The sequence below is a fragment of the Accipiter gentilis genome, chromosome 18, assembly GCF_929443795.1.
Source record: "Accipiter gentilis chromosome 18, bAccGen1.1, whole genome shotgun sequence".
NCBI lineage: Eukaryota > Metazoa > Chordata > Aves > Accipitriformes > Accipitridae > Astur > Astur gentilis.
In genome coordinates, this window is record NC_064897.1 from 10,474,287 (window position 1) to 10,762,644 (window position 288,358).

The 288,358-nt window shown below is 41.0% G+C and overlaps 2 protein-coding genes and 1 long non-coding RNA gene across 15 annotated transcripts in view; 1 reads left to right on the forward strand and 2 right to left on the reverse strand.

Moving 5' to 3' along the window:
• Nucleotides 1-61,719: 61,719 nt before the first annotated feature.
• Nucleotides 61,720-183,626, reverse strand: ST8SIA1 (ST8 alpha-N-acetyl-neuraminide alpha-2,8-sialyltransferase 1). Its single transcript, XM_049821905.1, has 5 exons — nucleotides 183,353-183,626; nucleotides 150,138-150,282; nucleotides 116,035-116,144; nucleotides 110,039-110,131; nucleotides 61,720-62,692 (listed from the first exon to the last, which is right to left on the reverse strand). The coding sequence occupies exons 1-5, from the start codon at nucleotides 183,589-183,591 to the stop codon at nucleotides 62,206-62,208; spliced, it is 1,074 nt and encodes a 357-aa protein (XP_049677862.1). The 5' UTR covers nucleotides 183,592-183,626; the 3' UTR covers nucleotides 61,720-62,205.
• A 20,689-nt stretch (nucleotides 183,627-204,315) lies between these two features.
• On the reverse strand, nucleotides 204,316-275,253 carry C2CD5 (C2 calcium dependent domain containing 5). Of its 13 annotated transcripts, XM_049822404.1 has the most exons (31): nucleotides 275,130-275,253; nucleotides 274,778-274,887; nucleotides 270,549-270,635; nucleotides 268,459-268,630; nucleotides 266,156-266,251; nucleotides 265,430-265,585; nucleotides 262,827-263,025; nucleotides 260,079-260,230; nucleotides 257,035-257,229; nucleotides 254,492-254,577; nucleotides 248,707-248,815; nucleotides 246,800-246,865; nucleotides 234,500-234,614; nucleotides 231,754-231,942; nucleotides 229,878-230,069; nucleotides 226,821-227,007; nucleotides 225,630-225,794; nucleotides 225,155-225,295; nucleotides 221,504-221,567; nucleotides 218,006-218,067; nucleotides 216,871-216,969; nucleotides 216,374-216,463; nucleotides 215,494-215,581; nucleotides 214,330-214,416; nucleotides 212,173-212,223; nucleotides 211,337-211,390; nucleotides 211,049-211,150; nucleotides 210,020-210,210; nucleotides 206,995-207,141; nucleotides 206,126-206,268; nucleotides 204,316-205,298 (listed from the first exon to the last, which is right to left on the reverse strand). In XM_049822404.1, exons 2-30 carry the CDS (start codon nucleotides 274,865-274,867, stop codon nucleotides 206,137-206,139), a joined length of 3,564 nt encoding a protein of 1,187 aa, XP_049678361.1. In that variant the 5' UTR covers nucleotides 274,868-274,887; nucleotides 275,130-275,253; the 3' UTR covers nucleotides 204,316-205,298; nucleotides 206,126-206,136. The 13 variants fall into 13 exon arrangements, with proteins under 13 accessions (XP_049678361.1, XP_049678362.1, XP_049678365.1 ...); XM_049822405.1 differs by lacking the exons at nucleotides 204,316-205,298; nucleotides 246,800-246,865 and having other exon boundaries at nucleotides 205,374-206,268; nucleotides 231,814-231,942; nucleotides 275,130-275,252; XM_049822408.1 differs by lacking the exons at nucleotides 204,316-205,298; nucleotides 246,800-246,865; nucleotides 257,035-257,229 and having other exon boundaries at nucleotides 205,374-206,268; nucleotides 231,814-231,942; nucleotides 275,130-275,251.
• LOC126048027 (uncharacterized) overlaps nucleotides 274,999-288,358 on the forward strand; it is a 15,657-nt gene continuing 2,297 nt past the window's right edge. The window contains exon 1 of the long non-coding RNA XR_007508756.1: nucleotides 274,999-275,108. This is a non-coding gene — a long non-coding RNA (uncharacterized LOC126048027). The remainder of the gene's footprint in view (nucleotides 275,109-288,358) is intronic.

The following is a 288,358-nucleotide window of genomic DNA, read 5'->3' on the forward strand; positions in this document are numbered from 1 at the left end:
AGGCATTGGACAAGATTTGCTTTCTGTCTCCGTGGAACGAATGGCATTTCCTTGCGAAGAAACTTTGCCTCATCATAATGAGGATCCCCTTGTCAGCATAATTCGTTCTTAATGACAACCTGAAACGAGAGGGTAGAGAGAGACAGCTGAGCTCTGTAGCAGGCTGAAATGCTAATAGTTAATGGCCCCTGCATTCAGTCATTCCTCAGGAAACATTGCACTGTAACAGCTTAGATGCCTGCATGGGAAGGAATGAGTCTAGTCTCATTGTCTGGCTGAGTTTCAATGGGAAAAACAATTTAGGGTAGGGCTTAAATGATTTCACAGGGGACCTTAACTAGTACCTTAGTTGTTTCATTCTTGATATCTGGAATTCTCTAAGAAAACGATGCAGATAAGTAGAATTTTTCTGTTTTGAGAAGTCACCAAGGCCATAGAATGGACTCTGTGCCACATAATTTTTTCCTATTATCTCGAATTGAATGATTTCTCTTCTTGTTTTATGACCTCCAGCTTCTTCACGGTCAAAGATAGATAAACTGTTTGTCAACATGGGATTAGCGCAAGTGTGGTTGAAAGCTAGAGCTAACACCCATCCTATTACTTTTCTTAAAGGTACAACACAATACAGACTTACTCTTTTTTTCCAGCCACCAGCAATAAAGAAATATGTTACACTGACAGAAGCAGTCACTCATTTTTATATCTGTAGAACCGGGAGACAACATAATATATAGCACCATAGACATGTCCTCCTGCGGAGGATAATCCTGGCTTGCTCCCATACAAATCGATACGAACTTTATGCTGCCAGGGTAGCCCTTTTCAGAGATTAACTAATCTAGAGATGAAGGGAGAGCTGAGAAAGCAGCTTACAAGTCATAATTTATCTGACAAACAGCAACTCTCTTTCCATTCCTGGTACCCTGCACCCCAGCTGGGGTAAGGGGCAACTTGTATCGCAAATATGAACTGGAAAGGGAGTCCCTATGTTGCTCTGCTTTCTCCACAGAAGAGGAAGGAAGGAGTAATACTAAATGAGCAAAACAAGAGGTCTGTTGCCGTGACAGCTTGGCCCTTCTATCCACTTAGTAGGTACATGGAGCCAAAACTCCATGTCATTATTGTCATCAGCTGATGACATCATCAGCCTGACCCCGTATTTTGGCAACCGCAGAAAGCTGTAAGAGAAGAAGTACCTACTTTCACCCATGTCTTTGCATTAGCGTGTAAGCCAAACCACATCATTTAGCCCTTTCTTACTTTTTGATGAGATGCTGAGATGTTTCATTTCACAGCTATGCAACATCCAAACCAGAATTTAAACCAGTGTGGCAAGATAGCCATGTTGCAAGCTCTCTAATAATGCAAGAAAACCCTCAGTGGAATAGCAGTCTTACTTGTCCTCAGTGGTGTCAATGGAAACCTTGACTGTGAGACAACGAAACTAGGTAACTTATCAACCTATGGATCACAAGTGATTTTTAAAACCCTGAGTTGTCGTTAAAACTGGTGGTGCTTCCTTGACTCTAGGGCATGAGCTAAGATAACTGGGGGAGGCCATGGAGCTGCTAATAGCTGCCACTTATTGAAAATGAGTGAGTGACAAATCCATGAGGCAAGCTGAGGTAACGCCAGACAGCTGCAAGGGATCACTTCATGAATAATGTGATTTCATCCCTCTGCACATGGAGTTAAAATGCTTCTAATTGTTACTGCACAGATGGGACCAAGATCCTCCGTGGTTGGTTTGCTGCTCCCTGGAGAGGCAGAGCTCCATTAGAGAGGGATGCGAGCCTAATAAAAAAAAGAATTGATGGCTATTAAAAGAAAATATGTTTTTTCCTTTCCGTATATTGTAATCTCCCAACGGGTGGGTTAGGTAGCAAAAAATTTAGGGTAATGACGAAACATTTACCAGAAATGTGCTGCAGTATTTCTAAGACACCAGCAGGTGCTGCTGAATAATTAATTTTTAATGTATTCATCCTATTTTACTGCTAACATTGACAGCCATTAGCAACACAAATAACAGTAGATTCTCTTTTGTGGGCTAATCTCTTGTCAATGTTCATTTTAAAAAGAGTAGGACAAAATATTCTCCATAGAAAGAGGAAATGCATATATTTCATATTCAAATGTAAATACAGCGCCCCCCCCCCCCCCCCCCCCATGCATACACAGTGGTGTTTTCAGGGAATGATCTTGCACTGTCAGAGAAAATCAGACTAGATGATAGCTTAACACCTCCTTGCCCTCTCTGACCTCTGATTTTACTTTGCATTTAAAAGGCATATTTTCCTATTTATCATCTCTTGAGATAAAGAATTGTGACACGTATTGTACAGCACAGATTAACATGCCAAGCAAGTTTGTTGAAACAAAATTATTAAAGCTCTTTAGAGACAATAAGTGTGTGAGATAGATAGCTCTGTCAATACATCAATCCCTATCAGTACATGTGCAATAACATAGAGTAGTTAAACTAGAAAATCAGCCAGTAAATATTAGGTTATTTACTGAAATCAGGAAAGCAATCTTGATTTGTTCCACAGATAAATCATGGATAGTTTTCCTTCCAGTTAACTGAAGGCCACTATAAACGGAGCGGGTAAATGTGATGCCACAGTAGCTTGCCGTGATGTATCTCTAAATATCGGTTCTACTTGAAACCAAGGTCATCCTTCTTGATGACTGCCCCTTATTAGCATGCTAGGGGGTGCAAGAATTTATCCCAAAGCCTCCGAGGACGTTTCAGCACAAGATGAAATGGAAAAGTGCAAATATTGTTACCCATGTGACATAAGGAGTGTCTGTTGTTTGACTCTGATGGGTACATCCATGCATTTTGAAGTTCTCATGGAGGTGCGCTCAAGACCCTGAGGTCTATTTCAGGCCATTTCGTTGTATCTGGTTTTACACAGAAAGTGGAGAAAGCCAGCGGAATTGTTTGTGCAGCCATCATTCACTCAGCTAACCCAGACTGTGTTTGACAGGGGTCCTAAACCTGGCAAGTCTCCGCTGGGTTTCAAAAATGAAAAGTTTCGGGCTTCTCTACAAGCAGATGAAAGAGTAATGCTTCTGCACATCACAGCCTTTCCACTTGCCTGCTGGGTGCCACTTCAAAACCAGCATTTTGCTGTTGTCCGAGAAGATGCTTGGTGGAAAGCCATGGTGCAGAGCAGGTGGGTAATGTGTCACTGGGCTGTCTGAAGCCTGACAAGAGACTATGACGTTCCCTCCAGAGTGGCTACAGTCTCCTGGATTCAAATCTGTCTAAGCTTCTGTAAATGTGCCTTTAGGCATTTCATGAGCTCGTCTTTACTCGTGGACCACAAGATTGCAAGCTGTCCAGCTCTAGCCTTTGACTATGAATGTAGAGATTGACTAAACATAGACCTTTTTTACATGGATCTTTGCTCAGGAAAAGAAGTTAACTACTATTAATGACAGCTAAACCACAGAAAGAGTCCTTTCTAACAAATTTATCTGCAATTTTCTGAATTCTTCAATTCAAAATGGAGACTAGGACTCTCATGATAGTAGCAAAGATGTGAATTTGGAGCTGTTCAGTTCCCCACCAGGTCAGCCACATCAGGACCTGAATTGGCCTCGCTGGCCCTGCTCTGCTAGGAAATTCATGAAATGGCCTATAGCGCTGAGCAGAATAAAAGCTTTTAGGACAGACCAAAAATTTTACCTTTATTTTATCCAAGCCTCCAATCCTTCTCAAAGCCCCTGTTTTGTACATCCACCAAAGGTGCTAGTTTGGCCTGATATGGAAGAATACAGTCCCACAGCCAGGTTCTAGATGTAGGAAAACACTGACTGTGTTTGAGATCTCTCTTTCTCCTCATCACCTACACAAGATCCATGGGTATGACAGCTGTCTGCTGGGATCCAGTTAGCAACTATCTGATTAATTCTTTCTTATGGCTCTTAAGCATTTTGAGAGAACTTGCCAGCGGTCTTTTGCTGGTGTGATTAAGTGGTATCTTCTAGCGTTACTTTCTGCTTTCTTCCAAGAGAAAGCACAACATGAAATATTTGGCTTCAATTGAGAAAAATCCTGAGAGTTTAAATAAAACATATTTACACAAACCCCTTGGGAATCCACCAGCTTTCATGAATTCTTAGTGCCAGTAAACTCTGCAGAAACGAAAGCATGTAGCACATTCTTTTAAACGTATTGGGAGACAGGCATTTCTTCTTTTATTACAAAGGCTGGCTGAGCACCTCCTAAATTACACATACCAAGGCCTCACAATAAATGCACCAGGATGTTTCAAACAAGCCTGCAACAGACTACAAGACAGAGCCCTTGCACCACAAAATAACCACCAGACAAGAACTCAAAAAACTGCCAGGGAACATTAGAAAAGAGAAGGGAAGGTATGTTCAGACCCAATTGAAATGGTCAACTTTACAACATTCAGGGGAAAACACTCCCACTAAAAAGCTACAGATTAATATTTATTGTTCACATCAACAGTGCTGCAAAATTAAAAGGGTTATTAATCAAACTTCAAAGGACATTCGTGCAGTCTTCTGGTAACAATGCAGTCAAAGGAGTGGAAAGTTCTTGCAAAGCAAAATGCTGCCACATTTAAAATCTTTTAAAATGCTGTTTGTGATGCTGGCAGCCCATCTCCCCCTCCAGCCTAAGGGAGAATGAAGAAATCTAGAAAGTGATATGCAGAGAGCATCCCCTGAAAGCAGGCGTCACCCTAGTGATGGTCCGCATGCCAGAAACCACCCCCACAGCAGGTTTCCAGAAGCTGGAGCAGCTGCATCTCCCATGGAAGAAGAAAACAGGAAAATACAAAATCTGCAGGGAGGTTCATTTTTGGTTTTGTAGAGGTGAACAGGCAGACAGGAGCAGGGGGTCCCGCACAGGGAACAGGCAGGACTGGCGAACCAAGGCACTCAGCGAGCACGTGCTGCTGTTTATACCCCAGATGCCTCTTGCCAAAAATTTGTCCTAGGAGGAGCAGGCAGGCTTTGTGGAAAGGTGAGACAGCATGGAGAAGGGCAGAGGGAGCGAGATGATTGAGCTGAAAGCAAAGCTCTGGAAACAGGAGTCATGCGTCTGATGAACTTCTCCAGTTTTAAGATACAGGGTGCATATGGAAACATGAATCCATTGCCATCTGTGCCGCACCACACAGACAAATAAGTGACTCCACAAAGACTCCATAGACAAAGCAAGAACTCAGTTCTGCATGCTTTCTCACTCTCAGTGTGTTGGCATTTTTAGGATACAAAATTCTCGTGTCCTGCCCTCCTTCTATGCAGAGCATATTAACAGAGCCCTCAGATATGCTCTCTTCTAAAACAGAACTGAATTTTAGCATCAGACATAATCTTAAAATTCATAGGCAGGGCTTTCATCCCATCTTATAATCTCAAATGGAAACACATAAATGGAGTATAAGGGCAAGAAAAATTAAACCAGTGGGGAAACACTGGTAGAGAAAGAGCCAGTACAGTTAGAAAGATCCTGTAGCAATGTTATTTGAAAAACTCATCCAGGACGCTGCCTCCAATTTACGTTTATCTTCCAAGACAGATTTTAACAATATTTACTTACATAACTGTCCTCCCTTAGGGCTCCGGCTGTACTGATGATTCATTTGAGGCCAAGGTTCACCGAGCATTAGATAGACCCAGATAATAAGAAGGAAAGATAAATTGAGCCTAATGATAAGTTGGGGATGACACGTGTTGAAAACCACTGCTGCTGCTGCTGCCGCCTGCCTCCTCGCAGCCTCTGCCGGGGGGCACGCCACCCGACCAAGGGTATCGTATATGAGACATAAAGATGTGACGGAGTGACAAATTCCCCTTTCATCAGAGCAGGACTGCGAGTCCGGGGTAAGCTCTGCCACGGAAACCTGCTGCCACCAGTCCCAAACTCCTCTGCCTCATATCCCAGGCCGTTAGCAAGGGATTTTCTGTGTGCAGCATTGATGACTTTATTCCATTTGTGCTGCACGTGACAAATGTTTCCTGAAGACAAGAAAGGGTAAGTGGGAAACAAAAAGGCTTGCAGAGAACTGCACAACACTGGGCAGGGTATTACAGTCGACCCACACTGAAGCAAGAGGCATTGCAGGTTCATGAAATCCCTCAGTTTTGATCTCATTTAAAGACAGCCTTAGCAAAAGCCCAGTGAAGGAATCAGGAGGTTTTCTATTCTCTTTAGAGTGCTGTATCAGTCTCTCCAGAGGATTTAGATGAACGCAGGTGAACAGGGCAGTTAAAAACCTCACCTATATAGTGGTAAAGTCAGTGCAAGCAAAGGCTATCACCCAGATTTAATGTGCGCAGCAAGGTAATGTAAGAAGGAAGAACTGACTTGTAAGTCTGAGATCAGCAGCTGTAAGAGAGTGAACATTAGTTTCAACTCTAACTTGTTTCTTTAATCATGTTTCCAGGTTAGGGATTGCCATTACCCGTTAATAAAAGTGACAACAAAAATTCTTTACAGACTTGGAAGAAAACACAGTTCTTTAATCTTACAAAGTTATTTCCCAAAGCTACCTCTAGCTTAGGGAGGCAAACTCTCCTGGCTTCCCTCATCATAACAAGATCCTCTCTGGAGGCAATTCAAAGCAGTTAAAGCCCAGCTCTGATCCGCTGTTGACTATAACAGAAATTTAGGAGGTTAGCTTTTGAAAATATTCTCCTCAGACCTCATCTGGCTGGAGTATGGAGTTGAATAGACTGTGAAATGGAAGGGATGAACAGAAAATTTTGCCTCCTAGGGGTCCCAAAGAGGTGCTCTTATTCTTATGGGGGGAAGGGGGAGAGAAGAAAAAACACAGATTAAAAACCACACAGAATTGGAGGCATTATATTCACTGCTTGCCTACTTATTTCTGGGGATTATCTTCTTCAGAAGCAATAGACATTCAAATCAGCTGTAACCAGATTATTCTTCTTAAGGATTTGTATTACAACTACACCTGGGGGCTCCATCTGTGATTATAATTGATGTAGGCACTGTAAAACCGAAGCATAAGAGAACCTTAGACACACAGACAAAAGTTTATTGTCTAAACAGTCGAACCAGACAAAGGGAGAGAGAAGAAAAAAAGATGAAGAGGGCAAGGTTGCACCATAGGCCAGTGAAAGAGGCGAGCAAAGGTCCCCAGCACCAGCTCACTGCCTTGTGTTAGTAGTCTGTATGCTGCCTCTCTCAATGAAACCCAGGATGTGCTAGTGTTGGCAAGAACGCTCCCAAGAAATGCTATATTAAATAAATGACTAATATTTGTCCTAGAGCGTTGTCATTAAGGCTGAAGAGTATTGGAAATCAGGTTTGGAAGGCAGAGTAGGGGTAACATAGAAGCCTTCATCCATGTGACTCAGAAAACCAATTTCAAAGGATTGTGCTTTCTTAGTCCAGGAAACTGGCCAAATAATAGTCCAAATAGAAAGTAGTCACACTGGGAAATAAGAAATAAAAAAGGAGGGAGGACCAGAAGGAGCCAGAGAAGCCCTCAACCCCAGCTTCTCCCAAGCATGATAGTACACAAACCTGCGTGGCAGCAACAGCTTTTTTTTCAAACTCTTTCATTCACAGTTGTTGAAAAATGACTTTGTACCAGACAGCTAGGAATTGAGGGCTCCAGAAATGGCTGCTTCTCAAAAGCCTCCAACGTTCCCCCGCTTCCTACCCCAGATGAAAATGAATGGGAACTGGGCTCCTAACTCAGCTTGAACATTTTACCCAAAGACAGTAGATATGAATAGAGCCAGCAGGCTGATGAGTCATTCGGGTCAGCAAGTCTCCACACAGAGAAAATTAGATGTCAGCAAAGTCATAGTTTTCAATATACACTGGTTTAAAATTAGATATTAGTCTTAAAAACTGAAAAAATGCTTTTTCTGAATAAGCAATGTGTCACCATATAAATAGCCAAAGCCTTTTGAAAATGCAAGAATGTGAAAAGAGTAGACAAGAGTAATTAACTTATGCCAAATCTGTAACAGTGTTCAGATGAATATTAGCTTCAACTTTACTTCACTTAAACATTCCCTCAGATAAGTCAGTTAATGGTTGAGTCAGGGAAAAAAAAAAATGAGAAAATTAGAGTAATAGCAATAAAGGCAGCAGGTAACTCCTCAGAAGCAAGACACAAGAGAGCACATGAATGAAGGGAACACGCTCATCTGCAAGCAGGGAAGACAAAGCAGTCAGGCAAGAACACTTGGAGAGCCAAGTAATACAAAGCAGCTAACAGACACAAGGCAAGGAAACTCAGAATAAAAAGCCTAGGCAAAATACGTGATACAAAGAAACAGAAAGCAGTTGAGAGATTCATGCAAAGGGGCATGTCACAGTAATTGTCTATCATTACGTACAGTAATTTCTTCCCTGAAGAAAAGATTAAGTCAACATAGATATAAAATAAGAATTTAGCAGCTGGCTCAGACAATACCTTGCAAAGAAGTGATTATAAAGTAAATTAAAACCACCTTACTACTAAATTATATAGCCCACTCAAATACACAGAGGAACAGCAAATGTTAAATAAGAGTCATCACAACACGCATTTGTCAAGTAGATGTACAATTTGGCATCAGCTTGTTTAAGAAAATACAGAATTTGGGCAAAATAAACAGACAAGCAATCTACTGTGCTACAAAAAGGGAATTCAGTGGGACAAGCTGTCATGCCAGCAGAGGGTAGGGATGTAAAACATGCAAATCCCGTTATCATATGACTGCTCCCACCTTCATTGTTCAACACTTAAATGGTTCGTGTTGTCCGGCTTGCAACTACCACTCTCTCACAGCCTGTTATTATATCAAATTCACGGGGACGTGGTGCCCTACTACCTTGCCCTGAGACAATACCTTCTTGTCAAATCAGACGTCAAAGCAGCACGGTGCCTGATTCCCAGGAGAAATGAATGTCCCTAAACCAGCTGGCTTTCCACGGGAGAAAGGGATGCTTTCCGTGCACTGGCGAAAAGGTGCCCTGCTCCTTTCTACCAACGCTCCTCGCCCAAACTACGTTGGGAGAATCCAGCTAATTGCCAAACGAAGTTGATAACGATATCTAGCAAGCATCAGCTCTGCTATCCAAGATGGAGTATTGGATAGCAACAATTGGAGTACTATTGGAGTATTCCAACATGTGGAAGAGCAGCTTGCAATACACCCACGGTGGACTCTGGCTTCCAGGGCAGACAAGCAAAAACCTATTCCAGTAAACTGCTGCTGGCACTAAAGCCCACAGCAACCAGACCCAAAGATCAAGGGGCTCAGTGTTTTCCAGACCAGGGCAAATAAAAGCCCAAGACCTTTATATAAAATCAAGTATTTTCTGAATGGATGGAGAAAAGCAAGACGCTAAGCTTCTCCTTTATGTGTGGATCCACAGTCTAAATGTTGGTTACGTGCTAAACGGAATTGGTCAGAAGCTTGCCGGCACAATAAGAACAGAATAAAATTTCTCTTAAAAATGTGAAAGATGGGCAAACATTCAGGTCCCCAGCCACTTTGGTAGCACCAGTGGCATCAGTACTAGGCCATTTTCAGGGAATATCAGGATAGGTGTATTTTTTCAGGAGACTAATGCCAAGAACCATCGCATTGCTAGGTGTAGTGCTACTAAACCTCTAGATGACAGTCTACCGCTGTTCCAGGGGACAGTGGCAACGGGTGGCACGTTTCTATCCCCACTGCCCTACTATCCTTTCCTCCCGCCTACGGGCTCTGCCCTCTCTGGAAGGGACTCATCACCGCAGACCCCGCTCCACGGCCAGGCGGGCCCCGGTGCCCCTCCACCAGCACAGCACTGGCGGAGCCCCCCGAGCCCGTTGGCCCCACACTGCAGCCCTGCTCCCCTCCTGCTTGGAGGAGGCAGAGCATCCATGAAGAAAGGGAGAGGAGGGGCGGCAAGGCTGATCCCCCAACCCTTGTGCACTCTCTCTTTGCAGAGAGAAAGCAGTGGCCCAGATCCACAGAAGGGTCAGGGAGAAGACAAGTCGAGGGGGGACGGGTTAGCGAAGAGCAAAGCCAGGCTACCCTGCCAGGACAGCTCACACAGGGCACAAACCCAGTGCCTCGACTATCAAGAGAGCAATTTTGCTCTCCCATGCATGCAGGATTCTGGTACTAGCTGCTTATCCCCCTCTGCACATCATTGCTGCAGTGTGGGAGTTGTTTGAAATTCAAGCCCCTGGTCTGAGTAATCTGAAACACAGATTAAATCACTTCTGAGGAGTCCCTTAGCCTCCAGCCTGTGGTGCGAGGATATCCTACGTTCTTTTTCTTTCACCTTTCTTTTTTTTTTTATTCATCTTTCTTTATTCTTCAAAAATTCTTCATTACAATGCAAAAATGGTAAACATTGAGGTCTCAAAAAAATCCTTTTTTGGCAAAACATATGCATCAATGCAAAAATGGTAAACATTGAGGTCTCAAAAAAATCCTTTTTTGGCAAAAGATATGCATCACCAGGAAAACAGTTCCGGCAACTATTGATCTATACTGATGTGATCAACAAGATGTTTTGCATTGCTCGTGCAGGAAAATCAGCTGTTCTGAACAGCAGCAGCTGCAACAAGAACCTAGGCAATTATTTAGAAATATTGATTTGTCTCAGAGTGAATAGCTAATCAGAAAAAAATGGCAAATCACAAATTACTGAAAACAAATAAATAGCAAACAATGACACAAATTTATCCTAAGCAGAGGTGGCTGACAGGTGACTCAGATCCTGAAGGAAAATGTACAGAAACAGGTGGTTTGAGAATCCTTCTCATAGACAGCTGATGACAAAATAATAATTAAGAATCTGACATTTCTAATTGTACACATCCATCATCCCGATATTTTTCTATTTAGTCTGCTTTCAGTGATGTTTGCAATACCTTTTTCACTTTGTCTGAGTAAATTACTACAATGGAAAGACTAACTGCAAGTGGTATAAGTTTGGTGTCAACTCTCAAGCTTACATTCACACATCATCAGTTACAAATATCAGTATATATTTGTCATCTAAAAAGACATTCTTGGGTTTCATGACACACTCCAGGTAGCTCTCTATAAATACAAAATCAGTACTTAAATGGCTCATCTCAAAAAAGCAGTAAAATCTATAGGTAGCATCAGAAGTAGAGATGATGGACAGCTTTTTACACGTGATAATTTACTCAAAGCGTGTATCAAACACACAATCTGTGCTACCACAATTTCTTAAACCAGCCAGGAATTAGAAACTTTCCTGAAGAGTATATTTTTCCAGGTCACCATTATCATTATTTATTAGAGCTACTGAAACCTCTGATGCCAACTATAAAATATGCTCATTTTCTAGTATTTCCGAAATGTTATGTAAAGCGTCTATTAATATTATGTAACCATTTAAATGGTGCAATGTGATGGAAAAAAACAGCTAGCTGGAAGCTAGAAAATGAGTATTTCACGTCTTAAATAATTAAGAAAGCTCAGCAGTAGACAAACAGACAGCTTTTTGTTTCCAGTGCGAAACAGCAAATATCTTGCTATTTTCACCAAATAAATAAATAAATAACTAAATCTGGGAGTAGCACACAGTCCCCCCAAAAGTTACGTATTACTAAACCAGACGTTTTACGCATATTTCAGTAGACCCAGTTAGGGGCTTTTTGAAAGCAAATCCGGAAAGCCAAGGCTAGCAAGTCGCTACTCGCCGCTCACCCAGGGCTAAGGTACAGTTTCAGCTTGCGGCTGCCCTCTTGCCCAAGAGCTGCTTTTTGTAGCCACCTCCTGGAGGCCAGACTGCGGCTCTGGGTGTGGGTGTGGGGCGGTGCCTGGGCTCCCCAGGCCTCAGATCTCCTGAGAGGTGCCACCTCAGTGCCGTGGTGGGACCCCAGGCTGCGTGCCAGCCCCTGTCCCCAGCCCCTCGCCCCCCTGCAGGGGAGATGCTGTGGCCACACAGCTCGGGGGGAGGAAGGAGCTGGGCTGAGCCTGTCTGGGGGGGGGAGCAAAGGCCAGGGCCAACTGCCATGGACCCCGAAATGGGGGTCACCACCTCACTCTTCCCCACCAGAAACCCGGCAGAGACCTTCACAACTCTTCTCCCAGTGAGAAATGTGGTTCGGTTCATCAGAAGACATCCCCTGTGCTTTGTTCTCCTGCCTGAATACTCCCACCCTCAATCTCCAAGTGAAGCTCTAGGTACAAAAGATGACCCACAGCGGGCTACTGGCAGCTCTGATAGCTTACTTATCTTACCCCTTTATTAAACTTTTTTTCTTGCAAAATCGCCTAAAGAAGCACCCTTAGGTTTCTGAACCATTCTTCCAGACCTGCTTTTGCTGGCACACAAATATCTATAATTTTTATCCCATTTTTTCCCTCTCAGGTTATACCAACAGGAACCTCTTTAAATCAAGGGGACACCTGGCACTGTCCACCTCATACTCATTTTTGTTGCAAGCTTCTCTACCGTCCTAACGTTGCCTTAAGTGATCCTCACTTCTCCACAGCTTTAAACTTAGAAGGTGAGCACTAACATGTTATTGAAAATCACAGCTCTGCTACATTCAACAGGGATGCATTTTCCACCTAGACTTCAAAATATTTTATATCACTGTTCCTCTAAAACACACATCTCTCTACATTTACTGCTAACACGGCCAATACCTTCCTAATAATTTAATCAGTCTGACAATTAACATTCTTTTCCATTGCTTGGTTTCCCTATTTTCAGGCAGCGATTACTTATTTCCAGATACCACTGGATGCTTTCAATGCTTGCTTTTTCAGGTGTGAGGTCTGAAGAAAAGTATTGCAGAGTCAGTGACAAAATATCTTGCTAGTCCATCCAGAAGATGTATGAACTCTGAAAATACAATGGAGTTGAGATGTTGTCTGCCACCCAGACGCTCCCATAATGTATTTAGGAAAGGGCAGGTGGAACCACAGTTATGACATGATCACTTTTCTTCCATGTACTGCAATAACCTTGACATACAAAAGACATTTTGCTGATAAACACCAACTAAGCTCTTCCCCGTGCCGAGAGCAGAGCATTGTTATTCTCAGGAGGTGGATCAGACCTCAAATTCCGGTATCTTTTAGGTCTAAGTAAGTCGTGCCCTTAAACAAAATTTCCCAAAATCTGTCACCCTTGGGTGGATGTTATTCAGCTTTTCCCACAACTTCTGAGTGCCAGCTCCCACATCTATTTCTGTCTTCTGTCAAAATCAGAGCCACTGGGGAACAGAAAAGCAGTTTCTGCAGAGCTGGAGTGCTTTCTAAATGCACTTCCCAGGCACGCTTCATGAAAAGCGATCTAGAAGAAGCCAATTAAGTAAATAAAAATAGTATTGGGTCTGTTAAGTTAATCATAGCTTTCTCATTGACTTAAGGAAAGAAAGATCAGACTCCCACTTGCAATTATCATACTGAATACAAGTGGCGTTTTACACCATCTTCTTTTTAACTCCTGTTTATTAGACATTGCTAAATGTCAATGAATAGAGTTTCAGCAGTGTTTTCTCTCATCAGGTAATGTCATCATTAGCACAAAATTATCCAACATCAAATGCACCCTGTTCTTTTAGCCTGATGTTTTGAAAGATCTCAGAACCGCAAGGGAGAATACGCACAAGATGACTCTGTGTGTGTGTGTGGCTTGGCGTTACAGATTTTTCTTTTCTCTTTCCTTTCTCACAATTCTGTCTAAACAAAACTTCCTTTGGGAAGCTGGTTTTCCAGTTTTTGCTACCCTGTTTTCTGGCATGTCGGAGCAGCATAAAATGCGTCCCAGCCAAAATCCAGGAGAACAATGACAATTTAAGAAGGGGAGGAGGACAGACTGGGGGGGGAAGGTGCTCATTGGGGTTGTGACATACTCTGAATCAGCCGTAGGTTGAACTTACCTGGAATGAACTCTCCAGAAAAGGTCAAAAGGCTTTGAAATTCAAGCCAAACTTTATTCTAGAAAAACTGGAAACTTAACTTTTAAAAGACAGAAAAATTCAGAGCAAGCATGGAAGGTAGAGCAGTCCCACTTCCAGGACACGACGCCACGGCCTTTGAGAGGCTGTAACATATAGCACACAGAGCACGCAAATGAAGCCAGTATCCCCTGTCAAAGGGACGCTTCAAAACCTTGGAGCAGGTTCTGGTAAAGACGTTTCCTGACTTCAGATTTGTAGCTGGGTCTGCACCCCATCTTTTTCTAATCTGGAAAGGGTTTTCTTGCAAATTGTATCCGAGTTATAGACACACTCATATTTCTCAACCACTTCAGGTCTCCGTTGTTCTTGTTCTGCCCATCCAGCAGTGATAAGGAAAAAAATGTGGGGAAGAAAAAACCCTGAAACCCCACCACATTCTATTATCTGATTTCAGGTAAACCACTAGTTTCCACGGGCAACCTTGCTTATGTACTTCAAACCAGCTTCACAGGACTGTTTCTAGGAGAAGACACTATGTCTGCTAAGAATCTTGTTTCGCAGCTAAGCCTTGCAGAGCAGTTTCTTCTTTTCCTTTTCACTTTTTCATGAAACTGATCCTTGCCCGCTAGTACCTGCTCTTGAGAAGCGCCGTACAGCTCGGGAAGCAGCACATTCCAACAGTCCTGTGAGTGACCTCGGACTTCCCAGCACACTGTTTCTTCCGAGGCGGCCACTCTGCTGGCAGCGCTGCTTCCCACATTCACACAGTACGGTCTGTGCCAAGGGCAGCCTCTTTCCCTATGAACCTTAACTCACTTACCTCTGCCTGTCACAGCTGCAACCATAGTCCCAAACTAATCACATATCCTAAGTAGAACAAGTAGGTGCAACTGTATAAAAAGGGCTGATACTTGTTCAAGTACAATTTTTCCACCTCTATTTAGCTGTTGCCAAAAGAAGTAATACACAGGAGTCTCATTCTTAGAAGACCTGAATGGACACAGTAAGCTTTCGTAAAGCCAAATGTTGATAAAATAACTGCAAATACAGTGTAATTCCGCTGTGCTGAGGAAAACAAATAATCACAATACCTGCTAAATTTTAAATAGCACTTGTTATCTGTAGAACTCAGAGAAGTCAATATCACAATATTGATATCAGCTGTTACTTCGTCAGAAGCCCATTACCAGATGGCAGTAGGAAGGGAACGTGGCTTTCTTAGTGCCCTGTAGTAGGTTATTAGCAGAGCTGCGAATACAGTCAGATCTGAAGTGTCCTAGTCGAAAACTGTACACATTCGGCTGCCCAGCAGCTCACAGAGCTACGGTACGTAATTCTGGTTTATCCTTTAATAAACAGAAGCTTTATCCCAGGATTACCAAGCACTATGATAGTAATTAGGAGAGGGTTTCTTTAAAGGACAAATGTGAATTAGGCACCTGTTAGTTTGCAATAGATGCTAAATGCCCGATCGCTCTCTTTGCCTTTGCAAATCTCTTCCCATCCCGCAAGCGATGGGATTAACGGTGCTAGCTCTCTGCTGGGAAACAGAGTACAAAGCAGAACTTGCCCAAAGTCAGGGAGTCCCTGACCTTTACCTGGGGAGGAATCACAGAGCTGGGAACAGCATCCCCTGCTTTACAGTTAGACAACACCTCGCTCCATTAATTTCATGTACTTTTTCCAATTCATTAACTAAAAGCGAATCATTACCAAGAATGGAAAATAAATAACTTGTACTGCTACTTTTCTGGTTCTAATAGCAGTCCTTTCCCAAAGGACAAAGCATGATGAGTTGAAAATTATATGCAGAGATAATAGGCCAAGAGTCTGGGGCTGGGCCAGGTTGTAAAGAGGGCACAGCACCATGCAAGCTATTAACAGTTTAGCATAATGCCACTTTTTAGTGCCAACTACTGTAAAGATAGTAATCCGACAAGATAACAAATTCCGTTGAAATTAAAATATTATAAAAGGGAGCTCTTAAGCAGCGTGATTAAGACATCTAATGTGAACCTGATATATGTATATGCACAAACAGGCATATACATTGTCCAAAATCTTCAGCTCCTGTTAATATCTGAAGATAAAAGCCAAGTGATACCGTATTGAAACATGGCCCACTGCGGATTTGCAAAACCACCGTGTTCTCATCCCACCTTACTCCTCCTCATAACAAAGCAAAGCTCTCCCAGTTGCAGGCTGCTCTAGTAACGGTCTCTGGTGTCGTTTTGATGATGTTGAAAGATGCGGTAGTGGTTCGTATTTGTCTGTTTTGACGATATGCCCTGTACCAGCCACCACAAGCCTGCTCTTTCAGTTGCCTCTTGGCTTTGCCCCAGATGCTCACCCCCTGTGTCCTCCTGCCCGCTCCCCAAAGAGCTCCACACCAGGTCCCCAGGAAACTCCTGTGGCCAGTCCGTGGATCACCACAAGGTCCTCTGTGCACCACGCAGGAGTGCAGAGGTCGGGCTCTCACCCCCAGGTATTTCACCACTCTGGAGCCCAGCTCACTCTTATGCCAGGGATTAAAGATAGCCCGAGAGATGTCCTCGAGCTCTGGACAAAATCTCTACGCTTTCAACCTCAGGAATCTAAAACCAGTGAAACAAGAAAACAATCAATACTCGTCATAAAAACCAGTCATATATTAAGCACTTTCTGGTCAGCAGATGGCAAACTGTACCACGGTAGGATCCCATTATCCTAGTGGATAACTACAGGCAGGTTAGCACTGTCACAGGAGACGCAAGAGCTCTGCTTTGCTGCCCGGAGGAGTAGTGCTTATAAACCAAGGGAGGAGATACTTCTCCGTGGCACTGACTGGCTTTCAGTCAGGAGTACCGCACTTACAATCTGGGTGCTTTGCTTAAAGAGAGACAAATTAAAGACTTCGAGGAGAGAAACAAAGTCCCTGGAAAAGGCCCAGCAATGTCAAGGATTGGTGATTTTTCAGCTGAGGAGAGGAAGACTGAGAGGAGACATTAACGTTCTACTAATGGACAAAAAGATACTTTAAAGACGACCAGGATAAAATTTTTTCTCATTAGCACTGAAAATAGAGCAAGCAGTAATAAGCTTAAACTGCAGTTGTGAAAATTTAGGTTAAACAAGAGAAAAAAATTTATAACCATTAGAATAAGCAGCTAAGGGAGGTTATGAAACCAGGAACCATGAAGGTACTTAAAGCTAAATAAATACGCATATATTAGAGAGAATTTACTGCCACTCTGCTCAGATTTTACTGCCCTGCAATACACTGGCAAAATAGGATTGGACTTCATTTGTAAATGAACTGAGGCCTTCTTCCATAAAAATAAATATATCTATCTATCCATGGACTTTAGCTATAGTGGTTATTCCTGTGACTCTTCACGGAAATCACAGGGGGTTTTACTGGCATTGGCTTCACATTGCACGTCCCAGAAAGAGGAGCCTGCTAGGGACATCAATGGCAATTTCAGAATCCAGAAATCTGGATTCTGAAATTTGGGCACCTCCAGCACGCTCATCCTCCCACAGCCGACAGGCGTCCACAGCCCGGTGCCGGTACCATCAGCAGCGGCAGCAGAATGGACCAGGAACCCATCCAGAAGAGTTAGCGAGTGCAAACGCACACACAAAAAGGAGAAAGCACCTCTGAAACAAGGAGTAAGGGAACCTATTACCAAAGCACAGAGAGCAGGAGGTCCTGCTGCCTTTCACTATTGCCATCATTTTTAAATTTTGAGTGTTGCTGGAGGTAGTTACAGCTAAACCTGAAGAACGTAAGAGGCTTTTCCTACAGCATCTAGTCTCTTCCAAGGCATCTAGAAAGAGGCAAATCCCAAATCTGAGAGTACACACAAGATTTCACGTCGAATTTTTTCAAACCAATAGGGTTAACAATAGAAGCCCACAGACCTTTGGGTATTTGTTCGTCATCAAAATTAATACAATGTAAAAAGGAACCACTCACAGCTGCGGGAATGCCATTGCATCTGGTTCCACTTTTCACAGCTCTTCCTTCCATTCTTGACTTCTTTATTCCCTTTTTATAGTTTTGACTTTGCAGACAGTGGGTCATTTGGTAAAAAGCATGAACACTAGATGCAGCCTTGCCAAGGTCCAAAACAATTTGAGCATGATGTTGCTGGCATTCTGCTTTTGCTGAGGCTAGTGATGTAGGATCAGGCCTTTAGCATCCCTTCCTGCCACAACGCCCCGCAGTCTGCCCGGCCTGACTGCTCTACATCCCCAGGAAACTGAGTAATACCATTAGCACCTTTCAGAAGCAAGAATAAGAAACATAAAGACAAAGGATGACATTTTCAAAACCGTAGCTGAAAGCAAGAGCTTTAGTCCCACCGAGAGTCAACAGAGAAATTGTCTTATCACGCTCAGAAAGATTTTGACCTCCCCTAGAGAATTCTGCAGGTGGTGGAAAACAAGAGGGATCAAGGAGACAATTCTCTGTCCAGCTCTGTAGGCTTTTAGGTTAATTTTTGTTGGTCCCTGTTATACGTTACAAAATACCTGCGCAATATTTGCATTACTTTTGCCCTAACTAACTCTTTTCTAGCTGGACAGTTGATAATTGAAACTGACTGAGGATAACAGAGGGGAAGGTGCGTCTCAGTCGTGACAGTCTCCTGGGGTTTGATCCCTGATGACAAATGTACCTTAAAACGCAGCACTGTTCCAGGCAGCAATTGGGTCTTTTTGGTCAAAGAAGAAACAGCTGAAGGGAGCTGTAATGGCAGTGCTCAAATACTCAAAAAACAACCACAGCAAACAAGAGGACAATTGGTTCTCCAAGTCCAGAGTTCATAAGGGTTAAGAAGCAATGAGCTTACATTACAAGGGAGATTTAGGATAGTGATTATAAAAAAAACCAGCTTCCTAATCATGAAACTGGTAAACCACCAGAACAGATTTAGCAGAGGTGACTGTGGAGACTGCCTCCCTCAGCAGACTTTCTAAAGAAAAATTAACTAAGTTTTTTTTCTATATAGTTCAGGTCAGACTTAATCAGACTTTGGCATAGGAGAAAGACTGGAAAGTCTCTTCAGGTTCCTTTCCTAATGCTAGCCATGCTTTTTTAAAAAAAGCTTTTGGACTGCAACTCTTGCTATCAAGCACAAAGAAGATGATTTATAACACTTGTATATCCATTATCACACCCACGAAGAAACCAGTGAACCAACAACCAACCCCTGAACAAAACAAGGCACGGTACCAGCAAAACACGCAAACAGGGCAGCCCAGCTTGGCTAGCAGTGCGTTTGGAGGAAACCGACTGCTTATGCTGACTAGCGCTCCTTGAGTTATCTTGTGGATTAAGATGCACCTGTAGAAGCTCTTCTTTTCATGCTGGGTTCAAATGTGCACAGAATTGGCAAGGCAACTAGCAATAATAAGTGAATTTATGCCACTGTCGTCCTCAGCCACAATAGTGCATCTGTGATGATTTGTTTCCTACCTTGCACTCTTTCCTTGCTCATCTTCATTAGAGAATTGCCTGATGGTGGGTCATTAAAAAGTATTACTTTGATGCATGCTACAAAGAGATGCCAAACAGCTGTGCTGTTCTAGCTAAACGAGTAGCCTGTTAGCTACATCCATCTTCCCTGGAGACTGCTGCTCCAGCAAGGTTGGAAGACCTTCTTCAAGGTGATAATAGAATTATTGCAACTTTTCAAGGGGAGGGGGAGGCAACACTATTCCTAGCTTTGTCAGTCCCTAGTCATCACACCCTTCGTCTCATGTCCTTCTGCCTCCCTGCTGCTGCTGGCATTGCCACCTCCCCTCATCCAGCTGTACTGCTTGTGACCCTCAGCAGGCTCCGTATGCATCCGTGTCAATCAGCATTAGGGAAGCACACTAAAATCCAGCAGGTTAAAAGCCCGTCATTAGGACTGAGGACTAAGTGGGATAACTGAAGAGTAAGCTTTATTAGCTAGAGCATAGGAAGCCAGTAAGATTTGACTGCAGGCAATCTGAGGAAGGTGTTTCGGAGTTTTGCTTCTTTAACTGATGCTACATCTGTGGTTCTTACTGCCTCCTGGAAAAATGGTGGAAATGGGGGCAGGTAAGGCTTGAAAGCAACACCAAGCAGAGATTTATTGCTGGTATAGCCCTTGGAGATAGTTATTCTCCCCTACGCTCAGCAGAGCCAAGACCTCTGCTGTAAGTGTGTGTGGTAGTGCTTTCCCCGGGGCTGCTCCCGCTCTTGGGAACGTGCGGTGCCTTGGCTTGGACCACGTTGGAGCTCCCTGGGGACCTGGAAAGAGTAAGAACACTGTATGATGAATGCGTGGAATGACAGTAAAAACGGAGAGATGCTTTTGCTGCTTAGTAATGTGAACTAAGGTATTCAAGTGCTTCAGAGCTGATTAATATGCATGTGTGAATAGCACTAGGTATATTATCTGAGGGTAAATGGGGCAAGCAGAAGTTCGGTGCAGTGATTAAACCTCTTTTTGGATCTAGCCCAAAATATGTATAGGACAAATCAATTTTCTCCATCTCCAAGCATTCATTTGCCATTCAGCTGTTAAAAGAATTTTTATCAGAGGGATGATACAGGTGGAACAAATGGGGTTCTTTTCCTCAATGTGCCATTCTTTTTTTAATTTTATTTGTGATTCTCCATCAATTTTATATCGATAAACCCCGTCTTATCTAGTGGGAAATGGGGACCATATTTTTCTGGCTCTCCCCTCCTCTACAAAATCACTGGTTTTTGGGGGGTAATGTTGGAGAATTATGAGTTCTATCAATTACATTTCTATCAATTTATTTTTTTTTTAATTAAAGAACTTGAGATCCAGTTTCAGACATGCCTACAGACTTTTATACATCATATTCCTGGTAACCGAGAGGCTGTTTAGTAATATGAAACCAACTGGATTTTTATTTTTGGTATTACATTCATATGTAATGGAATTAAACCTTGAAGCAATCAGTGACTTTGTTTAGAACTGAATATTGGAAAAGGAGGAGGGTTTCTAGATATCGCTTTCATCTTTGACATTACCATATTTTTAGTCTCATTAATTCTTCTTAGAAAAGGCAGAATAAGAACTGGTAGCTAGAAATAAAAGCCAGAAAACTTCAAATTAGAAAGAGGGCAAAGTTTTGCAAACATTTTCAATAAAGGTGACTACCAATTAGAAAGAAATCACTGGAGAAAGCAGCAAAAGCATTAAAGCAAATAACTTCCAGACAGTCTTGACTGACTCTCTGGAGGGTGAAAGTTAGCTAAACAAATCTTATTTAGCTTGACTCAGACCTCTACTAGACAAAATTTTGTCCCATGTTTCTCAGGAGATAAGATTAGGTGGAAAATATTTAAAGGCCAGAATGTATTATTATTACCATTTGCAGATCACAGCTTTTTTTTCATTTAAGACAAAGAAAAATTCAGTAACCAGAAGCTAGATCTTGGGGCTGCATTGGAGTGTGTGGTGGGGTGTGTGTATACATCAGGCATATATAATTCCTGTTTATATTATATGTCCCTTCGCTTGAAAAGAAACTTGCTTCTTAGATACTTACACATGCATTTGCTGTTCCTGCTTATTCCTGTGACTTTATTCTTTCTCCAGCTTTGTTTTGTTCTAGTTCTGACAGTATCTGTCATGTCTAAATGAACTGCATCTTCTGTTTATTGTTACAATTGTCATCTGTTGAGACAGTTCCAGCAGCAGCGTGTCAAAAAACATGCCCCTCGGATATTCAATTACGTTCTCTTTTCTAGGGTCTTCAAGCTGTCCAGGAAATGCCAGTGTTCATAGGAACTGCACTTTTAATAGGATTCTTTACAGATTTTGGATGAATAGTTCATGAACAAGAACTAATAGGATTAGCACAAAGCTTCCTGTAATCGAACCAATAAGAATTATAGATTACTTTGTTACATAGCTAAAAGATTCTCTTCTCCCATGCATTTAGAAGGGACTGTATTTGCTACTTATCTCTGGGCATTAAGATCCTCAGCCTTCTACATTTCGACATGAAGAGGAACATCCTTGTTGATACACTCTGCTAGTTCTCTATTAATCGCTCTTATGGATACAATTTTGTTATTGATTTCACCATTCATTTAAATGGGACCAAAAATTCATACTACAGGGCTAATCCTCTGAACTGCTAAGCTGTAAAAGACAAAGTAATGCTGCATGCTTTCCTTTTCTGGACACAATTCCAAACAGGGAAAACTTGGTTTTCAATGTGGTTTGGGTTTTTTTTTCCTTCGGAAAAAGTGACAGGTTTTGTCAAAATCACTTAGTTTGAGGCAGAAAAAAATCAATGGGTGAAGACTAACGCAAGGGAAAACTGAAATGACATTTCCTGAATTCCATTCTGAATTTCTTTATTCTGCTTTCAATCTCATTGTCTCAACTTTAAAATTGAGTTACGTAAGTAGCCATGCATAATAAACTACTGATAAATCAAAGTGGCAATGGGATGTGCTTTAAGCAATTAATATCTTGGACTTGTGTAGGCGCAAAAGAGACCCATCTGACTAAATACCAGCAACCCACAGTGAAACATATGTTGACTTCTCTGCTCCCCTTCCAGAAACACAGTTTAAGGGTTAGTGTTTGCCACGCATCAGTTCAATCATTCTATTATCATATCTTTAAAATTGTGAAGGCTGCTATTTTGCACTGACTGAAGTTTCTCTTCCTACATCAAAGCCTCCTGTATGTATCATAATTGAAATATTCTGCTCCTGTACAGCACAATGTTTTGGAACCATGCATCAAGGACTATTGATTACAAAACAAAGGCAACATTTTGGTCCTCCAGGGATACAAAAGACTTTGTTCCCTGTTACATCCATACAAAACTCACTCCGTAACAAGTTCCGTATGTACCACATGCATGTCTAGTGGCTCAGCTGTTTGAGACCTACGGAAACAATCCTTTTACATTTTGAGCTATGAAATCACTTACAACATGATCAGATTTTTAAAAAATCTGGCATAGTGATAATATTACATCGTTATAAGTCTTAGGAGAGTTTAAAAAACTAACAAGAAATTTCTCACTGTTGCTTAATAACTTGCATAAAATTGCATGGAAGGCTTACTCTTTAGTTAAAGCAAAATAATTTAAAGTTATCATAAAGCAATAATTTCACTGTAACATTAAATGTACTTTCATACACTGAGGAGAATGATTCATCTGCTCTGTATTTTTTTTTCTTTTAAGTAGTTTGTACTATCACTAAATTAGACCTACAGCTTACAGCCATTTGCACTTACAATTGGTCTTCCAAATCCGGGCTGTTGAAAGCAAGATTTATATGTGTAATAATTAGATATCTCTGTCTTCGCTTGCTTTAATTTGGTTTAGTAGACAACTCATATTTTGGTGTTAGAATAATTGAATCATTACTTCTATTTTAGAAAAAGCTGGTTCTTGCAAAGGAGTGCACTGATCATGAGGGTGGTACAGTATCTAGGGTTTTATTTTTACTCACTAATCCAACAGTGCAGCTCTGGCTTTACACCAAGGATGCATTAGCAACACATGGAACCCACCTACTGTTATTTCACCTGTATGTCATCATGCTTCATCTTGTCTGTTACTTCTCTTTTGCACCTGGGGCACCAGGACCAGGCAAGATGCCCAAGCAATACTGAAAATGCACAAACTCTTGTTAAAAATGAATTTGTCACACAGGTCATACTACAGCTCAGTTTCAGCTGTGGCCAAACAGATAATGAAATTGCCAAAAGAAAGCAATGTGGGGATACGGTGGCAATATGGAGCTGTTCCACAAGAAAGGCTTGCCAGGAAGACTCTCAATGAGGTCCATACAGATAGGAATAGAAGATGAGGGGAGACCAAACCCAACACTCTTGTTTTTCTATCAATCATAGTAAATTCCCTCCAGTTTCTAACAGAAAGAAACTATCTCAGCATCTGTTGAGTAACATTAATAGAGAGAAGCACTATTGTGCTATAACTTCCTTTTGGGAGCATGAAAAAATCAGAAACAGTCATACCAAAGAGCATCAAATGTGTCTTTGGAGGGGGGAATGGAAGGGAACTTCTCTGAAGGTTTTTCCGCAGGGAAGCACTAAGGAGATGGTGTAAGATCTCACCATGCAGAGAAAAAAGAAAAAGATGGGGAAGTGGTAGCACAAAATATTTAGGAAAAAAAACCCCAGCACAATCACTCTATCATGATACTTTGACACTGTGTCATCGTCTCAAGCCCTATTTTTGAACTAACCCAGGAATATTTTTTTCTCTTTATCATCACATCCATCTCCAAGGAATATACCAGAAAACTCATGAATAAAAATGAGTCAGGTAAATAAGCAGTGCTCAGTACAATCATTTGAGGTTAAGATTTTCAATTGAGTTTCAGGACATGTCAAGGTGGTGGAAAGCAGCACACCTTATGTAATTCTCTCTTAAAACTACAGGAAAATGAATATATTTAGTCAAAAGCAGATTTTTTTTTTTCCTAAGTGTTTTTGATCTGAAAACAATGTCATCAGACAATATTTTTATCCCCTGGCTCAGGTCCCCCTTCACTTGCCACTGGAAGCATCCTGGATTCCTTATGATTCATGCCAGCCCGCTCTGGCATACCTCTGTCTTGCTGCACTGCAGCATATGTACATTTTATCTTCCAAAAATATTCAGCTACCAGAGCTTTGAAGAAGACTTCTGAGAGTCAAGTGTAATTTCCTGCTGAGTACTAGACTTTTTGGTTCGTTTTTAATTGTGAAATCACTAGTGTTAATTCTTTATGAACTTACACAAGCTTCTTCATGAAAACAAAGACAGATTGGCTGGAGGTTCTCTCCTGAATCAGCAGAATTGCCACACAGCTGTAATCATCTGAACCAACAATTCAGTTTTTCTTCAGTCCTGTACATGTTCCCCTGACATGTAAATTCATGAAATGTTGATGCTACACTCTCACTAAAGGAGAGCTTTCATAAGGAACCTTCTAATTGGGAAAATTTCCTACTTCAGTTAAAATTACTGCTGCAAAGATTAGATCCCATGCTTGCAACCACGATTAACAAGAAAAGGAAACTAGAAGCCTTATCATCCCACTGCCTGCTGTCATCTGGGGGGGATCAAAGCACGTTATCATGGCTCAGGGTGGAAGCTGGAGGCTTCACCGTCTGATTAGTTTGCCTTCTCTTGCAGGTCTGTTAAAGGACCAGGTAATCATAACATAGAACAATGAAAAAGCTATTATCTGGGAGAAGGCAGAAAGGTAATAACATGATGAAGAAAATATAGCAACAATATTATATTAGACCTAGGGCATATGCAGCTGGAATAACATCAGCATGAGGGATTTCATGCTTTGTTGTGTGGTATTAGTTAAATGTTTGATAAGTTTCCCAAGTATGTTTTTCACTTGAAATGACAATTAATTTGTGCCCATTGTTCCCATCTCCAACTGTCCGCTTCTCATGACAACAAAACATCTGCATTGCTCTCAGCCAAACTAATATGAATTACCAAAAGAATCGTAATTTACCCATTTAGACAATTGCTGTCAACTGTTTGACAGTTGGAAAAGTTTCATGTTTCTGATTATCCCAGTAGTCAGTCTTGCACAGGTGACTAATTGCTCCACAAATGGTTTTACATGAAGTTTCACACTGCATGGAAAAGAGAGAGCATTCATGAGAGCTTGATTAGCCAAAAGTAAAAGCCAAATGCCCACCACGGGGACAATCAAACGAGCCAAATCAAAATGTGTCTTTTTGCTTCATCACTGACTCTATATGAATATACCATGACTGCATGTGTGAATATACAAATTCTTGGACAGAGTGTCACATACATACTAAAAGAGTACAAAATTGCTTGTGCTGAAGTACAGGCTGCTTTCCAACCTATGATATTTGTCGATACTAGTGGACCTGCTGCAGCTGCACGGTACAAACCAAAGCCAACTTTAAATTGCAAACGAAACCTGCTCAGAGTAACTGTCTACATTTTTACTCAGTGTCTTGATCAGGTTTTGAAGTCTAGGCTTAGTCTGTGGAACAATGCTGCAATCTAAACATACCCATTACAGTTGATATGACATATGACATCCGTAAGAATATTGGACTATTACCATATAAAAAAAAAATTAATAAGCCATACGAAGAAGGAAGGAAATAAAAACGTCTTCATGAATTGATGTAATTAAATTATAACCTTCTGTTAGGATAAAATCCAGACAATGATGGTTCACACTCTATTAAATCTGCATTTAGGACTGGTACAAATGCTTTTGGAACACTACAAGCTGCTTTGCTGCCCACATTTCAAGAAAGCTTTTGAAAAATTAGAAGACTGAGGAAAGCAATCTGCATTCTGCAGCCAGTCTTGAGGAGCTCACATTTTAGTTTAGTGAGGCAGCAGGGGTATGATGATCGTAAGTCTGCAGATATTTCTGTGGAGGCAAATATGTGCAAATATAGCTTTCTTCAATCTAGCAGGCAGGCACAAGAAGATCCAGTGACCTTACCATGAAGTCAGGTGACTTCAGAGTAGAAATGAGGTGCACACAGTTATCAGTGAAGTTATCTCATCACTGGAACTATGTCCAAGAATTACTGTGGCTCTCACTGACAGACCACCTTAAAAAATAAACTTTTTAATACTTCTGTGCCATCAGAGGCTGCCCACTTTGGTTTCCTTCCAGCATATAAAAGTTTCCCTCTGTAACCATCCCTCACTGGGTCACTTCTGTTCAGACAGGTGCAAAGCGACTTTGCAAGCTTGATACACACAATTTCTGAGAGTACAGAGCAACCACTTCTTGGCTGATGCTCCCAGTAGATAGCGAGGAGTACGTGCTACCAGGGTAAGTGTAACTAACTCACCTGCTGGCCAGGTACCAACCAGCTGGACAAGTGTAGACCTCTGTGGTTTCTTGGGAAAGGCTGATCATGAGATACTTCTGGTTCTAGCTTTTTTTCCTTAGGGTTTTGTACCATTTCATGTCAGTAGTTCTCTTTTGAATCCTGTAGTTGCTAATATCACCAATGCATCAACTTTACTCCATCATTTCACTTTTCTCATCTTGCATGGCTTTAGCCCATGTACTTTCTCACAAGTCAAAACCAGTTCTCTGAGTAAATGTGATCACGGCCACACAGCACTGCTGAGCCAAACCGGGCCTTGGCGCACCACCAGCTAGACGTCTAGGGGAGGTGTACTGGTTCTGCCGGGAGACCATCTTAGTCTACATGGCTCCTGGGGAGGCAGGGGAAGAGCTCCACATGCTGAAGGCCACTACAGATCACATTTAAGCAATGCATCCAAAGCAGGACTGTTCAGTTTTCATAACAAGAATTTCCCCGGTCGAGGTCTCAGATATTCCCAGTACATTAGGTGGGAGTCCTGGAGAGGCCGGGAACCGTCCCAGCACAGGGTGCTAAGAGCATTCAAGAGGCTAACATGCAGGTATTAAAAAATCCTTAAACTCCGTTATCCCTTAGGTAGGCAGCAAATCCAGAATTCAGGTGGGGTGTAAATGTGCCACTGAGGGAGCGAGAGCACCGACCTGTTCTGTAAAGCCTGCCACAAAGAGCCTGGCCCGTCAGTGAGAACATTTTAATTGATCCTTTTCCTCCAGCAGATCTGCTGTGTCACCGGCACAGCTGGCAGCGCTGCTCACAATACTTGCACACAACCTCCACCTCAGATGACACCGCTAAAAACATTTGTCCTCTTATAATCACAGTTTCCGAAGATGATGTGTGAAGACCATGTCCATGACCCTGGAGTCATTACTTAGTGAAATTGCTTACTGAGGCTTCCCTGTATCTACTTTACAGGGTAGCGATTTTGCATAGGAAATCAGAAGAGCACACTCCATAACGAGGTGATCAGCTTGCTTTCGGCTGCTGAGGTTTCACAGGCTGTTTCACACTGGTGAAGGTGGCACGTAGACTGACCCTAAATTTTTATTCCGCCACTGCCCTTGGTTCTTACAATGGCTCAGACAAACCGAGCACATAATTTTCCTCCTCCGGGTAATTGCCTCTTTAGTTACACATTAGTAAGAGTCATCCTCATGAGGTTTGTGGGGTTTAGTCGGAAGAATTCGATCTTCTCCTCGGGAACCTCTCCGTGAGGTAGCGTGGCTAAGGCAATGCTGTAGTTGCCCATGTTGTGTTTAGAGCTGCCCGGGACAGAAGAGGACACTTCCTAGTTAAGAAATGGCCACGGCTGGAGATACAAGCACGCATCTGAAGCTCCTCTTCCATCCCCTGTGTGACACCCGATCACTCCTCCTTGCCCAGGGTATGGCGTGCAGAGGATGAAAAGGGGCACGAGCAGCAGGGGTTGAGCAGAGCCCGTCCCCTCCGGGCTGCCGACACACACCGTCCGCCTGCCGCCAGTGGGACCGGGGGCTGGGGTCCGTGGGTGGGAGAAGGAAGGATCACGACTCTCTTGATCCTTCCTGATGGAGGGGAGCGGTCAGTGAGGGTCGGGCTAGGGACTGATGCGGCCGCCACATTCCCCTTGCACACAAGGGCTTCTTGTGATCCTCCTGATGCGGTTTTTCTCCTCCAGCTGGCTCCCCTTCCTCAGAGGGCTGTGTGGACCTGCCATGGCCTTGCTCTTTGATCACGTCAAATATCGTCAGCTCTCAGGTCAGCACTCTTGGTACTCTTCTGTTAGTGGCACAAAGGGAAAACAATACAGATAATGTGTCGAACACAGAGCCAGAGTCCCATCGCTTTCATGTGTGGAGGAGGTGACCTCTAAAAGCAATTGGCTCAATGCATTAAAATCAGTCAACCCTTTTAAAGACCTGTTAAAATATTTATTTCTCTATTATAGGGGGAGTATGGTACCCAAGTTCTTAACTTGTCAGTTGATTCTCAAAAATGAGTTAGTTTGAAACACTGGTTGATTCATAGTTCTGGAGATAGAGCATCTAGAGTCTTTTTTTTTTTTTTTTTTTTGAGTAAAGATCACTCCCAAGTCATCCTGTCACTACAGTTATAAAAAATAAACATTTCTGCAAGCTTCCCTAGTTAATCTACAGCCCCATATTTTATACACAAGCCTCTGCTTATTAGATTTCTGTTTTAATTTTAATATATTAGTTTAATCTATTTTTTGGTATGACCTGATAATACATACAGGCAGGATTTACAACCTCAACTTCTATCATTTGAGCCTTCAGAAATCCTCAGAGAGGACAGAAATCTACCTCTTCTGCTATTTACAGCTACAGCAAAGAAACCCAAGAGCTATAAAATTACCTGCTGACAGTCCAATTTCTTTGCAGATTTCTGAGTCAGAAAAATGTAATACTTTACCAAATCAAAAATTACTTCTATGCAGGGAGTGCAGAAACAGGCAGGAAGACTGGGGCTGGCTGGCCCTCCTTGCCCAAAAAGGGACCCGCCGGTGTAGCCACACAGGAGCGCACAGGCTGAGAGCAGAAGTTTTCAGCACCGGCAGCGGGAGAGGGGGACATCCCACCCCCCCTGCAGAACAAATTCTGAGGCTTGAAAATGTCACTTGACATGGCTACGGTAACTATGTCATTATTAATTGCTGGAAGGAGAAAAAAGGGAATCCAGACTCCATATACCCCATCCCAGCAAAACATTGCCAGTAGAGGTGGTCTAGGTCTACTGGTGAAAATCCTCTATGTCAACACCCGTATTTCAGGGGAGAGTCAGGGGACTATCTTACTTTGCTTCAGACCTCTTTCCAAACAACACACAATGAACCAGAGGAGATCCAAGCACCTATGTGGGAGACTGTCTTGGTATAAAAGACTAAATGTATGCGCTACCCTCTTCTGGAGAGGAAACCAAGAAAAACTCCTCTCCATCTTAGGTAGGTCTTGAGACATAAAAAAAAGGAGTGAGGAACGGGGGCTGGAGGGAAGAAAAGACATGAAAGGCAAGACTCCAGGGAGCTGTAAAAATTCATTCTGTTGAAAATTGTCTTTCGGCTACAGAACAGAGCACGTGAAGGTATGGCATCTAGCCTGCAATATATATCGCTGTTTGTTAGAAACTAAGAATCAGGCACTTCTCTCATCCTATCAACAACGCCTTGAAAACAATAATGGTTTTCCTTTCTTAATTGTTTCTGCAGCCTCAGAGTACTCTACAGCCCCCAAAATACAGCATAGATGGGGTCCCACTGGGCCACCAGCCTTCTGGAAGCAGCAGTTTCTCCCACAGAGGTGCTAGCATGTATAAAGGCATAATTTTTCTGAGCAGAGGGTGCCTGCAGGAGAAGAGCTCCGAAAGCACTCTATTTTGGGGCCAGATAGCTTCCTCCACTGGCAGGGGCTTGTGCGCAGGCAGCCACAGCAAGCAGCAGCACTTTTGGGGGTGGTTTCAGGCTGCCCTCCACAGCTGGGTGGACACTCAGTTTTTCATAACCGAGCCCAGCTTGCTGCAAGTCACGGCCATCATGGTGGTTGGCACCATCACCTTGCCTTGACCAAACCAAATACCCCAGGGCTCAGCATTGAGATGGGGGTGGAGGGACTGTGCTGGGTTTCGGGTAGGATCCAGACCGCTCCTATGCCTCCACCCTCAGCAAGGACAACTCCTCTGTGCCTGGATGTTACGCTTACCACACGTGTGCAACGTGAGGATGGCACTGAACATCTTCATGTTCACAGAAAGCCAACAAAACAGCCCTGGGATCCCTAATTACCACCTTCTTCGTGAGGCTGCTCTATAGCCACTTTCACATCGTCAGAACCACCTTTTAGAGGGGAGAGTAGAATAAATGCTGCAGAAAGTCACTGCTGTGAGGATTCTGTTGCATTGCTCCTATGAGACAGATAAGGTTTCAGTCTCAGCAGAATAACCTTGAGCAGCCTACAGTAACCAAAAGCAGTTTGGACCTGGGGGTAGCTTTGATTTCACTAGGCTGTACAGAGATTACACCAGAATAACTCTTTTGCTACTGTTTTCTCCACTTCTGCCAGCCCAACAAAACCAAGGAAGAAAACACAAAGGTTTAACTACCCTTTTAAAGAACGCAACCCCACCACTCATGCATTTAAGGACTCTTTCAAAAGAGCAGAGGCAGATTGCTCCAATTCACCTCTTTCTGCTCCTGCCACGGGCCCATGTAAGGTGCTTCTGGCTGGCAGAAGATGCTGGTGTTGGCAAATGCTCCTCAGAAAGCTGTGTTCTCGCTGGCGAAGATCTCGGCCACTCTGCATGGGAGCAGGGCTCTGGCGAGGGTCCCGGCGGCTGGCACACGACAAGAGCCACAACAGGGCTCGCCAGCTTTGGACAACGTCCGGGAGGTTTTCACCAAGTCAACGTCTGTGCTCCAAACGGCTGGGAAAAAAAAAATGACCCGGCTGAGCACAACTGCTGAGTTTGGATTCAGACCAGCAAAACTCATCCCATCTGCAACGTCGGAGGGCAGCGTTTCCCTGGGAGCATCGCAGCGAGGAGACAGGCTGCGCGGCACTCAAACTGCGGATAACCCAGAGGTGAGGAGATGTGGAAATATTTTATTTTTATGCCAAGAAACACTTGACTTTATTAAAGGTGGCAGCTAATTTAGTAACTGGAAGAAGGCAAATTGCCGTTCTGGTCACAAAATAAATCATTCCAGTACTACCCACAGCTGAATAGTCATGACATGCTGCAAATGGATGTTACGAACAGCACAGGCTTAATGTAGATTGGGATACATAAAACATAAGTATGAATGACCCTCAAAAATTCCATAGGCAAGTAAAATAAAAGTGAAAAAGTAATTCATGTTGAAAGGCCTTAAATATGGGAAAATGAAGCAAAAATCAGCAATACTAGAAAGAAAGCACTCTAAAGGTGCAGTGCGAGCAACAACGCACCAGATGCGTTGGGACAGGTATAGTATCGGAAATACCCATGAATCCGCAAACCAGACGTGGTGGAAGTGCTGCAGAAGGCAACCTATTAGTGTCGGAAAGCGTAGGGTCTACGGTTTCCAGTGCAAACGCGGATTGTGCTGGTGCATCGGTGGCCTCCTGCCCGTCTGTGCACCCGCGGACCCTCAGAGCGCCAGCTGCACCCAGACACCCAGGCTGACGGCGGCGGCAGCCTGCGAGACTCTTCCAACCAAAAGCTCCCGCCGCCAGATGGGTTCCTGAGAGCTGCTCTGAACCGAACGGGAGGCTGCAGCACGGTTCCCAGCAAGCAGCTGTCCACCCCGTTCAATGTCACGGGAGAGGCTGCCAAGAGCACGAGTTTGCACTCTCGGCAGCAAAGCCAAGGCCTGGCGGCGGTCCTGCCAAGGCGCTCAGGTTGTCAGAGCGGTGCGCAGCCTCGGCTTCTCTGCTGCCTCTGGAACTCCAGGGCTGCTGTTCTCGCAGTTTTACAGAAGAGAGGGAAAAAATTGTTTCAAAATATAAGCCACACCTGAAGTGGATTAAAGGGGGGGGGGGGGGGGGGGGAGAAAAAGAAAATAGTAAACCAAAAATGAAAAAGACAGTATCTACATAAAAAATAAACTGCAAAGTGTCACACTAAATCAAAGAAAGACCAAGATAGATCATCTTGGCTCCGCAGGACCATGACTTTAAGAGAGAAAACAAGCGCAGGGAGTTTTCGGTTCCTCCTTCACTTTCTTTGAAGTTAGTTAAAATCAAGCAAAAAAAAATCACTTCCGCTAATCTTCCCCTCAGCTCCTCACGAGTAGAGAACATTCTGCTACACATTTTACCCCGTTTTCCAACAAGTATTTCAGAGGCACTGAAATTTATGTGTTGTTTTCAACAGTTCAACATTTCCAAGCCAGTCACTAGGAAACAATTTCTGTCACAACTGCATCTCTCCCTTTGAGCCAGCCCCAAGCTTCAGACAGCGACCGCCACTCAGAGCCTGATCTGAGATCCCAGCTAGCCATCGAGAGGGAAGTGGGGAAAAACACTAAGGGCGGGTCCCTGCATTATTGCTTTGCTCCAGCTAGGCCACCTTTGAACTTTTGCCCAAAGGCTTACCCTCCTGAGATTTTTGTCCTGGTTTCAGCTGGGATAGAGCTAATTGTCTTCCTAGCAGCTGGTACGGTGCTATGTTTTGAGTTCAGTAGGAGAAGAATGTCGATAACACTGATGTTTTCAGTTGTTGCTAAGTAGTGTTTAGTCTCAAGACAAGGATTTTTCAGCTTCTCATGCCCAGCCAGTGAGAAAGCTGAAGGGGCACAAGAAGTTGTCACAGGACACAGCCAGGGCAGCTGACCCAAACTGGCCAACGGTGTATTCCATACCATGGGACATCCCATCTAGTATAGGGACTGGGGGGGTGGGGGGAGGGGGAGATCGCCGCTTGGGGGATTAACTGGGCATCAATCAGTGGGTGGTGAGCAATTGCACTGTGCATCATTTGCATATACCAATCCTTTTATCATTACTGCTGTCACTTTATTAGCGTTATCATTATCATTATTAGTTTCTTCTTTTTATATTCTATTAAACCGTTCTTAACTGAACCCACAAGTTTTATTTCTTTTCCTGATTTTCTCCCCCATCCCACTGCGGGGCAGGGGGGAAGGGGGAAGTGAGCGAGCGGCTGTGTGGTGCTTAGTTGCTAGCTGGGGTTAAACCACGACAGATTTCCAATCTGTTTTTCATGAAAATAATAATGCCACTAGCTAGCCAAAACCCATGCCTTACGCCAAGATAGCACGCTCATCCATTGCTCTTACTTCATAAATTCCACTAATGCTCTTCCTCCCCTTGGTCTAGTATGCATCTGCCCCAGATAGAACAGGATTTACTGGGGGTGTTTTTCCTCTTAGACTTTTACCTATGTCCTTTCTCAGAGCGTCTCTAACTGTAGTTTCCATGTCTGCAAATCCAGGAGCTGCTTCCTGGCTGCTACTGTGAGTGTGAACAGCACGGCTGCTCTAGGAAACCCACAATATCCCCACTACCTCAAAATAGACTACCAGTTGTAGTAACAACTCCACTGCAAAAGATTACCTTCATCTATCAGGAGGTGTTACATGAATGCCTATGCAATCCTTGCGTACCTAATTGCTCTGTGGAGGTCATCTTAATTGCTGCAGAAAGATCTTCTCTCTTGTGACAGTTCCCTTTCTAACGACTTGTTTACACACTGAGGTCAGTGACTAATGTGCATTTTGCAAATAGCTTTATGTCCCATGCTCTGCCTTAGAACCCCCTTGGCAGGGTGGAGCGGGACATTTAAAAGCTGCTAAAATCTCTTGTTCGCTGACACAGGTAAGGCAGGGGGACATGGATAAGCTCTGCACTGACCCAGTTCAAACTAGGTGAACCGGGTGCTGTGCTTCATCTCCTTTCTTGTCGTCCATACGTCTGTCTGAAGGAGAAGAGCAGGAAGCGCTTCCACCCTGCAGCGGTGGATCTCACCACCTTGTCCTTAACACCCCCAGTGCTACCAACAGGCTGGTGTGCATGGGCAGGCAAAAGGGCTGCGCTCGCTGCAGTGCACCCAGGAGTTAGGAAGGCACCTTTCTGCATTTTGTCAGCAATAATACCGCTATCAAGTTACCTGCCAATATATACGATAGACCATAGTAGCAACGGGTTTTTCATTTGAGGTAGAAGGTATAATCACCTAGTTAGACACAGTATGTATGACTGCACAGCCTAATCTGCTCTCAAACTTCCAACACCACATTACCGTGTCTTAGGTCCGTAAACAGAAGACCCAGGAGCCATGAAAATCCCGTGCTTCAGAGCCTGGGCTTCAGGCCTGTGCAAATATTGAGTCAGCCCTCATGGCTGATATTGTGGCACTCCACATCGTATCATGGGGATGTCAAAAGTCAGGCTTGGAATCTAAAAATAAGAAAACCCCAACCGATCTACCTCTTTTTCCTCCCGCACAGACCCCAAACTACTTGACCTCATTTTATAAATTACCCAGTTCCTACATCCAGATCCAGAAGCATAGGAGAGCTTTGCAGATGCTTTTGGTTCACTTTTGTTTACCATAACTACTGGCAACAATTTTCTTAACGTTCGCAAAGCAGAAACTAAAGGCATTATCCATTTCCAAAACCTTCTTTCAACAGATGGCCCCAGAGACTACACCGATACCAATAAATTAGGCCCAGTGATTTCCTTGGGCCCTGTGCCAGTCTATAATTAATAGACTCCTGTCCAAAACAAGAGACTGGCATACAAAGTGCATTTGGGAACGGTCCCTGGGTTGTCCTAATTCCTAAACTGTGCCTGGCAAACATTTGGGAGACCCCCAGCTGGCAACGGCACTGGATCGTGCTGACAGCTTACTACTATAAATGATTGTGTTCCTGTGCCTGGGAGCCAGCCCAGGCATCCACAGAGTTTACTAGCAGAGATGCAGCCATAAAGTCTCCAGCAATGACAAATAGTGGCTCATAACTCATCCTCATTTCTCCAGCACGGGAATCCACTGAGGACAACCCAAAACACCCGGAGCTGCTCTGTTACGCTACATTTAAGCCCATCTCCCCCTGCTGAAATGGATGCTCTTACTCTGGCATTTACTGCTACAATCAAGTCATTATTCAGTCCCCAAATAGCCTCGTATGTGTTTAGACAAAAAGCTTTTTGCATGGCCCTCTAAGCGTTCTACAAACTCCCCCCCAGTATTCAGATGTCAGCCAGTGTCAGTAGCTGTGGATAACGGTTACATTAATCAGTTACATGGGACTTGCCCTCCTGCACCCCTGTGTTTCCTAATATACCTAGCTCTTGCAGAATGATAGGAGAGCTCTGTAAGGGATATTCACCTCTTTCAGGAAAACAAAACAAAAAATCATCCCCACAGCCAGCTGTGTTTTTAGTGATTTTGGAAGGATCCATTTTTGCAAGTTTAAGTGGAAGAGCCTGTCCAAGAGCTGCATAGTTCTTAGAAAGAGTCAAGCAGACAGCTGCTGAAAACCAGGTCCCAGCAATGCCCAGGCTGAATTCGGAAACTGCCCAGAATTTAGCTAAACAATACTGGATCCTTTTGAAAATTCAGAACTTAATCTTCTGTTGTCATAACAAAAAAGTTAAGATTAGGTATTTAGCATTCAGTCTCACATGTGAAAAAGGACATGTTGAGAGAGTATTAACAACTTTAAACTCTGCTACTGATTTCTATTTCATATGTGCTTCTCCAACACTGCTCAGGTAGTACTTGAGTACAGTTTAATCTTCCTTTGGAAGTCTGTCTTTGAATGGACAAATGTATACCCTTTACAAACAATAATCTGAGCCTGACAGCAATATTAAAGGCTTACAGGGATGTTGATAATTCCCAACAATTTTAACAGAAATGTAAATTACTAGTAAGATTTTTCAATATATATTTCTGGGCAGTTTCATTTCTGCTCTTTTCAAATCAAACTGAAGTAGAGTTTCTAATTCTTTTGCCTTCAGATTTTTGGTGAACTGAGCTTGAACTCAGCTTACATTTTTATTAATCCTGTGTAATTTTTCCAGATATCCCGCTACTCTTCTCTTTAAATCCAAACCATCTGTCCACAAGTTTGTTTAACACAGAAGTGAACTATTCCCTTTACACATCAGATTTATATGGTCCACAATCAATCTGAAATCAGAAAAGTCTGATTCATATTCAGTTTCATTAATTGCATGGCAAAAGGCTTACGAACTATTGGAAATGGATTAAAATATGAACACATTCCTTCTAATTGCATTATATCCTGAGACAGACTTCAACAATCACATTTCTTAACGAGAAGCAGAAGGGAAGAAGAAAACATTGCTCTGCCAAGTTATGAAATAGTAAACACCCTGCTCTCTAAGCAAGCTGCAAAGAGGTCCAACCTGTTCCTCCATCTGAGGAACTTTACCACCTTTTCTTCCAGAAGCTTTGTTTGCTGAAACTTTTAACTTTAACTGGACTCAAACTCATAATTTTCATGACAGAGACACATCTGGGAATGCACAAAAGGCATCGTGGGGACAGGAGTCAAGTGAGAGCCCTGAAAACCCAGTCCTTTGAGCACAGAAGTGAGACTGAGGCAGAATGTAGTTTGTCCTGTCTTAGTCCATTAGCAAAGCTAAATGCCTGTGCACATCCACACATAGATAGCAGGGCAATTTGGTAATATATGAAAAGAAAACCAAAAAGAAAAGAAAAGAAACAACGATCTAAAGAACTTGCCTGAATTGTTTCCGTACTGCTGATGCAGCGTCAACACGAGGCTCTTGCTGTGCGGAGTCGGCCAGTGATGGGAAACTGCCCAAGCAGTTGCCAGTTACTCAATATTTCAACAGTTGAAAGAGACATTATTTGACCTTGAACAGTGCAAAGAGTATTTTAGGCCAGAAAATCAGCTAGTTGAGACAAAAAATGGATACAAAAGTCAACCAGCTTTAGTTCCTGGACTTGCAGAACTCCTTTTTATTTACATCCCCTCTGACTCAACTGTCTGTAGCTCAGATGATACCTTCCCAAACTCTGCCTACTAATCAAAACTATTCCACTACCAATTTTATGCTGGAGATGATTATTTATTTAACACCCTCCATAAACTTCATTAGCCTCCAGATGTTGCCCTGCTGGTTCCAGAGATTATGAATTATTTCTGCTTCTTGGAGTCTACAGTATGATCGGACGATGCCCTTTTACCCGAGGGCTTCGCAGCTTACTCGGCTGGATGGTGTTCAAAATTATGAGGCTTTTCTTGAGGTACACAAGAGAAAAGGAAGAGATCTGCTCTACTTCTTTTCAGGTGCCCAGCCTGTATCCCTGTCCAATGAAGTTTTCCAAGTGTGTTATGACATATATGATTCCTAGGTGCACACACAGGACACTCCTGTGGCCAGGAAATCCCGTCTCCCATGGAATTCCCTTTTTTCTTGGCCCTTTCCAGCCCTTATGGACATGCAGTCTCTTTGCTTCTTTGCTGGAGCAGTAGCAGTAGCACCCAGTGAGAGTCAATAACTCCAGCAGCATACACAAAAGAGAGATCAATCTTTTGAAGGCTAATAGTGTTATAAAAATATTACTGGTTCAACAAGGCTGGACTCAAAAACACACCTTGAGATTGCTGGATCTTATCTAAGGTTGCTACCCGAACTATCCTTGTGTATGTAGCATCTTCTTGAAATACTAAGAGCACTGGCCTTGAAAAGTGGAGAACAGCAAAGAAAGATCTCTGGCTTGGTGAAGGCACCACTGCAATTCCTGTGCATACCACCTGCCATTAAAGCAATTTGCATCGATACTTCCAGGCTTCATACTGCAAACCTTTTGCCGTGTTGTGCTCTGCACAGCCTGGTCCGATCACACTCTGCATAACCCCACTGGTCCCACCATGCCCTTCACCTTCCATGCCTCCCTGGGGCTGCGGCAAAGCATTTGCACAGCTACGTGGCGAGCAAAGCTGAGGGCTGGGATATACCCTCGCTTTTCTCTCTACAATTTATGGCACTCTTCTCTCTTCCCTGTTAAGCCCAGAGAAGAAAAACTCCCTACTCATAAAAGGGAATTTTAATACCCTATCTGTATTAGGTTACTGCTGTGCCTTGTACTGCAGCACAGAGGGGCATGCCAGTGGGACCTGTAAACCATCCCCTGGATTTTTACATGGTTCCTAGAGCAGCTGAGCGTCGGGGAATGGTGCAGCTGTGCCAGCAGATACACTGCTTTAGGGATGTCCCAGCAGAGGACACATACCAGTTCACAGACATCACTTGTGATACTAAATAATAACAATTTTTATTTACAAATCTTCCTTCTGCCACTTTGCATAGAGTATTTTAGATCAGATATCCTGCCCTGTTCAATGGGTTTGTATTGCTGTCAGTAAATACTGGGGATGGCCAGCCTGTGCCAGGCATTTGTGGAAAAGGTTGCATAATATTTTTTTCTGCTTTCTAAATACATCTGTTCTGAGCTCTGCCTGGTGCCAGCAGGGTTTGCAGAATTAAGCCCAGGGGATCTGTGAACTCAGAATTGCACACGCTTTTATAAATACTAAGTTTCAGAACAGGCTTAGGCAGTAGATAATACCCATCTGGATTATGGATGGATACCAGTATTCGTCAGAAGCGCAACATTGGCATCATCTACAAAAGCACCCTTTTAACAGTATTGGTTTTCTGTACCCCTCTTTCTCTCCCCGCTGCCCGTGTGTACATGACTTATATCCCCAAATCATTCAGGGCTGCTGATATTTGAAGTTACAGAGAGCTAGGATAAAGTGGAGCGATGCACAGTGTAGCGTAGACATAGGGCAGTGGCAAATCAGAAACTGTACTGCTTTTCTCTTATGACTTATTTTTTGCATGCCTTATATGGAGGCATTAATTTGAAATTATTTTTGAGACTTTGCAATGAGGCATACAAATGCAGAAGAGCTCTGCAAAGCCATCAAGGATCTATGAGAGAACTACTCTCAAGTCCTTCTATGTCTAAATGTCCGGTTTGCCCATGTGTAAGAAAGAAGACACCTGAAACTTTGTGCAGGAGGCAACGGATGGAGATCAGACGCCAGGGTTTGAGAACACCCGGCCTCCAGCAGCAGCTGCTTTCCCTCCCCATCCTCGCACTGCCGAGAGGATTGAAGAGCAACTTAAACACAAAGCTGCCTGGAGCAACACACGGGGAGTCTTCTGAGGAGGGAACTGTTGGCTGAGGTTGTTTCAGAGAGGCAGGACTTCAGGTGCATCCTTTTAAAATAAGGAAGATGACACGAAGAAAACAAAGTCTGTCCATTCTGTCATGATTTTCTCCTCTTTGTGTTTACTGCTTCTAGGAAAACGGGGAGACATCTGTCAGTTTCCTAAGGAAGGTGGCCTATCTCAGGAAAGATGAAGTGTGGGCGGGCTGTTGCGGTACAGACTTGCCAACTCCTTTGACACGCACAGGACCTCATGTCACCCTAAGCGCACGCAATGTCACAGGGCTCAGTTTCAAAAAGACAAGGACCAAAGTCTGTCCAGCACATCCGCCAAAAGCTCAAAACAATAGTTCTCAATATGCTAGGCCTTGGGTGCTTAGAGGAGCATCACTAATAGAGAGACTAGACACAGAGAATGGGTTTAGACATCCATTTGTCTTCAGTCAAAGATTCTAACATGCCATTGGGGAGTTTCCCTATACCAAAGTGTTTCACAGCATGATATATGACTCTTGTCTTGGGAAAAGCAATAGAGTTATCAACAGGGGGGGAGTCCCTAGAATAGTGGCAAAATGATGTTAGAAAAGATGCTATGTTAGAAAGACACCAAAACCCTAAATCAAGAAGATGAAGCTGAGGTCGGCTGATGAGCTGACCCGCAACCAAATGAACCTTACTACAAACGTGGAGGTGCAGCTGCCAGAGGAGCTCACACGCATCCGCTCTCCTGTGGTCTCAGCAGCAGCCATGACTCTCCGGGGCTCCATCAGAAATCTCCAGACCCTCTGAGAAGTACAGCATGCTGACAAGACAAATGGAGACAGCACCTTCGTGCGACTTTCCATCCCACAGCTTGATAGCTTCAGAGTAGTCTACTGTAATGACTGTGATCAATAACACAACCTGTCAAATTAAAGTCAGTCCAACCCAGGGTTGGCTATCTGCTAACTTCACATTGGGGATGGCATCACAAGAGCTAGCGGTGACACTTCACGACCACTAATTCTTCAATATATTTCATTCCTACTGTTAGCAATTGATTGGGAGAGATACACCAGGGTTGCAAAAATCAGCTGGATTGCTGTTGGTCCCAGTTACGTGCTATTAAGAGGCACCTAAACTGTCAAGCACCTGTGAAGAAGTTGAACTAAATTGTGTTTCTAAGCTCGGGATATATAGTGCCAGCCACTGTTATAGGATATATTTGAGAGCAATATATTCTGAAATATACAGTATATGAGTTGGGTTTGTTTTGGTGGCTAGGTTTTATTTTATTTGGAGGCAGAAGGGAGCAGATTGCCTTCTAAGATGTCATATTCAATTTCGGGCAATTCCAGTGCCGCTTTTCATTGGATAAGCACTCATTTTCAATCATATGAATATGATTCAAGTATTAGAAGATAAGGCACTAGCGCGTGTGCAATGGGAGCACTCTAAATGTTGATTTTGATGCACTATACTGTACAATGCTGAAGATTACTTCTGTACTTTAAACGGATAAACCGCTTTAAGAAGCAGTAGAAGTGTGAAAGGAAGAAAATTAAAGGGACAAGATCACGTGTTATATTATTATTATGTTATGTTTGTGTTATTATGCAATATTATTTGTATTGTGGTTTCACTTGAAGATTCTGGATGAAGTTGTAACACGATCAGGCTAAATCTAAGGGAAAGGAAGAATTTTACAGGTAGGAAACAGAGACACAAACGCACCTCTTCAGCACCAGAATTCGACACAGACCTTCTGAGGCCAAAGAGGTGCCCTGGTAATAAAGAAAGGAATAAGCACTTCAAGGGCATAGCTCATCTGACCTAGTTTAGGACATTCACCGCACCCAAGAGATGCCAATTTCTCCTGAATCCAGCTGGGCAATCTCAGGAGCCCCAGCCCAAACCTGGGCAAACTCACAGTGCAGCATGAGGATTAGTCTTATTTGCCTTCACTTCCTTAGCACCCTCACATGCTTGTGCCTGCTCCAGTTTGTTCCCTCTCTCTCTTCTCTTTCTGTCTGAAGACCTGAGTACAGACTGTGTCAGAGCAGAGCGCAGCCTGACAAAATGCTGCTAAGCTTTGATATTAACACTTAGATTAGATTCAGGACCTGCTTACAGGTGGGTACCTGTAGAAGTACCTGTGAAAGTTTTTCTAGATACAGTCAGTGGATTACATCAAGCTAAGGTTATGCATTTCCTCCAGCTTTTTAGTTATTCTTCCTCCCTCGCCAACCAGTATTCAAAATTACTAACATAAAAGTCTGAGGAAATATATATAAAATTATATCCGAAAGAACTGCATTCGAAGCATAGTAAATCATGAGGCCAATCACTTCAGAATTAGAAAATACGAGAACTAAGTTTGTCAGTGCAACATTCAGCTCCCAGCTCCTTCCACTTCCCTTGTGTGCCTGCACTTTTTAATGTTTTTTTCCAAACAGGAATCTCTTCTTTGTACACTGAATAAATAGTTATACTTTTTTGTTCAGTGCAGTTGCCCTGAGCTTTCTAGAGTTCATACCATCAAAACATGCACTGATGAAAAAGAGTTTGCTTCCTCCAGGCTACTTTTGTGGCATTTTTCCCTACAGCATCTGCCTCAGTCTCAGATGTCTTCAATGCAGAGCGGCAGTTTTAGCAATGCCTGTAGGGATCTGAGTGGAAACAAGCCGGGAGCCACGAGGACACAAAGCCTGTGACCAGAGCCGGGGGAGCGGGCAGGGAGCACCACAAACAGCAGGGCCCAGAAGGGAGGTGGAAGGTTGGAGACCAGGAAGAAGTAGGAGGGAGCAAGAGGTAGGAGACAAAACGGAGGAAAGGGTGGCGAAATGTGGCGTACTCAAAAAAATTGGGAAAGATGAAAGGTCTGAGAGGAGCTGGCCAGAGCAGATGGGAGCAGGAAGGGATCTGGAAAGCAAAGGGGAAACCAGCCCTCACCCACCAGGGCCCCAACCTCACAGAAACCTGAAGGGAGATGCTCTGTCCCTCCGGTCCCAGCCACCCTGGCAATGTCCTGCCAGCCTGTATGTCTGCTGCCCGCAGAGGAGGTACACGCCTGTACACCACTTGCTTGTCCTTCTGGGTGTCAGGCTTGAGCAAAAGAAAATTTGGACTTGCAGAAGGAAACAGTGAGGTCCCGTAGGCTGTTGAACAGCCCCACTGAAGAAATAGCAGCAGCCTCATCAGGTCATTTGTTTCCAAGTAGGCAGGCCAACGGTATCAAAAGAAGTGCTCTTACATGAGTCCATCTGGAATGGAAAAGAGATTTAGGAAGACATTCTGCCCTCTCTTGTAATGATACAGGTACGGTGCGATTGCTCTAGTCTCCCGCAGTTCATGGAAAAGGAAATGCGAGCCCTTCTTTTGGCAGCCCCGTGTCACAGGGGTAAAGGAACAGAGCTTCACATCTTGCAGTACCATCCTACCTCCAGACAACTTTCAGGATTGACCCTCTGGGACCCACTTTGTCACACAGCAGTATTATTGACATCCCTACTACTCACAGCATAATTCAGGTTGGAAGGGATGTCTGGAGCTCAGAGCTAACTTCAAGGTTTGGGCAGGTTGCTTGCGCTTTGTCCAGTCAGCCTTATTCTGGCTGGAGACCCCACAGCCTGCCTGGGTGCCTGGTCTAGTGTCTGACGACCCTCACAGAAAAATTTTTTCCTTCTACCTCACACGATGTTCCCTTTCTGCAACCTGTGGCTGTAGCCTCCCATCCTTCCACTGTTTGCCTTTGGGAGGAGCATGGCCCTGCTCTTCCTTACCCTGCCAGCAGGCAGCTGAAGAGCACCATGAGCTGCCCCTGCAGACTTCTTTTGTTCAAGCTGAACAAAGGGACAGCCGCCCCTCTTCTCTTTGGGTGTCCTGTGCTCCCACCCCATGGCCATAGCACCTTTCTTTGGAGTCGCTCCAATTTTTCAGTGTCTCTGTCATACCGGGGCATCCACAGCACTCCCGATGCAGACTCACAATTACCTCACGTGGCAGAAATCCCCTGCCTCAGCCTCCCGGCCAGACTACGTGGTTGGTGGTTATCATTGCAAGCGCGCGCTGTTGACTCAACGCTCAACTTGCTGTCCACCGGAGCCCAGGCCCCCTTGCTACAAAGACCGGACCCTAGTCTGCTGGAGTCTGTCCCACATGAAAAACTTTGCACTTGTCTTTTTCTATCAGCCATTAACTTTGCTGACGGCTGATATCTCTAACAATTATTCACCCAGACAGTTAGTAATCCCAAGAGCTAAACCACATTTGACAGGCCACATGCAATCTAAGCCAAAAGGGCCTTGTCACTCAAGGAACCCCAGGCCATACCACTGTCACTCATGATTTCCCTTCATTGTCATGTTTTTGTCAATCTTTCCCTGTTCCCAGACGTGTCTGGTATGTCGCCAAAGGTGGTTTCGCTTGTCAAGCATTTGCCAGTAGCCAGCAAATGTTCGTAATGGCAATGAATGGTAGATTTGGAGAGGGGGAGTGTGAGGAAAGCAACTGGTGAATTGCTGAATGGCAAAGCGCCTGATCTACCATAGATGGGTTATCAGATTTTTTAAATTGCTTTTGCTAACAATAGATGTTCAAAATGTTCAAGACTTCAAATTAAATCTTCTTTTTAATAACTTGAATGAAACAATTTTTGAAATACCTAGGGACCCTGAAAAACACATTAACCCAAGATAAAAATGCTCAGTTATAGCATAGAACTGTAAGAGAGAATGTGAGAGAACAATTTTGAATTTTGTGTTGTCTCTCCCATGCATATTTTCAGTCTCAACTCCTTACTGGAAAAAGTTACACTTACTTGATTTTCAAATACTGTGTTTTATTTTAATATACTTCTTCTTAAATTTACACACCACACACAGTCTGATGATGATTTGGCATACACAGTTGTATTTTATTTTCAGTATCATCACAGATAATTTCTAAAACAGGGATTCTGAATAGCTATTCCTCATCATCTATAATGTTTTTCTTGTAGTAAGCCTGCATAACACAGTAAAAGATTGTTCCCTTTCTTGGGAAAGTACTCTATGTCTTATGAAATAGTCTTGTATAATAACATGGGTATAGATTAATTTCAACAGGTACATCTCTAAGTATCACCAGTTTTAATTCTAAATAATGAATACAAAGTTCCAAGAAATCTATGCATATATCCTGCCTGAAAACTATCTGGAATCTTTTTTGCAGTACTGAATTTTTCTTTGGCAGTATATACATGTGCTTGACTGTTTTTTAACCGTTTTGCACGTCATCTACATTGCTGGTACTGATTAAGAAAACCCTAGTTTTTCACTCATTTATGGGTACACAATAAAGAAAAAGTACAAAGTGGATGAACTGACAGATCAAATATTGAAAATACTCCAGTGATCTTTCTGAGAACTGGATCAAATTGGGTCGACAAGGACTAAAACACGTTACAGTCTTATTCCTGTTAAATGCCTACAAAATAAAAGGAGTCTGTAGCAGAGTGGGCCAGAGCAAATTATTCCATCTCACAGTATCTTTCAAGGTAATGAAATTAATTCTTTTTCTTCTTTAGGAAAAAAGCCCATGCAGATCTTTTCACAGAAATAACTGTGTCCTAATATTCTTTCTAAAATATATCCAAATCGATAGGGTTTCCATTTAAATCTCTCTTTAGTCAGAAGTCTACTTTAGGTATTTAAGCCTTCTGATCAAAACCCAGGATGTATACGGAAATTAAACAGAACATTTACATTAAAGAAAATGCAAAGACAAAAATGTTTTCATTCTAAATTTTAGTTTCAGTTGCTAACCCCACCAGACTTACCGATCTTGAGGCTATCAGGGAAGAGGCTAAAAGCTGGAGATAAGCAAGGTCTCATTAGACAACCACCGAAAATAGTGAAAAGAAACCTCGTAATTTAATATCCATAGGATTCTAAATCTTCTGTCTCAAAAAGAAAGAAGTAGGACCAGAAAGACTGCAGAGAAGAGCAACAGGGATAATCACAGTTACTGGACGGCTTTCATTAAAAACAATAACTAAATAGGCTAGGGAGTCTTAGTCTGGAGGACAGAAGATTCAAGGCCTTTGGCTTGATAGATGGAGAAAAAGCTGCACTACACGATGGGAAGTTAATTATCACACTGAATGGGCAATACAGGAAGATGCTTTATGAAGTATCAGTTTAATCAAGATGGACATAATGCAACATCTCATGGTTGTGGTACACTTCAAATATTCTCTCACCAGCAACAGCAAAGCAAAATGTCATGGTGACCTGTGACTAGCGTTCAGCTGGATGAACTTCTATAGGCAGAGCAGTTCATTTCTTTCAAGACTCCAATTCTTTGTGCTAGCATTTTTCAAAATACATTAAAAATATTTTACCTTAACATCTGTGAGACCGGGAAAAATTAGTCCTTGATGACAGATAGCAGCAATTTGATATGAAGTGGTTAATCAGTTTGAGGGGGTAAGCAGGCAACCTGTAGCAGAATCTACAAGTAAACCCTCTTCTCCTAAAAGTCCTATGTGTCTTCTCCTGAAGACTTCTACTTGAAGTTGTTACTCGTGTTACACATAAACCATTTCTGTGGTCATGAGGAAGGCAGCACATGCTGCGCATCTGCTACCTGATGGAGACTAAAATCAATTTGTTGCTGAACAGGCTTAAGCAAACTTGCCACAGCCAAATGGTAGATCCCGGTGGAAAAGCCTGATGCAACAACTTCATAAATCTTCTGAACAGTTAGGCACAATTGCACCAGACAGGAACATCTCTGTTAAACTGGACTCATTAATGCCACAATACTTACACTGCAGTTCTCACTGACAGGTGGTCTTTTCATTTAGGAGTGTATTTTCTACCAGACATCCAGATCAAGCAACAGATGACGTGTAACACTTCTGCTAAAATGCCATGAAGAGGTGAACTGGGAAAGCACGTAAGGGAAACAGATACTCAGAAGCCAAAGTGCTTAAGTAACACCCTCACCAAGCTGTCCAAGCTGGGTATGTAACAGTGGGCTGGAAATCTGGGTAGAAGAGGATTTAAAGTGAGATACCAAGAGAATTTCCTGCACTGAGTAGGTTTCTCTTGTCCCAGCGACCTTCCCTATGACAGCCAAGGATCTCCTGTCAGAGCCAGATGGAGCGAGTCTGAGGCACTGATACTGTTGACATTTTGCCTTTCCACAGAACATTTTCGTACAAGGAATGAATATTAGCTTATCAAGGTTAAAGGTCTAGGAAGAAGAGGCACAGGGCTAAAAAAAATACGTGGGGTCAGTGGTATAGCTAAGGTATGATTCCCTCCTGGAGGGAAAAACCTAACAGTAGCTGCAAGACATAGCTTTCAAGTAGCACTTCACCAGCTGAAAGTGAAATGTAGCTTCAAGGACTTGGAGATTTGACCTAAGGTTTCCCACTGTGCAAGGCAGTACGGCCAATGTGCACTATACAAGCAAGCGCACAACAGAGAGACCCTGCGGGGAAGCTTCCACCCGTTGACAACTCACTTGGCAGAAGATGTCGGAGGCAAGGAGTTCTCATTTTGTGAGCCCCCATTGACATTTGTCCCTCTTTGCAACAGGAAGAAATCTAGTGAGTGACCTAGATGGAGATGGTATATTCTGAAAACTAAGAAATACTAAATGAGAAGAACAAGGAACTCTCGTTTACTCACTGGGTAGGAAACTGCATTTAGGGAAAGGAAATAAACATGCTAGAGAGCCAAAGAAAGTTAAAGCATTATCTGAGGATTTCTAGCATAAACATCATCACTGGGACTTCATCCTCAGTTGCCTACAACAATTTCTATCTGCCCACACCTGAGTAAATTGGAAGTTAAATGGTCTCTCACTCATCTTCAATAAGACAGTTTTTTGAATTAGAACAATCTCAGCTAAAGGAAAGGGAGCTTCTGTCTTCCTCTCTTACCTTAGCAAAGACCATCTTTGCTATGGATAATTCTTGTGATAAAATGAAGATAGACAGAGATGCTTGGGGTTTTGTATCGACCAGGCTCAGGAATCCTACTCCAACTCTCCCTGGAATGGCCAGGACCATTTCATCCTACATATTCCATTGGGTTTAGGGGCGTGGTGGGGGTGGGGAGGATTAAAGTGAGAGAGGACATTTTCACAAACTCAAAAGGAACTCAGTGTCAAACCCCAGCTATCTTGAAGAGGTTTGTGCACAGAAAATCTGCACTTGGAAAATCTGGCTTGAAAATCTAAAGACATCTAAGCTAGGTCAATCAGATGTCCAAGTACAAGAATCATCATTTGCTTTAGAAAATGTACTCAAGGCCTCTTATGTGGGTATTAGACTGAGCACTGGAACATCCAGTCCAAGCAAGTGGGATTCAGTTACACTGATTCGAGTGTGGAATCGGAACCTCTTTGACAAAACGCCTGTGTCTCCTTGGGATTCCTACGTGCACCCAAAGTTGTGTTTCTGGGTTGGTCTGGGAAGGCAGAAATGTTCAGGTTCAGCCCCAGGTTAATTCTCAGACTAACACTATAGATAAATTCATCTCACTGACTAAGCTACAAAGAAAAGGAACTGAGTAAGCAGAATAACCAGAAATATCAGATGAGGACAATGGATGTAAATCTTGACATGACAACAGACTCCACGGGACAACATAAAGAGGAAGAGGAAATGACCTTGATTGTTTGGACATACTGAGTTAGATAATGGGGAAAAGAGAAGAAAAAGAAGCCCCACAAATACTATTTTCATTTCTTAAAATGGAGATATTTATTTGTTAAGATAATTAAATCCAAATTATAAATAACATAATAGTTACCTTTGAAAAATTCCATCAAAATTAAACAAAACAATGAGGCTGTCCCTTCTTGATCATGCTTATTAAGACTCTGCAGCTATGAAAAAAAGCATGGACTACTATAAAATTGAGATTTGTTTCCGTCCACTTGCATGAATATTATAAATAAGACTTTCCTTATAAAAATCAGATGAGATGCTTGTGGCATATTTTGTAAAATCTGACTAGAAAAAGACAACAAGTTACTGTTAATAAATAATACATTCAATAACAAAGCAATTTTTGCTATTGAGAGACATCTAGACATTTTGGGGTACAGTCACCATGAAATCACCTGAAAAAGAGACATTCTTCAAAGGAGCACTGCACACTACTTGAAAATGAACAAATTCTACTGACATAATAGAAAATACATTATTGCCAGGCAAAGAAAGATAAACCCTTAGTCCTTGTAACAGTGTTAGCCGACAGCAAACATTTGCTACATTGGAGAGAATTAGATCGAAGCCCTAATCACAAGACTCTAAACAACAACACGCTTTGTGATGTTTAACACACTCCACACAAGTACCTTTGCCCCTGAGCGTGCCAAAACGATGGTGACTCAAGGAGATGTTTACCCAAGTGCTCACGTCATTTTGACACAACATCCAGCCTGTAAAGCTTACATACATCATAAATGATACAATAAATATTACATGCCAGTCACTGGAGGTAAGACAAATCCATGGAGTTATGCAACCTCAGAGGCATAATGGTTTGCTTATCTACTTTAAAACCATCTCAAGACATTGAACTACCACATTACCATCACATTTTTCAATAAACTGGGCAAGATAAGAAGGAATGCAAATCAAAGTACTAGAATTACGCAAGGGCAAAATTCACCAGCTAACACTGACGTCCCACATCACGTTGCTCCTTTGGAAATATTGTACTAGAGCGGAAAAATGGCAAAGAGACAGGAGACACCTTGCACCCGGCCTGCCTGGGCTGTTGTATACCAGCAGTACTATAAACCACAGACCGATCCCATGTCAGCTTGTTTTAACCAAACACTAAGCTCCTTCCAAACATACGTTTATGGTACAGTGTGTTTCACCGTTGATTCAAGCATCGCTTGCTTGAACACTCCACCTGGAGGAAGGCTTGCCCTCTCTCATAGCCAGCCTTGCAGATAGGGTCAGCTACAGAGCAGGAGGTCCGAGATGTGCAGATGGTATGACAGGGAAGGGGAGAGCAGGGACCTTGCAGCTACAGGTGGAGACAAGCAGAAGCCAATCACGATCCTTCAAGCAATGCTTCCTGGGCTGCTTGCCTTCAAATAACCTATTTTGTCCCAAAGCAAAACACCAGGGAGTTGGTATAATAACCCCAGTGATGAGCCAGCTGTGGGTTCCCTAGGTCCCTGTGGCTGGGCAGGTATTTCAGGATCACTGCAACTCAGGGATAAGGGAACAAATGTCAGTCCTTCCCGAAATCACTGACTTCTCATGAATACCTCAGTCAGGTAAATGCAAAAGTAATAATTTTGAAAAACCTTTGCCTGGCCCATTTCTGTTCCAGTCAAGTTCAAAACTTCTTCCTCGAGTCGCGTGCCTGTCTGCACCTACAAGAAATGGAAGGGAGCTCACGGCATTTTAGCTTGCACTTCAGTTTCCAGCCATAAGCAAGCAGCAATCCGTACCAAAGCACGGTCACTTATTTCCTGGCACGGGAACAGACTATTGAATTCTGTGGGCAGGAAACACACGGTATGGCATCATCAGTGACCCCAACTTATCTCCCAGCCAGTGCAGCCCTATGAGCCCACACCTGGGAAGAAGTCTGATCTGCTGGAAATGTACATAGATTTTCTCTTGCAACGCTGGAAGGAAATGTATTTAACTTTAGGAAGAGAGCAGTTTGTTTATTACCATCCTAACAGTAAAGTTTGCATTACTGGAATCCGAGTGTGGTTGTGAAAAGGGAGACAGACGAAAGAGGATGTGGTTCACTGCAAAAACTGCTAGAAATACCTTCTTTCCATTTCACTTCTCTTTTCAGTATTTTTACACTACAGAGGTCATACTAATAATCCAGCTCATGGACACGACATTCAAATAAAAACACATGCAGTCTTTTACATTCATCATCATCATCCGCATGCTACATTTCACAGTTCATTATCAAAGCAACGTACCACCCTATAAAAACATCACAGCTAAGCACCTTTAATTTCCTTTGTGCCTTTGTTTCTTTGTTTTTCTCTTGAGCTTTCGGAAATAGCCAGATGGAACCAGCACTAACGCAGGTTAAAGCAAGGTGTCTGGTACGCGTAAGAAACAGAAAGGTTTAGAAGTCCTTAAAGGACTTCCACCATGAAGGCAGGATTGCTGCGTCACCTTGAACTGCCAGAGCTGGAGAAGATGAAAATGACTCTAGGAGATTTCAGTTGCTAACTTAGATATTCATAATTGTCCTGAAATACATCTTTTTTTAAAAAATCTAGGTTTTGAAATAAAACCGGGAGGTGTTTCTATCCCACGCTTAGGGCGAAACCCCAGAATTTACAGCAAACTGTCTTGCTCGTGACCTGTAAGCGGCTGAAGCATGGCATGGAAGAGTTTTGCACTGCCTTCCCTTCCACAACAAGGGAAAGAGAGCCATGTTGCTACAGCTGTTGCACTTGAAGCTTCTGCCGCTTTCAAGAGGGCCCAGACACTTGCCGGCTTGTCCCTCAGCAGATGTGTCGGCTCCGCTGCGGCACGGACCCGCTCGGCCAAGGGGAGCTCCCGGCACCCAGCTCCGGCGACAAGCTGCTCAGGACCAGGAAAGGCAGGGCAGGGGACGACACCACCGGGCTCCAGGCGTTTCCAGCCGGGAGACTACTCCTCAGACTCAGAACTCTGCTTCCCGGCAGAGCCAGCGAGGCCGGCCGTGCCGGAGCACCAGGCTCCCCATGGCACCCGCCGGGCAGGGAGCCCGCGGGAGGAAGCAGACGGCAGCGGCCCCTGCTCAGCCCCACCAAGCGAGGGCTGGCGCCGCGCTGCACGTTTCGTCCCGGGGCCCGTATCGCCTTCTGCTGCCCCGCTGGCTCTTCTCTTGCCCGGCCGGACTGCGAGCACCCGGCAGCCCCAGGACCACCCCAAAGCCCTGTGCCGGGCCGGCCCCGCTGCTCAGCACAAGGTAGAGCCCCGGCGGCACCTCTGAGCATCTCCCGAAGCCCCAGGAGGTTCGGGAGCCAGCGGCTGCCCTCCGCCCCCGGCACAGGTACGCAGCACGAGCAAGACGAGAGCCGGGCAGGGGCTTTTAATGCCTTGCCTTCTCACCCGAACAGTTCTCCCCCAAGAGGAGGGTAAACCCCCTTTCACTTCAAATGCAGACTACTGGTAAACTCTCCAGTGGAACAGAAACCTTACCAAGAGCAATTCCTCTACGTTACATGTAGTAATAATTGAAGTATTGGAAGAGAATCTGAGAGATATTCACTGAGATGCAAACAAAAGAAAAAATGAAAAATAGTAAGGTCAATGGAAAGCATACATGTACCAAAAACAAGAGCACAACTCGACTCATACTGATTCGAGTTGTTTATATCCTTGTCCGAGCTTGTAACTTCCAGGAGACATAAAACGAATATTAAAAATATTTTTATCACCGTGGTAGCTGCAGGCCATTATTAAGAAGGTTTATTAAAGATTCCTTGTTTTTCACTGAGGTTGAAAGCAATTTTGGAAACGAATTTATATTTTGTTGACGCCTGATTGACTATGAGCGCACTAAGGTATCGCAAAGATTCAAGATTTGACTGGGTGCAATTTGGGCTAAAACCCAAAGACACTTACAGCCAGACTTATTAAAGCCAGAAGAATTTTTAGTTCTCAAAGTCTTTTAATGGTCAAGAGAAACATGATTTGTCGAGACTTCATTGTCGACCATCATACGTAGTGTTACGAAAAGAAGATACTGTGCACAACACAGGAAAAAAGCATAAGACCAACATTTTTAAGACAAACAGCAGCTGAGACTAGAATTAAGCCTTAGATATAAAACATGATTAAAACAAAAATGAGAATAAAGAAAGATTTCTTCCCTGCAAAAACCATCAGAAAAGAAAAATTGCAGTCGAATAGCAGGGGGAAAAGATCATATCATTACATCAATAAAGTCTAACAAAATTATCTGACAATGAATGGAAACATTAGCCAGGCATCAGACCATCATGGACAATAAATTACTTGAGGATATCTAATTCCTCACTCAATTGTGAGGCTTCACACTGTAGAAAAATCCTTTTTTCACTTTCACTTGGCTCATACAATATACTTGATAGAGCAGCACATGGATCACTTCTACACAACTTGCTGAAACAAGGACATGACTTGGATCATGATTTGATTTCAGACTCAGACACCTTAGCACAGCAGACATTTGAAATGCAGTAAGATACCTGCCTTACAAAAACAACCAGCGAACAGCATAACTACACGTGATCTACGCTTGTGGAAAAAAATCAGTAGCTTACGGAACAGGAACCTTTAACTAGGTAGCATAATCTGGCATTGCTTTAAAATATGTTAATTTAAAATTTTCACAGGATGAATTCCCTCAGCTTTGAGAGCAGACAGCTGGTTAAAATCTAGGCAATTCTATGGATTTGACAGGACTCAGAACAGTAAAAGAAAGAGAGCTGCAAATTTGGCTTATAAATTGAAGGGTAGGGCAGAGAGAAGAAAACCTTTTTTCTCATTAAAATGTATGGCTTTTCACTTTCCTACAATCTATGCGTTATCTGAAGGTAATGTCCTTCTTGTACTTAATAACAATGAGGGTGGATTTTAACACAGAAGCATAAATTCAGTCAGATATAAAGGTTTGTTCATTTGCTGGATTTCACTGTTCAAAACAGATAAACCTTTACATTTTATAAAACTTCTGGTTTTTTTCACTTTACTTCCCAAGCATTAGTTACCTAATCTCAAAACATCTAAGCTAAATATAATCTCCATTCATCTGACGGAGAAATCACTGCAGGAAGAGAGATTTCAAACATTCTGGGGTAAGTGGTATCAGAAATGAGAAAGCCTTCATTTTAATTCTGAGTTAATACAGTACTTAATACTAGGAAGACATGAAATACTGCATACAAGCTTGCCTGCACTCGGTATTAATAAACCTGAAGTGGTTTATGTCTCTCTGTTACGTTTTTAGGTTTAGAGCCCAAAGGAAAGTTCACCGTAGTGCAGAGGAGATTTTAAACAACTTGTGAACGCAGCAGGTTTCACCCCAGTACAAGAAGAACCAAGGGAAAGAGAAGTGAAAGAATAAAGACCTAACGTCTGTTAATAACTTTAGGTCCCAATTCAGGCAAGCATTTAAATACGTGCTTGCATCCCTTTATCTTTACGAGAAAGACTGTGTCATCTTGCATATTTATCTCCTTTCTGATCTTTGCCTAGTTCTTTAGACACCACGACTAAATGGCAGTACAAAAACAGTAACAGACTTCAGAAGACCTGAACCTCTGTCCTGACTTTTTCTTTCTCTTTTGACTACATTTGGAGTATAACATTTAATTTTTTATCTAAGGACAGGACATGGAGTAGTCTAAAAATGGAAGCTTTGCAGAAGCATAGACCTGAATGCAAAGCTAGAAATGCAGAATAACTTGAAATCCAGGGGAAACACTCACATATCTCTAAAGTAATGTTGTCCAGTTATTAGTGTATTTTAGGACAAAAAAAAGGGATCTTTTTTCACATGTAAAATTTGTGCAATTTTTTTTTTTACTAAATGATTTAAAAGTAATTCTTTAAGATACTAATCCGTGTTTGAGCTATGAACTTAAGGCTATGTTGTTTATATTTATATATAGGCCATTTTGTTTATATTTATATAATTGTGTGCCTGTATATTATTCAGGGAGTCTAGAGAGACCTCTAAAAAGGGTAAATAAGAGTTCTGATTGACACTTCCTTCCATTTTCAATGCAAGGTGAAGAGCATGAACAAAAGAAAAATCTACTGTTTCTGCCTGTGCATGGAACAATTCTTGGAAATGCTTATGGGGTAGGAGTTTCAAGAGCACTGAATGCTGACCTAATCCAATATTGGCTCAATGGGGATTTCATTATTGACATAAATAGAAACACAGTGTTTTTTGGAAGTCCTTGCCCTATGCAGCATCAGACATTCATTCACCTTCCAGTGACCTCCTCATATATGCAAGTCTCATACTCAGATAAAATAGCCTTCGGATACAGACAGGTCTGTTTTTTAACAGGCCAAACCATGCAGCCTGACCAAATGATACATTAAAGGACTTATTTCCAGGCATTTCAATGCTCGTTTCAGTTTTCAGTACATTCAAAGTCCAGTCCTTTAAAATTAGTCAACGTATGATATTCAGGATCAAAGCCCACGTTTGAAGAGCCCTCGCAGAACTAAGAAATACCACTCAGCACATGGGAGGCATCAAGCAAGCAGGCAGAGCTGTGGCTAAAATATCTTTTTTTTATTGTCAGTGCAGCTCACGCTGTATCATCTGCCGAAACTCTACAGCTCAAGAGGCAGCCATCAACTCGCGTGTTTGCAGGAGCCCTGCCAGGCTATTCCAGAACAGCGTTCTCCTGAAAACCGGACATCTTCTGTCAGTTTGGCTCTGCATACTGAAAGCTATGGGTATCCGAAAAGAAAACTTGCACTCTTCAAAAAGGAGTGTTTACTTTCAGTGCACGTAGAGGTTATAAAAAAAGCATTCAAGCATTTTCTATAAAAATTAATACATGCAGAGAAGAAAAAGAAGTCGTGATTATGGCACTCTCGCAGCACACTGAGAGCCTGGTCGAAGACATCCGAGCAGGGACACAAATCTGAGTCTCAGTGCTCCAGATCATATTGTTCTAATCAAAATCTCTTTTCCTTTGTGCGTCTGTTTTCAGTAAAAAAGTTTCCTTTATTACCAAGGTAATCACACAGTAACAAAGCTTCTCACAGAATATGTGGATTCCCTAACTTCTTGGTAAGAATTTAGCTTAAAATATACGATGCATCTGTAACTGCTCCCTTCCAATAAACAGCAAACGATGCAACTCGTCTTTGCTATGGGCCCCATCTCAGCAAAACAATTCATTGAATATACAATTAGCAACCAACGGGAATTATTCAAAAGGTACTTTAGTGTTTTATTGAACACCAGCTTATTCATGAACCAGAGAACAATTACTTGTGGTGTTGCTTTCTTATACTCACTTTGGATTCACTCTCAGTAGTTAAATCTATTTGTCTAAAAGAAAAAAAGGGGTTGACTTGGAAGGTGAAGACAGCAAATAACACAGTAAATTCCAGGTGGTCTGAGTGCTGAAGGTTCGCTTGCCTTAGAGGGACCCAACCAGGATAAATATTCAGCTCAACAGAAAGCTGACCAACTCAGCAGCAGCAGGAAGTACGTGTAGAATATTTTAAGATGCAGTTTTAACAAGCCCTTCTGAGATTTGCCAGGGATCAGAAGTGTTTCAGGGCAAGCAGCAGGCCGGTCTCCAAAGGGACGAGCTGCCATCATTTCCAGTAAGCCCAGCACTTCTGACTGGGAAGCAGGAGAGTGCTAACCTCGCCGCGGGTAATGATCTCGGACCTGGTCAGCAACAGCCCTTGCTGAATCGTACCCACAGCAGATCTAAACGGAGCCGCTCCGGTGACTGCCAAGCCCCAGCAGCAGTCGACAGCCTCATCCTTACGTGCTACTGCTCCGAACGTAACCGCTGCCTTCACGCAGGCGAGGAGCACTCGCCGTCCCCGAGCACAAGCGGCACGCCAGGGTTGGCTGAACTCAGCACCCAGCCGAACTCCTCAGACCGGGCTGGCATCATCCGCACGGACTACCGGGAGCGGGTCACCGAGCTGCCTCCCCCGCCCCGCGCAACGCCTGAGCCCCAGTTAGGGCGGCGTCGGTGGGCGCCTGACAAAAAGCCACAGCGGTACGCTCACTAGCAGCTACACACCGCTGGGGAAAACGCTTAAGGCTGTGCTCTGCCCGGCAGAGCTTAGCCTTACGGACACAGCTGGGGTGTTTGCGGAGTCCTGCGGAGACCGCTGAATGCAGCCCATGTTCACGAAAAAGCATGAATCACCATCTGGAGGTGCCCGTCTCTCCTGATTGTAGAGGGAACCTGATGCAACCATTTTCAATTAACAACTTTCGCTTTTCTTTACAGCTGAAAAGACAGAGTGAGATTCATTTTTAAGTATATGCATTAAGCTGAGGAGGCTGAATACACTAGGGCTCAACCTGCCGTAATAAACACTGAAGAAAATGAATAATCAGGGAGGAATAAGTAGCTGTTTTAAGTTCTCATTGCTGCCAAAGAAGTATCAGCTAGGGAGAATAGGTTGAGCCTCCTGTTGGGTATTTGTGTTACACTTAGGAAAATAAGTTTGCTAATATTTAACAAAAAGGCCAGTAAGTCTTTTACTAATTGGTCTGTTCAAAAGCTACCAAAAAGACAAACATCTGATAGGTTCCAAGTGACAAAATCTGGGAATTCAAGGGAAGAGAGGCTATTTTACAACAATCGCTTTGAAAACCACAGCCGCCTTCTATCCCCTTTCTGTTCTCCAACTGAAGTTTTATTTTCAATTTGGAGGTAACTCTTGTTGGATTTCTGAACACTTTAGAAGAAAAGATGGTTCAAAACAATGTATATTAGCTAAACAATGGCTGATTTTTTAAATCGCACTTCTAACCCCGCGGAGGATGGTCATCAGGAAGGACAGAGCAGAGAGATCCTTTAGGATGACTTCTTGGGGCACAAATACAAGTCCAGATGATCCCAGAGGGAGATGTGATGGAACCACATGACATTAGGTGCAGGTCCCATTAGGGAGGTCACAGCACACCAGGACAGCCACAGCCTGGGCCCAGAGCATCCCCCAAACAGCTGTGGAGCCAGGGAATAGGCATTTCTGGACAAGGCCTGATGAATTTTGTTTACTATGAAGTATCAGCTAATGGAAATCCCACCATGTCGTTTCACGAAGGAGACAGTGACTCAGGATAATAGCTGGCTAGTCCATTTTATATGTGTGTTTTGGGGGAGTGGCAGAAGAGAAGGGAAAGGCAGATTTTTCATCATTATTCTTTCTTCCATTGTATTTCCCATCAGTTTCCCCTCCTCATAACATTTTGCTTTGCTGCTCTCCTGCAGAAAACCATTGGTAGGTCATAGGTAGTCCATTTTTTACAGTCATTACCAGATGAAAATATCCTACCGTTGCTTAGAACTGGGGATCTTTATCAAGAATTGCTACACTCCGATTTGTTACACCACTGATTTGATCTTCCTTTTTTCCAGCATCATCCAACTCTTCAGGAACTGCCTGTCCTTCATGTAACCTGGACTTCTTCCACTACTTAGTAATCTATCGAGCTGAAGGAAAGAACCAAAGCACGCAGTAAATGGTGAGATAGCGTTCACCTCCACCAATCTCACTTCTAGATCAAAAGTTTCCTTGATCATGTTGTCCTTATTAATTATAGGCAAGGGTGATCCAGATATTAAACTACTTTCCATCAAGATGTATAGAGGAAGGGGTTTACATAACTATCACAGTTCAGACATTAAATTTAAAAAAAGCAGATGCTTTGCTTAGTTTCAGCACCCACAGAGGTGCAAACTCAGCAGTGTATGTTGTGACACCATTTTGATGAAGCTAACAAAAAGGTGAAAGTAGTCAAGTCAACAAAACAGCCAATATTTCTATATTCTACAAAAGTTAAGCTGTAACAGAGGCTTGGATCTTTGACTTTTGTAGCTGGTTGACCCCAAACTTGGTATCTTCATTTCAGCAAAAATATAAAAATACAACATTCACGAAGAAGAGTTCTTAGTATTATAGCAAGGTCTGTGCCAAAATTATAAATGTTTTTATTCTCATGAGTGTACACATACCCCTTCTCTATGATTTTAGTTTGCTGGCTTCTGTTTTTTCTTGTCTGCTTTAGAAGGAGATCCCAAGGCTTCATAATCAACAGGAAGGAGAAGTTTTACATAGTTTTGGTGCAAGCTCAAAAATTGGTCTTGGTTTATTCAAAAGCTTATACACCTCAAAAAAGATTATATCTAGAGTGATTTCAGTACTGAATATCTTCCATGCACAGCGATTGTAAAGGAATTCAATTTACTCTTCTTACAAATGTGGGGCAATGCTTCCTGTGCAGAGCAATGATTCCAGTGCCTCTGTACATTGTCACCTCTACGATAAAATTAGTAACTAGGATCATTAACAAATCATTTGGCCAGTCTGAACTAGTTTTTATTGAAGACGAATTGCAGTAGCTTTCAACGTGGCAAAGACTTGTGCAGCTTTAGCTACACTATGAGAGAAATTTAGGGACTGGCAGTGGAAATAGAGAAGCTAGAGTAGGGAATTTCACCAGCCACATAAACATTATGATTTCAATTCACTTCAAGGAAAATACAGCAAGACAAGCAATAAGATTTGATTGAGGGCACTGCCGTCAACGGACTGGAATCAATGAATAGACAAGTGCTGGATGGATATAATCACGCTGACCAAAGTTTGCCATGACTGCAAGATGCCGATTTCTCACGGTTAACACTTACAGTTAGCCTCCTAGATTTGCTTGTGCCTTAAGCAGAAGTATGATCCTATCCCATGGTGTGACCACCCTCCTGAAGAAGGATACAGTCTCAGTCCCTTGCATGCAATGCCAGGTGTTTTTCACATCGATGATCCTATGCATGCAACCCGCCGGCCTCCTAGATTTAGACAAGGCAAGCCTCACGCTGAGCAGCAGCATGGACAGAGCATACTTACTCCAACTTTTCTCTCATGCAGCTACCACTCGCACGTTCCCAGATGCTTTTCCTTTTTTTTGGTGACTGCTCTTGCCACAAAACACTTGCAGTACTCTCCTACGTCCCTTTTTACTTGCCTGGCAAAAGGCTGATCACTGGCCAGTGTTTGCATGGACTGACAAGTCAGCCAGCTAAAACAGGTTTTGCTCTCTCAAAAGGGGCATTTCTTTTCATTTCTCTTCTCTTCTCAGCTATCAGTTTTCTGGAAGTTATAGGAAATTATTTATCCCTGAAGCCTTTACTTCCCCATCCAATCTGGTTCTCTTTGTAAGAGAGTTATATTCACTACACATAAATGTGAATAGAGCCAGAATTATCAATTTCTCCAACATCAGTCACACATCAAACACAGCCTAGGTCTCCCCTACCCCCATAATTTTTTGGAAGCTACCCCCTTGCAAAAGTCAGGACAGCAGACATCAGAAGGGACTCACAAAGACCACAGGCTACAAGGTTCAGGCTGCCTCAGTCTTACAGGGGTGGGGAATACATCAGCTCCAGATACCCAGGGCACCAGCTCAACACGAAGAAGCCAGACATTATGAAACACTGCACAGAGTTGTCCTAAAAAAATACATGTTTTTCTCTTGTTCTTCTAATCCGATTATTTTCCCAAGACATGGAAAAAAGGATTACCAAAGGGTTGGAGAGCTGTCAGAGAAGTTCAGAACTAAATTCCCAAGTATTGGTAAAAATACAAAAAAATGACCAGCAAAGAGGCAGTTCCCCCCTACTCTCCGCGTCCCCCCCGTCCCGTCCCCCCCCAAGGAAATGCTGGCATACTGCTGCAGTGCCATTTTAGCACACCATATTCTGACTGTTGTTCTCACAGATAATGTAATCTTTAAAGCACTAAAAAATGCAAAACCTGATGTGCACAATAAAAAACATACAGGCACCTCTTCTTCTCCAAGAAAGGCAGCTCAGCACAATTCTGCCAAAACAAGCAGTAAAGAAAATATTTTACTTTCAAATCCTTCCTCACTGAGTATCCACATCATAGATCAAACACAATGAAAGGGAATGAATTATTGAGTGATGTCCCATCAGTGTGTTGACTGTACCTTTAACAAAAATATGGACAATGATAAAATGGGTTATAGAAGCACATTCGGATTTTATCAGAACAATCTCTAGAATGCTTTTTAATCCAAATTTCCAACTTTACAGTTTAGCACTGCCCTGTAATCCTACGGAACGGCGCCCACTTTATGCTTGGAATATCCATATTTAGAAAGAAGATTTTATTATGAAACATAGGTTTAAAAAGCAAAACATGATTTTTTTTTTCTACGTGTGTCCTACGTAGATAGTTGAATTATTCATATTTAAAGAAGAGCCATGGATTTTGCCTTTTTTTTTTTTTTTTTTTTTAATTATATCTATATAACTTGCAGCTGGTAGTCTACAAAGAGAGACGTTGTCAACATATGATAGGACACATCCCCCAGAATACTAGCACTTTGGAGCTAAAACAGGTAGCACAGGAAATTGTGGAAACCTGATGACAGTTTTGTCGTTTCAACATTTTGACTAGAATTTCAGCTAATAACGATGGAAAGATAAGAAAGAGAACACTGATCTGGATTTTTAAAGTTAATGATGATGACATCTTGCAGCTGAAATTGCACCATGGACTGAGCTGGTATTCTCTTCTTGTCCTACAGTGCTAAACCAAAGCAAACAAAAAAAAAGACTTCTCATTTACATGGCGATAGGACCATCTGCTGCCCAAATAATAACCCAAAATAAAACAGTCCTTCAGGCGCTGTGCTGGCCAGAGCAGCGCGCGCGCAATGCGCACACTGACATAATTCACCCACTGCAAGGAGAGAGGCTGCCTTACGTAAGGGCCTGCCGTTTTCTTTTTTCTTGCTGGCTATGCAGCTTTTCAGCGCTCCCAAAGGCTGTTTTATTTTCCAGACTATCTTTAACCAGAGAGAATCTTGCGAGAAAAGTACAAGTCTTTAAGGCTAACGTTACAATCCAAGCAGAAGAACTAGTCACACAAAGAGCAAGGATTTTCGAAGCTTCAACTCATTTTAAATGACACTTACATTCATTTCTGCAATTTTTCTGCCATAAGCAAATGAAGAACCTCATTCTGCATTCCACTGAACACCTCAAATCCCCTTGACAGTCAATGAACATCTGGAGTCCAAATGAATACAGAATTAATCCCTAAGGCTGGACAGCAAAACAGGTCAGGAACCATCCCTACTACAAAAGTTACTGTGGAAATCTTGCAGCAGGTCAACTGAAACCAGGCTGCACTTCACTAAAACGTTTGTTACAAAACCAGTATTTTCAGACCAGTTTCCCTTAACCAGCTCTTGCCCACAGTATAGCATTAGCATAGCTATAAGTGCAATGACCTAAACTATCCTGATAAAACCTACAACAGGTAGGTTCATCCATACTCAGTAGCAGGGCATTCCTAGGACATTCTTCTAACCAGATTCTTAGCACCCTTCACTTTCCCAAGAGTCTTCAGAGGAGCTTATGGTACTCCGCTCCTGGGGCTTTTAAACCTTTCCTTTTCCTTCCGGGGGTGGGGGGGGGGGGGGAGAAAAAAAAAAAGTAAAGAAAAAAAAGGAAAAAAAAAAAGAAAAAGGAAAGAAACAAAGAAAGTTAACAACACACACATGCTCTCCTACTCACACACACCCCCAAACAGAGGGAAAAAAAAAAAAGGAAAGTTGTATGAGGTGCCAATCTGGAATGAAATGGATTTTTGAACAGACAGTCATATTTGGCACTGTCAGCAAAAGCTTGTGGGTGGCTCTGTGACTCTCTGAGCCTTAATGCCCTTTTTACATCAGTCATTTAAAAACGTCCCCCAGAAAGTTCAGCTGTGCTGCTTCTGACATGATTTTCACAATGCTGCTGAATGGACTCGATGGAGAGATTTGCTTCCCCCACCCCAGTTCCATAAAGCACTATACATTAAGGATGTATTCCATTTGGCCTTCAAGTAGCATTTTTATGGTCCATGCAGACCCACGATTATTTTCCCTTTAAAAAGAATCAACAGAAAACAGAACTCTCTGTTGGAGAGCATGGAAATTAAAAACTATTGGATCTCCCAAACTGCCTCCTACGATCCTCAGGCAGAAGACTGGATTAAAGGGTCCTCACATGGTTCTAGCTGCATTCTCAGTACACCACTTTTATGAAGAAACCAGAGCTGTAGAAATTCCTCCGGCATGGCATGGAATCCAGAATCAGGCAAGACATTGTCATAGTAGTGATGGCTAATAAACTTCCCGTGCAGGTCCACCGAGAACGGCCAGAAGCCGTAAATTGTTACTTCTTCACACAGGCCGAGGGCAGCACTGACGAGGAAAAGTCCTGTGGAAAGCCGTTTGGCATGGATACCTTTGCTCTTCCAGAACTTCCCAATGTCACGCAGGAAATTGGGGTTGGCAAAAAGGACCGCCTGCTTGGCACCAAAGTCCTCCAGGGTGTAATAGACACGTAGGGAGGGTCCTGTCCCTGTCTTCATTGAGAAGGCTGGCATGTAGATGTAGCTGCGGTTATACACCTTCACGCTGTCCACAAACGCTTTTCGAGACCACAGCAGATTCTGGAACCTGTAAAACAACAGAGAAAAACAAGTTGGTCACACCTAGGTTTTCCCAGTCTTTTCAAAATCCAGCTAAAAGCTGCTCTTTGTACCCAGATTTACAATTAACTGCACACCTTTCCTGAGCCCCGAGAAAGTCCAGACAAACTTCTGACTGTCTGACACTGCCCCTCTTCCGAAAACATAAACCTGAATAGACAGTTGAAGACTATCTGGCATCCTGCTAACTCCAAAACACCAAATATTTCTGATTCAATCTTTTAAAAAAACTGAATGAACACTGACAATATTCCTGAAAACCAATCCTTTTAGTGACATTTTTGATTTGTCCGAAGACCAACTTAATTTTTCAGGCACAGGAATCTTTAAAAGAAATGTTAAAGTCTGTGTTGTTCTTGTTTCTTATAGGCATAGTAAAAAAGAATCCAAGTTACATGCTGAACAAGCAATACCAAGAAATATTTAAATAGAAAACTTGGACTTATAAAACTTGCAAGACTTGTAAGAATTGGTTTTTGTTATGCCTGTATAGCGATTTAGGTTGCACTACCATAGCAGTTAATTGTCTTTCTGGAACTGAGAGAAATCTCAAAGAACGTCCTTTGTTACAATAAGCCAAAAATCAATGAATTGTTTAGGGTAAGTGGCACCACAAAAATTTAGCATCAGGCACCAAACATGTTTAAAAGCAGCTGGTATTTGTAGTATGCAAGTTAAAGGAGAGACTAGTTGGCAACTATGAGAAAAGCAATGTCTATGTACAGATTATTTCTCTAATATGATCATCTTCTCATCTCTTGATATAAAAGCATCAGGTCACAATTTGTTAAATTGCCAATAGCTATTTGCTGATGTCTATTTTATCCCTGATGTTAGACTTACATACTACTCCAAAAACAGTATCCTGTCAAGACTGTAACCTTTCCTTGCCATACGCTTCTGGATATGTCAAGATGAGTGAGACATCTGGCAGGAAATCCTAGGCCATTCACACACAGTACAACCTGCACTGATGTTTGACCTGTCTTGACATCTGACACTAAACAAATCACATTTCAGTAAAAAATGAAAGTATCTCGAATAGGTATCATTGAACGTAACTCATACGGAGATCAGCCAGAGTCATGGTAAAATACAATACCTAAACCACAATTTTGCTAAGTAACAGGAACACTTGCTGTCCTGGGGTGTCGACTGCATTGGAGGGTACCTTTGCATGAGAAAGTCACTAAGGTTTACTCTTGATAATCTGCTTTCTTTCAGAGTCCACATAATCTTCAGAGCACCACTAAGTCCTCCCTGCCTTTACCACGTGACAGTATCTATAGACTTCAGCATGCAGGCAAAGTTTACTCTATTAAAAAACACTTCTGCACAAGCCCCACACGCACTCTTTTCATTGCAGCTGGGTTGCTCTCCCACATATGATCCCTAATTTTTTTCTCAGCTCCCAAATGCCCATCTTGCCCTTGTTGCTGCTTCCTCTCTCTCAGTTTCCTGCAGCTCAAGCAAATGTGTCATGACTGATTTCACAGTCACGCAGCAGAGGAGCTGGAACAAGAAAGTTGAGACAACAGCACTGGATTTCTTTTTCCTTTCTCTGGTGCAGGCAGAGAGATAGGTATAAGAATACATTTTTTAAATGGTTATGAAGAGATCAATTTTATGTAGAGACCTTTTTGAAACAATAGCAAGAATCACACACAGCGCAACATACACAGGTTTAAGCACGATGCCAGATGACCTCAAGAAGCACCAGATAAAATTTCAACTGAAACAATCACCAACAAAAAAAAAATACAGCTTCAACAGCATTGCGATGTCTCACGAATATGCACCAGTTTTTTTGAAGTCTTTGTTTTGGCAGAAAACTCAAAATACTCCTAGTAAGTTGCAAGGTTTTGTTAACATTTTCAACATGCAATATTTGGTCTCCTGATTTGCTACGAGTTTCTTTCAAAATTTCCTTCACATAGGATTAGAATAAAGTTGTTTTGAAGTAAACACCCTGAAATCTACCCAGGTCTTCGTTACTGTTTTGCTCTGCAGATCTGCTCCTACAGCATGGTGCTATCTGCTAATGTAGACAAAGTCACTGCTTTTCAAGCAAGAAATCAATTCAACCTGAACATACAAAACAAAACAATAAAAATCATGTCATAACTTATTGCAATCATTTCATAACTTACTGCATTTGGCATTCTTTTCTGTAGAAATAGCCAAGACACAGCTGAATACAGAAGGCCAGCCATGATGAAGGTGCCCTGGCGAAATTCACTGCCTGGTTGTACCTTCTCATGTGGGCCCTCTCAATCCTTTACTATCAGACCTTTAACTAGGTGTTCCCCAAAACAGGCTTTACCATTCTCTCTTCCAAAGGAGTAGCAGAACAACCTGTCAGATTATCAGGTACAGGAGTTGGGTCCATCCTATCAAACTTGTTCCACTCCATCAGAACACAGTCACTGAGTGAGGGTCAAAAAACCCCCAAAAACAAAAAACAAAACCAAACCCGAAAAACAACCTAGCTGAATATTTTCAAAATTCACCTAGGCACGCAGAGCCTTAGTATCCAAACCCTGTTCTAATAACCCTAATTGCTTTTAAAAGGTAGAGTAAGACCAGCAGCAGGCTTTTGGCCTATTGCCCTCCCCATAATGTGGGACATGCACTGGGAGGTGGGCGATGCAGGTTCAAACGTCCTTTCGCAGTAAAGGGAACTTGAGCACACAGCTTGATGTGATGGGGTCCTTGCACCTTGGCTGAGGGCAAGGCAGACGGGTCCTCTGTCACTCCTGAAAGCCCGTTTCACCATGTCCTTTCCCACTTATAGCTAGTTAACTGATTTCACTTCAGACGGCAAATAGATGTGGTTATTCTAAAACTGCATTTTTCAGCAAATTTACCATTCACGGAAGAGCACTGCACAGCTCTAAGACGAATAAATTAAAATTGCACAGAGGGCCAGGGACTGTCTCTGAATATTCATTTGCTATCATTGCCACAATGCATTTACATGTCTTCTAGACGAATCTCCCCAAATGCGTTAAAGTAACGAGAAGTGAACGGCGCTGCCATGAGAGCGGTGCATGGGAAGGACTTCATGCAGAAGGGACAGCATTTGTATGCTACTGCAAACCGTCCTTCAGGAACATCATCACCTCCTGGAAACCCATGCCTCATTCAAATGATCCGGATCGCAGTGTCAGTAGGCATCACGCCCGCTTCAACAGATGGACATTATACAGGTGGCCACGAGCCACGTAGAAACATAAAACATGCTGATTACGGCTGGTCTGACAACCTAACACAGCCAAAAACCTGCTGCCCATCTTGTGCTCCTCATGAGGAGAGATATTAGAAGTAAATGGAATTTTCTGTTCCCCATTTGTAAAGATAGGAGCCCTGTCCAGCTTTCTGACGTTTCACAGGCTGGTTAGAAGCTGAGAAACCTGGGGACAAACGCTGTGCGTCAGCAAGTTTCTACAAATAGTACTGGAAGCGCAAGTGTATTTTCCTTTAAGTCCCAATCCAGACAGGGACTCCTGCAGGCAATGCCATTCCAGCAGTGGCTTCGAGGCTACCACACAGCGTCCGCCCCAGCAGACCGCGAGGAGGTTACTCCATGCCTGACAGAGAGACCAGGAGGGCTTTCCCTCTGCAGCTGACCAGCTCTGTAGCGCACGCGTGAGGACCATGACAACGTGGGTTTTTCTGCTTGTCCTGGCGCGGACACCGCCAGCCTGGTGCAGTCCTTGTGCCCATCTGGATGCGAACGCCTTCCCTTGCGCCGATCCTCTCCCGGCCTTCTTTGAACGAGGAGTCGCTGGTTCCTACTTAGTGCTCGCCTCTACCTGGCATGCTTTGAACATTCGGTATTCTCGGTGGCACAGCCCAGAAGCTGTGCTGCTCCTCCCCACTCACCGGCCCTCAAAAGAAACACATCAAATGACCCAGCCCCTTGTGCAAGAGTGCGTCTCGGGCAACATTATCTCCCCAGCTCAGCTCTGAGCAAGAAACAGCTGAACTGCTTTCAGGGTTGTCCTCTGATCTTCTGCAGTCAAGCTCACACAAATGCATGGCAGGCTGCCAGCATTCAGATAAAACTGGATCTGGAATGTCCCAAGCCCTGAGCAGCACCTGAAGACTACGCCAGTCGCTCAGTGATTTGCAGTAATGCATCCCGGCAGCTCGACGGCAGCCCAGAGAGGTGCTGATGACCGTGAACGCTGGTGAGAGCAGATCAGGGCACGCTCAGCCCGGGCGCTTTACTTCCCCTGCTCTCATTAATGGATAGCGAGCAAATAAAATCATCAGCAACACATTTTTGCTGTCAGGTCCACATGACAGATCAACTTAAAAAGCACAATTTTCAACAGGCACGTGTAGGCACAGCTGCACAGATATTAGAGAAATAATTTCCTTGATACCAGCTGTAGAATTCCCTCAAATGTTCTCCTCTACTTTTCCAGAGAGAATGATGCATCCAAGAGAAAACTGCCACCATACATTGTCACAATAGTACAATCAAAGACTTAAGAGCATTAAGTATTTTGGGTTTTGTTTTTAATCTGTTTTTAATGTTCTTACTGATGTTCTTTAGCAGGTATTTGGGGACAGGACTGCTCTCTGGTACTAAGAGATGACTTCCACTAGCCACAAGAATTTGCTGCAGTGACATTGAGCTAACCTACTTGCAGATAATAATGGCAGCATTTTCTCACACCTTCATTTCTTTTTGATCTCCCCAGAGAGTCACTATCTCATGCCCGTGATGATATCCCAGTTATTTACTGTGTTGGCATCTGCAAAGTCACAAGTTCAGCATTCCGAATTAATTGCAAGTTGACTTATTGGGGAGGAAAAAAAAAAAAAAAAAATCAGGTAATGAGGGGAACAGCTCAGATGCCAAAGAACTAGTGCTTCATTTTAAAATTAAGACAAATAGAGCTCAAGGGAATAGGGCAGAAGGCATATAAAGACTTATGTATTTGTCCCTATGGCAAAGGATAACCTTACAAAAATTATTTAGATAATTTGATGTCAGCATTAGCCAAGAATGATTTAGCAATTTGCTGCAGCTGCTGGAATATGCTTACAGCTGGGGTCACAAGTCAGCTTGCACCCACACATCTGAACCTCCACTGCTGTGACAGAGGAGTTTTACTTCACTCATTTCTCAGAATGCTTTTATGCTTTCAAATAGTGATGTGCTCCCGAATACCCTGTGCTCTCATTCATATCATGCACTTCTTGATTATCTGCCCCTTTGGGGCTTGTATAGCCTATCTTACTAAGACACAAACTGTGTCTCAATTAAAAGCACGCTACTTTCCATGTGCTCATTCTCCATATAGGCACTTTTAGCATGCATTAGGTGCAAGGTAGACTATTCTACTTGTCCACACAGGGAGCCAGAAGCGAGCACTTAAAGTACTATAAATTGACCCCCTTTCTTGTTTTATCCCAGCTTCCCCAACTACACAAGCCACTGTTTACTTAGCCTAAGGATAGCTACCTGACTTAAGATTCAATCATAGTCCCATTAAAGTCAATGGCAAAACCAACTCTGATCTCACTGGAAGTACGGGCAGAGCCTCGGGCAGAAAAATTCAGGCCCATAATAAACTTCAAAGTGATTAGAAAAGGTATGAAGTAACATGATCAATCGTAAAGACTGATCATTAAACCAATACAATTACAGATGCCAAACATTCTCCATCAATGCGGAAGGCTTTTATTCCTGTGGTAGATCCCCAGTGCTCCATCTAATCTCATTTCAAACAGCTTCAGCATGAGGGATTCTCCCCTGTTCTCACTGCTGGTCCCTCCACAGACACCACGGTCACCCAGTCGAGAGCTCGCATCACGGGTGGGGTGACGGTATTCCCATCTTTTCCTTTCCCTTTGCCCTCGTCCATTCCCACCTGACTACCCTTTATAGGCCCAAAGACCACACATCTTCCATTCAGACTCTCAGCAGAGACACTCGCTCCTCTCAGGGTACGACTGACTCCCAAACTCACTTCAGCTCATCCCTTACGCAGAGCCTGCAGCCTGCCGAGACCCCCACTGCCGCCTCTTTCTTATGGAGGGGGGCTTCCAACCCCAAAGAGCCTGTGCCTTCCTTTCATCCCTGGTCCCCAAAATTAAAGACAAATTAGCCTCATTCTCCTTTTTATACACCTTTTCAGTGGCTTTTTCCAGGCCGGGGATTCTGGTTGCTCCCACCATCAGCTCCAAAGACCCAAACGCAAGGAAGCACGCTCTCTCCACAGTGACTGCAGACTGCGTCTCTTCGCCAGCCTGTTCCTTAATGACACGCTGTCCTTAGCACATGACCTTCAGAATAATCTGATGCACTCAGAAAGTCCAGTTAGATTATTGCAGAGGTAGGCTCTAGTCCCCGTGAAGAGGTAGGCTACTTTTATGACTAAATTCAGTATTAATTGGGGGTGGGGGGGTGTTAAACTTCCACCCATTACTGCTCTTATGCTGTTGCCCTAGGAATACTATATATAGTGCGAAGGGAAAGCTGACTCTCTGTTTTTCAATGGAACACAGAGCCATCCTGTACACCAAAGCAATGAAACATTAAAATCAGTGTTCACTGGTATTTTGGGACTGTGTGTGATCCTTATTCTGCCAACTCAAATTAGAATGTGCTTTTAATAGCTACTCTTTCCAAAACCAGCAGAGCTAAACATCAATCCTTTCTGTTATCTGACAGCTTGAATCTTAGCTTTCAAAAGATGAGCTGTTCATCTTAGTTTGACTCTTTGAAGATTGTGGCTGCTAAAGTCACACACAAGTGGAAATAATATAAAAGATAGGCAGAACAGCATGGCTATAAACTACTTGTATCGTCAAAACGAAATTGCTGCCTAGTATTTCTAAATCTTCTGAACACTTCACAGCTCTTACAGCTGAAAGTCTGGAGGATAAGAAAATAGAGAACCAAGGAAATCAGCTAGAAAAAAAACCCAACACAGAACTAAATCTGGTATCTTTAGCATTTAATTTCACTGGGCTGCATGCCAGAGCAAGCCTGTGAGAAGAAACATAACCAGATCATACATTTTCTCAGGTTTTAATGGGAAAAAGAACTGCAACAAAGCCCAGATATAGTCTTCAAGAGATTTACTTTTGATTAACACGGATTCCCTAAGAAAGTCTGCTGTGTCTTTGGGCCAGCAACCACGCAGGAACGGAACAGAACAGTGCAGTATCTCCTGCATGTCTACATCTTTCATCCAGACACAGGTCTCTGTAGATGACTGCCCACAATAGCACTGCAGCAAACACAAAGCTAATAAATTTATGCTTTCCTGTCTGTTCACGCTGGCCTTATATGTTTTGTAACCCAAATTTAAAAAATACCAGATGATTACAGCCATGAAAGACCCTTTCGTAGCTGAGAACACTTTTGCTAAGTCTTTTGAGTTTTCTCTTTAACATCATGACATCCTTTGCATATTAATAATTTGCAAATGTCAGTGAAGGTGAGATTCAACTATATCCTCTCTTCAACCTCTTAGAGCTCTTTCCAAAGAGAACTGGATATAGAGAGAAAACAGCAATATTTGAACCGAACGTGTTTTCTTTTAAAGATGCTCTGCGCTACAAAAAGTATAGACTGAAGAGAAATTATTTACAACAGTAGATGCTTTGACAGGCAGCATGGCAACAAGTTTAACTAGGATAAGCTCTTTTTAAGTATATGAGCACCTTTTTTAAACTATAGTACATGTGTCACTGGTGATCTCCGAGATCATGCCACATGGCCCGCAGCTGGAGTGCAGTTCCTGATTACACAACACTGTCAACTAAAAGCTTGATATAATAAAAACAGTCGTTCAGAGCCCACAGGAATACGTGATGAATCTACAATATTTTAAATAGGGTAAAATTTACACAACTCTAAAATATGCGGAAGATCTCTGTATTTCCTCTATTAGCCACTCCCCCTGGGCAACCTCACTTGTTTTGCATCCCTAGGGCAACGAGCATTGCAATCGAGCAACGAACTGGTGGCCAGCAGACTATAAGCAGAAGAGGCGATAAATTGCTCTGGAGCAGTTAGATTAGCAAAAACCAAACATAGGGCTAAAAAGATAGAAAAAGAGATAAACAAACAGCAGTTCGACAGACAAGGAAGTCCCTACCAGTCCTTGGCACAAGAGCTCATGCCATTAGGAAAATCCCTCTAAATGAGCCAGGAGAATTCAAGCCAGCCCAAGGACTGCCGCTGTAGACCTTGAAGTCACTACCTTCAGTGAGCTTTCAAAATGTCACTTCTGAAGAAAAAAGAGTTTTACTTTCTTCTAATATTGATTTACAGCAATATTTCTCAGCAATTCTAGTGCTGTTCAATTATGCCTAGAAGTGTTAGTAGATGTTTCTTAAGGCTTCCAACAGTGTTTGAGATGTGTCGATTTACTGCACGCTAGATCTTTGAAAGAGCCCACCCTTCACTCTGCAACTCATACGCAGACACCTAGGGAAGAGTAACAACATGACCTGTGTATTTTAAACTGCACATCCAAGTATCTTCAGCTCAGAAGATTTCCTGATACTGATGTAGTTTGTCAATTCAGTAACCCCAGTGAATCTTACTTCCAAATATTTACCTGATCTCTTACTCTCTGCATCCTTCTAACCAATTATTTTACCAATACCTTCCCTCTAATGTCATGATTGTCTTGACCCCTTTGTCAAAAGCCTTTTAAAAATTCAGATAGACTTTATCTACTGGATATAGATTAACCTTATCCACATGCATCTATTCAAAAAACTCCAAAAGTTTTACGAGGTAAAATTTCCCTTGGACTCAACAGTGCTGACTTCACAAGACAACATATGTTTATCCAGGTGTTCACTAATACTACCTTCTAAAATAGTCTCTACCAATTCAGCTGGTAGAGATGTCAGGCTTAGAGGTCTACTTGAACTATTTTATTTTGAACTACTTTTAAACACTGATCCCATTTTTTAACACCTTCTAGTCTTCAAGTACCAAGGCAGTTTTAAGTAAGGAAGGACACACTACTGTTCTTCAGCACTCATGGGTGCATCCAGTCCTGCCAATACGTTCACATCCATCCTGTATCTATACCATAAATTCTCTAATAATTACCTCAGTTTCAGCCTGCTGAGTCTCCCCATGGGCAAAGGGAATGTCCTCAGTTTCTTCCACAGTGAATACAACTGCAAATAGTTCATACAGTCTCCCTGTGTCTTCCCTGAGCACTTCTTTTATACCTGGTCATCAACTGACCGTACGCACGTGGTGGGAGATGGGGGTTTTTTGCTCTTTTTTGCTTTGTTCTGTTGCTGGAAGGAGCACACAGCGTTAGGTTTTCATTCCTCTAGTTAGTTCTTTTTGGAAACTTTTCTGCCTGCCACATAGATAAAATATTTCATCAGCCAGAGCTTATAATAAATTCTGTTTCATTTGGAAATAACTTCAGCTTTTGGTAGGATGTTTCTCTTTTTCCACTAATCTCCCTTTTCTTTGCCCTTTAGTAATATCAGCTTCCTTTTACCTTTTCTTAAGGCTTGATAGATACTTCTGGCACTGTGCTTCCAGTATGGTACCCTTAGGAGAGCCCACTATTTTGAGTGGATCATCCAGACATATTTTTCCAAGATGTATGGCGTTTAATGCTGAGAATGTCACTTAAACTTCTTTTCAACACGATTAAACTGCCAAGGTTTCTCCTCAACTGTTAGTACAGCCTGTACTCAATTTAAATTGCTATAGCTAGAACGGTCTCGACAAAAAAAAAAAAAAAAAGGAAAAAATCAAAGTACAGATATCTGAAACATGCTGGAGCTTTTGCTAATCTCTTCTTCAACTGTTTTGATACCTGTGAAAGTGCTAGAGTTCCTTCACCTTTTTTCCCCTCATTAACTTCATTCAAAGGAGATACAGCGTGAAAGAAGTAAAACCCCCTTTTTCTTCTTTTAAGGTAGCAGGAAATAAATGCTATTTGCGAGGACGAAGTAATACTTTTGAAAGGCAGTGCACGTCACTGAGTACCTTACAGCCCTCTGTGCACTGTGGCTGAGGAAAGCAGAGCAAAACATGCACCTCCCTATCTCTCTTGGTTTCCAAACGCCAGAGAAGGGTCAAATGCATTGTTACCATATTAAATAGTAGCCGCTTTGTAACTGTAGTTGGTGTTCTTTCCGTGTCACACATCTAGAGGTGCTATGCCCCTTGTTTTATATAATACACCATAACTCAGATGTGGTCCCACCTTCTCACATTCTGAAATACCAGACAAGAAAACCTTTCTCTCTCTTTCACTCCCTATCTCAGGGAACAGTCAATAACAACTAGTTGTCAGAACTGGATGGAGCTTGACTCCAGAAGACAACATTGGCAGGATACTCACCTGGGCAATGCAATCTCCGGTATCAGCAATGAGTGAAGAAGGGTCTTCCAAACCCTCTTGTTAAAGCTAATTTTACGTGACGTACGATACTCTTTAAATCAGAGAGGAAGACAAGAAGAGGGTGATCATCTAAACTGGTGGTGAAGTCAGCCAGCCTTCAGGCCCTCCCTGTTCAGTCACACAAACTGGAACGGTGTCAGCAGATGACGCTGACGGCACCAGCCTAGCATGCCCCCTTGCTGATGGTTCGGACTGCCTCCTACGAGATGAGAGAGAGAGGTTTAAGTCCCCTCACACCAGAAAGGGAACCGAACTTGGGCCTAGCACGGCTTCAGTGACCGAGGTGACTACTCACCTCTCATAAAATATGGCATCTGCCTTGGCCCATTTTCTGAACCGAGCTCTATGTCGTTCAGCTGAAACTATTCAGCTTGACTTTGTAAATTGCTTGGGGACAACTTAAACTGTATTTGGAAGTTTTAGTCAGCAAAACAAAATACATCCAGTCCTAGCTTCATTTCTTTTTCTTGGACTCAGGTCTTTGCACCAATTCCCTTCATGAGAGCGCTAAAACATTACTGCAAGAGGAGTTAGACTGAGGTGACCCACTGATACCACCTGAGTTGTGAAGGAGATAGATGGTAAGCACCTTACCAACAAGTGCTGTATGTGAAAATATGGTCAAACTAAAATCCTGGGTTTGTACACCTTTGAGATACCTTTTCTCTCTAAACCCCAAAGAACGTCAGCATTTACAGATGTTCACATTCAAATGATTAAGAAAAGCAAATTGCCATCTCCTACAGAATCAAGAAGATTTCTTTCAGATTCAGGCAGGACAAAAACTCCCTCCTTTTCTTTAATGCTCAGAGTAATTAATACTGAATTACAGCAGAAATTCTATCAAAGGACTTCTAACAATCACATTAATACTAAATAACTCGCACATGCTTTATGTGATTACAATAAACACCCAAAGATGTGAACACAGATTAAGCCATTATTTTAAAGCATTTACTGAATAATCAAACAGGAGCAAAAGCTACCATTAGTGGCTCATCTCCCTGATCAGTTGCTTTGGCTGATAGACCTTTAAGTCCCTAGCAGCTCAGTACACATATTCCCAAAGCAGCTAATCAAACAGTACAAGTGGTGAAATTCAGCCTCTTGTTTACAGGCAGGGGCCAGAATAGTTTGTACAGTGATATGCACCACTCAGGAGCTATTGCTGAGGTTTTTATCCAGATAATGATTTGGAAGACAAATACACTTTTTAACAAGCACCATATTTTTATCTGAACTTGCCTCAAGGCCAAAATTTCCCTTCCCTAATCTGCTACTCTAGTAAGCCACAGTGCTGCTTTGCTTTACCAAGCTGGAGTCAGGACCCTTACGTGCTCCAGCAAATCTAGCGCTTTGCTTGTAATACCAAGTCCTCTTCAGACTGGTCCTGCATGTTATAAAAATTAGACTGTCACATTTTAAAAGAAGAAAAAAGAAGAAGAAAAAAAAAGAATGCCGCATTTTAAAAGATTCCTCTGTTTTGAAAATACCTGGAAATGGAGTAAAAATATGATCATTAGAGTCCTGCCTTGATGCTTTACATTAACACAATTCCCCTGATATCAATGGATTTACACTAACTTTCATCAAATGAGTATATAGGTCAGTCTTTATGATATCACATGCCAGATATTTAAAGTTTCAGAAACCACCAATATACTGCATTATTCAAGAAGCACACTGTGAACATACAACTGAAGAAAATTATATTATCTGGATGCACAAGGCTATGGAGATGATTCATTCAGCATAATCATTTGCATTCCTGAACCTTGGATGTTTAATGTACCAGGAGAAATGAGGGATGGCAGCAACTGTTCTGGAGCATGAAGTGAGGAAAAAAACCTAAGCACACTGCACCGATGCTCTGGCAGAAAAGTTCTGCGTGTTCTGTTCCAGCAGCCGTTCCCAGTTGCATTTCCAGCTTAACGGACCTAGGAGCGTGGAGTCAAAAGCATAAACAATTTGCAAGAGAGCATACGAGTGCGCCTAATGAATTTCCTTTCAGAAAGCCAGTTGGCAGAAATAGTTCAACCAATACATGCCGGCTAGTTCTCCAGTTCATTTTTCTCAACGCCATTCTCTCCATTCCCAAGTGCTGCAGTACTGGGTACGCACAGGGCAGATCCATGACCTAGTTCAGCTACAGCACACCAACCACCAGGTCTCTCGGGATAGCCCAGCACCAGTATGTTTTTCAGCACAATCTCACTTCAGTTGTTCATGAACATCTCATTTGCATGTAGCAACATGTACAAATTTCCCCAACCGAAAGGGGAACAAAGGTGCAGGAACAAAGGACCGGGGGGGATCACCTGTGTTTACGGTTTCTGCTGTGCCTGGCTGCAGATGTTCTGGCAGAGCTGAGATGCCAGAAGGGAACCCAAGAAGGAATGGAGAAGATGCAGAGCAAAGAGCTTGTTGGAAGTCCTGCAGTGTCAGCACTGTAAGAGATGCTGACTTCAGAAGGCTCTTTAGGAGCTTCCAGCAGCCCTGAAATGCTTCGTCATATCCTGTAACTAACATAAAACCTGTGATAAAGAATCAAACGCTACACCTGTCAGACACTGGGGGAAAAAAAAAAAACCCCAAACAAAACCACAACAGAAAAAAAAGCAGAAGAAATCAGGGACATCACCAGTGTCCTCTTGCCTCGAAACTATGATGATATTTGCTATAAAAAAAGATCACAGATGATCTTAAGCCTTCTGTGGCTTATACTGCAAAATCTATGAGCAGACCCACAGTTCATACTAGCGACACAGAGAAAAAACTTCTTGCTCAGTCCAGATGCAGAGATCAATTTTCTCTCACCACTTTCTTTAAACTATTTCTCTTTCTAGCTCAGGATGCCCAAGCTCCAGCTCTCAAACCCCACCCAACACGGTTCCAAACTCAGTGGTCTCAGTTTGTAAGAGCGGATGGTTCTGACCTGCACAAATTGAGACTTACAAAATCAAATGTACAGGCAACTGAGTGCAGCAATACCTCTCCCCTGTCTAAGCCTTGTTCCAAAAATTCTCCCACCTGAGAGAACAGCAAGAACTTGTGCAATCCTCTGTTTTCAGAACACAGTTTTGTACAGCCTTACCTTGTAACTGCTGGGGACGTAGCGCTGTAATAGTGCTGAGAAATTTATTGTCCCTGTTAAATTAAAAAGGACCTCCAAGCCAGCAGAAGTGCCGGATTCCTGACTGTTCACGTAGCTTATTGATGTTAGCTCACCTTTTGGCTCCGTTCCAGGTGCTCCAGCTAGTTCTCTCCAAGACAAATACACTACGGGGACTCAATCAAAGTCCTCGTAAGCCAGCACCTGCTGCTCGGCACTGGTGCCATGAATTGGTCCCTAGCCCTCTCTATTTACCGGTGTAGCTACGTCTCCACTGCACATCAGTAAGGGAAGCGCACCGGCGCAGTGCCACAGAGGTGAGGAACAAGCCACGTGTTGCCACCGTCCCAAGCCGTCCCTGGGACTACCACCGGCAGCCCAGGGCAGCTCAGGGAGGCAGAGCCAGCGGACCTGTCTCCAGCCTCCGTAGCTTTAGTAGCCAGGAACAACCAATGTGGGTCTTCGTGATGCTTATACAAGCCAGTCGGGGATCTCACAAGGGAATTTAAAAGCAAAGCCCTGAACGCTTTGATGCTGCGAGTCCCCGTGCTGGTAAAAGGTTCGTGACCGTGCACGGCTACAGCACACACACGGGCTTACCGCGCTGAGCTCGCCAAGGACAGTGCTTTGCTTTCCAGCCAGGTGTACATCTGAAACTGGGAGTAAACTTCATCTTCCAGATACTGCCTGCAGGAAAAAAAAGCAGGGAAAGGCCACCAACGGCTGGGGAAGGGGCAGAGCACTGCTCTCGCTCGGGCTGTGCCAAGCTGTTACCTCAGGCAGGAAGGACGGTAAGTACGTGCCTCCCTTTGAAGGATCACGGTAATCTATTCCCCACTCTCACAGGAGGGGAGGAGTATTGTACAATATCCTTTACAGCAGAATCTGTGCACTGTCAACAGTTTTTTACTTTATTTTTACATTTATGCTGAGTATGGTGCTATAGGCTTTCACATGCTTTCAACTTCTGTATGCGTATCATCCCCCACTTAAAATATCCTGCTTGTCCTCTTCCCAAATTTCATTTCCTTTGGGAAAGTTCCTGCAAGATTCAAGTAGCCACCTTCTGATTTGCTGTCCTGAATCATGATAAAAACCTTCAGCTGTCTTCCGGGACAACGTTCTGAAACTTCACAGCATGATGTATTTTCTGATGTAGATGTGATAGATTAGCAGCCCATACCCTCCACATAAAAACCTCATTACAAAAAAAAAAAAAAAATAATCTTTGTCATGTTTGAAAACCAATGATGATAAAGAACAAAATTCTAGGATCACAATACTCAAACTCACAATTTAAAAAGTTATATTACCAGTTTTACACTTCTAAATATACAGCAATATTTTAAATAAAGCTTCCAAATAACTTAAAAAAAATTAATTTGTATTGGAAAGCTCCCTATTTACATTTCTCCAATACTAGCCTTGAGCATTCACAGCTAAACCGTAACTTACGAAGAAATCCAGTACATAAGAATAGCTTATTACAACCATAATGGAAGAAGTTACTTTCTCATTTTCCTTCCACAAATCCTCATATTTCAGTGGCATAAAACTTTTAAGCATCTGCAGTGCTATTTGTGTGTTTGATGGAAGATCAGTGACTGTCGTCAGTAAAGTACACATTAGCCAAGAGATCAATTAAAGCCAAAGAGAGAATTTTGCTAAGGGTTTTTCCACTAGTATACTAAGAAAATTCTCCCTGTAACCCCCGTGCCAAGAATTGGCTACGGAGGTAAATAAAAACTGTTCAATCTATTTTTCCACCTTCCGCTATTCTCAGTCACTTGAAACTGCTATGATTTTTTAATTGCTACTAAAATAAAACACGTAGCTTCAAATTCTACTTTTAATTCATTCTTGGGCAATTTTTCCTCCATGAGAATGGCATTAGTGTCTGCCCTGTTAAATTGCACTATACATACTGACAGCTTGATTTTCTCCATCCTGCTTTATCTTTCAGAAGTACCATTTGGTTCTCTCTCAGCACAATGACAGCTTTTGGCAGGTTTCCGTTTCCTCTTCCAACAAACCAACTATTGTGGAAAAATGATGAAACCAAGATGAAAAATTCCAGCAGATCAGCTTTAACCTACCAAAGTGCTCTGTATATCTTGAAAATCACTGTGCTTTCACTATGTATTCTTTCAGATCAGAAATTAAAAAAGCATCACTGCTAGAGAAAAAAAAGGAGGAGGCAGGGAGCAGAAATTAAGTATGAGGGTGGCACATCTCTCATTTAACTAATTCTGTGGAAGTTCTTGCCTGTAATACATTACGGACCAGATGGCAGAAAACAGCCATGAAAAACTGATTAAAACAAACTTCCTCAAAAAGACAGTGACCGAACTCAGTACGAAAGCACTGTGCAATTTGCTATGTTATCCAAATAAAACAGTCAGAACTAATTTCAATCATTCAACTTTTCCCCCAAAGCTACATATGATACAGAAACTCAATATTTAAGTTTGAATGCGTCTAACTTAGCTGGGGACATTCATATGGGAAGGAATACTATTCCTTTCCTTTAACAGACAAGAACATTTGCTGCTATAAAATGCAAAGACAAAAATCCAGAGAGGATCTATTGGCTTAAAAAGTTTTACCCAAAAAGCATGTACAGAAATCATCATTTATTATTTTTGTAAGTATAACTACTCTCTTTAAGGAAAAAAAAAGCATCTTTTTATGGCTTTTTCTTTCTGTTAGTTTTGAGAAGCCAAGACAGACAGAGAGTAAGCTGGCTTTTCTTACGTCTTATGTGTACATCATCAGCTCACTTTCTCAGTAAAGATCGCACCTACCTCCTATTTGGCTGTTTCTGGGCAATGGATCTGAGCTCAGCTGAAATTTATTATACTTCTTGCAGAGTACCAGAAGAGGATAAAAACAAGATCGCCAACATTTTTAAATCACTCTCCCTGTGCTGGAGATTGCAGGATGCTTTCCTCAAAGGATTTTTCGATTTCCTACTGTGATGAAGCAGTGAAAGAATCTAATGGGCGAAGACAGGAGACATGATCTGAAAGACAGGATTAAGCACGTATGAATGCCACCTGCACGTGGTACTAAATTTGGATGGGTTCATCAAGGCAGAGAAAAAAACTGAGGATCCCAGAGGCTAGCTTGGGTGGCAAATACGAAAGAAACAATTCATCATGAACTTTGTGTTTAGAGGTACAAAAAGGGATTTTCATTCTTTGTAGAAAGCACTGGTTTCCAGCACATACTTCCCCTAACATTCTTTCCTCTCATGTTAGTCTTTAGGATGTTTCTGCCAGGACCTTTGGTTACCTTAGTCAGCATAAAAATATTATTTCCTCTTCTACTCTAATCTACTATTTTCAGCTGCTAACTCTTTTTTTCCGGTGTTGCTGGAACAACTGCTTAAGTCTTTCTACCCTGCCCGTGCTCCTCTCTGCCCCGACATCCATCCACCTGGTTCTTATACACTCCTTCACTAAATACTTCAACAACCAATTTTATAAAAGCTTTTTCTTCTTTAAAGTTTATATAAAGAAAAGATACTACAGGGTTTTATTTCTTTTTAAAACTGCTTTTTAGTTTCTGCGCAAATCAGGAGAAAAATAGGAAATGTAAGGGTATGTGGGAGAAGACTGCTTCTTTAAGGGTATCTGGTCGAGGACCTCTTAATAAATAAAAAATACTACTTTAAAAAAATAATTTTTAAAAAAAGGATAGTAAGAAAAGGAGAAATCCATAAACAAGAGCACACAGGGACACAAACCTGACCAACAACTGATACGGGAGGCAGCGAGAACCAAACCTGGTCAGTCAGACTAACTGATGAGGTTATGAGGGAGTGAGAGAACCTGCAACTGGGAAAGCAGCAGCAGCCACGTCCCTTCAGCCTGGGCAGAGACCCTGGGACCCCTGCGCCCCAGGGCACCGGGCTGGGCTCCAGCAGCCAAGGCAGGAGGGTCCTGGTCAGGGCTGTGGGAGGAGGCGGCTACTCCTAGCACACCTTAAGAGAAAAAATATTTTTCTTGCCTTGGAAAGAAAAGAAAAAAATGTTTCATCTTATCCTTTTATTTTTACTCAAGCCAATAGAAAATGCTCTGTTTGCATTTGCTACCCTGCATGTCACGCTCGTCTACAGACGCATCTTCAATACATCACAGAGAGGCATCTTATCAAGATCTGCAATACAAAAATCATTTCCTGACATGAGATCTCCTGACTACCATTCTTTTTTTGAGTTATGCTTAGACCTTTTCTTTTTTTATGTTTGCTTCTGGACTTTTCAGTTATCCTCATTGCAGATGATTTAGAAAATGTCAAAATGAACCGATTTTTTTTTATTGAATAAACTACTACTATCTTGAGAAGGACTTGTAAACAGCTTTGGAAGGTGCAAAAATGCAGTAAATTGTATTTTTCAATGAATAAATTATTCTTCTGGAAAACGTACCCCAGAGCTATCCAGAAGTTGCAGCCCCACCATCAAGGCATGGGAGCTGTTTATAATCAAAAAAATAAGTTATGGATCCCAACCCTACTTCCTATACTGTGAAGAGCAACAATAACCCAGGTTCTGGAAATCCTTTCAAGACAGCTACATTCAAAATTATGCTCATGATCTATTAATGCTTTATGACCACAAGCATCAGAAGGACAGATTCCCCGATGAACGATGAACACGGCTTCAGAGCTCAGATCAAAAATCAAACCTTCGTCTTTTGTCTTTGCCCACTCGCCCTCCCCAAATCACAAACATTATATTAAAAGAAAACACAAAGGAAAAAAAAAAAAGGCGTGACTTAAACTCCAAGAACACTGGGCAGGGACAGCCCCAGAAGAGCCCTGGACTGAGAAAATCAGAGCAAGACCGATCCAAGACTGGTCAGTGACTAGGACACAGCTGTCCTGCTCCGTGCACAGACACACCAGGAGGAAAGCATGCTCCGAAACAAAACACCGCTGCCCTAAATAACAGGTGCTGTCATAGCCGAGGACAAGCCTCTCAGCACGCACACAGTGGGTGTTGGTGAAGAAGAGTAATGAGGAGGAAGGCCAGCAAGACATGCGGAGATACTTGGGAGGTAACAGGCTTCCTCACAGGCTCTCGCAATTCTCTGCTGAACCACAGGCAGAAACTGCGCAAACTTAAAACACCTTTAAAAGTGGATTTTGCTGGATTAAGACTGTCACTGGTGCGAATCACGTGCACATTTGTGATGAACAGGGTATAAAGAGGGAATGTTAGTGAGCAAGCAACCCGCATAACCCTTGAACTGCTGATCCCAGATGCAAGCTCAGCCATACTGGCTGTATGGCAGGGAGCAGTCCTCCTATGTTATACCTTCAGTGTGACTGAGCAACAAAGCACTGCATAAAACCCATGCCTCATCAGCTCAAGGGGAGACAGAGAAAGCTATAACGAGACCAAGGGGAAGTGGCCAGGAGCAGACATTAAAATGCATGTAGAAACAAACAGTTCGGAGATGGTGAAACACAGAAACCCTCCTGTCACGCTCTAGAAACAGATGCCATCAAAGAAAAGAGGCAACTTCTTTCAAACAAAAGGGTCTGAACCCCCTCCCAGAAAGCCCAAAAAGAAATTTCTGTTGCCTTCAGCATACAGGAACACACTGCATAAATCAAATGTGCTAAGAATTGTCTGGAAGTGAAGCTGTCATCACTTGACAAAAGTGGACTTATCATCCAGCTGCATCATTGTCACACCAAGAAATTCACTGGGATGAAGTTATCTAAACCTAACAAAGATTAATTCAATATCACCCCAATATATATCCCAGGTGAATGTACTTTTGAGATGATATATATCAGCTTAGCTTGAGAGATTGCATTTATCCTTGTAAATTTAGGGGATGATGGATAGGTGTATCGTGCACCAGCAGTGCACCCTGAGCACGTGATGACAAGTAATCTGCTTGCCAGCAAAGAATAACGCCTTATCTGATGCCAGGATCTTACACCAAACGCACTGGTTAGACAACAGAATTACTGAAAAAGACAAAAAGCCTGCCAGTGCAAACACTGACCACATCCAAATCCCTGTGCTGTGCCTAAAGTGCTGAGGCTGCACGTCCTATTGAAAGATGTCATGCATTTGATGTAGTTACACCGCCTCGATTCGGGACTGGGGAAGTGTGCTGTGGGACAGGCACAACGACCAAATGCTCGCTGCCCGAGCAGCACTGCTGATGTCGTGTCTGACTTCAGTGGAGTCGCTCCAGGATTCTTCTCAATCAGGGCACAATTAGTCCAGCAGCAGCATTTTGAAACATGCACGCTTGTCAGTGGAAGGAGTAAAGGAAGAGAAGAGGAATCTCTGCAACTTTATTCAAGCTTTTTAGAGTCAACAATGGTCCGTCAGCCTCAGTAGCCCCTGTGCAAGAAATGAGCCACAGCCCCTGAAGGATGGCCACTTAAAAAACGTCCTTCGCCTTTAACTACTTAGACACATAAATAAATATTGAAAGAACATGTGCGGAGATGCCTACCACGCAGAAAATGACAGGAACGATGAAAACAAACAATTTCACCAGGAGCGCAGTGAAAACACTGCAGCTGCAATCATGAATAAAAACAAAGCCCTATCAGCACAGCCTGGAAGCCTGCTGGTACGGCACAAGCACAGGTGGCCAAAGATCAGGTATAATAGCATCATTCCAGTTTTCAACTCCCCAAGGCAATGTCTTGCCCAGCAGATGGCCCATCCTCTTGCTTTTTCATTGTTAACACGTTGCCTGATCTATTTAACACACTGTCCTCACTCTGCAAAAAAACTGCACCGTGCAAAATTATCTCTACCTTGGAGCACTTTGAACATGTTATGAAATGAGGTAGCTCCACAGACTTAACACCAGCTAGCAGATGCAGACCATTGAAATGGCTAGTCATGCCTTTGTTGCAAAGCTGGGCTTGCAATATAATGAGACAAGCAAAAGGCAGAGATGAAAAAGATACAAAGGTTACATAGACCACCTATGAACAGGCTGAGGTCAGAGCCAGAGAAAAGATGCTTTGAGAGATGCAGCATAAAAGCAGAGTGAGCAAATTCCCAATAAAACATCAAAAAGCAATGATGTGGAAATAAAGTTTTAAAACTAGCAATGTGCAAACCACAAGGGAGTCGCAAGTTGAGTTCAGTTTATGAGATAGTGAGAAAGACAAAAGGTGACCTAAATGACACAGGTTTATATGTAAGTATAAACACCTTTCAAAAATCTCTCCACTGCCTTCTCCGGGCTATGGTTCATGCCCAAAGGCTCCTAACATGGCAGGGTTTCTCTAACCTTTTCATGCTTTGCTAACATCTGTTGGCAAAATCTTTTCTCTCTCTCCTAGCACCGATGAACGTTAATCTAGACCTTGGAGGCCACCCCTGTCCCTACAAACTACATGCTGACCCAACACTGAACGGTTAGCTCCATCATCCAGCCACCTCCTATTTCATCAAGCAGAATCATAAGCCCTGTCAGCTGATAGCTTAATTATGAGAAGGATGTGCTGGTACCTATAATTCTGTAAACATTGTTCATGATGAACTATGACATTTTCTCAACTTTTTTTCTAGTTTTATCACTGTTATCAGGCTCAATAAGTGGTGGCTGAAATGGTTAGTACAGTATGTCTCCAACACAGGCTCTGCCATGAAAAGGTTACAGTTTAGGAAGGAAAACAAAGTAGACTTACAGACACTGTCAAGACCAAATAATACAGAAGAAACCTACCTCATACAGCTATAACTAAAGCCTCACAGAATATGAGGCACGTCAGGTATTTTTACATTCTTTTACTGACACAGCAAAAACAAAAGCCAAAGCAGTTGCTACACAAAGGAATTAAACCCTCCAAAACATTACAACTAGAGAGACATGTGAAAAAAATGATTTCCAGGAGATTTTGCAAAGAGCTCTTCACACCAGTTTCCCCAACAGCTCAAGTGTGCGGCACGACAGTTTTAGTCCAGCTGTGGATCTGCCGTTTGTGCATGCACACGTTTGCATATGTGCTGTGATAATGTGGCTTAATGATTACAAACAGGGACCTGGCCCAGTCCGTGTTGTTACACATTCTCTACTCCCATTCATCTCTTTGAAATTGTTGGGGGGATGGCAGGGAAAAGAAAAGACAGATGAGGAGGAAGGAAGTATACGGCACATTATAGGATGTGCCTGGCTCCTCAGAGGAAGGGCCCATACAGCCACAAGGAAGAGAAACCAAGAGAAATGCACTCAGGGAGCAAACCCTCTCAAGGAAGGGCTGTGTGTTTTAAACACTGCACAATATGTGGAAAAGGAAAAGGGCAACCAAGCAAATTCCTCCAGCAAGCTACTTAAAAATAGAAGGAGGTAAGGAGTGATTGACAGGTCATCACCAAAGACAAGGACAAGGCAAAATTATTCACAAATTATTTTGTAGCTAGGCTGATGAGGACAGACTGATTTTTGGTGGTTTGTTAGAGGCTTCAGGTTTTGATGAGCAAACACAGTGAATCTTCTAGGGCTGCTCCCATTTCCCATTTCAAACCTAGGCACAACTTTTCTCCAGCGTTTCAGATTAACCAGCGGGCTCATACAACATGTAGCGCTGCAACTCACACCTGCACCCGTTTTCAAACAAGTGATGGGCTCGTGGAGGTTTAAGATTCTGGAATAACCATTTTCAACCACTGAAGAGGAGAGTTCTGGGGAAGAAAAAGCAAACCTAACCATTCCCTTAAATGCATCATTCTGCAGGCCTTGGATTTATAAATACTCTGATTTTATTTCTCACATTTCATTCGGTTGGAAATGGGAGTTGCAATTGTGACAGCAAAAACATTTATTTTGCTTATGGGAACACTAGCAAAGTAATAATTAAACTGAGACAGTTCAGTAACATGCTCCCTACCCCACAAACATCTCCGGAGGACCCTTGCCAATTGACTTATAGCACAAAGTAAAGTCTCATAATGTTTCCTGATAAATTATTTTGTAGCAAGTACCTACCCTGCACAATATTTCTCGCTGCCTCCCTCCCTCCCTCTTTCTCTCCTATACCTGCCTTTCCCCCTGGCCTCCCAACAGCATCTCACGAACTCTCAGATGTCACCACAAGCCCATTTCCCAGCGCTTCCTCTTCCTATCCCTGTCCTTCATTTGTCCTTGGACATCCTCCACAGAACAGTAATACACAGGTGGGGCACTTACCACAGAAGTAATACACAGCAACGTACACAGCGTTTGCATCAACTGATTGCGTTGACTGCCTTGAAACAAGGCCTCCAAGAACAACAAGGAACTGCTTTATTAGCTGCGGACCCAAGGGCATTTTTGCCTTTGCTTCCCAGGAAGCGATGTCCAACAGGAACCAAAGTCTAACGTTGTAATTGAGTCAGAGATCAGTGAGGAAACAAGCTTTAATCACCTTTGGGATTTCAAACAACAGCTTTCACTCTCAGATCCCTTGAGCACACATTTATAGAACTTCTTTCATTTAATTTGTACTGAGATAAAGGGAAAGTGAATGCAGAGCAACGTGAAAAGTCCAAGTAGCTCTACCGCTTTCACCTTCATCATTGAACTAGTGCTCAAAATCTTTCTTTGGGGTAGATCTACCGCAAGAAGCAAGGCAGACACACCGTCCCTTTCTTTGTGACTCTGCTAAACGTGCCAGATATTACGCTGGCCTAGGGCTGAGGGAAGAAAGGGCTGCTTGTAACAGAGAAGGAAATAATCAAGGACCTCTACTCCTCTTTCAGTCTCGAAGCGCTCTGAAAGATGTGTTTGTCTCAGCTTATCGGTGCAACAACAACAACAACAAGTTCATTTTTGTGAAGGGAATATTTTTGGATATTTGTGAAGAAACCCCCTGACATTGAAAACAGCTGTTTCCTACTCATTTTTAGCTAGCATGGCTGTTGTGTAATTCAGCGATCAACTTCACACTTCTGCTGATTTAAAAAAGCTTTACCCTCATTCTACAGCAGGAAACTCTTAGCAAGAGCATCTAAACTGTTGCAGCGCTGAGGCAAACAGGCTGATGCCACTTACTGAAAAATAGAGACAGTCTCTGTGGAGCATTCAAAATTGTGGACTATAATGTTCCCTCCAGATATCACAGCACGGCTTACTCCAGCTGTCCTTCTATCATACACTGAACAACTATAAATTCCCTGTACCTGTTTTTTTTCCTAAGCAGTGTATATACCCGTTACAAATCACTTCTTATTTCTCACTTTTAAATGCACTTCAGGGGTGATTTTTTTTTAAATTATGTGGGTTAAGTTACAACATTAAGAGACACCGATGCTGGCAGGTGCAAATGACTGTCAGCCACACAAGAGCAACACTCCTAGGTTTGATGTCTTACAGCAAGGACAAGAAAAAGAATGCCTATTTAAAAGGGGTTACGATACACAGTTGAAAGCTAAACAGAAACAGTTGGATGGATTTGCAGAATTGCTTCAGGCTTTGACTCGCGTTCACTGTGATGACGTAAAATGGAATGACCTGTTCTCCCAACTGTTTGTTCCTGCCTCCTGCTAGGGGTTACTACCTCCGAGGAAAGTCAGTAAAATGAAACTTGTGAAGGCTGCTTCAATGCAAAGCTCTGCAACTTTGCTAACGCCACGCTCAGAGGTGCGTTGAGCTACAGCCACTGAACACACACCAAGTTCCACAAATTCCGCCTCAAATCAGTAGCGAGCAGCTAGGGATGCATTTAAATCCACCTCCAGTTTTGGCTAAGTAAAGACATACCTAAGGCATAAGGCCCTTGTGTCTAAGCCTGTAAGTCTATGGAAAGGGGCCATAAAGCTTACCTGAAGAATAACCACTCTGAGGGATTTCACCAACTGGTGTAAAGGTGCTTTTATTTGAGGGAATGATTCATCATCCATAAATCAGTTGATTATCTTTTAATCGGCATTTTTTGAAACATCAAAAGGTAAAGATGTAACGCTTTACGCTCGTTAGCTTATTTTTAATTCATGAGAATGGTAAGTAAACAGGGAAAAACTAATTTTCTTAGTTCACAGCAGAACTCAATAACCAGCTGGTGAAGATTAACATCTCCTACAGAGAGGATATAAATTCATGTTTCACTTCTGCTAAAACAGGGTGAAGCAGCAGGCACTGCTGCCACACGTGAGCTGTCTGTCCAGATCAGCCACCGGCTTTAGAGCTTCACATATGGGCTCAGTCTGACCCTACGACTGCCAGGTGCCGCTTTCAGTTCTCCATGCTCGGCTAAAAGATTTGTATCTTTTCCACTCACTTTATAATTGGTTAAACTGTTCTCACCACCAGTGAAGCTATGAAACTGCACCCACTCTGGCTATTTAAATAGAAGGAAAGGTAAAGGAGCTTTTCCTCACGCTCAAGGTGCTCAAAGCTTCCCCTGGCAAAAGCAGAATCAAGCAGCAGGGTTGTGCAAAAACTCAGAGGCGCCAGTCATGGAGCTGAGCTGCAGCAAGGTGCAGAAGGTACCTGTATCTATGCCAGAGACTGGCTTTGAAGGTGAAAAATACATTAGCAATGAACTTCCACTGCAGGAGACGTTTATAAACCATAATGGGCAACACTAATTATAGTGTCACTAGAGTCACAGGGCTGCTTCTCAGTTTTATTGGTCCAATATTGTAACTGCTGCATGTACAACACTTAAAAATATCAGCCCAAAATAGGAGGCACTCTTTCTGGAAGACTGCAAAGTCATGCCTAAAAATGAAGACTACTTTACTAGAGTCTATAGCATTAACCTATTAGCAGAATGTACACTGTGACTTAAAGCTTTTATGGGAGTCTGTACATGCACTGGAGTAAATGAAAAATGGGATAACATAGTCTTTTTTACTAATAATACACTGCTGCTGCCACGTGTATCATGGGCTGGCTCATTCCTAGAAAAAATGAACGTTAGCATTCTGGTGGCCAAAAGCAGACTGCTGTTTTATGGGTAGTCATCAAAATGTCATGTTTAAAAATATTAGACAGCCTTCCCTGTTATACACAATAAATACATCCAATCACACTTTCTAAAGAAATCACATGAATTTAAAGGTATAGACACCAAAAAATATATAGGAACTGAGAGTGACAGCCTTTTGGAAACACTAAGGCTTCTATTAATATTAGTCATGGCTAGAAGGGCTCCCTTAGTCATTTTGTTGTTCATCATTGAATAAAAACTGTGAAATTACCATTTCAGCTAATAATCAGTAGCTTCTGGTTCTTCATAACTTTAGGTTTCCTACAAAACAAACCCAAATTCTGCTTTTAAATTATGTAACTGCAAATCCAGAGTAACTGATCTGGGAGATAAAATGCTACTATGAGAATAAAAGGCTCCTAGGAATTTGATTCAGAGTTTTTCTGCTTGCTGACCTTAACTGACAGGAATTAGGCAACGTTTTTGATGGAGCCCTCTACCCGAAACGCTTAGATGCAAATCACCTCACAGTAAGAGCTGGAGGGGGAAAGTATCAAGACATTTCAATATATTCTAAACAAAAGAGTCAGGTGTTGCTTTAAATTTTATTTCAGATTTCATTTTTCTCAAATACAATACTTCTAGTGCTTAAAAAATAAATTAAATACTCTAGTCTGATACCTCAAAAACATTTCCTACAACTCCAAATAATTATTTTTACTTTCTTTGGACCTTCCGGCTAACAAAATAACTAGCTATTTGCACAGCTCTAAGATTAGACTGTCAGAAGTAAATCTTGATATTTTTTATATATATACATATATAAGAGAGGGAGAGTTGGGTGTATTTTACTGCTTCCTCGAATGGTACATGCAGCCTGTTTCGATCTCTTTGCAGTAACACTCATTAGCAAACAATTTTTGGTTTATGTAGTGGTAGCAAAGAGATAACAAGAGCCATGTCAAGTCTACTGCACAACAGTAACAACTTAAAAATTGTTATACAGAACAACTTTCTAAATTGAAAATTGCTGCTAGTTATCAGAGATGATTTTTAAAGTGCAACCCAGCAGCTGCAAACATTGTTCACCAGGTAAGGCAGCTTCTCCTCTCTATGAAAGACTGGAGAGGCTCGGCTTTGGAGGAGGGCTAAGACACACTGCAATCTAAGTAGGTCATTTTAACCACCCCTATTGCCAGCTCAGAGCAATAAGCACCTTCTGAGGGCAGTTCATCTTCACAAGGGGCTCCTCCCTCTCTTCCCATTAACCGCAGAAGCCTAGAAGAAACCCTGCACTTTGCGATACCCACCGTTAGGTGAGACTATTTGCAGTGCAGTTGGATCCAAAGCTCCACAGCTGTCCCAAGTGAACAACTGCACTTACAATAGCAAGTTCTGTATTTTGTCACATGGAAATGCAAGGTCATTAAATTTCACCCAAACCAGTGCTTCATTTGTTCACGTTACTCCAATCCTACTCTTTTTAATACATTTAGCCAAACCCACAAATAATGCTGGTGGGTTGTTTTCTGTACTGAAAACTTTCCCAAGGGCTAGGGAAAACCACCATTTGAAAAATATCCAGAAATTATTGGCCTGTGTCTTTAAGAACTATAGGCTTGTTTGTTACAGATTTCTGTAATAATTCGTATTTGTGTTTCACTGTGGACATCTGGAGAGCAGATACATAAGTGTAAATAATTAAAATGGCAAAGGAAATGGGAAATCTGTCTCTGATTAATTAAGGGATACAGTATGAAATGGTCTTATGAATTGCTAATTTAAATAACGAGCCTTAGTTCAGTGCTACCTTCATTACAAATGAAAAGTATAGTAAAAACCACAAGTACCTCAACAAGTAACCTACATCTGGTCCTCCAGAAGTGCCGCATACACCTCAATTTCAAGGAAAGGCAAAAGCACCTCCCAGCATTAACACTCAGTCATTCACAAGAAAACCTATTGTTTATAGGGCACTCTGCCCTACTCAAACACAAGGGATATCATTAAGTTCTGCTGGAGAAGCACAAAGGCCCAAACATAAGCTTTGGCAGCTGAGAGAAAGAGCAATTGCAGGAACTATAGCTGTTCAGATGGTAAGAATTAGTGTAGCTCTGTTGGCTTCACTAGAATTATACGGATATAATACACCAGCTGAGGATGTTACCCATTATCTGCAAATCCAGCTGTGCCTGCATTGCTAATCCAGCCAGATCTTTGAGTTGAGACTTATACGGCATGAAGCAGACTGCTTAATATAATCTAAATACAAAGAAGAGACTCATAGATAATATCTGCTTCAACTCACAGTGACTCAGAGCTAAGTGAATATGTCAGAGCCAATAAACCAACACCATGGTTTTTGAGAGGGCTACTAAACAGTCCACCAAGTGGTCCATGCACGCACAAAAAAGTCATTGAAAATTATTTATTTGTTGAAATGACTTGTGTTGTACAATTGTGAGGGCTGAATGTAGCCTTTGGAGTTTGTTTTGAGCATTCAACATCCATACTGAAGTTGTTCTCACTCAGCATAAAGTCCAAAGCTGCTGCAAGATGGGAGATAGCCAAAGGGTTCCGACCTTATAAAGCAGTTTGGTCTTAAAATCTTTTCTTTAACCCCCCTGGTTTTTCCTACCTATAATAATCTCATAGAATTCAGGGAAAATTTACAGATCCAGCAAACATTTTAAGAAGAAACTTGCTTATCTATTGTGAACAAATGTAAAAAGGGAAGGAAAAAAATCTAGGTCTGAGCAAATTTTCTCAGCAAGTTGAAGGATATGCACAGAAAAACAGTGACAACATATGCCTGGCTCTATTAGTGAGCCACCATCCTGAAAGCAGTCAGTTCATCACGTACTAGGGTGTCCTCTTTCTTCAGGCTGCTGCTGTCAGAGCTGCCTGAACAGTTTGCACTTCAAGATTACAGTCTATGCACGCAACCGCTCAGTCACTTTGCACGACTCAAAACTTCTGGCAAACTGTGTAAAAGGAAGTTGCAAAGAACCTTCTGAGCAATTCACAGAGGAGTCTTTGCCAGGCGGCGGCTGAAGGATGATCATGACTCGTCAGGATGCAATACAGAGGGAACACATGACTTGTTAGGGGCACATGTGGCCCCTACGCCAGTCAAATACATTATCATTGCCAACTCTCCTATGGCACTGGCACAGTTTTGCTTCCAACCACACAGAGCTGAAATTAGATGTTTAGTGAGGAAAGGGGAAAACATAACGCAAAAAGGATGAGAAGCATATCTAGGGTTCAGGTCTTTGTACCTGCCGACCACCCGCACACCACTTTTCCTCCACCTCGTCTGTACCATGTAGTAGCTGCCAGTCCCCCCCATACCTCCTTGGTTTCAGCAGCTGCAGCAGTTTTCACTTTGTCAGGCTGTGAGAAGGCTCTGGAGGAGTCACTTGGCTAGTCAGTCTGTGTTTGGTGCTTGACCAGCGATTCCCCATCTCCTCCACAGAAAGGGAGACAGACTGGACAGAAGCTTTCCAACGGCTATATTCAGCCCTCACACACCCCCAGTTAGACAATGCTGCTTTACATATAAAACCAGATTAAAGAGTAGAATAAAGCATAAAATAGAAAATGGGAACGAGATTACCTAATATGCCAGCTCAACTCACTTAAGAACTTCACCCTGCTCAAAGGCAAAAGCAGTCTCACACCAGTTTTAAGCAGAGCATGTTATTTGAGTTCTAACCAAGGTCACAAGGAACTCCACAAACATCTACTCTAAAAATCAACCCTTTCTTTGCCAATAAGTATCATTATAGCCAATTTTTCAAACAAGTGATCTGAAGCAAAAATGGTCTTTCCTGACATCAGAAAGCTAGTACACCACAGAAATCTTGCTTCCCAGTTCCTGCCCTAACCACTACGATGTCCCTGCCGCTATGAACACTAAGTGTCTTTCAGGGAATGAGAAGCCTTTCTCGATAGTGCAAAACAAGAAAAACTCATACTGAAAACTCTGGGTCAGGGCTTCAGCTGCCATACCTCTGTTGTCTTAACATAGCCAGCAGATCCTTAGTAGAGCCACTCGAAGACAACAAAACACAATTTGAAGACTGTCATGCATGCATGCCTTTCTCCATGTGAAGATGGAACCCGTCCCTTAAAAGACAGTTCACTCTGTAGGACAGAACTATCCTTTGTAACTAGTAAGCACACAAAGGAGGGGAAAAAAAAGCATTAATATCTCACACCCACTTCATTTCAAGTAAGTAAATAACATTCAGTACCACAACCGATTTTTTTTTCCCCCTGAGGTTTCCAGGACCATTGCTAATGGTGGTTATTTAAGGCTTCATTTCACAGAGACTTGTTTTCAGGCAAGGCTGCAAAGGGCAAAATGAGAGGAAGGGTAGATAGTACTCCAGGACTAAGCTGACCCAGCAACATCCAGGAACACTAACAAAACAAAACAAAACAAAACAAGAGGATGTTGAAGGTCTTTTTGTGCTGTGGCTGCTCAGTGATTGTGGAAAACTAATAGGAAAGGACACATCTCCGAACAACTAATGGATATCATCCGCTCTGTAGGAAAGTGGGATGCTCAGGGTCCTGCCAGTCCCTGCCAGAGGAAAATTTCTTGGACAGCAAGTTTGCCATTTGATGAACACCTCTGTATCTGAGGAAGAAGCATCAGAGATGAGAAGCAAACCCTGCAATATTCTGACAGTGTGTGAACAGCAATTAGCAACTCTGTAGTCAGAAACAGGTTCTCTGGCAGGTCCCATTAATCTCTTTATGCAGATTTTATACTCATGAAAGAGACTGCATGAGCAGCCAAGAATTAGTCTGCTCTTCACACCAGGTACCTCAACAAATACCTAAGATTGAAGACTGGGCAGAGACAGGAATACACTGCTCTGGACTTCACTCTGACTCAGTGTTGGTCTGTGACGGCTACCTCATGTTTCTGTTAACCTATCTGAACACGAGGGACAATGATATTTCATCTGCCTTGCTAAATGCTTCAACTCTGCAACAGTCTGCAAGCAGCAGCTTGACTTAAACTTATTCCATTTACAAAAAAAAAAACCTTCTGAAGTGGGATGGAGATCAAATCTTTTATATAACGCCCCACAAACAAGCCCTTTGGTTCCTGCTCTCCATTGCAGTTCACAATCAACAGTCAGAAACCCTTCCTAAAGGCCAACTCTAAGCCTTGCAGCTGGCTGTCAAACATGCTTTAGTACCACCCACGCTCTGCAGCTTTTCCGAAGGCTCCTTCCTGCCTGACGCAGAAGGATGAGAACAGCTGAAGTCGTCATTCACTGGGAGACTGACTGGGACAAGGCAGTGAACTCCAGCCAACAGACAACCTGTGAAGGAACTGCAGTTCTGAACTACCTCCCATTTTACTTGCTAATGGTATTCAGACACTTTCATGCCAATACGAACACTCGTTTTGATTTTTGTTCTACCTCCAATCCGCTTGCACTCGGTGATCCAAGCCTACCGACATTAACTTCTACTGGCCTGGACCAGAGCACAGTGAAAATCAGCACTACCAAGTGCCGTACAGCTGGACAGAGCGTGGAGCGTAACCTGAGGACAGAGCACGACCAGGACTCCTGGGACATCCATCCATTCGGCACATCCCTGCTAAAGCCCCAGCCGGGTCACCCCAGAGTAAACTGAACCTACCCGACCCTTTTAGGGCTGATGGGAAGAGCGTGAGCAGATGATGAGCTGCCCATCTCCTGTAATGAATCATTTAGATAGTAACGAGCTTTCCTGGCTCACACAGCTGTGCTTCACATCCATGAAAAGGCCTGGATCTGTACCTGCAGCGTGATCATTTTCTGATCAGTAAACAAGCCCAGTATTCCTCTGCCTTACCCCCCAACCTGATTCAGATTTACAAGGCTATCCCCCTGGCTATTTCTCCTTTCTATCTTCCACAAATAACGGGAGCCTACAACAAACCTGGCACTGATGCAAGGTCTTCACTGTATTTTAGTTGGCAACCTCTGATGTATATCTGACTAAATTTGTGTCTTCTGTTTTAAGGCCCAAGCCTCACAAAATTGAACACTGCAACTGCTATTAAAGAATGGTGTGTTTGGTTACGGGTTTACTTTTTTTGTTTTATAACTCATTTGCATTCTTAAACAAACGAGGCTTAACTCTTACTGTTTTCTTGCCCTAACTACTGCTCAAGCAGTCTACCATCAGGACACAAATCTGGCTACTTCTCAGAGTGTTGTTTCCTCCGAAGATTACTCTGGCATAAACATAAAGGAAGGTAGGACGTAGATTGGTTAGAAATATCTGAAAAAGAGCTCTTCATCATATCAAGAGCAACCACAGAGCAGTTTAATTGGTATAATGGATCTAAGAAACACCTCCTTTTACCTTGTATAGGGTAAGTAGATCTTCCAGTTACTGAACTGACCTTTATTAAAAGAAAAAATAAGTTAAGTCACATTTCATCCTTTTATCCTGCTTATCATATTTTGTCTTTCACTCATTTTGGCAGTTTTTCTTTCTAGTTGGTTTCAATTTACCTCCAGTTAGGACACAGCAGAGAAGCGCCACGCAACTCACTGCTCCGCGGGCTGGCTAGCTCAGTTCAGTCTTTAACATCGTATGAGTATTTCTACATGCGTTAGACTAGATTTCAATTTTTTAAAAAAATCTCTAAAAGAGTACATGACCTAAGGCATCAGTGACAAGGAGAATGCCACCTTAATGTGTTGGCATGCAAAATGGAAGAGCAAGTACAAAGAAAGAGCTACTAGACAGGAATAGAGGGAGAGGGAAAAAAAAGATTAAAATCTCATTATATAGAGGATGTGGTTATATCACAGAGCTTCAGCTCAAGCTCTAGCAAATATTGATAGCATTCTCAGCTACACACATCTAAGCAGACCTATCAAACCAGACACCTCAAGTGACGCAGGCACCTGGTGTGTGAAACAAGGAAATTCTGTCTCAACACAGGGAAAAGCTTTTTTTTCTGTCAGGGTGGTCAAACACTGGAACAGGTGGCCTGGAGAGGTGGTGGTGCCTCCATTCCTGGAGATAATCAAAACCTAACTGAACACGGCTCTGGGCCACCACCTCTAGGTGGCCCTGCTTGAGCAGAGAGTTGGAGCAGATGACCTTCAGGGGTCCCTTGCAACCTCCACCATTCTGTGATTCTGTGACTCCTGATCAAACTTAGCTGTAAAAAAGATTTCAACTCAATCCTGCCAAGATGATGGCTGTTTTGATTGTATGTTTGCAGCATTGCAAAGACTTGGACAAGTAAGCTTAGCTATGAAAATCTGCATCCATTCAGTCTCTCCAGAGAGTAAGCAGAGTTTTACAAATTGCATGCTTAGACTTGGGTATGTAAGAATCTACCCACAGGATTTAGTCAAGTCTCTGCCTGAAGTGGGGCTGGAAAAGGTAATATTAGATTAGTGTCTCTCTTAGCTGGATAGTAAATACAACCATCTGGTATAAGTCTACATTACTGTACTACAGTACTTCATTACTAGATAGTGCAAGATAGCAAAGACTGAAGCTGATAGAGTTTAACCAGAATCAGGAAGGCAATTATGATTTAAGTTATAAATGAGCCACAACCTTTTAAGTCTCAGGATGAACTTTTGCCATAGAAAGTGATGGACTCGGCTCTCTATTCTACACTGTGCTTCATATCAGCATTACTCACTAATGCCAACCTACTGTATGAAACAAGCATGGCACTGAAAAATTGAGCCAAGAGTATTTCTGAGAACAGTCCATTCACCACTGCTATTGAGTTGAAACATTGTTCTGGGCTTAAACCCAGGCAGAAAGATTTGTCTTATTTGTAAGTAACCCTGCCAACAATGGCACAAGTAATAATTATCATACAAGAATCAACACCTTCCCAACATGTAATGCAATAAAATAATTAGAAATTCAAGAATACATATATTTTGCATATTGTTTGCTACCCATCTAGACAAAATAAAGCAAAAAAGGTAGGAAAGTCAGTGGAACATTCTAGTCTGAAAAATGCGTTTGCTTTTCCTTCTAAAGCACAAAGAATCCATACCCCTATAGATAAGCCAATTAGAAGGGCTGGCACAGACGAAGGCAAAAAGAATTATAAGATTTCATGAACAAAAAGCTCATAAAGTGGCTAAAATTTCTTATTCTAAGACACTTGAGAAACCTCTTGTGTATTGTTTCAAAACTCATTGTGAAATGAATGCTTAATTTTAGTGTGCAATTTGGCTCAAAGAGTCAGAACCTTAAAGGTCTGATTTTAACAGCCTGCCTGCTTCAGTGAGAAGTACACAAGTTATTCAAATGCATAAACAGCATGCCAAAATCAGCAATGCCAAATCTTACAATTGTATATTCACATACTCAAGGGAGAGTTCTTTTATACTCGCACTTTACGGCTCCATCTTTTATTAGCTGTTAATAATACAGTTCAACATTACAAGCTGTCTACACACTCTGATCTAGCTTTCTATTCTAATTGATCAAATTCAAACTCATGCAAGCCTGAGCTTATTTTATGATTATTCCCCAGGTATTCAAGCCCTAATTTTTTACTATGATGTCATAGACCTTGGAGCCCTCAGTGTAACTGGGTCTTTGCTATTTAAGTGCAATCTCAAACAAGAAAAAGCAAATGCTGTGTACAGACCGGACAGATTGCAAGAAACGACAGTAACTATGGACTTTGGTGGAAGTTGCTCTGAGGCACTGAAGATAAGGCTTCTGTTCATGTAAATCTACGTTTTTTGCTTTAGAAATAGCATCAAATTCACTCTTATTTCTTGCCTTATGTCCAAAGAGAAGCCAGTTTTGTTCATAAGAGCAGCACAGTGAAAGGTAAGAAACTGTATCCAGCCTATGCATTGGCCAAGTGGCTTTATGAAAAAAAAGAGCACTCAGGCAATGCAGAGGCTGCTGCTAGTCACGCCAAACCATATGGTTTTGCTGAACTCATCTGTGTCTCTGTATCGTTATTCTTTGTCCTTTACTTCCACCACAACTTCTTCGGAGCTGTCCTGCTCCGTCTTTTTGTCCTTTGTTCAGACAACCCCTAGCACTGTGGGGCAGGGATCCCCAATTTATGCAAGTAAGTGCACTGAAAACTTTCAGTCTTATAGGGGTGACGAAACTAATAGGAGGTAGAGCTCAGATTGCCACACTATCCCTTGGTACGTCCTATGTGCTGATGGAAATCAGGCAAAGTCTTTGTGGTTTAGTTCAAGCACATGGCTACGTTCCCCAGCTCAGCTCACCACCGCGTGGGGGAAGGACAAGAAGGCAGATGGAGCACACAAGGGGAATCCCTGCCCAGTCAGATGGCTGATGCCACACATTCAGAGCATTTCCCAACTTAGACTGCAGCCTTTGGTCCTAATCACGTTCTTGCTCTCCTCTAGCCCTATCTGTCCTACAAGTCCAAAATCAATGCGACTCCCATTCACTCTGAGCCAAAGCAGAGAAGCAACAGACATGTTCTCCTTGTAAGGTATTTCTAGCTTAGTCAGAAAACGAAACATAAATTGATAAAACAGTCTTCCATGTTTACAAATAATCATGACAGCCTCTCACATCACATCCCAAAACGCAGACACCTCTGCTCTGTGTTTTCTCCATTTACATTTGGACAATCAAAACCACACCAGGACCTCCGCAGATACTAAGACTTCTTTCATCAACGGACTACCTCCCCGGTCGCTACCATCCGCCGTCTGAGGCCCTCTTACCCTCCTGCAGAGGACTTCCTGCTGCTAAGCTCTCTGGTGGAAGATGCAGATGAACTGATGCCACTGTAAGCCACACATTACACTTTCTTTGAGTCCCTCTGCACCACATAACCCCCCCCTCCCAAGGCCCAGGGAAACCCTTAAAGGAACTCTCTGCAACCACGACTCGCTGTCTCTTGTTGGCTACTCCAGGACCACCTTCAAAACCAGGCTTGTCTTTCTTCTATGCTATGAATCTGTGAGTCCAACTTCAGGTGTCGCCAAAACATGTCCTCTAGACCAAATCAGGCTTGCATTACTAAAAACACAGGAAGGAAAGGCCCCCAGCTGCCAGAAGAACAGAGGCGATACCATCTAGCTTCCATCTGCTTTGGAAGCAGCTCTTCCACTGCAACGTAGGCATGGCTTCATTGACTTCTGGGGGTCTGAGGTCAACACTTGAGAGGATTACGGGTGCTACACTGCCAGGGTATGGATGGAGCAGAGAACTGAAAGAACACCTATGCCTTTACCTCCTCGGCAGATAAACAAGGCAAGATCAATAGGGAGAGTCAGTGTCTTCAATCAGCTGATTCATCATAAAAAAGAGAAATAGTTCTCAGAACCGTTGGTGTTTAATCTGGTACTTTTTCTTGTTTATGTTTTGTGGAAGGGCTGCTGTGTGCTTAAATGCTTGGCTGTATTTTTACTGAATATTCTCTCTCCCTACAGACCTTATCTTTTGTATCCCTAAACTAATATAGCTACAAGAAAACACCTGTTGCTTTTCAGAAGATACTAGACATGCTCCTGGACCAACAAAGGTAGCAAAACTCTTTCTAGGCACGATGAATAAAGAGTAAACTACCTGCTGTATCCCCTTGTTGTCCATATTACTCCTTCTGGAAGGCATCCAAAGAGTTTTCCAGAAGTAGACCGTGACTTGGTCATATATTAACTGAGTCCTGCAGTATTGAGTTTATGTTTCTTCACAAATTTTATTAACTCATAAGAGAAATGAAAAGACAGGGCCATTCGGGTAAAAAGAACTCATGTGTCTTTTTATCCCTGCTATGTCATTTTGAAATGCTGGCTTCCATAAATATTCTACCCATTTTGCATATACACAGTTACCTAATTGTTCATTCTGTCAGCCTGCATACAAGTGAAACAGAGACATATCTGCAATAAAATCAGAATATTTTTTCCAAAGACCTCTTAATGAACAGTAATGAGTCTGTGGGTAGAGCTGCTTGACATTTTCTTCTCCCTGTCCCCCCTGCCTCTAAGTTTAAAAACACATTCCAGAGTTGTCAGAATTAAACTATTTACAATTTTCAAGACTCCTTATGGAACATAAATCAATCAGTATTAGAAGAAGCTCACAACTTTCTGAGACAGACTTGAAAAAACTGACTTTCATACCTTGCACACTTTGGCTTTGAAAATAGGTTTTAATTCTTGATTATACTTTTTCCTCAATGATGAGGTCATTTAACTTCCTGTGAAAGGCCTTCTGAACATCTAGATACTTCCTTCAGTGTTTAACAATTTCTACTTTCTTTGCATGTACTAAACTAAGTCAGAATAACTAATTCCTTCTGTCCTTCATTTTTTCCCACTCTTAATACAGATACTACTCTTCCTTTTTTACCATTCACTGAGAACATGTGAAAAATAGTCCCAAACCTCCTTGCTTAGTGGTTCTGATACTGCTCTGGCTATTTACTTAGAAACGCCTGAAAAAAAAATTCTCCAGATCCCTCTAACTTCCGGTTTACCTAAAAATCCCTTAACCTGTTTGTTCTCCATTCTCACTTCTGTTCTGAACCCTTTGGTAAGGCTAAACGTTTATCTTTGCTGTATTGACTCCTTCCCTATCATGCACCAGACTTGTTCTAGCCTATGTCCTCCTCTTTCTTTCAGCATATTATAGTCTCTCAAATGCTCGTTTCCTCAATGACATCAGAGTATTGCCTTGCAGGTGTTGTTCTGACTCAAGCCAATTGTCCTTTTAATCGGCTCAGGTTTTGGTTATAAAAAACATCTCACGAGTCACAACCTCACACTCCTAGATTTTTAAACTGCACATCCAGCTTTAGAGGGAGCGTAATAGTCTGAAAAACAACACATCAACAAATCTTTATACTTCCCAGCCATATAACAGGATTTTCTTTAGGTGTGACTGTTTAGGAGTAATTAGACTATCTTCATGACTAGTGAAGCGCACTTTCGCCACTCGCTAAGTCTACCCAGCAAACATCAGTAAGATGACGGTGCCGAGATACCTACACATGCTGGTACTAAGCCAGTTAAGAGAAATGACCAATGTGGGGTCAAAAAGGTGTTCCGATTTCCACGCTGGCTAGCATCTAGGGTGCCAGCTGGCTAGTACAGAACTAGCACTGGTACCTAGAGCTGAAAACTCTCCAGTTAAAAACTACACCAAATGGCTTAGCTATGAAGCATCAGATTCTGCCTTGCCTCTACTAGCAGCCTCTCAGTATTGATGCTTTCCAACAAATCGACTTGCCTACATGTCCTTCTCAAAGGACAGGCTATATTTCCAGGACTGAGGGTGGGCAGAGAAGGCTGCCCAGACTCTAGAGTAGACTGGGAAGAAGAGATTGTCTCATCCACACACTCTCAGATTTTTTGCCTTGGAAAGCAAGTCCAGCCAAAGGCTACGTGTGTGCAAGAGCCAACCATCCTTGATGAGAATAAAGTCCAAGTCAGGTTTTAGGTGGGTGTAAAGTACTGCAGTGGGAGTTACAGTGATTTACACCAGGAGAGAATCTGTTCACCTAAAGGAGTGCACATTTGCATTTCTCTCTCCAGTCGTCCTTTCCTTCAGCGTCTATTCTAAATCCTGTTGGTTTAGTTTTCTCACTGAAATTCACATTTAAATAATGTCCTAAAATTTTTATTGAGGAAAACATTGCTTTTCGTAACAAGCAAGCAAATCTTTCCAGACATCGTATGAATGGAAATATTGCCTATGAAAACAAAAACATTAGCAGAAGAACATTTCAAATACTTTTGCATTCATTTTAACAAATTCTGTCTGAAAATGATTGGCCAGATCTTGTCCTCCCCAGCTGAGAGTGAAAAAAATAAAAACAGGGAGGAGACTTCCAATGCACAAGCTCTTGCTGACTAAACTAGCAACTGGTTTCCCAACCTATCTTGCTTCCCAGACTGAAGACTGCTGAATAACCCACCACACAGCCCATCAGCCTCTGCCCAACATCAGCAGGGCTGGGATTTCACAAGTCTGCACAAATCAGCAGAGATCAGCAAAGGAATAAAACCTACCAGTCTTCTCAGCTAGATTATCTCATTCCCAGCAATCTCCTCCACAGTTTAAGGAGAAAATAGATACAAATTAACCTCTCTGCCTCTTTGACACCTATGCTTAACCTAAAGATTTTGGCCTGTGGCTAAGCCCCTAACGCAATTCTTACACTCCTGTGACCATCTCCTGAATTCAGAGGCTTTCTTTTAAGTTTATGGAATCACATGGCTGCAGATGCTGCTAACAGTGAAAGTTATTTTTTAGAGACAGGAACAAAAGAAAAAGTTGGAATGTCACAATGTGACAGACTGCAGAGAAGCCGTAGTCTTCTGTGTTCTCATCATTTGCAGGATGCCTTGTATCTTTATTTTTTAAAAAAGAAAGATATATTTGCTTTCCAATCAATACCTGAAAAAAATCCAAGAGATGGGATAATGGTAGAAAAATCTGGGTTAAAGCTAAAGACCGCAAAGAAAGATTAGTTACCTAAACGTGGATTAGGCACTTAAAAATTTTTGGGGATGTTACCGTGAAAAAAATTGGGTCACTCCTGCAAGACACTAAATTGCTCGATCCAGCAGAACATATATAAGCTATTCCATTGACTTTGAAGATAGTACTCACATACTTAAACATGAAGTTCTTGGGTACGCTATTTCACATACAGGCAGTAGGATTTAGAAGCTCTCATATCAAGTCCCACTGCAGCAATATAAGGATGAAAAAAATCACCTTAATTAAAAGCATTATTTGCTCAAGGACATATATAGCTTTCCCATTTCACAAATCTAATAATGGAAGATCAGACTGCTGGTTGCCTTTCTGTTTGGTACTGCTGGCAGACTCTCCAATACAGTGGTCTTCAGAAGACACCAGGAAGTTAAAGGGGGCGGGGGGAGAGGAAAAAAAAAAAGAAAAGAAAAGGAAAAAAATAAAAAAGAAACCCGAAAAGCAACAGTCTTCCTGCAATCGCTTGCCAAGAAAATGAAAATGTGTGAGACAATGTGTTAATGAATATCAGCACATATGGGCACGCACTGGTGATTTTGGTAAGGCAAAGATTTGCAATTAAAATGCCATTCACAATAGAGATAACTATGATTATCATCAAAATCCCAGTTTAAGGTAGGAGATATACAAATGCGCTTGTAAGATAATGCATCCTATTCCTCTCCAATTCTACAATAAACACACATTAGAATTGAAATTTGAGGACACTTCAGTCAGAAATCCAAATGGATTATTTTAATCCTGGTATCTTCCATCTCTACTTTATGATAATAATTACTAATAAAACTTTTTTGTTGTTGTTTAAAGACAAAGCATCAAACTATGATTTCATGACATTTAATTTATAATTTCCTATTTCATCCCCTTATCAATTAGCCCTTTAAATTACCGTAACTTTTGTAGAAGTTCTCCGGGAAGTTCTTCCTAATACCTAGCAATTGCTTTTGCTGATGAGGTATCATCCTCACCTCCACCACCTTAGCTGACCGTACCCCCAGGAAACTGTTACAGCTCTCCTTAGTCTTTCCTTCTCCCTTCTTCTCTCCTACCAGATTAATCAACTTTTCCTCTCAGTTCTCATTTTCCTAGCCCAAAATTTCAGCCCATCGTTTCTCATCTCATTAACAGCAACTGACATTTCTCTTCGAAGCCACCAGTACATTTTGAGACATCTGTAGATCCAACAGTCCTTTCCTTGGGCCTTAGGAGACCTCTTCCTTCCTGCTCCTTCCTACACTTTGCAGTTGACACTCCACGTTTGGGATCTGGGACTTTTTTGAACTCATGGTGCCAAAACCGAGCACAGTACCTCAAGCTGAGGCCATAGTTGAGCTTAAATATATCTCTTCATGCATTACACTTGTTTAGATAACTCAACACAGCAGCTGCTGTTATCTAAATAGTAGGACATTGCCTACTCATACTCAGTCCCTGACCTAACACCACATGCTTCTTTTCAGCAGAAATGCCACCTAGCCAATAACTCCCCCAATTTTTCGCATATTCCTCGCCATGTGGAGGACTCTACATTTGCTCTTTCTGGGTAGCGTTCTGTTTAGTTTAAATTTTCATTATACCTTTGAATTCTAACACTACTGCTTGCAGTGCCACTTTAGTTGATATTGGCTCTACATCCGTAGTGGGAAGATAGATGCTTTTCGGTGTGACTGATCGACTGCTATGATTTCAAAAGCTAACTTTAAAATTGGAGCTGTACATATGGGGTTTAAGTCAAATGAAGTAAATTATTTGGGAATATTTGATTTGACTACAAAAGACTGTTCCACATAAGTCTCCCTACACAGGTTAGAATTTCTAGATCACTGAAAAGTATGACTTTGCAGCCAAACTGCAACTTTTCAAAGGAAAAATCATCTAAATCTCATCTGCAAAAAGCAGAGGAAAATACAAAATAGAAAAGGATATAGAATACTTCTAAAAAATGCTAAGCTTACTTTAAAATAGATTATAAACCTGTCCACACTGGAAATTATGGAGAGAGGGGGCAGATAAGAGAGTAAAAGACATTGATTTAAAGGGGGCCAAAGCATGGCTATAATAGCACCGAACTGTTCTAATCGCAGCATGACTTTGTTACAACTCCACGAATTTCTGTTCAGCTAATAAATCACAAAAGCTGATCCGAAATTCTGGATTTTTTTTCCTGGCTCTGGCTTTGGCCTGGTGGTAACACTGGCAAGTCCTCTTCATTGCTGCACTTTCACTTTCTTTTCTGTTCAAATGAGGATAAAAATAGGTGTTCCTCGCAGAGAGAAATTAAGGCTTCAGTTGTTAATAAATTTAAAGCTGTTAAAGGAACTTTGTTTTAGTGGAAAGATTGATTACCAATCTTTGCTTGCTCCAAGCAACCTCCATATACAGAAGGGTTTATTATAGTCTTGCCTCTAAAGATGTGCTTCCCAGAAATTTTATCCCCTTGTTGTTGACACAGATGTGCACAGATTCTTGCAGAAGAACATAAAAGGGCCCTTTTGCAATGTGAATGAAAACAATGATTCTTGTCACTTTGGAGTGACACTCGCTTCTCAATGAAATAACCTGAGATATAGTCAGATACCAGGAATGAAAGAAGAACCTCTATGTGAAATATATAAAATCTGGTGATTAAATGACTTCGCAAGGAAAGATCTTCTCATCACCTAACTCCTAAAGAAAGGACAAGACGAGCAAGAGGGGGTTTTCTTCACTAATTTATTTTATGGGTGGAGGTTTTTCTTTCTTTTTCTGCTCTTTTGCAATTACCAAACTAAAACGTAACTACCTAGGAACGGAAAATGTAGTTTTTACATGGAGACACAGCCAAGCGGAATTCTCATGTACCATTTTCATGAGTGTCAGCAACAGGCTTAATAATGTACATTTGTTTAATCAAAGATGAAGGAAGCTTTTATCAAATTAAATAATTGCCTCAGTTTCCATCTTTTTATTCTTAACGGCTTAAGTCAATTGGATTCAAATATGTCTTCAGGACCAAATCCAGGAAAGATTGCTAGTTGGCTCTAAGATTCAGGGAGAACTGGAAAGCAAATTTAATCCCACTCAAATTTCGTGGGAACCTAATAAACAACAGCGATATTTAACTGACATTTCAAAGCTCAGAGGCAGAATCATTGCATTTGTTAGCCTTTAGTCTCATTCCTTCATCTTGCTTTAGTGCAGAAAACTGGATGCAGCAAAAACTTGTCAAACATCGCAGAGATCAAAAAAGTGAATTAATTTACTGAAAAAAGCCTGTTCACATTTGGTGATGGAAGTTCATACTGAGCTGCAAAGTGTAATGGCTGATCCCGAATCTGGTTATCCAAGTTTCAGTCAGACTATTTCCATTGGTAACGTTATACAACTGTTGAGAGACTCCACTGTAAAGACTTAAATAAAAATACCCACATTTCAAAGAACGAAGATTGATACCGCATCAACTAATCCTTCACTTATTTCTGTATTCAAAGCAACAAGGCACGCTCTAGTAGAAATGCTGTAGTAGCAGAAACATGGGTCACCTACACCCTCACCCTGTCTCTGACGGAGCAGGTATTTCACAGACGTTTTCACACTGAATCTAATTACGGTGACCTCCAAAGCCCTCAACACATGCAGGAACGACCCGGTCCTCATCCAAGCGCATTCAGAGGATAAGGGGAGAGGGTATCAAAGCGGGGCGGCAGAGCTCAGCCTCGGAGCCCGGCTCCGCAGCCTCTGCGCGCACAAAGCTCCCGCTCCCGGGGACCCGCGCGGCGCCGAAGCGGCCGCAGAGGAGAGCCGGAGGTGGGGAAGGGCACCGGCAGCGGGAGGGCTCTCCTCTCCTGCTAGACCAGCAGCACCAGTCCACGCTCTGCCCCCGCCACGGACTGACGTGCTTTCCAGCATGGAGGGCTCGGGCAGCAGCGGAGTCTGAGCTCTCCCTTCAGAGGGCTTTCTCCAGGCAAAGGAGCAGATCTCATTACTCATCATACAGTGGGGGTTGCGAGCGCAGCGACCCCGAGTCCCCCTTCGCCATCTGCTCCTCAAGCTGAGAGCAGCAGCAGCCCCCAGAGCGGCTGCACGGCTGCTGCTCTCCCCCAGGTGCAACGTGTCTGCCTTCCAGCACCACCAGTGCTGAGAAAATACGGCACCCTGAAAGGAAAAGGGGGAAAAGCTTCACACAATTCAGCCAGTTATTGGACTGCAGCTCAAAGACAGCGTCGGGAGGTGTGCGTTACGTACCTCAGGGGCTTCTGTCAGTTATACCAATGCCGAATTATGGCAAATAAAGAATGCCACCGTAGCCATCGTGCCGTTTTCTAATGAGAGTATTTCTACGCGGGTCAAAAACCCTCACACAGCTCGTGGATAAAATACTCGCCGACAAACATCAGCCAATCTGTAACTTCGTGAATGCTGGGAAACCACCTGTTTAGATTATTATACCCACATTAATGATGATGTATGTGTGCATGGGTTAGAGTAAGCAGACCCGGCAACTAGAAGGGAAGATTGCTGTAAAACAGCATTTGTTTGCAGATTTAATTAAAAGTTTAGACAAAAGGTAAGAGTATTACTGTATGACAGTTGCAAGAGTTGTTGAAGACGGTAAGAAATTGCTAGAATTTGCTTCTCTTAAACAGTCCAGAGCCAGTGACTTCAGAAACACATAATATCCACATCCCAAATAGTAACTCTCTGCCATTCTTAGTCAAAAATCTTATGCCATTAGTCAAAAATCACCACTACCTATTTAAGCATTTTTACGTTCATGTGCAATCCACTGACTAGTCCCTCTCCACAGCTGTAGACAAGTGTTCAGAATACAGAAGCAATCACTGTAAATGACATAAGCTGGTTGATTTTTCCCAGAGTCTGAGAATGGCCGCAGGCACATCACAGGTCTCGCTACTGCACTGTCTCTTTCCTAGCAGGGACTTATAGCAGCTACTCATGGAAAGAAAATAAAAACCAGGACAAATATAGAAAAATCTTCTGCCTACAAAGTGGTTCCCTACAGACAAAGCCAAGCTGACTAGTGTGGTAGGGCCATGAACTGGAAACATCAAAGATACCAACCTTTTTGCAGTCCTTCAACAGTACTGGGGGGGGGTAGAGGGTGGGAGAACTCAGGGTGGCCCAAGAAGTAGCTTTATGCAACATTTCAATCCCAACTGCAACCTCAAACCAGGGTTTGCCAGAGAGGTAAGTTCTGAATACAAAGTGGAAAAAGGACTTGTACACAGGCTTGAAGGACTCTGAGTTCCACTACTAATTGAAGGGAGATACCCATGAAATGTTTTAGACAAAAAAAGAAACTGCGGCAGTCATCAAGAGTCCTCTTAGTCAGCCAGGGAAATTTCTGTCATAATACGTCTATTGTCAATACTCCTGTATTCTATGAAGCAAAGTTAGGGTAGGAAATTCCTCATCATTTTTCAAACCCAAATGAGAACTGAGCACAATATTTTACAAGTGAAAACTGTACTACCTGCACAGTCACATTTCCTGCTGAAAACAGAGTAGGAACTTGATCTCTAACTTTTGCAAAAGGCAATGTTTACAAGGTACCTCTAAAGTCAATGTACTCCCAGATTAAAGTGTTGACTGTCCCATCCTAAGGCTCTAAGTCTAGAGGGCAACAGTGGCAGCTCAGATATCACTCTGCAACAGTTACTGCCAACAATTTAGTTTTCTAAAGGCAATAATTCTGGTTTTAGAACAACATAGAAAATTGCCTCTACTTCCCTGGTATGAAAACTTTGCCACGTCCCTGGATGTGTTCAAGGCCAGGTTGGCTGGGGCTTTGAGCAACCTGGTCTAGCGGAAGGTGTCCCTGCCCACGGCAGGGGGGTTGGAACTAGATGATCTTTAAGGTCCCTTCCAACCCAAACCATTCTATGATTCTATCCAATGTGCCTCATCATAAATTATCTGGTAGGGATAAACCTTTTAGAAGCCGTGAATGGTGTTGCAGGACCAATTCACTAAATCTGCCACAACATACTTGAGAGATAATTGAGATGTCAAGCCTCATCAATATCAACCTATTTAAAGGACAAAAGGAGAGGGGAAGAATGATAATGAATAATACCATTATGTGAAGCTAGTTAACATATAGCTTCGAAACAGATATGTATCCATCACCAGTCTGAATGTCCTTGAATTTCATGAAAGTCTGGACTTATAAGCAGTCTTAATTCCTTAAAAAGCTTCTTTCCATAGAAATTGATTATTTGTTGACAGACTAGCAGTCTTTTTTTCTATTTCAACTTCCAAGATTTAATCTTTTTTTCCAACTCCGACTTAACACGCAGGAGGTAGAATAACGAGTTTGGGCAGCGTACAGGAAACATCAGTAAAATATTATTTAAAAAAAAAAAATCTCTTCCTGATCAGGCAGAGGAAGCAAAGTGTCAGATCTCTCAAGAGCTCTAAGCCTCAGAGGAGGTTTCTGCCAATTTTCAGTGCTATTAATTTGTTCTCTGTGTCATTTGCAGTTACTGGTTGTATATCTCCTCCTAATCAATACACATGCATACACAGCCCACATTACTTTCTCATCAAAGGTCTTGCATTGCCGTTATCATCCACTCACTTCAAGAACTGAACACAATCCCATTTCCTGTTGCCCATCTATTCCTTCTTCCCTTTCTCTTTTCCCATTTCCCTCCCTCTCCACTCCTCCTTGTGATAACCCTCTCTCACCAAGTAGCGCCTTACTCTCTCCATCTGCTTCTTCAACCATCTGCTCGCTCCTTCCCTTCCTCCTTGCTGGTAACTCCACTGTCTCTCTAGTGTAGCTCCATCGTCCCCCGGTAGCATCACTGAAACTCTTTTTCCTTTTGCTCTTCTGTTCAAAATTATTAAGAACAGTGAGCTTTCCACACTAGGCCTTGATGGAGGGGAGGGTGAAAAATAAATATCCACGAGTTTAATAATCCTCTGCTTGACAAGCATAAAATCCTTTGTAAACTTCATGTTTCATACTGCTCCTCTGCATTTTATCCAAAATGCCACGGCCAAACTGATCGTCTTTCCGTGATGGGATGTTCTGGCCATTTCATCCCACTTCTTAAATCAACCTCATCAGCGACCTACATCCCACAGGATTTTCAGATTCCCCATCTTCAGGTCCACTGCCCTGAGCAGCTCCCTCTTCTTGCCTGGCACCTGGAGCCAACCTCTGCCAATTCTGCTTGGTTTGCTTTGATCTCATCCCAAAAGCACTTCTGTGCCTTCTCCTGTTCAGACACTCTCTTCCTGGAATCAGCTCTTGAAGCTGATTACTACTCCATTTCCCTCTTGCTCGCCCTCTCTTTTCTACTCTGTCAAAGACTGTCATCTTTTCCACATACAAAACTAGAGAACCCTTCAATTCCTGATAGAGAGGGGAAATATTACATTTAAATACCATCAAACATCCATTTCCAAACCTGTGCCTTTCTTCTTTCTAAAACACCTGGCTTTCTATTATTCATTTTATTTCCCTGCTTTGCTTCCTTTCACAATCCTTCACCTCCCAGTAGCCACATTAGACATTTCTTTATGCCTAATCATTTCCTGTTCATCCCCTTGGTTTATGCCTTTTCTTTGTGTTTTTCAGTGACCATGGCAGGTTACTACCAGACCTTGTTCTGCCTGAGAACAGCCTACCTCATTCTGGCTGATAAACAAATAACATAGCAATTAAAATTCAGGAAGGCAAAATCAGAGAGATGGTGCTGACTTCCCCCCCTCCCCAACCCCCCCGCTTCCCCTCTCTCATCAGCTACTGACATTTAGAAAATTTCAACCAACTCTAATAAACAACAAAAATTTGTCCCAGTTTCCTAAGAAAGTGAGGTTTGTATGATCGCAACCTGCCATTCAGTTCCATCCTAACCACTTTTGTACCCGTAAGTCAATATCAAACAAATAATACAAAGAGAGTAAGGACCCAGAGGTTATCAGCGGTGAAGCAAAGAGAAACCCAAATTAGCATCTTCATTAACTGTGGGATGCAGCACCCAGCTGCAGCAGAGTACTTTGGGCCGCCCATCAGTATTTGCCTGGCTTGGGAGCAGCCAAAGCACCTCTGGCACGTGCCCAGCACATGGTAAAGGGAGGGAGCTGGAAGCACTGAGGGGAGTATGGCAGAAGAAAGGACTCTGTAAAAGCCAGCTTCCCTTAGTTTCCCTGCTTGCAGTGAAAAGATCAGGGTTTTAGTCTTGGATTATTTCACCTAACACCAAACCATTGGCCATTTCATCTCTTCCAGATCCTTTACCAGGATCAGAAGATCACTAAGAACATAACTCTGACGTGCTAATGTCTATAACACAGATGAAACATTTTTCGTTTCCCCCATCCAGAGAAGGAACAACATGCCGTCTACCTTTTCTGAATTATACTGGGATTTGCAGTCACCAGCTGGGTTTTCGATCCAACGTCCTTGCTGTATTCACTGGATAGAGGAGGAAGGTTGCACCTGTACACAGAAAGACAGTCAAGATTTTAAATGACATTCAGGATTGACAGGCTTCAACCTCAGCCTTTTTTAATCTGCAAGTTTGCAGGTGGTTTAGTTTTTTTTTTTAAAAAAAAAAAGGCAAGCTGTCAGAAAATGGAAAAGTGCTGTATAAATACTAGACCAAGCTACAGATTTACCCTACTGTACCACACCTATAGGCACAATAGGACATTTTTGTACCAGATTGTGGGGAAATGTAGAAATAAAACTTTTTTGCAGAGTAACTATGTAACTACTAAGCAGAAACAAAGACACAGACTTGGCATTTCCGACAGGCTGAAAGGCTGTGGAAGAGGCTGTTATTACCTATAGCAAAGACTTTGTTTTCCAAACTCTTTTAAAGTTCTGTTTTTCACTGTTGCCTTGTTTACCAGTATCAGGCTCCAGACTGTTACCACTTTGTGGTATTACAAGCATTACACACATCTTGCAAACAACGGGCGACTGGCATTTTTAATATTGCACTGCGGGGTATCTTCGCCGTGCAAAATTTACCAAGAAAACACAGAGAAAAATTTTAAGTGGCTATTTAAATATGTGCATCTCAGTTCTGCTCCCAGTCTTGTGCTGGTGGGTAGGGTGATAATGTAATAAAGAGAAAGTAACTAAGCAAATTTACTTTGGAAAGCAGGGAGACGGAACTCCAAAAAACAGTAGTAGAGAGAAACTTCCAGACAATGAACAGTCCTAAATGCTCCGCAGTAAAGACCTAGGAGAAGGCAGGTGCAGTAGATAAAGATGAAAATATATTCCAACAGCATCCAAGCCTATGCACTGCTCAAGAAATTACAGTCAGGAGAAATCTACTCAATACATAGAAATTACACCAAAAATTGGTGTCAAAACTGTATTTTTCATTTCAAATTCATCCAACCTTCTAAATTAAAGATATGAAGAATATTTTTAATGCTTAAAGGGCAAAAATGAAACCAAGATTCTCAAAGAAAAGTTGAATTTGGAAATTTTTCAGAACAAGACTTTCATTTTTTTGTGTTGTTGTTTGGGGTTTTGCTGAATTTTTTTAAAAAGTTTTGGGCTCTTCCACAGCCAAATTTGCCCTCCAACTTTTAAGACGTCCCCATTTTCATGTGCTGGTATCACTGTTTTTCTGCAGCACGCCGAAAAAGCGCAGCAGAGAGGCAGAGCACACGAGGTAAGGAAAGGTGAGGGGCACACTCGGGTGCCAGCCCCGGCCTCTTCCTGCTCCCAGCAACAGCGCACGCTCAGCAAACGCTGACCCTAAAGAAGAGCCTCAAGCAGCCCCTGGTTGCTTCCAGCTCCGCAGACACCCTCTCCCACGGAGGACCAGGGCCCAGCACTGGAAGAGGGCGGCCAGCGGCACAGAGAGGAGTTGTTTCACGTTCACGACTTCTCCTCCCGGTACCAGGGAGACACGGGTTCCTTTGCTGCTGGTCTTACACCCGTGAAGAGCTCCATCGTTTTCCTCGCCATCTTCTCCGTTAAACTCTCTGTCGCACGCCACTTCAGCACGCGTCTTCCAGGCAGCCAGGGTCAGCCATGAAACCCGTGAGTCCCATATGCTTCTGCCGCGCTGGGAAAGTCAGTCTCGTTACAAGGAAAGCCCTCATTTCCACAGTAGTCGCTGCCTCCTTTGGCATTTTTGCTGACTTCCGCAGCCTTTCGAGAAATGATCTAGGTGCTCGCGACAGCAAAGTGCAGCAAACCAGGCTGCACAAATTCAAGGCTGCACCTCCACACGTTACTGCTTTGTGCAGTGCCAGTGCCCGAAGAGGGCACTAGTGTATACATGGTATACACTCCCCGAGATGTTGGTTAATGCGAAACATCCCACATTCCCTAAGAAAAAACCACAGTGGTCCTAATTTGCATGTATTTGCATACAAATACCAGCTCTCAAAACCATATTCTTAAATTCGCATCATCAGGAAATGCCAAGGAGAAGGACAGCAAAGTCCCACCTGTATGGAACATAGCAGAATTCAGCCACGTTCACCAAGAAAAAATAAAATCTCCAGAAACATTTTCTCCTTTTCATTACTATATTTGTTAAGATGTGCACAACGTATTGAGATCTCGGGTAGGAAACAGCTTCTAGTTTGGACTACTGCAATTTAAGATAAGCTAGACAACTTAAAAAGAAGCCAGAAAAGAGGAATCAAAATAAGAGGTTTCAGAAATTGCAATCATTGAGGAAAAAAAAGAAAAAAAGAAAGACTAGAAGCACAGGGGAAACTTAATTCCCAGACATAAAGAATGATAAAACCTTAAAAATTGAAAAAGTTTTACATAAAATTAAATAAACAAACACATAAAGGCAGCAATAGGTTGCTTCCTGCACCTGCACGGGGTAGGATAAAAATTAATCAGATTAATACTATTTGGAGAGGTTGTAGAAACCCTCTCAGCAGCAGTTTTCAATGGCAGGTCAAACAAATATTTGTGAAGCAAAATAAATAGGTGGTTTGCCTCAGAGCAGAGAGGCGGCATAAAAGACCTCTGGCAGATTAGAGTTTAATGCTCTCCGATTTGAATAAACACAAACTCATAGGGCAAGCTTTTAAGAAGCCATTTTTGGTTGAAGTTTATTTAAAAGCACTATGAAGGACAAAGATATCTCCCTAGTTTTTATCATCTTAACATCTCAATAATGAAATTTCTTTCACAAGCCAGTCCCAGATGCATTATTTAAACACATCTAATTCCTTTCATCAGCAAGTCTCATTCCCACCTTAATAAAATATTAAGAAATGGCCTGAGTATGCAGAAGAAACTGGAAGAAATCAGTTGGTTGACAGAAACTTCTTGGCCTTTCAGATTATTTTCTTGTACAGGTCAGCAGAGTGGCAAGTGTTGTGCAGATGAGGAACGCACCAATAAACAAAAGACTCATCCTAAGAAAATTCTTTTGAATTATCTTACCCTTGCTCCTCGTACTGAGGAATAAGTACATGAATGTGCAGGAAAGAAGGAAGCACCAGGAGAGCGTTTCAGGCCAGCATTTTTGACACAAGCCTAACTAGAAGAGTGGAACATATTGACCTTCTACGTAGAAGACCAATATGACTTAGACCCAGCCTTGGGCGGGGCGGGGGTCGGAAATCATTAACAGGTACAGCAGTCCATGTGTGCCTTTTTCACATCTGAGACTTTCCAACTCAATAGGTAGAAACAGCCGCAAGGGTAAAATGAGAGGGATCCTTCAACCCTCAGTGGGCAGAAATGGCTCCTCTGGGTTTGGCCCGGCCACAAGTCCATGTCCCACAGGCGCAGAAAATCCAGGCAACTTGGCTGAAGTGTGTGCATTTGGTAGATGCATGTGACTATCTAGCTATTTTAGAATGTTATATGTGCACATATACTAAACACTAGGGACTAATATGAATTTAACATGTAATTGCAGACATTCATTTTTATTGCTTTGTGGCACCTTGACCAACGTCAAGACAATAATTGCATAAGGCAGCTGAAAGCCATGTTTCTCTGCTTGTCTACAAGCCCCAAAGTGCCACCACGTTTAACCTCCTCAGCTCCACCTGGGCTGGTACGGCCAGATGGCATGGCACAGCATGACTAAAAGATAACAGCCTGGCCTCCCCAAACCAGGACAGCCACTAGTCAACTTGAAATAGCGACAAGTTGCTTCTAGTTTTGGAATCACTTCACCAGCAAACAGCTCAGAGAACTCCTCACAATCCCCTGATATTTTACAAAGAGAAACCCTCTCTCTGGGAGATGTACAAACCACAGCAAAGCCATGGAAAACGGTTGGGGGAAAGGGAGAATTGTGGGATGTAGAAATATTTCTTCAAAATCTAATGCCAAGAAGATGTGTGTCTTCTGTCAAAATACAGACGAAAACATTGCTTAGGGCTTAGTACCCAACACTTCTGTCTTAAAATAAGCATTAGCAGGAAGGGAGGGGACAAATCAAAATTTTTTTCTTAGAAATAAGGATTACAAACTTGAAAACCAGCCAGGTATCAGAAGAAGAGCCTATTATAACCACACTACCTAAACAAGTAGACCATATGCCATGCACCCTTTTCATTGCAGATGCAGTGTGCTATGCCTTAGGGGCTAAAAACTGCTGCTCCTTTAATCTCTATGTTGGTACAACTGTGTGTGTAGAAGATGCGCAGCAACGAGATGAGTTTAAACTCATTAATTAACCTTAGTGATTACAATATATCAGAGATGATGGCTGCAGTCATATGACAGACCTTATGGAAACACACGTAAGTGAAATCAAAAACCATGTGAACGGAAGAAAAGAACAAGGGAAAAACCTGGCATGACATTTCACGCTGCGGAAATACTTTTAAAGATATCACACAAATTTCTTTAAAAAAAAAAAAAAAAAAAAAAGAAAAGAAAAGAAAGACGTTATGCAAGTCACTACTGTGCTCTTTCTCTCTCAGCTCTTAGATTATAGAAATCAGATTTAGAAAAGATCAACTAAATCCTGCCTTCTACCTGCTATAAAAATAGTTTTTCCCAGTGGTGTATTAGTTTCTAACCCAAAAAAACTGAAACATTTTCCATAAATATGACTGCAAATCACTAATACAATGCAGCCTGCAGGCAGCTACTGGGATTTTTGCAGGATTCTCCCCATCACTTATTTCCAATTCAAAATAACTTCTGTACAGATAATGGTTGCTTTACCCTCCCTGGAGAGAAAAGGATTTTTCTGATCAAGCTATAACAACTGCTGTTTTTTCCAAAAAAGTTTCTATTGTTTTTGTAACTGATTGCTCCTGCAGCATTTCAATTTCCCATTGCATCTAGATAATATTACCACAGTATATATACCCTGCAGTTTCTTATATTTAGTCTGTGGAACACCTAAGGAGTGTTGCAGTAATGGCAATCAGCACACTGCCTCTCTCCCCCTGTGCCTTACATCTTCTGCAAATGCTCTAAGTATACACCTCCTTTTGCCTTTAGATTGTTGTATTTCTTTGCTTTAACATTGAAGGCATTTTTGGTCTTTGAGATGCAAACCAGAAATTACAGTTTGGTTTGCAGCAAATTTGTATGGCTTTATAATAAGCCCTCAGGATCTAATAAGGAGACTTTGTAAAGTGGGTGTTCATTATGCATCCACCTCAAAACCCAAAGAAACTTCATTTCTCATCTCTTTAGGAGCATTCCTCCAGTTTCTCCCCCACAACATTTTTCTTGCTCCTGTTTAACAGGGAGGAACTAATTTCTGCCTTTCTTCCTTGAAGAATGCAGACCTAGAAAGTGCCAAATTCAATCACAAAAGCAGTAGCTGGTTCAACATCCCTCCTGACAAGTTCTTATAACTTCAGGAAGGCTGGAGCAAAAGAAGATGTGAGGAATCTCAAAAACCTTGCATCAAGGAAAGAGGTTTGGCCTTTCCTCAGACAGTCAGCCAGAAATCAATCTTGAGGGAAGAAAAACACAGGAACATTTTAGCTTGTTCCAACTTACTACTTAAGCCTTGCCCTGTAAATCAGTACATGCTCATCTTGAGTTCAGTGGGTTGCATATGACGGCATTTAGACTTGCAAAGGACAGAGCACATTGCAGGATGAGACCCTGCCTAAGATGGCATAATTAAAGAGAAAAGCAGCTCTTCAGTCCCTCTCTGTGATGCTGCACAATGTCACAACCTCAATCTATCCATCTACAGATTGCCCCCACACTACACACTCATTTGCAGAAGCCAGTCCAAACTCTATTGCCTCTCCTCAACTTTCACCCAAATCACTTGTGTAAAGCATCCTGCAAAGTGGTGGGGGTTGGGGAAACAAGGCAAATTATAATTGATTAATCTCAACTGAATAGCTTTGAAAAGTCCAAGACTTAGCAGGGGAAGGGGAGACAATGTGTCATTGAGGTTTCTGTCTTACCGCATGACAAAATCTGCTTGATCTATTTGTTTGCCGCAGCCGCTCTTTTTCAGGATTCCACCGTTTCCCACCACGGAGCATTTCTTCAGTGGCAGCTGGAAGGGAGTAGCCTAGCAACACAAAACAAGGACCAGTTTTACAGAAGAGAACACACACATCTTTGTAGCAGCCGCTCCTGGAGAACCCGGGGAGCTGGCAGGGCTCAAAGTGACGAAAGAAAAGGGTGAATTAAGAGCTGGGGGGGGGGGGGGAGCAAGTACAGAAATTAGCTGGTAAGTAGACACAGGACAGTTCTTAGCCCCACTCCCCAAACCAGGACACAGCAAATGTGATACAGAAGATAACAACATTTCTGAAAAAACAAAACTGCCTGAAGTCCTTATGCAGATACTGACCAAGCCAGGCAGTCAGGTCAGAATGAGCCTTCTAGCCAAGCTGCAAGGACACAGGGGAAATAAGACAAGCAGGGAAAATTTAAAAAAAAAAAAAAAAAAAAAAAATTAATGAAAGTGACCTTCCTGAGCTGATATACAAAAGAGACCTCTGGGTAAAAAAGGAAGGAAGGAACAGGGAACGAGGTGATGACAGAACGGCGCTGGGATCAGGAGTCACCCTGCCTCCCTCCATGGCTGCGTCACTGGGACCGGTCACTCCAAAGCCTTAGGCAAAGATATTTAGAGCTTGACAACAGCTCCTTAAACACTCAGCTGCCCAGACACAGAATAAATTAAAATTAGAAAGGGATCATTTTAACTGAGGAGCTCTTGTAGCCACTTAGTAGGGCATAAAAGTGCAAGGTCAAATTGTCATGCTACCCTAGACATCAAACACAGTAATAAATTAGATCTGTATAGTCTTCATTCCAGAGACTCTCAAAACTACGGGTGGGACATCTTCCTGTCAGCCCCAAGTCATTCACCTTTAGTGAGGTCAAGACAGTCATTTGAACAGCACACAGTGCATCAGTACAGCCCAGCATATGAAAAAAAAAGAAGAAAAAAAAAAAGTGGTGAAAAGACATGTGAATTTAAAGCAGTGTGATTTCATTATAGAATGGAATTTGTCTGCAATACAAGAGTTAATATTCTCCTCATGCAAAAAACTGTGCAGGTTTTTTTTATTTATCAAACCTGTCAAAACCTGACTTGGCAGCAGAAACAGAAGTTGCTGCACATGCCTCCAAGAATGCAAATGCCACGGTGACAGGATGCATCGCAAAACAATTCTCCTCTCCAGGAAGACAAGGTAGAACGGTGGCAGCACTTGTCCTCACTTACATGTACAGAGCAACGTCTAACATTGCAGCATGTCTTCACCAGGCATTGCAACACTGTACATGGTCCAGGAAACAAACCCAGCATTACAGCACAAACTCTATACTTGTTAAGACTTATATCTAACGTCTTACTTCTTCCTTAGATTTATTTGCTTTATCTTCTTTTCTCAGCAAACTAGATGCCATTCAGCTAGGATAAAGCCACAACCTGATTTCTAATAAAAAACATTAAAGCATTTTTCTTATCCTAACTCTGGATTAAGATATGCTAAAGCAGAAAAATAAATTTTACTTTCCTGAGGCCTGGTCACTGTTAGGAACCCAGTGATAGCACAGGAGAGCAATACTAAGTATGCAGCTGCATTCTCATCCTGCATCTGCCTTCTCAAGAACATTTTTTAATTTACACGTTTATCGAACTAGCAGCGTATCTTGAAATTCAAAGGACATCTCATCTCTAAGGTGACCCTGACCAAATGAGAGCTCACATACTCGGTAAAGAGGGGCATGGCAGGGGGGTAGGGAGGGGAATCAGAGGAAATGTAGAAGACATGTTTTACGAATAACAAGATATATTCTTATTCAAGATATATCAAAGCTTCTGCCAAGACAGCTAGTTATACAAAGGCAAGGCTGTGACAAAGGCAGCAGCCACTAACTTTTGCTTTTAACAGTTGTGGACACTCCGTCACATAAGTTCTGTGGCTTCAGCACACGTTGAGCAGCTTTAGACCCACAAAATAAATGTTTCCTTCAAAATTCTGTGAGTTTCAAACAGCCTTTGATATTGCTTGAGATGACTTGTTGCCCTTCAAGGAAGGCTTATATTCTGTTATACTCAAAGATGATAAATATTAGTTGTCATTTGCATACATACTTTTGTTTCCAAAAGCACGTGAAGCTTTGAAACTCTTGTCTTTCAGAGTCCAACAAACAAAAGAACAAGATCAGGGCTGCCAGGGTGATTTGAGGGAGCCAAAGGAAAGTAGAAGGGGCAGACAGACTCACCATGGCGGTTGTCCCTCTGCCTAACCTGCGAAGAAATCCACTCACTCTATGGACATAGGAGGAAAACCAGACTGAACACAGTTCTCTCTGAAAAGCCACCATGCCCACAAGAGCCCACAGAAGCTTTTGCCTCCCCCAGCAAAGTACTGAAAATTCAGGACAAGGCACACACATCGGACAGAGTCTACATGCCACCATTTAGCTTAAGATGTTCAACCGATGCATTTTCCAGAAGACCATACTTACAAACTTTCTACATTATGCAAAAGACCTAGTTCCAGTACCATAACGGGGGGGGGGGGGGGGGGTGTAAAGGCCTAAGTATTAACTGTCCCTGCTGCTTGGTGGGATTTCAGCTGTTTTGAGCTTAATGAAGAGCAACTGCTTAGGATGACCTGGGAGAAACCTGCATTTGTTATCTTGCACGTGACTCTTCTTCAAGCATTTAAATCACAGATCTGTATTGTTGCTGAGACTGCAGGGGCTTTTCAGGAACTCTGCCCTGAGCCCCTGTCCAAACAAAATGCCTGGTCATACGCGAATCACGCAAGTCTTAAACTCGAGTGTTACCCATAAGCAACTATGAAACATATGGCTCCTTTTCCTCTCTAAGAAAGGCATTTATCTTTTCCCTCTTTCAAAGGAACAGGCTCTTCGGCTTTGAAATTGGTAGGATATCACCATCCTGTAATGTAGTTAGCAGCAGCATACCCAACCCCACTGCAGGACATTAGTGTGATGGCACACTTCCCTCCCCTCCGCACCCAAAGGATGCTCATGGAACAGACAGCACAGATAAAGTCACTTAGAGGCTCTTCAAAGCTAAAATGCTGCGGGCTTCCTTCTGTGACTTCCCATAAGCATTCAACTCATGCCTGCCTTTGGGCTGCCCAAAACAGAAGGTGGAAACAGCTTAAGCAAAATGGCAACACAATTAACCAAAAGGTAGTTCCAGCCCTAACACAGCAGAATTACTCAGCTTGTTACTAGCTTTCCACATCACCCCTGGGCTTTCAAGATGTTTCCCTGCATCCTCTAGCTGTTCCTACTGCTGGCGTGTCACGGTATGCACTGTGGAGTTGAATTTAATAATTAACTATCAAAACCTGGAGTTATTTTTTTCCTCTAAGGGTAAAAAACATCGAAGATGGACTTGTTTCCTCATGCCAAGTGATCTTATGCTATCTTCGTGGTGTGGGTGATCTGCCTTCAGATTTTTTTTAATGTTCTATTGGGGTTGAAGGGGCTAGAACAATGCTACAATTTGCTCCAGGGTTAAACTCGTTTTACCTTTTTGTAAAATAGACTTAGGCATTACTTGTAGTTTCAGTACAAGGCAACTTTGAATCAAGAGTGTTATATTTTTAAGGTGATGGTGCTATTTGGAGATAATACGATATAGTAAACCCAAGTTTGCTTCTAGGTTTCTATTACTGGCAAAATACGTTTCACAGGACTTACAAAAACCTTCTCATGCTTTCCTTCTTCACCTCCCACAGCATAACTCTTTGCTAGGCAAATTGTCAGTTCATAGTTAACAGCATATAAAGTTCTCACGTTGTGGGAACCCAGCTGTCACTTATACTAAATGCTCACAAAAAGCTCAGTTGTAAGCTGGCCTAACAAATGCTAGCTTTGGTCTGTAAAGTTGTAACAAAAGCATTTCCATTAATATTAACTTCCTGAAAGTGTTATTTTCATTGTCAACACATTTGTTATTTTCTTCATTCATAAAATTTTAATGAACAGCCAGAGTCTTGTGGGTAGAGTAGAAAAAATAGTGCAGCATCATTTGATCTAGTGTAATAGAGAAAATTTAAAAACAAATGACCAACTCATTCCATTTTTAAGCAATTATTACCACAGAATTTGCAAATACTATTAACTACAACCACCTTGCCCATTGGAAATAAGAGGGATAAATTCCCTTTAAAAGTAAGCTTCAAATAACTTTAAAAAGGATTCTGTAAGGTGGTTTTTAAAAGGCATCTCCAAACAAAACCAAAGATGGTAGGCGCGTTGTCTCATTTTCCCTGGCTAAAACAATGAAACTCCACCGATAATCAATGAAGATGTTCTAGTTCATATTCATGTAAACGAAAGAAGAACCTGCATATCCCCCTGAGAATTCAATGACAAATAAGCACACAAAACAATAGATTAAAGACTCCCAATTGAATATGGGACTAATTTAACAAAGCGTCTATCCAGCAATTCACTGATTAGTTTCATCATTCATCTAAGTAGAAATAAATCCTTGTCATCAGTTAAAAGAACATTACACAGTACTAACAAAATATAATTTATTTGAGATAATGCTGCTCTAATTCACTTTGATTTCATTGTTAGGTTGTTAATGCATTAATTGTTGCCCACTCCCTGCCAAAGACTTTAATCAGCAACCAAGTTCTTACTGGGAAAACAAGAAAAATTACAGCATTCGGCCTCTGATTTAATGCCGAAGATGTCACAAACACTGAAAATACTGAGAACGCAAATTAGAAAAAAATGGTTTTTTAAATAAGCATTTTGAATTTGCAAGAGATGCTGTGATTTTAATGTCCCTTTTGAGAAGGCAGCATCCTGATGAGAAGGGCGTTGTTCTACTGATTTTCCTAAGGAGCCAGCAAAACCCTGAGAGTTAACGAGAAGCCAAATTCAGCTCTTAATAAAACATTTTCTTGCACCTTTGCATAAGGATGCAGCTGACACTTTGAAGGATAGCTCTCTGCGTGTCAGCCACAGGTAACGTGGTCTTGGTTTTTTACACTGTCAGACATGGCAGGGTGGCAAATGCTCCTCCTTCATTGTTTACAAATCATCTTCGGTCTGATAGGCCTTTTGTTCCTCCTACAGAGCTGTCAAGACATGACAGCTTGACGGCAACTGGCTGCAAAAAACGTCAGTGTCAGGGATGGCATATTCTCTATAGGCGAATGTGGAGGGTGGCTCTGGTTCCCTGCATTTCACTCGCTCCTCTCCACCAAACTGCTCCAAACCTGCCCTGACCCGGGTACAGGAGCCCAGAGCAATGAGTCACTATTGACGGTAAGGTAATAAACACCATGGAGGTCAGGAGGAGCTGCTCCTCCTGAAAGAGAGAGGACTTTTCTGTCCACCTCCTACACTGTGCCACCACAGGGAGACAACTGACCTTCTGCTTTCTATCCTTTAGAAGTAATTATTATTTTCTTGGGAAAATAACTGTTTCCACCAAAAAAAATGCTTAGGGTTAGGGGTAGGGGGTTTTCAAGTGAAAAATGAAAATTTTGAAAAATAAAATATGGACTTCTTTTTCAGGAAGATTGGGTGCACTGTTATCTAAAAGGTCTTGCATGTAGTAATTCATGACTTCAGGCTTTTTGTATTATAAACCTCTTTTCAGCCTGGCCTTTCTGTTTGCAGTTACTGATTGAAATAACTGTACAAAGTCTGAAACGCATGTAAAATTTTAACAGTAATTTAGAACCCACTTCTGTATAGAGAAACAGAAGAAACATGGATTAGAATGAAAGTGTCCGAGAGCTGGAAAGGGAGAAAATCTTACCTATATCATAAATCTTGAGATAATGTTGTGGGCTGGAAGATGCATGCATTTTAACATATCAAGAAACCACACCAATACTGTAGTGGCAGATTTACTGAATGCCATATAATTCTGTGTTCATGCAAAGCTCTATTACAAAAGCAAATTAGTGAAACTGTTGAAAGCTATATTTCGCATGTGCAGAATCTGTCAGAATCATAATGTACGTTCCACTGAGACTTGCTAAATCTGTGTGTTAGCTATAACTCATACAAAATTCTCTATATTCCACTAATATGTGAAATAATGTGTGAAATGTTAAGCAGGAAGCAAGCCGAAAACTTTGCCTCTGTGGTAATGCTGTCACAAAGCAGAGAGATAGGTATAAGCGTACTTACAGTTATTTTGTGGAACAGATCAGAATAAAGCCCCTGCCAGACTGATCCCACGTATGTAGCACACTGTCCTTTTTGTGTATGATAATTACAAATATCAATAAATAAGCTGAGCATGGTTTTTCAAATTCTGGACTTGGATACCACCTAACCCCAATATTTGATTACAAAGCAATTTAGACAGGAAGAAATTGTGACAGTGACTATGAAATCCCTCTAAGAGATTAGAAAGAGATCATAAAATGAACCTCCAGCGACCTTCTTCAGTTTCTTTTTTTTTTTTTTTTTTTTTTTTTTAATAGTTTCCTTGCTCCACAGAGGCACTGCCAACTAACAAATGTTGAAACCTGAAGCTCACTGCATGCACAAAAGAGAAGTGGCCCAGGTGGGGCAAGCTTCTCTGTAGTACCATGCAAGCACGTCTCAGTCATGACAGCAGTGTCTTTATCAAGGATTGAAGTGGAATTAAGCATTCAAGCTCATGAAAACTATCTCATGAAGTATTTATACGGGGACACAGGATGGCAAAAGACCGCTTAGGAGAACGAATGCAGTGATCTGCAGCTGCAGGAAACCCTCTTCTATCCAAAAGGACACATGGGATATTAACTGCAAAGCAACCACACACAAAAGAAAGAACACTTTGCAACATACCTGCATATTCACAAAAAATGTAGAGTACCAGGAACTAGCTGGCAGTCACTTTTAGTTCAAGCTGTACTTTAAGCAGGAACTTCAAAACGGTGTGCTCCCTAATAGCTTTCCACCCAGCATGAAGTCATTGCAAGTGAGTACTTGCCATGAATTAAAAGAACATTTCAAATTGCTACTGTGGCATTTCGTTCAATGGAATCAGCCTTCTTATAGCCAGGATAGCACAGTGTAGGGATTATTTAAAAACAAAACAAAACAAAAAAACCACATTTGGAAATTGTAACGGTTTATTTTAGAAAACAGACTATTGATGGTATATCATAAACAGTATTTCAAACAGTGAATGCTCTGGGAATGTGAAGGGAGTTCTTTATAAGACAAAGAGACATTAAAGGGTGGGAAATCCCAAAGTTCTGGAAGATTTCTGGATCCAAACTTTATGACCTTCAATGCACTAGGACCCCAAAACTTTGGATTAAAAACTATAAAAAGGAAAAAAAGAAACTCAGCCTACTGAGGGTAGGGAGGGCGTCTCTTATTCTGGAAGATGTTACACCTCTCAACATTTCCACAACAGGGAGGCCTCAGGAAGGACTTGAGCTTCCTTCCAAATAGCTGCATTTAGATGTTCCATGGAGCAACCCAGTCCCACGTAAACTGTACAAAATGGAAAAATAATGCACATGTTCCTTGAGAAACAGCTTTACCAAAATTTGTAAATAACTGCCACTGTTGGCTCCCCTATCCACCTTCTCATACGCTTGAATAACTCACTTGATTTTTTTCGGTTTTGAGTTCTGTGTGATAAGAAGGATAAGCTTTGATTCATAGGTCAAATCACTAAGCTCTGCCAACAGCCACAGAAACCCTCAGCAGATCCTTCCTTTTACCTGGCCACCTGACATCACCAGATGCCACGACAAGCTTAGAGGAAAACACAGTCCATCGTGTGGGATTCTCAGCCCTGCTCTGCTTTGCCAGCACCTCCGGAGGTAGGTACACAACACCCTCCCACTTAGATTTCAACTGACTCAGATTTATATGCTCGAACTGTACAGCATTTACACACCAGGCGGCAATTCACCTCCCAGTTAACTGGCACTCTATGGCAGAAAGACATGCAGACACAGCAGGTATCCCAGTGGTTATTTAATACTGCACTGTGCTGAATGCTTAGCAGCAACCCCTTATCTTTTGGGCTTAGAGACCTGACTTTCAGATGCTGCTTTTGAATTGTTTGCCCATCCTCCACTTTTTCCCTGTTCCTTTCTTAATCTGCTCCAAGTCTGAGCAGAAGAGAGAAAGCTAAGTATATCAAACTGTATATGCCAGGGCTGCATTGATACAATGCTCTAAGCTTATGTCAAAAAAAGTGCATTGAAACGTTTTTGAGTTTTGACTAGATGTTTCATGGAAACAAGGGAAAGCACAAATCATCACTTCACGGGGAAAACCTACTTTTTTTAATGTCATGCATGTCTATTAAACAGCAGGAGTGGTTACTATTTTATGAGTGTTTAATGAGTTATTCTTCAGGCCTGGGAAAATGCAGTATAAACTTTTTAATTAATTTCCTGCATTGCAGTGTACAATTCCTAGCTGAGGAAGTTACTGTATATAGGCACATTTTAACTTTTATGCACAAAAGTTTTTGTTAAAGTAAATAACTGTTATATTCCAGTTAGAGAAATGTAGACAGAAAACAAATAATATGATCGCCCAGTGACAGAGTCCTCCAACTCTGACTGTACTTTCTCCCTCACCAATTTCAGGATGGAATAACAGTAACAAGCTGAAACCAAAACAGAATAGGGAAAATTGCAGGGTATCTGCTTGCTTATGCCTGGTGTAGGAATAAGTAGACAATGTACTCTCATGTTGAATTATTCTCTTGTGAGAGCATGGGACAATACACAGTCAGCAAAGATAGGAAAATACTTGGAAATTTTGCAAGACGAATTACTGTTCAGTAAGGGCTACTACTCACTCATTTTCCCAGCTTTACAAAGGATTTCTCAACAGCGTTTCATGTATGTGCAAGGTTATTGCCAGGACCAATCCACAATCAAACACACAGTTCCTAAGCATTTTAAGATCAATCCTAACCCTGCAGAACTGATGCAGGATGAATGTTTACTACAGTCGCATGAGCAGAATACAAATAATTGTGAAATGCAACAATAGCCTGCATTGAACGTGGGTGGGGGTAGGAAAGACAGCACGCAGGAGGGCTATAACGAGGGTGTCAGGAGACCCATCTGCACGTATGCGGCTGATTTACTAAAAAGCTCATCCAGCTATAGAAACACAAAGTTCTCTAATATCTTATTAGTAGCACACGGTATGTGCAATAAATAAGGTTAGTTTCAGCTCGTAAAAAATACAAAGGGCTTCCAATTCTACTTCTATAGAAGACAATAACACTTAAACAAAGGAATGGCTCTGAATTCCTGAGGGCCCTCTGATCCCACCGATATGAATAAGGAGCTGCAGCAAAGGAAATCAATCAACTTATACAGGCATCAAAATATGGATTTAGTTATCATGTGATAGATACTGAAGTTTAAAGCTTTAACTTTTATTTTTTTAGGCTGTCTTAAAAGCAATACACTTCCATTTAGCTAGTATATTAAACAATAAGCTTCTACAAGTAAAAGATCCACTAATAAAAATGTTGCTTGCCTTTGCTTTACCTCTAAACAGTTCAGAAGACTCAATGACGTCTGTTGAGAATCACTAGTTAAAAAGACATCAAAGACAACTAGCAAGGATTGATCTCTCTAGGAAATTTGCAGTTAGAGTTTGAGTGGAGTTTAAACACTGAGAGTGGTTTCTGGCAGCATGGAAGGACTGCTGACTTTTTTTAATACCTGAAGATTTTTTTTGCCTTCTCTATTAATCAGAAAAATTAAGCCTCTTAAGAAAGCTCCACTTACAGATAAGGAGGAAATATCTAACTATTTTAAGACAAATTTTAGACTTTGAAAATTCCAAATTTTACAATATAGATCCAGCTTTATTTACTGATCTTTCTTATGCTAAAATGCAAATAATTCCTTCTGATTCCAATTAGGTAAACGTAGACAAACAGCAAAGGGAACCACAAAACAGAAAGGTTAGCTAGGAAACATTTTAGGGGCTCTAGTGTTTCTAGGTGTTTAGAATAGTTTATTGGTGGTGATTGGATGAAAAAGCCTTATGATATTGGGCTACCCAGAAACATTAAAAAAAAAAAAAAAAATAACACGTAATATCATCTTACAAATACAGTGGGTTCATTTAAATGCACTACTGAATTGGATGAAACAATGGCATGAATCCCGAGAAGCGAGAAACCACATTTTTTCCCTTCCCATAGCACACAGTCAAACCAAACACCTAAGATACACTAAGAAATAAGAAGCAGTCTGAGCAATCAATAAATGTACCCAGCTCCAAAGAGCCATTATATGTGGGCCAGGTCAGCAGCCTGCATCAATCTGTATCTTACATCTTAAGCCTATATTTCATCCACAAACCTAGATGGCATGTGAGTTGGCTCACGTAAAAGTTGACGCGTAAGAGTTGAAAAGCAAATAATAGCATGCAAAGAAAAGAAAACAACACAAGGGATTTTAAGGACTGCACGTAAAACAAGGGTATAGGTCTTCATTTAGAGTACTATGTTTCTTTAGGGCAGTCTTTCTGCAGAAATGTAGAGCCAAGGTTAAAAGACCTTGCTAAAAAGTAAAAAAGGTGGTTAGCAGCATAAGAGGATTTACATATAATGACTGACTACCAAAGTGTTGAAAAAGGAATGTTTACCAAACAAGGAAGCAATTAGAGGAAAGTGCAGCACCACGTAATGTCATGTCTAAAGGTTATGAAAACAGAAGTTTAGAAATCCAGGGAGGTAGAGGGGAAAAGCTGTTACAGAATCAATGATGTTTCCATAAGCTATTTATTTTTTCCAGTAATGAAAACAAAACTCCTTAAAATGTATTTTCACACAGAGGCCTAACAGTAACTCATGATCTTGTTTGAATAACTTATCATAAGCTGATTTGAATAAACAGCAAATGTTTCCGTGTCAATAACAAAACACTTCGTAATACAAGATTAAAATGGGGGAAAGTGTCGTTTCATTATATAAGGGGTGTAGGTTCCCCAAAACTCAAACAGAAAGTGTTGTTTGTTGCCGGCCTACACAAAAGTTCGTTTGGGGCTGGCTGCTCTACTGAGAACACAGCAAAACAGGGAGGGCTAGGCTTCAGGGACCAAACCCAGCCTAAGACCGAAGTCCCTCTCCGCGGTGCAGCGCACACATCAGAATCTGAGAATCGGAAGTCCAGCCAAATTGCGCGGACTGAGGCAACTGCAAGCCTACCGAAAGGCACCACAGAACGAAATTAATTTCACGCAGAGGCACGCCTTTTTTCCCCGACCTGGTGCTTCCCTCGGTTTCAGCACCGCACAATTCAGGCGACCTAGCCCACCTCCCTGCTCCGGGCAGGGTCACCCCTGAAAACGGGTCAGTCTACGCTGCTGCTGAGGCGCTCCGGTGGCCCAGCACGGCCCGGCCGTCTCCCAGCGCAGCTCGCCGGGGCGCTCCGCGGACGGCACGGGGGTCCCGGCGGGGCAGGCCCCGGCTGCCCGCGGCTCAGCACCCTGGCCAGCTCCACCACCCCCCCCCCCCCCCCCGCGCCGCCCCAGCCCCGCGGGAACGGCCCCGGGCCCGGCCGAGGTGCCCTCGGGTCGGGCGAGGACGGGAAGCGCTAGTCTTCGGGTCCGGGTTTCACCTGAAGAAGCGCAGGCACGGCGAAGTGTGTGCCTCCGAGACAGCACGTCATGTTTTTTCACACCTGGATTATCCTGTTGCTCTGAGCGAATACAACCCCTGTATTCTTGGTGGCCCGTTTTCGGCACGTCTTGTTGATGTCATTCCCGTTCTACTTTCCACTCCGCTTGGTCAGGACAAAAAAGGTGTCTCTTCGAGGTATAAGTACATTCACTGAGTGAAGAGGCAAGAAGAATGATGCATTGTCCTCCGCTAGAGGCTGCAATTCGGAGAAGACAATCTCTAAAGTTTTAATAAACTGCAACTCTCTTCTACCAGCTGAACACCATGGAAACCACAGCAGCCACTAAGACAGCATATTACTCTTCTTTTTTTTTTTTTATTTCTTCCCTCCACCCCCACCCCCCCACCCCCCAAGACATTGTCAGGCCCGACAGATAGTTTTTCAGCTCTCTAGTAAACTAAAACTAACTTTATTTTTCACTAAAAACTATTCCAAACAAAAAGCAAATCCAGGGCCAACTAATGAACATCAATATGACTCAACTCAGCAGGAAGCTATTAACATAACAAGAATGCACTGGATTGATTACCCCAGATGCTAAGCACTACAGATCAGCAAGCTACTCAAGGTCTGAAGGGCCTTCCCTCCACTTAGTTTTCAGGGCCTGCTTCAGCCCCTTTCAAACACCAGGCTGGGGAGAGAAGTTTCCTAACAGTAAACATTTGAACCTTGTGACTAGGAAGAGGACAGCAGTAAAAGGCCAAAGGACTTGGAGTTTATCAGTGGAGAACTTCTGGGTCCCCAATAGGGATGACAGGTCATTAACTAGCCTCATGCTGAGCCCACTCGCAGTACTTGCTAGCATATAACACTAACATTCAAACATGTCAGATGACCACAGCTTCCATACAGCATTTTTAAACATGTATCCTTGGCCAGACTTGTTTCTCTGGCTAAGACAACCTCTCCACTCTGCCTCTTATACTCATTATACTGCTTTAGTTTTCATACTTTTACAAAAACAGAAGTCATACAAGAACTGCCATGATCTTCCACCCTTTGAAAACTGAGTTGTCTGATTTTGATACTCCCCAAACTTAATCTTCTCACTTTTCCTTTAGCTTTCTTTATTCACATGAGGAATCCCATGGAAAAAGACAGCACAGGCTGGTTGTTGGCTTTTGGTAAGACATGTAACTGTGTCCTCTAGTTTCATCTTCCCACAGTATCACTCTGTTTATTTTTAGAGCTCTCTCAGCCAGTTAAAGAGAGATATTCAAGTGGTGTTGGTCTCCACTCATGTCTGGATAGCCTTTAAAGGGCAGACTTAGAAAAAAAAAGATTGTAAAAGGACATTGTGAATGTTGTACATTCCATACCTTCTCAATTGTATCCAGCTAAAAAATGTCACATTTAAGAGAAAAAAAAGATGCTTTTTCCCCTAGGTATATAATCTCTCAAAATATGACCTATGATTAGAAAGTCTGATTAGGATCTTTTCTCTTTTTGTATTTTTACCATCACTAGTAAAGATTCTGCACAAGTGCACCAGCTAGATCTTCCATTTTTGTGCTGGTCTCCTGACTATGCCATTCATGATACCTAGAAACAAGACTATTAGACCATTCCACTCTAACAACTGAGTTAACAACACTGTGCCTTTTTCCGGTAAATGAGAGTGTAATGACTTCAGAATATGCAGAGAACAAGTAGATTAAATAGATTCTTTTTAACAGCATCCCTCTTCTACTCCTAATGATATTTTCATGCCCCTCAAGATAGATTTGTACTCTTTTCGCCAGGAACAAATGTGACTCTGTCTTGGATTGCCATAGCCTACATGTTCTCAACTTTTTTACTCAGCTTCTCCTTTGCTTTAGCAAGGCATGGCACATTTGGGTATTTACCTTCATCGTTTCTACCACCAACACAGACAAGTTGGCCTACTATATGTAAAACACCCATAACAAAGCTTACCCGTCTGGTTACATCTCCAAGTTATTTAGTCAAAAGCTATAGCTGTACCAGGAGTCCTTTGCATGCCCACCCACAGAGGGAAGCTATTTGCCAAGGCAGAAGAGCACCTGGGCATAGAAGCTATGGCATATGCAGTGGCACCAGCATCCTGCAACCACAGCAGTAGTTGTAATGGTCATAATCTAGCCTGGAAGCCAGAGCTGGAAGCCACATTTCCAGAAGAGTTCTTTCTAGAAGCAGCTTCACCAAAGACAAATTGCACTTTTTTTGAGGGAAGAGGCTAAGAGCAAGCAAAAGAGGAGGTGAAGAGAAGGGCTCTTGCACTATGTCCTATCAAAACCACTGCTGATACCACCAAACTTTACCTCTGTTATCATGTTTGTTGCCCGGATTAACACCACTTGTTCGGTGTGAAATAAGATCAGTTGGGCTGTCATCTTTGTTAAAGTCTAGTGTAGAGATAGCCTGGATGCCACTAATAAGTTTGCTAAATCAGAAACCTCTTGTGGGGAGGATGGTAAAAACCTAGGAAAGGTAACGGTCCTTCTTGAGCTGGTGTGAAAGATCTGTGGGCTTTGACGACAAAAAGGGCAACCCGGAAACAAAGATAATGCTCCAGCACAAGACTGGTACTCCCTCAGCCCCTTGGACATCTAGCAGAGTAACAGCACTACATAAAACTGCCTAAAGTGTCTGATAATAGGGATCAGTCTTCCTGTATAGAAGTTCACACATGTAATATCTTCTTTTCTTTCCCTTCAAAATCACATTGGTTCATTTCAGAGTTAAATTCCAAAGTGAAACCTTACCAGAACTATGGAGTTTCATTGAGGTTTTGTATGACAATCTTGGAAGCCTGTGACATTCATAATCTTTCATAAATTAAATCAAGACTCAGCTGAAAAGTTTATGGATACTAACGAATTAGTGCCCTGCATTTTTTGTTCATAACAAAGTCTAGTTGCAAAGCTTCCATTTAAGCAGTGAAAAATTTCACCAAGGTTTCATTAAGCCTGGAGAGGATACTTGTAGATACAACTGACTGGCAGATACTGCACTCCAAATATTGCAGTGAAGTGAAGAGGAGGTTGTTTTACAACACCATGCTAAAGATAAATTAGCAATGATTCCACATTAGAATTCAAAGTGGGCAAGTCTTTCACATCGAGTTTGGCAAAGCAGTGGGTCACAGGCTACAGTATTTTGTTTAAATCACTTCTCCCACTCGTACTTAAAATTCCGACATCCAAATTCACTACATCAAAGAAATACTACAGCTCCATTGAACTTGCAGTAACTTGCATTGAATGTACAGGACTCTACACAGAGCTACAAGCTCACTGCATACCTGGAGATCTCATCCCACAACAGAAGAAGAACAAAACCCATGTGCTTTAGAGTAGGAGCTGTACTCTTTCAGGTCATCCAGGCGTTGAGATGAAACACTCTCAGACCTCTCAAGCCTCAGCTATTATGAATGAGACTCATCCCCAGCATCACATTCCCCCAACTACAGTGCCACTAATATGCAAGTTAGTCACTCTCTCCTGCTTTAGGACTTTTTATCCTAAGTGTGCCTGCCTGATAAGCACACAGGTTGTTAAAAGAGAGAAGCTGCAGTGTGACTCCCGTCACAGTCACAGTGTGACTCCCACCTCTCCTCCCAGAAACCTCTCTCAAGTATCACACGCAGTCACATCCACTACCTCGTTGTACAGTTAACTTCTCCACAAGCACCCCTCTGCCTCTTCCCACCGAGCGGCCCAGGGAATAGCTCCATAGAGTTTCATATATTGGGTCAGTAAAAGGTGAAGAGGAACCCTTTCCAAGAGCATTGCATAGCAGGATGCAAGATTTCAGGCAGCCAGCACTCAGCACTCCTCCCTTTCTTTCTGCTGTCATGCACAAAAAGGTATTCCAAAATGAAGACACACACAGGCAGGCAGACAGACAGAAAGAAAGGTTTTAGCTGAGGCCTGTAGATTTGGTTGATAGGAAGGACAGACCTCTAATGCTAAAGGTCACACCTTAGAGTGACCTTAGAGTCAGATAAAAAAGTCTGTAATTTCTAACCAGAAGCACATGTACACATGGAGAAATACTAAGCCATAACACGGAGAGTTTTCAACAGAGATTTCCTTGGTAGATACAATATTGTCAGTTACTTCCAAAGTGCCAGACGATGTAACTTTACATTCATATATACCACACATATATACCTATAATGCAAGAGTATAACAACAACAATGCAATCATAGACTGGAATGACTGGGAATAAGACTTAAATAGGGAAAGTTACAAAGAATCAAGCTAAAACAAGCAGCTCCATAAATGAATGAAAAAAATGTTACAGAAGAGCAAGTTCTCATTGTTGACCCAGCAGATGAGGTAATAACCTACACAGCTGATAGGACACTCAAGGGATCCCGACTTTCATTGTCTCTAAACACTGACGTAATTTATATCCATTTGCACAGCCAGAGTGGTGCTTTAAAGAACCTGAAGCATAAAAGTCAAGTTCAATCATTCAATTAACACCCCAAGCAGCCATGGGGATAGAAATTAAAATATTTTCTCTATAAAAATCTATGTTTTCTACAGTGAATTTTAAATTTAGGATAATGGCTAGCATTTCTCAGTATTACGATTACAATCAGGATATGTGTTATATTTAATTTCCGTTTCGATTGTTCACACATTTCAATGATTTGGTAAGGTAATACACTTTATGTCTTGTCTGCAGTGTAGACCTAGGCAGCAAATTTTCTGAAAACCAGTGTTTTAAGCTATAGTGATGTATTTTGGTATTGCACAGTTTGATGGACACAGTCAGCAGTTCTATTCCCACATTTGTACTTCTGGGGATGGTGGAAATAAGATACATTTTGGATGCAATAATGAGTCACCGGAACTCATTACTGGGGTATGGTAAATGCTCCATCATAAGGAGTCTCTTGGATCCAGAAGCAGCAACTGTCCTGTAGCACAGTAACTGCAGCTGAAGCACCGCTACTGTACCAGACTGAGAAATCACCAGATAACCCTACAGCTTGAGTTACTTGGGAGGTCAGGTCAGGTCATAAGGGTTCCTGCTGCCTTTAAGCCTACTGCACTGGAGGTAAGGATACAGAGCACTTGGCACCTGCACGTGTCAAAATATCTGAAGAACAATGTTAAGTAAGTGTGGCCGATCAAATAATAATCATCATCGTACATATGCTTTGGATCTGATCTGCAAGCAGCCTTTTCCATGGCACTCCAAGCACAGGCAATGGAGATTCCAAACCCCAGAGAACCTACAGGCTGCAATACAGCCTCTATCGTAACCGATTGTCTGTTCCCTCCTTCAAATTAAAGTTTCTATTCCCCATTCAAATGAAACTATCACAAATGATTCTTGACAAGTCCCAAAGGAGTGGAAAGAATATCAATGCACAGTGTAAATTGCTTTTAACATACCGCCAAAGTAAAAAATCATTTTTACTCAGCTCATCATTTTTACAGAGACAGCTTTTTTCTCCCTTGACTAAGTAGCTAGACATCTGTTGAAGGCAAAACATAAAGATATGGCAATCAAAAGACAAATTTTAAAGTACAAAACCATGCTCTTTAAATTTACTCCTTCTGACAGAAATTTGGAGTACACTGCCAGTAAATGGTAGTTAGGCATATGTTAGTGAAATGAAAAAGACCCTGAAAGCATAATTTCAGAGAAAATGCTTTCTGAAAGAGAACTTCCATGAATTCTGGCAGAAAGGCTACTCATCAAAGCCACACACGTACCTGTCATGTTTTTGCAAGTTATACTGTATTTAGCTTCCTTGAAAGTACAACAGTAAATGGGATGTTGACCCGTTTGCCAGAAGATGGAAGAAACTTCTTAAATTTACAGGTAAAAGGGCTGTTAAGTAACTGCTTTGGATTGCTGTCATATTAGGAATGCTGCACATCTTAGAATTTCTGTATTGATTCAAGTTTTAAGGAGATTTCAAAAAAGAGCCATACCTGACTTGCTAATGAGATATTTAACAAAACAATTTTATAGGGTTTCCAAAAATCTGATCTGTAGAGCATTAAAATAATATCAAATTCACTTTAAAATGCCACAGACAAACGTCATCACAACATGTTAACTGAGAATGGAATCAGGGTAGTTTTGTGATCTAAAAAGATCAAAAACACACACAGAAAAAAACGGAGAGAGCAAAAGAAAGAAATTGATAATGTGCCTATACTCTTAAATAACAAGCTGGGGAGAGGGCTAACAAGAGGGGATACCGTATGTTCAGACATGCAAGAAAAACATCATTACAAAAATGGTGCAATGCCATAATGGAGAACTTCCCACTGAAGAAAAATTCAGAAAATAGGTATAAGCAACAAGATTCTAATTATGGAGGATTAAAGGAAAGAAAAACATAATTCAGCTGCAGTTAGGTAAACCCCAACTAATCAAAACTGCTGACTGCGTGTGTAGTCCTGCAGAATCATCATTTCACCCTATATTGCCTGTGATTAGAAAGTACCCTGCCTGTTTTGACTTTATATTGCTTGATGAAATTTAGCAACCTGCCCACTAAATTTCAGAAGTTAGTGCACCACGTATAGGACATGAGCTTGAAGTCCACCAATCTCAAAGGAAAAAAAAAAAGACCTTTTCAGACCAGTGAGCATTCTGAAGTCCTCTTTCACCACTGAGTTATACTGAACAAGGCTGGAAGCTCATCAGCTTAGATCAGGCAAATAGAGAACGTAGTAAAACATGATACGAGAGTTAAAAACCTCTAAGAATTGTGAGCTGTTTCTTTTGGACATGGCAAACCAAAAATACAACCTATATCATATATGTTCATTAAACTGGAGTTCTACTCCAGGTTCTGCTAATCACCTAGTCACCTTAGGTAACTGCTTATTTCCCCATCCATAAAACAGAACAATAGTAAAATCTGTACTGTGGGGTCTGCAGAGAAAGAGTGCCCTACGAAAGCTAAGCTTATCTTGCTTTAATAAAAAAATATTACCTCTCCTTACAAAGTTTGTTTTATCTGTGTTCTTATACCTTCAAAGCCACAACAAGGCTATCAGAATAGCAGGAGAACATTATTACAGAGCATTACTATGGGGAAAAAAGACATCTAGACAACAAAGGAACAGGCAACAGCAAAGCAACTGCAATTCCTATCTGACACCAATCACGAGCAAATAATTTACAGTTGAAAAATTGACCATGAAAACCTGTAATTCATTTGTAGAACACTTTGAATTTCACTCCAGGTGTGCAGATTACCCTAGTATCGGACTAATGGAGTAGCACTTATCTGGAAGGGGGTTGTCTCATCTTTATTCGGAATTCAAATCCCCACAGCAGGATAAAGCAGAGAAGCCAGAAGAGTTACACTGCTGTGAAATAGGTGCAAAATGAGATTCATGCTCCTCGTCTTTATTGCTGCAATGACTCTCTGTCTCCAAGGTCTATGATAAGCTGCATGAACTCCACGCAACATGACAGCAGCCCAGAAAGCATTAAGGGGGGACTCAATTGACCCCCTAACTGTGATTAAAAGGCCAAGCAGAAAGAGAAACTAATAAAGATTGAAGAATAGCAGCAGCAGGTGGGGAGGGCTGGAGACTACCTAGGAGAGATCTCAGAGACACAGACAAAAACGTGCTGAGGAAAGCAGGATAAAGAACTAAAGCAGCAGACTGGGGAGCCGTCAGCAATGGCTCAGTACAGGGTGCTTGGGCTGGAACCCAGCAGAAAGACAGGCTGAGTTACTCGGACATTAAGAAGTCATGAACTGGACTCCCTCTCAACAGAGTCAAACCTAAGGCTCAGCTTTTGGTGTCGGGGGGTAAATTTCTTTGCGCTGTGTAGCAGGAGAGAAGACAAAGGTTTTCTCTATCAGAGAAGGGAACACTGATCCAAAAGAATGCTGTAGATAGCAGATGTCTTTGACAAGAGCCAACACAAAAGTACGCTGGAATGAGTGAGTTTTGAAAAAAACATTGATTTAGTCTCACCCTCTTACCTGTAACAGGGTTAACCACAAATACATCTATAGTAGTATAGTGTACATACTGTTTCACCTTACTTTTATACTATCAAAATTTCTGCTGCTACCAGACAAAAGGTTTATTTATTGTGGTTTTACCTCTCTCAGTAAGACATTAGCTTGAATTTCAGCTTAGGCATGGAAAGATCCCGTCTCAACTGACAAGCCAGAGTTTTGCTCTTACAGACTTAAAGAGAAAGTGCCTATTACGAGAACATGTAATTTCTGAAATCAAGACCTCTGTTCGGACTGTTAGTAAATGACGTTTGATTTTGATCTGCCTTGTACATTGCCAGCTCCTTGCAGAAGCAAGGGTAAGAGTCATGTAAAATTTTAGCACCTGACAAACATATGATAAAAACCCTATTAAGCTGGCAACGCTAGTTAGGAGCAGGGCAGCACACAGTCTGACTTGCTTTTCTGTAGTTGAATGCGCTCTGAAGGAATGACAGGAATGAAAACTTGCTTTTGTCAGTGGGAAGATAAACCTTGGGGATATGAAAGAAGGGGCTCTGTTGAGTAAAAAGGTGCCGTTTTGCTAGCTACACTCACATTTCTCTAAATATGTGCAAGTTAAATGACTTGATAGAGCTACACTCATGGAGAGCCTGTTACGCTAAACCCCCTTCATGCCAGCTCCCCTCAGCGCTTTGCTGGAACCACCACACCTGAGTTGGTAACAACCATTACATTAAGGCCCCTGCCAGGTCAAGTTGGCCTTTCAGGTTACCTTACCCTAGACAAATATTACCCTCAACAAAAGCTGACAAAGAGAATAAAGTTCAAAGTTACATAAAGGGCAGACCCAGAAGTACTCACATGTAGGGGAAAGAAAAGAGGAAGGATAACAGGGACATAGTTATTAATGTGCGTTGTACAAACTAAATGAGTGTGAAAATCAAGTTTACATGGTTAACAAGAGTAATATTGGATGGAGGTAACTGGCATATCAAACTTCGGAGTGCTTGGAAAAATGGAAAGAAGGGCTGAAAGCTTGTATCTAAAAGAATAAAACCAGAGATCATCTCTTGCATACCTACTTACTGTGAATGAGGAGTTCTACAGCTATGGTCCTTGCAGGATCAAATGCTAGCAATGAAGCTAGCAGGAAGAATCTAATTTACCTTGGAGTAGAACCACCCCAAACACTTTCTAACTTTGCCTTTGAAATCAAAAAAAGCAAGTTTCTGATCTTCATTGGAAAAGTTATTTATTTTGCAGGCTTCGCGCAACAGCAGGTTTCAGAAAAGTATTCAGCCTCAGAAGCGTCCAGTGGGACCACATATCAAACTTTAAAGAGAAACCACCATGGCTAATTATCACTACACAGGTTTTCTCTACAACTTCCTCATCTCTCAGATGGTCTGTTCTCGAGTAACCAGATATTCAATTTGAAAATCCCAAAACACAGGAACTATCCAGGGATCCTGATGACCATTTGGAGTAAATTCATACCTGAAGAGGATAATATCTGATCCTCTCTCAAGAAAAAGTTGCAGAAAATAACATTCCCACTACCCAGGGAACCAGTGATTTCACTTCTTTCATTGGATCACATGCCAAGGATCTCTGTACCACTTAAAAACTAAATGAAAAATAAAAGCCAACAAAATTATGGATGACCCCACTTTAATCTGGTGATGTTAACCATCGTGGCATACCATTGCATGCACCATCCTCATATACAGACTTGGACAAGCATACAAAAAAGGCTGCCTTTGCCCTGTAAAGTAGCAGTTGTAGAGTAAGATCAGCTCATTGAGATAGATGGAGAAGTAGAAAAGTGTGCAAAGATTCTGAAAGACTTACATATAGCCTGCTTGCAAGGTCTCAGCAAAGCATCAAGTCAGGCATGATTTCCTCCTTATTGGCATGAGCAACAGAAAGGATGTTGTCAGCTGGGATGGGGGCAAGGAAGAGCAATGACAAAAGGCTCCGTTTTATCTCGTCTGAGTGGCCACTTCAAATTTGCCTTGCCTTTTCACTCAGGTTCTGTCTTAAGGAGTATAAACAAGTATTTTTCAGTCAGACTAGATGAAGAAGATAACCAACTCATTCACTACATGAAAATAAAGGCTAATAAAGGTTGAGAAGAAAAAAAAGTCATTCTTTGTTACCCAGGAAGAAGCCACAGAACCAAATTTAGGAGTCCCTAGCAGAACTGTACTCAGCAAGAGAGCACTGTTGGCTAAATCCTGGCCATGCTGAAGTCAACTGGAACATTACTATTGACTTTAGCGTAACCAGGCTTCACTTGACCTATTTTGCAACATAGCTTGTTACTGATTTCCCCTCTGTGGTTCTTTTGGTGCTTAATAATCCAGCGCCCACATTTCCCCGCGCCCACATTTCCCCGCTTAGTGACTGGCTTGAAAAAACAAATTTAACTACCATGCCAACCACAGCCACAGCCACAGCCATGCTAGGATGAGGGGACGCCAGCCACAAGTACCACTTGGAGGACAGACCCTAACCTGGGGAATTGGCACCGCAAAAATTCTGCCAAGACCGGAGCCAAGAAAGCAGTGTTGGCAAGCTTAAATGATGGAGTCCCACTTTTCAAAGGCCTTGCTTAATGCCATAGCATGGAGAAGAGCTCCTGTCTGCTATATTCATACACTGCCCAGATTATCACAGGGGCTCTCTAGGTCTCTTTCCAATTTTTGTCTGTGAAGCAAAAGGAATAGTGGTTCAGCATCTATATCTGTTTATTGTACAGGAAAAAGGGGGTTTGCAGCATTTCTTCCCCACGTAGTCCCCATGCAGAAACTCTCATTTTAATTGTCTCCAGAGATTTCTAGGCATAGATTTAGCCGTGCAGTAACACCATAAATTGAATTTGAATGACTGTTAAGTGCTTTAGGGAATTGTTATAAAGAGCATCATACTCATACCAAGGATTATTTATCTTTGGCTTTCTCATTTCTTCTTCTGGCATGATAGTGGATCACAGAATAGATCTGTGTAGCCTTTGCATTTATTGTCTCCTTTCACCTAAACTGTCTCCTATTGAACCCAGTCCCATCACTTAAATTTGCAGCATGGCTCCTGAATAACAAGCTACACTGTGCATATGCCAAGCCCTGCTGCAAGAGAAGGGAAGTGAGACAAGCCACTTGGTTTCAGATTGAGAAAAAGGCTGGACATGGTCTGGATGGAGGAATCTCTATTAATGAATTAGCCTACAAATAGGTTAGCCAGCCTAAAAACCAGGATACACTACACATTCCCATTCTACATTCTTGTCACATTCACAACCTCGTTAAAAATCATCAACAGAGACAAAGTGTTGCTTGGCATTATTTCATGCCCTGCAGGCAGGTCTAATTCAGCCTGGCTCTATACACTGGGAAAAAAAGCTATACAATAGTAGCTCCCTGCAATCTTCACTGTGGCCCCTGGATAGGGGGTTCACTGCTGGCAACTGTCCATCTGTCTGCCTCCAGCTACATAAAGTATTTTCAGTTTACTGAGGCAGAGAGATGGGCAAGATTAGCTGACTGTCAGAGCTGTGTTGCAGCACACAGAGATCTTACCCCAAAAAGGAGAAGATACCTGAGCTCCATTCCCTGTTAAGTCCTTGGTGCACATTATCAGGGAGAAAAGATGAGCATGTATGTTGGGACACTAGACTTGCCTCATTAGTAGCAATATCCAGTGATCCCCTGGATACTGGAATAATCAGCAATAACCAGCGTGAAAATAGGTGTTGTTTTTCGTTTGGTGTCGTTCAATTGAGGGGCTACAACTGAAGCCCTTGTTCTCTTATAACTGGTGCTTCTTGCCCAAGTACAGCAGGTAGAGGTTGGAGCTAACAAGCATGTTCCCATTCACCACATGCGGCTGCTAGGCATTCCCCGACATCCATTTGCAGCTCACTAGGACATGTACTTAACTAGATACAACAAAATCAGTGAGATGATACAACAAAGGTGAGTGAAGAGGGATCTCTGAGGGAGCCACGTGCCTGTGCATACCACCAAAGGTTGCAGTAATGTTAGTATCACCACTGTCGCCTTCACTGCACTGACTTCTTTCCTTCTGTCACTGTAGGAATGCCTTGTTACCATGGGACTTAACAGGTTGCAAACACTTTGGTTACACCCCATAAAACCGTAAGTAAGGAGATGTTACATACATGAGAAATTGGTCTATTGGCACTACATAGCACATTTATCCCTATCTGACTGAATAGCTCACTAGATAGCCATTCAGTCAGCACGAGACAGCAACACACTTGCATTTCAGTGTAATACAGCTGTGCTTAATTTGTTCTATGAATCTAGACCTTGTCTTAAAACAAAACCCTAAGCCCACACTTTTCAAGCACGAGATGTGAGGAATTATGCTTTTCATTCATTCACACTTAGCCACACAGCTTTTGTGCTAGGAAGACTAGTTAGGGCAGCAGTAGGTGGACGTGGGTGCTACACGATTATTAAGACAGTTGACTTCCAAGAGCTGTTTCACATCAGGCTATTCAGATCACAACCTTTACTCCTTCACACTAAGATGGATAATTTACTCAAAGAAAACTTCTCTCTCCCCTTCCTAATAAAGGCATATTCTCTAGGCAAAAGGAAAAGCCAGCCCCACCCATCACGTATAATTTTTGTTCTTCACCTATCATGCAATTCCCATGCCAGAGAATGCATGACTTAGGAGTTCTTTGAAAACATTTCAGGTCTCACAGAGCTAATATTTGGGATATAATTCACATAATTTCCTCCTGATCAAATGATTATCTGGAACCCAGTGTCTTTCATTTGAACTTTCTGAAACTGGAGACCATTAGTCCAGTACATTTTACACTGAGAAAAATACAGCCATTGGAGACTGAGCTTCTATGAGGTAGCTCTACTGCAGCATACAGGAACCTCGAGCCTAAACCTGCTCCCATAACTGACTTTCAGCTCACCTAAGAAAGTGTGCAGAATCATGCTGGCAATAACGTCGGCAGTCTTCCTAGGACTGATGGACTGGACTAAAGCCAGCAAGCCTAAGCCACGGTCTTGGACTTAAGTGTTCCTCCTTCAGCCACCGGCAAAGCCAGGTACACATATATGCTAGTGGCTGTTCTCCACAAGTCTCTACCTAGACTAGCACTGCCAACTGTCACCGGCCCCAAATGCCCATGGTTCGCAGAAGTGTCTAAGACAGTCTTTAAAAAATAAATTAAAAAAGAAGGAGAAGAAGAAAAAAAACCCCACACCATCTCCGCACTAGAAAGAACTATTTCTTTCTGCGTTTGGGATTCACAGTTACATTACACAAGTCCAAATTCACAAGGCTGTTTAATGTCATATCCTGACTCATTTCAGCTGGAAAGACACCAGTGCTTTTGGTTATCTTGCCTTTGCCTGCCACTACAGACTACCCCTTTAGCCACCACACACAAAACAGTCACCTCAGATTGGTAGTTACTGGCCAGTAGACAATCTGCAGCACAGATTTAGTTGTCAAATTTCTCCTTAAAGAATCTAAAAAAGCATAAGCTCTGTTGATCAAGAAGGAAAAAACAGCCTGGATTCTTGATCTGAGCAACAGCAAGTTAAACGGTACTTCACCTGCACATCCAGCATCACAGGATTTAAATGGTGCATCCTGATGTAAGAAAACCACTACTGTGTTATTTTCCAAACATCCAAAACATCATTTGGAAGCCAATGCCTGCGTCATGGAAGCCATTCAGATGATAAAAGTTGTTCCAGAAGAGAACCACAGCCCTTCCCCTCCACGCCACATCAGGTCATAAGGGCTCGAACTCAACCATGCCTGGCTACATAAGTCAATTCCTGAACTGTAATGCAGCAGATTTCTCATTAAATGTAAAGCTGGGCTTCCACTCCCCCCTAAGCAAGAAGACATAAAGGATCTCTTGAAAGTCACTATATAATCCTCCTACAAGATTTGTAACCATGCCACCCCTTTTTAATAGCTTCTGCAGTGGTGTAACCTTCCCTGACTTTCATCAAGCCTGCAGACTCCACTAAGCTACGCTTCCACCTGTATTTAGGAATACCTGGGAGAAGAAGGGGGCTATGTCTTTGCTGCAGGTGAAATATTTTCTGAACATAAAATCTGATATCCTGCCACACTCCAGTAAAATTTACATGAGCCATACCAAGAAACCAAACAACTGTATGAAAAATAGAAGTATGTAATATTTCATCAATTCCTAGTCATTCTTCTGCCATGTGGTAAGTGCCGGGCATGAAGTGGAACCAAACCTAAGCCTCAAAGAAGCTAGTATTGGTATTAAGCCTAATTTAGAAGTGTGTCACCAAAAAAGCTAACTACTGAATACAGCACATTAATGTAATGCAATCTGATCACTGAATAATTCAAATATACAGTCGGATATACAGTAAAAAGTCTATAAACCGAACAAGATTACTTTTAACAATAAAATTCATAAATAATAAGAAAGGCTAACAGGTGGCCAGAATATAAAGGATAAAGCTTACTCAAGATTTAAACACTGACTTCCAAAGAAGCAAAGGTTTCATTGCACCTGTAGGTGGAAGTCTTGGTATATGAACGAGTTCACTGCCAGAAAAACTCCTGCATGGGGAAAGAACCTCCTTTTAGCATCTTATCAGCTATATAAAGCTACAATAAAACAACCAAAACAAATCTAACTGTGTTGCCTTCGGGCAGACTAGAACCCACTCTTATTTCTATTTTTATACCCTCAGCCAGGCAGCTCACATGCCCTGTAGTTACTCATAGCCATCAGAAGTTTGCTATTCCTCTTGCTTCTCATCTGTGACCACTTCCTTTAATTATTCTTCTGCTTACAACATTTCTTCCTTCTAAAGCAGCAAGTTTATGTCTCCATAAGGCAGATGAACATTGACTAAAAAGCCCATAAAGTTCCCAGGGCAGTCCGACAGCCTCTCTGGCTGTCTTTGCCCGCACTGCCCGCTTCCTCTTCGGGTTCAGCCTTTATGTTCTGCACTTTACAATCCCACAGCATAACATCTGTACTTGTGACTTCAAGGTCCTGCCAGAAATCTTACTTGAGGTAGAAAATTTCAGTCGTGCAGCTAATGAGTAGAAACGTGCACAAGCGTGCGGTGCCACGAGATCCTCCCTGCCTCTGCCAGCAGATGCCCTTCCACAGTGTCCCCTCCCTCCCTGGAACAGCACACCACCCCCGCATCGCTCAGCCTTGCCTGTGTTTCCAGCCCTGCTGTGGCCTCTTCATGCTCAGCGCCTGCTCCATGCCCAGGCTTGCATTTTACTGGTCAGTAACTGTACAGCCCCGGCTACCAATAGAAATGAATAAATATGCTCTTTGAAGCGTTTTCCAAATATAAAATCATGCCAAGTTCCAACACCCTCATGGCTGAATTATCTTCCTGAAAATACCCCATGTTCCTTCTGTCTTAGGTGACTCCACAACAATCAACAATCCCACAGGGCTTTATACTTCTTTTAGTACTGCTCAGTATCAATACAGAAGCTGGACCACATTTGCTCTTCCACACCCTCCTATCCCCAAAATCCCAAACAGTGGTGGGATTGATCTGCGGGTTTTTCTGAATGCCCAAGGGCACGAGGGTCTGTCTGGTCTGTGCTTGGATCAGCTCTTGTATTATGTAGGAAAGAGAGTGAGTGACGCTCAGTCACTTTAGATTTGAAATAGAAAGGTTGAGCTAGGGCAGCCATTCCTCTTTCTCTGCCTGCGGGCCAAACTGACACTTTGCAGCCCGATCGAGTCCTTCCCTCCCTCTCCGTTACATTTGGAAAGGTCAGCATCTATTTATGTATTTGCACTGACTGAGATAAAGCCAATTTGGCATGTGCATTATTGCAGATAAACTCCAGAAAATCAGGCTCACCAAAGATAGCCTGGCTAAGCAGCTTGGCTGAAGATACTTTAGCAAGCCCAGAGAGACCAAACCATACATCCCATGGGATGATCAACAGGGACAGAATGCCATTCCTTGGTCTGTTTTAACTCACTTCAAAAGCGTGTTGCCCATCCTGTAGTTAATTACTTCAGACTATACACATTGCATCTCAGTCGTTTTAGCATAAACTCGATTTTCACCATCAGGCATGTTTGCATCTTGTCTATGTGGAGTAGTTTCAGATGGACTATGGCTTTTGCTTAGCTGACCAGATAGAGCAGATTATGCCCTACCAGCTTTGCTAACAGGCTGCACAAAATGGTCCAATTACACAGTTCTTAATTAGTCAGTATGGAATCAAAGCGAGGGTAGGAGTGTCACTTAACCAAATACTAAGCCAGATTTTTTATCTCAGTCACCCTGATGCCAATGGCTAGAGATTATCCAGGACTGAAGGGAAGACTCATACTCCAAAAGAGCACAATTTGTCAAGTCTCTGCAGACAGTATTTCATACCCCAGTTTATGAAAGGCACTATTTGATAAAATTGCTCGAAAAATTCAGAAGATCTCTTTTTAATTGCATTTCTAACATGCAGATGTCACTTCACGAGGTATAACTACCTCTTTACCTTTTAGTATACAATGTTTGCCACATTTGCAATAATTAATGTTTACTGCATTTTCATTTTGAAGAAATATATGTAGCCCAAATTAAGAACACAGTTTGTATTACAGTATGCTTGGGGAGGAGGAAAAAAAAAAAAAAAGAAAAGGAAAAAAAGATATTAAAAAAAGGAAGAAAAGAAGTGAGGGACAGCACCAAGAAATTCCTCCAAATTCTAATTAAATACAACTTAAAAGAAGTCAGGGAGGTACTATTTAGACAGTAGAATTAATGGAAATAAATATAAGAGTTGCTCAATAGATGTTAGTTCTGCAGGCACTTCATGGCCCTACCCAAGACATCAAGGGAAAAAAAAGAAAAATCAGGACAGGTATGACAGCAAATATTTCCATGTATTTCTCCAAGCAGCTATTAATAACAGAGCTTTACTGAGAACAGAGTACTTTGGTAAGTTAGATTGGTAGCAGAAATTAACAGAGCGCTTCCAAAGTCAATACCAAAGGCGGTAATTCATGCCTCCTGGCAACACTGCAGTCCATCAAATCCTAACCCCCTTCACTTCAGGTGGTTTCCCCTTTTATACACAATTTCTGGATCACCTGGGTCTAAAATTGGTCCAAACAACACACAGCATTTGCCCTAAGCAAGTTAACATTGTCCTCTTAACGGGGTTCACATTCCTTATCCAGCTGTAGCTTCACATTCCACCCCGCATCTGCACAGCAGCTGTGCTCCCACCTAACCCTTCCCAGTACTTGCTGCTCTTAGACCTCACCTTTTACTTGAAACAAACTGCCACTTTCGTCCACAGGATGTTTTCCCTGTAATCATGCAAAATGCCTGCAGACTCTACACCGAACCCCCTTTCAAAATCTGAGTTATTTCCCTGAAATAATTACAAATTATTCTACTATCTGCAGGCTATAACTGTTAAGACCAGGGAATTTGCTTTGACACAGCACAAGTACCAACATCAGAGAAGGACACGATAAAATCTCTGGCCAAATGAGGAATGTTGTGAGCAACAAAGAAAAATTAAACAAGCTCCCAGAATCTAACAGGTACTCTGAATAAAAACCGCAGATCACATAGCACAATCATAAAATCACTCACTGTTACCCAACACAACATTCATCCCCGACAACCCAGAAAATGTCAGAGAATGTCTCCATCTTACACTTGCAAGTAGAGCGATTAACTTTTTCCCCGCCTTTACATTAAGGACAAGAATTTAAACTCTAATTAATAATTTGAAAAATATTGCCTTTCTTCTAATCACAAGGTATCCAGAAACAGCTGCCAGCTTTCCCAAATTTATTTGTGGCTTGAAGCTATTTCCTTTGGATTTCTCAAACACCATTTGTGATGACTATTCATGAGAAGCTCATTGCAAGCAGCCATTCTTCTAGCTGACAGCATTTTGCAGGTGAAACTTTAGAAGGGATTTGGGCAGCTGGGGAATCATATTTTAGTAATTTGAAATAATCTACTGGTACCAAATGTGTCTAACTGCTTCAGGTGAAATATAATAAAACCAGAAAATTTTTCAATGAGTTAGTTATTTTGTCAAATTAAAAAGTTGAAGCTTAACATTTGAAATCTCTTTTGAAATGTATTCAGTCCCCTACCCTCCAAAATAATACTTTACATGGCAGAGTGAAAAGTTCCATTTGATTTACCTATTTCTTTAACCTTTTGGGGGAAGGGGAAAGGAGATCTCAGAAATTCATCTCAAGTCTTCCTTGCTATAAGCTTTTGCCAACATGCAACAAAAATCAATTATTTGCATAAACAGCTAAATACTGGGGTGATGGGGTTTTTTCCTCTAATGGTAAAGATAGTCTGAAATTTGCTTTTGAAACTGTGAGGAAGAAAGAGAGAGGAAGGAGTGCAAAATTATTTCAGAAAATGTTTGAAACTGGGGCTTGTTTTATTCTCTAATTCAAAAGCAGATGAGTGTTTGTTCATGTTTCTCTCACGTGGTTTTGAGTTACATCCCAGCTATTCCTGTGGTTACATCACGTGTACTCATAGCACCTAAAAATTACTGCAGGAATATACGGAAGCCTGTTTTTTTTCTTCCATTCTAGTCAGACAGTAAAGGGTGGAAAATGCTAGTCATGCTTTCCGTTGTGCCTCACTAAAACGCAACAGGACCAGAGTTGCATGGCTAAACTTCCAGGCTGAAGAGCAAGGAGGGTGTATGTCCCTGGCCTGCCAGGGACAGGACTCCTGAACACTCACCAACGCGCAGTTCCATTTTCTGTATAACAGTTGGACCACAGTGGAGAGGAAATACATTTACAAGTCACCCATGGCCTTTAGTGGCCAACCCAAGAGACGGCAGCCTGGCTATTCAGCGGTTTATCCAACCATGCCGCTGAACTCAACTGCAGTAGGGTCACCTGCATCTCTGAACTCTCAGTGCCCCCAGATATGTATCAAAATGACTGGCTAATATTGAAACTTCGAGCCTACAAGAAAAGCCTTAGAAAAGTGGTAGGTACGTGTAGGAATAACCTCTCGTTGGTAATATTAAACTACGCCTACATTTATACGCAGAATCTACACTTTTTGTGGGAAATAATGCTGTAGATCACAGCAAGTACTACAACAAAGCTACTGTCAGGAAATATGATTTTAATTGAAATGGCACTCCATTCTCCAGCAGCTCCAGGCAATGCCACCATAGTAGGAGTTGGGAGATGAGAGGTAGGTTGGACACCCGCCCTCACTGCACACTAGGCCACCATCCTGCCCCACGTCTTCTCCTGACCAGTAGGTACTGACAATGAGCCCCTAGCAGTTTCTCTCTAGGATGGAAAAGATGGTCCAGTCTGTGTAATATTTCATTTCTGTTTCAAAAAAATTTAACTCCAGAGATCAGGGGGAAAATGACACTGAGAAAAGGGGAGAGAGTAAGAGGAACCACTTCCAGAAGCTGGAATTGTTGGGTCATGCAAAACTCTGCAACTTCAAATTCTGTTCTCAAACTGAAATGAAACACTGAATGACTATTTCTACATAAAAGCTTTTTTCTTTTGCAAATTTCTCCCTTGGCCTATCAAAAACTTTAAAAAAAAAAAAAAAAAAAAAAAAAGTCTGAGGAAAAAAAAAAAGCTAGCAACAGAGCTGATAAAAGTTGAAATATTACATTCAAAAAATGGTAAAATGAAATGTCATAACACCACCAAAACCTTTTAACCTTTTCACTTCAAAGAAAAATTGAAAAACCAATGAACTGATACTAAATTTATATTTTGTTGAAATAGCATTTTTATTGGAAAATGTTGAACCAGCTGTAAGAACTTTATCTACAGATTACTCGGAAGAAAAAAATATTCCATTTTGTGACATTGTACATATTAAGTTCTGACATACTTACATTATTTCTGTGTAAGTCTCCATTGATGCATAGCCAGCTTATTCTACGCCCTAAAATATAGCAAGTTTCCTATTTAGTTTTGAGTTACTTTATCCTGTAAGTTAATAACTGGTTCAGGACTGAGAAATCTTCTGCAAGCACAAAATGGCTTAAGCTCAGCAGATTGATGCGGATGGAGCCTTTTTTATTTATTCCGGAGGAAATATTTTTTCGATTATATCAACATAGCTGTGGTCCTTTACATTCCTGTTACATCCCCTGAGAATTTCAGAGTATTACCCATATTTTATGAGTGGTTTTAAGCTTCTGGATACTTCTGAAAGGAATATTCATCTTCACAAAAATCGCTGGCCAGTTGCTAGCAAGCTAATAGACACCATTCTTCAAAGAAGCCTGAAAAATTTAGGCAAGTATTTTTCTTGAAACAAAGAGAGAGGTAGAAAAATACTTCATGTAAGAATTTACTGCAAATAAACCTTACTAAGCTTTTAAGCCTAGCAGGATTTAATCTGATAAAGGTTTACAAAATTCCTCAGGGCAAAATACATAGGAGTAACACATCAAGGTAGAGGCACTAGTACTTGCAAGAAAGGAGGGAGTAGTAGTGAGTAGCGCTTGTCAGAAATGAACTGCCCGTCAATTCATTAAAGAAATAGCATTTCTGGCACTGGTCCTAGAGCTGCTTTCTAGCATTGTTCTAGGGTTGGAGCATGATAAAAACTCACCTTTTCCAGCACTGCCCTTACAACAGCATCTAGCCATCCTCTTCACAGCCTGCTTGGCAAGCCTAAGAGACACTCAACTCCTTAGCCCTTGTTGTCCCTCAGCAGTTTGTCGCTCCAAGGCTTCCCAGACCCTCCCTCTCAATCCAGCCAACTGATCAAACTTTGAGAATAGGGCTTGGGACCCTGGGAACCACCAGAGTTCCTGAGACCGTGACTCCTCTCTAACCAGCATTTACCCCTCTGAAGGAGCCCATCCAGTACTCCGCTCTTTTCTGTGAGAGGAAGTAGGACACCACTATGGCCAGGCAGAGTGCTAGGTTTTAACCCAAAGAAAACAAAATCCAAAATCCCAAATTGATCACAAAATAGCGACCTCCCTGTACCAGCCCAGGTGGGGCTTTTCTGAAATGCTGGAAAGGATGTGCACCTTTCGAGCAGTTGCAGCCAGTATCTTTGTGTGGTACAAAGTTCACAGCTCTGCCAAGGATTTCAGTTTTCTCCAATAAACAGTGGAATATTGTTGCAACAAATCATACTAATCATCATAAAAAAGATTTACAGCTGCTACTTTGCGACACACCATAAACTTTCTACCAGTCTCAAAGGCAAGGAGAGAAATTCCCCCCAGCCAGGCAGCCCCTTTCCAGCTGTACTGCAGGAAAAAACACGCGCCATGCACGTTTCAGCATCTACTTGTTCGTTGAGCTTGCAGGGCCACAGCAGCTGGGGAGCAGCTTCAGGGAAGCAGAGGTCCATTAACCGGTTCATTGCAACAGGCACAGCCCAGTGACATGACAGCAGACTTGCAACCTAAACCAGACACAGCTGTGACACCACTCCTCAGGATAATATCTTAACACAGAAAGTGGCTGTTCCCCTCTCCTCTTCTCTACACTGCCATTTCCCTTCATTCTTTCTCCACTAAAAGGAACTCAATCAAAGTCTTAACTCTGTTGTTGAGATCTGGAAACTATTTTAAAAAAAAAAAAAAAAACAAAACAAACAACAACCACCTTTTTGATGTTTTATTTGCTGGATGAGTTTAATAAAGACTCTGCTACATGTTTAACTGAAACAGCAACAAATGAAAAGGCCGGTGTGAATGACTCAACACTGACTGGGAGGCTTAATAAATACCTAGACCTTTAATTTGAGACATTAAAGTAACATGAAAATCAATTAACACATCCAGATGCTTGGCTTTCTTTAAATGTGTAGCCACACAAAACATCTCTCCTTCCACATACAAAATTCAGCATAATAAACTCATTATTTAACATCAGTTCATATACTAATTAAAAACAGAAGAAGCCTAGATCAGTATTACAAATTCCCAGCACTCAAAAACCCTGCACTTAACCCAAAACACCTTTGCTGAACAACAAACCACTTCTAATATTCAAAACACAGCAAGAATCAACAAAGTCAAGTTGTCGGCCTCTGTTACCGGACTCACATTGCTTGCCACCAATAAACTTCATTAACTTGGAAGTAACCTGGACACCTTCACACAAAGCACTGTCACATTTTAGCTAACAGATCTGAAGCAATCCTAGATGAGGGATCATGCTCCCAGTGAGCGTGATCACTGACTGAAATGCAGAAATCACCTTCTTAAAACAGCCAGAACCTAGCATTTTGAAAATCAAGACTGGTGGCCCAATCTCATCCCTTGTGTACATCTGCACACCTGAAAAGTGGCCGGGGAAATATTAACATGCACACAAACATTCTACAATTTTCAGAACATAGAAGTAAAAAAGCAGAGGAGACCATTTTGTATTGAGAAATGAAGATAAAATTTCTTGACAAGAAAAGACAAATAAAAGTTACTAACCTGTGGGAAGAGAGAGTAAGTTGCATTGTCAATAGTGACAGAATACAAAAATTCCCCATCAAACCAGAGGTTCTTTCCCATTGGGGAGTTCAGCTTTGTCATAGCAAAGAGCTGCCCAGGATCACAGCATTCTTCCAGCAGTTTCCTAGTGAAGCCAACCAAAAGAGAAAGAGCCATATTAATTAGAGCCTTGGCATGCCTTCTCGAACAACCACCCCTCACACCTCAGATCCTGCTGCTCTCAGGTGCTCCAAATCAAGGCATTCATCTTCCCAGCCAGCGGATGAACCATGGGTGAACTCTTCTTTACTTACAGAATGGCCAGAAAACCTGATTTCATTTCAGAAAATCTTAGAAATGGACAGTAAAAATTCTAAACCTCCATTCATGTTTGAGTGGCATAGGAAGATTCAGCAAAAGAAACTCCACCCTTTAAAACCCATTCTAATGAATAAAAAACTGGTCTCCAACACATACAGAAATCAGAGAAGCTCCTCTGAAAATTAAATCGGAGGTATATGAAAATTCAGTATCAAACCTTATTCATGAAGAGCAGGCCTGCTAAAACCCTACAGTTACAAAACTCAAGTATGGAGAAAATTGGCATCTCTCTGTAGTTACTAAACATCCTTGTGCTACATTCACAGCAGTATTAGAGCCTGCATTCTGACTGAAGTCCAAGTTGAGTCAACCCAGTATGATTGTGTGTGTATATATATATATATGTATATATATGTAGGATATCATACTTCTTGTTTCCTCGCCGAAACTACGTATCCTCTTACACATTCACTTCCCCCAAATCCTTATTACTCGGCTTGAGCAGAAATTTGAGAGCTGGTGAGGTGGTTGAAGGTTGTATTCAGCAACAATTCTGTATCACAGCAAACTCAGCAATTAATATCCTAAAATACAGAATGATGAAAAGTTCTAGACATCTGCACGGCAGGAATATCCTATCTTCCCTAAGCCCGCATGGGAATAGCTCTCTATAGAAAGGGTGATGCTCATATTAGGTTTTATATGTAATAGATGTATGTAAAATATACATTGCAGAGTTATGCTATTACAGTATATTAATATATTATTATATACATTTATCAGTTATTTTAAAGGGAATCCTAAAGAGACTGATGCCATTTCCAGTGGCTCTGCAAGAGTTGCAAGTGACAGGCAGAAAAACATCAGTTATTAGTGACTACTAAGATAATTGATATAGCTGTTCTTCCTCTATGAAGTCATTCAGAGAAATGGTTAAAAACTTTTAGCATTTTTTAAAGTTTTATAGCTACTTTTCTTCTCTAAAAATTAGTATTTTTTTAAAAATCACTGGGTTTCCCTATCAAAAATTGATTTTACTGTAAGTTAATAGTTTTCTGCAACCGTGGGAATACTACTTTCCATACATATGTCAGCTGAAAATTTGATGAAAACCGTAAAGTGGATTTGTTGTAATCTTAGCAGAAAAGGAAACAGCTTGAAAATAGTGCATGGCAAACAGAAAACCTAGAGGTGTCAGTGCTATCCGTTAGCTCTCCCTGCGAGGGAAGTTCAGTGATTTGCTCCATTCCACTCCAGGGCAGTGCTGCCCCCACGGACACCCTGGGCCCCTGGGACACTTCCTCACACGGAGGAAGGCTCTCAAGGGACAGCAAGGATGCAAGCACTGGGAAGCCGGATTGCGGGCAGGAGGTCCACTCCACTCCTCAAACAGGTACCCAAGAGTAGCCTTTGCACATGACATGCAGGCAGATGAAATTGTTAAAAGGAAGAAAACTACACAAGGTAACTGGATATCACATTTTGTTGTAAGTCAAGAGTCAGCTTCTATGATGAGCTGAAGGTAAGCTCCCCCCAGTAATAGGCTGAGCAGCTCCCCTGTCCCCACAGGCAAAGAGGGGAGTGATTTTTACAAGGACTCGATCAGAAGCTGATGACAGGGTGCTTCATGGCTCAAAATTTCAGTATTTTGTCCACCTGACCCTACGGTGCTGCACTGCACAGCATGAGGCTCCACCAAATATCCAGACCTTACATTGTGAGGGTGTGGGGCTCATGACCGCAGAGCACGCTGCTGCACAGACTGAAGTGCTATGAGCACTAACTTGTTTCCGTGTGCTTTCTTCGTGTACACCTGAACTCCTCCATCTGTATGAACAAGTATTTCAGAAAAGATATAAATCACTGTGCTCAGGTGCATAAGTCAACCCCAAATTAATGAAGTCTAGGACAAAACCATGTCCAGTTCTAGACCCCATAATTCAGGAAAGATGCAGACAGACTGGAGATGGTCCAAAGGAGGGCCACGACGATGATCAAAGGGCTGGAAAACCTGCTTTATGAGGAAGGACTTCAGAAGTTAGATCTTTCCTCCCTGGAGAAGACAAGACTCAGGGAGGACCTCATCACAGTTTTCCAGTATTTGAAGGGCAGTTACAAAGCAGATAGAGGCTCTCTCTTCACAAGGAGCTGCATGGAGAAAACAAGGGGCAATGGGTACAAGTTGCACTGGGAGAGGTTTTGTCTTGATATAAGAAAGAAATTTTTTACAGTGAGAACAATCGTTCCCTGAACAACTTCCCCAGGGGTGTGGTAGAGTCCCCATCTCCGGAGGCTTTCAAGACACAACTGGACAAGGTGCTAGATAATCTCATCTAGGGTCCATTTCCCACAAAAGGTTGGACGAGGTGATCATTCGAGGTCCCTTCCCACCTTGGCAGTTCTGTGATTCTGGAACTGTTTTCCCTTAGACTGCCCGTTGCAGAGCTGGTTTGTTCTCCCTCTGAGCAGAACAGAGCAATGTGTTAGCCAGAGCAGCAGTTCCCGTTCCTAGAAACACCAATAGGTCTGCTTATACCCACTACAGAAGGGCTTCACATCATCCTCCCGCTGATGCCCAAATAAAGCCTTCATCACAGAACTGTGAAAATCAAACTAGAGGAAATTCGAAATCCCTCGCCAAATAGCCCTTGCAAAACAGTTTAAGACAGATATGGAATGTTGTTTCAAATAAAAGATTTGAGAGTGGAGATTTTTCTGGCTGTCCACAAACTCCAGTTTGTAGCCTTTGAAAAATTATTTCTCTCTCTGTCAAGTGGACAGAAAATTTTTGCCTACTTTTCCGCTCCTTTTCTTTGTATTTTCTATCCCCACAGCAACGTTTTCAAGAAAGCATAAGGTAATCCAAGATCAGCTAGAGCCTCAACTCTACATATAGTTGTTTGTTATACAACTGTATAACAAAATTAAAATTTCCAAGTGAAACCCTGCAACTTATACCTTCTCTGGAAGTCTGGTCTGAGCAAGAAGCACAAAAATAACAGAGAAGTCAGTGGAAAAGTATCTAGGGAATGTTTTATATTAATGAATCTTTCCTTAGCCAGGGTAAACTGATGAGCTAAGGAACAGCTCTTTGTACGATTTTCCCCTCACCCCCTCCATCTATTAGACTAGATATATATACCTATTCTTTCCCCCCCAAAAAATGCATTCTTCTGGTTCCCATGGAATCCTTCATTAATAAACATATTACAAAAAGCAGTAGGTGCCTCCTCGAAGGTCCACAGATAGGCAGGTCACTAGTTCAAGTATGCATCTGTATGTATTAGCACAAAAATCTTGTGCACTCACATGTGCTTTCTGTCAGAAAAGAATAATTATTAAAAGTCTCACATTATTCAGTCTCTCTTTCTGATCCAAATCCTAAAATTACAAAGTGAGAAAAGCTCCATAGGAAAACGTGCATTAAAAGCAGAATGGATTCTAAGGCGAACCTAAAGCAGGGTACTTTGCAGGATCGGGGAGTTCGAACTGATTTGCTGAGCTTGATTAAAATGTACAGCTAAAATGTTATCATAGAATTTGCAAAACTGCAGCAGCTTTTAGCCAAGGATTTCAATTCACTGCAAGCATTCCTTCCCTTGCAGGACGTAAATAATACACCTTTAATTCAAAGTTATCTCCAATTCAGAGGAGACCTGTGTACGAGAGGAATTAAACAACTTGGATATTGGTATTGAAAAGGTACCAGGGGCCCTCAGATCTGAGAGCACTTAACGGACAAATCCCTAATTGTGGGAGAGGCAGGAGAAAAGTTACTTTGAGAATCTCACTACAGGCCTCTTAGATTTCAGCCAGAACTGGGCACCAAGCAGGTCATTAACTACAAGGCAGCATTAGCACTGAAGTGGTTCTGCGCATCAACTCAAGCAGCAACCTGTGCACAAGGTGGGAGCTGAGCAGCAGTTTTGAGACATTAGCCATATCCCCGCGGTACACTTTGCTGAGGTTATACCAGCAAACATTGCACACTGAAAGAAGCAGAGTGAAATAGTTGGTGCCAAGGATCCTACATCCACATTACCTTAATTTCATGGGATTTACTGCAGACCAACTCTGGTCTGATTCCACAAAAAGCCTGTGAGTGGCTGTAGCATATTGAGTGCATTACTGAAGAGCAGAAACCAGGGCCGATCTGGGTATTTGCCTCAAAAGCCAACTTATGACCAAAGGGCTAATACTGGTGCACCCTCCTCCACCCAAGAGCAGAGAAGAAGCCAGACATGCTTGCAAAGTCTAAATCTAAATTCATACATAAAGTCAGTGAAAGAGCTTGCATAAAAATCCAAATCTACTTATTCTTCATCTTGAGTTAATGAACTTTTCAGTTTGATTTCGGTTTGCAGCCAGTTAATGCTTAATCTCACCCTGGTTTGACTCGAGTCCCAGGAAATAATGACTCAGTAGCTAGTTCAAACATCCCAAATGGCTTAAAACTGGCAAATATAACATCTAAAATCAGAAATGGGCAATTCCACAGCATGGGTTGTCAGCCAGGAGGTTACAGCCCTTTAGGTATCTCTTCTCCACAGGTGGAGCAGGTCCTGCATCCCCAGCACACCACCGCTTCTCCAGCTCTTTGCCGTGCCTGCCTTGTGATGCTGCACTACACGAAGCACGTAAGCCCTGCCAGCACCGTGAAAGGGAGGGAGAGCAAAATTCTTCCTCTCAAATTTTTCCTTTTAATCCCATGCAAGCGGGATGCAGTACATCAATGAGGAAAAGATCAGGTTGATGGGAAGCCACCTGTCAGGCAGCAGCTTCATGAAGGACTGAAGGCTTAAGCCCGATCTTAAACGGAGCGATGGGCAGAGGGTACGTGGCATGGCACAGCATATGGGGTGCGGGGTAAGGATCCCAGGTGAGGCTGTTCAGGGCTATTGGGGCCCACTGGTGCTCTGACACTGGTAACACCACCAACAGCCCTTCTTCTGCCCCAAGGGGATAGCAGTTTTATAGCAAATCCCTCACACACACACTTGCTGAACCTTGCCTTGAACAGGACCCCATCCAGGTCTGCAGAGCAGGGACCCATGAAGGATGATGCTGCACACACGGGAGGAGGAGAGGACAGGAGAGGCTACAGCTTGACGCTGCTCTGCAGATCCCAGTAAGTGCCAGCAGTCCCCATCCTGAACAAAGGCATTGATTCAACCATTGCTCAAAAATGGTAACATGAAACTTAATTGTTTATCATTAGAGTTTGGCTTTAATGGCAGCATTAAAATAATGACTGAAGTTCAGGTTCAATTCTGAGATAAAAATAATTGGTCAAACCAATTGCTTTAGCCACACTCTGCTCAGCTGCTTGGATTTAACTGGTATCGTGCTAGCCTATGTCCGGTGACTACAAAATGGAGCCAGGAGCTGACAGCACAAGACTGCAGCATTTGGTCTGACATAAATCTCCTTTTCTTTACATTGCAGTTCACGCTCACCTCAACTCCCCATGTTTTGCTTTGGGATCAAATGAATCTGAACACCCCGAGAAAAAAATGAATCTGCCTTTGGAGTTTCAGTTGGCGTCAAGCCAAAACCATCAGGCCTTCACTCACAAGCAGGGATTTGTGGCACTGCTGAAATCCAGAGTATGGGTGGTCGCTTGGGTCCATTAGGGAAGATTTGCTCAGCTCCATTTCAGTGCAATTGCTTAACTGATTTCATCTATGTATCCCGCAGGACTACGGATAGCTTCGTGGACTCCTCAACTACATCTACACCTATTTCCCAGCACATGCACACTTAGGGGATCCCAGGCTAATGTCCCTATCAGAAATTACTTTAGAGATTAATATCAACAGCGGCTCTGAAACACAGCTGGTCTGATCACCTCCAACACTATGAGTCTCAAAATCTAAACCTGAAATTCTCTAAATCAAGTCTTCAGCGTAATGTTTCTGTAAGAATAATACATCCACATGTTCTTGCAAGAAGTTTTGGTGGTAGGGGAAAAACCACAATTGTTGCTTAATGGTTAAAATCTTGCCTTTAACAAATTTGCACCCAGTTTAGAGTTTGAATTTTTGGCAGTTCAGGTTTTGGCTGATTTTTTAAATTATTCCCCCCCCCCCCCCCCAAGAGATCCCTGGTTTCTCAAATCTCAACCTCCCCTCTGATGAGTGGAAAAGCTGGAGTTTCCTGAATTTCTCGCTTTGGAAGTTTTTTAGTCCCTCCATCATTCCTGTGGCTATTCTCTCCTTTTCAAAATCCACCTCTAAATATTCCAAGCCTGGAAATATTATTTCTAGGGTAGTCACCCCCTGCCAACTGCAGGGACAAAATGACATCTCTGTTATTACCCATGCATCCCACGTCCAAGGCCTATTAACTATTTAGCACTCTTCTCGCTGCCAGTGCTTCCCAGGGTGGGGACATCCATCTGTAACTGCAACCTGCACTCTGGTTTGCTAAATGTGAGATTTCACATATGGCTTTATTGAAAATTAGGAAGCTTAGCAGGAAACCCAGGCTGCTCTGTCTCCTGGGCCTGTCCCCTGGATCAGTTGCTGCCCTGCTCCTTTTCTCATCCAACAAATTTATCAACAATATTTTAATGTTGTCTTGCAGATCAGTGATTAAAAGAAATGCAGAGGATCAAGAATTAATCTGAGCAAGTTCACACCTGGACACATCCTCAATTCATCCATCCAATGACCATCACCATCCAAGAACATTAAAAAAAACACAGCCCCATATCCCATCTCCAACAGTAGGCAGTAGCTAATGCTTACAGCTATAAGTGAGTCCTCTCATATAGCCACATAATGGCTATACTTGTGGCCGTTTTTTGCTCCAAGCTGGCAGCCTGAGAATTTTATGGCTCTACAGAAGGCTACAGAAGTCATTCAATAACAACAAAATCACTGATTCATTTACAGTCAGTGTGGCTGCATGAGCTTGTAGCTGCAGTTGGCATTTGGCTTCTGAATATTCTGTGAAAACATCGTTAGTTGGGTTTGGTCACATAGATCGAATTTCTCTTTCCCAAAGAGCTCAATATAATACTTGTAACTGGGGGTTAGCTTGAAGAAGTCACTGAGGCTTTGAGGTTTTCATGGTGTTTAACATACCTTACTATTCCAGGGGTTCAAGGCATGCTAGCCTTCACCTTAGGCAGGGCAGAAGACAGCAAGTATAAGGAAACTGAAAGTTGAATGTAATGTTCTTTTATCAGGGCAGGTATCACACACATCAAACTCTTGCTTCAAACACCTAACGGCCCCTGTACCACAGCTGTGTGTAGAACACGAGCAATGCTATGAATTTACTAGGGAGATGGAGGGAAGAAGCTGTCTGTCGCCTTTCTGCTACCACCAGATGCTAAGGGACACACTGAATGAACTCCAAGTCACAAAACACAGAGCCACGTTGTCTTCCTCTTTCGCTTCAAAAACAAAACTGGCTTCAGCCTTGTCAAGTATTTTGGCACCACTCCTCTCTATAGCAGACTCCACCCCACCTGAGATGAAATTTAAAACTACCCTCAGCACAACTATTCAGGAATATGATCTTAAAATTGCTCTCCTAAGAACATCATGGACAAGTACCAAAAGAATAAGAGAACAGCCAATGCAAATGCTCTTAATATTCACAAAAGCATACCAAATTGGTTTTTTTGGGAAAGCAGCAGTAGTTTAACCTCTAACTAAAATTAAGACCTTTGCCAAAAACAACATCTAAATCAAGAATACATTGCTCTGCACAGGTTCATTTCTGAAAATTCCCTGGTTACCCAAGCTTGAAGAATAGGTCTAACTGCACTGAGAGAGAAATATGAAAAAGAGTGGACCTCACACAGCAGAACAGAGAGATAAACTGATCTACTTCCCAGCCAAACTTTTTACAATATGATAAGATTTTATGTAGACTAAAGTCATGATAGTTTTTCTCCTCACATTTACTATTATGTTGTTTCACGTTATGAAACTTTCAGCCTATTTCAATGCCCTCTGCGGCAATTCCTGGTGTCTGGACTTTACAAGGATCATGTAATATTTCCCCCATCTTCCTCAGGAGAGGAAAGATATATGGACAATAAAAAGGTCACCAGCAGAAGCAAATCATGTACTGAACTGCCTGGCGCTGCAACTTGCATGTAAGGAAAGAGGTTGCAGAGAGCACAGATACTTCTCAGAATAAAGACAGTTCATGAAAACCACCTTCATGAGCTTCACAATAGACCTGTACGTGACTTTTTAAAGTGAGTAAGAAATTTTAACCATAAGCTGTTGGATAATTGCTACAAATTGCCAAATCAATAGTCTGGGGGAGAAATTATTAAATCAAGCACTTCCATCTTTCCTGCATCATCAGTATCTTTTCCTTTAGAACTTTCTCCCAGGTCTTTTTGAGGTGCCCAAAGTATTTTATTTAACCTGAAAATATTGTATCTTTGGCTTTCACTATTTACTTTAAAATCACTGAACAAAACATTTGGTGCCACCTACGTAGTATAGTTAGCAGTTCTTTTTTCCAGACTGCAAAAGAAATATAAAACTCTCTTTTTTCTCCTGTGTGTTGGGCTACCCTATCCTTGCTACCCTGGCCTGATACAAACAAACCCTGCTGCCTTGAAGTAGGCAAAAATCTGAGCTTTCAGCCATTGCAGCATATCATCCTAATCTGTGACTGATTTTGTCAGACAATTTTCTTCTTTTCTTTTTGGAAATGTACAAGTGATATCTTTTTCCTGAAATGTTCAGAGTATCACAGAAAATGTTTCGTTTTTTTTTTTCTTCTGCCCTCCTCCCAAACAAAGATAGACTTAGTGCTTAAAATTTCAAGGATCTTAAGTCTTCTGTCCATTTTCAGAAGAGAGCAGTAGCAACAGTATTACATGGCACACATTGTAATTCCCCAAACTTGCCTAAATTCTGTTCTCTCAAAATTGAACTGTGGCTCAGATCAATCTCTGAATCTTCAATGATTTTTGATTATTTAATCTCTATCAGATTCTCCTTTGAATTTTAACTCCAATTTCAGATAGTGTGATAAAGATACACAGTTACTTTATTTGATTATGCATTCTCTCTTTGATCAAAACCCTACCTTTTAAGAAAAGTAATTGAAACGATATACTTTTCTACCACTGTAAACAGACACGATTCTTTTAATAGCATCACATCAATTTATTCCATACCTTCATTAATATTGCAAGTGCAAAGGAGGACTGAACTGTGCAACATTTATATTGTAGAAATACAGATGAGGCCAAAATTTGCCAGGGTCTATCTTTGTTCTTGAACAACGTTCATGAACTAGAAGAAACCAGGATATTTCTCAGTGAATAGAAGTCTACCTGAACATCTGACAAGCCTTAAGTTTACCTTTCCTCCTGCCAATTCTTTTACTTACAAACTGAGCAGATTTCATCTGGAAAGCTACTGAAACACAGAATTGTTAGCCTCTTTTCAGAAAAAATATATTTTGATTCATGCAAACTTGCTTCAAACTGCTATGCACAAAGCCTGCTTATAAGCTTTGAAACACAAATTATAATGTCTGAATTATAACGTATGAATTATAGAGTATGAATTCTAGTATTCAGTCAGACGAAGTTTTTGTAAGACTCTCATACCAAATGTATAAAGAGCTATATATAAGGAAACCCCCACAAGTTGTGACTTGCAATACCAAAAACAGCACCGTAGTGCTGCTTTATTACTCATGCAGTAAAACCTAGTGGCATGCAGGATGCCTCTGAGCTGTCTGTATTGTTCCCAACGAAACCCCAATCACATCCAGGAGAGACAGCAGTAGTGACTCGTCATCTCACCTAGGAACTGTGATGAGCAGCCACATTCCCTTGAGAAGTGATGAATTTGAGCATGAGCTGATAAGTTTCTGGGCAGTGGCCAGCAGCTCAAGAGAAGTGACCTCACAGGATGCTGGAATTCAGTGGCACTGCACCAGACTGCTCCTTTGCTTTGCAAATGCCACCATCACCCCTCCCCTAAGTATGACAACTGTGTTTGAAGGCCCATCCCAGGGAAGATACAGGGTTCATCTCACTTCATTTACAGTATATGAAATGTAAACACCTCCATCCAAGTCAGTTTGAAGCTTCCTCATAGCGGAGATATTTTCTTTGAGGGTGTGATTCATCTCAAACTAGAGACACCTAGCTCCTTTCCAATGACCAACTACCTTAGATGGAGACATCTACGTTTGGCAGTTTAATTCCAGTCCATGAAGCCAGACCGGCTGCTCCAGACCCTAAGAGCCTATCAAGACTTCTGCAGTTAACATGAGCTGCGACGCAGGGACGGTAGGTCTTCTGCCTGTCTACAGCATCTCACAGAAGGATGCTATTTGCCAGCAGCCTCATCTGACGGTCTTCCAGCTCTGTTCTGAGAGCCCTCACAGCAGGCTGTCAGAAAGATGAGATGGCACAACTGCATGAACTGGTAGTTTTGTCAGAGAGAATTCAGAGGCAAAAGGGAGTGGGGCAGGGGGAATAGATTAATTGCTTCATGCGCTATTCTTCTTTTTTTAATCTTATAAACCTGGCAGGAGGAGAGCAGCTTTCACAGATGAGGTGAAATTAATGAATCGCTGTCTTGCAAAATAGCAGAACCATCAACTGAGACAGGAAGTTACAATACATGACGGTGCTGCTGCAGGGGGGGAAAAATGACTTGTTCTTACCACTTCCCTTGTTCCTTTCAGCAAAATTGCTGCTTGCTTTGTGCCACTACAAGCACAAAGAAATGTTCGGCTTCAACAGGGGCACAGGATGGCTGTATTCTTCCAGAAGAAGGAGATTCACTAAAAATAAATCCCGCAGCTCTAATCTTACATTTGAGCTTGTAATATCTAGACTGACGATACATACCACCTAGATCTAAGCGGTCAGTTATCACACTACAGTGACTTCTCCACCTGCTTCTGTAACCCAGATAAAAGCCCTGTAAGTATTACATAACACTCCTCACAAAAGTGCCCCCATGCGCCAATCCAAGAAAGTCCATAGGGAGCTTTTTACTAATTTGATCGGTTAAAATCATGCCCCTCCATAGAAGGCGAACCGGACAGGAAAAAAAAAAAATTCCTCCACTACACAGATTTAAACATCTTGAAATGCCTAAAAACTGAGACCACAGAAATGAAGAGGAGAGAAATAATCCTCCACTGGTCAGTCGTGAGCGCTTTTTGATGCAAAAACTGTAGGTAACCAGGCAGCCATTGTCTACACAGCAGATAAGAATATGTACAAGGATCACATGAACAGGCAAGAAAGAGCAATATATTTCCAAGGCATATGAAGCTGCACACTTGGGGGGAAGCTTTAACCCATCAAAGACACATGAATAGATCTACAACTGAAGGAAGCCCTGTTTTGAGGAGAAACTTCTTCGTCTCACTTTTCACAAACTGCTTCCCACATCTTATAACTATCAGTTGTTTAGGAGACAGAGCGAGTTTTGCCTGGTTGGGAAGCATCCATCTGATGCCCTGCCAGCTAGCAGGACAAGTTGATGGGCCAAACAGGAGGCCAAACAAAATAGGAAACCTCAGTTTGATCTCTCTCTTCTGTGCAGATGCTGTTTTTCATGAAACTTGTAGGAACCGACTACCTTTAAGACTTCTGTTACTCCAATTTGGATGAAATTAACCAGTAAGACGAATTTCTTAAAGGGGGTAGATTACAATTAAGATTCCAGTCACATATATCACATTTCCTACTGGCTGACAGGGGGGAGAAAAAAAATCCAATAAATGCCAAATAATGCCTTGCTTTAGCTTTCTTTGAAAAGGACATTGACAAAACTGTGTGTTCTTTGTTGCCCCTGTATACCCAGAATTATACACTAGTTAAGCTGTAATAGTCCAATTTTGGATGAAAGCCATGATTTAATGCACCATCAAGCACGGACACTGGACTTCACTTACAGCCCGAGTTGCTGCAACCATCAACATCGCTTTTGAAAACAGCTGATGATCAGTTGGCCAAGTATCCAGAGATATTTCTGAACTGAGTTCAGTGATCCTTCTGTGTGCTGACAGATGGCTTCTAATAGATGAAAATGAATGGTTAAATTATCACAGATTAAAACAGAGCCATTTACCTGAAACATACCTTGAACTTGCATTTCCGCTGTTTGCAGTTACAAGCTTCATTTCTGAAGCAGTTCTGCTAATGCGTTTTAAATCTTGCCTGAGTACTAAGTGCTATAAAATCAGTTTCATTGATGCAAATACTTTGCTAAATGCAGTAAGTGGATTACAATAAAGGAAAGGCACATCCAATTTGGAACATCTTTTCACTAGAAGCTCCAATTCCAAGTCTTAAGACTGTTTTCCTCTGGTGAAGCCACACAAAAAAGCTAAATGGCAATCATCTTGCACTCATCTTTAACTCCATCATATTTGAATTCTGGCTTTTGCCTGTTTTACAGACTTAGAAATCAGAAAGGATCTCGCCAGCTCTGAGATTAAATGAGTCTGTTCTTACAGGGAGGGTCAGCTGAGGTGCTTTCACTAGTCATCTCCAAACACCTGTCCCAGGAACAAGAGGCAACGTACCCTCTATGTCCTCACAGCTTGCTCTCCTGTAGGTCCAGCAAAATAAATCAAGTTTATTGATGATCATCAACATATATTGCAGAACTAGGACTCTGGCAGGGTAAAGCAAAAGCAGATGCAAATGCTAAGCTTGTTGCTGGGCCACAGGATTTCTTTTTGCAACTCTCCTAATTCCATTCTCGGTGGCTGTGACAGCTATATGTTAATTGATTTGCGATGCAGGAGCACTTCGTGGTTGAAGACCCATTTTGCCCTCATGTAACCGTCTACCGGCATGCTTCAAGTCTCAGTGTTCTTCCTAAGACGCTCATGCCACCAAAGTCCAGCCACCACACAGTTAGACATCTATTTTATGTTGGTTATCTAGACTTCCCACAGTCCACAGAAGGGCACTCACCCTACCCTGACACAGGCATCTAAGGCAGAAGAGAGCTGCCAGTATCGGCAAGTACCTCTGCCTGTTGATTACTTATAGCAGGAGGAAACTATAGTAGGAGTACTAACAGACAAATTTAACTTTTAGATAGTTAAAGTAAGAGTGATGAACCTCAATCTGCTATATCCATAGGTGACTATACATCATTAAAATCTGTTGCTTATCCCCTGGCCCAGATAATAGGAACACAATCACAGGAAAGTGATATTTGTTTTCTTTCTGAACATATCTCTGTAACAAAAACTGCCTTATACCTTACTCCCTCTAGCACCTCATTAGAAAGGATAAAATACTGATGCAGAAGTAAACTTTCTCCTTTGCTTTCAACAGTGCTGCCAACTTACTGACAACTCTATGTAAAACATCTTGCGATTACTCAAAACGTGCTCAGACCGCCAACTCTCACCAATGTTCACTACTGCAAAGTAACCTAACTAGTATCTAACAGGAGGTATGGAAGAGTTCAATAGACATTTTCTCACCTTCCACCCATAACACCTCATTTCTGGGTCATGCCACTCCTTCACTGGCAACCTAACCTGAGCCAAATCCCTTTGGCTAGAGTCCCAGCACCAATTCAGTGTTCACCACCACAACTATACACTTTGATTCCAGGGCGTATAAAACACCAGGAATTTCCTGGGTCAGACTTAAGTAGCCAGGACCTAAGCACTCCATGTTTCCTCTAAACATGTACTCTGCATTTCTATTAGTCAACTGCTGCTTTCAAAGGACACGCAGAGGCTTATCATCTGAGCTATTCCAGACCGTAAGAGGAGCTGGCAGGATTCCCCTGAACACTTGCCCCAGCCAGCCAGAAAGAATTTGCAAGTGTAATGAGGGAACATAAACCTGGCCTTTCTGGACAAATATTCACATGGCACTGAAAGCACAATTTCTGAAACTCACATTTCCAAAGCTCCCAGAATTTCACAGGCACGTCACAACATCTTGTCAGGGCTCTGAAATAGTCCTTAGCATAATCCAAACAGCTTTGGCCATCAAGGTCATCACATATTTACAACTCCAGCTTCCAACTCATTGCACACTATTTTGCCATTACCATTAAACAACTGATATTTGGCAGCACTCACTGCAAACACGGAGTTTCACAACACAACACAATGTTTAGTGGTTTGGGTTTGGTTTGGGGGGCTTAGGGGTGGGGAGGTTGCCTAAACAGGCATAGAAGAAGCAGCAGAAGTAGAAACCGGGCAGCTGCAGGGCAGTGAAAAAGAAGAGGTGAGGAGGAGACAGCAACCACGTTCGAGTCAATCCTAATCTAACTAGTTTGCTGCACTATGCTCTGTACTGCTAGGAGTAAGTCAGGAATGCACAAACCCCATTACCTGGAGCAATCAAACAGCTTCCCTAGGGATAAACGTGATTTATGTACTAAGCTCTTTTAGGCCTGAAGTCCTAGCAAAAAAAAGCAACGTATTCAACTTCACCCCTCTGTCTAATCTGGTGGCTTTTAACAAGTTAACATTAAATGCGAGAGAAGAATTCCTAAAAGCCTGTCAAACACAAAACTGCAGCAATTACTACATGCTATGACTCCTACCTAACTTTGCCAAGATGTTTATTTTCCAGCTACCTCTCCTGCCTCTGCCATCTGCCGGACCTGCCCCCAGCTATACAATCACACCTCCTCTGCACTAGCACGCATGCCGAGCAGGCGGTTTTGGGAAACCCTAGGGTTCCAATGCTGCAAAACAGCCCCCCTACAGCTACAGGAAATGTTCCTGTCAGAATTCAAGTCTGGGGTTTTACTTTCCCTCCTCTTTCTGCTCCACTGGTTGAGCAGAATCCATCTTTCTTAGACTTCTTTATTCCCCAAAACCCAGTAACAGCATTCATTAGAGTTAAGGTAGTAAATAGGTGAACTGTTGCTGTTTAGATAGCTGTGTGGCATGCTACAGCAATGCAAAACATGCTACCTTGTAATGCCTGCAAGAATTATATATAGTGCAACATTATGAAATTCTAAATAAAAGTGAAACCTGAAGCGTTTGACATATACAGCCACACATATCACAGGAAACTATTTTTGCTTTAAGGACTGTTGAAATCCTACATTAATTAGCTGCCACGCTCTAGTTTTCAAAGACTACCCATAATCCAAAGAAATCTAAATAATAAAAACTACTGGAACTAGGTTCTGGAAAGAGCTGAAAGGGGAATTTATAAACCAGCAGTTAGGAGAAAGACATAAAACTCACAGCCATGCAAAGTCTCTCAGGCTAGCATATCCAAGTGATCCCACTGAACGGGAAAGGGAAGAGAAGCTGTACCACTCCTAAAGAATTATGCAAACTCTGCACAGCTGAAGCTCCAACAACCAGGGCCCTTCTCCATAGCAAACAGGCAGCAAGCTGAAGTGTAGTGCATCTACTCAGACCTTTTGCCTTCATCTCACACTAGGTAATCACCATGGGGAACAAACTATTTCAAGACAACAGAGACATCCTTTAACCACTGTCAGCTAGCACTCTTCTGCCCAAGGGAGGAGCCATCTTCTTGTTTCACATCACCTTCTGCCTCTCATACTCTATTGCTTCACCTCCAGCTGTAGGTGCTCTTGGGCAACACTCCATCTCTCCTACAAACAGATCAGTAACCTGAGTTTACTTTTACCCAGGCATCCATGCTGTCAGTTCCAGAAGTGAGGCATCGTGCTGGTAACAGAAGACTCCTTCAAACAATTTGAGGAAGTCCCTAGATCACAAACTCTGGGTCCACTAGCAGATTTCCATCTCCCTGACATCTACAGGAAGGGCAACACAGAGTAATGCAAGCAACCTGGGAGACTTCTGGACTGCGTCGGGGATAATTTTTGATGCAGGTATTGATGGGTCAACTTACAGCTGAATCTACTATTCACTAACAAGGAAGCACTGGTCGGGGATGTGATAATCAACAGGAACCCTGGCCCATGAAACAGCGGCATTCAAGACCCTGAGGGGAGTGAGGAGGAAGAGTAGCAGATTGTGTACTTAATATTGATTGATCGTGAACTCATCAGTCCGGACTGGAAGTAGCTCATAATCATTTATGAGTATTGTGGAAACTACATGTCAAAAACAAGGGTCCCATAGCAGAGCCATGGAGCGGAGGCAGTCCCTGGCCCAAGGAGACAGTCACCCAGGACGCTCTCTCTTTCTGACCCCTTCCTCCCCAGCTTGCTGGGGCAGCACTGGACTGATTTCATGATGAACCGACAATAGACTCCAGTATGGTTGCTGGGTTTGTGGTTTTTCTTCCTGCTACTGAGTGAACATGAGAAATGTGTCCTGTCAGGCAGATAAATGTTAGTCTCCGTGACCAGCATGAGAAGACCTCCATGTTCACACCCACAGGATGTGCACTGCACCAAAGTTAACCCAACATTTGCTTTCTAGAAACACTTTTGAGTGAGCCTTTCATTACATTCAGAGCTCCCAGGCCTGAAACTAGCTGGTGAAAATTCACACAGCGTTTGAGAGCATCCAGCAATTGGGCAGTCCAATTCCCAGCTTTTTAGGTCTCAAACTCATCTTGAAAAATCACCTTGCAGCTCAAGAATGCATGACAAGTTATAGACCTATATTTAATCAAGGGAATGTCCTTCAGTTGGTCTATGCTACTCATCTCAAGAAATTCAAGCAGTTAATAATTTAGAAAGAAGAATCATATTTCAGAAGTAATAACTGAACAATTCTAAAGAGCAATAATTCAGCTTCCACGGTAATTAAATTGTTTACTACAGGACTGAAGATGAGCTATTTAGTTTTCAACAGCATGGTGACATTTTGTTTTCTGGTACAATGTTACAGTCTAAAAATAAACCAGATAAATAAGCAAATTAGTACAAAAAAAGTATACTAGCCAGAGAGGAAATATATTTTTTAAAGTGATTAAGCAGCAATCTAAGAATGAGACCGAGACATATATATTTAAGAACTAACCATTCTGAGAACACCTGCATTGCCTAAATTAAGCATAATTAAGGTTAAGAAGGGATTGATTGTTTATGTATGCATCAAGAATATGAAAGGTGGTTATAATTAACAACAGTAATTTTGAATGAAGTATTAAACCAAGTTACTGAAGGGTAAGACTCCTAACTATAAGAATCTGAGACATTGATTTATTTGGGAGATTATACTACATATCCCTATCTATTGCATGACTTTGCAACATTTGGTGCCAGCCCTTGAAAGAGTTAGGAAACCAAACGAAATGGACCTGATCTAGTAATCTGGCCTACTAAAGACATTTCTGTGTTCTTATGCACTGTAATAGAAGTCCGTTACCAATTGATTTATGATGCACACTTCTCACAAATCTGCCCTGCAGATCCCCAAAGGGTGTATTTTCACAGCCACAGGAAAGCAGGTATATTTGGGGCAGAAGCTAGATGATGAAAATGTTGCAATACAAGAAAGAGGGGGAGAGAGAGAACACCTGAGACAGAATTTCACCACTTTCCACTCTGCCTCCTGCCCAGTGAGATCAGTCTGGAGAAGGTGCTGGCATTTGACAACAAGAAGCATAGAAGCTCCATGTCTGCCCCCACAAAACCGTCATCTTCTCAGACCTGTTCCACAGTTTGGAACCAAAACTAGCCAAGTGCAGGCGGCCAAGGAATTCTGGAGTAGCCGAATATCCCCAGCACAGCGCAATTTTGAGTCCCTGTTTCAAAATACACATTACCTATGCATCAATTTAATGCCAACCATGTGTATAGCCCTACTAGAACACCAAGTGAGGAGTCATCTCAGCAGAAATGCTACGGGTAGCACCCAGAGAGAACAAAGTGCCTTTGTTTTAAAGTCTCACCCCCAAACCATAGTAACCAACCCCAGTTTTAGATACGAGAAGTCAAAGAATTGTCCATTGCAATTCATCATCCCCAAGCGTGAGCTGCCGGTGTCCCAGAGGACAGTCTAAACCTCAGCAAACATAAAGTTCACTAGATGCCAAGTCTGTGGATTGTCTAGTTGGCAACATGCAATCACAGAATGAAAAAAAACAGAGCAACAAATGTTGTTTTCCTGTCTTACTGCTAACCATATGGACATTTTTCCTGCCACAGCTCTTAAGTAGGACAGGTACCAGAGATAGCTGCAGTGAGTGGGCTGTACTCCACGTATTTCATCACTCTACTTCCAAATCTCACCACTTTAACAGTCATCTCTAGAGCAAAATGATTCCCATTCCTCCTATCTTGTGGCAGGAAAATGCCCTCTCCTATTACAGTTTCATGGTCTCTCATACTTCACATAGGCCATTGAAACTGGACCCTCAATTTACTCAAGTGATCTGCTTCCATCTGACACTTGACCTTCTTAACTGAGATTATAATTTAACCTGTGTTGTTTTAATTAATTGTTACCTCCTCGGGTTATCTTGCCTAACTAACTGAGCTGTTTGTAAATTGTCCACTTCACTGAATGTTTCATTCTTAATTAATTGCCCTTCTGATTTATCCACATATTTGTTCTCAAATTTCCTAACTACAGTCTGTCTTTCTCTGATATATTGCTTCACATAGATGTTTCTTTACTTTATTCTCTGCTTTTAATGATTATTCTTCTTCAGCGCCCCTATTACAAAACACTTGCCTCCATTGTGTTAAACCCTACCAACCTTCCACCTCCCTTCCAACCTCCCAAGGCACCTCCATCTCACCACCTTACCGTCACCCCCTCCCTCCCTGCCTGCCAAGCACGTATATTTTCTTTCCTTCTGGAGCACCCCACTCCCCAATCCCTTCCTCTCACCCGACAAGAGGGTTCTGACAAGTTTCCCAGTAGAAAACTCAGTTTTTAAGTAAGAATAAGAATATATGAAGGAAGACATCCTGTCCCTGAGAATGGCCAGCAACCAGGACAAGACTACCACAGGGAGGGGAGAAGGAATATCATATGGGGTTCGTTGCAGGCAGGAAAGACCACACTCTTGTCCTTGAGAATACGTGAATTTATCTGCTCCCAGCTTGACGGCTTGCTATGGTTTATGGCTTGGTCCGAGCTGTGCTCCCAGCAGGGGAGGCATGCTGGGAGGAGGACAGAGGCCTGGCTGCTGCAGGAAACTGCCTGCCCTTCATCGCAAAGAGGAGGCTGTTCCCGGCTGAGCAGAGGCTGGGCTGGCCTGGCCCAGAAAGGCTGAAGCAGCCAGAGAGGCAGGGCTCTGGCAGCCGGCAAGCAATTCTGAGGGCACCTGGGAGAAAAGGATGTATTTTAAATAGGCATAGCAAACAAAGCTTACGTGAGGGCACTGGCCGATACCCCCGTCCTGTCCACCTCACAGATTTCTGAATTTGTTGGTTAACTTCAGCAACATTTGAACAGGGAAGAGGGGAAGTATCGAATATGATGAAGATCCTACAAGTTTTATGAAAACCTGGGTAGAAGGGAGACCCAAATTTATGAGCCCCACACCAGCAGAGCTGCGCACCCTGCCTGAGCGCAGCCGGCTGCTCGGTCAGCACCCACTGCCTCTCACTCCACACGGTCATCTCACAGGGGACAAAGGGAGTTGAGGGAACCGGGACACAAACGGAGCCTAATTAGCACTGCTATTTATAGAACAACTCGCTCTTTAAAGCGGGAAGGGATGCCGGTGACAACTGAGGTAGAGTTGATCCAAAGCATTAAGGTAATCTGCTTCAAAAACACGGGGGCACATGTTATTCTTGAGCCTGCGCCTGCAATGTCACCTGTGAGTAAGCTCTCCAGGGACAGCATCCACAGCTGCCAGCCGGCCTCTGGGCAGGGAGGGATGCCAAGGCCTGATGAGGGAAAGGAAGAAACCCTAAGGGTACCTCCCCACCAGCACACTTTTAACATTTCTTTCCCTTTCTAATACTGGGAGCGTCCAGATATTACGGCTTAAGACAGCAATGGATCCCTCCAGCAAAGAGCTGCTAAAACAGCAACAGACACCGGTGTTCAGAGGATGCTCTGGTAAGCAGAGAGGACATTACAGCAATGCTGGCCGTAGAGTTTAACTTTGAGTAGAGCCTTCATGAACTGCTTCAGTTTAAAATAAATGGATGAGTGGGCCAGCGCAGGTCTGCTATCAAAACACTCAATGTCATACAAACATTGATAAACAAAGTAAGAAATGTTAGTATTCTTTTGAGAGGAGGAGTACCAGCTTCCTCAGGAGAAGGACAAGCCCAGAGTACCCAAAGTACTTTTCACTGTGAATCAACTTTCTTAAGTTTTATGGTATCAATATTTAAAAGATGCTACTAAAAAGAACAAGCAAAAATCCTAAACAAACCTTCAAGCAATTAATGCAAGAAATCTGCTAAGTATGAGGATAAAAGCAAAATTTCATTAAATAAATCATTCAACCTACTTAGTCCTTCAACTAGGCATCTTGAGATAGGAATACTGCCTGAAAGTTAGTTTAAAAATACTTTTAAATTATGTTCATGTGCTTGATGCCTGGTCCAGAGCCAGCGTGTTTGGGGAGATTCTCCTCCCTGATACATTCAGCCCATTTAGTTTAGACCCAAAAAGGTGATAATGAAATTACAAAGCCTAGCTATTTATTCATTAAACTTGTTGAAAGCTAACCTGTTCTTAGCGGTTACCAAACTGTTTAAGAAATACCTGTAGACCAGGGGCATTTCATGAGTAGAAACAACTTACTTATCAGGACTTTTAGGACTTCTTTTTAACTTCTCTAAGGCAAAATCTGTTGTTGATCTTAAATGGAAACGAGTAAGAGTCTCATAGGTGTTTTGGGTTTGTGTGGCTGGGTTTTAGTAGCAGGTGAGGGGCTAGAGGGCCAGCTCCTGTGAGAAGCTTCTCGAAGCTTCCCTGGCTCCAAGTCGGACCCGCCACTGGCCCAGGCCGAGCCCATCAGCAATGGCGGTAGTGCCTCTGGGAGAACAGATTTCAGAAGGGGAAGGTGCAGTGAGCAGGGGGATTGGAATGTGAGAGGAACCCCTGTGCAGACCCCAAGGTCAGTGAAGAAGGAGGAGGAGGGGATGCCCCTGCAGCCCGGGGAGGAGCCCATGCCAGAGCAGGGGGATGGATGCCCCCCAACATGGCCGGGGCTCTGTGGGAAAGCCCGCGCTGGAGCAGGCTGTGACTGAAGGACTACGGCGCGTGGAAAGGACCCATGCCAGAGCAGTTTGTGGAGAACTGTCTCCTGTGGGAGGGACCGACCCCACACTGGAGCAGGGGAGGAGTGAGGAGGAAGGAGCGGCAGAGACAACATGTGATGAACTGACCCCAACCCCCATTCCCTGTCCCCCTGCGCCGCTGGGGCGGGAGGAGGCAGAGAAACTGGGAGTAAAGTTAAGCCTGGGAAGGAGGGAGGGGCAAGGGGAAGGTGCTTTAAAATTTGGGTTTACTTCTCGTTATCCTTGTTTTGATTTGATTGGTAGTCAATTAAATTGATTTTGTTTTTCCCCAAGTTGAGTCTGTCTTTTGCCCGTGACCATAACTGGTGAGTGACCCCTCCCTGTCCTGGTCTCGACCCGTATTTTCTCCTCCTCATCCCACCAGCAGTGGTGTGAGAGAGTGGCTTCATGGTGCTTTGTTGCCAGCTGGGCTTAAACCACAACAACAGGACAGACTGAACAGCCACACAGGACACCACCTGAAACCAAATGATTAAGTCAAATTTTTGGGAAAGAACTGAAGCTCTACACTCCTGAGCAAGCTCATATTCATCTAGGCTGACCTGTGATTTCAAGTGAAAGCACACTACACACGTGCTCCTGGTTATGGTACAAAGAAGAGAGGCTGCACCCCACTGGAAACCCCACCAGCCCATTTGCCTCATGCCAGCAGAGGTAACTTTGCTTTTCTCCGTGATGTACAGCTGCTGTTCCACAGCAGAAGAGAAAGCAGAATTTGTACTAAACTTATAAAACTAACCGACAGTATAACTACTCAGGCCAGCGAATACATTTTTCCACAAATTAGGTGGGGAAGAACAACAACTTGAACCCTCTTAGCACAAGACTTTCACTAGCAATGGCCTGTTTGACAAGTGAAGCACAAAACAGATTTTTTTAAAACAAAATGAGAAAAAGCACTATGTTCACTCATCAAAGACCCAAGGCAAAAATAAACATGTTATCACATGCTGGACCCATTAGCATTTACTGAACTACACAAGATAAGTGTTTTCACTTGTTCTGTTGTCTAAACAGAACTATCAAAACACATGATTTCTCTAATGATAGGTTTACTTTTTGTTGTTGTTACCATTTTTGGATCAGCTAGCTCAAGTTCCACACTCTGCTGTTCCCTTCTGGATATGCTTAAACATTTAAAGGCAATGACTGGAGTGGGTTAGAAAGAATAAATATCTCGTACATTTTTACTGCTTCATTCAAGTGGGCATCCTAAACCGTGGAGATTTTCAGCATTTGTCCATAAGGCTCAGCAAGTGTGTTTGTGCTAGATGCTTGCTGGGTGCCAAGACAAAATGTTCAATTAATAATATGACCTAAAAAGGAATGCCCAGATTGGCTTTGTTTCTCCTATTCCCTTCACTGTTGCAGTTTCCTTAGTTAAAAAAAATGCATCTAATTATAGGCTGATACGTAATTCTCATTATAGCAATTCCTAACATTTAAAAGTCATGAGTCAGGCCCCCAAAATTATGATTAAGGCACAAAAATTAGGCATCTGAAAAACAAGAGCCCACAATGGATTTTTATCTGCCTTTTGGGGCACAAGCTGCCATTCATGTTTTCAAGCCCTTCACTTTAGCCATGAGGACTAAAAAATTCCTTCTTCATTTTTATTCCATGAAATCAAGACCATCACACATTCACTTGATTGCAGGAGCTGGCACAACTATTACAAGGGTGGGCAATAGCAGACATTGTAGCATTCCCCAGGTCCTATTAACTGCCCCTAACTGCAAGCATACATAGTTCAGCATCTCTTCCTGCTTTGCTCGGCGAGAGGAGTAACCACCACCAAGCCAGGCGAAATTTTGCAGGTGGACATCCCCTGGACTGCTGAGCCTCAGAACTCCAGAGCCTGAAAACAGCCAGGGTCATGGCCCTTGGCAAAAGGCTTCCTAATACTCCTGAATTAAGACCCTCACAGTGATAAATTTTAAACTCCTCTCCACGTAACCAAAGAATAGTTGTGGATGAAACATAAACATTCTGAGAACTTACAGGTGAGCCATCTGGTTTACAGATAGCTCTTCAGAAGTGTGGGACAGACATATGTAGACAGACTTAAGTTTCTCATGCCATCAGTATTTCTTAATTAATATCATAAAAATTACAGAGGTCTAGTAAAAAGCAAATAAAAATTAAATCCAGCATGTATTTCTTTCAAAGGTATTTTTCACTCAACCTGGGTTGCAATCAACTGCTCTAGCATGGCCCATGATCTTTCTGTGCACCTCACAACCCTTCTGCAGTTTTTTTCCCCTCCTTCCCGGAAGAGTATTTTCCCCCTCTTTTTCCTGCCCAAGACATGACTTACTTTTATTGAAGATTCTCCCTATTTGTTCACCTCCCTTTTAAAACTTTCTTTGTTCTGACTTTTCTGGAAATCTTGTTGCTCTGCAGAAACATCTGGATCACACAGAAACATACAGCCTTCCACTGATGCAAGCTCTTTAGCTCTGTATTTCCCCACACAGGCTTATTCAAGCATTAGCATGAACTCCAGGCACCTTGATAGTTCACTCACTCCAGAAATGGCTATCCTCATCGTACCCATCAAACACACATACGCATACTAACCTAGACTCTGCACTTGCAGCAAACATTGGAAAAAAAATTTGGAAAGTCTTAACCCGTGTCAGGCAGTAGTGTGCATCACAAAGAATCCTACATAATATAACACAGAAGCATCCTCTGTGCTTGAGAACTGCACCACCTCACTCATCTCACTGCATTGCTCCTACCCATTCCTGTGCTTAAAGGCTGTGAGAAGAAACAAGCCAACACTTTCCCGCTTCACAGCCCTTTGTGTCTGCTCCTTGTTCACTTGTTTTCAGGGTTAACAATTGCACAAGTTGCTCTGTCACTATTTGCCCTCCTAGAGCAGCCATCTGAGGGAGGCCAGGAAACGCAAAGAGCACATGGTTGCGCAAGCAATCTATCTTCAAGCAAGCTGTAGCAAGAGATTTCTCCCCATCATTCCCATTCTCATCCGATCCAACAGCACTCCTCCGCTATTGCCTCATGAATATTGCATTTCCTTTCTATCCCGTATTATGGCCATACCCTATATGGATTTATTCCCATGCCTTTTACATTGCCATTAAGTAGTAAATGGCACAATGCAGGAGACGGCAAACAGTCTGAACCTTGCTCAGACAAATAAGAACCTAATGTTGCCTGAGCGGATGGACAGTAAAATCACCCATAAACAAGTAAGGTAATCTAAAGATTACAACCTAGACATTGCACTTCCAGCTACTTAGGGATGTCTACTGCAGCACTCGCTGCTGCAGTCCAGTGACAGAGCCCACAGATCTTTCAGCTCCCACCTTTCTTGGGGCTCCCACCAAGCTTTCACATGACCCGGAGACGGAACACGCTAAGTCCGTGACTCCCATGGGTCAGGTTCACCATGAGAGAACACGAAGACCAACTGAAAGGATGCTTCAAGAAGAAAGAGTAACAAATACTCATGCTCAACTCCCCAACTAGCCTTATACCTCCTTCCCTTCTTTGCCTCCTGGCCTTTCTTCAGGTCCTAATTTCCTCCCATTCCACACAAGCAGCTCTCACTGTGCTCCACGTTGCTACTCGCCAAATACCATTTCACCCTCCGACTCCCACGACTGCAGCAGAAGTCTTGAGGAGCACCTGAGGATGGCACGAAGGTGCTCCCATGGGGCCAGCGTGTAGGGGACCGAACGACGCCTGTGCTGTGGGGCGAGTGGGTCTGAGACACCGGGCAGTGCTGTAGGGCCCAACGCACAACGCCACGTAAGGCACCACACGAGGCATTAGGGAACACCGCTGCTCGGGGGCTGCCAGCAAACGCGACGTGACAGCATGAAGCTGAGGGGTGCGCTGCTGGCCGGCAGTGTCACTCAGTAAGCAAGAGATGACAGAGACCGAACACTCCAGACAGATCTGGGGAGGGGGAAAAATGCACGTAACAAGGCAGCTGAGCAGGCCAATGGCAGCAAACAGCACACAAGCTCTATGTGTTTTTTCTCCCAGGATGGGACTTTGATAGAAGAAAAGATAAATGGAAGGAACAGAGAACAAAGACGAACAGCTAAAAGAGAAGGACAATGGTTAAAACAAGCAGTTGCTTAGCCCAAAGAATGAAAAAGTAGAGTCAAAAGCAGAGAATCTGAGTTTCAGCAGCAGCTGAAGATGCATTCTTTGGCTTCTTTATTAACCTTAGCCTCTGACTAATCCTTTCCCGTGTTTTTCCCCACAAAGGCACGTGTCTGATTCCACATACATGCTTTTAAATACTGAGCCAGACAGAGCATACAACCTATGACAAATGGTAACATACCATCATTGAAATACTGGTGAGGACTTGTGACAAATATAAGAGTGTGAAATGTAATGAAAATACTTACCCATCACTAATTAAAAGTTTATCGACATTTAGAAAAAGAAGACCCTGCAAACATTGCTAACACTGCAACTCATTAGGGAAAATGAAGTAAAACGGTGCGTTACTATCCAGGAACAGGGATTCATTTCTCAGGTGAATACTATATATGGAATAAAGACCTATTCTATTCCCTTTTAAATAGACTAATGCTTCAGTGGAAGCCACAGAAAGAAGACCAAAACTTACACAAAAGCATTAAGCACTTGACAGGTATTAAGCTGTTACCTCCAGGTACCAGTAGCAAAAAGGACCAATACCCATCAAACCCTCAGCACAAGTATTTGGATCATTTCTTCCAGCAAACATTCAGGCGGCCTATCACTAGTAAATAGCCCAGGTATTTCTTCATATTAAAACTGGTATTAACGGAGGGAAAACCCACTCCATTAATCAAAATTCCTAATCTGCATAGCTGGGATAAATCTCACCGCACACATTCTTGGACTGAAAACCATTCAGAGCACGGAATGTTCCCAGCAGCTTTAAAAGCCTGATGGTAGCCACATCTCCACTTGAAAAGAGAATCTCTAAACCAAGAAATTCAGGAGGGCATTTTCCAGGCAGAGAGAATAGGAAAAGTCAAAATAATTCAGTCTGTTGATTTAATACAACAACAAAAAAACCACTACTCTGCTGGCCAGAAAATATTTCACAACAATTTAATTTCACAGCCTTCACCCTTTTCCTGAATGGAGCAGTGGGAAAGGGACCTCCAGAATCCTGGGTAAAGCCAGGATGTTGTTCTCCACTGTGTAATTCACCTTGTTAAAAATTCCAAATACCACTAAGGTCAAGGGAACAGGCGCAGCGTCTTCATGAAGCTCAGAGCTTCCATAATAATTACTTTACAGACAAAGACTTTCCTAGGGTTAAATGACTTATCAGTGCCACCTGCCACGTCCCACCCCACGCTCTGTTTATCTAATCAGTTTAGATTCCAAGACCTGGGAGAAGAATTGTCTCTGGTCTTCTGTACGTAAAAGTTGTGACAGGACAAAACCTGAATCTCCACTGAGGTTTGCAAATACTACATAATACAGGTTAACGTGCTTCAGTATGAATTTAACTGCATGCAGTTATTTAAAATGATTTAACGTTACGAGCAATTTTCTTACATTTTGGGAACCGCATGCAGAGTACAAAAAAAGATTAATATATATACAAAGATTTAAAATTAAGTATTTTTTGGTGCTTAGAAAACTGGAACAACAGAAGACTGCAGTCCAAACAGCCTCCTCAGTTCAGTGAGGTTCATCCTCACTGTGGGAGGATAAATACTGAAGCGGGAAAGACAATTCATTTTCCATGCATTTACCTAGTAGGAACTAGCCTCAAAAATAGGTCTTTTTATACATGTCATTGAACACACAGCAAATGGGAGCAACACTCTTGGCTGCTCTGAAGATGAAAATTACAAGTAGAGGAATAAATCACCAGTTACTATATTGTGTGGATGATTCAGTGCCCATTCCATCCACTGTAAGGTAGAAAAAGGGAAAGCACAGATGTGAAAATACATACATCCAGCAGTGTCTGTGTATGCACATACCAGACTTTCGGGGCCCTAGATGGGTAACCTAAATTCTGGTAAAGTCTCTGTTCCTCCTGTTCCCCAGTGCCTGGCTCTGGGCCTTCGGATGCTCCCAGCTAACAGGAAAAGAGCCTCGGGGAGTTGGCTACACCCTCCCGTAAATGCTGGCAGCACTGGAGTTTTTACAAATTCAAAGTAAAGCAGCAATCCAAACTCTGCAAGAGCAGATACTAGAAACAGGGATCTCCACTGTCTGTTTCGTAAGGAAGGCAGAATGGAAGTCTGTAACAAAATGCTGCTTTGGGGTAAGGAGGGAGGATACCGTGACCTGGAACTCAGGAATTTAAGTCAATTCCTATCTTGCCACCACACCCCTCGTCTGCAAAGACGCCATGAACTAACTCAGATAACTAACTCTCATTGTTTTCATGTAATTTAGCAAAGACACCGAAAGCCCTTGAAGATATAGATGCCAGATCTCTCTGGAGCTTGCTGCCTTCACCACAGCCTCCAAATAATAAAATGGGATAAGAACACTTTTTTTCTCTCACCTTTAACGTGCTCTTCAAATTGTACCTCTCCACCAAAACAACTTCCCGTCTCAGCTGGAGACACCAAGAAACTACAAATTACAAATACCCAATTACCACCAATGCAGCAAATACAGCCGCAAAAAAGTCATTCAAAATGTTAACAACCGAGTTAAAAACACAGCCAGGCAGTAGTGACACCTACTCAGGAGAGCAAAATAAGCTGGATTTGGCCACTGCCAATGCACAACATTTGAGCATATCTGATGGTTTTAGGGTAGGGCTTCATGAGCCACAGAGGTAGACTCATCTAATGCAGCATCTCCCAGCTCTAATCCCAAATCTATTCTTCATTTGTCTCAGTGAAAGAAGCAGGAATAATTCAGTATCTGATAAGGCTGTTTAAGTAGGGCAAAACTTTTACCTAGTCAACCTGAGCACTATGAAGTTTCATCTCAGATTTGCCTTGAAATATCCCGGTAGATCGCACCACTCACATAATTTGCAATGCTTACCTCAAAAGAGAAGGAAAAAAAAGCGATTGAAACTAAACAACCTCTCGTTGACTTGGCAATAGCATTTGTCTTACGCAGACAGAGAAGTGACCTGGAATTCCAGTTCTGCATTAATACAATCTAAAATGAAAAACGATTTGCACAAGGGGGTGTTCTTCAGCGCCTGTTGTGACTGCACTCTAGGCACAGACATTAACAGCTGGCAGAGAGCAGCTGGCAGAGAAGGTTACAGTGGGAAGACCCCCTCCGGCGCGGCGCGTAACGGCACCAGAGCACTCTTTTTGCAAGGCACATGAAAGCTAACAGTAGAAGAGGCTTCACACAGTCTGTCCACGTCCACGCTGCAAGGACCGGAGTGCACCACATCCGGATAGTCTGTCCAGTTCAGCCACTGACCCTGGTGTGTGGTTTCAGGCCCATAGCTTCTCCTCTCTGGAAAATGGACAAGAGGCCAAACCCAACAAAAAAGCAGTGGAGAAGCCACCTGCTAAGAAAAGCATGGCCAGTTTGGCTCTAGGGACAGAGAGGACAGCACTGGGGAGCAGAGCCAAGTTGTAGCAGATGCTCTGGACTGGAGGCAGGTCACAAACAGCGAGGTCACAGGAGACATCTGCCACCAACTCAACCGAGCCACCCCCAGAATAAACCCAGGGTGACCTTTCAGCATCACACAAAGCTGCTGCAGCAGAAGCCAAGAAAGCAATCTGAATCTCAAGGGTAGCCTTTCTGTTGCCTTGCAGAGAAGATTGTCCCATCTCTTCCCAAAGAACCTCTAAACTCTAATTGCCATCCAGCCTTTTAGGTGGGAGCCCTGACAGTCAAAGGCCCACTGCCCCCCACAAGTGTACTCAATCCCCAGAGGAGGCCCACGCCGGGCAACAAACAAAGCAGAAGTGTCAGATAAACATACGGCGCTTGGGATTTGTGGTTGTACGGAGCTCTTAAGGCAGATGAAAAGATCCAGTTCTGCCTTTATTCGACTGCAATCTTTTTAAATAAAATAATCCTAAAGGTATTATTGTACGTCATTTACTTTGCTAATAACAAACAGCAATTAACAACATTTTTGCCCAAATAATTTAAGCAGCGCTAGGCCCTTAAAAAAACCCTAAGCAATCTGTAAAAACAATTAGGGTGCAATAACATTAACCACCACAGAGGATGACAAGCCATTATATTGTAGGTAAATTAGACGCGTTAGCCATTAGTGACTCTAATGACGGTCTCATTCCTATTCTGACCACTTTGTAGTTCAAGATCAAGCAGTTTACCATCTGACTGACAGACTATTATTCAGTATTTGTAAAGAGATGAGATGTTTCCACAGCAGAGAGGTCGACTACCCTCAGTCACTAGTGTCTTGAAATTTAAAGGATGCAAATAGCGATAGCTTGCCATTGGGCTGTGCTGAGTTTCGAACGGCCAGAATTTGAAGACTTTAAAGGGAGCTACGTTCAACTGAGGAAAGGATTTGGACCAAGAGCTCTTTTAATAGCCGTAATTGTATCTTCAGGCTTTTGGGGATCTGTCCTTCCATCTAAGAATCCAGGCAGCTCTTGCACAGACACCCACTGCGCTGCTGGCAGCGGGTCTCCACACCCTCATCATGCCAGGATCACTCACAGAAGTCCTGTGTGCGGAGTCAAGGCTGCGAGCGCGCTTTAAACACAGACTCAGGCCGGAGTCAAAGGCTTAAACCTGCTCATTTTGTTTCTCCCACAAACTGTCCTTACAGCTGCAGTAAGGCAACACACACCTCAAAAGCAGCAATTTGTGGCTATTTGCACAGGAATTCCTATTTGAAAACCGATTCTGCAAATCTATATTCAAACACAAAACCCTCATGTAAGCCATCCCACAAGCACCAGGACAGTCTGGGTTCTTGCGTAAGCAAGAGTTGACACGGGTCAGATCTTTACAGGAGGTTTCTGGCTGTACAGAGAGGAGGAGGAAGGAGCAGTGGAGATTGAAGAGTTACTGGCACTCGGCTGCCCAGGGTTCAACCCAAGTTACCACAGACGTTTTCATTGACCCTGCTAAGTTACTTAACTGAGGTTGTCTTGATCCAGGTACAGAAGGCAAAGGGGGAATAGCACTTGCAACCTTTGAAAACTACGTTTTGATCAATTTAATAATCACTCGAGGATGATAATCTACCTCAGCAACAGGACTCCAGTGAGTTTATAGGAGGAGAAAGATACAAAACCATCAGACATTTTCTCTGCGTAGCAAGAACCTGGCTGTTCAAACACCTGTACAGTACCACAAATACTGTATTATACAAAATCATAATGTGAAACTTTGCACTCTCTCATATAGATTTTTAGCACAGATAAATTCAAATTTATTCTTCAAAACTGAGTAAAACCAAAATTGTTTGGTAACCAGACTGTGTGGCAGGAAGACTAGAGAGAATGGCAATTAATGCCATTCTTAAATAATAAAATATTAATAATACATTAAAACCCACTTAATATTAGGCTAGTATAGAAAGCTGCATTACTCCAAAGTCCGCAGGCAGGATTTCTGTGAAGCTCTATATCTACTCCCCAATTAAAACCAAGACTCGCGTTCATAGGCAGTTTCGAGCGGAAACCGAAACTTGGAGCTTTTACAGTGCTCTTGCATAGAGAGAGCAGAACTGTAGCAAAGAGTGGGATATTGTTTCTGTTAATCACCTTACAATATACAGCAGCTTACCTGACAAGGACTTCAATTTCATCATCTTCTACCAATACTAAAAGAAGCAAATTTGTGCAGCACAGTTGAGAGTTCTACGTCATTCATAATTATTTGAATATTACGGTGTACTCACTACGTATCTCCAGTGTATGCTTCCTCCTAAAAATTTTATTTTTGAAGCAGATTGATTTAAAGCTCATTGTATTTAGCACTGTGCCAACTCATCAAGAGACACAGACAAGAAACAATAGCTCCTTTTATTGCAAGAGACTCTCTTCAATAGCATCTCCGAGATAATCACTATGCTTAGGGAGTAGAAAAACATATGGGCAAGTTGACGACCCACGCAGAGTTTTTGTTTCTAAATCACGTGGTGGAAATGGTCTGGGGTTTTAAACTGAAGGTGCAGCAGCATTATCAATCTTCAAACAACGTTTTGGTTTACAAACATGAAAGACAATACATCAAACTCTTTCCTACATCATCTATCAGGGTAATTTTCAAAAAAAAAAAAAAAAAAAAAAAAAAAAATCTGGATTCATCTAGGCCCAAAAAGGGGAGTCTGTGGCACAACAGGCTTAAGATGAACTAGTACCTGAGCAGATCAGCCTAATTTCTAGTGTTAGTTCGTGTTTTAGGAAAAGGATCCTGCACCCGTACCGTACTGTTGGCTCTGTATTAAAGGAAGGACTTCTTCCAGGCCTACCCAATGAGATGGTATTACCCCACGCCCACTTAGCACCTCTCATCGCTTCTATTTCCTGCAAGCTTCGGGGGCTAAAGGAAGAAGGTGCTTCTGAAGAACTGTAAAGTTTCTGTTATCCCAACAGAGAAGATACTAAGCGATCACATGCTAGCTCCAGTTCGCTAGCTCCAAACGCGAGTCGAGTTGCATTCAAAAATTACTGAAGAACATCAATAAAAGCTGTACGCCACTTTAAAAAGGAAAAGATGTCCCTTGGAATTTGGATCTGATGCATTCCAGCATCTGCTAAAGAAAGAGGGCCTTTTTGCAGGCAGTTTGATTATCCCTCACCCTGATCTTTCATTTGCTGCTTAGAGGACAGGGAAAAAGCCCAGCTTCCCTTCAGGAAAGGGAGGGAAATCGGCTTCTCTTCCAATTGTCTGTATTCTACCTAGAGGCGTTAGGAAATTTTCAAGGGGATGCAGATCTCCACCGCACGCGCTTCTCAGCCAGGGTCATTCAAAAAAATCCTCCCCGCCGCAGGGACCTAGTTCTCCACCGCTCTCGGATGTGGCACCCTGACTGCAACACTCCTCCTCTCCTGTGCAGCTGGGGAAGGTGAGAAGGGCTCCAAGGGTTATCGCCATTTCCCAGCCGCGAAGAAAAGAGAAGCGGAGGAGGAAAAGGTGCCTTTTCCCAGCCGCGTCCGAGAGAGGAGAAGAAAAGAGAAAAAGGTGCCTTTTCACGTGGTTTCCATCATAAACTGCAGAGAGTCAAGGACCAGCGCGGAGCTCCCAGAGTGTTCCCGGCAGCGAGGACGCCGACGCGAGCGAACATCCACGCAGCCCTTCCCTCGCGCATCCCGGGGGGAGACCCGCAGGCTGAGCCTCCCCCGGCAGCAGGCCGGCACTCGCGGTCCCTCGGCGGAGCGGGGCTCCGAGCCCCCGGCTTTGTTCGGAGCCGGAGAGCGGGGCTGCCCGCGCAGCTGCGATCCGGGAAGCCAGAAGCGTCCTATTGTGCGGGCAACACCGCACGCCCCGCGACCCTCAGCCCCCCCTCGGACAGCGCTCCGAGGTGGGCTTCTCTCCCCGCGCAGGGGAAGCAGCCCCCCCCGTCCCCCGCGCCGAGCCCCTTCTCCTCCCCGCAGCGGACAGAGGCGCCCAAAAAGTTTCGCCGGGCGAGCGGGGGGCCCTGCCCGCCCCTCGCCCGCCGGCAAGAAACAAAGGGTGGGCTAGAAAAAAAAAAAACAAAAAAAAACAAACCACAAAACCAAAAGTTTGGGGCTCGGCGGGGTGGGGAGGGCGCCCGGCCGGGCTGCCTCCGCCCGCCCGCCCGCCCGCCGCTCCGCGGGGCCGCCCGCCCGTCCCCGGCCGCCCTTGGGCCGCGCACGGCGCTACCTGAACAGGGCGACCGCAGTCTGGTTCCTCCTCCACGCCTTGCCCTGCTGCAGCAGCACCCCCTGCACGATCTCCTTCTCGTCGGGCAGCCGGTACACGGGGAACACGTAGAGCCAGCAGAGGACGAAGACCCCCAGGGCGCTGGCCCCCACGGGCAGGCGGGTGCGCGGCCACTTCCACGCCAGCCCCGCCATCCTCCTCCCGCAGCGCCGCCGCGGCGCCGGGCCGCGCTCCGGCATCAGGCCCGCGCCATGCGGCGCCCGCGGGCGGGAGGTGCGGGGTGTGGGGGGGGGGGGGGGGCGGCCGCCTCAGCCCCGCCGCCGCCGCCCGCACCCTAAGCCCGGCGGCCCGCCCGCCGCCCGCCGCCCGCCGCCATCGCCGCCCAGCCGGCCGCGGGGGGGGGTGGAAGGGGGGAGCCGGGCCCCGCGGGCGTCGGGTCTCCTGCCGGGGCTGCTGCCGCTGCTGCGCCGCGGCTGGCTCCTGTCTCGGCGGTGGCGGCTGCCGCCCTTCCTCACAGGCATTTGGTCCCTCGCTTTCCCCGCCAGACGATGCTCCGCCGCTCCCCGCCCTCCCTCCCTCCCTCCGCCTCCCACCGAGCCCGCTCGCTCTCGCTCGCGGCCGCGCCGCGGACGGCCCCGGTAAATTTCCACCCCGCCCCGGCCGCGGGGGGCCCCGGCCCCGCCGCCCGCCTCCCCCCCCAGCCGCCGGGGGGAGCGAAGGGAGGGGGAACGGTGGCCGGAGAACGGGCTGCTGCGGGGGCCCCGCGCCCCGGCCTCCGCGCTTGACCCGCGGGCCGAGCCGGAGCGCAGCGCCGGGGGCGGGTGTCCCGCTCCGGGCTGGCCGCTGCGGGCAGCGTCGCCCGCACCCCCCCCCGCCCCGACCCTCCCGCTGCCCCGCCGGCGGCGGCGGCGCCGCTCTCCAGCGCGCCCTGGCGGACATCGGCCGCCGGCCCCGGCCGCCCTCCGCCGCTCTGTGCGGGGCGTGCGGCGGCCCTTCGCGCCTGACGGGTCCCCCGACGGCCGCCCCGGGTTCGAGTCAGGAGCCCGGGATCGCCCTGCCCGCCCGCCCGCCCGCTCAAAGTACATCCTGTGAAGATGTTCTGGGGGTAATTCAGCAAGCTAGGGGGGGGCCGGCAGACCTGGAAGAAGAGCGTGCGCCAGCCCGCAGCACCGTTACCAAAGCGGCGGCTCCCTGTCAGCGCGTACCCGCTGGTGTGGCGGGGTCTTTGAAGGAAACACGCTGGGGTGATACCCTCGGGTGGGACGCGGGCAGCGGATGGGGCACGCCAGCCCGGCTGGGGTTGTCGCCGAAGCGCCCGGTGCGTGGGACAGAGAGGCCACCCACGAGCCACGAAGCGGCAGCCTGAGCCGCGCGCGCTGGCGGCAACGCCCAGCTCGGCCTTCCCGCCGGGAACCCGGCGCCTGCCCCGCAGGACGAGGCTGCCACGTGGACGGCCCGCTGCCCTCCTAAATCAGCAGAGAGAGTGCGATCGGTTCGCGCCAACAGAGCGACTCCGGCAGGAGAAAGCACCTCTCTGCGGTGATCAGGTGGGCTGAAACGCGGGAGACGGGTTCAGCTTCTCTCGGTGAGGATCTCAGAGGCAGACCCCACTTTCAGACGGAGCCCAATCTCTAGTCCCTGGCTACGGCATAAAAGGCAGGTTCAGCCTGGGCTGGTACCATCGGTTTGTGCTCAGCGTTTCCAGACGCACCCGTCAGACCCGCCGAGAATCGCTGCGGACTCCCACATAACCCTAGGGAGAGTTTTGTGTGAGTTAGTAGCCAGCTGCTTTCCAGACTTTGAGGAGCACACGGAGACTTGGCTCCTTCTGACACCTTCCGAGTGGAGCGGTAACTAAAGGATGGCTTCGAGCACTTCAGACTTGGGAGACTCAAGGTAGCAAGGAGGCGCTGACAGCCTTGCCAGACAACAATTTGCCGCTGCCTGACTGTCCTGGTTTCGGCTGGGATAAAGTTAATTTTCTTTCTAGTAGCTGGTACAGTGCGTTTTGGATTTAGCGTGAGAAGATTGTTGATAACACGCTGGTGTTTTAGTTGTTGCTAAGTAGCGCTTATCCTAAGTTAAGGATTTTTCAGTTTCCCATGCTCTTCTAGCAAGCAGATACACCAGAAGCGGGGAGGGAGCGTGGCCAGGACAGCTGACCCGAACTAGCCACAGGGATATTCCATACCATAGAACATCATGCTCAGTATATATACCGGGGGAGCGGGCCAGATGGGGCGGATCGCTGCTTGGGCATCGGTCAGCAGGTAGCGAGCAGTCTCATCGTGCATCACTTGTCTTTTCTTGGGTTTATTTCCTTTGTTTGTTTGGGAGAGGGGTGTTGTTACATTCCTTTTCATCATTATTATTATACTTTATTATTGTTATTATTTTATTTTACTTTAGTTATTAAACCATTCTTATCTCAACCTACGAATTTTACTTCTTTTTTTCGACTCTCCTCTCCATCCCACTGGGATGGGGGAAGTGAGCGAGCGGCTGCGTGGTGCTTAGTTGCTGGCTGAGGTTAAACCACAACACTGGCTCAAGGCATGTCAGCACAGCACATCTTGCAGAGAGGCGTCGATCATGGCGGGTGATGGGGAGGGAGGTACTACCGAGCGCATCTGCTAAAATTGTCCAAAGGACAGTGATGAAAGGCCACCATGAGTCATGTAGCAAAGGGCGGCAAAAGAAAAATCTATGGGTTAAGGTTCTCACCGTAGCAATTAGAGATTCGGTCAAACAAGTCCTGGGTTTGGAAACCGACAACCCCAAATTCCACAGCTTTCTGCAAACGTCCAGAACTTCCCCTAGATGAATAATTGAAGGAAGCTTTGAAAAAATTTTGGGTGAAGGAAGGAAAGCAAGAAGAAAGTTTGACACATCTGTTTTAATATGTCCTGACCGTAATGTAGCAATAAAATAATCATAAATACTAGCTGGCTGTTTATACGGCGTTTTCAGCTAGAGATCGCAAACCAATACTACTTAGTTCTCAGTAAAAACTAAACTTGGAAATCTCAGTGCGCTTTTGGTGCTTGAGAGGAGGAAAAACATTCTCTCTTTCATAGTGTGTTGCCATGTAGAAATATACACTGACAAAAAGAATATTAACATGACGATGTCTAATGAACAAAAAAAATGCCAGAAACTTGTAATTGCATAGGAAATATTGTTTTCTTTCATATCTGATATGCTAGAGCTGTCTAGAGCATTAGAGCTGTTTTCTCGGGACAGAATGGGAAAAGAAATTGAGCAAAACATTTTGGCCAACCTCTGACAAAAAAAAAAAAATATATATTTTGAGCAGGATAAATATTTTCATTTTGGTGAGGAAGCTATTTACCAACAGTAAAATAAACCAAAACCTATTCAGTCACCTCTGTTAAAAACAAACAGAACCCTTCAGTCTCTAGAGACTAATTCAAAACATAGTTGGCTAGACTCATAAAAAGCTTTAAAAAAAAAGATTGAAATGTGCAAAACTGTATCCCAAATTAAATTCTGCCTCTTTGCTCACCTTTAGCTGAGAAGAGAGACAAACCAGAGGCTCGGTGTTGCTTGGGAAACCAGAAGGTGGAAAAGAACCAGAGAAAGTAGGAATGACTATTATTCTTTCACTGTCCAAACTGCTTGCAATGAAGTAAGAAAGTCGAAATAAAACCGAGGCAATTGTTTGTTAATTTCTTCGGTAAGATAATCCCTCCCAAAGTAACATAAGGAGGGATTATTTCTTTAATAAAGGGCTTTTACTCTTGCGCAATGAGACACAAGATTCTGGGATGTCTTTTATTTGTGAACCTGTGAGATATTCCTAAGCCTTTCCTCTTCTTTTTCTGAATACATTTCAGCAGGAAGCCCCCAGGCCGTTCACCGCATTTATAACAGTCCATGGTCTGTCTAGTGCCATGGCGGTAACTCCATCACCGTGTCCTGCCTGCCGCCCGCAAGGAGCCAGGCGGATCAAGACAGAGATGAAGCAGAGCTCGTCATGTTGCTACTGACTTGTCATGAGGAGCTGAAAATGCCTGGCCTCATTCTGCTCTCGTGCAGGTGGAAATTATAGATACACCAGGACAGGCTCAAACCCAGGTCTTTTACTCTATAGTCAAATCTGTTTCTAGGCAGCGTTATCAGTCTCTGTCCTTTCCCTCCATCAGTGAGCCCTGAAGAGAAGCGCACCGATGCTTTCCGCTGCAGATAACAGCTTCAGGTGGAGAATAAACAGAAGGTAAAAATAAGCTGCCGAACATGAATCTCGCTTACAAGCAAATAGTCTTATGTACGTTGGTGACAATTTGCAATCATTGAGAAGATGTAGAGATGTCGTGATCAACAACCCATGTCTTCAAATCAAAGCAGAAAATTGAAATTCAGGCATGATTCTCTGTGGTACTCCATTTTAGTGGGAATTGAGTGGTGAGATTTAACCTCATCTCCGTTACTTTGGTCCCAAGTAAGATTCCCAGCCAGAAAGGCTAGCTATTCTGGGCATGGTTCATAGGCAGCCCTACTATGGGGGGGGACAAAAAAAAAAAAAAAATTTAAAAAAAAAAAAAAAAAGAAATTGTTATCGAGAGGTGCCTTTAAAAAGCAGCACGGAGAAAAGCAATGAGTGAGAGCATGGAATAAGATGCGTTTCAAACACTCAGAAGAAATAGCGTGACTATCCACCGATCAGAAAGAAAGCAGAGTGTTGTGGTTTTCCCGGGTTCACTCTAAAACGCCCCGGCAGAACTCTTCTCCCGTTGTCTACTGCCTGTTTATTCACCACAGCCGGGCAAAAAGACCTTTTCCTTCGCCGAGGAGGACGGTCTCTCTCCCCCTGCTCTCTGCGTGTCCCCCTGTGCCCCTGCGGGGGAGCTGACACTGCTCAGCTGCCCGGCACTGCCGCTCGGGAGAGCAGGGCAAAGACCTTTTCCAAGCGTCAAAAAGCGGCACCTCCTCTTTCCCTTACCTGCAACCCAAAACGCACACGGAGACCGGAGCTGCATCCTTCCAAAAATCCAGGGTTTGCCTGCTTTCATTTAGAAAATCCTGTATTCCTACCCACATCCTTCGGTACCTCGTCTTCGCTCCCTTTCAAGCCCTCACTTCCAGAATAACAGGGCTTTCCCCTCCACTTCAGCATCCCACTCGCTTTCCACACGGCAGAATTTAGCAGAGGAGTTGCATCAAAATCAGCATTCAGGCTACGGCATCCTTTCAGTTGATGAAAATGTTATCGTGCCGTATACCTACAAGGTAAATCTGTTATCTTCTGAATGCACTCGGTTACCACCTGACTAAAATACCTTGCTTTACGCTGTGCCCTCAGTTCTGCAAGTATTTCATGCTCCATTAGTAGAGCCTATGTGAAGGGTGGATTTGTTTTCTAAGGAGAAGGGAGCTGAAAAAAACCCCGATTGTTATTGAGTGTCGAGTGGCAGCCCTTGTTCCCCACTGCTATTAATACTCAGTGCTCCCTTGGTATGTGTTTTGACCAAATGTACAATAGCAAAATGTTCAGAAATCGTCACCTGCCTGAGATGATATCGTAGGTCAGCTTTTGTGTGGTGTCACCATTGAACAGGCTGATTTCTCTGCATTCCTCCTATTGATACAGTTTGAAAAACTGGCGTCTGAATCTCACTCTGTAAGAACAACATCAACAGGGTGAATGCCTTTGTGAATGGGCGCACAGTTGCCCGCACAAAGACCTGTTGGCAGATTCCCATAATGCTTCTCCCTATCAGGATTTACTCTGCAGCTCTGTTAAAACCACCAACAAATGTGTATTCTCACTGATAAAGCATTTTAAGCCCCTGATATGACAGACTGTTTTATATAATCCTATTGGAGGGGGAGAATTATAACTACAATATTGAATTAATATTCCTGTAAAGTCACGGTGTCCAAAAAACCAATCTGTTTTTACCTGGCTGTATCGGTTAGCCTTCGAAAAAATATCGCAAATTTTGCCACATTTTTTTTCCCCTCAGCTGTCGTGCTGTAATAATATCATTACTGTGACGACGTCTACAGTCATCCTTCCAGCTGCAGAGAGGAGTCAGAATGCACAAGGTAGAAGCATAAAATGGGGAAAAAAGGATCTTACTGATGAAAGAGTTAATTCTCTAAAACAGAGAACCTCTTTTACAAGTAGTGTTGAAAGGACTTTCAAAACATCTTTTTATGCAACCAGTGATGTTAGCTGGTAACAAGGTGGAACGAGAATGAGTAAAAGTGTGCAGGAGTAAGTAATATGGAACGTATCAAGCCATTGGCCACAGGCACTTGGCTTTTTTGGTTTTGCATGGAAAGAAATTTTTTTCTCATAAAACAGAGGAGCACAGGCAATTTTCAACAACTTTGCCATCACTACTGTATATCATTACAGTATCTTTAGGAAAGCCATGAAGATCAGACTTCTGTTCTACGGCACTGGCTTCAGAATACATCTTCAGTGTGTCTTAATCTATGTAAAAGTGCCCATGAAAGACATGGATGGACAGGAGCTCCACTATGCTGAAAATAAGGAAGTGCAGTGAAATTCTGGGTGAAATTCCTGCCATGCGCACTACAGGAAGCTCCCTTTCAAAATCAACACGTATCTTTTCACAGCGTACATCCAAGTCTTCCTCTCATACCCAAAATACAGACTCAGATAATTGGCCTAGTTTTATCCAATAGAAGTAGACGCACTCATAAATCACAGTAAGTTTATTACAGTCTTTAAAGGGTTTGACCTTCAGCACAGTTGGGTCCAGGAGGTCTGGCCTGTTGCAACAAAGGGAAAGAAATCTGTTTCCGGCCCAGACCACTGCAACGGTTATTATTGAAAAGCATCAGAGCCTAGAAAAAGCTCAGAAAAATGCTGTTTATAAAGCATACTTTCTCCAAACAGAGAAATCAATTACAAAGAACAGCTGTAAAGCTGTAGAGAAAAAAATTTACAATGCACACATGAACATACGTTACTGGAGAGAGATGGGTTCGGCAGCTTCTCTGAATTCTCCCATAGGGAAAACCACCTGTGAGCATGCTGCAGTGAACCTGAATCCCTGTGCGACTCTGTGAGTTGTCTCTACTAATGGGAGCAAGCTGCGCTTAAGTTAAGGGGTTTACTCACAAAGGGCTACTCGGAAGAGCAAGGGACTTGCTGGATTAGTATCAATTATGTATTAGAACTGTCATGCCAAAAATATTGTGGCTGGAGGGGTCCTATTTTATTATGCACCATTTAAAAGGGAAATAAAATGCATATAAAAGTAACAATGGAACACGCGCACACACACATGCACACAGACTCCGAGCACATCTCCTAAGCAAGCAGGCACTTCCCTTGTTAGCGGAGTTCCTTTTCCTTGGGGACTCAAACAGATTCTGACCTCATGTCTGACATTTGCTGAAATTTCGATCCGAGCTGTTGCTGTCAGGAAGCCGTCATTCATAATTTAGCATTGTTTAAGAATGCCTGTCCATGAGAAGGTCATGTCTGATACAGAGGGGAACAAAATAAATTTGGTCTCGCAAGAAGTAATCCCTCTAGACTAGGATTAAGTATATGGAAGAAAAGCAGAGAGGAAAAGGCTTCTTGATGTTGCTATATCTTTTCTTCCTATAACAAATGATCCTTAGCTCTTATTAGGGAGAAACGTGAATGTCTGTGAGGCATCAGAAGTCCCCCTCTGCTTCTGAGACTAGCTGAGAATTAACAGCAGATCTAGATGATGTGATGTATTCCGTTGCCCTCTCTGAAAAAGGTGACGGAGAAATGGATGAAGTGAAAAGGTGATGCAGAAATGTGTTCAAAGACAAGTTTCGGCAAGGATGGCTGCAACCCTCAAGGCCTAGGCAGACGAGCATCTAAGAGGAAGCCTCACAAACACTCCCGCTGTCCGTGGCCTCCTCGGCCAAGCGCTTGGACCCCGAGCATGACCTATTGCTCTGAAGCGTGCAGGATCATGGAAAAAAACACATCCAGCATCCACGGTAGAAATCAAAACCTGACGTAAAACGGAGCAAAAGGCAAGGCTCCAGTGATGGGAAATGAAACAGCTTGGCTAGATGAGACTGCATGCGCAGAACCAGTGCAGAAATTGCCGAGTTCTGTGCAGATTTCGGGTTGTGCGTCAGGTTGCCATTAGCCAGGTCTTCCATTAGCCCATTTATTCAGGGCAAAATTTACATGCGGGCCTCAGAGGAATTTCTCCAGATATATTAATTGAAACATACTCGTGTACAGTAGCAATATGCATCCAGTAACATTTATACACAGGAACCAGAACCAGTACCCCTCTAGCATTTTTTAAGTAGGTCTCGGAAGTTTGTTTTCTTCCAGAAGAAAGTTACTACCCTTAGCTCCATTTAACAGGGGAAACAGACAGAGCCCTGAAAAGATTTGGCTGATGGCTGAGCTAGGTTTGAAACAGAGGCTTCTTCAAGCCTAGTGCAGTGCTGTAGAACACACTTTACAGAGAAATTCAGCTGTAATTCAAACTCTTGGATGCACCAACAGCTAATATGAGCTACCTGCTTCAAGATTATTATGGATATAGTTTTTAAGGCCTCTAAAGTTATGCAGCATCACTTCATCAGGACCCTGCAGACAATTTAAAGTTTGGTTAATGGGCAAACAATAGTGAAAATTTATTCTGTTTCTTCACAAATATAACAGATAAGAGCAAGGCTCGGCACAGAGATTGTCCACCGAAGGACAGAGATGAAACTTGAAAAAAGTAGAGCTATTTTTTGTGCTGGGTGAGAATACAGAGCACTAGTGAAGGAAGACAGAAGTATCCTCTGACTAAATCAGGTTTCTGAGGAAAGGCAGCCTCACACAGAGATCTGCAGCATCTCCCAAAGAGGACATCAACATCACTAAAAGCTCAAGCGATCAAGGACTTGGGAACCATCGCTGGTGCAACCTGCACGTTCCTCTGCTGAACTTCAGCTGTACTTTGCATCCCAGACCCCAGCAGCTCTTTCCCCGTTCTCAATTATTAATGTGATCCCGACAGTGCTACCCAGGTTACGTGGACGCTGGACGCAGAGACACCTTTATTTCTGGAACTTTGTCATGCTTATTTTTCTCAAATTACTTACTCAAATGTGATTCCCTTCAAAAACAATTGAAGGGCCACGCTTTCACTCTGTTTTGAGGTTAGTCCTGGAAAACATTCGAAAGGCAAGGGAACAACAGTTTTCTCTCTTGAGAAGAAACACAGGAGATGGATTACTTTGTCTTACAAAATGTCACGCTGTGATGTCTGTCATCTAGAAGGCAACTTTCACAAGTCATTAATTCAACCAGATGGTGGTGTAGAGTCTAATAGATAACATAAGCTGGCTGGGAACATAAATATCAATAAACCTTTTTTTTTTTTTTTTTTTGCAGACACAACATACTTTTCAACCTACCTATTCGCTGTGTGAAATACAACATCAAACAGTTTAACTTATATTTTAACATCGTTGCACAAAGAATAATTTTTTGGGCTCAGAGAGAATAACAGAAAATTGCCTGTATACCAGAAACGAAGCAAAGAACAAAATCTTTGACATGCAATTAAGCAGTCATTTGTTAATGTGTCCCCTCACACCAAGATGACAAGCGCAGTTGTACCATCATTAACAAGATCTCTGCTGAACTGGAAGGGCCAAAATATAGGCTGGCATGTAAAAAAATACAGTCTGAATGCCAAGCAATTCAGATAACACGTTACTGAGTGTCATTAAAAAGTCAATTATTAAAATAAACAAAGTCCTTACCTGCATGGTACAATGTCTTTTGTGGGCTTGAAGATTCAAACAGACCTTATATCCCTGAAAAGTATTTGAAAAAATGGCATTGTGAAGTGCCACATAAAACCTGTTCCATAAATGAATACAGAGTGGCTCTTACCCCGACTGCTATACTCAGCCTGAGGTACAAAAAGGAAGGGAAGTGACTACCCATAAGGTGTACATATTAATACCTACCACAAGTAGCGTAGAAAAATACAACAGAGAGATAAAGTTGACTGACAAAGTTAAGCGAACTTCCATTTCCCCTCTTCTCCACGTTCCCCGGTTGCAGCAGGGCAGGCACAATTGCTCAACCACCACGGGAAAGTCTATGCCCATGAGGTTCCCAAAGCAGCAGTGTTTGGAAAAGCTTTGAAATGTAGGCCACTTAACCAAACTGCATGAAACCACCAAGCTTTTTGATGTCAGGACACGAGGAAGCTCTAAATTGCAGTTACCGTAACCACAAACTGAGGGGAAAAAAAAGATAGATCTCTCTTTCTAGAATTGTGCCTTTTCAGGGAAGGAAATAGAAATTAAAGCATTATCTATGAATCCTTAAACAGTAGCTGCCTGTACTCTGAAGAGTATAAAAGTGAAGGAGCCTGTGACTCCAATTAAACGGAGAGTCAAACCAAAAACCTTCCGTGGTGGTTTCCTCTCAGCTAATGCTGAATTCTCCAGATACTTGCCTCGGACTTCTTCTAGGCTTGAACTGGCTTTAGATTTGACTTCTGTTTCTAGGTCATGAGTATAAAGGGGAGCTCTCACAACTCCTATAGCGGTTATTTGCTGGCGGTTTTGATGGCGTCTGTGCTGGATGTCGGTGCAATCATCACCTACTTTCTATTCCCAAGCAAGAGAGGGAAGGCATGCCAGAGGTTTTATCCCAACATTATCCGTTGCTAGGGTGCTCTCCCCATTCCAGTGGCTGTGATTTATGCCAGCTAACGCCAGAAACGGATGAAACCTGTCCTTGGAAAGGCCTGAGACAAGCTCAGCGCCTAAGCTGCTAGCCTCCAAAGGGGCCTGAGCAATCGAAGGCGTGTGCAGGCTGCGCGCCGGCTCGAGGCTTAGAAGGGAATTTTATCTTACGGTCCCAGCTGCCGCAGCTTTCTGTCAGTAAGCTGTATTTGACATTGCAGCGTCCCACTAATAGCAGAGGAAGCATTTCCAGAGGGTGATACTCCCAAGTACAAATCTGGATATCAACAACCTCCTTCCCTCTGAAGGGAAGGAGAGCGTAAGGAAGGATTTTCAGGGGGAAAATGTGCTCGTATGCCCGAGATTTGTGGCAAACTTGAAAGTCTGTCTTCAGCAGCAAAAAGAAAACACAACTCTGCCCACATGTAGTTACATACTGTGGATCCAACTGTCAAAATACTTCCCACAGCTGAAACCTGGAGGAGAGGCATACACTTTATTGCTGCCGAGACCTATTATTGGAACAAATAACGTGCTGTGTTTTGCACTTGCAATAATTATAAATGTCAAACGTCTTGCAAGGACCGCAATTTTTTCCCTTCTGCAGATTTTCAAAATCCATAAACGCTGAATAAGCAGATAATTCCTCAGATGAAAAGTCGGGAGTTTTGTTTGTATATGTTTGTAGTTTTACAAAGATAAGTTAGTTATTGAAGGCTGAAGAGAAAATGAATGCATAAGAACAGCTAAGTACATCCGCAGGTAACACTGTACATCAGCACAGAACTGACGTAACAAAGGATGCTCTATTTATTGGGGTTAGAGGCTTCATGACTGCTAAGTTTGGAGCACGTATGAGGGCTACAGTGTGGCAAAATTTCATTCCTAGGATTTAACTATAGCCTTTGCTGTTCTGCCTTGGGTGCCATCTAGATTAATTCAACTATTGTTTATTTTCCTGCATGACACAGATGACAGGAGCAGGTACACTTGGTTCTTGAGTCATTATCTTCTCAAAGAGCGACTCCAAATTTCTGGGTGATCAACTCAAAATATTCCCAACATGTCTAATTCCAGTGACTCATTTTATGATTACTCAACATGAGACATCCTTAGGAGTCAGATTTCCAGAGGGGTTAATTACTCACAACTCAAATGATTCACAGCAGCTCTAAAATATCATTATAAAACCATAGGAGGAATACATTAAACCCAGAAAAACGCAGCAAGACGTTTCTGAACTGACTACCCACCAACCCCTCTAATGAAACAAGGATCTTGTAGACAAAATTCTACCAAGCGTATTACCTAATTTCATAAGGAACTGAAACTTACCTTATAGTGTGGGAAAAAAAAAAATAATTGAGGGGCTCATAGAGTTTAAATTGATTTTCAATGTGTCTGTTAAGATTTTCTTTCTCCTGACTGCTAACTCAGGAGCACTCAAGCACTGCAAAAGAGTATACTAACCTATTCACTCAAATAGGATAAGAATTAACCCAAGCATAAGTTTAAACATTTCACAAATAAATTAACTGCCATGATATCACTGACTCACTATTTTATTGGCTTCTATGTTACCTCTGTATCAGACCAGTGTTTAATATGCAATGTCTTCTTTAAATTTTGTAATCTGGTTCTCATGAGCAGCATGTTTTGTCCCAGCTGCTCTGCAAGCTACCCACTTGTGCCTCTCAACGATTGCTGCATAATCTTCAAATATTAGCTAAATTTTTTTAACAGTTAAAAAAAGTGAGGTCAGATGGATGTGTTTGCATCTTTAGGTAAGAGTTCCCACAGCAACAATATGTTTGCATATGCTCAGTTATGTTTGCACATGTTACAATCATATGCATCCAGAAATAACTTATAGATATGATAGCCACTGATAAACTGGAAAGCTAAGGAAGAAAGTACATTTTATGAATATTTTACTGCCTCATCCATCTAAGACTAAGAGTGACATTTTCAGAAGTTTCCTCAATCCCACAAATGCTAATTCTCCAATCTTTTTTGTCCTTGGGTGTTTGAAAATTTGCAGCTAAGATCTCGCTGCTCTTAGAAGCTGTATCAGGGCAGGGGCATTTCCCCTTTTTATTGCAGCCATCCACACTTCTAGCTGTCCTCTGCGTGACTCTACATTCTTTTCACTAATCCATTGGTCTTAAGACCATTCTGAGCCTTCAGGTGTCTTCAGCCCCCACTTCCCTACGACAGCAGGATTTTTTAGCAACTGAGGAATGTTTTTTGGACATTATGCCAGAGAATGGTCAGAAATATTTGAATTCCCTGTCATTAAGGGAGCCAGGGCTAATATAATATGAGATTTTCTTGAGGGAAAAGCAAGCTTAGTTGGTAAAATGCACTAGAAGTGAAATTTGTATTTAATTTGATTTCCTGTCATCTTCATAGATTATATTTTCCTTTTCTCTCGTTGCTTCACTCCCACTCGTTCTCATAATCTGTAAATTACTTTAGTCTGAGATATTTCCTGTGTGTTAAATGTATTTCATTGGCTGCCAATTCAGTCTTCTGTTTCTGGCACTTGCATTTGTATTTAGGCAACATGATGAAAATTAATATCATAATTATACCATTCAAGCAAATCACACAAATTAAATCTGTGTCTAGCCAGCCAAATATATCTTTGGTTGTCGTTGGAGTGTATGGGTTTTTTCCTCCTCAAGTAGCATCACAAGACAGTAGAAAAATTGCTCCCATGTGGTTGTGTCCCATGGACAATTACTCCACAAAGGAAAACCAACACTCAGACTGTTCTCCTTTTTAAATACCATCTTTTAACTTTCCTGTTACGTTATTTCTCGTGAAATATTTAGTCTGATTTCCCCGAAGCTCCTACAGAAAAATGTGACTGTTCATTTTGAACAAACTTCTGAACAAGACAAGCTAGAAAAACCCCAGGCCCCACTCTTAACTGCCGAGGCACCCGCAGCAAAGCCCCACCACCTAGCACAGGGTAAGGAGATGCTGCAGTGAAACACGCAGTCTTGTACTGGAACCAAGGAAAGTAGGAACCTGGTACTTCTTGTGCATGGTACCCTAGAAAGAGTATGTACAACTTCTTTTGTATTTGCCCAGTTGCGATATCCATTTTGCCCAAACCTTAATGTCCTTGTGTTCCACCACCAAATGAAGGTGTCTCCCATATTTCCTTAAAAGGTCTGCGATGTGCTTTTACACTGATGTTTCATTGACTGGGCTTGAACTTTGCTAACAGCAAAGTTAAAAATGCTGTCAAAAAAACCTCACACGAGGGCTTCAAAGGAAGTAAACCCATCACAGTAGCAACTGATTGTTACCACTTAAAAAGAAATACAAATTAAGCACTAGACTCACTTTACAGCAGGTATTTGAGAATGGTTGGCTGTGCAAATTTTTAATAGAATGAGCTGCAGAGACATTAATGACACACTATTAGTATTTTTCACAGACTTGCTGTTTGATATCAAACGAATCTATGGTTAACCCACCTAAGTCATTAATCACTTGAAACCTCTAATGTCAAACTTCCTAATGGCTTGGGCAACTGCTAAAGTCTCACATTGTTTCCTGTCAAAGAAATTTCTCTCTTAAGTACGGCCAGGGCGCTTGAGAGATCAGCTGCTTGTCCCATAAACCCTTTTCATTCCAAGAAGTAACAACTTTGTGGTTCAATAAATTAAATGAGACAATATAATTGTTTTACTGCAGAATATCAGGTTAAATTTATGCACATGTATTTGAAATAACGTTATCGCCAAGATCTGAGCAACCTTCCGTCCAGGCTATTTCCACATTCCAATTTAACATAAGTGTTTTGGACACTGATCTAATTGCTGTAGTACAACCCCCTTTTATTTCAGAGGGGCCTAGTTGGTTTTTTTAAGTCTAAACTCCATAATGAGTTCAGACAAATCATAATAAACCTTTCCTTCTAGGAAAGGAACAACAACTACATTGGATTTCATACCACTCCAATTACATTACTAAAATAATGTCGGTTTATTTGTAGGCAAGGCGACTGTAAAAAGCGATGTCTGTTTCTCCCCATATATAATTAAGTTTATTACTTCCTGCCAGAAAGTCACTGGAAGACAGGTTAGGAGGGGCAGCTCAGGCCTGATCCGAGTACTTGGGAAGAAAAGGCTTTTTCGCAGTTGAAAACTGAATCCACGTACGTGAATCCACGTACGGAGCGTGAAGACCTAGGAGCAAGAAGGCTCTCAGGAGGTCATTCACTTCATCCCCCGCTCAGAGGCACACACGCGAGTCCTGGAAGATGCTCATCTAACCAGCTCTCCTAGGCATTTGGTGGAGGATAACACCAACCTCCCCAGGCAACGCGTCAGTGCTTCCCGCTCCTCACAACCGCAAACCTGTGCCTCTGCGCGTAGCCTGAACCTGTCCTGTTCCGCTTCAAGCCCGTTACGTCCCTCGGCAGGCGTAGGGAACAGCCCTTGAAGATGGTTAGCCACTTCGCCATTTCACTCAATCCAGTTGAGTCAGCCTTTTCTTGCAGATCGTGTTTACCAAGCTTCTGAGCTCTCCTCTCTGTTGGGCCCACGTCTTTCCTGAAGAGCTGCCGCCAAGAGCAGGCACAGCACCCCTGCTGATTTGCGAGCAAAGCAGCAGCAGCATTTCACACGTCTTCTCCTTCTACCTTCCCCTGTGGCATCTTCCTTCTCGTCAACAGCATAACATTGTTGATTTGCGTTCTGTCTGTAATTTCCAGATTATTTTCCATAGGTATGCTTGCTACCTAAATCTAGTGGTATCATGCCTCTAATAGAGATTTCTTGCTGGAAAAGACACTGTGGTCACACCCTGTCAAGAACACTTCTTGTGTCCTGAAGGTGTAAGAGGAAAAAGGGAGCTTTCTTACCTGGACCTTATGTACATGTGTACATGAAGAACGGTTGCCTAATCACACTGCACCTTTCGTAGGCAGAGGCTGGAACTGTCTTGGCAGGTAGAGCCAAAAAGCAGTGTGTCTGGAGGTGTGAAAAATGGCACAGACAACCTTCTGCCTTGAAGGTGGAAACGTGCATGTGTACACACAGAGAATATATGCATGTCAAACGCACACTAAAAGGTTTGTTCATTGACTTCCGGAAACAAAGCCTACAGACCATGCCTAGATTTATATCAGATAAGGGATTTTTCTTTGGACATAGATGTCCAGCCAGGTACAAAAATATGACTGTTCTCCTTCAAGTAAGAGGAGTAGAAGTGCAGTTATATTTGACGGTGACCCCCTCCAAGACAAAAAGACAAAGAACTAGACACTGCTCTGTGACATTTAACTCAGCAAGACCATGATTCCCACATGCAGAAGTGCAGTAGGGACACCTCAGACCATCAGCCGTGTCTTCTGCTGTGGTAAAACATAGCAGCTCTCAAAGTAGGATTCAAAAGGTTGAGTCCTGTGAGTCAGTCTTGTTGCCCCTCACTGTAAATCTGGACAACTATCTAGATCTTTGCAGAGTGATTCAAGCCCTAATTATGAAAAGTTTCACATGAGAGCAAGACATTACTGTAGCGGTTGCTGAAACAACACATTATCATACTTTATTTTCAGTATTTCCTGTTTATTTTGGTTAGGGAATCATTTATCCATCTGTCTCTCCAATCAGCTATTTTCCTTCCTGTGATTTTTTTGTTGGTAGACACTCAACTTCATTTTGTGCTCTTTCCTTGTTTCTCCTGCCCACGTTACTTTCTTTTATCTACCCCATGTCTTGCCTTTCCCTTCTTTATCTCAGCCCCTCTTCTTCTGCAGTGGTGATAGGGAAATGGTCTGGAGACGCCAAATTCTTCCTGGGCTGTTAGCCTGCCCACAGATGTGTTCTGCTGCTAGTTGTGGAGAGAGTCAAAACCACCAATGGTATTCGAAACACAAGAGCATTTCACCTTCAACAAACAGTGCTCTAACACTGTCAACAGAAATGGTGGTGTGAACACATTATTGCCGAGTTTCATTCTCTTCACGTGGCCTCTGGGTAAGTTTAACAGTTGATATATGTAAAATTAAAGTGACAATTTAAAAGCCTGTTTGCAGCTTCCTGGCATGAACGAGAGATCCCTCGAGACCAGTGTACTCCGATCACCCTGCACACAAAACTTCAATTGACAGAATAAATTGGTAACGAAGCACGTAGTACGCAGCGCGAGGGCAAGATCTGAACACTGGGGAAGACCGAGGTGGGAGATTATGACAATTTAATAACAATCAACTTTTCCATTTCACCTTCTCTCAGCCATTTCCACTCATGCAAACGGCACCAACCCTTGGACTGAGACCAAAGTATAAACAGATCACCAATTTCAATAAAAGCTTGAAAATTGAATTGCAGCTTTGCAATGCAGATAGCTCTGCTATCCTGTGAGAAGCGTGAACAGAATCCGCAATTTCCAAACTTAAACACGGCGGTCTCCTCTCCTCCATGCAGAGGAGCGCCTGTGCTGTTGCTAACCTGTGGTTAATCAAACCCTCCAGAGAAGGGGCAGAGAGAGGAGGAAGAAGAAAGCGCAGCCCAGGGCAGGATCCCAGGAAGGGAAGGTGCCACACGGCCACAGAGAGGGCACAAGAAGCCTGGGCAGAGAAGGGAGGCAGGAAGACGAGGGGTTGCTGTCTGCAAGTGCTTTCACTTACTCCTCTGGCTTTTAGAGCGCACACCGGGAGGTAACGGCATCTCTTCAAAGCTTACCAAGCTCGGCTGCACTCCCTCAAAATTTAAAAGCTCTTCAGGAGTGAATATTCCGCTCGCAAGGTTGTAATTACTCTGATGTTTCCAAAATCTCACAAGGTTTCCACGCAAAGATTCTCCTTGACTGAAATGGTATAGACATCTGATTTTAAGGAAAATAAAACCAAAATTGTAATCACCCTGGCTCCTCTCCTCCCTGCAATTTAAGGAGATATTTCTATACGCATTAATGGAAATGCTTTTGCAACAAAAATAGACGTGCATCATTTAATGTGTATGTGCATGTTTACGCTAAGAACCTACAAATCAGTTGAAACACGAGTCCTCTTTCCAAAGACGAAATCACCGATTTCAGACTCCAGCTTCTACTCGGCAATCTGCCCACTGACTGATACACACAGTAAATTTTTACTTAAGATCATTAACTCCAGCCATACTGGTGCAGACTAAGGTCCATCTTTCAGGCAACGCGTTCATCACGTAGGTACAAGGACAACAGACCCAGCACCCCAGGAATCGGTCTTTGGCCGGCTGTCGTTTGTCGCCCCGTACTCCCAAGCACGGCGGTTTGATGCCTGGAGCGAGCCCTGCTTCTCCCGCTGCCCCAGCGTGGCCTTGGCGCGCTGCTTCGCACCTCTCGGTTACTTCAACCGTAAAGCCGAGAAATGATACCCGCCAGTTTTGTGAAACACTCGAGCCGTACCAAGGAAAAGTGTTACCTGAAGGGGTCATTCGTACCGAGGAGGAGCAGTGGCCTGGCTTGCTCTCATTCCAGGCAGGGTTTCTGCAGCCGTCTTCTCCAAAACCTGGGAAGAAAGTTAGCCCGCACGTGGAAGGAAACGCCGCAGAAAGACGGAGTCCTTTCCTGCCACTGGAAACCCTCAGTCTGTCAGCCTTGTCACGACTAAGGTAAGCGACGCGGGTTTGAAAACGAGTGTTGCAATGCTTAAGCTACTGTGCCAGCCTGCCTCTCGATGCCCCGTTCCGAGCCCCGCGCTACACTGCTGCCCAGGCCCCCCCGGGGCGATAGGCCCCCCCGGGGCGATGGGCCCCCCCGGGGCGACGGGCCCCAGCTCAGCCGGGCCCACGGCCGGGCCGGGCAGGGCCGTGGGGAGCCGGAGACCGGCCCTGCCGCACCATGGCTGGGGCAGGGGCTGGCGGCCCTGGGGGGGCTGAAGTGGGGCCCTGGGCCAGGCGGGATGAGGCCAGGCAGGGACTGTAAGACCTGTTGGTGCTCCCAGGGCCGGGCACTCTTCTGTAGACAGGGCAAGTCACTTCATCCTTTTTTGCTTCGTTTCTGCTTTGTAGAGTGGTCAAAACCAAGCTTTCTCCTATCCTACCAAAACTACAAATACTGCATAGCAAGAAAGCTTTTCTTGCCACACAGCCCAAGGCTCAACAGAAGATCTGCAGATGCTGCAGCGGCAGTTGTTCAGAACGCGCTTGCCAAGAAAACTCCGCGACTCCGATCCGTCATCAAAGCCTCCATCTATCTTTACCTGAACACCGAAAGGGAACTGAGAGCTCTCGAAAAACTTCACAGGCACCAACATCTCTCTTCGCAACCGTTTGTGATTCCCTGCATCTGTCTTGCTTCTATTTTCACATATCCGCCTCTCAGTAAGTTGCCAGTGAGATAGGGGCAGGGCTGTCTTTCAGTCTGACAAAAGTGAACCAAACCCGCAGGTTTCATTTCCAAGGAAATTCTCATTTCAACTAAACACCAAGAAAAAAAACATTTGATTCCACATGGGGGAAAGACGACCCACAAATAACTTCACACCATTCACTAAAGGACACTGCTTTCACTTAGCACCTTTCACGTGTGCATATCAGAGTTCACAAACTAGAAGGTTAAGAGGGGAAAAAAAAAAAAAAAAAAAAAAAAAAAAGGGCAAGCTCAGGACTTTTCAACCAGCTCTGAAAACAAGCTCCTAGTTGAAAAAAGAGAAGGAAAAAAAAAGAAAAAGAAGTGGGATGTTATTCCAGAAGATCCATTCCTAAAGCACTGAGCTGGTTGGGACTCCCAACATGAAGCCAACAACTCCCTCCAAGTTCATTCCTGCCCACCTTCAAGCTTGGGCTGGCTGACGTAGCAAGCACCACGCACCTCTTGAAATAGCGATGGTTAAGAGAAAGCTGGGGAAAGAACCAGCAAGCAGCAGCATTACTTGCAGATGCCCTTCTGAAATTCTCCAGAGGAGGGGACAGTTGTTTAGGCCCTGAACATCCCCCAGTCACCTGAAGGCCTGACCCAGACCTAGCTTCAGGGCTGCAAGTAAAACAGTACCTGGAGCAGGGGTCTTTCACAGCAGTGACGAAGGGCGATACCACCCCATGTGTTCACAATATTGACCTGAAGGTTTCAAACCCAAGCTTAGTGGTTCTTCTGAGGGCTGCAGATAGGAACAGGGCTGCTTTCACTCTACCCTCTGTCATTTGGATACCTCAAGTCAAGAGGAAGCAGCAATGCTGGGGGTTAACCCAGCACTGCTGGGTACCATACGGTACGGGACATCCCTGTGGTCAGTCTGGGTCTGCTGTTTCGGCTGCATTCCCTCCCAGCGTCTCATCCACCCTCAGCTACTCGCTGAGGAGGGGATAGCATGATAAACAGAAAGCTTTGACTCTCTGCAAGCACTGCTCAGCACTAGCTAAAACATCCCTGTGTTAACAACCAAGTTTTGGTCACAAATCCAAAACACAGCACCATACCGGCTGCTATGAAGAAAATTAACTCTATCCCAGCCAAAACTAGTACAAGCAAGTTGCATTAGCTCCTACCCCCAAACAGCTATTCTCAGAGTAAATTCCTGACAAAGTAATGTTTGTTTGACTCACAACTATCCCAAATGGTACTGTTTTTCTCCGCACATTTGGAATTCCCATTACATAAAGAGTAGGGTATCTTGCTATAACTGCTCCATTTCTGCAGAAACTTCAATGATTCTCCCACAACAAAACTCTATGTTATTATGTCATGACTAAAGGGGTAAAAGTTGTTAACTACCAAGGTACCTTTGTATGATTTTTCAGCCATTCTGAACTCAGCAAGGAACATAAATCAACTTGCACTGTAAGCACACAGCTCCTCAAAGGTGTTTTGTGCACTAATGACTTAAATGTTTAACTCGTGTTTTAGTTCTCATTCCCTTACATAGTCAAATAGTTCCCTGAAGTTTCTCTGTTTATATAACCCTTTTTTTGCCTCCGAGAACTGTATGAGGTCTAATGGACCAAATGACAATGGATTTGCACACGCATCCCCCTTTTTTTACACTGGAAAGAATAAAATAACAATCAAAGCAGTTTAAGTGTACAACTTTCTACAGGTTACATTTATTCAGCTGGACCAATTAAGAAAAGCTAAATCCCAATTAGTAACAGTTAAAAAACATGTTTGTCACTTCTGGAATAGTAATTAGAGAAGAATTAAAATTTCCATATGAGAAAGCTCCTCCTCTATGTCTAATGAAACACACTAGAAGAAATTGTGACCTTTTAAACAGCTAGAAATTAAAAGATGGCATTAATACTTCCATAGAAGCTACCAAAAAACCCGCCAAAACAAACAAAACAAACAAAATCATGAACAGCTGCTTTAATGTTGTATTTCAGAGAGTATTCCCATGCTGAATATACACTGAAAACAATTTCTTGTGGCACATCCAAGACCTTCTGAAGTTATTAATATTCTGCCATCAGCTTCAAAGGGAACAAGATTTGCCTTGCAAAATAATCAAGAGAGCTGCAACTATTTACAGGCGACTTAATTTATGGCAGCTTTGGTTGCAACAGCTACAGAATTCAGGAAGACAACTGTATGAGTAAAGTGTTCTGGTAAGCACCTAATTCAAACACTTTATATTTAAAGATAATTAACTCTCCAAATTTTAAATAATCAGGTTGTAACATTCTATACAAAAAATATTCCTCTGAGGAGAATGGGGGTGGGACATCTTTAATATGTATCCACCATACACATTTAACTATTACACATACAAAAACGCAGTAAATTTTATAAAGAAATTTATTGTGCAAGAATGATTTTCATGCTCATTTACAATGAAATAATTAGTTTTAACAAATAATCATGCCATTGCTTAATTTCAACACTAAGCAGAATATTTACATTCAAGTTTACATGTTTGTTCAAGTTCCACATATGGTATTGTCAGAATTAAATAAGAATGCATCTTGAAATCAAACTTTGCATTTTTTACATTAGAATATCACCGCCTTTATGACATTTACTGGAAATGACAAATTTCCTTTCTTTGCAGTACCCTAATTCCCAGCTACTGCACTGGGGGGAAAAAAAAAACCCAACAACACAAAACAAGACAAACAAAACCAACTTGCAGAAATTAGCATCACAAACGTACATCAGTCTCCAGTTAGCCAGGCATTTCCAACTTGTTAAATGAAGGGAGGCTGGAGTATACCGCTGGTATAGCTGACTTCTGGAGGACTGTTTATGTAATCCTTGCAGGAGATCATGCCTGAAGAAAATGAGCCTCAGGACAATTCTTTCATGGAATCTTATATAAAAAAAGGATCCATTTTGTCAATATCGAAGCAAACATCTTATAATAGCACCAAACACACTTTGCAACTTTTTGTACTTTTTTTTTTTTTACCATAGGGATGATTAGGAACACAGCATCATGGTCTGGCACCTTTTTAAAAACAACAACCCCTCCCCCCCCAACACCTACCCAAAACATATGCTGCATAGTAGTAATTTTAAAAAAAAAAAAAAAAAAAATAGATCGGCAGTTCAGAAATTCAGTGTGCAGAAACTCAAACTGTGACTTTTTGGTGCTGCTTCTTCCTCTTCACACTCTAAGATCTAAGGTAAATTGAGACTTCAGCCCACATTTTCTTAGCTTACACACGACAAATCTCTTGCTCCTTCGGCAAAGGTTGCTAATACAGGCTTCTCAGTTATCTCCCACCCACCCCGACCCCTCTTTTATTTTTTAAACTGAGAATCAGCTAATACAATATGCAAACTCAGAAATGGTTCTGAATTACAATTGATCATGGTCCTGTTGAACAGCTGAAAAAATGTAGCAGAATTTGTTTCCTTTCATAGTTCCATGTGATGCCTACTACTTTAATCCATACTCTCCTATCAGTGCTTCACTTACTGTCTAGGTTTCACAGGGGCCTGTAATAATAACAAAAGAATCAGCGCATACCTGCCAATATGCTGCCCTGACTATTGCATAAAGTTAAGGACAAAGTATAGTGATTGTCTTGGATTTTGGCTATTAATGTTACAGGGAGATACTGATTTTGAAGATGCAAACCTAAACATTGCCACGTTTCAAATAATCTTTATATTTGGCAGAGACTATCTCACTTTTTCTGTCTTCATGTTGTGACATCTCCTCCAGAACTTGTCGGTTGAGAAACAACCATAGAAGGTTGTACCGGTAACATTTCTAACTCAGATTCACGTACAAAGATGACTGCATCACCACTGACATTTATTAAACACTGAGCCTGAAAAAAAACCCAAAAAACCAACAACAATACACAGTTACCAAACATTAAATAGTAACATATTTTATGTTTACTTATATCAGCAAGATATAACTACACAGATAATAAGAAAATTGACAGAGATCAGGAAACGCACTAATTATTCGAATTTATTAGTGAGGCAATCTATGCCATATTTTCTTTTATATCCACTCACTTGTGTGCTATCAAACATATAGACAGATTCTCATAAGACCACCGCAAATGAAATATCTGGGTAGCTGTACTTGCTTTCACTATTGTTTTGAGCATATTTTGTGTACCAAAAGAACCATATTCTGTTGTCATCTTTACTAATAAAGTTTTGTCCCTTTATGTCCAAAATAGAGCATTTTATATCAGCAACTCCAGGTATTTTCATGTGGATTTAGGATAAAAATCCTAACACCACATCATCATAAAAGGTAAGTAAGTTCAGCACTACTGTTCAACTGTTTCCTGCAATTTACTTCATTCTAGTACACTTAGTATTTTTACCCATTTGGGTATTTATGAAGCATATTTGTAATTTTGTGTTAACTCAGGTGTCCAAGAATGCTCTTGGCTTCTTTAAACAAACATGACGATGAGAGATCCAGAAGTGTTATGCAGACATGGCTCTACAGGGTTGCTGTTTTTTAAATATATAAAATGTGTATTTGTGTCATACTAATCACAATAGCACTGTTATTTCATATCAAAATTTACCTGATTTTTGTTTGGATTCTCCATAAAGACACACTGCTTCATTATGTATGAGACAACTGCATTCCCCCCTAAAGCTGCAACATGAGCTCTCACCATTGCAAACACTTCAGCAATAAACGCGTGGAGAAAACCACTGACACCACCCTCCTAAAATTTGGGAAAACAAAACAAAACAAAAATTACATTTTATGTTATGTATAGCTACAAGATGCTAAAAACTTTTTGTACATTTTTATCAGCTGAATATTTCAGTGAATCCTAAATGGTATGTTGTACAGAACTTAAAAGCCATGCACTGTTTAATGGGTCACAGTTAAAAAATCAGACCAATGGAACTTACTGTTTGAGGAAAAGAATCATAAGTAGCTTATTCATTTGTCACTAGTATTCTCTGCAGTCAGTATATTACAGACACTTTTCAGATATTCCTACACCTCTGCAGGAACATTTAATATTCCAATGACAGTTGAATAATGACTTTTTTTCTTTCATCAGGAAGGATACTGCCCATTTTTTTTGATAACTGGGAAGCAGATAAAGAATAATTTCTATTGACAATTAAAAGAGATTTAGACTTCTTGGAAATTACTGGTAAGGAGTGGCCACCACCTTTGGTTGCTGCAACTTAATGTATGCTAATCACTGTCGTTATTTCTCAACATTCACTAGAGAAATGATCCCTCAAAATACAAGTAAGCAAGGGACAGAGCAGAGACTTGACAAGCAAGCTATTCAAGCTTCCCCCTCCTTCCCCTCCAAACCTAAAAGAACTTCTAGCCATCCCTTTTCATTAAGTTTTTTTGACTTGATGGCGCTTGGGGGGGATTTTTACTTCTTTGGTGCCAAGCTGAATAATTTAAATTGCTGTGAAAGGAGGAGAAGGAAAACAGTGAAGTATGGGTTTTTTCCTAAATAATCCTTATGAAAGAATGTGAGCAACCACATTGTGGGGAAAAACCCACCACAAAAACCAGGCAACCAACCAAAAAAAAAATCCACAGAAAAAAAAATGAGGAAAGAAACTGATGAAACAGAGCTCACTCTTGGTTCAAAATACCTGTAAAATTTCAAAATTAAAGTGAAAGGCAAGACCACTAGACTTCCAATGTGCGTGTGTGCCACCGGAGAAGATAAAAGAGGCAGGTAGAAGAAGAGGCTAGCTAAGCTGAACTTCAACAAATACAGGCTGCCCTCATATCTACTGGGTACTATAATCTACCCCAAACAGACTCGTAAAGACATAAGAAAACATATCTTGGATGAAAATTAACAAACAAAAGGGCAAGTATAATTTCACCAATCCAAGCATAAAGCATGAATGAAGTCAAATGCAGCCAGACATCAAAATTTCAACACAAGTTTGTAATTCCTCATGAAATTTGGATTTTGTCCAAGTGTTTTAACAGTTACAGCAACTGACCAGGGTGGGAGGCGGTGAGGTGGAATGGATTCTGTAATATTATAAACCAAAGATAAGATTTGATGACAACAGGTAACAAAAGATTATAAATATCCACCTGTAAATGGCAAAACCTAAGAGCAATGCATAAATTGGACTTAAAAATCATCATTAACTTTTGAAGCACAATGACTGGTGTGTATTTTAGCTTATGAAAGCATTCATAGGGCCTCAATATGCTGTAAACCACCATAAGCAAAATACAAAGCAATACAAACACAAATGCCGCTAACTGTTTCCCTGTAGAACCTGAAACACATTGCTTGAGTCTGATATAATGACCACTCTGGTTTGACTCCATTACAGCCTCAGGGCAATACTACTGTGCAATTAGTATTAAAACTGGTTTGTGACTCAGACTATGCAGCTGAAATGAATTTAAATTAGCTGCCCTGGGTGCTGGAAATAGCACACTGACAGTATCACAGAAACTGTACAACTGTCCCAACTTCATGGAGGAGTTGAATCAAATACTTGAGCAACCTACCTCTGCTGGGATCTGCTATCATAGATACCAAAGATTATCAGCTATTTAATTTGTATCTACAGAAGCTGCAGTTAGTACAGAAACGTCATGTAACCATTTCCCTGGTCATACCATACACATCCTTTTGAAAATGCTGTCCTTTCCACATCGATTTCTGAAGTTAAAAGGGGCTGTATCTTGCAAGATCCAAACAAAATGTTTTTCTGATCAAAGTTTCTCTAGAGAGCTCACAACGCATTTTTATGAAAGCTGATCATTTTTATTAACATCTACTCTGTAATTTTATCAATGTGCAATTACCAATAAATGGCATACTCTTTAGAATTAACAAACCACCAAGAGGTACATTCTATTTCTGTGGCCAGAAATTGTAGCAGAAGGATGCAGCTACTTCCCAAAAGGACAGGAAAATGATAAGGAACATGTCTTGCATTTTGGCATTCTCAGAGGACTATCTGTTATCTAGATCCAGACTGGAGATCAGTGTTTGAGTATCACTAGCTACACCCTCTAAGCTGGTTGTGTTGTTATATACTCTGTGGCATGCTTTTTAGACATTCATCACACAGAGCTATGTTACTGAGAACGCTCAGCATAATATAGTTATATATGATACAGGAAACCTTGTATTAACCAAAGAATTCCAAAATACAAATAGATTGTGAAAGTTCATCATTGAGTTTGCTAAATGAGAGAAGAATGGATTTATTATTTTTTTTTTAGCATTTAAACTAATCTCAGTTTTGGGTTCAAATGATCTCAGCTACCACTCTTGGTCAAAGACCCATTTTTTCCATATAGTTCTGTTTTAGAACTCATTGGTTTAGTATTACATCCAAATTCAACAGCAATGGCAACAGTTAAGTAACCCCTTCCTAACATTGCCAAACACAAAGTAACTCTATATGCTCTATGACAAGAACGGTGCAATGTGACTTACTCCTCAATTCAGCACCTACCCTCAAGTGACAAAAACTCTTATTCCCTTGCTGTGCCATACCTCAACTCAAACCTCTTCAGATATCATTATTTGATTATTATAATTAACAAAAAGTGCTAATCCCTGATATACAGCTCACCTCACGCAAAGAAGTGGTTTCTCTTATAAAAAACATGTTGATTATCCCAAGATACTTGGTTATTTTTGCCCCAGGTAGAAAAGAAAGAGGTGTCATCTTAACAACTGAGACGGTAGAATTGGTGCATGACGGAACAGAACGGTGCCGTAAATATCCCTCAGCCAATGGACTTGCTTTATCAAGTGAGGCAGCTAAAAAGATGGGGAAAAAGAAGAGAAAGTAACTATCAAGTAAGATCGATTACTGTTTCTCAAAACACAAAAACTCTTCTTTATGGTTTCCAAATAGCTTGGTGACAACATTCAGCTGCCTGTGATGCTCAGCCATATCATGTGAGAAAGGAAATTATCATGCAATGCATGCAAAAGGAGACAAAAAGCTGAAATGGAATTTATTTGGAAGAGTGGCATTCCTGCAAAGGAAAACATCGAGGCAAGTAGCTGCACATACAACAATCAGTTATAAAGTGAAGGTAAAGAAAAAGTGCCAACATTTTGAAATACGTATTCTGCTGGAGGAACAAATTACAGGAAGTGTGAAAGTTGTTGTGTTTCCCCAGTGCAGCATTTTCCATTAAAACAGATATTAATCTCTGCTAATTTAAGCAAGATAGTCAGACCTGTGGCCAAAGAACTACTGAAAAATAACTCACCACTTGCTAATTTAGTGACCATTGCCTTGACTGTCACCTTGGTGATTGCTTCCTGTTTCTCACCAAAAATTTTCCAAGATCATACATACACCTACATCCATGCAGTGTATGTTATATAATTAGTAGGCGTACACATTTATTGATAACTAATTTTTACTAAGTGAACAGAAATACTGTACTTTGCTTTTTATGATATTGGTTCATAAACCCTATATTAGCTTACAAAGACAGTAACAATGTCGGCAGTTTTCACACTCAGGTATTCATTCTACACGTGATCTGTAATACTATTGCTGGGCAGGAAACTCCACTATTCACCACTGGGAAATCAGAGATATGTCTCAGATTATCATAACGTGGTAGAAACAGCCGCCTACTTGTCTTAATTGATCCGCGCCTTATGGTCTGAGCTTTCAGTTTAATGAGCTCTATCCAGCTGTTGCATCTGTCTGCAAAGGAACTGTAATCAATTGACGTTGCTGAAAACACAGACAGAAAAACAAAAGAAAAAACAAAGAAAAAAATATGGATGATGTCTCTTGCTCATCTCAATGCTCCTTTTGAGGAAGCAATTATCTGTGTCTGAGAGAGAACAAACATCCCTTTCCAGGTCTGTTTAAAGGAAAAGTTACAGTATAGGTTTGGACTTGTCCAAACCAGTGTACCGATTTCTGGTGATGTCCCAGCTGTGAACCAACTGCCTGACTGGGACTTCATCACTGAAAAAACATGCAAATACAGTCATTAATGACTTATGCTAGATTATTTTTTTTTTAATCTCATTTTAGGTATTAAGTTCTGGCTTCTTTAATTTTATTTAAGCCTTTTTTAATTTTAATTTTCATTGCTACTCTTTTCCTCACTAAGAGCTGCTGATCAGGATTTAAACTTCCTAACTATCTTTATCAATAGCTAACCTACAGACTGAAAAAAAGCTTTGGTGATGAGGATAAGAGTCACAAGCTGAAACAACACCTCAGTTTTAAACACAAATGAATTTTCCTTACAAAATGCTGTCCTCTTTCCCCCAATACCCCCCCCTCCAACAGTCACCCCCCGCCCCCCCCCCCCTTATTATTACAATAAGAAGTAGAGTTGTTTCTGCTATGACTTTTGGTATTAGTTGCAAAAGTGTTTGCATATCTTAAAAAAAAAAAAATGTTTTGCAAACACCGTTTCTTCGTTTTTCTGAAGAAACGGAAGGACCACATGCTAACTTCAAATTAAGACAAGCAAAAAAGCTCTCTCTCAGGGAACTAATTTTCTGTCAGATAAAGTGATATCAGTATATCTGACAGACACTGTTGTTATTATTAACAAATCTGACTTTTGTAATTATACAACACATCAAAATATTATGATATCATTAAGCCACACCAGAGCATGCATTCTCAGTTAACTAGTAAACACTTCCTGGATTAAGACACATCCAAAAAGAGTATACCAATATCCCAAGAATGCTCATTCTGTTCTGGCGTATGGCTAAACTAAGTAAACTCACCTCTCTGAGCAGCAGGAATACCTGTGTGGGAACTTGCACCCTCCAGGACTTCTAACAAGACAAAATGAATTCCGTTCAGATAACGTATGAGCAGAGTCATGTAGTAGAGGACAACAGCTTTCTTCTTACAACAAAAAGTTTTTAGAGTAAAATATGAGTCTCCTGGTTTCAGCTGGGATAGAGTTAATTTTCTTTCTAGTAGCTGGTATGGTGCTATGTTTTGGGTTCAGCATGAGAAGAATGTTGATAACACACTGATGTTTTCAGTTGTTGCTAAGTAGTGTTTAGTCTAAGTCAAGGATTTTTTCAGCTTCTCATGCCCAGCCAGCAAGAAGGCTGGTGGGGCACAAGAAGTTGGGAGGGGACACAGCCAGGGCAGCTGATCCAAACTGGCCAAAGGGGTATTCCGTACCATATGATGCCATGCCCAGTATATAATCTGGGGGAAGTTGGCCCGGAGGGATCGCCACTCAGGAACTAACTGCGCATCGGTCAGCGAGTGGTGAGCAATTGCATTGTGCATCACCTGCTTTGTATATTCCAATCCTATTATTATTGTAATTTTATTATTGTTATTATCATCATCATTATTATTATTTTCTTCCTTTTTGTTCTATTAAACTGTTCTTATCTCAACCCATGAGTTTTACTTCTTTTTTCCCTGATTCTCTCCTCCGTCCCACTGGTGGTGGGGGGAATGAGTGAGCGAGTGGCTGCGTGGTGCTTAGCTACTGGCTGAGGTTAAACCACAACAATGAGGAAAAAAAAATCTGCTATATATAGTAAACTACATAGTTTGATAGCACATAATAAATTGGTATAAATAATTAACTTTACTAAATCTGTCTTGCAAATTATATGATAATTTATTAAAGGTCATTACTGTGTAAGGTTGTACACAAGTATTTTTAAAATAACAATCTTACAGAAAAGTATGTAAAAAAAGGTATCGATATATTAAATAAGCTGCTAAGTAAACATAACTACAATGAAACCTCAAGACTACTTGTGAAGAAATGACAGATTAAGTAATTATCTAGTTGAAAGCCTCTGAAGTGATGTACAGTACAATAGAGACTGTGAAGAACATCAGGAAAAGTTATATATGTGAACAGGCTACCCTCTACTGGTCAGTGCTTATTATACAGGTAGCACAGTCAAGTAACTGTGAAAAAGACACCAATCAGAAATTTCTGGATAGCTCCTCTTTTTGAAAATCAAAGGTTAGTAGTATCATAATATGATCAATTAAAAATTAAGCACACAAAAATGCAAAAAAATTAGGAAAAAAAATACAAAGCAATAAGAATATTATTGCTGAAATTAAAACTGACCTCTGAAAATACAAGTAAATGTGGTAGGCACCTTCCTTTATACAATTTATGTAATGGGCAAAAAAGGGAGCTCTAACATTTTACTAAAAAGAACATTTACAGTAATTCACAGACACTAAAGTTCCTATCACTAGCCATTTTGGTGGGTAGGTAATCCAACAATGGAGAATAAAGATAGCTGATTTCAATGAATGACTACCGGATTTTTAATACAGTCATAGAAGAATTGTGACAATCATTCTTAAAATGCAGCTCTACCTCAGGTAAAATAAAGCAGCTGTTTAACAGCTAAAGTGTGCTGCACTGTACAAATTGTTTACTATGCAAGTTTAGGCTCCTTTCACTTAAAAAAAAAATTGCATGCAATTTTGCTCAGCTCAGCAACCAGTATTTGCTGAAGTATTTCCCACCATTAAAACTATGAGATTAATTATTTGAGGCTGACAATACATGGAGTTATTTTATATAGGCCATTTACAGAAGCAAAGCAGTGTGAAGCAAGCCTAATTATTAAGTAATTTATACTTCTTTAAGTCAAATGACACCCAACACCCAGTGGTTTGCAGCATTTTCAATACTCTAAATGCAAAGATAGAAGAACTACGGGAAATCTACAAAACAATATATACAGAACAATTAGCCAAACCATTTTCTGTGACTCTCAAAAAATTTTACTTTAGGAGTGAACATATCCATTATGATTAGGTAGCAAAGAATATTTAAGCATGTGAAAGTACAGATATTTTAAAGCTACTGCAACAATGAAAGACAGAACTCAAAATCAGTAAAAAACAATAGTTCAGCATTCTTCCATTTAACTGACCTTTAGCTGGTGGGAATGGTTGAGAAGCAAGGGGATCAGAGCAAAGTTCCAATGGAAATTGTAGCTGGTCTTCATTGTCTGTAGATGCTTCAACAAAAAAGAACATACCCAGTTGATAATTAACCCCCAAAATAAGATCTGCCAGTAATAATAAGCACTACGAATTCAATTTAGTCAGGTCTGACTGGAATAGATCTTTTCAGCATACACATATGGTTGATGCAGTTCTGTATAAACAGTTAGGTGTCTGACAATAAATGCAGCTGCAAAATTGAACAGAATCTGTGTTCCATTGAACAGGATTTGATTTAGTATTTTCAGGAAAAAAATATTAAGTCAATTCGTGCATTTTAGATTTGATTCTGCAGTTGGATCTGAGTTAGCTATACACTACAGTAAAAAGTAACATTTTATTTATTTCACGTAAAAGAAAACAAACAATTTACTGTTCAAATTGAAGAAGTAAGGTATAACTAATGTTTTAGAAACATATGGCTCTATTCTACTACCTAATTCCATTCTTCAGAATGGAGTATCTTCAAAGTTCTGTCTAAATTCCCACACCCAGATTGCATACATACTTTTCTAGCATAAGATGGTGCTTCATTAGCAAGATGACGTACGTAGACTGCAGTAGTCTCTTCTATTCCCTCCATAACACTATATGCTTCACTGATCTCCATAAATATTACTGACCTACTTAAGTGTTTTGGGGAGGTTTTTTGAAGTATTATGAATAATTTATTTTCTGCCTTCTTCAAGTAAGGACAAAATTTGCTACTTATAAGAACAAGTATCCTCTAATAACGCACAACATGTTTCCAAATACAATGGAAATGTCATCATCTGTTACACTAATTCTTTAGAGAAAAATATTCAAAGAAAGATGGTACATGAAATAAGGAAATACCAAACATTTTTTCATGTTACTGTAAGTTTGTTTATTACATAAAGCATATACCTACTACTTGATAAGTAAGTCATCCTGCTGGAGGTCACATATATGACCTTTAAAACACTCTATGTTATGACTTTACAATTTTATAGAACCGCCCTGTAAAAATGTGTATGTGTAACTGAAATTAAAACATAGACTCATTAGGTATTTGGGAAGAAAAAGGAAAGAAAAATATCTCTTATCTTTACATGCCTCACAACACTTACCTCTTTGCTGTGATTTTTCTGTAGGGGCTTTGTTAGCTTGTAATGCTTGGTTTTTGTCAAATGTAATTGCAACGGCTGTGACTGCGATCTACAAATCAGAAATATATGGCATATTAGGTAACTTAATCTCTCATGCAATCTGCAAAAATAATTTTGCAAACAAGACCACTTTTTCCATAGAAAAAAAAAAAAAGGGGGGGGGGGGGGGGGGGGAGGGATCATCTAAGTAGACATATTAAAAACCCTTCACAGAAGAGCATAAAAGGTAATACTAAGGTCCATTATTAGAACATACACCTGACAGTGTTTGTTCCACATTTATGATTTTGTTCATCAGTTCTTTCCTTCTTTCTTTGTGAAGTGTTATAAAAAAGAATCATAAAAACTCATATATTTATAAGGGAGAGAAAGATATTTTTAATTGAACACAAGAATGCTGCTATACTTCTAAAGAAAACATTTTCTTTAAAAATAATGATGTCTACGCATCATCTTGAAAGAGCAAGAAAAAAATTAGACAATTATAACGACAGCATGCTTAGAAAACTAGTGTGCCATATTCCTGTAGTGTATGTGGTAACACCTTTTAATGGATAACTAGTCAAGGCTTTTCGTTTCCTACCTAACTAAAAAGATACACGCTATTAAGAGGCACTGTGCTCACGAAATGCCACGTAGTCCCATGATTCTCGAAACTGTGACCTCAGTAGGTCATCCTTTTTCTTCACCAAACATTATGGCCTTAAGTTTTACTTCAGAATTCACCAGACATACTAGTAAATCAAATCCTAGCCTAGTGTACTCTGAGCAGCAAATGTTAATTAAAGGCCAAAATTGGCATGCCTACATGCTGAAAAGTCAGAAGCGGCAGTCTACTTACCTGAACTAATTCATCCTCTGGTAGAGCAACTGTAAAATTTACATGACAAAGGCAGCAAGGAACCATAGATCGTAGTTTAAAATACAAGCTCTGTGGAAGACAAAACATTATTTGTGTTAGTCTAAAAAAGTGTAAGGTCTACTTCAGAGAAATTAGAGATCAAAACTCTTTTCATAGTAGAAAACATCTAAACATAGTAATTTTTTCTTGAAGACTAACTACAGGTGTGAAAAGTCAGGATAGAATGCAGTTTTTTATTTTTTGTTTCTAGAGTACACTAGCAGTCAAAGGACTCCTTCAGATTCAAAAAGCTTTGGAAATTCTTAATACACTAAGGCAGCTGAATCTATCTTTAGAGCAGCTTACAAACTAATTACAGACACTTTGTAGCCTAATGCTGAAAAGTAATTATGAAGAAAATGCTATTTTCAGTATAGCCTGATTTTACTTTGCTTCCATTTGAACAATTCAAAAAACATTTCAAATAAGATTCTTACCTTCAACAGATTCTCACAGAGATCATTAAAGTTCTTATTAAGTGTTTGATTTGTTAGGTTAATGTTGCTTAATCTGGATACTCTTACTGCTGTGAACATCTGAATTAGAAACAAAACACACTTTTTTCCAATATATGCCTGTATGTTATATTAAAACCAAAACAAATTCATAAAGACGACAAATAATGCGTAACAGGGACAGGGAGAAAAGGAAAAAAATGTAGCAACAGTAAGCCAAGTAAAGTGCTTATTGCTCATGAAATTTTACAAACAAAAGGCAAATTTTTTGTGAACTAATGTATACGAATATATGAAACAAGTGATCAAGCAAGATATGAAATACTCTATGTTGTTTTTGCATGCTTCATAAAGGAAGCTTTTGCATGCTTCTACCTGCTACATATAATTTTCAACAGCAGTTAAAATATGTTAATTGTGTACAACAATGTAGACAATAACGGAATATCATATATAGATACACAGGCAATACCATCTATCTGAGAGCATGCTGCTGGTGCAGTCATACTGTTTTCAGGTTTGTGCTGTGCCTCTGCAAACCAGTCTTGCATTGTGCCAGTTAGGCGTAAAAGTTCACTTAGATCTGTTTTAACTCTCTCTATATGAGACTAAGGTGTGTTGTACAAACATGACCAAAATGTTCAAACTTAATTATACATGGAATTTTTCTCTACTCACCAGATTGGATTTATCTAATTCTTATTTATCTTAACCTATTAATGTTATCATATGCAGTATCTCAGTGAGTGATCTGCAGTATTAGAGTGAGTGAGCGGCTGCGTGGTGCTTAGTTGCCGGCTGGGGTTAAACCACGACACACAGTCAACAATTTGTTTAAGAGGCTTCAAAATCTAGCCAAGCTCTTAAAAATGCCCAAACCCTTAAAGTTCATATTTACTGTAACTATTTTCTCTTTTTTGTATTTTTGTACCAGGTTCTCTATTACATAATAGCATAGAAAAACCATAAAGAAACTGGTTCTCATGCCCTATTTTTCTTACAGCATCCTTTTACTTAATCTTTCAAAATTAGTGGTCTCTAATATATATTTAAATTACTAAAGCATATTTCAACACAATTTGGAAGAAAATTTTTAATTTTCTTTGAATGACCTTACTTGAATTTCTGGTGTCCAGTTATTTATACCAGGCATAATTTCTGTGTTGCAACTGTAAAAACCTGTAAAAAAAAAATAATTGGGGGAAATCTATGCTGCACACTGTAATATAAATGTATGTTTAAAGAAACATATGTGACCTTACTTGACGTTTTGCAAGTATTTTCCCTCATTTGTTTTTGAATATGGAATAATATACCAGAAATAAGACCAATGTTCAAAAAACAAACATAGCATCTGAAGAATACAATATAACATACAAAACCACACACTTTCTGTCATTTATACTGCAGTGAAAAAATGGATAGGAAAGATGGAACTCACCACTTCTAAAACAATAACTCGCTACAGAATTTTAATTCTGAGTATTTCTTCAACCCCCAAAAAGCAAGGCCAGAAATGTCATTATGTTGAGGAACTTGAGAGAGGCTACAAAGGCATGAAATGCAACAGTGACAGTTACTCCCCATAGAGACTGGGTAACTCATGTCATCTGATATTAAGACTAATTGGTGAGGCAAGCTCCCCGACCGCTTCACGGAACTGCTCCTTACGGAACCCACAAAACAAAAAAACCCTGACTAGTTGGTCCTGAGCAGGGAGAATTGTTCAAAGAGGTTTTTTAACTCTCATCAAGATATGCTTAAGCATTCTTGTAGAAAGGGCAAACACCCAAAATCCACTAGTGCTCTGCCTAGTTTCTAATAGACAAGCTACGTACAAACGAGGAAACTTATTGAAAAGGTGTGACAGGAAAAGCTGAAAAGCTAACCTTTGACAGACAGATGCTTTAAAGATACTACCTAGAGACTGAGTGCAAATACGTAGTACTTACTAACAGAGACCTGAAAACACACCAAAAAAAACCCAAAACAAAAGAAAAAAAACTATAATGACTAAACAACAGGGTAAGTTATACACAGCAAATAGGCAATGTTGAAAATCTAAAGGTATCGCTAAATGAGCACAAAAGAGAAATATCTGTTAGGGCCTATGTAAATGCACAAAATAAGATAGAAAAGAAATTGTGCAGCAGCTTGCAGAAAGTATAAATATTAATAGATTTTCTTTCAGAACATCAAAAGCAGAAATCCTGTTAAAGAGCCAAGACAGACACAGAAAGAATATGCAGAGATGATAACATGATAGTGGAAAACATGCCTTTATTTCCCCCACACACATCGGTGTTCACCAAGTTAGTGGAGATTTCCATAAAAGTGGAAAACGAGTACCTTGTTTATTTTCCATCAGAGAACCTGTCTTAAACAAAAGTGTCTAAAGGACATACTGAACAAACAGGCAAATCAAAAATAAGGATTCATATAAGCAACAGGAAAGGCAAAAGATTAAATAGGTGACTAATTGTCATTGAACTGTAAAACTTAAAATTACCCCACTACCAGAGGATAAGATTCTTTCATCTTCAGGTAGTGAGGTGCTTTTAGTGACTGGGACCTACTAATTTGCCTAATACAGATACCTGTATTACCAGCCCGTAGAAGTTATTCCAGAAAATGAAGTTCATGGGGAGATGGAAAACCAAGACACTGCATAGAAACTGACACCTTCTAAGTAACAGTCACAGCTCACAAGCTGTTGACAAGCATGTAGACAAAAGGTATCTGACTAATACAGTCTACTTCGGACATGAAAGAGCATTTGATAAGATCCTTCACCAAGGACTCTTTAAGAAACTAAATATGCTGGAGGTAAGAACAGAGTACCATTGAAAGAAATGCAGTTATTATAAAACTGGAAGGAGAATGTCAAAATAAATGCTCAGTTTTCACAGTGGAGACATCTGTGACTCAGAATTGTATGCTTCAAACATACTCATAACTTATCTGCAAAAGAGGATAAAATGAGGTGACTGCTGATAGCCTTATTTTAGGGTAGTGAAATCAACTGCAGCAGGGCCTAACAATGGATAATTGATAAGGAATAAAAGGTTTGGTGGTAGTAATAGGTAACTATGACGAGAATAGTTCTGAGCTCACCATTACTCAAAATAATAAACAGTGATACCAATTATTAGGAAGGGAACAGATACATGCTCAGAAGAAACATGGGAAAACTCACAAGAGAGGGAGGACAGGACAACCAAACGTACAGAGCAACTTCCATATAACAGACAACTACATTAGCCTCTTATCCAGATCAGGAGTTCCACCAAGGAGGATATGACAGATGTACAACCACAAACAACATAAAGACGACTGATACAAAGCAATCATTCACTGTTCTTCCTGATATAAGAAAAATGAAAAAGTGGCTGATACAAACCAAGCATAAGAAACTAGCTCTTGTATGGGTACAGATGCTGATGCAAAATTCTATGAACACTGAAGATGCATGCAGGTTCAAAATGCAAAGAGCCAAATGCACAGAAAAGTTCGTCAAAGGGTACTGTTTACAAAAACATCTTTCCGGATGCTGTTGAACTATGAACTGTTAGCATGCTATTCTGAGGGATTTTTTTTTTTTCCCCCTCACTCTTACATTAATGTAATACACATTCTTGCATGATCCCTATCAGCTAGCAAACATTGAGTGATTCGGTACACCTCCCTCTATATTAGGCTCTTAATTTTTAAATCCAGACAACTAAATGGACACCTCACAAAGTTCTATTGCCAGCAATGCAGGCCCAACATTCATATTTGTTACTGTGAAGTAAAAAGACATTGATTGCAAGTCTCATGATTGAATTTTGAAAATTATTCACTTTAATCAGCTCTATGTTCTTGAGTTGCAACACTTTTTAAAAATACATCTATAAAAACACTGAAGAAATTAGAAACTACTCTAATTTTAAAATTTCTATTATTTGACTTTACTGCTTTCTACAGAAAAAGATCAATACTGACTTGGATAAAAATGCTGCGGGTGATTTCAGAATTCCAAATAATTTTGGACTTTGCTTTTTTTAACAGCACTACAAATGCAGTGAACACAGAGACTTAAATTGACAGTATAGCACAATCACAAAGCAAGGAAAATACAAATGCACTTGTTGAGCAAGAGTGCTGGAATGGCAAATTGCTCACTTTAAATAACTTCTTGGAATACAACACCAATATGCCATATTAGATGGCTACAAATAACTTAAAAGACCATTCTGTTCTCTGTATTTCTAATTTCATTGACCCTCAAACCTACAAATTAGCTATTCAGTCTAAAAATCTTCAGAAACTGGTACACTAGTAGAAAAGATCCAACATTTACACCCATATGAAGTTAACAACAAATGTGCAGCAACAGAACAAATCAGTGAACTACAAAATGCCACACAATATTTTGTTTATTTCAGTTTTCAATAAGCAACAATCCCCATAAAAGGTAAAAGGTTTAATGACTTGTTTTCCACAGGTGTATCTGAGAAGCTAAACACTTCAAGAATACTCTCCACCGTTACTCTTGAATTTTTACTTTTTTAAAATAAAACCAGTTCTATTTTGTCATTTTGCAGCCTACAGTATAAATTAGAAAAATATGTACCAGAAGGTGGTGGAACATCTGTCAGTAAAGAATGTACGTCTTCCATTGCATCAGTATCGTCAATCTGAAAAAAGAAATAATTGATAAAAATCATGTTGGTGTTCCAGTCAGAAGTCTCAGAAAGATGTAAAAACTTTGTCATTAAGAGATCTATATCTGGCAGCTAAGTTGAGATTTTAAAAAAGGATTCCATCAACCAGACCTCTCTCTAAATCTTAACTACCAGCCTATGGTATACTTAAGACTTGAAAAAGAGATCCCGTAACTAAATCGTATTAAAAATAAAGCAATGTGCACAGAACACAAAGAAACTGCAGTAAATAAAGACAAGAATGATAAAGAGAACTTTTAAACTAATTTAAAATGCTGAACAAGGTTCCACACAACAAATGACAACTTCTTCCAGCTAAGCACCTTTGAGTACTAGAGCTCTCATAAGGTCTGTATTATACTGATGTGACCATTCTCTGCCTATTGAAATGACACATAAAAATCTTTCCAGGACTTTAAAACCCTTACTTAGTATGAACAATAGAAAAATCAAAGAAGAAAAGGTAAATTTGGGGATTATTAGTTTTTCATATGCAAATAACCTCTACTCCATCCAATCTTTAAAGACTGAGACCGCATCTGCCCTGCTACCGTCTGTAAATATTTCTGTGTCATGTGCCTTTAGGTTCATCCTGCCTTATTGAGCTGCAACAGATCCAAGTTTACCTCTAACTTCCAACATTTTCTTAGCAAACATTCTGGAAATTGTTTCTATTTTAACTCCAGTATAGGAGGGGTTCCCTTGTCAGATGTTGCTTCTGCTTCTTCTCAGAGTAAGACGAGGAGTCTTTTTTTTTTTTCCCTCCCCAAAAATACAGACAGCCTTATCTCTCATAATTGCCTTCCCAGCATCTCTTAGCATTTCCTCATCACAGTGAATTTTTTACCACTTTTTGTTACAGTGAACAATGACTTTACTCTTGAAAGAGTCAGGAGCTCCTGGAATATTGTCTCTGATACCCAATTTCTTAACAAAAACATTAGCAAGTGTGTCCTGGTTTCAGCTGGGATAGAGCTAACTGTCTTCGTAGCAGCTGGTACAGTGCTATGTTTTGAGTTCAGTATGAGAAGAATGTTGATAACACACTGATGTTTTCAGTTGTTGCTAAGTAGTGTTTAGTCTCAAGACAAGGATTTTTCAGCTGCTCATGCCCAGCCAGTGAGAAAGCTGAAGGGGCACAAGAAGTTGTCACAGGACACAGCCAGGGCAGCTGACCCAAACTGGCCAACAGGGTATTCCATACCATGGGATGTCACATGTAGTGTAGGAACTGGGGCGGTGGGGGGGGGGTGGGGGGTGGGGGGTGTGGGGAGATCGCCGCTTGGGGGATTAACTGGGCATCAATCGGTGGGTGGTGAGCAATTGCATGGTGCATCATTTGTATATTCCAATCCTTTTATCATTACTGTTGTCACTTTATTAGTGTTATCATCATTATTAGTGTCTTCTTTTTATATTCTATTAAACCATTACTATCTGAACCCACAAGTTTTACTTCTTTTCCCGATTTTCTCCCCCATCCCAATGAGGGGGGGTGTGTGTGTGTGTGTGAGAGTGAGCAGCTGCGTGGTGCCTAGTTGCTGACCGGGTTTAAACCATGACAAAGTGGTTCCACAGATGAAAGGTCCTTTTTTCCTATAAATGAAGACTGAACTACCAAAACACAGGGATGCGTATTCTAGGACCAACACATTCACATAATGTAAACCAGTAATGATGGTTCAGATTTTTCCATGCCAACTTTAGCACCATTTGTAATGTACTCTATAGTACCCTATAGCATACTTAAATTTTTCTCTTCTATATGGAGGTCTCCTCCTATCCCCCCCCAAATTCCATATACCACAGTTAATAAGTAAGGCAGAAGGAAGAAGTCTCCAAAACTGTAAAAAGAAGAGTTGAACTCCACTTGCGGTATATAATGCAGTCCTTAGCCAGCTGATCTTTGCTTAAAATCTATCAAGCTTCTTTATGAGGCAACTGGACAGAAGTAGTATGTCAAGCTTTTATTCTTGCTCTCTCTCTTCTATTTGACAGCCTTTATAAGTGAAAAGGAGGCTGGGCATATGTTTTTCTAGTATTTTTCCATAACCAGTCCAAAGGGTGTCTTGCAGTATAACAGTTTGAGTTGTTTTGTTTGTTTGGGTTTTTTGGTGTTGGTTTGTTTGTTTTTTTTTAATGCCCTACACAATCCTGTATTTTTTTTACAAAGGCATTTGACCCTTTCTGCATTTATCGAAGTATTTTCTGATTGGCTCATCCATTTCAATACAGTGCCTCAGAGAGCATCTATCATGACTTTTGTTTTGAGGATACAATTCCACTCCTGTCAGTCTACACAGATGATGATATTAAAACAAAAACCTGCTAAGATCAGCTGCAAAAAATACTTGATGAAACCTGTCTTCATTTCTTTTTAATGTGAGAGATAACTAGCATCAAAGTTACTTTTAGGGCCTTCCCAATTTACTTACTTTGATCCTAGTATACCTGTAATGGACTGGAGAGCAAAAATTTACTCAAAGAGTAGAAGCACCAACCAATCTCAATTTATTATACCAACCTCTCCCAACCTGTTATTTTTTCACTCTCCTTTCTTACCTCTGTTTTCAAGTGAACTGCTGTTACAGCATGTTCTCATTCTCCCTATCTACAACCTTTCTTCCAGATTATTTTCTATGAAGGTAGTGTTTTATGAAGATTAACATAAAGTCTTGAATGTACCTTAGGCTGCAATTACAGGCTGTAATTTAATTAAATTGTTTTCTTTTTCTTAGTCTAAGACAGGTATGTGTAATACCTGTATCTACATGATGATGATCAGAACTCTAGCCTTCTTTAATACTTGGCTCCTTTCCTTTAAAACTGTACAATGTTAAAATCATGTCTGTGAATTTTAGTGAATAGAGAGGTAAAAGAAATCTATGTTCTCTGTCTATAGGCGGCATTCTTGTTTCTAGTTGTAGCTGTAGAAAGAATTGGAAGGTATTCTCTGAAGTTGTAAATTCTTGAACTCTGAAAAGCATCAGCTGAAATTCAGAAAAGGAAGTTGTCTTCTATGTGCTTTCTTGACACATGCATTTTTTTGAATGCTTTGAATACTAGCAGTTCTGGAAACTAGTAATTCTGAATATCCAACTGTAACAAAAAGAGCTTTGAAACAGGAAGAATATACAAGCTTTTTCTTTGCTAAATATAAAGTGTGACAACACAGAACCTCAATGTTTATAAAAATACATCTAAGTTTTGGATCACTCATGACTGCTGCCTGAAGTAGGCAGAAGGGCATTTCTTTACAGCTCTTAGTTATTACTCTGGATATTGCTACATGTTCATGAATAGCTGGGCAATCTTTTTTTTCAGATATTGGCATAATAGGCATATTCTAGCTATGCTTTAATAGAAATAGAACAGCAAAATAGAGTAAGAAAGAGAGACAATGGAAAAATCCAATACTTAACATTTCCTACTGATATAAAATGGAAAAATTTAAACACAATTTAATAACTGTCTTTAGAGATGAGTGAGAAAACTTTTCTCAGTTTTTTTATACATATTTCAGGAAAAGCATGAAAACGAGTACTGAAAACATTTATCACCTCCAAGACAAAAGCATCCTTCTTCCCATGTGAAAGGTCTAGCTCTGTAACTTCATCAGAGCTTTCTGATTGAGATCTTAATAACCTGGAACGTTGTCTTGGCTCTGGAATGGGAGACCCAATGATTTCTTCAGGTAGCTCCTAAAAATGACATAAAAATTAACAATTGTTCTATGTAGCTTAGAAATAATTTCAATTATAAGCAATTTGTTAACAGTTCTGAGAATCAAAACAGTCTGAAAATAATTTTACTGAGAAATAAATCTAAATAAGTACAAACTGATTGGGATATGTGGCTTAAGAGATCTGAAAATTCCAGTAGGTTCCCAAAATATAGCGAGAAGAATCTATGTATCTATTAAAAAAACAACTTATGTTCTGAATGATTCAGTCATTAAGAATACATGGATATACATGGTGTGTATCTGTTTGACTCAGAACGCTTTATTTTAAAGAATATAAAAGCTTTACTTACTGGAGGATTAATCTCATAAAGTTCCTTGTTTTTTGCTATCGTATCATTTATTTTCTTTTGCATGTGAGATATGTGCTGCTCATAGGTGCCATCATTTGGAGTCTTCCCAGCAATCTGAATACCACCAGGTGTTGGCAAAGCTGCTAGATACACACCTGTTGCAGACTTAAAGAGTCATTAAGAAAAATGACAATTACATAAGCATGTACTTCCAATATTTTCATATAAAATGTTCCATAATGCTTATGCTATAATGGACAGCATTATGATGTGCACATTACAGCATGATCTCTTCCCATAATAAATGGGTATCTCTCTCCTGTTCACTTATGAAAAAAGCACCATTCTTTAATAAACTCTCTCCTTCTCATGGGTCTTTTCCATGGTGGAGCTCTTAACTTACCTAAAAGTTCCAAACAAAGTATGAATTAAAACCTCTGTCCTAGTATATTTTGTATAGGCAAATAATGGTTGCAAAGATTTAAAACCTGGCCAAACCATTTACAGTATCACTGAAGTTGTGACAATCCCATTTCTATTTACAGAAAACAGATCATCAGTTCAGACAAAAGAACATGTAAGCCAGTCAATATTACCCAAGCATCCTCTCAAGCTGATGCAAGAACAAGCAGCATACTTCCAACTACTCTAACCCCACGTGACAGAATGAGATTAGAAAATACTGTTAATGAACGTTTCTTTACTATCTCTAAGAAACTTCCAATCTATCATTTATTTCTTAAGTGCCATCAAAGAAGAGGCAACAAACCTCTTGTTGGTAGCTAACCAAAAGATTTATTGAGATAGTTGATTGACCTTATTAGTCATGGAACTGCAATGTAACTGAGGAACAGGGATCTCTGACAGGAGCTTTAAAGAACACAATCATTTTTCTGTAATTTATGCCATTAAACCATTTAAAATTTCTTTTCCTCTCATCCCCTTTCTAATAATCTTGTCCTCTAACAGAGTTTCAAGAAATTCGAATCTTCTTTTTCTGGTGCTGAAAGACAGTCTGTCCTGATTTGTCAACAATTAGACACCTCATTCCTTTACATCACTTCATTTATTCTTAAAATGACATTTTAAAATTTCTAGTTGCTCTGAATTCCACAACACTTGTATGTCTTTGTGTCCTGAAAAAATACTGTTAAGAAAGCAAAAGAATCCCAAGATTAAAACTGTACTTACTGCCAATCCCATTAGCATATTTTCACCCACAGTGATCTGAATTCTCAGCCCAAACAGAGCATTCATTCCTCTCAGCTTAAGTTTATTCATCAGTTGGGTGTGCACTTCATATTCCATAAATGGCAAGAGATTACTGATAGATGTTGCATTTGCTTCAGCTTGAGCTTTCTTCTTTAGTCGGCATAACCTAACAACACAAAACAGTACATGACATCAGCAGATAAAACAGTTTTAATGGACTGTTGAAATCTGAAAGCAATCAAAGGCTATTTTGATTTTTTTTCCCCTCATTGTATAACCTAATACAATCAGTTTCTTTTTAACTTATTTTAGAACCCTGTAAAATATTAAAGTCTCATCAGGAAGATCAAGGCAGACCGAGACACTGAGTCTCAGTAAGTAACATTTTATTTTCATTTTTAATAGGAATCTGTGTATTTATATTAAAAATAAAAATAGGTAACATAAAAAGTAAATTTATAAAACAGAACAATACATAACCTTCAGCAACATTCAAAAATATTCCCTATCAAAGCAGAATACAAAAATTCCAAATATTGTATCTTTGTAAAGCACTGAATGAAGTCATGGCTCCTTTCTTAAAACATGCTTAAGGACTTATCAGAAACAACTTGCATCACACAGGCTCTCTGTCATAATAGTCTGATAGCACCTAATAACTATGCAAGGTAAAGAAGTTTTCTACAGATTTCAGATAACCATCTACTAGCTATTTGGCTAAATATATTAACACTCCTATCAAATAGCAGCAACTTAAAAATTTGCCCTGCTCACTTTTGTCAAAGCAAATCCTGAAGACAAACACAACTTTTTTGCTATTGCAAGTTGTCTGGTATTTGTTAAACATCTCCCCCACCCCCAATAGATTATTTCAAGGGACAGTTACTGGCAGCCCTCTTCAATTAAGCCTCAGAACTAACGAGGTGAATTCTTCTAGATTGCTGCAACTGTAAAATAAATGTCAGTTCTTTAAAAGAACTCCTTGAGACTGCCTTATCTGAAAATTTGTGTTTTCAGCTTTTCTTCTAGTAAGACCTCAAATGCAAACAGCTATTTCTGTTGCTGCAAACCTCTTAAACACTTCAGGTACAACCATAGGAAATTACATCTACTGGTAGAACTTCTAAAATTCCTATTAATACAGTTATCCAAGGCACACTTAAGAATAAACAAAAAAATGAGTGCCCTCACAGCTCAACCAATTAACCAGGCTAAAAATACCTATTTTAAAAGAATAGAAGAAAGAACATAGAAATTCCATCTCTGACTATATTATGTTAGTCATATTCCACGCTTTGGGTTTAGTCCCATAAGCTGAAATTCAAACCCCACACTACTGTCATGACTGCTTACTTTCAGTGACAAATTTTTGTTCAAAAAAAGCACAAGCGTATGTTTTAATGATAGGAACAGACAATACTTTCTTCTAAAGACCACATTTATTACATCATACGGGAAACATAGTAATTTACCCAATCATATCAAGTTCACCTCAAAATCTTTCTAACTATAGCTTCAGGTCTTTTTCTTTCTTCTTTTTTGGGGGGTGAGAGTGCTTGAGGAATCACTCTGGAGAAAACGGGACACCTGCAAGTGTGCAGAGACAGATCGGGGACCACCGTGTGACACTAAAAGTCAATTTCCACAATGGCGCTAAAAACAGAGCTTAGTAATATGGAAAATACTAAAGGAGGAGCACAGAACACATCTCCACAGTAGCTCAAGTAACTCTGGTGTAGCAGAAGTCAGAGAATGATAATCATAGTATCATAAAAAGAACTCAGGTAAGAAAGGTCTTCAGGTGGTCTCCAGTCCAACCTCCTGTACAGACAAAGCAAGGTCAACTCTAAGCTCAGAGCAGGATACTCAGAGCTTTATCCAGTCAGGTCTGGAAAATTCCCCGAAGATGGAGACTGCACAACCTCCTAGACAATCTGCTCCACTGCCTGACTGTCCTCACTGGTAAGTAGTTTTTCCTTACATCCACACTGAATCTCTCTTGCTTCAACTCAGGCCTATTGTGTGTCACTCTCCCACTGTGCAGCACTGTGAAGACCCTGGCTACATATGCTCCATAACCTCCTTATAGGTACTGGCAGGTTGCTATCAGGTCCCCCTGAATCCTTCCTCTCTCCAGATCGAACAAGTCCAGCACCCGCAGCTCCTCTTAAGGGCAGGTGCTCCTTACTCCCTTGGTGGCCCTCCACTGAACTTGCTCTAGTTTTCTGGTGTCCGTCTTACTCTCAGAGAAGAACAGAACTGGAGGGGTATCATATTGTCTGGTCCCACTCATTGTGGTGTAACTGGCAAACTTGAAAAGAATGCAGACCATCATTCCCTCCATGTCATCAAGATATTCAATAGGACAGATCCCACTGCAGACTGTATTATACTTGTGACAGCCATCCAGGTAGGTTACAAACCATAAACCACTACCCTCTCAGCCCTACCATCCAACCAGGTATTTATCCATGTAGTTAGCCACCCATACAAACTGTACATAGCTAAGCCTTCCTTCTTTCCCACTGTAAACCACCTTATTCCCTTTTCCAAATTCAAATTCAAAGACCACAGCATAAACTGGACACAATTCTACAGAGATAATGTTCAGTTACAGACATCAGCACAGAATTAACACAACTGACTTAAACAGTTCATTGAGTTTCCAGTGCAATAGCTGTACCTGACCACGTCAGCAGTCCCAAACAGTAAGTTAAAACATGAAAACTCTTACATCCAGGCAGACAAAATACAGCAATTCCCACATGCATTAAAAAAAAAAAAAAAAAAAAAAAAAAAGCAGAACATTTACCAAATGCCCATCAACATGGTTAAGTTACCAGATGTCCATCAACAGACATGACACATAACAGAGGGGGAAGAGAAGGCTGTCATCCTCCTGTACCCTAATACACTGTCATTAACTCCTAGCAATTCACCATAAAAATTTAAGTTTTGATGACATACTGGATTTTAGCAACAGGAATTCTTTCAAAGATCTCCAAAACTTTACTAAGAAAACATTTTGATAGATACCTGGCTTGAATAAGACATCCCTTCCCAATAACTATTGCCTCTACAGGAAGATCAATTGTGGTGAAAAGGACATCAGGAACTTTTTGCTTCCTGCAGTTGTAACAGTAAGTGAGGTGAGCAGGGAATGGCATGTTCAATTCATCATATGGTATATGGCAAAATCCACAACCTGGTGGTGAAGCTTCTTCGATCCTAAAAATACATTATGGAGAATATACTTAAAACATCTGCATCTTATTAACAATGATCAATACACGCACATGTGTATAAACACCTACAGATAGCTACTTAAATCATACACTGCAGCTATACTCTGCTTCATTATACCAATGAGACAAGTATTGCATTTTATTAATCAGAAGAATAAAATTAGCCTGCACACTACTAGCTAAAACGCTATAAATAAAACTTGCATTGAAACTTGTTATGCAGGGATCAAGAAAAAGTACATACAATGACCAACAATTTATATAAACCTAAAACATTACTGAGCTGGCTTTAGGTACTATGATTTCTAAATGCAGTCCATGGTACAACAGTTGTACAGAGAATTTGCTGTACCAAATACAATGAAAAGCCTCTTTTACATGGGTTGTGTCCAAAAACCTACACAAACCTAATGAGCAGAACATGAACAACAAGCCAACCATCCTACTGAGAAGCAGCACAATATATATAAACATTGTAAGAAGAATAGCAAGATTATTTCCTAAGATAAGGTATTACGTAAAACTTGTTATTCACTTAGAACACTTAGTCCCATTCCCCCATAAGAAATACCCAGGAATAACCACTGTAAAAATATGAACAGGGAAATCACAGGCTAACTGCATCACTGCAAATTTATTCTGTTTCACATAAACAATTCTTCCCAGTGAATTTTGAAGAGATGCCTAAGCAAATCTGACAGATTTAGAACATTAGTTATCATAGATTTTGGCAAATGTATTGTCTCAAATTAGGCTTTGTCCGTTTAGTTGTTTTACCTTCCTTTGGCATTTCCCATCTATGCCAAGACTCTTAGTAGCACCGAAATACATATTTTGATAAAAATGCAATTTTCTTCATATTATGAATATGACATTTCTTTCTCTCCATCATATAGTGAATACGGAAACAAATATTTTTGTTCTGGCTACAGTTTTCAAAAGTCTATCTACACAAGAAGATAATGGCCTCCTGCTAACAAAGTAAAAGAATAATAAATAATACTATGATGCCAGGGTTATTATGGAAAAAGTAAAGCAAGTGCTAAGGTGTAATAAATAGCCTTACTCACTACTACAATAACCCCCTGAAATATTTGATGACTATCCTGACAAACACATAATAAATTACCAATACGCATTAGTTAATCTAATTATCTTTTCCTAAAAAGAACTGTTTGTCAACACTCATTCTTCAGATTTTATTTGCAAGAGCAAAAACAAAAGGAAACTTCATGTTTTTCCTTCTGTTTCATGATTTTGTTCATAAACTTCAACTAAAACATACATCTTTTGTAAAAATCTGGCACTATCTTTGTTTTACAACCAAGCTATTTTATCTCCCATACAGCTCTTAAATAGTATATAGAGAGCATATATACACATATTACAACCACAGCAGTTTTTGGCTTACGTAATTTATCACACATCTGTCATTTTTTATAGTGTGATACAAAGTTGAGAAAGATACCTGAAGAGCAGCAAAGGAAAAAAGAACTGAGTTATGATCTGTGGTTAGTAGTCAAATGTGTTACCTTATTCAGACTGTTAGAAATAAAAACAGAATATCTAATTTGGTGCAGAGTTCCATTACTTCTGTTGTTGTTGTTGTTAGTGAAAAGCAGTAAAGTGGTTGGTCCCGCATCCTGCACTGTAACACTGTAACCTACCCTAATAGAGAAGAACTATCTTGGCTCTGAGGAAAAAAATCAACCTCTCCCTTCTCTGACCCTATGGAAAAGAAGCCAGGCTGCCATGACAACCTTTGTTCCAAACAGCCTTCCATGGTGCCATCCTGAAGAAACCTAGGGTTCAGTACAGCTGCTGTGCCAGACGCGGACAAAATACAGACCTCTTCACTATAAGAGAAAAGAATTACAACAAAGTGAATTCCTACTACTTAGTGCTACTTTTGCTTAAAACTATTAGATTAAAAGGCTGGTACAAAAGTCTCAATGAATTCAATGTAACTACTAATTTTGTGCATTTGTACAATTTTATCCGTTAAATCTCACAAACAATCCTCTTCTGATATTTAAACCATTGTATAAGTAAGAGATGCAGAAGGATTGAACAGAAAGACTAAAGAGCTATGCCCTATGTTATAAATAATAAGCTGTAACATCACAAAGGCTAAACAGGTTTAAGTATGGTTTTCAATACTATGGTTAATAATGCAAAGAAATCCAGCCAACCAACAAAAACAAACAAACATTTTAAAAAAAACCACAAACAAACCAAGGCATAATTGTTTACCAAAGTAAAATGGAAGTTGAGAGCCTCATCATCTTATAAACATTCACTCTCAAAATGAAGTTACAACACAACACTGACAAGGGTGCTTCTTGGAGGATAAAAAGTAGCAAAACAGTAATAATTTGACTATGAACAACTACAAATAATAGTACATATAGCATGTAAAGTAACTGACCATATTCATGATTTAGCAGTTAAAGCTCTCAGAAATGCAAATTATGATCACAGAGCTTTTAATATTTCTGAAATTGTTAAATAAGAAACAAATCTCTTGACATCCAGTACTTAAAATACTATACTGGAAAAAATACAGAGAAAAGCTTTCCCACATTTTCTAGAATGATACATATGCCCATATGCCTTTTTCATTTGTTGTTTCTCTTTCCAGAATAATTTTTCATATCTAACATGTCTGGCAGACCAGTACTTACAGACAGAGCCTTGCCCTTTAAGCATGGAATGAAGCTGAACTGGCAAGTAAGCATGGGAAATCTAAATTCTATCAATGATCAAATACTACCACATTAAATTCTTTAAGAAAAATGAAAGTGTGACATAACCCAGTAACTGACTGCCTATCTATACTCTTGTATATTCTTTCCCCATAGTTAAAGTAGAAAAAAAAAGAATACAAAATATTAATGCTTCTTAAAAGGAGACCGACAGCTGAAGGAATAAATCTTCCATTTTTAGTGCAAGTTCGTCCCTCAGCAATGGAAACTTGCACATTGCAATTCTGAAGTAAATATGGTCTCTAATACACCAAGCAAGACAGGACATAACCAGACAAGACAGCATAAGGAATACAAACCATGCCCTGTCTGTAAAGTTAGTTCTCCCGTTTTTCTACTCTACTAGCACAAGCACCTGACTTCCAAGAATTGTTTTCAAGTTTTGTGAAAGATCAATATATTTGGTGGTGGTGTTTTTTACCTGCAGTGAAGCAATAAATGTGAAGGAGCAACAGATGTCATGCAATCAATGCTGTGGCTTTCAGACTGATCATTTCTGATTATCTTACTACTTTACCAACAGATGGTGTGCACTTATGAAAGCACTGTATAACTCTGTATTTCTTTCTTCAACTTATCAATTGCAAAGTAAAAGGAAAGTTCTGTTTCCAACTTCTCTCTTTAACAAAGCAAAGCTTTAGCACTTTTTCTTTAAAGTATTTAGGCAAAACCAGCTTGACAGAAAATAAATTCAGATGTCCGAGTTTGCTTCAGTTACTTTCCTAAAACATTTCAAAACAACTAGTGAGCCAGAGTACTTTTCTGTTTGATACCAGTCAGACACACTTGGCCCCAGGAGGAGCTCTTCCTAGATGCCCTTCTGGAGCTAGAAAAAGAGATACAACCTTTCCTGGGCCAGAGAGAAGGATGAGTAATTAGATGAATCCCAAACCATTTCTCCCAATCTCCAAGCCTCTCACAAAGTTTGTTATTAAGCCACCAAAATACACAAGATTGGAATTTTCTTAGCCAAATGGAATACAGTAAGACACTGGAGTTTTGACCTGAATAGGATGCAGGGCTGGGAAATTCAACCTCACAAAGACTACTGCAGAGCTGTGGTTTACCATGTTAAACACTACTGAAAGATAAAAATAATGACATGCGTTTTCCAGAAAGAAATACAGAATTTTTACACCTAAAGTATTCTAGATCTATCAGCAGCATATTCTCCTTTAACTCACAGTTAATTCATTCCTAGTAAAGAACTTGTGCCTTGAGTTTGAAGTTTACTGTTTAAGTACTGGTCTGCCAGTTGTTACCCAATAATGAAACTGCAGTACACATACTTCTATGAACAGTCTTAACTATTTAGGTAGATTAGGTTTAGAAAATTCAGAGATAAAATAATATTGTTACTACAAAAGGAAATATGTAGGTTTAAATTTTTTTTGTTAAATAAAAAGTGTAATGTTCATTAGAAAAAAAAAAATCTTAAAACCCAAACCAAAACATACTATTAAAAAAACCAAACCAAAATAAAACACACAAGACTGAAATCTCAGAAAGTTACTTTAACAAACTCTCCTAAGTAGATATACTAGACAGTACCAACAGCTGTGTTGAAACAGTTCATCATTTTTAATCCACTGAAGATGAAATAAATATTCTGTGGCATTTTGAAAATTAAATCATCATCATGATTTACCAAATGCTAGTTGATTCACTGTAGCCCACTACAGCATGACAACCCAATGCCTTGGCATGGGATTTTATTTCTTGTCTGATTTCTGCCCACCATGCATCTCGTGTCTCTGGTTCATCTGAAAGACAAAGTATAAATCAGTTCACTACTCTGCACTATGTCAACATAAAGCTTCATGCAATTAATCTGCGAAGTTGAATTTTTCATATTCAAGTGTTTTGCTGTATCTGGACACTTTTTATTTCCTAGCTATCACACTTCAAGCAAACACTAACAGGGCTTTTTCATTAATTTTCTTGTTTATCACCCATGTGAACAGGTTCTGACAAATTACTGCATTCTTGTTGTTATCCATATGACAGATAACACCAAAATACTGTAGATACTGTTCCAATCTCTACCCACTTGAAGACCATACTGTCAGTTTCCAACAACATGAGAACAACATGTAACTTGCAACAAAGCATCACAAATACTCTGTAATATTGAAAAGCTTGTAGTAATGAAACAGTATTTGTAGTAATAAAGTAACATTTTTACTTCAGTATACACTGGCCATCTTTGAAATAACCTCAACAGTTTTTCCTACTGCAAGCGGTTCTCTCTGTTAACCAGATTTTTAAAATATTTGCTCAAGAGCGTATCACTAGCCAAACCCACCACTCTGTGGTCCTTATTTCAGACTTCTAACTTTGAGAACCCATAGGTATTTGAAACTACTTCTACATTAACAACATTAAGAAGTACAAGATATATGCTGGCTATGTATTTGTCAATGCTCTTCTGCTTCAGTATCCTCACAACCACACCTTTCTTCTCCACCCTCTCCCTCCAATAGATTGTAATTACCTTTACTGTCTTTCAGATTCTATGTTGAAACATATCCTACCTGTTTTTCTTGAATACTACATTAAAACTGAAAAAAAGAGTGCTACTAGAATACATTTATGCAATCCATTTATTTTAACTGTTCAGCAATTAGTTTCCCAGAACTAAAGCTCTTCTCGCAAGCTTTTTACATACGAAGTCAACAAGTATTGCCATTTACAATTAGAGTTTGTCAACTGTTTCTTCTTTCAAAATGGCTTACCTGTACCAATGAACTTAGTTGAAAACTACGTTAATTGTTGATACATAAAATAAGGGGAAAACCAATAACAAACAATATAGGCACTCAGATGCTACAAAGGGTTCTGAGTAGACAGATTCTTCTACAATTTCCCTGAAATCAACTGAACTTTGCACAGATACAAACTTCTAGCCATTGAGATCTCCTTGCTGAATCATAATTTAGAATATCAATGTCAAAACCTGAGATTCATTGGGAACCAATTTTGTACTAATAGGGGTATTTATAAATATAGTGTATGATAACCCTATATCATACACTAGGTTCTCTGACAACATGACAAACAAAAATGAAAGATGCAGATATACACAGATTTTGAAATTTACTGAAACAAAAATATTGTACGGCAAGATGTATTCATTCATGAATTTACCTCAACTTTTCGTTTAGAAGTAGGCTTTCAGCTTTCTAAAACGAACTTATGATCATTTGCTAATTAAAAAAAAAGAGCACAGAGGTATGTATATTCAACTATACCTAACTTTAGATGTTAACGCTTGTGTACTGACTAGCCTTGGGTGTCCAGACTGAAGTTTATCCAACCTTTGCTTTAAGAAATTAACACTGAACAGAAAAAACCCTACAGTTAATAGTTCTTAGGAAGGTTCTACATAATCAAGACAAAATATACACATCAAGACACAAAACAGGCTAAGGATTTTCATTGACTGTATCAATCACGTTCCATTACATCCAAGTTCACCTTCAACATGTTTCAATGAATTACTAGTAGAATCTCAAGGCACTGCAGTTCGCTGTCTATCAACGTGAAAATGCCGTTTAAAACACTTCAACTAACTGGAAAATCAAATGCTCAGGATGACACACAGTAATCCTGACTCAGATGGTTGAGTACCTATTAGCAAAGTCTCACACTCTTCAGCTTTCAAAAGCTGAGAACCATGCAGAAATAATCCATCACATTATAGCGTTGGAGTTTCCAAGCTCAGCTATGAGAACCATTTGTGGCACACATAAAGGAAAGTGGGAGGTGAAACGTCTTCTCTTTTGCATGTGCATCTCTGTCTGAACAGAGGCTGTGATTGCTGCCACCAGTTAATGGCAGTAGTGGTACATGAACAGAGCAACTTTGGAAATCCATCTTAAGGCAATGGCTACATAATCTGACAAAATGGGGAGCTGTATGGGAGATGCAAGACCACAAGCACACTCTGTAAATGTTATCACTAACTGTATGGTGGAATGGACATGGATCTTGGGAGCAATTCCTCCTTCCCCACCCAATCATGGACAAGATCACTTACCAATGTGCGTTTCTAACAGAAAAGTGTTAGTAAGAAAAGTGGTTCACTGACTATGCAGAACAATTCTTGTTCAATTAGACTTGATCACAGACAGCTGGCTGAACAGCCACACAAATTTTTGTACTTCACAGAAAAATACCTACAAAGGAGAATTAATCTTTTTCCAGACATAAACAAAGACAAAAAAGCCAATTTTACTAAATTATCACTTTTCTCTTCACACCTTTAGGTACTATTTGGCAAAAACTGCTCCTACTTGTTACCAAAGACCTTTCTATGACAAGAAGTGCAAGAAAATGTGAAGTCATGATGAAGGAGCTGAAAGTGAGCAACAAGTAAAGTGACAGGGGATGAGCAGGGGAATAAAGAGTAAGATTACAAACACGAGTATGATACTGAAAAGGTATGTAGCCACAGTAAAACTGAAACAGAATGAAATGCTGAAAGGGAACATGTAGGCTTAAAGGGAACAGAAAAGGTAGAAATAGTGACGGGTCCCAAACTCTATGCAAACTTCTAACTTTCCTCCACAAAAATTTATAGTTTAAATTAAAGTTTAGAAACATATTCCTCAGAGTGTTAACATAATTTTCTCACCTAACTTACCTACAAGAACGCCTTATCATAATGGAAAGCACATATTGTTGTTAGGTTGCTCAATGCTATATCTTGCTAAAAGACATTTAACCCTTTACTCTGAAAATTTGTTCAACATCAGAATTAACAAAACTATTAACTACAGTAATATAATGGATCATTTTCATTCTTCTTAGAGATAAGAACAATTTTCCAGCCATTGTCTTCAGTGTTAACAGGATCAGGCCCAATATCTTTCAAAAAAATCCAACAAATTCTTATTGCACAAGTTCAAAAATTTCTATAAGAGTCATGCATAAACAAGTGTTTGTAAAGACGACTGGGTCCTCTGCTTAAGACATTTAAGTAAGTATTTTTTTCTTCCAGGTAGAGGCCAAAAATATGACAGTAAGTTTATATATAAATACTGTACATTTAGTTTACTTGAACTTACCTTTGCATATTAAAACACAAAATGATTGTCTACAATTAAAATCAAACACCACGACATTGCAATAATAAATTGATACAAAACACTGAATGCAGTGCAATGTGTAGCATTCATATTCTTCTGACAAATATTTTCACAAGCAGCCTTTTTTGACACATGAGCCACACAATTTCACATGGGGATGCCATTGTAGCATTTACAAGTTTAGTAAGCTAAGGATTTACATAAACAATTAGAGGAGTTAGGGAAGCAGGATGGCATGTGTCCAGTACACTCCATAAGAGTGTCTGTTGTTGTTTTTTGCTAAGGCAAAAGCTTAAGAACTAAGGGTTTGCAAAGCAGATTCAGCAGACAGTAGCCAGAAACGGTGGGTATTTTGGCGCATGCTTGGATCAGGTGACAGTACAGACTGAAAACTATGGCAGCTCACTGAAATGGTTACAGAAAGTAATGGCCCTGGATTCTAGGTGGAAGCAAAAAGGCAAGCATACATAGCACTCAATCACAAGCTTTTCTAGCAAATCTACCAAGTAGTTTATAGCAAGGTTTATCTATAACTTTAAGCAAAAAAATTTGCAAAAATTACACTGCTATTATGCGCCCTTTATTAGAAACCAAAGACTGAATATTAAACCTACTTTTATTAACGTTTCAAAATTGGCATGATATTTATAACAAAGTGGAAGCAAAGCACACTGTTTCTAGAGCTGAAGACCTGAGAAACAATGTTGTCAACAGTACAGTATTCTATAGAAATCGTGCCAACTCAAACCTCCTCCAGCTGAAGCTTTCCAAGCATTTTATTAAACAGCTTTACAAGATACAAACAGCACTGTATTTATTTTGTTCCCTACATGTTTGAGTCAGTTCTATCCACCACCAATTCACCTATCTCTTTCCTTCAAAATACCAGGTTGACTTCTATGAGGCTGTATTGTCGATGGGACAACATCCTGTCCAAATCTTTCACCAGGAGACAACCCTGGACACTATCAATTCTTTCTAATTCAGAAGAAGCAACACCTGTCCAAAGTTATTTGCTAGAGGTTCACTTGTACAGGGCCTTTCAAGAATTAGCCAGAATTTGCATTATGCTAGGTCCATACAGATTTTTAAAAACTGCAGAAATATTAAGAAGAATGGACCCTTGATTACACAGATCATACTCAAGAGTTACTGTAATTAAAGCTGAATCCCTAGACATCCTGAGACAATTATTCTGAAACAGGAACTGTATGATTAATTTCAACCTATTTCAATATTGTATAATTCAGTAAATATTTACATTTATAATGCAACATTCTGAAATGAGGATGACAATCATACTATTAAAGTTTTCACAATCTAGAAATGACTCATTGTTCTGTTGTCTCCAAACTGGCAACAGAGGCACCAGTAATATTCTTTCAAATTAAATCTGAGTCTTTCACTAGGCAGAGCCATAATCCACACCTTCCTGACCCTCTTATTCTTTTATCTTCTTTATTAAAACCTATTAATCAGCTTATACAGAAAAAAGGTGGGGATTTTCTGTAGTTTTTGTTTTTTGTTTTTTTTTAAGAGACACCTTTGTTAGGTTTACAAGCACCCTTCCCTGGATCCTGAAGTTTAATTTAATCCTCTCTGGTTATCCCATAAATATTGGAAATTCCCATCATCTTTCTAAAATATTTCATAAGGGAGTGTACAAAAAGCCAAGTCCTCTTGTCTGTAAAGTTTAAACACAAAATTTGGGTAGCAAATAACTAAGCCTACAGCAGATCAACTTAAATCTTTCCAGAGATCTTCAAAGCCACTCCATCCTTTTTTAAAAATTACTCTCTATATTCACCCTTAAGATGTGAAAATGAAAACTTGAGGAAGTAGATTATTGGAATTTATCAAATGAAAACTAAGATACACTAAAACAGCAGAAAGCAGTGCAACCATACCACCAAAGAGAACAGGTACACTTACTCCTACAAAAGTTAAACTACAGACAAAGCATCCAGCCTGGAGAATATTGAATCAGTGCTGTTCTGCCAGATGAGGTCAGAGAGCACGTATCTCAATTCTCAAGCCCAAACTGCTGAATAAGCAAAACAGCAGGTTTAAGTCTGGTTGTTGAAGAAATTAAATTACTCAAGAAACAATTTTAAGAACGTTTAGGATTAAAATCGCATCCAGCTTTCATGCATTTACAGGATGAGATATTTCAGCTGGCTGACTGAACAGAAAACCATTCATTTGCAGGGCTAGTTTTCTATTGGGTTGGTCAGGCCAAATCACTACATGACCACCAGAAGACTGCAAGAGCACATGGCAGGAATCATACAGAAAAGCAGCACCACTCCTTTTAGTGGCAGCTCACTATTGAGGAGTGTTAGCTTTAATATCAAGCAGCAAAGTGTCCCTTAGTAACATTCTCATCAAAACTCCTGAATTCTTTTCGTATATTCTGAGTTTCAGAAAAATACCTGTATTACTGCTACGAAGCTAGAGAATGCTCTTTTTTTCTTACCAACAGAAAAAAAAAAAAAAAAAGACTTTAAGTATGAAACAGAATTAACAGAATCTCCATAGCTTCTATATCTCTGATATGGGTGAATGTATTTGTAATTTAGACAGAAACATATGGAATTATACTTCCATTAAGGAATTTTAAAATGGATCAAGAGATGTTTTTACCTATCTCACCCCTAAAAGGGAATTATAAAAATCCTACTTCAAAGTTTGGCTTTTGGAATCCTACTTTAACTTCCAATCAGCTTGCTCAGCCATATTCCTGAGCAACTTTATATTCTCAACATCCCCAACAGCAAGCCTTGAGATGTCTCCCTGCATTTGTTCCTCATCTCAAGTAAATATTTCTTGGAACAGTTTAAATGCTGAGATACCTAAAGATTAGCATCTTGTAAGCCTTATGACTGACATCACTACACACAAGTATTTTATACAGTCCACTGTGGCATACCATCTGTGATCCAAACTAATTCAACTTTGTAAATCTAAACAGAATGTCCCAGATTTAAAAAAAAAAAAAAAAAAAAAAGGCGCACAACTACTTGGATCTTCACACTGAAAAAAGCGAACCTCCACTGTTCTACACTTTGTCTATCAGCCACATATTGCAAGTTATACTTTTAATTGATCTTAGGAATAAACATGCAAGAATCACTTCGACAAACTACAGCATAATTTAACCTTTTCTAAGTATTAAAAGTAATCTTTGAAGCAATAGTTTTCCATAAACTGGTTCAACGAAATCTGCTGCAAATACCAACGAGCATTAACTACACAGCCAGAATGGTAATATATCCTATAACTTTTGCTTTTAATCATAGATGAAGGTCTGATAGGAACAGCACAAGCTGCAAAAAAGTATCATCTTAAAAAAATAAAAATAAAAAAATCATGTAATAATACAAAAACCTGCTGTAATAATTTATCACTAAAGGAAACTACCATGTGATACAACTTAAACAAAATTTTAAAAAATAAAATAAAAAAGATACAATATTTGAAGAAAAAAATGTTCAGAGTATTTATATGTGTACATATTAAATATTAAACCTAAAATTAAACCATTATGATAACACTTAAAAATAAAGGTTTAAACTTCACCATACTTCCTTAGACTTATAAAAGTTCAAGAGTAGTGTCTGAACGTAAAATGTTAAATATCAGAAATTAATTTGTCTCTGGAAAATCAGTGTGCCAGGCCTAAATATGTAACTTTGTCATTCCAGCTTTTAGTTATTATTTTGATCAGCCATTCATCCTATAATGGTGAAGTCCTCACAGCTCTGTATAAGGTTCCTCTAATCATAAGATAAGTGGGACACTAAAGAAGGTCTAGGGACCTGTTTTAATTGATCCTATTACAGTAACGAGGGCAAGGTCTGCCACTTTGAAGAGCTGCTAGGTAATAAAGAAACTAGTTATTCTATCTTTTATCTCTCTGTTGCTTTATCATCTTGGCACAATAAACACAACCTATTTTAAAACATGAGCAATCTTCAAAGGAGATCTTCAAATGTCAGCAACAAAGGGGCTATTACCCAAAGCTGGAGACACTATGCTATAACAAGCCACGTCTTCTTAAACCACATTTTATCCATTTTGTAACTAGTGTCACAAAATGAACTACAAGTGTGATTTTAAAGCTTTAAACAAGCCAAAGTAGCTGGAACCTTAAAACAAGCAACAATAATACTAGTTTATCTAACACAGTCCTTGAAAGAAACGTACAGAATTTTATACACAAAAAAATTAATCTCTCCATAAATACAGATATATGTTCACAGACAGGACTGACGCTTTCTTGCTGACTCCCATGCAAACTATCTACCTCACTGCACAACTGCAGAAATGGGACAGCATTATTTGGCACAAAATGATACTTGCCTCTCTATTTCCTATTCATTCTTTACACTCCTCAGGCTTTTACTTGTTACATTCACAGAACCTCTGCATTCATTATTTCTATCCACTCACAACTGTTTATTTTGTTTTAAGACAAACTAGCGAGAGAAGCCTCTCAACTTGTAGATCCAGGAAGCCTTTCCTACAGTGCCTTTTGGGGTGAGTTCAGGACCTCAATGAGACTGCATTAAGAGACACCAAAAAGTCAAAACTTATAAGAACCACTGAAAATATTAGTGCAAAAGGTCAAAGAAAAATTGCACTAACAGAGCCTAAAGTATAAACTGAACCAGGAAAAAAAAACAAAAAAGAAAAAAGAAAAACACTATGGTATTTCTTTGTAAGAAACATAGCACACTGAGGAACTTCAGTCTTAGCCCTAAGAAGGAAAATCTCTTGTGCCTAATTCAGCTCAGATAATGATCTTATCCATTAACATTTAACCAGTTATTTCTATAATCCTGTTTCGGTCAGTTGAACTTGTGTTATCAGCCATCTTCCTACAATACTGCCAGTGGACATTTTACAAGGACCTGTTTACCTGTAATTATGTAGTAGTTAGGAAGGTTTCCTTTCAACTAGTATAATTATAGTTTTCTACTAACAATAATATGTTTTGAGCCAGGCAAGAAGTTCTACAACTATATCTTTGCAACCACAGAGTGACATATTTTAAGGCTGAAAAACCTCACTGTAATCCATGAAGGAAATTGTATGAAGATAATAGTTTTAGTCAAGCCCCATATTTTGAAATTAGGAAGAGTTATGTGCAAGAATAACACTCTTCCACAAAACCAAAGTTGTCTCTCTCATGTACTATCAATTCAAAACCAAACTGTAGTGGTGCAATAAGCAACAGCTTTATTGGAGCATTTGTGCAGTGAAAAGTCTATGATGGCTTTCACACTATTAGCTAAATTTCAGGGAGACTTTTAAATCAGCATGAACAGATTAAATAGCATTACTTACTATTAGGCAAGGAATTCTAAAGCAAAGACTTTAAATGCCAAGATTATTAATTAATTAATCTCTAACAGAACATAGGAATACTATTCTATACTCACTGACAGTGATCACCCTTTATTCAGTTACATAAGTATCTACTCAGAACTCTCCAAAAGAAAAACAATAAACAGTCCCAAAGAAAATTATTTCATTAATATAAGGGTGCATCTGCTTCAAAAAATAATATTCAAACACCATTCACATTAACCATAAAAACCATCTAGGAATATTCACTCCTCTGGAAAGGTTGCAGAAAAGTAGAGTAAATATTACTGAAAAACATTGCAACCCCTCGCTCTGTTCAGAAAAGCCTCTGACAGCTGCCTTAAGCTCCCATTATCATATCAACACACACTGATGTACAAGAAGTCAACCTGGAAATCCTCCAAGAAAAAGGTGAGAGGTCAAGCTTAAAATATTGTTTTCTACTAGTTCTGAGGGATAGCCACATCAGACACTAACAAAAACATTGACATTTTCTACTGTGTTCTTACAAGTATGCCACATTTACACCCCAGATAGCAGTATGAAATGTCATTTGCACATTCACTGTATGTTTGTATTTCTGTGAAAGAAAAGCATTCAGTTACAGAACCAGAACATACTCAAGCTTTCCTCCTGCATTTCCTCATATACAAAACTAGAGTTCTGGAGAATTTCACATTCCAACAGCAAGTCTGGATATCACACAAGGAGCTCAGGAGACCCTTAGGAATTTTATTGATGATCTTTTCTCCTTCCATGTTTCTGACTACTGGAACTGAAGAATCACTGCTGAAGCAGCTCCCTGAATGATGAGTTTAAAAACATAATTATGGGAGAACACTGTCTATGTTAGTGGAGTGAAACAGCCATATGCAAAAGCAGTCTTTATTCAACAAGTTTCTTGCATTTCCTAAGGAACCTTTCTTCCCTCTATTTAACCTCAAGAAGAAACTTTAACAAAGATCCAGTCTTCTGGATCCAGGATTACTTTCATGTTTTATATTTATAGTACATCTTTAACATCCTTTTTCAGAGACAGCACCAGAATATTTCTTCCACTGCATTGTCCCCTCTTATCTATGAATTTGTGCTCTTGTCTCTCTACTTCTATCTTGCAGATTCATCTTGATCATCTTTTTGTAATTTTACAAGCATTTAAACGATTTTGTCATTAAACTATATGCAATTCCCAGATATTTAAGTAGCTTCTTTTCTATTCATGAAATAAAGTCATTCTTTACTTCCATGTTTGATTTTCAAGCATCTTCAAATCTCTGACTTTTCACCACCATCAGATGGTCCTGTTGTATCTCACACTTTAATTAAACAAGCCTCCCTGCCATTGGCCAAAAAAAAAAAAAAAAAAAAAGTTACTAAACAGGTTACTAGCAGGCTTAAATGAAGCCTGAACATTTTCAAAAAGGGAAATAATCTTAGCCTACTTCTGCTTCTGATCACACTCTTGCTAACATGAATGTAATGTAAAGATGTAGTATTGTTTTCCTTAAGCTGTATAAATCCCTGCTCTCCTTCAGACCAAGTATTAGCCAGCAATAACAGTGTTGGCAATAAAGCTCTAGAAGGTGGAAATGAATAGAAATCTTCTCCTTTGGTTTCTCAGTGATAACAGATCTGCACAGCATATTCATTATTCCTAAAACAGAGTTAACTTGTATGTAATCTGCAACTCTACTATCCATCACACATGATATGTAACAACTGATTTAACTCCCTTCCTCCTTTCTTCTTCGTTGAGGAACACACCTAGCACTGCAAAAGAAATACACTTCCAGGACTGTAAGCATAAACTGCTCAGTCCCTACTAGTAGGATTAATCAAGACTGTTACTACAGAGCTGCTGACACATCTCAAGGCAACACAAATACAGTTCTCAGCAAGGTATTAACTCTAAAATTACTGTCAAGAAATGAATTAATGACTTCCCCTTAACTTCCTACGCTTACATTTTGGATCACTTTATAGCCTAGCTCAAGGTAAGTTTGGTGTCTGCACATAACTCAATTACTCTATTATTCTCATAAAACTCTTCCATGGTAACATCCTACCACTATGTTGAAGAAGCAACAACTGATTCAAACCTTTCAAGGTCGCATACAAGATGAAAAATTTTGACACATTTTTAACATCTCGGATCAGACTATGCTATACCAGTAATAGATTTGAGAATTTAATAATACTGCTTTCATACAGAAAGTGAAATTTGTTTTAGATTATTATCACTTTAGAACAAGCAAATAAAAGCAACAAAACCAGAAACCCCCATAATCATAGTATTACAGGACACTTACTCTAGCAAGGAACAAGGATACAAAAATGAGCCAATAGTTTTAGGCACTAGCTATTATTGAACTATTTGTAAATTGAAAAATGTATATACATAATTTAACCTGAAATTTAGAGCATGACACAGAGCTGCACTGCAACAGTGAAGTACCAAGACGAAAAGCTTTTTCCCAGGGGAAACAAACCCCCAGAGGTCAGCTTTATACCTTTTTACTGTGCCAGCTTTAAAAACAAAGTTTGGCAAGGCCTGCTGGCTTGAATATTATATGCAGAGAAGTTATGCCTGCCTTCTTCCAAAGCATGCTAAATTTCCAGAAGAAAGGCGGGGGGGGGGGGGGGGGGGGGGTTGAAGTCTTTATTTCTCCCCCTAATATGCCAGTACTCTATGTAGACTGCATCATCAATTCATCCATTCTCTCTGCAGCTGTATAAAGAAGTTACACACTTTGATCCATAAATCTGCATAACAAAATAGAATAATGGGGCTTTTTTCAAGTTAGGTGTTAAAGTGATTAAAAAGTTCAAATAATTATGCCCTAAGTCCTGCAAGCTGATTGCATTTTACAATACAAGATTTATGAACCAACAAATCCCGGGCTACATACAACCCTTCTCTTTAAACAGACAGTCCTCTTTGTCTATTTTCCATTCTCTCAGACAAGTTTTTATAACTATTATTTAGAACAAACACATTCATCAATTTCCTGAAATTAACAGAAGTACAGCCACCCTTGAAGAGGTGCAAGCTCATGCAAAACAAAATAAAAAACTAACCAACAGCCCCCGCCCAAATCAAACCAAATAAGAACAAAAAAAAATTGATTTAAAAAAAAAATTTGATTCACAGCTGACATGATCCCAACTGTATAAATAAGAATCTATTCTCTTTCCCTAAATTACTTGCTTCATGGACACTGAGCTCAAAGCTACTACAAAATAATCATCTGAACATTCAGCTTTCCAGATTGATACTATTCTTAGCAATGCTATTTTATACTAAAACAATGTTTTGAGATTTTAAAGAAAGCCTTTAACAACATTAAAACAAGACATTTAGGCATTTTATAATTAAACAGATTTAAATTTGAAGCATTAACCTAAATATCCTACAGCATTTCTAAGAACTTCACTGAGCTGCCATAATTTCTGTCAGCATATGTAGTACTGAATGACTAGTAAAATACCTGAATTGAAACTATTCCAGTCTAGCAGTTTGTATGATCTTGTGTTACCCATAATTCCGACAAAGGCTGAGTTCAAAACAGCAAATTAGTAGATCAGTTATAGGAGCAGAATAGTGAAAAAAAACTACCAACAAGAACACAATTGACAACACCACTCCACAGGAACTGGAAAGACACAGACAGCAGAGTTAATAAGAGGCTGAAATAGAAAGGGAAAAAAGGAGCATGCTATAGCAATCTAGCACTAGGCGTGATCAAAGTGTACAGTATATAGCAATTATTCTCTTATTGATAAATTCTCAATACGCCTTCAAATGTTCTTTCCTCTTCTACATTTTCCTGTTTATTCACTCGCCAGTTTGTTTCCTTCAATATTTTAGACTTGACTCAAATGCTTAATACAATTATCACTATATCAGAAATTTTTTTTTTCTACTTCTTCACCTCCCCTCCCATAGCCATGTGCCTTCACTCCCCTTTTTGTTTTCATTGTTTTGCAATATACTGAGTTCAAAGTATCATGCATCTTACATTCACTCGTCAGGAGCAATCTACAAGTCCCATAAAAACACTGCAAAGAGCCACTTAGTTGTGCAAATATGCATCCCTATCTTCTCTTAATTCTTATCCTGCTTTCAGTCAGCTGGTAAAAAGAAAGGGGTGCATAATGCAAGAAATCAGTTTTAAAAAAAACTTTTGAGCAAATCTGGGGTTTTTTTTTTTTCACTTTGTCTTAAGTAAATTTATCACACAGTAGATTTTGCACAAAAATCACCTATATCAGAAAGCTGTTGAAAATACAGACGCCTAAGACAACTCTGTGGCAAAGAAAGGGAGGACTCGCATATAAATAATACTTCAACATTTCTCTTAATCTTCCCTCCACCATGTAAATAAATCTTAACAATAGGGAAAAAAGAACAGTATTGTGTACTCGTATGCTTTTAAAAATCCCTTAAAGTAGGGGGGGGTTTAATTCAAATTAAGTCTCAGATTTTATTTCATGTTGTCAGTTGACTGAATCTTTAGATCAGCAACAATCTACCTGCTTACAGAATTACCTGCCTTAGGCCACAGGAAGAAGAAAAGGAAAAAGACTTTTTTTTTTTTTTTTTAATTTTAAATTACTTTTAAAGGTGCATTTGCACAAACTTAATTACTCCTGACTAGTGCATGCAAAACCACTACAGGTGCTATTTCTTCCTCTCCTCTGTCTGCATTTTTAAGTGAGCTCTTAACTCCAAGTTTTTACACAGTATTCCTCAGTTTGTCTCAGTGAATGTAACAACAAAGTCTTCAGAATCAAAAGTCATTTAATTCTGATGTCAGAACTAGGACATGCAAAATACACATGTTCTAGTACTGGGGTTACCAGGTAATTATTAAATAAAAATCTTAAAGTACTGTTCAGTCTATGTTTTTAAGAACAGAAACAAAGCTGTAAAGGTTTTATCAAAAGAGGTTAAAAACATGTATTGAGCTAAATTGTAGTCATTAGTCCTTAAGGATTTGAAGGAGCTGAAAATTAGAAAACATTCATAGTTAAGATCAAGTATTTCATCTTATTTTGTTTGAAAGGAAAACGTGCATCAAGTTTTGATATTAAAAAGTGGTAAAAAAATAATTAAACCCTTGGTAATTGAAAGACAGTTTTTAGTGCAAAGTTACTGGATTCAAAGTACTTAATTATTTCATTAACTTGCTGAAAAGTTACTCACTAAAAACACACCCCCTGAGTGACTAATTTTTTAAGCTTAAATGATTGTCTGAAAAATACTGCTTTTAATATACATTGTTAGAATAGTTTAGTATCTATTCAAACACTGTTATGTCATAAAGTTATAAAGATCAGCATTACATGACTATGACTGGACTTGAGCAAGGAAGTTGTTCTTGTATTAACATACCAGGATTGTGAATGCGATCCAGGAGCTTCACAGACCGTGCACTGACAACACCACCAACATGGACAAGAAAGCCTGGTGGAAAGGTCGTCAAGGTAAAAAATGGAAATTCCTGTTATGATTAAAAACAAACATCAAATGACTGCTTACCAACCACTGCTGATTGCCAATAAACATGCAGTGAATTGATAATTTCCCTGAAATACAAGCAAAGCAGTTACATTAGGCCAAACGTGTCCTTCAGGCTTACTTAGCACTACGTTACCATATGTCTTCATATGCACATAGTATAATAAAAGCAGAGGTATTATACAATGTAAGAATACTTTTCCCCCATAGAGTTGTATCTCGGCACGATATTAATAAATAATCAAAACTTTACACATTTGTGTTAACAAAGCCTCTATTGGTCCACTTTCAGAATGGCAGCTAAGTAACATAATTCTAATTTCATTATCTGATACAACAATAAAGGAATATTTTTCTCCATTTTTTAGATCTTATTGTTACAACTGACTGCAGTTTGATCCTGAAGCACAGGGTAAAACAAACCGTAGTCTCACAAGAATGATGAATGTCTTATTACAGGAAAACATACCTAAAAAATAGTAATGGACTGCTTTGCTAGTGTTCTAAGTACTAAATGTAACAAGTACATACATATCCATCTTCTAGAATAAAGCGTAAATCTTTCAAATACAACTGCAAGTTCTTAAAATGAGGAAATTCACTTCCAATTCATTTGCATAAATTAGTTTTTAGTAATTTGTAATTAAAACAAAGAATAAGTTTCAGCAACTACTCAAAAATGTGGTTCATACAAGAGGCAAAGTAAGTGATAGCAGTAATTTTTTATGACACACATGATGAAATAAAACAGTCATATTCAAAGTAGGTGAGCCCAAAACTGGAAGATTTTATTTTCTACAGAGACATTCTACGGAATGTCTAATATACACATGATAGCACACTTATGGGGGAAAGGCAATAGATTTATGTTCAGCAATTCTAAATGCATAGAGGCAAAAAAAGAAAAATAAAAGAAAAATCATGCAATCGTGGTTTATATAGTCATGATGATTGGTTAAATGGAAAAAATAAACACCATAATTTTATATGAGAGAAAGTACCGTATAGATTCCTTTCTCACATACTTGAAGCACTTGCAAAAGTACAGTTCAACTGAGCTTCTACCTAAACAGTGTACATGCTGCAGATTAAATGAGGATCACGGTTCTTCCAGCAATACATGGCATGAAAAGTCCTCTTAAACTTAAGTCCAATGGAGATTTAAAAATTAATACTTCAGAATTCTTGCCACACTTGTTATTAGAACTCTTACAACTTTTAAAAGGTCCTGCAAACTTCAAGTTTTCTGGATTTTTGTTTGGCTTAGACTTTCAAAATTAAGAGGCAAACTTTGAAATCAGTAACCACAATATCAACAACCAGAAGGAAAAACAAACAAACCAACCAACCCAAACCAAACCAACCCCAAAACACATTAAAACCTGCAGTTGTGCCTTATGATGCAATTAAAAAGCAGGAAGATTTCACCACAGGACTCTGCAAACCTGCTTGACTAATCTGTCTTCAGGATCACCGATGGATCTCTAGAGAGGGCTACATCAAGATTCATCCAGAAGGTTCTAACAGATCACAAAGTGCTTTGCAGGTTATCAGAACAGTCAGAAAGCTCTGACTACAACACAGTCTGAACTCCTCTTCTGTACATCTTTCATGACAAAAAATGGAAAAAATGCAGTACAGTATATCAACACTTTGTTAGAACCCTCTTTCACTGTGGTTCTGTAATATCAACTGTTCAGTGATTCACAAGCATACTGATAATATTTGTCCCTGTATAATTCCATGACACTTATTCTGCCTAACTTACATTTAAATATGTAACATACACGTTTGCTCTGTCCCTTGAATATAGTTATCCAACATTAATGACATTAAAAATAATTAGCTTTCCCAGAAACATAGAAATCAATAAGTCTACTGCATATGCCACCTGTATGAAATTCCATTAAGCCTATACTACATTTGTATTTTATATATACATATATACTCACACTTATATTGTGCTAAAGTAGTATGTAGTGAACAAAGTGAATGATACTCCATGCTCTAAAGCATAAGCACATCCAGTGCTCTTTAATCTATATGGAGATTCAGAAATTACTTTCATTTTTTGTTCATTTTTGTAAGGCTGTGTACTGCAAGTAATTTTAACATGTTCAGACTCCCAGTTTGCCTGATTCCCTACACTACAAACCAGGAATAAAACTTTAAAATAGTAACATGGCTTTATCTCAATCAATGTATCGATACTTGCAAGTCTGTATTATGATACATGCTAAAATTAGACCTATGTCCATCAGTTAATTTCAGCGACAGGCAAACATGGGTAACTGACTGAACCATTCTGACATACTCTTATTCCATTAATAATGTCTCATTCATTCTGACACAGATGGAATGCCATCACTTCGTACAATGGCTTTTTTTCCCCTTTAAGCTCATTTAGAGGATTTGGGTTTTTTACTATTATCTTACTCAAACACAAACAAGTTCCAGCCTCAATTACATGTGGTAACCTGCAATACTTAAAAATTATAAAAGTATACTTATTGCATGGAAAACAGAGATTCTGTAAGAACCAGACGCAGTGTTTCTATATTACAAATCTCCTCTATTACTGCAATCAAGGTGATGCAAGCACAGAGTATTCCCACATGTGAGAAGACACAATAAGATTAAAGTTTCCAAGCTACAACTGAAGATGGTCAATCCTTTTACCAATACCAATTCACTATGCCATTTCACAGTCATTGACTGCATAGACCCTGAAAGAACTGTCACTGGTTTAATCCTTGCAACTACATAAAGATGATATAGTTGGTATTCGGGGAAAGTCTGATACGGTTACAATAAAATCCTCATAAATATTTTTTTAATACAATGTTTTAAAATGTTTGTGTATATGCATACATGTATTGCTAGTATTCTTTTTTAACTACATTTCATACAAAGACACACAAAATAATGAAAAGCACATGGAACAGGGCTACACACACATATCATGTGGTGTTAGTGCCAGCTGAAGCAGTTCTCAAGAGTCCCTTCCAGCCATTGATTCATTCCCATCATTTCGCCATTCCCTCAGATAATGCTCGTAATGCTCAGGTATGTTCATAGAGCTTTTTGGGCTGCACCAGCGTAGGGAACTGGTCCACATTAATATACTGTCAATTTCCTGGTTGAATTATTTTTATTCTAAGCACATTTACTGTGCCATCTCTGGGCTGGATAGTAACAAGAAGGTGCTGGAAAGAAAAGTTGCTTGAGTCAGCATTTCAGCCAAAAGAATCACGCAGAGAACGGCACTCTAACACAACAGTTATCTAGCAGTGCTCTTCAGAGATGAAGATCAACAGATCTCCATTTTGAAAAGGCAGCAGTAAAGATCTCAAGCACTTGCAGAATGCAAACATGGAGGAATAAAACAGCATTTGTCCAAGCTGAGGTCAGAGATACAAAATACCATCAAGAGCAGCATTTGGACATTTCTACAAAAATGTAGGCTAATTTTTTTTATGAGTAAAGTAAGCTCAAATTTTCCCACTGATGGGAACACAACATACACTTTTATAGATAAAAATATACACAAAGATAGCTGTGCTAGAGTTACACTTGCTATCATCAGGCATCCTGTGAATTGCTAAAAATATATTAAAGTACAACGTAACATGTATGTGAGTTTTCCACAGCTGGTGTATTTTACCAGAAGAAATAGAGTAATATTACTGCTCCAACAAAATCTGTCCTCGTTTGCAATTAGGGCTATTTAACTAACACATTAAAAACACATTTGATGAGAAAAAAAAAAAGCTGTGGAGACATCCAGTTAAATGAATGGGTTTTAATATGCCTTAGCACTACCATATACCCAAATAAACTGTACTAAGAATCAAAAGAACTTACCATGTATCTAATACATGTGGAACTATATTATACATATTGAATTTATTCTTTGTTTTCCCAAATAAGCGCTACCCTAACTAATCCAGTCAGGTAACTAGAGTGCACTATTTATGTGTGCGATATTAAAACAGACAAAACAACTTGTGTTATTCATTCTAGTTAAGTAACTCAACCTTAAGGTCACCATAAGACGTAACCATAGCAAAAACACATCCAATATGAAATTTTCAGAAAGACAGCAGGAACATATTTTTTTGTACCAATTAACAGTCTGCATGCTATGCTACATCATCATCAATAACAGACTCAACCTGTTTCCATCCCATTTTACTGTATTTTTTTTCCACTAGACCACAGAGAGGCCTTATCAAAACAATGTGCAAATAATTCAAGCTCTAAAAATGCATTAAGTGCTCTTAATTTACATTTTCAATTATTTTTAAAAAGCTTCCTAAGGAAATAACAGATCAGCCATGAAATATCTGAAAAGCTAGCAAAAACAAAGGTAAACAGAGAAAAGGCTCTTTTTAAAGCATTTTTTTCAAACTAAAACATTAAAAACAAAAAGCCATGGATTTGTAAGTAAAGAGAAATTAAAATGTTAATGGAAATGTATCAACATGCAAAATACTAAGCAAAAATATTCCCATCTGATAAATGCTCTTGAAAATAATGTAACAAATATTTTAAAATCCTGCATAGACAAGATTACAAAGAAATCTGAAAACCTCACAAAAAAGAAAATCAAAATATTTCAAATAATTGTTTAGAAATCCTCAATACAAGAAATAAGGGCTACAAAAAGAGTCACACAATGTTTTGGAACATACCCGCCTTCTACAGAACCTATGAGGCGATCCTCCCTTAGCAATCGATAACACAAAAAATGAGAAGAGAATCATCCACTTACTCAAGATAGTAGCTATTCACTTATATTTCACAGAGGTAGCTGATTTTGTTTTCAACAAACATATATGGTTCTATGTAATTAGTTCAGGTAGCCAGAAATTGTAATTAAACTAGAAGTTATTTCTGAATAGGAAAACATTCACATTTCTGCCTTCAAGACACCTCACTAATAACATTTTGACAAAAGCAGTATATAACCTATTTAAAAAAAGTTCCAAGCACTCATTCCAAAGTTTAAACAAAGAATTATAACCACTATTTTTATTATACAGTCTATTCGGCATAACAACAGATCACATTTTTAGTCCTATAGAGGTTCTTCAAAAGGCTGTAAATCTATAAAGCCCTTTTATTGCTTGGGAAGTGATTTAGGATTTAGGTTTGTGTAAGTTACCATTTTTTAAAGGCTACACGCACACCTTTTCATGTAGTGGAACGAAGGCCAAATTATGCACCAATTTTTTCAAACCTGAAAGTTTTCACAATTATAAATGGGATTTTTCTCCTTGTTTAAAGCTATTCCAATGTTTCTGAACTTGGCTTCTGTAAAAACTTAATACATGATGGTAAAATAGTACACTTACACATGTATCAATAATTTCAAGAGACTAAACAGCAGTTAATTTTTGCTGTTTCTTACACCACCAACTGTAATCACTTGAGTGCTGTGCACATTACAGTTAGTTACTCCACTTTTTTTAATGCTTTAGTAACATTAAAATTTAAATAATTTGTATATAAAATGGCTATTAAATGTTCAATACTTTCAGTACATTTTCTGACCTAAAAGTTACACGTATTTTTAAACAGAAAGTAACAGGAAACTCTTACTACAAGCTAAGTTTTCACTTTAGTAGAGCAGCAATGTAAGTATAAAATGCCTTACCCTTTGTTCCAGAGCTGACTGAGTCTGTTGTCTTAAAAGAGTTTTAAATGGCCCCCCTTCTTTTCCAGCACTCCCACTGCCCATTCCTGAAGAGTATCAGTACAAACGACATTCAAAGAAACATATATTATAATTTGTAATCAAACTTTGATTTTAAAATATACATAATAATCATTGAAAACAGTCAAATTATCCCCATAATTTAAACTTTCAGAAAAGAAATGCTGAGCACCACAGTTTAATTTGGGCTTGGGGGGGGGGGGGGAAGGGCTGTTTGGGATTTGGTTTTCTCATGACTAGCACTGGTTTTTTTAGCATTTAGACAAAACCCCCCTGATCTAAGATCTTTTTCTGCTGTCAACCTGAATTTAAAAAAAAAACTTCAAAATACAAAGACTTAAAGATCTGGGCTTGCAATTTTTTCCTATGATTTATAACTACCTTTTTGGTTTTTTCTTGTTACTGTTGGGAGTTTTGCCTATGCCTTCAATATAGATCTACCTTCTCTGCCTTTAACAGAAAGTTTCTACATAATCAGATTTTCAGGCCTTATCAAAAAGGGCTGAAATGTCACCATTAATTCCAGACTGTTGAACAATGCCTCTCTGCCAGATGACTTTACAGTCTCTCTCTCTCTACTATCATTATCAGTTAAAAAAAAAAACAAAACCAACAAACAAAACAAAAGTAATAAAAACCTGGCTTTCTGAGAGTTTCAGAGTAACTAAATCACTTTTCCTAACTGAGAGGAGACTGTACACACAATTACAGCAGTAGCCATATAATGCATGATTGGGACCAAAAAGAAAATTGCAAAGGCAATGCACATCCTTTGATTTGAAATATAAACTCTGAAAAAAAATTACCAATTATTTTTATTTTCTTTAATATCTATGCAATGAAATATTCACTCATCTGATTCATTCAAACAAGCTAAGGACTACTGCTCAGCATTTAAAACTGCCACACTTATTTGATTACTATATATGCACACACATAACCTGCAGATTATCTGTAAATAAAAATAAGAAATTAACTCCAGTTTTGCATAATACAAGTAATTCTCTCTTTCCTTCCTTCACATATTTTACTCTCACTCCTACCCCCCAATACAGGAGCTTTTCTGAAGAGATCAAAGTTTATCAGATACACAAATATCTTTGCTATTGAATTATCTGTTATCAAGGAACTGTACCCTTAACTGAGTCTGTCAAGATGCAGGTTATATGTATGACAGTAAGTTATCTCCTCTACAGTTAGAAATCACAAAAGTAAAAAATAAACACATACCAAGATTGTGTTTTTCCTAAAGTAAACACAATGCTGGTGAATCAGATTTTCTTAGTAATACTTCATGCCTAAAAACATACTATCATTGGTATTTCTCGTATCTAAAATCATCAGTGCTAACTTGACAAAGCAAAAATAAACACCTAAGTTGTATAGGAAAGCACAAGATAAAGAACAAAAAAAAAGTGTCAGGAGCAGGATGAAATACAAACACTACAGTGCAAACAGTTATGAATGAAGCCAACGTTTCTTTACAGAATTTATAACTAATTTAACGTTAACAGTTCCTTGCTAGTTTTTTTTTCTTCTGATCAAGCATCTAATAAACATGAATGAGATTGTACATATATATCATAGTGCAGTTATTTGTTTTAACCAAAGACTGGGAGATCTGGAAATAATACTGGACTTAATAATGTATGTTAATTAATTCCTAACATTTTCTAAAATTACTAGGCTATCATTACCATATAATTATATATAAAATACTATAATTTTTAAAAAAATATTTTTAGCTGTTCTTGGATAAGGAAACAAAAATATTAGTATCTGTATAGTCCCATTAAACAAGATTAAATTGCTTTTACTATTTGGCATTGATTCTAAACATCATTGTCAGGGACTATACAATAGTAAATACAGACAAACATAGCATAAATACTGGACATGAAACAAACTCAAAAAATGTAAACTAATCAAAATAGTTTCTACAGAAAAAAGCAATAATATCAACTATTTAATTTAAATCTATGAAAATAATGCATGTCAGTGAAATGGAAAAGGAAGCAGTACAAATAAAAACTTTGTACAGGCTTTGTTTAGAACATTAATTTAAAGAGCAAAGTTGCTAGCCATCTGATAGCCATTATTTCAATAAATTATGAATAAATTAATGAGCAAGTGCTTGTTCCATGCAAAATATAGGAACAACAAAGTGAAGGGAATGAGAGGGATTAAAAAAAAAAAGTAAATTATTTTAGTCCAATTGCCAAAGGAAATTTTGCGAGGGAAAATGAGAAAGTTCTGTAGCATAAACTACATGTTTCAAATCCTATAAGAAGTTCTGAAGCCATTTCAAGCTTCTGGGGCAGAGGTGAGAGATGGTATGAATAGTCATGTAGCCAGCAGTTTTCAGAGGCTAATTGAACAAAAACATAGGGTTATAGAAGGCTGTGTGTTAAATGCCCCCGTATCAAATAACAACAACATTTTCTTAGAAGTTTGTTTAAAAGGCCATAATAGATTGATCCTACCAGAAGCAGCCAGAAGCAGCTCTTCAGTGAAAGAAACACTTTTCCTCAGAACAACTGGGCTGACATGGCTAGAGTGTAGAGGGTTAAGGCTAGACCCCGAGAGGAGGAGACAGGACTTTTTAAGATGTGGGGAATCACAAGAGAGTGTAGGGGAGCTGGGAAACAGGAAAATCCTAGGTCCCTGTGGGGAAGGTGCTGTGGAGGAAAGTAATAGAGACAAAGAGATGTAGATTCAGAAGATGACTAAAAAAAACAGACGGAAGAAATCAAAATGAAGCATTTTTTTTTTTCTCCAAATGAACCAGCACTTACTGCTGAATTATTTCTCAACAAACAAACGGAATGACAATACGGCTCCACAATGTGAATGAGAAGCATGTTCTCAAAAATCATGACCTGATTAAATTTTGAAATACTTTTTTTAAAAGCCATGGCAATCTAACATCTATTTTAAATTTTATACAAAATTTCATAAAAAATACTATGGAGTAAAGGCTAAATAACACAGTCTTCTCACACATTTAATTTGATTACTGTCATTACTTAGGTACAAAAAGTTATTTTCCAGAGAAGTCATGGATTTGTTTATGATTTTTAGAGTCATGAATCTTGTAGAGTTCCCACAAAGAAAAGGAGTTCCCACCTTCTCAATTTCCTCCAAACATATACTATGTCACATCAAAATGTATTACCTGATTAAAATATGTCATGCTTTTCAGCAGCCTGATATTCTGTTAGTTTGCAGTGGCATAAAATATATCACTATTCACAGAAGTCATCGAACTTCAAACCAAAACAAGCTTTCTCAGCACAGAAAAATTTCCCCTCATATTTAGACCAGGTATAGACCAGAATGGATAACACAATCACAATTGTATTTTATAAAAGACATTAAGGTAATATTCTCCTGGTTTGAAGCTACTGAAAACTAGATGCTTAAGTAGATCCAAGTTTCAGTCTCTGCTATTTAATTATTCAAACTGTGAAATTGTGGTATCTGCACTCTTTTTCCAGGTTAGTCTCCATCTCAAACACACAAACACACTAGCTACCTGACTGAGAAATAGAGGAATATAATGTACTGCAGAAATATCAGAAAATACTTAATTTTTCACATCAGCCAATTGAGTAATGGGTATCTCAAATTTGGTAATGTTTAATGTGTTACTTGTTTGCCTTTTTTTTAAACACTAACATCACCAACTTTCACACCGAAATATTCCAACTTAATAACAGTCTTAGGAAATGAAAACAGAGGTCTAAACATATACAGTGATTGCTGAAAACAACATACTGAATTTAGTACGTTATGGAAGTATCTTCTGCACATCATCAAATTTTTGGTAACAGGTGAAACAAATGACTCGAGATACTGTGCTTTTAAGCTATTAAGATTCAAAATCTAGCCTGTAACACTAAGATACAGAATTTTTAAATGCAACCAGCAAATCCTCTTAAGGCAAGTTTCAGTAGCAGAGTTAAAAGCTGCTAAAAAGACAGTGCTAGTAAGCAAAAGTATGCCCGCTGTCAGCTTTAATACTAAAAAGATAGCTAAAAAATATCTTTATATACTTGAAAAATCCCCCCAAATAAGAGGTACTGATGACCCAATCTGTTTCAGTTCTGAATGAACTAAAGAGAAGGCCCATCCACCTAGGTAACATTGCCAGAGATGATACAAGGTTGCCGCTTTAAAAACTGGACAAATTCACAATGAGCTGCCACCTTCATGAATTCAGAACGTTTACATCTATAAAGATGACCATCCATGTAATATTTAAATCCTTTATTCGGCATGATTCTTACCACGGAAAAACTGATCAAAAGAAACAGGTTTCCAAATATTCAGTAAACCAAATACATTAATTTGTGGTTCTCCTATGTAATAAACAGTTATATTTGTAGGTCCTTTAACCAAGTGACCACCATAGGTTATCCACAAAACAGTTATCATTTGCACAAAAGGACAAAAAAAAAAGCGTGCTTTTGTTTGCTGTTTTTAAAAAAACAGGACAGAGAAGATAGTACTAAAAAAGACAGCTTCCTAATTGGGAACATTTTTTAACAGGTATCTAGGGAATAAACTGGGTAAAATATTTAATATAACTACATTCAAATGCAACATTTAACTTATCTGCTTGGAAAAATTCTTGAAAGGGGTACTATCAAGAAGTAAAGCTGAATCAACTGCTTTAATATGCTTAAAAATTGACTAGATTAGACGGAGACAAGAATGTTCTGAGCTTCAAATACCACAATTTAAAATACCATTTAAAACGCAACTATAAACAATTCTGCAAAATAATTTGCCCTATGGTAGTAAAATTCAAGGCATAGGTCACATAATGGAGAATAAACAAACAATAATTCTTTGAGTTGTGCTGACATTACTACTGACATAATTCTAACCACAGACTAAAAAATGAGGAAGGAAACAAGCTGAAGAAATTATGATAGTCCAATGGAGAAAGAAAAATGCTTTTGAAGATGGCTGGAGTATAACTTAAGTTACTTTCAAAATGTATACCGTGTGTGTAAAGCCATTTTCATATACCAAGGAGAATAAAAAGACAGCAGCTGCTACATTTCTAGTATCGCATTTGCAAAAAGGAATTAAAAATCAGAGAAATGTATACAATATACTTATAGCACAACACATTAGGCTTGATGACTACATAGTTTTAGTAACACTGTCCTTAACATACTGTGGTGAGAAATGTACTCCCATGATTTGTAATATGAAATGGAGGAAATAAGAAAAAGGCAATTACTTAGGACTCCCTTAATGCTCTCAGATGTTTTATTTCAACTTGAATACAGTTGTGTTACAAATGTCATTTTAATGTTATCCAGAATAGTGGAAATATAGGCAGGATTTAAATTTTCACCCTACAGAAACCCTTTCAAGCTTGAGGGGTGCTATCGAAAGTCTCCAATTTCCACATCATTTTGATAACTTAAATGCCAAAAAGCAAAAAGGGGTTGAATGAAAATATAAAAAGAGAAATACAAATTAAAACAAAAAGTGGGTGGAAGCGCCTTACCAGTTTTGGGTGTCAAACTCAAATCTGTGTCAGAAGAAGAGGACTGTCGACTGTAGGACTTGGAAGGTGAAAAGGAATAGGTTTGGTTTTTCAGAGGGGTGGAGGGTCCTGATGAATGAGTATTGGGATTGGGATCTTCATTGAAGGGAATCCTGCCAGAAGAAGGTGGAAACATATTCAGTAATCCTGTGCCAAAGGACCTGGCTGACAGCAGCATGATCCAAACACCAGGATGGGATTGGGGCAGGGCCAGCAGCTATTCCTTAGGTGCGAGACTGGGGATGAGGCCAGAGGCAAAGAAATGCTGTTTTACCCATTCAGCATTCTACAGATAGATGCTGATAATCTACAACAAAACAATTAAGCCAAATGAAAGGCATGAGATGTGACAAAAAAATTATATATATGCAAAAGAAAAACTGAGAACAGTTTATGGCTTAAAAATCTGGTCAAATACACAATGCTTTGAGTTAGTTTAATAAAGAAAAAATGATTTCAAATTATATTTGTGTTTATACATATTCATACATCTATGTATACACACACATATGCATTTTAAGGGGAAAAAAAAAAAAATGTTTCCTTATCCTATAGCATCAGCAGCATGCCACAGCTAAAAACAGAGCAAAGAGGAGAATCTTTATGGGAACAACTATATTGACAAACAGTTCACTTATGCACAGATTGACTTACCTGCTCTCTAAAACCATCTCTTCCACAAATGGCACATACCCTTCCTAGAACCATTTTAAAACCTGAATACCATATCTGAATTATGCTTGAAAGCAATTATGAACTCCAATCAAAACATGTGTGTTCCCACATCAACTTATTTTTACTTAATTTCTTAGGAAGTAAGCATGTTAAAAAGAAATGAAGAGTGTGGCTTTGTGGAAGAGACTCCAATGCATTTTCAAGAAACTATTGCCTTTGTTTCAGCAGCTGCACACAGAGTAGTTCTTCACTGACAATAGAAGGTGTCTCCATGAGAAAATGAGGGAGAAAAGATGGGTGGTACCTGCCTACACTGCCTGCCTGCCTGCACTTTGCGACCACTGTGCCTGTGGCCTGCCTCTCCCCAGCTCTTGAGTCTGAGCAGTCTCGTACCAGTGTAGATGAGAGTGGGAACAGACACAGAGAAGTTCTGAGTAAGTCGTGAGCCAGTAGCAGTGTGAATTGGGCTGTTGTGAGTCGAGCGGCATCCATGGCTTGGCGGATGAACCAGCGGAGACCTGAGAGAATTTGCAGCCAAGGTGGAAGAAAAGAAAACAATACATACAAACAGGTTGCAAAGTTATGTTATAAATGATTTCAGGGAAGTTTAGCTAGAGGAGATCTCTTACTTTAAGCAGACTCTAAGAATTTAAATTCCTAGCATGCAAGAGTCCAGATGAAATAAAAAGAGAGAAAGGAACAGCTTAAGCACTAGCTTGTGAATGCATAATTGATTCTTTGGCAACAGGGCATCAAGTTAGTAAAGCCAAGAATAAGAAGTATTAGTTGGTTTTGCTGGCTTTGAGAAACATTCTGGTTTTTTGGACTGAGGGACAATGATTCTGACAATAACCACCACCAAGCTGAATGTGGATTATTTGCGGGGTGGAATTTCCACATTTTGCTCCAGGGTGAAAGCTACTGATTTATTTATGAATGCTTCTTAAGTTGGTAGTTACCATGTCTACCCCCTTTTTTTTTTTTTTTTTTTTTTTAAATCACCACTGTTATTTTATGCTGCATTGTATCCAGAAGCTCTTTTGATGGCAAATTTTTAAAATTAAGACAAGTTAAACAAGCTAAGATTTGAAATAGAAACCAGTAATTTTGAGAAGTCAGAGCACACCGATGCCTGCACAACAAAAATGCCTAACTGCTATTGTAATGACACAACAGTTCAAGTTAATGAAAATGGTTAATTCAATTAATGCATCTGGAAACACAGCACAAGTAGTAAACCTTTTGCTGCCATTTTTTCCTTCCAGAAATTGGATAGCTCTACCAAACAGAAAGTAACTAACTTACCCAAGCAACAAAGTAGTAACAATTTGAAGAAGACGGTAAGTATTTTTCTCTTAATTTGTATGCACATTAAAAAATTCTATTCAAACTGTGTTTGGTGCTGCAGTAGATATAACAAAGATCAAGAAATTCTACCTCCCATCATAAAAAGTCTTCTCTGCAAGTACACTGTTTAACTCCACCTATTTTGCAATAGCCCTACTTGTTTTGCAACAGTAAAAAGCAAAGCACACAAGAGAAGACGAGACTACTTCAGGGTCATTCTCTAAATCACTGACACAACTGTCTGAATTCAAAATTTATCTTTTCTTACATGCTCAGCATAAATGCTCCAACCTGATTGTACTGAACTTGGAAAATCTTGAACAGAAGATATATCATATGAAACCCTCACAAAAATGTTTACTGTACAAACACAGAGTCAAAGAATTAATTATTAGTTAGGAAATTGGTGGATCACGACCCAAGGATACATAATACCGTTGCTATGTAAATTCAAAAAAGTCATATTAAGTAAGGATTACCACTTCAACTTCTAAAGAAATAACATAAGTAATCCAACCTAAAACACTTCAAAATTGTGGAATATCAACTGAGTTGCAGACAAATAAAACTACGAAAGAAAAACAAATTCTGGGGAAAAAAAGAAATCACACCAGTTATGTAAAACTGAATGAGTATGAAAAGGAGAGATGAAACTTGTTTCCCTACAAACTATTAATTCATACTTACTCCTTCATTTCTTTGGATGGGGAGTTACATGCAGGTAAAAATGCTGATGTGTTACTTAATTTATCCAATGTGCAGGCTGTTCCTATGGCTCGCACTACTAGTCCAGACTCTCCCTCCAAATCAAAACACTGCAAATAACCAACAACAGCATTTCCTCTCATTTCAAGCACCTTCAAGCCAATCTTCCTTTGCAATTCACCTACAAAACAAAAGGTAAAAAGCTCATAATTGCAGTGAACTTTCCCTATTCTCTTTTGTGGTCTTTGGCCTCTGCTTTTGTGCCAACCCAGTCAGTTAAAACAGGTAATAGATCCAAGCTTACATAATTATGCCAAGCAGTTGGTCACAATCTCTGCCTCCCATAACATGTGATATTCACGATTCGCACAGCTTTTTTCCTTTTTTCTCCAAATCTATTCTGATTTCCAAAACAACAGGTTATTTCAGAAATATTTTTCTTTTTATTTTCATTGTTTTTCCCTTTTTTACTTATCTAGAGAAAGAGATGATCAAGATGTGTGCTGAAACGCACAAGTTTCTAAGCAGTCCTTGATACAGTTCACAACTATGCAACATCTTTGAAATCCATATGGATAGGCATCTACAATTTTTTATTTACACTTATTTAAGCATATTTCAACCTAATTCATACTCTTTGCTCTTTTTAAATTAATAGTGTTTAATATGGCAGCCTCATCTACAAAACGTAATGCCAAACAAACAAAATAGAATACCAAATACGGCGCTCTCACTGCAAACAAAAAACTGCAATTTCTCCTCTATTAGCTGCACACAAGGACTGAAAAGCTGTAACTATAAGACAACGATCTGCCATAGATGCTTACTTAGCAGGATGTTGTTTTTTTTTAAAAAAAAAAAGTTACTTGATCTATGTAGCTAGATTTCTTGGTAATACTAGGTGGAAAATATAATCTCTCTTCTGATGAAAATGAAAGATGTCCAAAATCCTGTTAACAAGCTGAAAAAGCTTCACTGTCACAGAGGGTAACCTAACAGTCACAATGTCAATGATGTTAAGAAATCCAAGTGGAATGAAGCGATCACTACTGCTTTCTAGAAGCTTGGATTTAAAATTACCAGAATAGGTTCCTATTGTAAACTTCTTAACAGAGTCTGAAATTATGCCTGTACTGGTCTTGAAAGATCTCCAAGATTGAGGTAGAGTATGAAAGTTTCCAGCTGAGTGAAAACTGCTATGGATTCCATTCAAGCCAAGGTGAGACTGAATTCTTTTTTACATACTCAACACATAATATGACAGAGGTCTATGAAACAGTCTGGGTCATTCTCAGAAATTACAGATTTCTTCAGGATTCTGTAGGTGTGGCCAGCAGTAACAATGATTGCAATGTGAAGCATTATATTACGTGACAAAAAACAGTACTGCTATGAGGTCTTCTGGGTGTTTTCCTCTTAACCACTGCCATGAATAAAAATATTAATAAAATCTAGCAGAATACTTCCACATGTGCTACTTTATCCACTTGCACTACTTATGCAAGGCAAGAGATATGCAACTGATATACTAGGGGAGCTATATTAAAAACCTCATAAAAAGTGAATTCATGTCAGTTATGACTATTGTTTTTTCACATTTTTCCTCGAAACGTGCTGGCTTTCCTAATGAAGATACTGAGTAACATCTCCATGATCTCTTGCCCCACTTACTAAAGATCTCCATACATGCTTGCAAAACCCTACTCGCTTTGTCTTTTAGTATCTTCCTTAAAACACAGCTATAGCTACAAGAAATCTAACAACATTAAGAGCCCATTAGAGAACTGAAACCACTGCCTATCATTCTAGTGGCTGTTTTTCATCATTTCTTTGTATTCCTTACACCTTCAATATTGTCCACCTCTATCTATTAATTGCCTCTTGTCTTCATGTGCAAGTACTCTACAGTAGGGATGTTTTGTTCCGTTCTATTGGCACTGAAACAGGAAGATCTTGGCTCACAACTGCTGTTCATAAGCATCAGTAATACACACACATTAAAAAAAAAAACAACTGTGAAGATATCAACTGACTCTAACCACTGGTCTCTCCAGGAACTGCAGGTATGTCCTGCAGAAACAATGCAAGGCAATACAGAAGTATGCTTGAGAAACAATGAACCTATCTTGACTTTGAAAAGATGGGATGAGTATGATAAGTATTAATACACACAGTATCTGAGATTGAAGTATATGAACAAATATACACAAAGTAGTTCAAAGACAGTGGAGTAGTTTGTTATTTTAATTGTTTGAGTCAAAATTCTAGTAATACTCCTCATATGGGTTAAGAACATCTTCAAGGAAGTTCCACAGGTTTCTCTGACCTTCCTAAAAACAACCAACAAATTAGACAGCCGCATGGCATCATCAAGAAGGAGAAAAAAGAAAAAAAAAAAAGTCAGCCATACTGGCCATCAGTTAGGACAATAGAACCTTTGGAAACAGAAGACACTGTGAACTGAAAAAATAAACATAATTAATACAAAAAAAATCAGATACAATATTGACTTAAGCAAGTCACGTATTTAGATGGTGAATATTTTTAAAGGCAGCAATCACCACTACAGCCTACATGCTAAATACCTGACATGAGTGAAATAAGTCTTTGTCTAGCCTCATTCGATGCCCTTGGTGTACGAATTCGGTCTATCCACTGGTATTCCGGGTCTTCATTAACTACAAGTTCTTCCACAAATCCATGAATTATTACTGCTCTGTAACACTTCGGAATAGATGTAGCTGTTAAAAAAAAAATTAAAAAAAAAAATATATATATATGAAAGATGTGAGGCATGAGTCTGAGCCAAGAATTCCAAGAAAAACAAAATTACACATAAGAAGTGATGTGAATGATTGCAAAAAGTAATCCACAAGATTTTCTATTAAAACATGGACATACCAAAGCAGTTTTGTTCTGGGAGACCCAGGAACACTGATAAGGTAACTGTCCAGTGCATCAGTTACAACAGGTACCATTGAAACCTTTTCACTTTGTGCCTCTAACAGGATATGCACACAAAAATAACATAATGTGCGAATGCACATGCACTGAAATGCAACTTAAAAAAGATAACAGGGGAAAAAAAAATCAGTTATTTACATTGTCTTGAAATATGAACACTAAAAATTCATTTTAAAAAAGCAAAAAAACCAAAACAATTTTCTGCATTTGCTACTGGCTTCAATATAATCTCCACTGGGCTTATGCAATGAGCTGGTGAAAGAAGGGAAACTGACAGAACAGGTGAAGAAAGAAAAGAAGGGGGGAAAAAGGTTTTCTGTTCAAATAAACTTTTTTCCTCTACTTACTGCAAAAAAACTTGACTCCACAGGATGACTGCCTAAATCTGTTTAAATCATTGAAGAGATCTACTTTCACCACCACATTTATCTCTCCACGTATACCTATCAACAAAAGAACATGAAAAATGAAAAGCTGTGTCTGAAATTAATACGATACTAGCCCTATTAATTACTCCCTATTATTAGTAATTAATACACTTTCTATTACCAATGAGTTAGTTTTTCTGCAAAGAATGTACTGTAACCCTGCTAGAACCGCTCGGTTCAACTGGCAGTTCACATGTCAATTCTAGCCTGGGCCAGAGGAGCAGGAAGAGATTTCCTTGCCTCTTAGGTCTGCTGCAGAGACATCTCAGAGGAAGTTTCTAGTTCTGCCAAGCCTTTGAGGCTGAAGTTATGCAAGCAACAGTCCTCAAGTACCTGCTGCAACAAAGAGGACTTTTAGAAGAAAGATGGGATGGGGAAAACAGAAGCCATCAGCCTCCTGATACGACAGTAGCCGCCGCTGCTGCAGTGTGCAAGTGCTCTCTGCTCCTTCGCCCTGGACCATCAACGTATGAAGGGTATAAAATCAGTATCTAAGCACCATGACTGTCCCAAGATATCCTTAACACAAAAGGTTGGCAGTACTAACTTTGAGTATAAATGCCTTGAAACTATGGTCCTGCCCACATGAAAAAGCTCTGACCAACATCAAAAAGCTCTAAATTTTCTCCTTGAAATGGTTTCAAAAATCACAGTAAAGCCACTCTCTGAAGTTTAAACCAATGAGAAAATTTATGGTTCTTTCTAGAACCACAAAGTGGCACAGTAAATGTTTGTAAAACATTTGACTATGAGAATAAATATATAAAAAATAAGGTATTACAGACTCTTTGGAAAAAGCTTAATTTTTGGCCACAATTAAATAACAGACTATTTCCTCAACATACAGCCATTCTTTTTTTCCACTCACCTATTCTGAACTTTTTCTTCTTTTTGCCCACCCAACAACAGAATCATTTCACATATTATAGGTTCTGACACATTGAGGACTAAACTTCTTGATGAGTCTGATCTCTAGTGTCTTCAGAAGCCTTTATTACGTAAGTATATGACACTCAAACGCATTAGATTTGTAGATTTACTCCGACATTATTGCATTAAAGTCACCTAGATCTATCTTCCAAGATGCCAACAGAAAGAAGTCTTCAGTTACTATAACAGGAAGTGCCTCAGGTTCATATTACTTTTTTAAGGAAGCATCAATTACTGTTTGCCAAGGACGAAGATAATTAGCATCTACTGCTATGAGCATGAAAATGTAAGAATTCTGATTTTACTTAACAGGAAAAAGTTGTGAAATAGTAACATATCTAGAAAAATATATAGAAATCTAATTCTCTCTGACATACAAGTTGTACACATCCTGAGACAACTGTTCACCTAATTTAACTTCAAAATAAAATGTACAATAGGAAAATGTGAATAGAACAAAAGGATAAGTAACAGAAATACATGCAATATTTTTTTAAAAAAACACTCTTCAATAAACCTGTTTTAAATATAAAAAAATACTTTGCATCAGTTACAATGATCATCTACTAAATACCACGATTTCCCAACAATGATTTATAATTAGCTTTTAACATAGTTACGTCATTTAATTCACACTGGATAATGAACAAGGGTGGTAATGACAACTGCACAGATGCTCTGCAATAAGGTATTCAAGTAGAAAGCTAATTGCTGTAAACGACCTTGACTTTCTGGGACAAAAGCTATGTTGCATTAAAATCAAAGGCAAAAATGTCATTAACCTCATTTTCTCATACCTTCAAGATATTCTGATGAAATGTACCTAGCACTGAGAATACTTTCTGCAGGGAAAAGGAATTTCATCCTGTACTTTATGTTGAAGATCTGTCACATCCTGTCCCTCCAACTCAAGTGAAGTTTATCCAACATCCCAGGAAGGCACACCCCAAGCGACTTCGGCAAAAGTATATTATTTTAGTAAACACGTGGTAAAAGTATGTTTGTGTCTTTTTTTTAATCTGAATTTTGCAGGAACTATTTTAAATACCCTGTGAAGGTTTTTTTTTCCACTTGTCACAAGATCTATGGAAGGCATTCTGCCAAGCACTAGTCTGAACTAATAAGCCAAAAATTTTCTCATGCCAGAAACAAGGAAAAAAACACCAGAAAAGTAGCTTTCCAGCTCCCAAGGCTAAAATTATTATAAAATTCTTAAGACAGAGAACAGAAATTAAGCTTTTAAGAAGCAGACTACATCTCAAACAACATTGTTTTACATTAGCAAGTCTTACCATGAATAGTATCATAAATTGGGAACCATCCTGAAATAACTGTAGCTGCTTCACTATAGAGCAAAGGATCAATATCTATGTACACTTTGCCAATGGCATCGTTAGCACTGTAGGTATCATGATCAAGAACTGTGATCTGGAGAGGCTCATCTTGTAGCTCCTCATCATCCACCTAGAAACAAATATTAAAATGGAATCTGAGTATTTTAAAAAAATGTTATCTGAGTATTTTAAAAAAATGTTAGGAAACACTGCTGAAAAACAAGTGCAAAAAAGAGGAGAGTTAGTTATGTACAGTGACCTGACACAGATAAATCTGTAAGTTCAATTTCCTGCATCTAAGCAATGCATTCAATTATTTTGATTTTCCCTTTCACAGACTGGTGAGATCCTGGAACCAGCGTTATCACTGGGAGAACAACAAAAGAGTGAGATTACAGTGATTACACGTGATTTAAGTCACATTCCCTAGATTGTCTACCCATCTCCAGAATACACATTTTCATAAAAAAAAATAAATTAAGATAAAGCATCTCAGAGTACTATTATACTCCTATAAGAGTTATAAAGTTATGACAATTGGCGCTCTCACCCTTCCAAACTGGTCAGTGGCTTAAAAGAAGACAAGACATTTCATACAACCCACTCTAAAAATTCACTATTTCAGACATGCACTTTTCCAAATAAATGCAATAATCCATCTACGGATACCTCACCTATTTTTTAGGACAAACAAAGACAGACATCCTACAACTTTTTGTGTTGAACATCACAAACCAAGAATCAGGTTTGCTAAATGCAATGGGATGACTCACGTGTTTGCAGAATTATAACATCTAATCTTGCAAAAAGATCAAACTACACACACACGCACACACTTACAACGTCTTAAGCAGTTAAGCGTTTTTCCACTCTTTGAAATGTGGAATTCTTCCCCCCTCCCCGCCTCCACCAATGATGCTGTTTGGCTCTTTTCTTTCCCAAATCCATTTTTCCATGCAAAAAGATAATTTTGAGATTTCTGTTACTGTCAAAAAAACCTTTCTGTATGAACAGAGTTAACCTTCCACACAGATCAGCTCTTTCCCCTCCCCCCAAAAATGACCCTAGGAACTGAAAGATAAAAAAACAAACTGATTGAATTTCAACACCACAGTACTACTTTCTTAATCAACATGGATTGCTCATTAAGAGATGCTCTTAATCAAGCTTTCCTTGTTGAATAATAATCTGCCCAACCTTACTATTTTATATTTGCTTTAAAATAGTTCTAACACTACCAGCTATTACATCACTCATGACACATACATATATTTACAAGCATGTTTATACTGTGATATTATCTTAGAACACTATAAATGAACCAGTACTATATATTCAAATGTTTTAACAATTAATTTATTCTAAATACTATTACAGTATTATTTTTTAAGCTAATAAAAAAATGCAGTAACAAAAAATAAGAATATGTAAAAACTTGTTCATGGCATAATGTCAAGACATCAGCAAATTAGATGCAGGAAAGCACAAGCAATTACAGGAAAAAGCTGAGTCTCCTCATTATTACATAAGGAAATGGGAAAAGAAAGTGTCCGATAAATGTTGTCCAAGCTCATTATTTTGTAATTTTCTCATAGGAATTCTCCATTTTCTTCTTTGTCAAGTGCATTATTTTTGCAACCCAAAGTAACATTTCAAATACCAATTAACTTTCCTTACTCATAATTACCCCTTTAAAAAAACAGAACTGCACCCTTAACTGACATCTGAAAGCCTAATCCATAATGCTGTTCTCGCCCCCACTTTCACCTCTGTCTTGTCTTTCTTAGTATTACTCAGAATAACATTTGAGCTGAATCCAATCTGGCAAGATTTTATCTTTTCAAACAGTCCCAAAAAGCCAATGAAACACCTTTAGCAAACAAGGACTAACTGTAGATAGGTTTGCTGAAAAGGCTTCACATGTATTTAAACAGAACTACAATTCACTCCTCAAAACTCATTTTCTGCCTTAAATGAAATTATTTCATCAAGGGTATCTAAACCAGAGTGTCTACATAGATATAGGCAAACTCTTAAAAAATACTTACTTCAAACTTGAACCACTCAGAATTCCACTGAGGATTAAGTGATTTGGGATACACATCTGTCTTAAATGTTGTATTTCCAAATTTTACCTAAAAATACAAGCATTCGATTATTAATAATAAATAAATTTAGAAACTCTCATTAAATCTACACATGCAAATAAATTCAAATACAGATTTCAATAATATCAACAAATCCTCCTCTTTTCAGTGAGAGTGAGTTTTTTAATCAATTCATATATATCAGTAAGTAACCTTCCATGTATCAACAACACTTCCAATAAATCTCCCTCTCCTACTGTTAAAATTGTTTCTTTTCCTCCTCAATCACTTGAGAGGTAAAAATATCACTTATATTGGCTATTCAAAGTCACTTGGCATACTCTCTTTGCCTTCTGCTTAGAAGTACTGTAAGCAAAAGTATTCCATCTAAATATTTAGTTTATGTCCTATTACTATTCTTTCTAGGGTTTCTAAATCAGCTTTATTGACAATTTATTAAAGAAATAAAGAAATAAATGGTAACAATGGTAAATTTATTTCTTCAGTTTAAGAAATCTCCCCAGATACACACCAGAAAATAACCGAAACCATCTCCATTAACTGCAATGTTGGTGTGCTGGACACATATCCGTAAGTTCAGAGCAGCAAGGAGGAAGCACCTTATCAGTTTCTATTTTTTTTTCTTAAAATATAGGAAATTCCAGGAAGCATATAGGCAAAAAAGTTAGAGGGACTACATATCTATATACATGGCTCTGTATTTATCCCTGTAACCTCCAGTTACTGAAGACTAAATATTCTCCATACTTCTATTAATGCACCTTCAATCACATAATAGCCTATTTCAGGAATCTCCATTTGGTCTCCACAGGAGTCTGTTTCAGGATGACCCCATTTGGTGGTGGGGTTTTGGTTGGTTGGTTGGGTTTGGGGGGGGGGGGGGGGGGGTTTGGTTTGGGGTTTGTTTGTTTGTTTGTTTTAAGTGAAACTGAATTTCTGTAATGCTGCATACATCAAGAAACCATGCTGTACAATGCAAGAGCCTTTATTTCGCTGCAGCTTTCATTCCAAACCATCTACCAATGCTTGTAGTTCTCTGAATGTTGCCTCTCAAAGTAATTAGTACTTCAACTCATATCAAGTATCTTACGAATACCCAAAGTTATGGTTTTTAATTCATTCAAGATTCTTAAGAAAATAATGAGTGTGCTGATATAAAAAAATGCTGCAGTTAAATACAGTTGTGGATTTTGAATGCCATTTTATTTTTAAAAGTCTAAATTGGATTTGGGAGACTAACTTTAGGCTTAGCTTTAGAAAACTGTATAGCATTTTTTTTAAAGACTTTTGCTCAATAAAGTATTAAATAAACACTTTGCACGTTTCAGTAATATGGTGATCATTCTGCATAGGTGCACACCCCAACTCTAAAGAGATTCTATGTTTGCTTAAGTACACCCAGGTAATTTAAAAAGCCTAAAGCACTGCAGAACTGGAGTTCACAGTGAGCTCTGCATATATAACCGTACGTATCTCAGTCAACAGAACTCTGTACAGCATTTGTGACCAAAGAAACAAAAAAACGGTGGGGCTCCCTATCTTATTCAATGAACTGTAATGCTTTTCAAAAAGAAGTTGCTTTACAGTTAAAAGCCAGAGTGGTATGAAAATTCAGGACTAAGCAACCTCAGCGTAAAAAAATCATCTAGCTATCAAAAGGTGGAAGCAACCTATGTGCATACAGAAAATTAACAGCACTGCTACTTCGAAGGTGTATTCATCTCACAAAACAGTATAATAAAGTGATACTGACACTAGTTTCAAGTGAGCTACCTTATACACCAGAAGCTGCCAAACACAACACACCCCAGAGCTCCACCCAACCTATTTTTACATGTTATCTAGGGAGTAAATTAGTTCCCTTGGAGCCCCAGGCAGCTATAACTGAACTTCTCCAGTAGTCAAACTAGTTCCTTAAAGCTAGTAGAGATAACCAAGCACTACACTGTTGTCTGCTGTACAAATTCAGAAGTACAATTACAGAAGAAATTGTGCTAATTTGCTCCAGATCACATATGCTGGCAAAATCCGAGTTATGCATAACCTGAGCCAAGTAAGAGCTCTAAAGTCTTTTCTCATTTTCTTTTCTAATTCCAGATTTATATTAGAAAATTTAAAGGAAATGAAAGACTAGTGAATCAACTAGTATCTTAACATTACTTCAGCCTTTCCTTTTTAAGTGAAAATGTTTTGTAAAGGTTTTCAGCAACCTTGCACGGAAAAATAAAAACATAAGTCTCACCTGCTGCTTTGCCTACTCCACATACGGAAAGAGTAGTTCCCACAGTCTTTCTAAGCAACAGTCCTAAAACCAAGGCCCCATCTACATATTTCTTCAGCCTTATTTGTGCTAAGACTGCACATTAACCCAACTAAGCAAATTGATCTTTCTGAATGGCTCTGACAAATTTTATTTTCCTTTCTTGCTAAGCTAGTCTTTAACCAGATGAATTTCCAAATCTATTTTGCTACACAGCTACTCAGACAGTGGGCTTGGCACAGATGGAGCTGGGTTGGGAACGAGTGACCAACAGTAGAAGAGAGCTGTTTCTCCTCAAGGCAGCATAAAAACAGGCCAAATGAAACTCATTAGAGAACTGTATTTGCTACTCCTGTTTTCCCTGTCTCCTAGTAGCACACATCAAGTTGCTGTAGGCTGCCTATTAATCAAATTTAAAATTACAAGAGAAATGTTTGTAAATTAAAAACTGCCTGATGAAACGTCTGAAACCATACACTGAAATGTTAAGCTAAATGACTGTCATTCATCTAATAAAACAGAACTGTGTACTATTTCAGCTGCGTTGAAAAGCACACGAGAAATACATTTTCACTTTATTACCAATTTACTGTGCCACTAAGCGATGCACTTAGTGTCTAATGTCAATCAAATTTTCAAGCACCCAACCAAACTAGGACTTATATACCCAAAATCTATTTTGATCTTATCAGACTTTTCAATTTATACAGTTCTAGAAAGACATTCTGTCTTCCTACCTCAATTCCAGTATGGCGCCAACCTCAATTACTTTTTGTGGTACAAGCATGCATTTAGATAGCATTCCATTTTTAAACATCTCTTTTTCTGAGAGTATGATTTCTGAATCTATGGAATGTTACTGAAACGTTCTAAGTTATTCATATTGGAAGTAATGAATCATAAAACAGAAGGATGGCGTCAATTTGTTCTACAATCCCTTCCCTGTAGGGAAACACCCTACATATTGCCTGTTAACTGTATGATCGTAAAGAAGGTTGAGGTTAGCTACTTTTGGTGCAATAAAGTGATTTAAACATGTAAACCATATTTAATATTTGTCCAGTAAAAATACTCTTCAAAAATATTTTAGCGTTTCAAGTACTTTTAAACAGTAGGAATATCGGCCTTAAAAGTAAAGCCTGCACAACCGCTCTGCACTTCACATATGCGGAGACACCAATGACTCAAACGCTCTTTTACTACTTCGCCATCCTGCTTACAACACGTCTGTCGAACCCCGACATGGATTCCATTTGGCTGCCGTACCAACAAGAGCCATTCAGCAACAACCCTCAGCCGAGAGAGGCTGGAAAGGAGCAGAGCGCTTCCGAAACGCCACTCAAATTCTGCGCAGCTGTCCGCTAAAAATGACACCCAGGGCTAAACCAGAAGCCCCTTCAGAAACACCCCCGCGGACACGGGCACGGTCTCGGGGCGCTCCCTGCCATTTCCGCAGCCCCCCCCGGCGGGCCGTGCTGGCCCACCCGGGCCCCGGCCGGGGCTGGCTCACCCTCCCCACGCGGGGCGGGGGGGGGGGGGGGGGGGGGGCTGCAACCCACGCAGCACCTCTCCGGCCGGGCCCGGAGACACGAAACGCGTCTCGGGGCGGGGCTGCTGAGGCGGGCCGCGGCCGGCAGCGTCCCGGACAGCGCTCCGCGGCAGCCTACGTGACCGCGGCGGCACTTGTCACCGCAGGGCGGGCGGACAGCGCGGGGCCGGGCCGGGCCGTCCCGGGCGGCGGCGGTAGGCGCTCCCTCAACCCACCCACCCCCCCGCCCGTGGCCGCCGCGGCGGGGCCCGGCAGGTGCCCGAGGCGCGCGGGCCCGGCGGCAGGTGCGCGGGCCCGAGGCGCGAGCCGCCCTCCTCCTCCCGCCGCCCCGGGGCACGGCGCCCCTCCCCTCCCGCAAACCTCCACAAAGGCGTCGGTCAGGTCACTGGCGCGGTCCATCACCGGCAAATGGCGCCCTGCCACGATTTTGACCTTCAGCTTCCCCGGCATCTTCCTCCGCCTCCCCCCGGCTGCAGGGAGAAAACAACAGCGCGTGGCCCATGGAGCGGCACGGCACCGGGGAGGGGGGGGGGGGGGGGGAGGAGAGTGGCGGGGGAGCGGGCGCGCATGCGCCACGGCGAGCAACGGTCTGCGGCTGCCTGCCCATGCCCGGCGCCGCTGCCCGGACCCGGCGCCGCAACGGCCGCGGGGCACGCGCGCCGTGACGCAACCCGGCGGGAGGGAACGGCAGGTGGGCGCATGCGCTCCTTACCGGGACAGCACCGCGAGCCGCCGACAAAGCGGGCGTAGGGAGCGGGGACGGGAGCGGATCGGTCCTCCGCCCCCTCCCGCCGGCGGCGAGGCCCCGGGGCGCCCCGCCGGCGTAGCTCGCCCCGGCCGGTATCGCCCCGCCTCTACGCCAAGATGGCGCCGCGGGCACGGAGAGCCCGCTGGAAGTCGAACGTCGACTCCTCGATGGGTTCCGCGCTAGCGCTGCGGCGGCGTTTCTCAGGGAAGTCAGGGTGCTGGAGCGCCGAGTCATCGATGCCCGGGACCGCGGCCGCGGGCGGCCTGGGGCAGCGGCTGGACGCGCTGGGCCGGGCCGCGGCCGCCTCCAGCCTCCTCGCAGCCGGGCCGGGGCCGCGCCGCGCCTCTTCCGCAGCCGGGTGTCGCGCTAGCCCTGGCGTTGGGCTGCTCGGCGTCCCCGGCCGCCGCGGAGGCTCTGTCCCGGGGGCTGCCGGCCCGCCCTGCCGGGAGAGCCCTGCCAGCGGCTCCCGTGGCTCGTGCCTGCTCGGTGTCCAGCCTTCCCTGAGGAAGGAGTCGATGCAGTCTCGGGCTTGAAGGGCCCGTTAAAGGGGAGGTGTGGAACGTGTGTGCATCTCCAGGCAGTCAGTCGGTGGGAGAGTCCTTTAAAGGACTAAAAGCAAAACCCGGGGGTTTGGGGTTTTTTTCTTAATCAAAGATAAATATTTGCAGTATTTGAGGGATTATGACTAGATTAAATGGAATTTAGTTATCAGAAATAGGATTTGATACGGTTCTTGTAGCCAGGTTTTGACTTTTTGATGCCTGAAAAGCTCTTTGTTTAGGAAATAGCGCTGTGGAAGCTTGGAGCAAACCGAAGGAGCGGGGCTGGCCAGGAGTTGCATCAGGCGTGTGCCTACGGGTGGGAGCCTGGGAGCATGAAACCAGGTTGCGTGAGAATCTGTGGGTCATGGGTTGTACCGCTGGCGTGGTCGTGAACAGGAATATAAAAGAACCGTTGTGCTTTGATTAAGCAGTCCCGAGACGTTGAGCCAAATAGTAGATCTGGTTGGATTATTTTTCCCCTTCTTTCTAATCTTGCAAAAAGACTAAATAATGTTACGGGCTGGAATGCGATACTGCAAACACAAACCATATGAACAAAATACAGTCGTGTGTGGTATAGCAAATTAATGTATAGAAGATCTTTGGCTATCTGTCCTCTAGCTAGCTGCGTTTAGTCTCGCTATTATAGCACTTTGTCTCTTCGGCTTGTTTTGAAGTTACCTTTGGAACCATTTGTACTGTTGCTAGTATTCATTGTATCTGAGTAAATTATAAACAGGCTAGATGCATGTTTCTTCCTCATCCGTCCTTATTTGAGTGGAGTCCTGGAATGAGACTTCTCCTGGGGCAGGATAGCAGTAAAGAGCAAAGACCCAGGAAGAGAATCAGAAAACACACTACTAATGTCAGGGTTTTAGTTTAGACCAGAAACGTGCTTTTTGAGTGGAATCTCCTGATCTCACCTGCTTAAGTCTTTTGGCTCGCATATTCGAGCAGTTACAGAGCATATGAACTGAATATTTCATTTGGATAAGACTTGGAAAAGCATAAGCTACCGATACATGAAATATATTCTAGCCGTTTAAGGGCATTTGGGCTGTGGCAGCAAATTAAAGCTACTGTGAAATTAAACCCCTTGAATCGCATATGGTGCGGGTGCTAGGGCCTCAGCACTGTTTCACCCTGAAGATGGGCCATTGAGCCACTACGTTACTTGTTAACATAGCCATTCCTATGTTGTGTCTTCCCTGTTAAAGTAGAAAACTGCCAGCAGAAGATGGGACTACAAAAAAAAACATTCTCCTATGCTCATGTTAGATACAGCATTGTTTGGCCTTCGTAAGAACAACATAAAAGTAAACTTTGTCATATGTTCTTTTTTCTGCAAAACACCTATTTCTTTGCTGCTTCTGCTAGCTAAATTACAATGCAACAACTGTTAGGAAACACTGCGTGGTTACTGCGACTTTACAGCATGCCTTGTGACAGGTAGAAAATTCTGTTCGGCTTATAAGGACATGAATCCTGGAAACAATTTTTTTAATTTGGAATAGGAATTTCTAGCCCATTGAACAAAAGAGTGAAACAGTCTTGTGCATTATAAGCAAAAGGACACAAATGTAATTTAGTTCTGTCTCTTTAGAGATGGGTAGGTGTCTCTACCAAACCTTTGTGGTGGCAGGGTCTTCCTAAACCCCTCTTTAGTCACTGAACACACCAAACAAAACTATGGAGCTCTTTATTGTTCACCGAAGATTGGACAATTTGCTTGACTAATGGCCAGTTAGTACAGTGAATACCTGGCTAAATGTACTGCCTTGTTACATGCAATAGCTACAATCTGGGACAATCCTTGAACAATGCAAGCATTATTGTACCAGGTGCTTGCTGAAAAGGAAACACTCAAGAGAACATATAACGTGAGCTCTTCCAGGCAGGTTCTTGTAGACCTGCAGCACTCCTGACTCTTAAAAGACCTCTCTAAAATCTTCCCAGACAATCCACCTCAATGCTTCTTATTCTCAAAACTTTCAAAAAAGGTTTTTCTAAAGTTAAAAATGTGAGGGGGTTTTGCAATGAAATGCAAATTTGTTCTTGTTTTATCCAGTCAATCTACAGAACAGGTTATCCCTTTAGAAATACTGGAAGGCTCTTACTGGATTAGACTGGTAATAACTGGTATATATAATTTTGGGTAACCTTTTTTCATTGTTTAATTTATAACAACTGGGGCCAATAAGATCCATAGGTTAACTGCCTGCTTTGGGAAAGTTTATCTCCTTTTTATTTTGAACTTGGAAACTGATTTCCCTTGTGGACTCCTATCTCTTACATTACGAGAGAGATAGAAGAATTGTTGCCTTTATTCATGCAAAGTTTTTAATGGATTTTTTTGTGGACTTACTGTTATCAATTAATATGTATAATATGATTGAAATAACCAGGGAGCTGCTAAAGTCCTGTGTACGGCCCCCATCAGTTAATACTTAGAATAGGGAAACAATAACTAGACATGATTTAGGGTTTAGGAACTAACTACTAGACAATGGGGCTTTATGTTTTTTGTCAGAAGAGGTAATGGATTGTGATCTAGTCAATAAACCTTGAAGAACCACCTGGAACTGCCAAGATTAGGGAAGAAGTAGGTAAAAGGTAATTCCTACAGGGGAAGATCGGGACCACCGACTCATTCACCACCACCACTCAAATGATACCACCTACTCAAAAGAAGACAAGGAAGAAAACAGAGTCTGCGTACTAATTTACGTGAGGGGCAAAGAAGAAAGAACCAATCATTAAGGAAAATAACAATGAATATTTATTAGTTGAGTGTATAAATATAAAAATATTTGAGACAAGGGTGTGCTGTCTTGAGACAGGCACCTGTTCATGCGCATCAATGAAAATAGTTTGAAAATACCTCGACTACGTGTGTTATTGGCTTGCATGCCGGGTTAACAAACCCTGTTTGTGGGTCAACATTACTATCTAACTTTTATTTTTTAATTGACTTGTTTGAAATAAGTAACTTTAATTTTTCCATTCTTTCTTCATAGGTCTTTTCCATGCCTCTGAACATTCTTTTTCATTTCCACTGAAGACTCTCTGAACAGGCCACATTTTTTCTTAAAGTGTAGCATCTCAAACAGGAAATAAATTTCCAAGGAAGCTTTACCAGTGTTGTCTAGTGAACATCTCCCTCTCTCTGGGATTATGAAACACAGGGATTAATGCAATACATATTTCTTTCTCAAAAAAATTCTATCTAAGGATCCAGCTTTTTAATGGAAGGTTTTAGTAGTCAAAGGACTAGAAAAGAGAAGAACACCTGTTTTGGAGAACCAGTTCAATCTGTTTCTTAGATACTTGGAAGGATCAATTAGATACGACTTAATGCATTAAGAAACCTGCTTGGTGTATTATACCTGTCTTAGGGCGGGGGACGTTCTATACTGCCAGAATGAGACCTGTCTTTCCATAAATCAGCATGTTATTTAACACATTTCATGCCAATAGTATTCCAGTCTCTAGGGACTTAATGAAAGGGAAGGGTAGAAGGGATTCAGCCAAAAGTTTATTCAAAGTTGTAGAATATACAAACTATTTGAGGCATCTAAAATAGCATTAGATTTCCCTCTGTTTGGGCAAGTAATGTTCAATATAATGAATATACTTGAAACTAAAGCTGTAATATGTACTTTCTCAGTAATATGCATGTCAAAAGTCCACAGAAAATATTAAGAGGCGTATTTTCATAAGGGGAAAAAAAAGATGTGATATCTGACTTCGCACTTTAGTATCCACTTTGTTTCTTACTAAAGTTTTCCCCTTTTGCTTAAAAGTGATGTTTTAGCAGGTTGTGACAATAGAAGTCTTGTTTCAGCAAGATAACGGTATGATATGCTTAAAGACCAGCCTTGCCTTATTTGAGCAGGTATTGTAATGTATTAAATGACATTGTAACCCAACTATACAAACCAAGAATGTTGCTAATTACAATATTAAAGACTTCTTGTGTGGAACAATGAATGTCATAAAAATAGGAAGGTTTTGTGTGGGGAAGCTGGGAGATTTTACCATCTAAATATCCGTGTATCCTTTCTTTTCAAGTTGTTGTATAATAGGACTTTGTTTTGTGTTTTGTTTTCTGCTTAACTGCTAGCTCAGCGTATGCTTGGATTTCTAACAGAGAGATTTCCTTTGTGATAGACATGCATGTTGAACCCTTAGTATAGAAATTGATACTCCAAATAAAAGGTTTTCCCCATAACTTCAATATCCTGACCCATCACTTTAGGGTAGGCTTCAATTATATTAGCTTACTAGCCTTCTTCAAGATACAGGTTAGAAGGTGGTGGTCTAGGCTTTCCTCAGGTTACAACATGACCTGAGATGTGGTGGGCTGTGTCTTAACCTTGGGGAAGAGTTCTTTTTATTATATTGCATTGAGCTGATTTGAACAAAAATGAATGAAAACGGGTTTTGGGTTGGTTTTTTTTTAGTTTGTTGAAAGAGAAGAGGCTTTGATATCTGCTTTTGCTTATTAGCATTCACGGAATATTCTGGCTCCATTTCTGCTGCATTTATTGTGATAAGTAGTCTTTGAAACAGGAGTCTGTGTCAACTGTTATCAACAGAGAAAACACTGCAGCGCCAGTTTTTGGTTTATGGAAAAATCCCAGTATTTTTCTGTAAAACTACACATTTCAAAGCAATCTGGCTGAAATCTATGGGACACCAATCAAAAAATATTTTTAATAATGCTCCAAGAGGTCCTATATCCAGAGTGATGTGATATATATATATATATATATGTCCTTAGTAAAGGACCCCTGCATCCCAGAAAAAAAAAACAAAACCCAACTAACTTCTGCTCTGAAATAAGGTTACTTATTTCTGCTCTATGTGTGCTATGCTGTGTGCCCACTGCAAGGATTTAGACGGGGCAAAATCCTGATCACTACTATTTATTATTGCCTGTATGTATATGATGTGGCATTGCAACCCCTAATCCCTCTTAAAAGATTAAAAGATGCAGAGTGAAATCCTGTCTCAATAAAATCAATAAGGTGAAACTCTCTCACTGAATTGAAGAGACGGGGTTTATTATGAACTCCTGGGGGAAGCAAGGCTTCGTTACTGAGGTTTCTGATTTACACTGGAGGAGCTCACTGTAGTTAGCCTACTTAAACAGAAGTTTAAGAGCAGTATTAATGTCTGTCTACATGAACAAATTCCTGCTACCATAAGGGTCTCTAATACAGCAGGTGTGATAAGGAAAGGATGGAAGTCTGAGCAGGACAAATTAAAACTCAAACTATATAGATGTGACTAATGGAAATGTGAGTTGTTATTGAGCAAGTTATCAAAGACAGGCATTTTTTAATTGCCTGCAATCATAAGTCATTGGGAGCACTTAGAATCTATAGTTCCATCACTGAGACTGCATTTTTTACTGACCTATGAGTGAGAACAAAAAAGAAAAGGCCCGTGGCCTTGCAAAGATGTGCACTACGTGAAGCAGGAAGGTGACTGTGGGCAGGCTGCAGCCCTCCGCGATTGTCACCTTGCTGCTAGGGCAGGTCTCTGCCTCCATACCTTGTCGTACGCACAGAACGGGTGGAGGCTGAGCCTGGAGGCAGCCGCAGAGAGGCTGTGAAGGCAGTCAATAAATGGTGCCTACCTTGTACTTGAGCCAAAAGGTTCATTTTGACTCTTAGTTGCTTGGGAAGGATCTTATGGACTCAGTTTTGCCAACTTTATCCTACTTTGCCTAAAACTGCATCTCTCAATAATGCTTTTTAATCTTGATGCTGCAACTATTAGGTAAAAGTTGGATGATCATAGTAAGTGTTTTCCCTGATGGAATTCAAGTATGTGATATGAGTAATGGTATACACAGGTGGTTTACTTTTGTCCTGAATCTATTCAAAGTCATTACCAGGCTAATGGAACTAAGTTGAGCTGACATTGGTGATAGATGATAATATAGTCTATTCCTTTATGTTATGTAGGAAATGAATACAGAACTTACATGGAGTCAGTATCTTAGAATTAATTTTTGAAGTTAAACATTGTCAGGAAATTCAGATACTCTACTGGTGATACAACAGATAGATCCAGATAAAATTGCTAATATCCTATAATATGTATGAGAAAAAGCTATCCGATGAAAGCTCTTTAATTCCAATGATATTCTAAAATATTATTCCTATGCAGTCCTAGTGAATTGCATAAAACCTGGTCAACCCTTAAGGAAAAATAGAAGCCAAGAATTATTCTCAAGGCTTACATTAAGAGGGTAAAAATAAAGCCCAATATGTCCTAGTCCTAAAATTATATTTCTGAATTGTTTATGTACACTTGTTTCCTGGATATCAAATGAAAGTATTTCCATTGGAAATGAGATCTCAACACTTTACATTCTTTTGAATGTGACATCTTTCCAACAGTCTAAAGTCAATGTTCTGTTGACTTCAGCAGTTTGGGATTTGGTCCATATCAAGCAGCTTGTAAGAACAGAGAGCCATCAAAATATTCCATTTCATGCTATTATTGCTGTATGAAGGTCTCAATTTCCACATAGACTTAAAAGAAATTGGATAAAATAAATATTCACTAGCATGGGAATGTATGCAATTACCTACTGGGGGAATCAAACAACTGGATTTGATGTCAAGTTCTCGGCTAGTAATTGGATATCATTTATCTTTCTTACAGTTCCGTGAGGGAAATAACATTGCATATGACTTTGCGCATTTTATGAGCAATGAGTGGCAATGGCATAATTGGGATATCAGTTCACAGAGATTGCAGCAGAATCTTGTGTACACGTGCTCTAGCAAAGATATTTAGTTACAAGCAGTACAATAATAACAGCTATTCAGAGTGCTTCACACTTACAAAGCCCTAGTTAATTAGTCATCACCTAGTTAATAATTTAATTAAATGTAATTGTCAGCAGCAGTATTTATAGCATTAGAAGATAATTAGTCCTTCAGTGACACTTTCAACATTTCTGCCCTTCTTTTAAGGTGGAGGCAAAGAAATGAAATATTTAACTGTGATTGTAATATGTATTAGACTGACACAGTTATTACAACGGTTATTCTGCTTAACATTGTTGGTATTTTCTCTTCCCTTTTCCTGTATAAATGTCATAACAGATCACTTATTCAGGTCCCATCCCAAAACATGGAAATATTAATCAATGTGTATATATATTGAAATTGCTGTCAGGATCAAAGATGATGAGTAGGTTAATGCTTATTAAAGCTATGGTCATTGTAGTTTGTCTTGTCAACAGCTAGGGCACAGGCAGCAAGAGTACATACATACTGCTCAGCAAGTCAATCTGTGTCTCAGAGGAGATTACTTTAAGCATAGTAACTGCATAAGCTATCTATAGAGTAGTCTTCGAGATCCTTCACAAGATATGCAAGTTATTTCCTGGTCCATTAAAGAGATTAAATTGGATTACAATCGAAACAATAAATCTTTGTATTCTAAAACATGGAGTGAATGCGGTTCTTAATAACCATGTGATGCTTTTGCTTCTTGTGTTCCATTTGGAATAGACGTGATGATGTGAGTTATTAAAGTTTTTAATGTATAAACAATAAAAACACATTAACAAAGCAAACCACTGAGTTTTGTTTTTCAGCAGCACATAGTGCTTTCAGCTTCTTACAAAGGTGGAATGCGGGCTTGTGTCTACACAGTGATTCTCATTTGCTGTCAAAACATCTGATACAGAGGGGTTCACATTGTTTATTTTAAGAGTTTAACTCACGCCAAGCCAAAGGAGACAGAAGAGGCTCACGATCTGAATTCTGTCTCCTCCCCGAGTACATAGGAAGCAGAAAAACGAGACTCCAAATTCAGGCTGGTTAGGAGCTGTGATTGCTAGGAGATGAAACACTCCATAAACTAGATTAGGAAAACTTTCCTTCCAAGTGCACAGTGATGGGGAAAATGGTGAACAAATAGAAGAAACTGTTTTCTTCTTATCCAGAGCTCCCAGGGAAAGGGGGTGCCCAGAGAGTCCCAACTAGAAGTCCCAACTTAATTTTGTGTTTTCTACTGAGAGTGTGCATTGTGTGGTGTGGCAAAAGAACACTGCTGCTACAGGATTTGAGGGTCTGCGCTAGGGAGTTTAAGTGATAAAGTCTTAATGCTGTACAAGAGCTGCACTTTCTAGTCTAGAAAAGAGTCATCTTACCCATTGCTGATGGGTTATTGGAGCAATCAAGATGACTGCTAACAAAGAAGATCTGTTTTTTAGTCCTATCATGACTTCTGAATGCATTCCTGAGTCCCACCTGAGGTCAGAAGGAAGTATCCATTCACAGAGAAAGCAGAAATGTTCAAGACGTGCAGAACAACTGAAGACCCACAAAGCACAGTTTAAAAAAATAAAATCCTAATTTATATATAGCCATGGATTCATATAACTGATTTATGTACGGTGGAAAGAAGAAGGATGGTCTCAGTACTGACCCATTTTTTTATTATCTGCCTGGGATTAATCCAGTTCACTCTCTTGATTACTAGCCATTGAAGCAAACTCTTTATATTCACTACTTACCACCTTCCTTCTTAAGTAAAAACTCTTGTAGAGTAATGCCTGGCTAACTGAAGTAGAATCCCGTTATCTGTGCTTGTTCTCCGAGTACTGTCTTGATTCATTCCTGACAGAGTTGTGTTCAGTGCTGCTTTTGACCCTGTTAACAGCAATTTATAGGGCTTTTGAAATATGAGGACAGCGTCTTCAAAGTACAAAAATCCTCATTCATCAGGCTTGTTCTGCTTTTCTCTGCTTTTATGTACAGGAGAATTACGATCATCACCTTGGACTGTCTTGATAGCAGCTGAGGGAGGCACTGCTTTGATTTTATTAGCAAAGATAATGATGAACAGCACAACTTGAGAAATATATGCTAAATACATTGCTTAATTATACAAAATAATTCTGTAAAATGACTGAGCATCTTCCAGTGCATGAAAGTTAAGTACAGACCTTAATTCTGCAAGCCAGGAGCTAAAGGTGACATCAAGCAGGGCCAGTGACATCACCCATCAGGGTGCCGTCCCACAGCACCCAAACAAGAGCTGAGCAGGTCCAGTGGAGGTTGCAGAGTTCAGTTAACAGCCTGGTAATTAGCAATCAGGCCTATGGTAACGAGGCAGGTTGAAAGTCAAGACAGGGCAGCGAGGAGAGGCCGTGATCTGCGAGGCTGGATGCAGCCGACCCACCAGAGCTCTCGGGCAAGGACGAAGGAAGGAGCGAGGGCAGGGACCTGAGCCCATGACCAGCTCCTTGCCTGGTGGGGGCAGAAGCTGCAGAGGCCGGAATTTTCTCACCGCTTACCTGTTTTCACAAGAGCTGTACAGCTGGGCCATATTAGTGCTCGTCTGGGATGCTGACAGCTGAAGACAGGAGTGAGGTGGAAGGGATCGCAAAGGAGAATTATGGAGGAGGGTGGACACAGGTGGGTGAGAGCAATTGGACCTGGTCTAATCGTGTTGGTGTGTTCAGTGCTCTGAGGAGGGGTACGCTGTTAGCGTTGGAAGTTAAGGTAAGTAGCTGCTAGTGAGCACCAAAGCATCTAGCAGCTGGGAAAATTCTGCTAAAGTTAAAAATAAATTCATGTTTAACACAAAATAAGGAGACATGCTACTGTATTTTTAATTCCTCTCTACAGTAGCTGAGAAAGGTTTTCATGTATGCGATTGTCATCCCCTAGGAGCTGTATCCTACGGTTTAGCTCTTGGAGTAAGAAAGATCTCTGCTATTTTGCCGTTACTAAATGCAAGGACTAGGAACAGACCTGCATTAGCTAATTCTAACGGTCTGAAAGAGGCAAGGAGAAACAAGAATGTTCCAGTACATCCATCCTCACTTTTAGACACGTTCACTGATTTTGTATCATAATTTTACACTCCCAGTCTTGAGATGTCTCACAAATAACTTTCAATAGTATGAAAACCTACTGGTTTTCCTGATTTTATTGCTGTGACTCCTGAACCCTCCACCAAAGAAAGGCAAGCAAGATTGATATAATCATCTTGCAAACACAAGGCTCCGCGTAATTTTTGCAAAGGTCAACCGATTCAAGAATTTGTTGCAAAGCATGACTGTGATCTGTGTGAAGACACGGCCTTGAATTTTTGAAGGCCTAATTCTCGCACAGCTTCTGAATCCAAAGAGTTAACTGCAATCACCTGTAATACCGTATTTTATCCGTGGCCTTCCTTTCCAGTGATTTTCCATTTATGCCAGAGATTATCTCAATGCACTATGTAAGTTTCAGTGCTTTAAGTCAACAGATTAATCACTTCATCAGCCTTCACTTCATTTTGGAGGATTGTTTTGAAATTAAGACAGGCTTAATATTATTTTAACCTTGTTATTGCTTGCATGTGTGGGGAAACAGCTTGATAGCATTGATCTTCAAGTTTAAAAAAGCACAAACTGTCTCAGATAACATTGGAAACATTTTTCTTGTGATATCTGCAGTGTAAGATCTGGCATTATAAAAACATGCATGTAGCACTTGGTTTTGGTTTTTAGGTGTCACTGAGATAAGACAACACGTGAACTGTCATAACAGATGAGTTATACTGCAGATCCCCTATTCAAATCAATCCATAGCCACTGATCAGGGCTTGGTAGTTGGTGTAGTCAGACTACTCGTAGTCTAAAAGCAGAGTCGGTGGCCTAGTGGCAAACTTTGCTAGAAGTGTACTGCTTGTTCTCCACGGGCAGTAATGCTAATGCACGTTATTAAGTGTTTGAGATGCACACGTGTGACCTGTTTGACTGTCATGAGATTCCTCTGAGCCAGCAATTCGTAGCTTGGTGCCTTAGACAGTCTGGAGCATGGGCGAGGACTAAAAGGCTGAGGCACAATCTCTTTGGGAGTGATGCTACCAAGCTAGAGGAACTAATAGAGAAGTGTTGAAAGGATGATGACTCCCCCCATAATTTTAGATATTTGCCTGTCCTTTATAATTCACATCTTGCAAGTTCTTTTGCTCGTTGGTGATTGTTAGACAAGCATACAAAATTGAGTCCGTGGACGCTTGTTATCTCCGTGCAGCAAAGAAGTAACGGCTCGGTCTCCCGGATGCAACCTTGCAGCTATGATCTTTTCCAGTCTCAAACTAAGGCTTCATTATCAGGACACCCTGCTACAAAAGTTATATTTCAAATCTGTCTGTGATATTGAACCGCTCCCAGAGGAAAGGGAACCTTCAGCTCATAAACCAGATATGCACCATGGTTTCATTTTCTATTCTTGGTGGCTGTATACATTTTTTTCATGCAGTCACTGAAAAGTACTTTGGTATGTGGTAAAATGCAGTCACCACTCACAGCTTTGTTAACTGGCAGTACCTAAATTGTGGTGAACAAAATCGGGTAGCTGAAGCCAATGCAGCTGAAAAGTAAGCTGGAAAAAGAATAATTCTGGTTTAGCCACACCAGATAACCGCGTGGTCAGATACAAGTATCAAAACTCTTCACTAGGTGTGGGCTGGATGTAGACTGGGTCATGCTCCTATGCATAACCCTCCTCATTCCAAATGGCCACAGCTGAAAACAGTAGGACGCTGAATTTAAAGTACAGCTAACTAGCTCTTGTTCTCCACTTCCCTCTCTGATGAGAATAAACACACAGGAATGTCTGGTATTTCTTAGAGATAATGTACTACCCAACATTAAGAAGCCCATTATTTTTTATTCAGTATCGGAGACGATAGAGTTATCAAGTTTCTTGTGATTTAACTATGCTTGTTGGGTTTGTTGTTGGTTTTTTTTTTTAATTAAAAGACATTTCTTGTCCCCATTACTCATATTTGAAGGCTGTTTCAGAACCTTGGTGCGTGATTAGAAATTTTCAACTAGAACTCCAGTATCAGTTTATGCCTATTTTTTGCACAACAGTATTGGTTTTCAGCCTAAATGGATCTTTTCCCGTTAGGATACGTCTGTCCAGACAATTTTGTGATGGGTGGTTCTGTCCACACATGGCTTTTCTTGTACTAGATGAAACTAGCCAAGACCCAGACTTCTCTTACAAGAGAATGGGGGTCTCCATTTACCTAATCATGTTGTTATCCTTTCTCCATATCTGTATTGTTTTTTAATATACAGGACCGGAATTGTACACGGTACTTCAGATGAGGCCTCAACAATGCTTTGTACTTTAATCCCCCTACTTCTGTATTCCGTTTACCTCTGTATTTGTAGGTAGTCCCTGCTGGGACTATCATGCCTAATACATCCTAGGATTCCTTTTGCCTTTTTGACAAGCATGTCATATTTGTACAACAGGCAAGTTTATAAGAAAAGAACAATGCTCCATCAGGGTGCAATTGTAAAAATAGAGGCAGAGAAACAAAAAGCTTATCGATGTGTGTTCTACACGTGCCACACCAGTTGATACGCAGCTGGGCTTGTGTACGAAAAACCCCGCTGAGAATTAGGCAGAGCGCTCTGAGGACCTGGGTTTCCTCGGCAGTCCGTGAAGGCTGGGGAGCTCGTTAAGGGAGCAGAAAGGCTCCGTGGCAGAACTGCCTCTTTCTCGCAGATCTCCACGCTGACGTGCAGCAGCATGTGCTCGGAATACTCAATGTAGAAATTGGTTCTAATTCTTACAAAGCACCAAGCTAAGAAATTAAAAATGT

What these genes read in the sequence shown, in the direction of transcription:
- ST8SIA1 (XM_049821905.1), bottom strand. Translation starts at nt 183,591, where the DNA reads ATGCCGGAGCGCGGCCCGGCGCCGCGGCGGCGCTGCGGGAGGAGGATG. An exon ending in CAAGCAGATTTTGTCATGCG is followed by an intron (nt 110,132 to 116,034) that starts GTAAGACAGAAA and finishes TTCTGTGTACAG; the next exon opens with GTGCAACCTTCCTCCTCTAT. An exon ending in CCCAGTATAATTCAGAAAAG is followed by an intron (nt 62,693 to 110,038) that starts GTAGACGGCATG and finishes GTTGTTTTACAG; the next exon opens with GTTCCAGAATCTGCTGTGGT.
- C2CD5 (XM_049822404.1), bottom strand. Translation starts at nt 274,867, where the DNA reads ATGCCGGGGAAGCTGAAGGTCAAAATCGTGGCAGGGCGCCATTTGCCG. An exon ending in AATTTATGATACTATTCATG is followed by an intron (nt 266,252 to 268,458) that starts GTAAGACTTGCT and finishes TTTTGTTGATAG; the next exon opens with GTATACGTGGAGAGATAAAT. An exon ending in AGAAAAATCACAGCAAAGAG is followed by an intron (nt 214,417 to 215,493) that starts GTAAGTGTTGTG and finishes TTTTTGTTGAAG; the next exon opens with CATCTACAGACAATGAAGAC.